The sequence below is a fragment of the Rhinolophus hipposideros genome, assembly GCF_964194185.1.
Source record: "Rhinolophus hipposideros genome assembly, chromosome: 4".
Classification (NCBI taxonomy): domain Eukaryota; kingdom Metazoa; phylum Chordata; class Mammalia; order Chiroptera; family Rhinolophidae; genus Rhinolophus; species Rhinolophus hipposideros.
The window spans coordinates 63,956,606-64,161,118 of NC_138050.1; the positions used below are offsets into that span (position 1 = coordinate 63,956,606).

At 38.8% G+C, this 204,513-nt stretch overlaps 1 protein-coding gene across 11 annotated transcripts; it reads right to left on the bottom strand.

The window, feature by feature from the left end:
• Window positions 1–50,754: 50,754 nt before the first annotated feature.
• Window positions 50,755–203,644, bottom strand: MBNL2 (muscleblind like splicing regulator 2). Of its 11 annotated transcripts, none has more exons than XM_081046200.1 (10): window positions 203,387–203,630; window positions 155,821–156,600; window positions 102,327–102,491; window positions 94,035–94,235; window positions 90,871–91,134; window positions 84,596–84,649; window positions 83,808–83,961; window positions 76,670–76,705; window positions 75,292–75,386; window positions 50,758–53,534 (listed from the first exon to the last, which is right to left on the bottom strand). In XM_081046200.1, exons 2-10 carry the CDS (start codon window positions 155,992–155,994, stop codon window positions 53,520–53,522), a joined length of 1,158 nt encoding a protein of 385 aa, XP_080902326.1. In that variant the 5' UTR covers window positions 155,995–156,600; window positions 203,387–203,630; the 3' UTR covers window positions 50,758–53,519. The 11 variants fall into 11 exon arrangements, with proteins under 11 accessions (XP_080902324.1, XP_080902323.1, XP_080902327.1 ...); XM_081046199.1 differs by lacking the exon at window positions 75,292–75,386 and adding an exon at window positions 171,039–171,145 and having other exon boundaries at window positions 50,761–53,534; window positions 203,387–203,585; XM_081046198.1 differs by lacking the exons at window positions 76,670–76,705; window positions 84,596–84,649 and adding an exon at window positions 171,039–171,145 and having other exon boundaries at window positions 50,755–53,534; window positions 203,387–203,585.
• Window positions 203,645–204,513: the final 869 nt, after the last annotated feature.

Genomic DNA, 204,513 nt, shown 5'->3' on the forward strand with positions numbered 1-204,513 from the left:
CGCCCTGTCTGCTATGGGTACTTGGAAAACCGGGAGCGCGGCATCCCGAACCGCAGCAGAGGGCCCGGGGAGAGGTCATAGCAACAGCCCGCTGGGCGGGGTAGGTAGTAGGGAGCTGGGATTCATTCCAGCCAACCAGACCGTGTCTCTGGACCCGATGGTCCCATTCTCGACCAAAGAGAGCCCCTTCATGACCACGTGACACCCACCCACCAGCCAATGGGGAAACACTCTAGTCGCAGGATTAAACCAACACACCTCCTACTGCCTGGGAGGGCTGGGCCTTTGCTCCTGCGCACACTCTGCCAACCAATCGTAGGTGAGCAGAAGAATGACGGCGGCTTGAAGTGAGCCAACCAGAATTCGCGATGTCCTTGCCACCAAGGGCAGATAGTGTGGAGGCAGGAGCAGGGCTGGTGAAGTTTGGTGGGGGACGGGGGTCAGAGATCGAGGGGCCGGTCGCTGAGCCTTATGCAGGCAAGGGAACAAGATGTGTTTCAGACAAAAGTGATGAATTCCGGTTTTAACTTTTGTCTCCGTGGCATTGTGCCTAGATGATGGGCATGCAAATAGTGCTGAGGGATGCATGGGATGAATCGAGGCCACAGCGACTTTTGTCTGTAGGGGAGACGTTCCCCGGTTCCTGAATACTGCAGCCGTTGCACGGGTCCTCCGTGCGTGCCTCTTTACACATTGTTAACAACTCAGTTTTAAAACTTGATCGTTCTGTTAACTCTTCAGCGGTATCTTGGTTACACAGTCCCACCCATAACGTCAAATTGAGGAGAGGTTCTATCCCAAACGTTTCCGGATATTTTGTAGTAACTGGTTATTGGAGTTATGTTCCTTAAACTCTGTCGTTCTCGAACTATTCTACATCCATTCATGACCATCTCACATTCCTTGGGGTTAATACATTTCTGTAGTCCTCTTGTTTGATGATGGCGCACCTCTTTACCCTTCCTCTTCTCCAGAAGATCATCATGTCGAGAGGGTTTGGGTCTGAGATCCTTGAAAAAACCAGGTGTTCTTGTACCATCTTTTCCGTCAATTATCAGACGACTACAAAGACGTACGCAGAGTTAGCAGTGTCCCCCAGCTTTGTTGCTCCATTATGTTAGAACGGATTACTTACGTTTTCATTATCTTGCTATAGTACAACACATACCAAGTTTGTTTTTAAATAATGGAGGGCAAGTGTCCTGTCAAAATATGCCGTAAAATGTAATTCAATCATGATTTCTTGGTTACATATCATCAAAAAAGGAGAGGTATCTGAGCTGCCAGAACTAGCAGTGAAGGCAATTTGCAAAAGAATTAATACTCAGAGGAATGTTTTAAGACAATTGAAACCAAAGAGGATCTGATATCTCATTCTAAACTAGTAATGTGAATACATGAATTAAAATGAAGAGAACTCGCATAGATAGGAAGTGAAACTTCATATCTGAGCTCTCTTGGCAGGGATGTTTCAAGAGAATGTTATAGATGGACACAGTGTTCGCCTAGCTTTTTAGAAGCCTCACATTTTGTATAAAACTTGTACCCTTATTTGTGGTTACTTTCGCTTAGTAACAGCTACGCTTCTTTCAGAGGAAAGACAGACTGTCTCTTTTAAGATCCAAATTGTGTGTGGTGATAAGAACTTCCTAGCTTGTTGGGGGGATCAATAGAGCCAAGAAGCATCAGACTTTCTCTTTGTATAGACCATTACCACATGTGTAGTACCTTGCATTAAGTGGAGCTGGAAAATCATTCACTTTGCAGGGAATAAAGGGCCAGTGAATTTTTTTTTTTAAATAGAACTTTGCACTGGGCTTGTGGGTCCAGAATGTAACCTCAAGCAACTGTTTTCATTTCCTAAGTCTTTAGAAGTTGAGAAGCTCTGGATGGAGTGTATTTGATAGATGGAGTGTATTTGCGTGTCACACACACGTGCACACACACACACACACACAATAGTGATTTGGCTCCCTAGTCACTCTACTTAGCCAATAGAGAATGAGAGGGCCTTTTGGCATTTCTGAGACTATTTTCCTAGACCTTTCATCAATGCCGACTTTCTTGATGAGAACTATAGAGACTAGGCCTTGGGGTAATTACACCTCATTTATATGTCTCATATTGATAAGCCTCGATTTTCATTCTCAATGCTGCCATAAAGGTAGATTTTTAATCATGAAGAGGGAAAAGAAACATGCGTAGGAGCATATTTTCTCACATATTGTGGATGGTGGTACTTGATTTGAGGCTATATGTGAAATGCTGTTTGAAGAATTAGCTGCTGTAAGAAAGGATATCAGAATGTGTAGAGACTTTTGAAGATTTGGGTGGAAGTTTGGTCTCCTGATCTCTTACTCATTCCCAGCATGAACTATCTATTCTGACAGTGATTTTAGAGATAAAAAACTATGTCTCCATTCATTTGTTTATGAGAAAGACAAAATAAAAATGAGATAAAGTGAAATAGAATTTTTCCTAAGAGCTGTATATCTGTATGATAGTGAAAACTTAACCCTGTACACTGACACTTCAGGGTCTCTTTAGCTTCAGAAGTGCATTGCTGGGAGATAAAAAAGAAAGAAAGAAAAACTTTATTTCTCTTCTCCCCAGTGAATCTGAGAGTTATCTCACTTATGCCCAGATACCCTCAACTGTCACACTTGTGTTACCATGGAAACCCAGCTCCTTTCTTTGCTTCTGTGAAAGATGTTGGTAAAGGTGGAATGAAATATACCGTGTTCTGGGATGTTCTGATGACAGCAAGAAGCAAGAATGCAAAGAATTTAATATAAACAAATTAGTAAAGGATGTTTGTAATATGACCAGTAATGCTTGGCTATAAGATCGTGATTCCTATTGCTTCCTATTAAAGCCTACATATCTCTGATTAACTGTAAAGAGGAAGGACAATTAAGTACATTTAGCACCTATGAAATAATGTTGGCAATTATAAAGAGAGCAGAAGACATTTTCTTGGCCACTGAGGTTGCTAATTCAGTCCAGAAACCCAAGTATACATGAAGAGTGGAAAGCAAGGGGCAAAATAAATATGCTTCCATTTTGAAAATATGATACGTCTCAGCACTTTTGCTAAGAAAAAGAATTAGAAAACAGAAATTAAGTGAGGATGTAAACAAGTGAATGAAAGAACCCTTTTGCTGCGAAATGTTTCAGTAGGCGATTTTAAGCAGAAAAAAATTTCTGAAGGAAAAAGTTTAATGATTAAAATATTAAGAGAGAAAAGGCCAGGAGGCTCTTAAGACCTTAAAGGTTCTGAGGAAACTGGAGCTTTAGTGTGGTTCATTTAACATAGCAGAAGAGCAGACACAATGTTGCTTGCATATCGAGCAATTTCCCTTTCTTTTTGCCAAAAAACAAAGAAAAAAAAGAAAAATCCGATGAATCAAGATACATCGTTAATGGCAGTGCTTCACCTCGTCCATGGTTAGTCCAAAAGTAGGCATATGACTCAGTTTTTGCCATTGGAACGGGAAGAAGGCAGCTGGGGATCGGGGATTTCTGGGATTCTGACAAGAGTGAGTAGCTGTCTCAGTTTTTTTATGTTACCTGCCTTGCTTTCTGCTTTGTACTTTGAAATATGAGAATGTGGCTATCATCTTTGGGCTGTAAAGCCTTATGGCTGAGGTTGAAAACAAACAAGCTTTGAATGGTTAAGGAGAAGGATGGGAAGCACCTAGATCTTGGCTGACAATATTGAACTGTCAAACCAATACTAGAAATGCCCACCTTTGGACTATGGCTAAGTAAATAGCTAGTGTCTTTTGATTTAAGCCCTTTAGTTTAAGTCCATTAGGTTTTTTTGCATTTTGCTGTCAGATACCTCCAACTGTTACAGAAAATGTGAGAGATTCAAGACAAAATGGTGTTTAAAAAATCAGCAAGCATTTGTGAGCGCTTTCATTCTACTAATATCCTGAGTGGTATTTCAAAGACATAATATTTATTGAACACTTACTATGTATGTTATTGTAGGCTCTGAGGATACAACAAAATACGTCTTGCCAAAAGTGCTTGCATTCTAACAGGAGATATAGATAATGTAAATATAAGAGGCAGACATTAAGCAATTGATTACACATTTATATTATGTAATAACAGGTATAATTAATGCTAATTGGGGAAAATCAGAGCTTACAAGGGTGTATGATAAAAATATAAATAAAATATTACAGACCCAGAGATACAGATACTAAACTGTTGGTTATTAGATGGGAGAGGGTTTGACGGATAGGGGAGAAGGTGAAGGGATTAGAAAGCATAAATTGGTAGTCAGAAAAAAGTCACAGGGATGTAAAACACAGTATGGGGAATATAATCATTATATTGTAAAGATCATGTAGGGTGCCAGATAGGTACTGGACTTATCAGGGGAATCACTTCATAGACTGCGTTGATGCCTAACCACTGTGCTGTACACCTGAAGCTGAAGTAGAATAATATTTAATGTAAACTATAATTAAATATATATATTTTTTTCTATTCTATTGAATATATATACTCCATTATTCTATTGAATGTATATTCAATATTCATGGGAGTAAAGTACAGCATAGGGAATATAGTCAGTGGTATAGTAACAGTTATGTATGATGTCAGAGGGGTAGTAGACTGGGAGGGGGGGTTATCACTTTGTGAGGGGTGTAAATATCTAATCATTAGGTTGTTTCGTACCTGAAACTAAATAAAATAAAATAAATAAAACCCCTAAAAAAATACAAAATATATAACTAAATAACTGAATAAAATTGCAAAAACTTACCAAATAGATAATAATATCATGTATAGTTTATATGTGAATTCCTAGAGGTCAAGAGATACAGGGAGTAAATGGGAGTGGCTTTAGTGAAGGAAAACTGTCTAAAGGAAATTAACGTGAAGCTATGTTTTGAACGAAGTGGCCAAAGAATAGACTTAATGGGGCAGAAGGGAGTACTCCAGATATAAGGAACCAAATGAGCAAAGGAAGAAGGTAGGAATGAAGTAAGAGTGAAAAGGGAAATGCAAAAATCACTTCATTCTTTAATTCCTTCTAGCAATGCCATTCTATGGAAAAAAGAACTATGAGGGGAAAAATCAGAAACTAGAAGTCTCAAAGAAAGATTATAAAAGGTATAACAACGTTGGGAAAATAATAGAGAAGAAAAAGTAAAGTTCAAGGGTACATTTGAAATTAAGGCATTATTCAAAATAATGAATAATTTGTAATTTGGGCATCATGTGAAAATTGTCATAGAATTAATTATGGGCTTGAGGGCCTCAAGAAGGAGGGATTCAAACTTTCATAAACAGAAGTTGGAAGAAAAATGGAGAGAAGCAAAAAAGGAGACAGGCAGGAACAAATTTTTTGCTTATGGTTATTTTTGCATGGTCACTATTTTTGACATGCATTATGTAAGAATGAATAGAATTTGATTGAAAAGAAAAATTTCAATAGAACAGTAATATGTAAAGGTAATCTTTTTGGTAAATATGTAGTTTAAAATGTTTTCCCTAGAATACCTTTTTAAACCTTGCCATAGAAAAATATTTTCAGTAAAAAGCTATAAGGAATAATAAGTTAACAGATTAGTGACACATTTTGGAAATAAAATAGATGTGCCAAATATAATAGTATAGCAATGATAATAAATACATGTAATAAAAATCAGAAATTTGTCAGACATTTTGTGGTTTCTGGCCAAATGTGGTTGTAGTAGTTTTCTTAATGCTATTTTCTGTACAAATATAAGAATAGTTTTGAAAAATTAAGCTACAGTAGGCATATAAACATATCTTGACATTATGAATAATAATGTAAGTAATATTTACAGTGCTTTACCCTTCCCAAAGCCCTTTTCCACATAGCCACGAAGCTTCTTGTTTTTTAATAAAATTTTGAAAAATATTTAGGAGCAACTATATAAATATGTGATATGAAGATGCTGATATAGCATTATTACTGCTCCTTCCTCCAAGATCACTGAAATATTATAGAGGGTGAAATACCCTCAAATGAAGAAAACTATGAGAAAACCTGAGTAGTGAGGGTTTGTTTATTTGTTTGTTTTGAATTGTTTAGTAAAGGAACAGGGAGAATAGGGTAGCAGTGGTTTAGGCCTCAGGCAATAAGCAGCCAGCCATGCTGTGGGGGAATAAAATAGGAAAATAACTGTTGAAAATCTGCTTGTGCTTCACACTCTCCATTGCCTTGGGGAAATCAATGCCAGCCCCTATACGTGTGGTGACTCTGAGCTCTGCTCCACATGGACACGAGGAAAACCAGGGCTGCACAGAAGCCCTGTGCTTGTCAGGAGCCAAGAAACTCCTTAGGACCTGACCATCTTAAGACTGTTGCACACCCATACCTCCTGCTTTGACTTCCCTGGGCTGGTGAGTTACAACATAAAGCTTGTTCCTCCTCGGTTCTCTCTGGGGAAGTAGAAGGTAATCTTTAAGGAGTGATTGGCTATAATTTTGGGGATTTTGGGAATTTCCATTCCAGAGCTCATTTACTCTCACCCCCTGAGCCACGTGGCATGACTCAGAATGGGATGTAGTAAGGTGATCAATCATCCTTGTTTATCTGGGTCTGTCCTGGTTTTAGTCCAGGAGAAACACACAGAAAACCCCTCGTCCTAGTGGGTTTCCTTAGGCCTATCCTCATACACATTTCCAGAGAAAAACGAATATACATACCAAGATATTTTGAGAGGTACAATGATTTCAAAAGACAAAAAATATAGTAGGTTATAGATTCCATCAGAAGCATAAATATAATGGCCCCCAAATTTTAAATTGGCCTAATAAACATATTTAAAAAGATAAGGGATAGCGTTAGCCATATGAAAACAAAGAAACCAAAAGTAACCAAGTGGACATATTACAAATGAAATATGTAAGAGTTGAAATAAAGAACAAGAGAGAGAGGATAAGATAACAGAAGAGACACACACACGACGATCAGATTGTGGTCATCTCCCAGAAGGAAGAGGAAAGTTCAAAGAAATATTAGGTTGGTGCAAAAGTAATTGTGGTTTTTGCAATTATTTTTAACCATTTAAACTGCAATTACTTTTGCACCAATCTAACAGAAACAGGAAAAGCCAAGAGATATGGGGAACAGAAGTAGAAATGGCAGAATACAGGTAATTGGAATCCTCAAAAGAGTTAGAAAAATAAATGACTTCTTAGAGAAATGATAGTGTTAAATTTCCTATAAATGAGTGGATGGATGATTGAATAAATACAAGACCTCAAATAAAAGGGTCCACGGAGTAGCAAAGACCCTTGATACTCACACAGAAAACTCACACAAACTATAGGGAAATTTGGGATATCCAAGACAAAGAGAAAATTCTAAAAACTTACATACATTATGAAAAGCATGAATAGACATTTCTGTTGAGAAAATGAAACATGTGGCCAATTAACATATGAAGAAATGTTCAATATCATTACTGGTCAAAGAAAGTCAATTAGATACCATTTTATACCAGTTTGATGGCAAAATTAAAAGAAGTGTTTAATACATATCTTTTGAAAGACTGAAAGGAATATATAATTTGTTTATCTACAAATTATAACCCTTACCACAAATTTGAAAAGATCAAAATAAAATAGAATATCAAAAACTCCAAAAATCAAAAGAGAATAAAGAAGATGGCTGTGTTACAAAAAAGGCAACTTCTTACAACTCGAATCATGCTGTTTGGTTTCTAACATAAACATTCAAAGACTAATTCTACCATCTACTACGTGCAAGGCACTATGCTAGGAATAAATGGTGACTTCCTCCTCATCATACGTATATATAAACCATCCCTAACGTTAAAGATTAGGCTTTGCTTTGAAAAAGTGGCTAACAAAAGTATAGGTACAGGATTATTTAGGATGCATTTCCACACATGGTCTGTTATTCTCTAACATCTTTTCTGGTTTATGCTTTGGTTGTGCACTTCACAATTCTTGTCACACTTCCGTGGTTGACCTGATGACTGAGCTAGAACATAATTTTCCAAGGTAACTTTTTCCCACTTGATGTAAGGGCAACTGCTAGCTTCCTCCTGGGGGTTACAACATTCTATCTTTTTACACAGTAGGGGAAATATTCTTTTGTCAGAGATTAATCAATCCATCTAGATTTGAGTACTAGAGATAGAATTTACCTCTTACTGCTTATGCCCCTCAGTGTACCCCTGAGCCGGCTTCTGTAACATCAATAGCACATAATTGCACTGTGCGTGAAACATTTTGGGAACTCAAAATGTTTGCAAACAAATGATTGATTGAGCAGACTATAACTTTGCGTCCAAAAATCCTGTTTTTAACACACAAAGAAGATGAAAACAAGGGAGAAGAATGGGGATTTTCTCAACATCAAGGAAACGGAGATAGAAATGTTTCTCCCAACGTGGGATCCCCAAAGAAACTTGCAGCTCAAAAAGAGTAGGCCTACAATAGGCAACGGAGGTGTCAGTCTCTGGGCTTGGACTTTAGACGTGCCAGGAAGGATTTGAAAAATCAGCTTTTATCAAGTGACTGCTGTCTGAAATGCTACACTTACAGTTTTGATCTTTTGATGTTAAAGCTTTTTTCCAATAACAATGTAAGTGGGAGACATGCAGCTAAATTGCAGTATCATTGTATCAACTTCGGTGCATTCAGTTATGTTTATCTGGCAGGAAAAGAAAACAAGGAAAATAAATTAGAAGAAAAGAAGTTAAATTAGGGCATAAGTCACGGCATGAATGAATACGTGCTTAGCATAGGCCATGGGAATCCATTTATTTTGTGTCATATACTAATTTTTTTTAACACTAAGGTTAATCTCTTCATATGGTATAACATGAACACCACCAGCCTTCACAATTACTATATTGTTAAATTTGATTCAAATACTCTCTTATTTTCAAAATTAGAATTTTCCAAGCTTTGGCGCTGTGTCCCTCATGTGAACCCATCAATTTCTCTTCTGCTTCTCACACTATTGTGTTCAACAATGGTTTGGGACACATTGGGGAAGACAGAATCACAGTGGAAGGCTCATCCAATTGTTCTTCTCAGCAGACAGCCAGTTATTTTGTCAAGGAAAGTTATTCAGCCTACTCTCCAGGGTTATCTCCTCAAAACTCAGCTTCGTGCTTTCACAGAGCAGTATATTCTTTTGTCATTATTACCCTAGTTAATGCTTCTCACACAACTGCACAAAATATTAGCACTTAATAATTAACCACATTCAATGGATGTACTAGTTGAAAAAGAGAAATCGTGTTTACTTAGTCAAAGTGCTACCTCTGCAATGGCCCTGATGGCAAAATTGATTCCAGTCTAGGTTTGAATGAGAGAAGCTGAGGGAGACATTTCAAGGATGCTAAGTCTTTTCATTTTCCTTGGAGTACCAGGTAGCTGAACAAAGTTAAACTCTAATGCAAGTTGCCTTCATTCCATTCTGTTGAGGCCTGGTCTCTAGTATTTATAGGTTTTTTTAAATAAATATTTTGGCTATTTCCCATGCAAACTAATGTTATTTCAAATAAAAAGATTCTATAGCATATGTAAATTCTCTAAGAAATATTAATCTGTTGACATAATTAGATTATATCAACAACAGTCAGGTCCCAGACTGAAGTTGAATAAGTCAGTTTTGCACTGGACACTACACCCTGACAAAGTGACAGGAGATGAAATGGGCAATTTATGGTGGTGTGAGGTTCTGATGAAGGTGCTCCAATGAAGCAATCCACGCAAAATAACTGAGAGAGGAGACCAATCAATAGCGTATGTTACTAAGATTTTTATACTAAAATTATAGTTTCGAAGGACTCAATGCTGTCTGTACATGCGGCCTGTGGACTGTCTTAAGCCTGGTGTTTTTCTCTCTGATGGGATAGGGCTGGAACTGAACCTCAGTAAGATGTTTAACCATGGCTTAGTGAGTCATGGTGCCTGGGAGCAGGGCTTTATATAACACTCATCAAACCCTGCCTCTGCAAAAGGAGAAACAGAAAACACTAAGTCGTTCAGGTCAGTAGCTCTTCAGCTAGATATCTATCATCTACCTGATTTTTTTTTTTTTTTTTTTGTGTGTGTGTGTGTGTGTGTGTGTGTGTTTAACTCGGTTTCAGAAAGGACTGAAGTACATTTCATAAATACATATAAGATAACCTTAAATAAAAATTAACTATAGTGATACATTTTCTGATTGCAAGAATCAAAAGAGATCTTTCCAAGAACCTTAACATTATTTGTTCAACAAAACAAAACAAAACAGAACACCTATATTTCACACTGGAGTACGTCTATGTAAAAGCTTTCATTATGGCATTCGAGCTTTGTCTTGCTTTCTGTGTGTGTATGTGTGTGTGTAGGTGTGCCTGTGGGGAACGGGGTATGCCCACATCCCACTAAAATCTCACTAATTCAGAATCTGGGGGGACAGAGAAGTGTGTATATGTTTATTTCCTCTAGAAAATTCTGACATGGCTCCATGTTGAAAATTAATTTGACAATATTAGTTCTATATTTTCTGAAGTAAGAATCATACTTTAAGTGATCTCAAAAATTGCTACTGAGGATATTGAATAACTAGATTACCTACTCCAAATTCAAAACCTAGTTTAAATTTCACCTCCCTATGTGTCCCTTAAACCAGAAATAATCTCTCTTTCTGTCCATATTCCTCAGGCTTTCCATACTTTTTTTCTTATTTGTACTATAATTTTTCTTGTATTATATTTATTTTATTTCTATCTGTCCTTTTAGCTAGTATGTGGATTCATGGACGTTTGCGGCAGGAGAGAGAAGGGTGCAGAAGCTACAATTTTTTCTCCATCTTTCTAATCCCTGTAATGCTTTGGCCAGTCAGTAATATGTATGCAATAAAATGTTGATTGAATCGCAGTAAATATGAAATATTAAATGGTATGAAAATTATGATCAAGTTCCAAATTATCAAATTATTTATTATCCTTGCTATTAAAAGATATTTCTCCTCTCATAGTATTTAATATCAATGGTGTTTTTTTAACTTTAAACTCTAAACTAGGTAAAAATCAGAACAGTAGGAATTTTTAAACAATATAATTCTATAAAGAGCAATAACATAGGCTTAATTCAAAGAACCACAACTGGGTCATATCCTTTAGGTAATCATTTGTTAATTTTCTAACCAAATTCTAGTACTAAAACACAAACTCTGTATCTGACAAAATAGTGCAAAAACAGAAAAGCTCCCTATCTCATCGCATGTAAATGTAGCCTGAAAAGGAATCACATCAAATTCTGTTTCGACCAAAAGCAGCCAGTAAGAAAATAAACAAGTAGAAAACAAATCACCAAGGCAAATGGGTTTTAAAAGATATGTGTTATCATTGTTTTATAAAAACTTAAACCTTTGATATAGTTTTGTCTGTGTCCCCTTAAAATTTCAGGAGCTTTTCTTTTTGCCTAGAAATCAAGGATGCCTGCATGGCAGTACTTAGAAAAACTGTCTAGGGAAACATTTGTTGTTTTTAATCTTTTTATTAAAAGCCCTCTTTTTCTTTCCCTCCTGAGGTCTAGTGTAGATAGGACGGGAAAGCTTAGAGATGGTAGGGGGGCCAAAAACTCCATGGAGGCTTAGGCAAGAATAGCCAGATGACAGCAGACAGGGTAGAGAGTAATGAATGCATTTCCTCCTTGTGAGTCCACAGTGGGTGCGTTGGTTGGGAGCCCTTAGCATGCGTCTCATGAATCACACAATCTGATCTTCTGTACAGAATTTTTCAGAGGCACAGCTGAGTGTGCTAAAATGGGATTACTATCTACTCAGAAAATGCTTCTGTGTGCCCATATGCCCAATTTATTTCCAAATGTATTTGGGAAAAATAGAAAATAGAGTTCCTTGGTACTGGAGAGAGATAGTAAAAATGCATGTGGCCATTTTAGATTCATGTACAGGTTCCTTTGACAATGCTTGCTCAAGTCAGGCTCCTAAGGACCCCGAGATGTAGCAGGTGAGTTCTCTGGTCATAGCTCATTGGCACATCATGTCTAGCTCAGAGACCAGTCAGATTTGCTTCCTCCAAGGAATTGAGAATTGGAATACAGAAAGGTAGGCAGTTGAACTAGGAAGTGATGGAAAGTTGCACGAGAAGGCCTTTTTTGGGCTCCATACAAATAAATCAAAAGAGAATGCCAATCTACAGAGAAAAGCCAAAGAATGAGGCAGACTCTCATAGAGAGGCAGAGAAAAGTAGTGATGGCCCATTTAATTCCTGAGAGCTTTCCTGCTTGTGAGGAATCTAGTCATATTTTCTGCCACTGCCGTGTGAGGTGCCTCTCCCATTAGAACTTTATAGTAAATTTTCCTGTATTTTAAGTTAATATCACTGGGTTTCTATTGCTTAAATCCAGAAGATTCCTGACAAAGACCAGGTTATTCCATTAGGATATATTCCCTTAAGCCTCTGTTAGATTAACATTGGAAATGAACAGCATTCTGCTGTCAATTTGTCAGCATTAATTATATGTTATGGCCCAAGCATTGTTCAGAACCTAACTGCATATAGCTTGTGACAAAGACTTTTGGAGCTGCTTCATGATGGTTAGTTAGGGAGTCCTGCTATACTCCCTGGAAGATAGAGCATATCCTTTCTGTAAAGATGGTGATATTGTCTCTCATCTTGTTATTATTTGCATTAATAACAAAATGCAATACAAACGCTCCAGGCAATAGCCAGGTCATGCAACTCGATGCCTGGGATGCATCTTATCTTACAAACACAGACATAGAGCCCGGGTCCAGCCCTCCAAGAGTGGATAGTCCAGGAGGATTGGAGTATTTCTTGCAGCTATTCCTATAGAAGGACGTGTTTTACTTCTATTTACAATGTGTTGTTGTGTAGGTAATGTGCTTATCTTTTGGAGGAACTGAAAAGTAATATGAAATCATCTAGTTGCTCTCTGTAAGACAGCACCTGGCTTACCCAGAAAATAGTGTCATTTTCCATGCGTACAGGGAATTCCTTATTGTCCTACCTGCAGTGAAGGGGCAGGTAGGGCTTCTGGATTGTAGCTGAGGAAACGTGTAAACTGGCCATCATCACTAAAATAGTTTTATATTTATCTTTTAAATTAATTTGGAAATGAAACGCTTAGACCATACAATTCACCATCTAAATATGGACAATTTTGAGAGTGAAAATGAGTGCTATAAATAATAAAGTTAGGATACAAAGCCAAAATTGGGGCTGCCACAGGCAAACATGATGATGGTTACCCTTCTCTTGGGGTTTGTAGTCACAGTTTCTGAGGGACGTATGTACTGAGAAGCCCAAAGTTCCTTGGCATTTTTTCTTTTTAATAAAACGTTCTAATTATATGCTCAGTTGAAACTAGACAAGACCTTGTATAGTAGCTGAATAAATAGTGATTGCGCTAGACAAATCTCTTAGTGGAGAATGTCGTCGTTGTACAGGTACAGAAAGGCCACAGGTATATGCGTATAAAAAGGTTGACCAATAGAGGGGGCAATTAGATTCAGTCTCCTAATTTTAATATAGTCATATGGGAAACAATGATTAATAATAATCAAGCTAACAGTACGATTTGTTTTATTTATTTTATCTTCACAATTGTCATGGTTTCTGAATGAATCAAATTTTAGCTGCCACTCTGGAGACTTGCCCACAATCCCACCACTAAGCAGCAGCTGTCTAAACTGGGGATTCTCTGGGGCATTAGTCTCCTCACCTTTAAAAGTGAGTGGATTGTATAAGCCCAAAGTTCCTTTCAGCTCCCAACAGTCCTCAATCACTGATATAGACATCTAAGAATTTTACCTTTTTTGGAGATGATTTGATTATTTTGATCCAGGCCAATCCTTAATACAAAATAGACTGTGTATGTCCATGAAAGAATATTGTAAATATGTTTTGTATACGTATGCTTAGTATGAAGGTAATCTGTGCATTTATAAAGTCATATTGGCAGCATGGTGTAGCATCAAGCACTTGGACTATACTCCAGCCATTTATTTTCTCTGCGAATTTGCGAAACTTAAACTTTATCATCCTGAATCTGCTGAGTGCCTTCAACTGTAGAATGGGAATAAGAACAGCTACTTTTTAGTGATGTATGAGGTGTTTTTTTTTTTAATTAAAATTTATTGGGGTAACAATGGTTAGTAAAGTTACATAGGTTTCAAGTGCACAATTCTGTAATACATCATCTAAATATCATATTGTGTGTTTAACCCCCCCAGAGTTAGTTCTCCTTCCATTACCACATACCCCCACCCTCCTTCTACTATATTCCCTTGCCCCTTACTCTCTGGTAACCACTGAAGAGGTTTAAATGATGTATCGTATGTAGTATAGCTAGATAAATAGATGTATAAAATCAATAAATGCTGTCCTCCTATTAGAATGTTAGTGTCATTATTGAATATTTACATCATAAATGTGGGCTTCCAGTGGACTCCTCTATTTCCAATATTGGCTTTTATTGTTACAGGCAGTAATTACAATAGATAAAAGCACTTCCATAATTTTGTGCATTCTCAGAGGCCAACATACCTGGGCCTAAATACCTTCTCTCACTTTCTCAATATATGACCTTGGAAAGGTTACTTAGGCTCACAGAGTCTTTGTTTTCTCATCTGCAAACAATGAATGTGTAATGTATATAAATCACATGGCACAAGTCCTAGTTTGTAGTCAATGATGTGCACTACTATTGCTATTATTATAGTTCAGATAATATTGGAGAATAGAAGTCAAGGTCTCCATTTAAAGTGGGGAACAGAGATGTTTCCATAACAACTTTATATAGTGCATGTAGACTACGAAAGTGTCTATAAGTGAAGACTGGCAGTTGAGACAACAAACGAATGGATAGTTCATCAGCACTGTGTTGTTCCCGCTGAGCAGAATCTCATTCATTGTCATTGTTGAGCCGTCTATCATGGACTGGCCGCAGGATATGACTCCTAAGAATCCTAACAGCTTCAGATTTATGGTAGGGTTGCAGATACATCTTCCCATACAGGGCTCCTGGCAGGGAAATCAAAAGCTTGGATTGATGAACTCTACAGTGTTAAGTCTGCTCTTAATCATTTTCCTGATGAAGCAGAACAGTTTGATTATAATAAACCAATTTTGCCTGAGCCCTATTTGCTTCTCTTGTAAACATTATTTTGGAGGAACCCACCTTACAGTTTGTTGATAAGACATCTAGCATGGAGTATCAACGATCCCATTTAGAAATTTGTAGCTGTGATATTAATGAGGACAGATAACACGGACGATGATGCTGCTGATGATTCATCTAATGTGCATCAGAAACAGAATTGACAACTTGATTTTACCTGCATCGTGTCAATCAATCCTAATTAAAAAACAAAACAAAACATATGGCTTAGACAAGTGTCAAAAGTATCATTGCTTAGTAAAGATTCTGAATTATCTGGTGCTAAGGGATAATTCTAAAGTTTACTATCTGATTCATTTTGAGGAGAAGGATCCAGACTTAGTACATTTTTCGCCAACTTCTAATCCCCAATTCATGGATTTGGCAGTTCCGACAGGTTCTTGGTTTTATCCTAATTCTCCACCTGCCTGAGGTGGAAACTATGTAGATGTTAAAACTCCAACCTGATCCCTTCAACTAATAAAAAACAACAACAACAAAACAAACAAACAAACAAAAAACTCCAACCTGCCTCCATTGCCCAGGATCTGGATTTATATCAGGGTCCAATGGCCTATGGATAGCCGGAATCTCAATTCCTTTTTTCTACTCTAGGTTTGAATTTCTTCTCTTTTTGTATCCAGTTGTTTCTCATTCCACCCTCCAATTTTGGCTTTCATGTAATTTATATATTTTATCCAACATTTATAAATATTTGGAATGGGACCAAGGGTGCATCAGTTTAGTCTCCAGATTTTGGTATAAATGAGGATTTGACTTCTCCTGCTCTTCAAATCTCCACGAATAGCACATCTAATGTTTGTCATGAACAGAACTGGCATGTGGAAACGAAAACCAGGATATAAAATCTCAGAGCCCATTACAATATAAAAGATTGGGAAAACGAAACAAAACAACAATAAAAAGTCTTCTACTCTTAAATATTTAATATCTGAAATAAAAGCCACAAACCTTAAAAATTGGCAGGGAGACTGCAAATATTAAACTTTGGGGAGTAACTGGGATTATTTGTTCTACTAGGAATAGTCACAAAAGGTCAGGTAATATTTGTGGAGTATTCAAAATAATACTTGTGGAGTGTTCAGTTTTGAGTGGGAATGTGGTCACCCCAAGGCATCAATGCAACCCTCCCAAAACATGCATGAAATGAGGACAGCCATGTATGCTTACCCTTGCAGTGTAAGGGTTCCCACAGGGTTCTAGATTTCCCAAGTTCTATAGTCTTCAAGCAAGGTTTTTATTTGGTGTCCTTCATTCTAATACCGGATACCTTAACTGTGTTTTCCAACAAAATGCAAATTGATGTGAAAACATTCTGTTTCTTTAAACATAAACACATTCCTGTGGGTTTTTCCCATTTCCGTTTTCCCTGCAGGCATGGTTGGCTGGTTCTCTGGGGCTCAGTGACCATCTGACAGGGACTGTGCTGTGACAGGGACTGATGAGGCTGGAGCAGCAGGATGTGCACAGACTAACAACATTCTTTTCCTTTTCTTTTTTTGCCTTTTGGCATTTAAAAAGAGTCAGATTACATTGTGAATAAATATGTATTGAAAGGTTATTAAAGTAAGTGAGCCCTGCTTTGCCAACCACATACATTCGCAGGCTTCCTAGAAGAAAGCTAGCTGAGGATTATTTCAGGATGGCGGGAATAGCATCATAAGAGTCAGGCCTCTGCTGCCTCTAACAGAACGGAGAGAAGCGACTGTGCTAAACCAAGGTTAGTCTTTCCCAAACTTATACTGCCCGCTTCCTCTTAGCCCTCAGCGCGACCTTGTCATAAGGCAAGTTAGGAAACAACCCAAGTTCATCAATAGGTGAGTGGATTAACTGAATGTGGTATATCCACACAATGGAATATTAGTCAGCCATGAAAAGGAAAGAAATTCTGACACACGCCCCAAGCTGGGTGAACTTTGAGGACATTATGCTAAGTGAAATAAGCCAAACACAAAAGGACAAATATTGTGTGATTCCACTTATATGAAATATCTAGAATGGGCAGATTCATAGACGTAGAAAATAGAGTAGAGGGGTTACCAGGGTTTAGGAGAAGGAGGGAATAGGGAGTTATTGTTTAATGGGTACACAGATGCTGTTTGGAGTATGAAAAAAATGTGGAGATGGATAATGGCGATGGTTGCACAACACTTTGAATGTAATTACTGTCCCTGAACTATACACGTACAAATAGTTAACATGGCAAGTGTCATGCCCACATCCAAAGGCAAGTTAAGGGGACTGGAAAGATGGAGTAGCCATACTTTTCTCTATTACTCTAAATACAGCTGCAAACTCTGGACATGATATATAAAACATAAGAAGACTCTGAAAGGTCAACAAGAGGGCAACTGAGAGGGGTCTTGAGACCCAAGGAATGACACAGCTGTGAGTTCCCTGGGTTTTCTTTTTGCCTCATATATCTCAAACTGGGTGCTGGGGAAATCAGGAGTCTGGTGGCAACCAACAGTTGCCACCAAAAAAAAAAAAAAAGCCACTAAGAAAAGCCAGTTTGACATAGAAGATGATGGTGCCAAATTTGGGGGCAGGGCAGGGGCTGGAACTGACAATAGGTTTACTGCATTCCTAGGCCTAGGGAGTCGCCCCCGGGATTGTAGTAGCTGCAAAACTTGCTGGAAGGTTCTCAGACACCATCAACTGCCCTGAACTACCCCCTCACTCAACAATACAAAGCTTTTGCTTTAATCTAAGTGTATTCAAAATGTTACCTCTTTACTTATTTTTAATCTTCCCAGAAAGTTTTCAAAGACTGGTTTGATACCCTGTGTAGTGAGGAACTGCTTGACTATTGTAGCACAAAACAATGCATATAAAGACCTAGCAACCCAGGTAATTGTATCCAAGGTAAAAATGCTCCCTGGAGAGAATTTGTACCCAGAACTGCCAGCATTCCCTTACTTTTAAAGAAGAACCTAAACCCAAGAATTCCTATAATTCAAACTGTTATTCCCCGGTAAAAATTATTTAACTTTTAATCCTGTGAGAAGAACAAAGTTCAATACAAGAAAGGACCCCAGGTGTATGAATAATAGGGTAGAGAGTGAGGTAAGGGCTGGAGGTTGAACCTCATTTGTGTCCCTCCTATCTTTGTTGCACTGGGCAAATAACTGAACTCTTCTCTCTTTTCTCATCTGTAAAATGGGAATGGCAATAATAACGGGGGGGGGGGCAGTTAGCTTGGTTGGAGCGTGGGGCTGATAACACCAAGGTTGCCGGTTCATCCCTGCGTGGGCCACTGTGAGCTTCGCCCTCTTTAAAAACAAACAAAAACAAACATACAAACAAAAAAAATCCAAATAGGTTTAAAATAATAATAATAATCATCATAATAATAAAGTTTCTTCTAAAGATAAAAAAAAGTCATTAGTTGCTTACAGCCCCCATTATAAATGACCTTATAAACTTAGTAAGCAAGGACTCTTTATGTTTAGAATATTCAAGTAAAACCTAGTGTGCTGCCTTGTATACACTGGCCAAAGTACTGTCAAGTGCTGAACACGTAGCGCCAGCACTCCAATACTTCTGAGCTGTTGAGGATCTGGAAGGACTCATCTTTTCATCCTGGGCCCTGGAGATTCACCTTGCCTAGTCATAGATTCTGTTCTTGATAGGTTAGCAATCCAACCACTCTCTAATCCCAGGCTGAGATGTCCTGGTGGCAGAGTCAGTGGACACAGTCCTTCCTCAAAAGCTCTGAAAAGTGATCACATCGTCCCTTATTTATGTATCGCCCTGGGAGGACATCAGGATTATTTTGTCTTCCTCAAATCTAATTAAACCATGAAATCACCCTCTAGAATGGACTTTTTATCCCTACCTGAAAGTTATGAAACCTGAGGGCTTAAGTGATTATGTTAAGTTTACTCATTTAAGCATGGGAAGTGTAAACAAAATTCAACACTGACTCCATATTTTGTCCACTGGGTTCTACTCTTCTGGCACCAACAAAGAAGAATTTAACACATATCCTTTATGCTTGTTTTCCCTCTCACGCCTAGTTATTGAGAGACTTCAATTCCCTAAATCATAGGTAGTAGTGGAAAAAAACTGAAGGCATAGAGTTCACTTTTTGAGGGATCTAGATATTTAATTAAGAAAGCCTCTAGATAAGGACAAGTAAAGAATTTCCTTGATGTATATACCCGTTTCAATTAGGCAGTGGCTAGTTAAAAAGCATTTATAGGACAGCCTAACTTAAGAGTTAATGAAATTGGCATTTATTTCAACTGTTGTAAAAGGATAACCACACAACTTCATTCTTGATTATATTCTATTGGTTATTTATATGAAGTATTTATCTTATGTCTGGAAATTTAATACATGTCATAGAGCTGCAAATTACACAATCCATCTTCGGTTTTGTAGTTTGCTGTCTAAATGGGTAATCAATCTCAGCTATTAGTTTTATTTATTAAACCCAGCTCAAGAAGTGGAGGTTTGACCCCGTTTTACATTATGCTAAAAACATAGATATAGTTAGTTTAAGCTGTTGGGTGAAGCAAAGGCAAAAAGAAAACCAATTTAAGTGAAAGCTGAATTACTAAATGCTGTGCCAATCCTGCACGTCATGATTGTGGGAGGAGAGTAATATATCGCCCTGCCAAGGCAGAAATCACAACACGCTGGCTAGTAGGTAAAATCACTGAATGAAATAACGGCTTCAGACATCATTCTGAATCAGTGAAACAAACTTTGGAAATTTTAAGAAATGAACTCTCATAAGTACAAAACCTACCAGCTTCTTATTTGATAATTTTTTTTTTTTTTAAAGATTTTTATTGGGGAACAGTGTGTACTTCCAAGACTTTTTTCCAAGTCAAGTTGTCCTTTCAATCTTAGTTGTGGAGGGTGCCGTTCAGCTTCAAGTTGTTGTCCTTTCAGTCTTAGTTGTGGAGGGCGCAGCTCAGCTCCAGGCCCAGCTGCCGTTGCTAGTTGCAGGGGGCGCACAGCCCACTATCCCTTGTGGGAGTCGAACCGGCAACCTTGTGGTTGAGAGGACGCACTCCAACGAACTGAGCCATCCAGGAGCTCAACGGCAGCTCAGCTCAAGGTGCCGTGTTCAATCCCAGTTGCAGGGGGCGCTGCCCACCATCCCTTGGAGGCAGTCAAGGAATTGAACTGGCAACCTTGTGGTTGAGAGCCCACTGGCCCATGTGGGAATCGTACCAGCAACCTTTGGAGTTAGGAGCATGGAGCTCTAACCGCCTGAGCCACCGGGCCGGCCGATAATTTTTTAAAATAATGTTTTTTAACATTTCTATTCCAGAATCTTCAAGTAAAGTGTATCATATTGTTATATTAGTAAGTCCAGTGACAGACACCCAGAAAAACTAGTAATGAAATCTATTTTGAGTTGGTTTTTGTATGGCTGCCTTTCATTGGAAAGGAAAAATGCAGAATAAGGGACAATTTAGACCTTGTGACTACACATCAGAGGTCACAGCGCAGGGAGGATGTTTGCACAACAAGCAAGCAAGCAAACAAACAAACAAACAGACAAATACCCAACAAAACCTGAATTCAAAAATTTCAGGGCACACTCAGGTATGCACATCTTGTTTTCCTCCTACTTCGTATTATGACTATGTTTATCACCCAGCTTCTTAAAACAGTGCAGTTTTAAGTTTCCAAACTGCCACATAATTAACTCTTATTACACAGAACGTTATGTAGAATCCCAGGAACTTGGCCGCTGAGGAGTATTGCAGATAGAGGGAGGGTGGTGTGTGTACTCAGAGCAAAAGCTGGTTGGCTTTCAAGAGTGTTCAGAGACATCCTTTCTCAGGCAGGAAGGCCTTTGTCTGCAGTGCTCTGCCTAGAACATTCTCTTTCCTCATCCTTCCTGCACCCTTCCTATTTAGCTCTCACCCAACCTTCACGTCTCAGTGTACAATCCTTTTCTAGGGAAACTGTTAATTTGCCTGGCTAACTCAGATTCTTTTCTAATGGAGTCTCCTACTTTTCACAAGAGCTTCTTTCATAGCACTGAAATGTACCTGTATCATGAAATTAGTTTATTGGTCTCTGTCTCCACTAAGGGTAAGTAAGCCCCATGAAGTCAGGGGCGACTCTGTCATTTCTCATCATTGTGCCTCCAGTTTTGAGCACAGTGCTTGAAGCATAGCTAGAACTCGATTAATATTTCTTGAATAAGTGACTGAAAAGCAAGAGCAATTTTACCTTTGAATTGGTGAGAAAAGGAATGCAAAACAGAGCTTCTGTGCCTTTTAAAACCCATATGGGATCAGTATTCTTGTGCCCAATATGAAGGAACAAATTCTTCGTGGTGTTTCAGTTCACAATGACTGAACGTGAACAGTAATGTTGCAATAAGACTATCTGAGGAATTTGGAAATGCTGATGAAAGCTGTTTGGATGATTGATTCATTATTAGGCAGCAAGTACATAACTGGCTTTAAAATTAACAATGATTTTTCTATCATTTGGTTGGAAGATGGAAATACTAGAAAATTGCGATGGATGCGCTGAGCACCTTGTCACTGTAACATCTGCTGACCTTCTGTGACATTTTATTGCTCTAATGCAGCAGGAGAGGTCAGCAACTTGACCATTTTGTGGAGATTAGAAAATGGGACTTCCTTTTGTTGCATGACCTCAACCCCTCCCCCACCTTTGTGGCCTTTATTTCCTTTTTCCTTTGTCAGGAAAGTTGTCACTTATGGGTTTCCACTTCAAAATTGCAAAGGAAATTCAAGATTGAGTTCCTTTTCAGCTTGCTGCTTGGCTTCATGACAAAATTCTGCTATTGTTTTAGAGATAAATATAAAGTTGAATAGTAAAAATGAGATCTGAGTGAGAAGCTCTCTGTGGTTCCTTTTCATCTTATCTTCAATTAATTCAACACATGTTTGTTGCATATCTTTGATACAGAAGGCACTGTGATATGTGTTAGCTAATAAAAAAAAGACTCATGGTCTAATGGGAGAAGCAAAGTTGCAGCCAGCAATATAAGGAAGATGATGATAAGTATTAAAATAGGAGTACAAAGAAAATGCTTTGGGAAGATAGGGGAGGAAGAGATTAATTTTAATGGAGGGGATTTTTGAAAGACTTTGTGAAGAATTTGGATCTTGAAGATGAATCTTTAATGATGGGGAAGATTTCAGTGACCTTAAAGATAAAGAAGAGGGTCTTCTAGGCAGAAAGAATAGGGGAAACCTAGACAAGGAGGTAGGAGAGCACAGTGAATGCTTCAGAAAGTATTATATATAATACTATATATAATAATACCGTGGAGCTGGAGGTCCCAATGTTTGACCACATAATGGGAAATAAGATTATAAATATAGAGTGAATATATGAAATAAACCTTGAATGCAATGCAAGACAGTAGGACTTTATTCTGTAGATAGTGTCTGTTCAGGAAAAGCTACCTTTATCAGAGTTCTAATAAGTTTTAATTTAGTATGGTTTAGTAACCTAGTTGTAATTCTATTCTTATAAGGTAGTGAGAAAAGTAGAGGAGCTACCCAGTTTCTAGTGTCTCTCATTATCTTGTCCTGTTACTCTCTAGGGGTTTTTGGCTTTAATCTGCTTGGGATGGGTACCTGGGCTTGGTGGCTGGAAGGGGAAGCGGGGTAAATAATACTTCAGGTCGAATCAAAATGTATTATCTGCAAAGGAGGCTGGCTGCCTGGTGTCCTGGATCCTTGAACCCCAAGGAGGATGAAGGAGGAACAACAATCCCTTTCAGGCCTGCATGTGCTCTTCTTCAGGACTCGAAGCGTGACTCAGAGCTGCACCTGGATTTTGATACTCACTTCAGCTTTGTAAATTTTGTTACCGGAGTTTCCTCCCAGGGTCTGACAGTCTTTATTTTCAGTCCTTTTCTTTCCCCGGAGTGTCATGTATATTTTAGTGCAAAGTTGAGGAAAGCTGAATCTTAGACTGCTATCCAGAAGTCATCTTAGACCAGAAATGAGCACATGATATTTTGAAGTTCTTTTGATGATTTCACGATTCAACCATAAGAGAAATAAAAAAATCATATGTTTCTTATTTGTGATTATTTACAAAAATCTGCCAAGACCAAAGGGGGGGGGGTTCAAGGATCATCTGAGCCACTATTTATAGCAGTCCAGAGGGGAGGAACTCAGGGCCAGAACTCAGTCATTGCAGTGGAGAGGTAGAAGAGAGGATGAAAATGAAATTGGCCAAAGGGGTAGAGTATGTAGGGGTTATTATTAATTGGATGTATGAGCTGGGTAAATTTGCAATATTACCTAGGTTTCTGGCTGCAGTGACTGAGCAGACAGATGAAAGTGCCACTCCAAAGGAGGGGAATACGAGTAAATAAAGGTTTTTATTAGACCGATCATGAATTTATTTTGGATATGTTGAGATGAAATCCTGTGAAGTTTTTCGGTGCATGTACAGGCAGTGGAAGGAAGACTCATGAGACGAGACATATATGTGGCCTAGATTGATGGTCATTAACATACGACTATGTATGCCAAAGAATTGCATATAATTTCCCAAGAGTGAGCACCAAAAAAATGAGAAGGAAAGGCTGTGAGCATGAGGCAGAGGGAAAACCTGGAGACCAGTAACACCAAGAAGGGAGGAAAGAGTTCCTATTTAGGAACAGTTGAATGAGCTGGATTGAGAAATACCCACCCTCCATCTAGACACATGGAAATGTGGCTAAAATACAAATTTTGCTAAATACCTAGCAGATCCTTAAGGGATGCTGCTTGCCAAGAAGGAAGTCAGCTAAAGAAGGGGACAGAAGTTGATGCGTTAGCAGTGCCGTCTGTCCCAAGGAAGTAAATGACTTTCCCAAGGGTGAGCAGGTAGAATGTGAATATGAGAAGGTCAGCGATGCTGCAGGCCGTCCATTCAGCTTCCAGGACAGGGAACACACCTTCGTAATCGGGGTTATAAAGCCTACTTGGTGCCAGAGTAAAGTCTGTAGTCTCCCCGCCTAGCAGGAACCAGGACTTGGTAAAGGGACTATCTTGTCAGATGCCCTGAACTTCACCCACTTTCCTCCGAAAGAGGCTGGTATTGCTCATCTGCCTTGGATGCTGGGAGGGAAGAGAATCTCCTGAATGTGAACAACACAGAGACTGCCCCAGAAGAAGAGGACAGTCTCAGAGGAAAAAATGCAAAACACTGCGGCGACTCACCTGTGAGGGAACACCACTTTAAAACAAAATAATGCAGGGGCCGCTGGATGGCTCAGTTGGTTAGAGCGCAAACTCTCAACAACAAGGTTGCCGGTTCAATTCCCACCTGGGATGGTGGGCTGCACCCCCTGAAACTAAAGATTGAAAACGGTGACTGGACTTGGAGCTGAGCTGTGCTCTCCACAACTAGATTGAAGGACAATGACTTGGAGCTGATGGGCCCTGGAGAAACACACTGTTCCCCAATATTCCCCAATAAAATTAAAAAATATATATTATTAAAAAATGCAATCTCTCAGAGATGTTAAAATAAATGCTTAAAATATTTGAAGGGATAAAAGAAGGAATAGGGTTCCTCCTTCAAGAACTGGACATTCTGGGGGAGAAAGAGCTTGCTTCTTTGAAAAAAGAAGCATACAGACATTTTAAGCAATGAAAGACATGGTCATTAAAATAAAGATCAGTAGCTAGAGTAAACAATAGAGTGGATGGAAATGCACAGAAAATTAATGAATTGTCAGATATACCTGATGAAACCTCACAGAATGCAGAACAGAGAGATAAAAATGGGAAATATTAAAAAAGAAATGAAGAGACATGAAGGATAAAATTAGAAGCTTCAACGTACAGCTAATAGAAGTTCCAAAAGGAAGAAGTAAAGAGCACGGTGGAGAAGCAATATTAAAAAGAATTGTTAAAAATGTTTTTGAGTTACATAAAAAAAGAATCCTAAGTTTGAAAAGGCATACAGACCCCAAGCAAGATAAATATAACAAATCTGCATCTAGAAACATATTAAAGTTACAGACCATAAAAGATAAAGAGGAAAAAATATAAAGCTACAAGAGTTAAGACAGATTATGTATCAGGGAACAAATCAAATTGACAGTCGACTTCTCATGCATGATCTTTGAGATCATAAATAACAGAAGACAATGAAATATCTTGAAAATGCCGGGGGGCAATTATGTTGTTTATTCACTTAAATGTCTTTCAAGAAAGGGAAAATATTTTTATACATTTCTAAGAAAGATTACTACCCACCAACTCTGACAGTAGGAACTGAATGCTAAAGGGTTCACTTCAACTACAAAAAAACTGAACCCAGAAGGAAGGAGTAGGAAGCTCACACATATATAGAAAATTGATTTATGTCTGAGTGGGTACTGCGGACCAATGGGAAAAAGATACATGCCTCAATAAATGGTGCTGGGGCACTCCATTCTTCTCAAGGGAAAAACAAAATGAAATTAGGTCTCTTCTTCACTCTGTATACAAAAAACAATTCTCAATGGAATAATTTGAAAGGCAAAATTATTATAGAAAAAAATAGAGGAAGGTATCTTTATGACTTTAGGGTAAGGAGGAATTTATTAAACCATAAATAAAAGGCTTGATAAATTTGACTATGTTAAAAATGAAGAAACCTCCTCCCCCTCAAAATAGAGATTGGTACGTAGAACAATTTCCAGAAAACTCAAGTGGCCAGAAACTTGTAAGAAAGACGCTTAACTGTACTAGTAATTGGAGAGATGCGAATTAAAACACCATGGGACAGCCGACTGGCAAAAAAAGGTAAATTGACAATATCAAAAAATGTAGAGGATTTGGCATAAAAAAATGGAGACAACTAATGTCCATTTGCAGTAGTGACTTAATATTTTCAGTATTCACTAAATCAGGACATAAATTATGGTATATTTATACAGTGGAACGCTATTATAGCAGTGAAAATGAGGCGACACAAACTGTGTGTATGTGTATGGATAATTGTCACATATAATGATGAATGATTAAAGCAAGTAATGGAGGAATACATACTCTATGGCATCATCTCTATAAAATCAAAACAATATTACATGTGGTTTAAGGATACACACATGAGAAAATTACGGAGATGCATGGAAATTGTATAGTTCAAATTCAGGAAGGAGAGTCCTATGATCTAAGAGGGTTCACAGGGGCTTTCCACCTGTGTTATAAATATGTTATTTATTAGGCTGGGAGGGAGGTAAATAGCCATTTGTTTTATTTTCTATGTATTTTTTTATGCCTTAAATATTGCAGAACACCTTTTTAAAATGAAAAAAGTAAATCAGAGATGAGGGAATGGAGATGACAAGTAAGGACCTTTCTTTCCTCTCTTTTTTACTGGCAAGGAAAGAAGAAAAGAGAATGTGTTCTATTTTTTGATACCAAGTGATTTGGAGGAATTCAAAAGTTTGCACAATTTTGTAGGTAATCTGACCTGTGAAACTGCAGAATTATGAGCTTAAACTCACAAAAATATTCAAGTTTGTGAAGTAATTTTTATTATTTGAGTGGTACAAGTTACAAGGTCTGAATCATGTTATGCACAATTTGGCATTATGTTGAATTCAATCATTAGGGTGCAAAAAGCTATAAATGATATTTTCTTAATATTCTTTCTTATTCTCTAAGATAGCTTTTTGAGAAGAATGAATAGTATACATGTACAAAAGGATCAAAATTGAAATGATTGAATTATTGAAAATATTTAGGAACAATAGTCTTCCAAAGAAGCTGAAATTTGATGATATGAAGGTTTCTTAAAACCTATGGTCCAAATATAGATTGTGATTAAAAATTTTTTGTTTGTTGTTTTCAAATCCAGACATTAAACTAAGCATCTTTACATATTTTATTTCATTTATTCAGTATATTTTCAAAAATGAAGGAACTCACCAACAACATCCATATCTCTTTAGTGACATGGGGTAGATACTTTTAAATGTCTTTAAAAATTAGATGCTTTAATTGTCTCCCCCTTTAAAATGAAATCAGTCATTTTCTGAGTAGAGCACAGTGTGTTCTATACTAAAGGAAAACCCTGCTTGGAACAAAGGTGTTGCTGAATAGCATTGCCAGAGACCTTTATTTGAAAGGCAGAATTTTATTTCACAGGAAATGTGAATCTGAAAGCATTTTTCTAGTAATTAGCTTTTAAAGTAGCAGCGATTTCATTTTCTTCATTTATGCCTGGAAGCTGGATGTGAAATTGGTGGGGTTTTCTTCTGACTTGCATGGAATTGTTAGGAAAATGCCATATTCTAGCTAAGAAACATAGAGATATACCAAACTTAGCCTTCACTGAAGACAACATCTACAGGCTTGAGGAGACAGTAAACCCAGAAGAGAAGTAAACTCTTAAGTGTTCTCAGCAGGTGCTGGGCCATTCCTACCCCCCTTACATTTTCATTCTCATCTCCAATGAAAATTTTAAAAAATTGATAATTGTAATAGCACTCACTTAAAAGTTCAATCTTACTGTCCCCATTTAGAGATGGTAAAATAGAGGCACAGAGAGGTTAAAGGTCTTGCAACAGTCCGCAATAAGTGGCCAGAGTCAAGCTTTAAACCCAGACCATCTGATTTCAAAGCCACTAGCTTAATAGCCATGCTGCATTGAGGATATTAAATCAGATCGTTGGTGTGAGTTACTAATATAGTCAGTTTCTGTCAATCATCCCTGGCTGTTGTTACCACTAATAAATTTGGGCTCAGATATTTACCCCTGGCCCTTTACCCATGCACATATTCTATTAGGTAAATCCAAATAGTTTTCTAAAATGATAATACCGATTTAACTCCCAACAACACTGTATGAGAATATCTCTTGTCCTATGTTTAACTTTTTTGCTGATGTGATAGGTGTGAAATGATATCTCATTGTGATTTTAAATTGCATTTCCCTGATTATTAATGCAGTGGAGAATTTTTCACAAGTCTTTTGGACCATTTATATTTCCTCTTCTATAAAATGTCTGTTCATGTCTTTTGCCCATTTTATATTGGGTTGTTTGTCTTTTTTCATATTGATTGGTAGGAGTCCTTTACATATTGCAGATATTAATCAGATATTACATGTTGCAGATATTAATCTTATGTCTTCTCTTAGTTTGTATCTTCTCATTGATCCTCTTGATATATAGTTCTTAATTTTAAAAGACTTAAATTTATTAATCTTTTTCCTTTATGATTTTGAGCTTTAAGGAAAAAAAATTAATATCTTTTGCCGTACCCCTAATATGGTAAAGATATTCTTATGTATTATTTTCTCAAAAATTTGTAGTTTTGGGGCCGATGGTGGCTCAGTTGATTAGAATGCGAGCTCTGGGCAACGGGGCTGCTGGTTCGATTTCCACATGGGCCAGTGAGCTGCGCCCTCCGCAACTAGAATGAAGTCAATGAGCAGCCGTTCTGCTCCCAGGTGGCAGGGTGGCTCAGTTAGTTGGAGCGTGGGCTCTCAACCACAAGGTTGCCGGTTTGACTCCTTGACTCCCACAAGGGATGGTGGGTTCCGCCCCCCGCAACTAAGATTGAACACAGCTGCCGCTGAGCTCCTGAATGGCTCAGATGGTTGGAGCGCATCTTCTCAACCACAAGGTTGCTGATTCCACTCACTCAGGGGATGGTGGGCTGCGCCCCCTGCAACTAGCAACAGGCAACTCGACCTGGAGCTGAGCTGCGCTCTCCGCAGCTAAGATTGGAAGGACAACAACTTGACTTGGAAAAGTCCCGAAACTACACACTGTTCCCCAATAAAGTCCTGTTCCTCTTCCCCAATTAAAAAAAAAGTTATAGTTTTTCTCTTTACACTTAAGCCTTTAATTGCATTGAAATTGATAATTTTCCTGTATGGTGGGAAGTAGAGATCTAATTAATTTCTTTTTTTTATTCATTGAGTAGCCAAATGTCCAACTATCATTTGTGGCATAGTTTCCCTACTCCCAGTGATTTTTCGTGTCCCTCTGTCACTCTGTTATGTGTCAAGTTTTCTTATAAGTTGGACTGTTTGTTGCGGGGAGCCAATGATGCGCCCCCCCCCTAGGGCGTTTGTCTTAGAAATATTTGGCTGAGTTTCACAGTAACTTGCTTATCTAGAAGCTTACAAGAACAGGGAGGTTGGCTACATGTGAAGGTCAGCATGTTCCAAACGCCAAGAAACAAGGAAGATAAAAAACACAAAAGTCACCACATTCTGTAAATAACGGTGGGAATGTTCCTGCTTATGTGCTGTATAAATTGGCTGAGACAAATAAACTCGGGGCTGCTGGGTTCTTCGGGACTAGCAGTCCTCCCAACCCCATCTTTCGTTTCTGTCTCTTTTCTGTATCCTCACCCCCTCAGTCAGGTCATCTGCTCGACTGGCCGGCAGGCTCCGGCAAGTGGCGCCCGAACAGGGACCTGAAAACCTGGGACCACGGTAGAGGACACCGCTCGGGAAAAGCGCGCAAGTGACTCGGACACGTGAGTCGGTAAGGGAGCGGTTAGTAGATATATAGTTGGGAGTAAAAAATTATGGGGCAAGAGAATAACAAAGCGCTATTTGTACAGGTCTTAAAGACCATGCTCCGTTCAAGGGGCACTAAGGTTAGCACCACACAGCTGCACTCTTTTCTGCAGTTTGTAGAGGAGGTTTGTCCATGGTTCCCAGAAGAAGGGACAGTTAGCTCAAAAACATGGACAAAGGTTGGAGAGAGAGTACAGGATTATTATACTGCCCACGGACCTCAACTGGTCCCAGTAGAGACATTTGGGCTATGGACTTTAATTAGAGACTGCTTAGATCTTAGACATGAGGGCTGTAGGCTGAAAAAGATAAAACAGGCAAAAAATGTGGAGCTTCCCGTTTCTGCCTCTGCTCCGGAGAAAGGAGAGGAGGGGGAGGGAGCTCCGATATACAATAATGAACCTACTTATCAGGAAGTGCCGGATGAGCTATGAAAAAAATTAGATCTAAAAGATCAAAAAGGTTTGGAAAAAACTGCAGCTAAGTATGATAGGGAAAAATATCCCCCTGTAGTGGCTGCAGCTCAAGAAAGTAGACAGCCCACTGATCCAATTTATACACTTTCTCAGCAAATAAAAATTCTTCAGGGACAGCTAGTAAAACTTAAGGTTGCTCGGAAGGGAAAAGATTGCCTCGGACCTCCCCAAGTGCCTTATACTGGGAAAAGCGTTTCCAGACCTCCCCTGATTGCTTACACCGGTCCATGAAATCCCAGGGGTAGGGATCCCCCTGTAAATAATTTCACTGCTCCGCCTCCTGAGGAGCCTCGCATATGGGATCCCCCATTCACCTACAGCGGTGATAATTCAACAAACTGACTTGGTAGAGTGGCTGTTTCTACCTAATAATTTTGTCAAATCACTCCCAACTTATTTGGAATTAATTTCAGAGCTTGTTTTATGAGCTCACACTTAAGTTCTTTATTTAAACGAAATCTAAGCTGATAAAATAGTAGTCCCGTTTAAAAAACAACAAATTATATACTTAAATACCCATTCTAAAATCTGACAAGTTGCTATTTGTGGATATTTTAAAATTATTAATAATCACTATCCAAAAAATAAATTGTTTCAATTCCTTCTAAAGACCAGTTGGATTCTCCCTAAGAGATTAAGTCCAGCTCCAATTTCAAAAGCTGTAACAGTTTTTACTGATGGGTCTAGTAACGACAGGGCAGCGATAATAAGTAAAATAAATCAACAAGTCATTCAAACTAATTACACCTCTACACAGAGAACAGAGTTACTTGCTGTATTAACTGCCTTATAGGATTATACTAAACCTTTAAATATTGTCTCTGATTCAGCTTATGTAGTTTACACAGTAAAAAAAACATTGAGACGGCGTTACTGTCTAATAACTCAAGCCCGTCTCTCCAGTTTCTTTTTAATCAGCTTCAACAGGTGGTTAGAAACCGACAACATCCATTCTTCATTACTCATATACGTGCCCACACCTCCCTACCGGGACAACTGATGCGTGACAATGCTGTTGCTGATTCATTGATTGCTAATGTTCTAATTACTGAGACAACTGAGTTTCATTTTTTAACTCATACAAATGCTGCTGGCCTTCAAGCTCATTTTCCTATTCTTTACAAACAGGCCAGACATATAGTTCAAACTTACCCAACCTGCCAAATTGTTAATGCTTCTCAAGAGTACAACAGATCGCTTTTGGCATCCTTCTGCCAGCTCAGACCTTGGTTAAATAAAAGGACCCACTTACGGGTTCGTGACAAGGCCCAGACCCGGTCCTCATATGGGGCCGAGGATATGTTTGTGTTTTTCCACAGGATGCTGACGCCCCGAGGTGGCTCCCGGAAAGACTGGTACGCCATGCGAAAAAATCTAAGGAGTGGAGGGACCAGCAGCCCCTAGACCCTGAAGACAGTGATGATGAGTCCAGTTGAATTTCCACAGACGCGCAGCTCCTCAGTGGTAACTTCTCAAAAGATGTTCCTGACCGTGCTGGTCCTGCTAGGCGCAGCCTCAAAGAGTCAGGGACAAGGGAATAACTATTGGACATACGTGCCTAACCCCCCATTGCTCCAACCGGCTGCCTGGGATCATCCAGAGATTCCTGTCTACACCAACAACACTTGGTGTATGGGTGGTTTCTCCAGCAGCCACATTCGTCCGACAAAGGCGAAAAACTTTAGTTTTGATGGCCTATCCACAGGGAGGCCCATTTGCTTCACAAAAAACCCCGGGGACAAGAACAACTGTCTCCTAGTTAACCTGACTCTATCCAAAAGGAGCTACTTAGTCCAGATAAACAGTCCCCTCAAGGATGGGGACAATGAGTTCCAACAAATCACCACCACTTTGACCAATTGGAAAGTTTGGATGACAAAACTCACAAGAACAGGAGTGCCAAATATTACATCGGGAGCACCTGATTTCCCTGTTTGTAAACGCGACAACAACAACCATACGGGACAACCTGTATGGCTTAGGTGCCGTGGGACTAACGGTACGGTGTATAATACCAGTAACTCAGGGTATTTGGTAAATTGGGGTCTTCAAGAAAAAGACAATATGGGAAAATTATATCTGGTAGAGACTCTATTAACTATGGACGGCGGCCCCATACAGTCTTATTTGTGGCGGTTGGTGGCCGCTATGGGGGGGGAGACTGGGGATCCACGAGAAAATATACAGGTTGTACGGGTTAATGTTGGCTATTACAAAGTACAGGCCTGCGTGCCAAAACCCTATGTACTTCTAATTAAAAATGTGACAATAACTTCTGCCGAAAGTCATTGAAATGTTAGTTGTTATAATTGTACCCTTACTAATTGTGTTTATAATATCTCTGCCACTAACAAACTTGTACTCCTACATCAACCTTCTTTTGTAATGGTACCCGTAAACCTTACGGGTCCCTGGTATAGTGATGAGGGAGTTCAGCTATTCAAGCAAGTTACTAAATTGCTTTCACGCCCAAAACGCTTTGTAGGTCTCCTTGTAGCAGGTATTGCTGCCTTAGTTACTCTGATTGCTGCTGCTACTACCGCAGCTGTCTCTCTTTCTCAATCTATTCAGACTGCACAATATGTCAATCAGCTATCTGCTAATGTTACACAAACTCTTGCTATCCAAAAAGCTATAGATCAAAAAGTAAAAAAACGCTTAAATACATTGTATGACACTATGTCTCTCATAGAAAGAGAGGTACAGAGTATAAAACTACACATAAATCTGGACTGCCATGCAAACTTTAAACATATTTGTGTGACCCGAAAGGTTTATAATAAATCTGATTATGGTTGGGATAAAGTTCAAAAACATCTTGCAGGTATTTGGCATCATGATAATGCCTCTCTAAATTTGATACAATTACATCAAGATATTCTAGCCCTAAAAAAAGCACCTCAGCTGGATACTTCCCTTGCCAAAATGGCAAAACAGATGGTTGAAGGGATACAATCCCGCTTCCCATCTCTTACAGCCTGACAACATGGAATAGGAGCCCTCATTGGACTTGCGGGCTTGGTGCTTCTTGGGTTACTGATATTTCCCTGTGTGCTTCAATTGATTATCCGAGACCTCTCAGCAACTAAAGTCACCTTACATAGGTTGCTGTTACATACCAAAAGACAAAAACGCCCTGATACCATGCTATAACTCTCCGCGAGAACAAAAAGGTGCCCCCATAAATAAGTGATTTTGCCGATGACGAATAAGTCTCTCTCTTGGTACAGGACAACTCAAGCCAGGCGGCATCCGATAAAATAGGATGTGCATTGCCAAAGACGAGTAAGATCCTTTGATACAAGGTGAGACAACTTAAGACAGGCGTCACTTGGGATAAGCACCTTAGCTCTATAAAATAAAAAGGGGGGAGATGCGGGGAGCCAATGATGCGCCCCCCCCCTAGGGCGTTTGTCTTAGAAATATTTGGCTGAGTTTCACAGTAACTTGCTTATCTAGAAGCTTACAAGAACAGGGAGGTTGGCTACATGTGAAGGTCAGCATGTTCCAAACGCCAAGAAACAAGGAAGATAAAAAACACAAAAGTCACCACATTCTGTAAATAACGGTGGGAATGTTCCTGCTTATGTGCTGTATAAATTGGCTGAGACAAATAAACTCGGGGCTGCTGGGTTCTTCGGGACTAACAGTCCTCCCAACCCCATCTTTCGTTTCTGTCTCTTTTCTGTATCCTCACCCCCTCAGTCAGGTCATCTGCTCGACTGGCCGACAGGCTCCGACAGTTTGTGGCCTTTCTGTTTTGTGCCACTGGTCTACCTTGTCTAAGACTATCAGTTCCACATTGTTTTAGTTACTATAGTTTTATTAGTTCTGATGTCAATTGGGAAATCCTTTACCATATTCTCCTTTGGGGGTGTTTTGTCATTTTCAGTCCTTTGAGTTTCCATGCACATTTTGGAATCAGCTTGTCAGTTACCATAAACAACTGTACCATTCCCTGGAGGTTGCTGAAGGTTGATGCCAGAAGACTTTGGAAGCCTCATGTTGAATAGGGTGCTGTCTCTATTAGCTGGGTCCCCAAGTGATTTGGTGGAGTGGAGCCCTGACCCTCACCTGCTCCCATTAAATTAACTTTATATGGTGAAAAACAAATTGTAATTTTGTTAAGCCACTGAGATATATCTATTACAGTAAATAAGATTATCTTAATGCATATTAATTCTAATTCCAGAAATTAGATAAGTACATTTATTAATTTAAATATTTACCGGTTGGTTTAGTGATTTCTGCATAAAAATCACATTATTCGAAAATAATGAGCTTTGCTTGTTTTCTCTATTTTTTTAATAGGTTTTCTTTTCTTTTTTTTGTACTACAGTAGTAGCTAGGACCTCCTGTATAATATTGAATAAAAGCAGCAATGGTTTGCAAGTTGCCTTGCTCCTAATATTAAAAGGAAGTACTTTTAACATTGTAGCATTAATTGCTATGTCTGGTGTAATTTTATATGTCCTTTATCAGGATATCAAAATTTGTTTCTTACTACTAATTTTTCAAGACGTTTTAAATCATAAATGGATATCTTACTGTGGGGACAGAGCCCCAGAGGGAAGTTTCCAGGCTCTCGACCTCATGTGGAAAGGTGCTGGCTTGGGTAGTAGATGGTCATCAGCTGTGACTAGTTGGCCGTCAGCTGTAACCAGTTAGCCATTAGCCACTGATATAACTGCCATGGCTACACTAGGGGTTAGTTGGTTGGTCGGCAGAGAAGTGGACGGCGGATTGCAGATCATGTGGCTCCAGCTTCCTTTCTCCAACCCAGCAGCCAGTGAGAATATAGTGGCATGAACCCCCCATCCATGGCTCTGTGGGTGTTCCTTTTTGGCCTCACCATATCCTGCGTTCTTGTGCGGGAGCGGGAGCTGAGACCCCAAATGACACATGGCACAGTGAGCAGGGTATTGCATCAGCCAGAATGCCCAGAGGGATAATGGAGCCGTTTATACGTGTAAAAGCTCAGCTTTGGGAGGCCGGTGAGGAACGGACGGCGCTGGGAACAGGAGGTGCGGTCTGCCTGGGAGACTCGAGCCTCCAGCTGGCACACCACCCTCTTGGCCATAGAAGGCGTCACTTTCCTGTTGGTAATCTGCCGTTGCTGTAGGCTCAGAGGATTGTGGACATCTTGCACCGAGACCACCACCCACTCGGCCACCTGGCACGGCGAGCAGGATCCTGGCCAGGTAGGAATGATGTCTGACTCTGGGCAGAGGACATGTGGCCCCCACACAGTGTGTGGTGCTCAGTAGACACTTCAGGGGACAGAGCCAGGAGTGCAGTTTCCAGGCTTTCGGTCTCACGTGGAAAGGTGCTGGCTCGGGTAGTAGATGGTGGTCAGCTGTGACTAGTTGGCCGTCAGCTGTAACCAGTTAGCCATTAGCCACTGATATAACTGCTGTGGCTACACTAAGGAGTTAATTGGTTGGTTGGCAGAGAAGCAGACGGGGGATTTCAGCTAGCAAGTGGGGTTGGTTGTTTGGCGGAGAAGCAGAGGGTGGGTTGTGGATCGTGTGGCTCCTGCTTCTTGTGTCTCCAACCCAGCCGCCAGCAAGACTATAGTGGCATGAACAGCCCATCCATGGCTCCCGGGGTGTTCCTTTTTGGCCTCACCATGTCCTGCGTTCTTATGTGGGGAGCGGGACCAGAGACCCCACATGACACTTACTTAATGATATATTTGCATCTTGTTTTTTCTCCATTAAACTGATAATACGCTGAAATATCTATTTTAATGAGTGACATTGTGGGGACAGAGACCCACAGAGCAGTTTCCAGGCCTCACGTGAAAAGGTGCTGGCTTGGGTAGTAGATGGCCATCCGCTGTGATCACATGGCCGTCAGCTGTAACCAGTTAGCCAATTGGCCACTGATATAACTGCCGTGGCTACGTTGGTTGGTTGGTTGGTTGGCAGAGAAGCAGACGATGGATTGTGCATTGGGTGGATCTTGCTTTTGTGTCTCGCCTGGCCACCAGCGAGACTGGGGTGCAGGAAGACCCCTTGTTGGGGTACTGGCAGATGTTTGCTTTTGTACCTCCAACCCATTCACCAGTGGTGTGACTCCCCCATCTATGGCTCCATGGGTGTGCCTTTTTGGCCTCACCATATCCTGTGTTCTTATGTGGGGAGCGGGAGATGAGACCCTGCATGACAAACATTCTCCATAATTGTAGCTTTCTTTTGCTGTCTTTTCCTGATTTTGTTATCTCTTTGGTATTAACATGAGTTGGGCCATGCTTCTGTTTTTCTGTTACCTGAAAGAATTTGTATGAAGTTAGATTCTCTGTTTCTTTCTTTTTTCATTTTTTTTGGTTGTTGTTCTTTTTCTTTCTTTTTTAAAATTAGTTTCAGGTGTCTGTGTGTGTGATTAAATTAGCTTGATTGATTTGTAGAATCTACTTTTTTTTGGAGTAGTTTGGCAATTTGTACTTTGAGATTGTATTGGCATAATAGTGCATACTATCCTTTTCCTGTTCTATTAATCTGCACTGTATCTTTAGTTATGTCATTTTACATTCATTGCAATATTTATTTATGCCTTCTTTCTTTGTTTGCTTGATTAATCTTGTCAAAGATTTATTTGTTGCGTTATTCTTTCATGGTACCACAATTCACTTTCTTGATTCTCTACATTATATATATTTTTATTTTATGGAAGATTTCTCTTACACATATTATTCTCTTCTTTATATATTTTGGGACTTATACTGCTTTTGTTTTAACTTCTTAATTTGGATGTTGATTTATTTTGAGTCTTTTCTAATGTAAACATTTAAGGCTAGACATTTTCTTTTATAATTTTATTTACATCTTTAAAATTTATATATATATATGTATATATGTGTTTCATTATAGTTCAATATTTTCTAATTTCCATTATGCTTTCATTCAGAAGACTTTTAAAATTACTAAACAGGTGACGTTTCTAGTTATTTTATCATTAATTTCTAACAATTGCAATTTTCATCAGGAAGCTGTGATTGGATATGCAGTGTTTGCAATTTATTGTTGAGGCTGGCATTAGTGTCCTAGCACAGAGTGAATTTTTGTAAATGTTTCCTATGTGCAAGAAAATAATATACATTAATTTTTGAATTCTATGTTCATTAGGTCAGGTATGCAAATTGTGTTCTTTAACTATCTTAGGGATTTCCTCATGCATTTGCTCTTGTTTGGTTAAACAACATGATTATATGTAAAGCCCTATGTGGTCCAATTTGATGTCCAGCCAATGTCTACCCTCATAAGCCCACCCTGTGATGGACGAGCATGCTGATTGGAAAGGACAGTTCCTGTTGCACAGTGACACAGAGTGGCAAGTGAAAGAAACAGCAACAGTTGGTCTTTGTTCACAGTTTTGATATTTTGCTCATCAATGGCCTATTTTCCATTAGTTTGAGTTTTTTAAATATTACATTAGCATTATTCTCTATCTGATTACTGGGTTGTTTGGAGCCTGAGATGGGCTTGTGAACAGTAACCTGACTCTGCTGCCAGTGCAGGCCTTTGGGGTTCCAGCTGCAGGCCCCCTCTGCTTGGGACAGGCCTACTCTTGCCTGTGGTCTTCTGTGCCTTGTGAAGACTCCAACTTACTGGAGTTGAGCACTTGCCACCAGGCATGGGGTAGATTTGGTGCTAGCTCCTGTTGAAGTGTCCCATTTCTTTTTTCAGCCTCTGAGCATTTCTTACTTTCTTGATAACTCCACAGTGCACTCAAAGAGGTGTTTGTAATAATTTATCCAGCTGTCTTTGTTATTTTCCTCCAGAGACCCTTTCATTGTAGTTACTCTATTGTGCTCCCAGAAATGAAAGTCTGGAAGGTTCATTACTGTAAGATATAAAAACATGAATTGTCTGCTGAGCTCAGCCGGTGTCTGATGACTGGTCACCAGTCTCCCTAATTCCACGGTGAGGCCACCAGACGATCCCAGTTACCCTTGCCAGGAGCAGAGCTGAGAGGATGCCTTACTGGAGAAATAATACACATAAGGAAACTCCTGTCAAATAGCAAACTTCTAAAAATTGTTTGTTTTTCAAAGATAGCTAATGCTTTTACGTTTCAGGCACAGTCCTAAGAGTTTTGTGTATATTGGGTCACTTACTTCTCACAACCACATTATGTGGTGGGTACTATTATCAGCTCCTTTTGATAGAAAAGGAAAACAAGACCAGAAGTTCACTGACTTGCCTGTGGCCACATGGAAAGAGGAGAGGCAGGATTTGAACACAGTTGGCGTGGTTCCCAATGCCAGGCTCCTAACCACTGTGCATACTGCCTTTTAATGTTGCAGAATGCAGTGTGGTTAGTGTTAGCCTAGTGATCAGCAAAACGCCCCCCTGAGTCACGCAGTTTCCCACCTTCCGCAGTGGCTCCTGTGGGTAGAGTATGTGAAAGTTTCAGTCTCTGTGTTCTCAGCTTGTCATCAACTCATGTACCCAATACGTTAATTGCTCTCTGTAAAGATTTTAACCAGAGCAAAACCACAAAATATGTGTTTTTTATTTAAAACACATTGATGACTCTTGGAGGAGTTGGAATAGTTTCAGCATTGATTACTTGTATGTTTCCTTAATTACTCCTTGCTGTTTTAATGGAGGCTTTTTATCAATAATGCATATAAACTGCATTAATTCCCAAGTGTGACTCATTTCAGCTTACAAACATAATGAATGCTGGAGAAGAACCACTTCAGTTAGCTTTGAAATGGCTTTGATGCATTCTGGAGTTTTACAATTCTTGTGCTCGATATCCAAATCTGGCCCTAGGATTGTTTACCAAATGCAAACTTAATGCACTTTGTTTTAACCTTATATGAAGACACTTGGCTTCCATGAGAACCAATATGATCATTTTTCTAGTCTCTTTTCAAAGAAGTAGAGACATAAGGCTTAGGATTATGAAAGACTAAGTAAAAATTTGGACAAAGTGAAACATGACTCATTAGTGCCTTTTAAAAATAAAAGCGATATTTCCCCTTAAAGTATGTGAACATTTTCCATTTTTTAAAATCCATAATACAAAAAAAATATTTCAGGTTTTATTTGTTTCTCCTTATCATTCTCCTTTTTCTTCTGTAATTAATTTAGTGCTCTCTGAGGCAAGACACTTTTATGGGCAAATAATTTTGTCAAAAAGAATCAAATTGTGACTTTAAATACATTCCTTGCATCAGTTTAAAAGGAAATCAAATGTTTGAATAATGAATTAATAAGTGGTAGATTTGCCTCTGTATCATAGTTTGGATTCCCTGGGAAGCAGACTGTGAGGTAGAGATTCCAAGCCATGTGGTAGGGAAGGAAGCATGACTGGGCAGAAGGAGAGGCTGGGCTGAGATGGAGTCTCCACAAAGGCCTCAGCCCGCCCTAACGGGGAGCTGGGGATGACCCCTCAGAGTTACCTCCAATTGGGCAAAGCTGTGGGCATTAATACTCCTCTGTCCATCAACTGGACAAAGGTATGCTGGGTGAGGGAGTGAGACTGGACAAGGCAGCTCTCCTTAGCCAGTGCAATTCAAGAAGGCTAACAGCTAAGGGCCAACTGCTGTAGCACTCCCAGACACTGGGGAGTAAGTACTTCATTTTGAAGGAGGATCAGATAGCTCGCTGCAGCAGTCACTGTGTTATCCTTTTTTGAGTGTGGCTGTCTTGTAAAAGGCCATGCCCTGTTCTGTGTTTGTGTGCCTCTCATTCCTTCAAGTGTACAATCCCCATCCATTCTAATCACAGACCACTTATCTTCATTCCTGTTGCTTCTCATGCTTCTTGCTTTGCCACATACTGTATTTACTACTTCTCGGGGTCCAGCTCAAGGAACTCCTTCTTTAGCGAGCCTTCTCCAGCTCTCACTAATCTCCCTGGGCACTCATTGTTTATTTGTTTTTTTAAAATTTTTTTATTAAATTTATTGGGGTGACATTGGTTAGTGAAATTATACAGTTTTCAAATGTACAATTCTGTAATACATCATCTATATATCACATTGTGAGTTCATCACCCAGAGTCAATTCTCCTTCCATCACCATATATTTGATCCCCCTTACCCTCCGGTAACCATACCCTTCTTACCCTCTGGTAACCACTAAACTGTTGTCTGTGTTTATGAGTTTTTGTTTCTTTGTTTGCTTGCATTGTTCCTTTGCTGCTTTCAGTTTTATATCCCACATATCAATGAAGTCATATGGTTCTCGACTTTTTCTGCCTGACTTATTTTGCTTAGCATTATACTCTCAAGATCCACCCATGTTGTCACAAATGTTCCTATATCATCTTTCCTTAATGCCAAATAGTATTCCGATAGTATTCCACACCATAAATTCTTTATCCATTCATCTATCGAAGGACATTTTGTTGTTTCCATGTCTTGGCCACCGTAAACAAAGCTGCAATGAACATTGGAGCACACGTGTCTTTATGTATAAATGATTTCAAATTCTTTGGGTAGATACCCAGGAGAGGGATTGCTGGGTCATATGGTAATTCTATTTGTAATTTTTTGAGGAACCTCCACACTACCTTCCATAGCAGCTGCACCAGTCTGCATTCCCACCAACAGCGTATGAGGGTTCCTTTTTCTCCATAGCCTTTCCAACACTTGTTATTACTTGTCTTATTAAAATAACCATTCCAATAGGTGTGAGATGATATCTCATTGGTTTTGATTTGTATTTCCGTAACAGGTAGTGAAGTTGAGCATTTTTTTTCATATATCTGTTGGCCATTTGTACGTCTTCTTGGGAGAAGAGTCTGTTCAGGTCCTCTGCCCATTTAAAATTGGATTTTTTTTTGGTTGTTGTTGAGTTGTATGAGTTCTTTATGTGTTTTGGATATTAGCCCCTTGGAAGTGTTCTTTGCAAATAGTTTCTCCAATTTGGTTGGTTGCCTCTTTATTTTTTTGATGGTTTCTTTTGCTGTGCAGAAGCTTTTTAGTTTGATTCATTTATTTTTGCTTTTACTTCCCTTGGCTTTGAGGTGAAATTCATAAAATCCTCTCTGAATCCAAGATACATATGTTTAGTACCTATGTTTTCTTCTGTGTAATTTATTCTTTCAGGTCATATGTTTAGGTCTTCAATCCATTTTTTCTTTAGATTTCTTTTTTTTTTCCAATTTATTTTATTTTTTTAAAAGATTTTTATTAAAATATAGCTAATACATGCAATATTATATTAGTTTCAGGTGCACACCCTAGTCATTCAACATTTATTACCTAAAGACGTGATCACCACGATAAGTCCAGCAACCATCTGACACCAGTCGCACTATCACAATATAATTGACTATATTCTCCATGCTGTACATTACATCCCCATGACTTACTTGTTTTATACCTGAAAATTTGGACTTCTTATTCCCCTTCACCTTTTCCCCCCTTTTAAAATTTTTCAATTGTCATTAACAATATTATTTTATATTAATTTTAGGGGTACAACATAGTGGTTAGACATTTATGTAATTTAAGAAGTGATCCTCCTGACTAGTCTAGTTTCCACGTGGCACTATACATAGTTATTACCATATCATTGACTATATTCCCTGTGCTTTACTTTATATCCCCAAGATTATTTTGTAACTATCAGTTTGTACTTCTTAATCCCTTCTTTTTTACCCTGTCCCCAACCCCCTCCCATCTATCATTCCAACAAATCTAGTATCCATCAAACATCATAAATAATTATTATAATAATATTGACTATATTCCTTATATTATACCCTACATCCCCATGATTACTATGTAACAACCAATTCGTACTTCTGACTCTAAAATTTCCTTAGTTATAAAACTTCTGTTCAGCCAGACTTTAGATAGTTCTCCAGATTGACTTTTCTGTAATTTAATTGTAATTTTAATGCATTCACGGAAGAAAGCAGGCACAGTGTTTATCTACTCCACCATTTTGGATCTCCTCCCAATCCATTGTGAGGTAATTGTGAAATATGGTGAAAGATAGCAGTCTAGTTTCATTCTTTTGCATGTTGCTAATTTTCCCAGTACCTTTATTGAAGAGGCTTTCTTTTCTCTATTGTATATTTTTGGCTCCTTTGTTGAAAATTATCTGTCTATATATATGTGGGTTTATTTCTGGGTTCTCAATTCTATTCCATTGATCTGTTTGTTTTTCTTGTTTTTCTGCCAATTCCATGTTGTTTTTTTTTAATAGTTTCAGGTGTACAAGACAAGGTAATACTTAGACGTTCATCATTTATATCCCTCACACTGTGTACCCCCCTCATGTGTGTTTTTTTTTTATTATTGCTACTTTGTAGTAACAATAAACCCACACATATATAGACAGATAATTGAAGTCAGGAAGTGTGATACCTGCCACCTTGTTTTTTTTTGTTTTTTTCAGGATTGCTTTGGCTGTTTGGGGTCTTCTGTGATTCTACTTCTTTAAAAAAAATGCCATTGGGATTTTGACGGGGAATGTATTAAATCTGTATATTGCTTTGGGTGATATGGCCATTTTAACTATATTGATTCTTATAATCCATGAATACGGAATATCTTTCCATTTCTTTGTGTCTTCTTCAATTTCTTTCAATAAGTCTATAGGTCCTTCACATCCTTTAAGTTTATTCCTAGGTATTTTATTTATTTATTTATTTTTGTTGCAATTGCAAAAAGATTTTTTTTTTCATTTCTTTTTCTGAAATTTCATTATTAGTATGTAGGAATGCAGTGGATTTTTGTACATTGATTTTTGTATCCTGAAACTTTACTATATTTATTTATTGTTTCCAATAGTTTTTTTGTGTGGAGTTTTTAGGATTTTCTATGTAAAGAATCATGTCATCTGCAAAAAGTGATATTTTAACTTCTTCATTTCCAGTCTGGACGCCTTTTATTTCTTTCTCTTGCCTTCTTTTTTACCCTGCGTAGGACTTCCAATACTATGTTGAATAACAGTAGTGATGGGGAAACCCTGTCTTATTCCTGATTATAGAGCAAAAGCCTTCAGTTTTTCACCATTAAGTATAATATTAGCTGAGGGTTTGTTGTATATGGCCTTTATTATGTTGAGGTACTGTCCTTCTATACCCATTTTATTAAGTGTTTTAAGCATAAATGGGTGTTGTATCTTGTCAAGTGTTTTTTCTGATCTATTGTTATAATCATATGATTTTTATCCTTTATTTTGTTAATGTGATGTATCACATTGATCAATTTGTGTATGTTGAACCATCCTTGTGCCCCTGGAATAAACCCCACTTGATTGTGATGTATAACGTTTTTAACGTATTGTTGTATTCAATTTGTTAGTATTTTGTTTAGGATTTTTGTGCCTGCATTCATCAGACATATTGGTCTGTAGTTTTCTTTTCTTGTGTTACCCTTACCAGGTTTTGGTATCAGGGTAATGTTGGCCTCATGAAATGAGTTAGAGAGTACTGTCTCTTCTTCAATTTTTTGGAAGAGTTTGAGGAGGACAGGTATTAATCATCATTGAATGTTTGGTAGAATTCACTAATCAAGCCACTTGGTCCCGGACTTTTGCTTTTGGGGAGGTTTTGAATGATTTCCTTACTGTTGATTGGTCTATTTAGATTTTCCAGTTCTTTGTGATTCAATCTAGGAAGGTTATATATTTCTAAGCACTTGTCCATTTCTTCTTTATTGAATTTGGTGGCATATAGTCCTTCATAATATTCTATGAAAGCAGTATTAAGAGGAAAATTTACATCAGTACAGGTCTATCTCTAGAAATAAGAAAAATCCCAAATAAAAAAACTAACATTACATTTTAAAGAACTAGAAAAAGAACAAATGAAATCCAAAGTCAGCAGAAGGAAGGAAATAATAAAAATTAGAGCAGAACTAAATGAAAAATAGAACAAAAAGACAATAGAAAATATTTAATGCAACAAAGAGCTGGACAAAGATTAATAAAATGGACAAACCCCTGGCTAGACTCACTGAGGAAAAAAGAGAAAAGACACAAATAAACAAAATCAGAAATGAAAGAGAAGTTACCACAGAAATACAAAGGATCACTGAGTGTTAAATAATTTGGAAGTGATCATGAAATACTTTAATACATATATTTTGTTTTCATCCATATGTTTTTTTTTTCTTTAGGTAGATTGTAACTAGATTGTGATGATTTCAGATCATTTACAATCTAATAAGAATATACGCTCTGTGTTTTTCATGTTTTCTAGCATTTTGTAATACAAAAATATTTGTTAAATGAGTGGATCTCTAGTTTGTTTAGTGCCTTAGTCAAGAGTGTAGATTGGGTGTAGGTAAAGATTATGAGAAATTATTTGAATTCCATAGTTTTATATTTTCATTTATCTGTTTCTTCTGACACCATAATTTTATTAGTCATTCATTGAATAAATACTTATTGAACCCTTACTATGTTCTTAGACACTGTTCTAAGCAGAGGGTATATGAAGATGAACAAGACATGGGGCCATCTCTGAGCGTAAATTCCAATGAGAGAACAGATCATGCAAGTGAAACATTGATGAGCAAAGTAATTACACAGATAATTGTGACAGGTGTTATGAAGGCAATCAACATAGTGGTGAGATGGAATCAGCCATGTGAGGGCTTGGTTGAGTGTATTTTCTTCAGGATAAAATGATTCTGCCTTGCCCAGAAGAAGAAGACAAGCATTTCTGGCAAAAGGAATGGGAATTCAGGAGGCAGAAAGGACTCTCTGTGTTTGAGAAACAAAACAGCGGTCTGAGGGATTGGATAGTAGTTCACACAATAGAATATGACATCCAATGAGGTTGGTGATGATGTTGGCCAGGGTGAAGAGTATGTATTTTTTCATAAGAGCGGTTGGAAACAGGTGAATATTAGAGTTTGTTAGTTGTGGTGGTGATGGTTATTGTTTAAATAGGGAGAGAAGTACGAGCTAATGAAGCTTACACGTTAGGACTTCTCACTTGCACCCTAGCAATGTGTTCATATTGTCCTGGTTTTATAAAATTTGCAATTGTTGAAGACCACTCTCTGTTTTCCCACTAACTTTCTATCACATTCCCTTTTGTGGGGTGGCTTTGGAGTGGCCGTGACCATTTTGGGGGATTTGGCGCTGAAGAAGTTGAATGGGAATACTTCTAGCTTGTTTCATGAAATATAATTATATGGCCCATAGCCATTTTGGAATGTGGTTATATTATTGCTAGCCATCTCGGTATAAGTACTCGCTCACATGTCAGAATGACATGAAGGTGGCAGGGCCAGAGGTTTGCATTGCAGAGTGAGTGTATGCTACAGTCCCCAGCCCTGGAAGTAAGCAGGTAGTAGAAGAGAAAAAAGAATTTGAAGTATATGTGGTGGAAGCTAGTCTGCGGAAAATTCTTCTAGACATCAGATGCATGAAACTCAAAGCAGAGGACCTTGTCTTTATTGATGCTTATCTGTCAGGATAATTGTAAATGCCCAGTAATTTTTTCTTTTTAGCATGGGCTAAGGAAAATGAATACAATCAAGGAAAGCTTATAAACAATAAAATATAGTTACAAATCAAAATTAGCAAGTAAAGTAAATAATGAGACCAGTCAGGAATGTGCTAGGTTGCTGATGAAATCACAGGATGTTGCATCTAGAATAGACGTTAGAGATCTTATAGTCCAAAGCCTTCATTCTACAGAGAAAAACAAAACAAAATAAACAAATGCAACAGGCCTGAGGGGTCATCATTCTGGTCACCACATAGCACGTAGTTGGGATCCCCTTACTGAAAAGGCAGTAGAAACACTTTTATTAATACTTTGATATTTATAGAAACCAATCTTTATTTAAGCTGCTATTACTTACAGTGGGTCGAATTGTGTCCCTCAAAAAGAGGTGTTGACATACCAACCCCTGGTACCTGTGAACGTGACCTTCTTTGGAAAAAGGGCCTTTGCAGATGTATTTAAGTAAAGAAGAGGTCATCTTTAAGGTGGTCCCTCATCCCATTAGTCTGTTGACCTTATAAGAAGATAGTGTAAAGGCAGACACAATGGGAGAAAGCCATGTGATGACGGAGGCAGAGATTGGAGGGAGGCAGCTGTGAGCCAGGGGACACCAAGGATGGATGACACTTAGGAAGAGGCATGGAAAGATTCTGTCCGGAGTCTCTGAGGGAGCGTGGTCCTGCCGACACCTTGATTTCATAATTCTAGCCACAAGAACTGAGAGAGAATACATTTCTGATGAAGTCAGACCACCTCTCTGGGGTGCTTTGTTACAGCAGCCCTAGGAAAGCAATACAGCCATCTTCATCCTTTCTCCATTTTTCAGGGGTTTATTGTTCCTCTTTTGCCACGCGGAAAGCTTCTTGAGGGTAGGGATTGGACTTCGCTCCTATTCACAGCTCCTGCACAGCTTCATAATGCTTCACTGAGCATTTGTTGAACTAAAGTAATTGCAGGCTTCCACAGAAATAATGTGGCTCATTATTTGTTATTATAAATTCCCTATAATTTTCCTGTCAGCTTTTGACATGAATTGTCATCGAGGAAATAGAAGAAGTGCCTCTTAGTTGCCAAGAGATGTTTGGGTAGAACGAGGAATAAATACTGATATGGAAACCTCAGAGCTTATTTTACTATTATTTTAAGAACAGTAACTGATATTCACTGACAGCTTGCTCCGTGTCAGGCTCTGTTGTATGTGGTCAACATACAGGGGTTGCCAAAAACATGTATACACATTTTAAGAAAGGAGAAAATTGTATTAATATTGTAATACTCAATATGCTCGTGTACTGATAACAAAAGATGAATACAAGTCATGTGTATACATTTTTTTGGTACCCCCGGTTTATTTTTATTTTTTTACTTTAATCAAAATGTTTCACTTGTGTTTTTATTGTTATTATTCAAAGTAACTTTTTAAAAAATTAAAGTTTATTGGGGTGACAATGGTTAGTAAAGTTACATAGGTTTCAGGTGCACAATTCTGTATTACATCGTCTATATACCACATTGCGTGTTCACCATCCAGACAACAAGAACATAAAAGAGGAGAAAGTAAAGGCATATTCTTAATTTACTCCTCATAAAGTCTCAGTGAGGTAGAGCCTGTTGTTCAACCCAGCTTACTTACCGATAAACAAACACTGAAGCTTAGCAGCTGTATAAAGCCAAGTCGAGAGTCAAACTTGGGCAGAATGACCAGAAACTTAGCTCTTCACCACTAGACTGTTGTGAAAAGCAAGCCCTGATCTTTCCTTTCTGCAGAACTGGAAACGCCTTAACTTTATGTTTATGGATGATCATGTGTTCAGATTGCTCGCCATACCAATACAGAAGATGCCAAATAAAATGTCTACGCATTTTAAGAAAGGAAAAACACTGTATTAGAATTGTAATCCTCAATGTGTACCAATAACAAAAGATAAATTCAAGTCATGTGTATACATTTTTTTGGCACCCCAGATATACGTATGAGTGTTAAATATGTATTTATTTTGTAGTATACCGGTATTTGTTACTTCTGTATATATCTAATCAATTTGCTGAGACCTGTTTGGAGTTTATGAGCCAGGTTTTCCTCAGCTGTTATGCTACTTTGAACATACTTTTCTTCTGCTGGAAAGTCACCGGTTTTACATTTCACCAAGTGTGTTTCCATCTCTGTGCTGCAGAGCTTATTAGAAATGGGGAGCCCCTCATATGCAGCTAGAGCACTTTGCTACTGTTCTGCTTATGTACTTTTGTGGGGGTGACCCTTTTGTTTGAAGGAAGAGTTCTCTAGTAGAAGAAAAATTAGTCTCCTAATTTAGACTTTACAGTGTATTCATGAGGACTGATAAACTTCTTCCTTTGTTTATATAAGCCAGCGTCCTAGAAGGACCCACAGTAAAGTTATCAGAGAAAGAACCAACAACAAACCTAATTTCTCAGACTCTCTGTACATACATAATTGGACTTCAGGGGCATGTGATCCATGTGTGACCTTTATCCCGAAATTCATTCTCTCTGGTTGTATGTGGTTTCTTACATCTTTTCAGGGGCTGCTTCGTCATGACTTAATGACATATCCTTATTAGGAAAAATTCAATGGCTCTCATTTTTTATTTCAAGGGAACTATACGGAAGCTTGATTAAAAAACAAACAGAAACTGTTTCACCAGAGGCTACTGGTGAAATGTGACATTCCTTCCAGTAGCCTCTGGTCCTAATAAAGAATTAGGCTTTGTCTTAAATCTAGAATAGTACTTTGTAACCAACATCTTCAAAATATTTCATAAATTGTATTCTTGTGATAGGGAAGAAAACCTGTTCATATAACCTAGCAAAGACTTCTTATTATCGCTTTACCTTAAACCTAGAGGAATGCTTCACTCTGAATTCTTGAAATAAATTTTTCCCTGAAGGATATCACAAATAGAGCTCATGCCAACATGACTGTCGGGTTAGGACAAGCCAGGGCTTGCGAGTTATACTGCTCTAGTGATCTTGAAAGAGTTACTCAATTTTTATGAATCTTGATTTCTCTTCTACATTATGGGTATAATAGCTCTTTCATAATGCTAAGGATTATGTAAAATGCATATGAACAAAACAAAGTTACTTTCTGGTTATAACCTATTTCATGAAAATAGCTATGTGGTATTCACCAAATTTGGAGAGGATATCTGAAACAGTATGGTTAAAATACTTGCTAAGTAGCACAGACGACATTTACATTGAGGGGGCTAAAGGGACACCTCAAATAGGCTGCCTTCATTTTTCAGAGTAGCTGAACCAAAGGGAGAAAAGGAGGTCATGCAACTTAAATCACCCAGAGGTTTTCAGCTGAGCTGTGGATCTGGCCATTCTGAGGGCAGACACTGAAATGTAGTGTTGATCTACGATCGAGCTAACTTCTCGCAGCAGAATCTCTTATATGCCTCAAGTAAGAACCTCTGTAACAATTTGAATGTACTTGTCAGTTATTAGTAATTCTCGCCAACCGCACGGCACAGGCTTCTAAGAAACCTTGTAGACTATTTGGTATAGAGCATCAGTAGATTGCTGGTGATCATTTTCAATTTCACCCCATCTCCATTCCTATCATCCACCACCCCCACTAAGAGCATGTAGAGAAGTCATCGTTATGTTTCATTTTGTGTATGTCATACTTATTCATCATGACTCAATCTTTTCTGTGGAGCTAGATTAGTCCTAAAGCAAGGCTAGCCTAATATTTTCAAGACAGTAGGGTATTTGGGGGTGGAGGACAAATCATTCTTGAGGTAGCCAATATTTTCCCCCACCCCGAACTATCAGAATGTTGAAATGTATTTTGGTTTGTCTGGATGCTTCTCAAGTCTTTAAAGTGTTGCAAAAGAACTTTGGTTAGTAATAAAAAGAATATATTTTGGGGTTTGAAATACTACTTTGAGTTTTAGCCTCCCCAAATTGAAATAATACTTTTCTATTGGAAGATAATTATAGAATAATTGATATTTTGTGTTTATTTTCTAGGCCAAAGAGATAAACTAGTTTTATCTTTTCAGGTTTAAGTTTCATTTTTGATTTTGATGTAGTACCACAAAAAGTCAATCTACTGACGAAAATTACACGCCATAAGACCAGGTGTGAAAAATTTTAAGTACAGTTTCTCTTAGATTTTTCACATAACTTATTCTCTAAAGTTGGCACTTTGAACTTACTATTAACAGATAATATTTTCTTATAAGGACTAACTGATAGGATAGCAACATTTTCTTCTGTATTACAGTAAAAAAAATTGCTTGTCCAAACATATAGCCAGGTTTTCAAACGTCCACAAGTGTGAAAGTATTTTTAACCTTGGAAATCCTGATGGCATAGTTTAAAAATACAAGTGACTTTATTCCTTGACTTGTATATGCCCAATCTATTGAGCATTTGTGTTTTCTACCCTATAAGGTATATCATAACCACTCAGAAGGGCTGAAGCTTTAAATGTCATGGAGAAGCCTTCTTCTCTTCTCCATTCCTGCCTTGGCCCACAGAGGAGGCAATTTCTGCCATCTCTTGCATGACAAGGAACGTCCCCATCCAAAAGCTAATACCACTTTCCTTGAGAAATACCATGGGCCCTAAAGGTCTGAGGAAAAAGTCTGAGAAGGTGCACACCACCTCTAGGGAGGCTCTTTGTTGAACATCTGCCCTCAGGTCCAATGCTCAGCTCTTTTTCTCTCCTTGATCCAGAATGTCTGGATAGAAGAGGCCTCACCATTCCGGCTCTTTCTGCAGCCTCAGGTCTAAGACGTGTGTCCAATCAGGCTCTTCCCAGAAGCCTGTATATGGATCAATGGGCAATTTCTTGCCCGTTGACTAAACTTCTATTTTGTTCCCCATTTGGTTATTGATGTTCATATCTCTTTGTATTCAGGCAAAATCCTAAAGAAGAGGGCTCAGTAGTAGGATTTATTTTTACTTCTAATTTCAAAGAATACTAAAAAAACTTCTGAAATGATCCTTTTAAATTGTTTTTCTTACTGTTAAAAAGCCAACATCAAAAGCAAAAACTGTCAATCTCCCATTTGAAGACCAGAGCTTCCTCTTCTTTGAAGTTACCAAATGTTATCTTTGTGAATGTAAAAACCCTTGTGTTTGGCTAATTATCAATCTGTCTGGACACACAAAGGAGGAAGACTAGAAATCCTTTTAAATGCTTCTTTTATTTCATTGGTTGTACATTGGGTGAGTGAACTGAATATTACAACCAAAACATAGAATTGATACAAATTAGACTCCTGTTTACACTGGAAGGTAATGAATGAGGGAATTCTTTAAGTGTTACAGAAAGATTTAGTAGAAATGTTACCAGTGGTGTATGGTTGAATGAATATATCCGTGAAGTGCTATTATATACTGAAAACCAAGAGTGAAATGTAGTTCCCATACAAGTGGCGAGTTCGTCTCTTAACTATAGTATTTGTTGAATTGCTATCTTCATGTCTTGGATATTGGTGTTTTTGTTTTTGTAATTAAACAAAGCATTTAAGATTTATTCATCATAGTCAGACTTCTGAATATAAACAAACTTTTGGCAAATAATATTTATACAGAAAAATAGTTTTAGATCCTCTCAAATCCCAGAATTATTCTATAAAATTACATTATAAATAAATAAAAAGCAAAATCTGTTGTACATATATTTGTACATCTATGCATTTGCCTTGCCTCCTCCTTATCGTAAATGGCATATTTATGACTCTTTGCATATTATAATCACAATTCTGGAAAATGGATATCATAGTAAAAATACAGTCCTCTATATTTGCTTGGGGATCCAGGTGATGTTTTTGATGCTCCATTATTAAAGGGCTGAAAATAGTTGTGTGCTAATAATTTTTAACATCAAAATCATGAAACAAAAGAAAAAAAGACAATGTTACAACAATTAGTCTACAAAAATATTTCAGTGATTCCCATAATTTACCTTTTAGTAATGTATACTAAATGTTTTCAATGAGTGTAAGTGAATTAATAAAGAAAAAAGAAAAAAGAAAATAAGTTTGAATGTTTTAGGCAAGTTGTAGCATAACTACATTGTTATAGTTGAGAAAATTACAAATATCAATAATACATAAAAGATGAAACTACTAAAGTAATACAAGTTAGATACAATACTTTTACACAAAATAAAACAAATGCAACAATACAAGCACTATGTAAGATTACACTTAGAATGTGATTTTCTTTTGATAGGGTTATCAAATCTATAGCATAAGATAAATGGGCATTAGACTTTGACCAACATTAATTAAAATGGCGGATATCTTTTTTCTCAAACAAAAATGATATGCTTGGTGCATATAGTTTTCAGAACAGGCGGTGATGCCAAAATTTAAAATATTTTACATTCAATCTCAAAAGTCAAAATACTTCAATCACTAGTATGTTCACAAAGAAAATGGATGTTTTAAACAATTACACATAATATTCATTTATAACAGCTGTTTTGTTTTTTAAACAATAATTTAAAAACTATGTAGGTACTGTATAGGCTATGTGCAACATATAAAATGTGAAATATGAAATATTTGGTACGATAGTGCTTAAAATAAACTTTAAAACAAACTTTCTGAACAAAATTTAATTGTATCGCTATTACCTTGAAGATCAACCAAGTATTTAAAAAAGTAAACAACATTAAAATATGTTTCATCCATATATAGTATATATATGTATGTGTATATATAATATGTATGTACTTGTATTAAAGTTTTTTATACTTTTGAGACATAAAATATGCTTTAAGGTGAAAGAATGAAAAGAACTATTTTTTCCATGCTGTAGTCAGTTACAACCCTTTAATCCAACTTTTGAAATGCAAAACAGTAATGGATTTTTAAAAAGTGAAACTATCTACTTTTTGTTTACATAGTAATTTAGATTAAAGTCACAAATTTTCAGTGACTAAACTCAGACTTACTTAAATTAGAATATTATACAGATCTCCTCACCTACAGCTTCCTTGTTTGACTAGGTTTTTAGTTTAGAAGAGTTATTCTGCAACAGGCAAACGGATGGTGAGTTGGAAAGACTAATCCTTTAGATTAGACTGTTGGCATGGGCCTCTCATTCTCGTCAAGCTGGATGAAGTCTGGCAAAATCTAGGCACTTCTACAAAGTCTCTCTTATAAAACAACTTTAAAAATATACTTGTAAAATAATACCTTCAAGACTTTGTTTGGTGGGGTATGAAGCTCATACCGTGCAAAGTTTCTTTTTTCAATCTAGTTAATGTTATTCTAGAATCACATGATTCAATGCGGCATCTCCAGGCAAACCAAATACCACACTTTGATGTGTCCCCAGTACTTGTGCTTGAATTTCCATTCAAATTTTAGACCTGCAGGACAGGTATCAGTTTTACTTCACTTCTCATCTTTGCTGCAGCATTCATGTTCTCAAGAAGTGAAACATACCTTGTGATCCAGTGGGTAAATGAAATGACAGTGATTAGAGTTCGAATTGAACCTGCCCTTGGAATAGGTTTTGAAACTAATGCTAATTGTTTATTGCTAACTTTGAGATATTCGGAGTCGAAATGCGTAAAATTGGTGGGACTTTCTGCATCAGCTATAGTTATGGAGATAAGACAATATTCCTAGGACAGAAACTATGTGTAGAAACCCTTTAAAAGTAAACTTTATCCTTTATGTCTTTAAACATCACAGCTGGTCTCAGGTAGTTAACTATCTTAGGTTGGAATATACTAAGCATACCATATTTAATACTCATATATGATATAGCAGCACTAGCTTCTTAGAGTTGTGGTCTGTCCAGAAGAACTACACCTTTATTTAGCATGCAGTTTGTGGCAATTCTATTGAGGAGGAAACAGGATAGTATGTACAGTAACAATGTTTAGTTATTCTCAATGCGGATTCTTGGCATTCCATTCCGTTTCTGCTGATTATTTCAGAATTATCTGTTAAAGAAAAGATAAGTGTGATTTAGACAGCCTTCTGGGAGGGACAAGAACGAGTTTAAGTTCTACTCTTTGAAAACAGATATTTGAAAATAGGAAATTTCTTCCACTTTTCATAATTTTGATGCAATTATAAGTTTGCACAATTTCCACCCTTCACGTTGAAAAATTTTATACTTCTGTCCTTGTGCTATGTGGCCACTGCAAAGAATCATGACTCAAGTGCACAGTATTTTCTGTAAAACTGTGACAGCATTGTACCTGGGCATGCAGTGTGTTTAGAACCTAATCTCCTTTGTTCGTTTTTGCTTCACTTCTCTTTATTATGTGTTCACATTATCCTTCAAATAACGTTTGCTAAGGTACTCAAGGAAGTCTAATGAAATAATTTATTTGTATGTGAGAAGTTATTTGTAACTATAAATATTTTCAAAGGCATAATAAATTAAGTATTATTTATTAACTTCTATTTATAATTCAAAGATAGGTTCCCATCAAAAGTAATTTTGTTCCTAAGATACAAAAACAACCAGTTTCAAATTCAGAGCATGTTTAAATATCCCATATTAAAGAGAAAAGGGGATAACATTCTAATAAAGCAGTTCAGTTCAAACATTCTTAATAAAACCAAAAGCACAGAGAAAGCTAACCTATCAAATGCGAACCGTGGTCCCTGGAGTTTGATCTCTAGGTTCATTTCCAAAGGACAGGGAGCGTGGCCTGTGTGAACCAGTGCACTAAATGTCAAGCTTGAAAGCCAAGCTTTTAACACAGTCTAACAAAACTATTTATTCTTTGTGCAATGCTTCCACCAAACTTTGTGCAATGAATAAACAAGAGGTTTATTTATTCAAGAGCCAAGAGTCTATTTTTAGGAAATAATCAGTAAAAATTCTTTATGGTCAAGGTAAGCTAATAATCCTACACACGGGGATCCAATTCTCAATAAAAGCCTCATTTTTACAAGTGTAATTTCTCATCTCTTTATGTTAGAATTTATACATGTGTCTATTTTTCCTTTAAGTGCTGTTCTTGCAGTTTATATAAAACAGTTTTAGTATATACACTTAAATAGTTTCCCCCATGAAATATATATGAGTATCCTTTATTTTATTGGAACATACAGATGTGTATGGAATTGATAAAAATAGAAGTTATTTATGTTAAATATTTATATTAAATGGAAACCCAGAACTTCAGAGATGATTCTTTAAAAAAAAATTCCTGGAATTTAAAATTAATAGGGAAAAACAGAATTCCTTGTCTCTTATACTGATAGACCAATACAAATAATGAGATACAATTTTATATGTAAATATTATCACAATATTTTTGAATTGTCATTGCAAACAGCTGACATTCAAATTCTTCAGATGGTGATGTTATAACTTCATTATTAGATTCAGATATTTTATTATTAAGTAGGAATTTTTCTATTTCATCCCTTCGCTTCAATGCTGCCTGTAATGTTTCTAGACAAGAATGTGCCCCAGGACATCAAATCATGTCCTGTTTTCTTTCTTTTTTTTTTTTCTTCAATTCTTTCCTTTTATTTTAGCAAGAGTTTCTCTAAAATATTTATGGGGAAAAAATCTTGTAGTTCTTTAAATTGATATATAATTATATATTTTATAATATATTCACATATTTGCTAATTAACTGAAACTAAAATTTCATATGGAATAAAATTCCTCACGACCTGGAAAGAAAAGTATTCTATAGAGAGCCCAGGAATAAGCAAATTTATACACTAGATATTAGTTACAACAATGCTTTGGACTTGTATCTGACAAAGAGAAATGTATGGCCACCCAAGTTTAACTGAACTGTAAATCAGCCTTGAAGTTAACTAAAAGCATTAACTGCTCACCCGCACTGCCTTTCCCCTCTGCTCTCGCCTACCGATCCATCATATGGATAAGGACATACATAAAAATGACCTGTGTTACTATTGAACTCTCAGCTGTTCCTGCTGCCTGGCATCCAGGACAGAGAAGTCTGCCCATACTCTAGGTCAGGTCTTTGGCTATCTTGTGGACTATACATGGGGTATTAAAAAAACGAATTTTGATTCCAGCAGCTGTGAACTTCAAGAGATTCAAGAGCTTTGATCTTAGAAGGTAGGAAAGCTTTGAGTGTTTCATTTTTGGAGGGATAACATTTTTCGTGAAATTACTATTTGATTATTCATTTTCTTTCTGAGAAATATAGCTTGCTCGTACAGTCTGAATTAAGTGTACTCTGGGGTAAAACACATTCTGGAAACACAGACAAAACAGGAATCCAGAGGAGGAGCAGTTACCGACTGGGTGCCTCTGGTTTAATGACTGCCCATTCGGTTGCTGTTTCTGATGTTAGAAAACATACGACATTACAGGCACTAAGGGCCATGGGGAGGGTAGGACAATTCCCAGCTGGAAGGAAACCTCTGGAAGGAAGAGGGCAGCTAAGTGTGTGTGTTGAGGGCAAAGGGTCTTGGAGAAGCTCTTTTGAGGGAAAAAGGGATCTTCTGTTTAGTTTTTGCTTTTTTTTCTGTGTAGGCATATTTGTTTATTTCTTTTAGATATATACCTAGGAGAGTAATTTTTGAGTATTCTATTTAATGTTTTAACAGACAGCCAAATTGTTTTCCACAATGGCTGCACTAGTTTTTAATATGGCTTTTCTTTAGTCAGATTAGATTTTTAATTCACACCAAAGAAACATCATTTAAAATAAGACGAGTAGGTACATTTTGTGTATCTCCCTGTTGCCTCTCCTGAAAGATTTTTTTCCATAGCAAATCTCTATGGAAATATAAAATAGGTTCTTTACAGAGAAAAACTTCTTCAGTCTCCATTGCAATTTTAGTGACCAGAAGGATCCAAAGCTTCAGAAGGGACCTGGATATTTCAGTATAGGTAGAAACATGCATTGCTAACAGAATATGTTTATACATGGCCCAGGAACATGGCCTATGAGTCTGATGTTGACAAGCCCTAATCCTGAGCTTGTGCTTTTTAAAACATGGTTCATTAGACCATAGTTCACCAAAGTGACCTTGATAATTCAGCAGTAAGTGGTTTCCTTTCTGCCCTACACTCATCAAAGCTAAAGGTGATAGATAACATTCCTTCCTCAACCTCCAGGCACTGTAGCCCATGTTTTCTTGGACAGGGCAATCGAAAACTCTCCTGGGGTCTGCCAGAGTATGTGTAACCCAGAGAAATAGCCACCACACTGCGTCCACTAACGTCTCCTCTGGAAGCATCATTATTGTCTTTGCTTTAATTTTACTAGATTGCTTTTCCAGGAGGTGCTGAGACATTTTCACGAGAGCCTTACGTGCTAGGTCAGTACTGCCAGTCATGTTTTGTAGCCATGGAAAAGACAGCACAAGGTTTTAACCGGCTTGCATGATGTAGCAGGGGCTTGTGCAAGCCAGAATGAGCTTAGCAATGTTAGCTCCGTCGGCTCACTGGCATGGGAGGCCCCTCCTGGGTGTAGTGACAGTCTGTGATGGGCCCAGGGGAAACAGTGATTCCAAATAGCATGTCTGTACCTCTTATGGTGCCAGTGGAAGGAGGGGCTCAGAACTCCCCTGGGAACTGGGGAACCAGAGTAAAGCTAGGCAATGGGATGGGGCCTGGAGCACTGGGTGGGAGGTGGCAGTGACTATCTGGAGGGGCCAGATGGGGGCAAATTGATGAGGGACATGGAGGGCTGCTAGGCCACCCCTCAGGATATCCTTGCCTGGGTGCCCAGCCACCTCCTACCCCAGGCTCCTCCAAATGGTTGCTGTAAACGTGTCTGCTTACAGCAGCCGAAGCCCCTACCCAATCACAGGTCCACTGCTTCCGCTTCTGAGAAAACCTGGCAAACTACAGGTTTGCAATATATTGAATAAGAAGTATTTCTGTCTATCTCCCTGTAGACTAGTCCCTCAAATAAGTATTATTTTGTATAACAGAACCATGACAAAGAAGGAAGGTACAGTATTAGATAGGGCTAGCCAATCTAATGTGGTAAATCAAAATCTTAAACAGAAAGCATTATTGTCAATTCTTTTTCCACTAAAAGGAGAACACACAAAAATGAGAATAGCTGATGCCCACAAAATCAGCAATTCTATTTTTAAGACAAAGGCACACTTGATTCAAATCATGAGTGCATTTATAAATCTTTCGTGGACCCTCTAGTTGAAACAAGAGTATCTGATGCAACAATATCCATTCGCTGCAATAAATTCTACTTATCAATGAGCATCTCCTTCAGGTGGTTGGATTTAAGAATCTAATGATTCTGCATAATCCACATCCTTAAACTACTCCCCCATAAACCCAAGACACCATTAGTCTCATATTTACTTTTTGAAGATAGAGCATCAACAGCCCCAAAGAACATCAGATGGGTCGCTCCACTATCAAACGTGTTATGAGCAGCTATTTAATAATCCTGCAGCCTCAGTGAAGTACCTACCATTGACCCATACATAGTTCAATGGCAGTTGAGCTTATCGAAAAGAGTACTAGTTTAGGAACTGCCTCAACAGCAAGCCTACTGGGACCAAGCAGGAAAGGCACGTAAGTGAGAGGGTCAGGTAGGGAGTATGGCAGATGGAAAGGCCTGTGCCCAGACGGAATGGAACAGCAGCTACTCAGCTCCAGCCAGTTGCTACCTGTAGAAATCTGGGCTCTACATTGCTTGACTTTTCCATTTTCCAAAAGGAACTGGAAATTTCTATAATTACATTATACAAAACAACCCTGTGTGGGTCAAATATGTCTCTGGGCTGAATGCAACTAGGAGCTTCTGGTTTGTGTCCTATCTGAGCCTTACTTTCTTGGAAGAGATATCCACTAAGCCTGGGTGACTAGCTTCCTGAGCAAGGCAGCAGAGCAGCCAAGGCTACAGGCAACATGGAGGGAGCCACCAGTCACCACTGTTGGGCAGGATCAGGAGAGTAGGTTTGATGGGAAGTGAATCCTATAACTTTCAGATATTTGGCTCTTACCCAGAGGAATAGGGTACTTGCCCAACAGGCATCCTCTACCCAAGAAGAAAATATGGTTCCTCTCTCGACTGATTGAAATATACATGCTGCTTTTTCTCTTCCAAGATGATGATGGATTTAGGCTGAGCCATCCGTATGCCCTTAGGCTTCGTGGGCACTTGAAAAAGAGCTGACCAGAGTGAGAAATGCTTTTGGTTGAAAGCAAAATAGTCTGTAGAGGCTAAAACACTGAACCTGAGTGCATAAGCATCAAAAACTCAACAGCTGAACTAAGTAGCTCTCATGCGACAGGGTACAAAAGAAGACAAATCAACACAGAATTTTCTCAATGCTTCAGAGGTACCAAGTATTAGTACTTTCTGAGTTTTCTCCCTTGGGGTTGATAGCCAGGGACTGAACCTATGAATAATTTTGGAAATTGTGAGCTTCTAGATGACTTGTAGAAACGTTCACACTTCTTATATAAATATATTGGTTGCAAAGATGTGGGATATCAGATGAGTGATCTTTTAAAACGTTAGCTCAATATTAACTTCGGTAAGAACTCTTACTGCTTGGCTTGATTGATAGGAAAAACCACTTCAGTGAAAGGACACCTGTTCCTATGGATCCAAACGACAAAACAATTAGAACAGAGGAAGAATGGATGTTTTAGTTAAATCTTCCAGTGAAAAGCCATCCAATAATGTCTCTGTAACGTTGAGTTTGAAGAGGTAAATAAAATACACCTTATAAAATATTTGTGTGGCCTTGCTGCAATCTGAAGGAAGTGCAATGGACCTGGATACCACTAGCCCGGCTGCTCCAGTAGCCAGTTCCCAGCAGAGCTGCTGCTTTCACTGGGGCCACAGCGACACTGAGTGGTCTAAGCATGGGGCAAAGTCCCATGCATCTTTATATCCGTAGAGTCCAGGATAGGGCTGGGTATACAGGAGGCACTTATTAACTGTTGGTTGCACAGAGGGCTGAATCAAAAAGGATTTACTGAGGATACAATGCTACAATGTTGGCATCAACAGAAGCCACTCACAAGTGAGAGGTAGCAATGGAGGGAGGAAAAAAGAGCCCCGTGAACAACATTATGTGTATCTGCCCCCTATCCGGGCAGCTACGGAGTCAGGAACATCCAAGAAAGATAAACGTTTCCTCTCATTCCCCTGCCCTCTGTTATGATAGATAAGAGGACAATTAGTCTAGGCTGGGGGGCGGAAATACAGAGGATGGAAACATGGCAGATAAACAAACAAGCCACCTGAAGAAAACTTCTGGACTTGGTTGATTTCTTAGAAATCTTTTTCCATGGTTACAAGGTCCTCAGTAGGTGATTAAAGGATGTTTCACTGGCTCTTTAAACAAAAGTAATTATTCATTTAAGAATAGAGAACTGAATGGAATTCCTAAAAATATGGCCAAACAGCGGAGGCTTGCCTGTTGCTCCCCACCCCAATATCCCTTTCTTTAGTCACAGTTTTCTTCTTCTGTCATACATGTTCCTCTTCACTACTCTCCGCTGGCATTCCTCCTTCCTTCCGTCTCTTCACTGTTTAATATTCTCCCCGTCTTTTCCCTAGCACTCCACACATCTTCTCCATGGCAGCCATTGCTGTCTGACATCTCCTGATTTTGTCTGAGAGGCGAAACTTGTGATGTCTTTTGGTGGAAGCAAACTGTATAAAAGCAGAGGGACATTTGCACATTTTCGGCTGCAAAATAATTCTGTATTTAAACATAGTATGGGCTACTGAAGCCAAAAGCAAATGTCTTTGGTCTTTTGATGAGCATAGTTATCAGAGCAATTCTAATGATACGGTATGTGTTAATAACTTAACAATTTCAAGTACTTTGGCCTATTTTAAGACTATTTGTAAACTTTAATTGTGTAAAACGTTTGAAGATAATTAGTGGTATATAAAAAGAAACTTTTAAAAATAATATTTATTTGGGGGGATACTGTTTTGAGGGAGGGAAGTGTCTTATGCCATATTTGACTTGTTTTCAAAAGGGATTTTTATTTATACAGAAAAGGCCTAAATTGGGGTTGTGGGGGAAAATTCTCAAATATGAACATCAGTTTTACTCTTGAGAACAACACCGTAAGGTTGGTTGGAATGTCCACAATATTTAGCAGACCTTAAAGAGTATTTCGTCAGAATTATTGTTTTGCCCTCTGTCATTAATAGAAAGCTTACATTCATAGCGCTAATTCCTCTATTTTCAATGAGATATCATTTTGCTGATGACTCATTTCTGTCTCATATTTTCCATTCTGTGCTATTTGAACAAAAAGATTTTTCAGATATACTTTCTAATATATGAACAATTATCATTTAAAATATTAATACTTCAGTTTTTGCATGAAAGGTAATGACACTGGCCTTACTGAAGATTACTGACCAGCATCTGATCATTTATATTATCTGGATAAAATATACATATGGAAATTCTTGATTTGAATAAGATCCCACTCCTCACATGAGTCCATGTCACATGTAGAAAAATCTAGACTCTTGTGAGTATTGTAGTGAGGTTTTGATTATGACCCTTTTCTCTACCCCAGACCGGGCCCTCTCGATCCCAACTGCCCTGAGGGAAATCTGAGGACCATTTCTGTTGCATTCAATGTGAGATAGGAATTTAGTCCTCAAATCATCTAAACATACGTACGTTGTCCAAGGGTGACTTTTTCTCCTATAGGCTACAAATGAGGAAGAAGATAAAAGCATATGAGAGGAGACTTTTTATTCCTCATGCTTTTTCCTGATGCTACAGAAGTGTTTAAAACAAAAAAAAAAAAACACATTCAGGAGTATTGTGTGATAGTTCAGGAAGAGAGGAGCTATGAGACCACATTTGCGCTGCAGGGGCCAGAAATCAAAACAAACAAAACCCTAGACTGGAAGGGCCACATGACAACCAGGAAAAAAGAAGTAGGCAGATCAAGCCATTAGCATCCCAGAGGGTGTCGTGAATGCGTTTGCTGGTCACCCAGGAATAGGTCCCAGCTTTTGCCTTCTTCCTCATGGCCTGACATTTTTGGCTTTACACAGTACATCACATTCCTAATCCATAAGCCTTCCCCAATGAACATTCCTATCACGGAATTCACCATGAATAACGAATGGTTCCTATACCTCCCGCAGGTGGAGAAAGTGAAGGACGTTCTTGTCACACAGCTATCTGGTGGTTGGAGTTAGGCATGAGCTGCTGGCATCCTTCTTGACTCTCAAAGATACTGAAACATCTGTGAATATAGTTTTTTGGCCAGTTCTATGCTATTAGCCCAATATTATCCTTGAGCAATGTCATGACTTAAATGAGCTATTGTTGACCCGTCTAGAGACCTAACCATCAAGGCTGTTATTGTCTCCACAGAAAAATTATTTGAGCTCCAAACCAAGTGACAAAGGGAATTTTGAACAAACACTTTTAAAATGAGGGACATCTTGAATATTAATGAGGGCTAAATTTCTCTACTATATCAAGAAACCATATATAGAATTTGGGCCCACACTATTTAATAAAATAATAAATTTTTTTCTTCTAAAAATACGATATTTAGAATATTTACAGTGACATGACCTATAGCCAGGGAAGCAATGTGGGATTAAACAGGCTGCCCAGATCTGAGGCTATTTCATTCAGGATGACCTCGGGACATGCAGGTAGAATCTAAGAAAACTTTTTTTATCCTTTATGAAACAGTTTATGCAGCAACTAAAAAGAAATTTCCAAAGCATTCATTTATACCTGCTCTTTTCAATATGGGGTTTTGTTCCCAGTAATAAACTGAAGATTCAGGCCAAGAAAAATTACAGAAAGAAGATCCTGTTGGATTCAACATAAGGTCCCCAGTCCAGCTCAATGCCCTGCTTTTGTATCTGCTACCATTATGTTAGATTTAGAATCCTGGGCACAGTTTGGTCTTAGTATTCATTTTAGCAGTGGAGCAGAATGTATAATTCAGCCTGCTAAGAATTGGCTTTTAAGACACTACAGCAGAAAAGTAACCAAATGCTAAGAGTCAGTAAAAGGAACGGTAAGATCAATGTTACGTACAGGATATGAAGTATGTCTTTTCATCACCTTGCACATTTCTTGAATTGATGGGATGACATTGCCATCTAACAACATTTCCAACAAATTTAGTTTAATTTTGTTTTTAGTTCTTTGTGTAATTGTATGTGTGTGTTGGAGGGGGGCAATTGATTAATAGAACCACTCAACTGTGTGTAAAATCATGGTGCAAAGCAAAAATCAAAAGGAGTCCTGGAGTGGAATTTCAGGAGGCTTGTCTGGGTCCCTAGCCCCCCTCTGTGACCCTTCTGAACGCTCGTTTCTCCCTTTGCTGGTACCACATTGGCACCTCTACAGTATGATGGGTAATGAAACCAGGTTACCATGTGTCCTCCCTAGTAACTCCCCAGGAAGTGCCAAAATGTCCTGGTATAATAGATGGCAAAATGGAAACCAAAGGAAGAAAATATATAAAGAAAGAAAGCTCCCACATTTTCTTTTATTTATACTAACTATCCTTCCTCAAAGCTCAGTGGTGAGGCCCATTCTTTCAGCATCTCTACTTTTTGAGGTGATCTTTATTATATGATAATTACTTTGACTGTAATTGTTTGCATGTTGGTCTATTTCCTGTCCTCCTGACTCTGGAAGACCCAGGAGAACAGGCCTGTTTTGTTCAATACTATAGTCCCAGAGTTTTGAATTTTACATGACGCATAGTTGACTCTTAATAGACATTTGTTGAGAAAAGAAAAGAAGATGTTGCCACCAAGTAAACAGTGGGCATTTGTATGGCCTGGCACCTCAGAACAGACCCAGCCTTTCACTGACATCGTGCACTCAGGTACCTGCTTTATGAAAACAGAACTCTTATAGGAAAACAAAGCTACAATACAGAATTTTTAATGTGAAAAGAATAATTTTGTACTACTGATGTAATACAACAAACAACCTAAGTACAATTAGATATCTGTCTTTTCAACCCTAATCCCTTCTTCTTTGGAGAAACATCTATTCAGATCCTTTGCCCAATTAAAAAAAAAATGTAATACAGGCATAACATAAAATTTGCTATTTTAACCATTTTTAAGTGTACAGTTCATGAACGTGGCATTAAGTAAATGCATATGTTTGTTCCACCACTATCCAATTCTAGAACTTTTCATCACTCAAAACTGAAACCTGTAACCATTAAACAATAATTCCCTATTCTCCTTTCTTGCCAACACTTAATTCCTTCTTCCTTCTTTCTTTTCCTCCCGGCCTCCTTTCGTCCTTCCTATGTTTGGCTTCAAAATGGGATCCTTGGCTCTTTCTGTTTGCGCATCTGAATTGTCATTAAATTCCTTGGCTCACTTTCTAATTTAGCTCTATGGTTTTACTTAGGACTTTACTTCCCATTCACCTTCTAGTCACTCCTTTCACAGTTGCCTCCTCCAGGCTGCCCAAAACATTCATTCTCTACTAGTGGTGTTCAATTAACCTGAGATAGATAGGAAGGTAAGGTTCTGTGGAGACAGTGGGAAACAACAGTATCTCTATTTTAAAATTATTATTGCTTAAAAAATTAAAAAAAAAAAGTCCTAGATGAGAGGACTCATCTTGGTAGACTCTTGTCAGCCAGAAGTTCCTTGACAGTTTACCACCCTGGGAGGGCGAGATGGTACCCCTGCCCATCAGCTTTCTAGCTCTTACTGAACTGGAATTGAATTTCCTTGTTGGTCTCATTAATCAACAACATTTTCACAGCATTTCTCATATTGCACCTGGACTTTTAAAAGGTTTGCTTCTACTAGAACTTTCTTCTTAAATGGTTAAAACTTTTAAAATCACTAACTGAATTAGGTAGTTAGAAGTTTTTAAGGGAACCATATAAAGAGGTTCATCCCAATCGTATGTTAACCATAAGATTCAATCTAATTCAAATATGGTAGAGACATAAGAGAACAGGATTTGGAGGCAGGCAAACCTGAGTTCTAAAACTGTCCAGCCACTTCCTACTGCTTGAATCTTAAGTAAATTATTCTTTAAGATTTGCTCTCCTCTGGAAAATGGATGATACATCACAGAGTTCTGAGTATTAAATGAAATAATGTATACAAAGCATCTGATATGTAATGGTGGTTTTTGATGAATGTTGGTTACCTTCTTAGTCTAAGATTCACAATCCTAAACAAAATTAGGTTTCAGCTTCTATTTAAATAGGCATTCAGATAATCATATATTATGCATTTAAATATTATATGATCTGCATGGCACTCCATACAATGTTGGTAATAAACTTGATTTTGATGAGATTAAGATTTTTTAAAAATATCAAACACCCTTCCTTTTCTGAATATGTATATCCTGACCTGTCACTGATAACTAAAAACATATTGACTGAGTTTCTCTATTCATGAATGTCCCGTCATTCATATTAAACATTTTCAATCTAAAATCTTTGATCATAAAAGCATTATCAGCCATTAGTGTATGATGATCAGTGTCAAACAGTAGAAAGAACATCCCATGAGAGACAAGGGTCCCCATTCTTAGAGTTATACCCAGTTAAAACGCAGTTTGTAGGCCTAATGGATGTGTTACCATGGATAAGTGATTCAACATCATTTATTCTTAGTATTCCTCATGTCTATAATGGGAATTAAATGTTGTCCCTAACTTAAAGGTTGTGGTGAGGATTAGACAATGTATTTAACAAATGCCTGTTGACAGTAAGCACATAATGCTACTGTTGTCATGTGTTACTATCTCACCTCTTTTAATTTCCTAGGCTAAGCCACAAAATAGGAATATTTTGACAAGATACAGCATTTGCTAATAATTCTCAGATCACTGTGCTTAGAGGAAACTACTATTTATGAACACTTCTGCATATCCAGTCTTGTCTCATAAACATTTTTACTTCAATGTTCAGGTCTTCACCTCTTCTTACGTTGGTCCCACATACATAGTAGAAAGAATGAAGGAACTTATGTTATGAGTGTATATTAAAAAAAAAAAAAAGCAACTCTTAAACACCTTTTTCCAAGGCAAGGGAATAAAATAGAATTTTCTCTTTATTCTTAGATTCTCCTTAGTAAGATTTCTCTATTTTCTTATCCTTGTTCAAGGTCATCCCTAATGTTGCAGGGGTCAGAGAAGAGCAAAGAAAAGATGAACAATAGGCACTGATTCAAGCAATTCCTTTCCTTCTGAATCCTCATAACTAAAGTGGTTCTCTGGCCCTTTCAAATATTTCAGTATTAACAATGACAAATATTGAAAGAATGGCTAATGGAAGAGCTATGAAATTATTACTGGAAAAAATAGTTGGAGAAAAAGAACAAATCAAGTTTAACATCCCTGGGTATCTTTTTGATTGCTCAAAACTTTTCTAAAGTCTAAGGAGGAAGCAAAGCTATTGATTGTTTGAAAAACTATATATTCATGATGGATTATGGGAAAAGAGGACATAGCATGGTATTAGGAGATGGGTTTTTAACCCTTATGGAACCTTGCGCTAGTCACGTAACCATTCAAGGTCCTTCTTTTCATTAGAAAACGGAAGGCTAGACGTTTGGGGAAAGTTCTACATCTGGTGTTGCTACTTCATAGATGATCTTGGGCAAGTTCCTCAGCTTCTCAAAATTGCAGTTTTCTCATCTGTATATTGGACATAAGAAGAGTCTTTTACAGGGCCATTTTGGGTTTTAATGAGATAATTGATATAAAAGGCTCAGCACAACGTCTGGCACTTGGTAAGTGCTTAATGAAGGAGAGCTCTTATCTTTGTGCTGCCAGCACTTATCTTTGTGCTTTATCTTTGTGCTTTATGTCTGCCAGCACACATACCGTCCCCTGGAGCCCCTTAAATGAACATTTAAAGGACTTTCTCAGGAAGGCAGTGTGGTGAAAGGACTCTGCCTAGACAATTGGGTTCTAGTCCTGGTTCTCTTACTATTTATATGACCTGGGAAAGCCACCTTGCTCACCGGGGCTCCTGTTCCAATTTGTAATGGAACTTGCCTCATCATTTTCTTGTTTTAATGTTATTGTAGAGGTTTGGCATGATTGTGGCAAGTTTGCTCTTACGATTTGTTGCCTTTCATAACTATGATGTAATTGATGCAGGTCTTGGGTCAGACCTGCAAGGCCTGGTGTAACCGTGACTATGGGGAAAACAGGTGACATTTGACAACAACCAGCTTAGTGATGTTGCTTCCAGAAATGCATCGTGATGAATAGTGAAGAGGGTCTGTATACAGGAAGCTTATCGACATAAACTCTGAGATCTTTGAAAACTCCAGAGCAAGGGGAGTGATGATAAGAATAATATAATTTGATCACCTAAAGTAAAACAGACAGATCAAAAGCTCCAGCCTATTATACCTGTCAAAAGGTGATGGATTCTAAATGCCAGAATAGCTATAGTTTTTCATAAACCATTGTCAGAAAATACCAGTCAACAAATTTGTCTTTTACAGTACAAACAAAAGTGAAGATGTGTCATCAAGAACCATTCTTTTCATGTAAGTCATTGGGAGAGCTGTCTTGTAGAAGGTTGACATGGTGGGGAGGGGGAAAGTCAGTGAAATCCACAGATACTATAAGCACTGGAGAAGAACCATGGGGTGAGCAAAGGCTGAGAATGCCTTCCTGAATTGTCCTGATTTTGATTATTCACTCTCCCCCATATTTTCTCTTTTATCTCTGTCCCAACTTCATCATTCATCAGTGAAGTAGCTTCCTCATCAGTTAACCTGCTCTTGGCCTATCTCAGCTCATATCTACCCACTCACTTCCAGGAGATTCGTGTTTCCAAGTCTCTCATTCAACACTTCTGTCCTGCTCTCACCCTGCCATTCAAGGCGCTCAGTAACCTAACCGTTCCTCACCTACTCAACAGAATTTTCTAACATGGCCCAAACACATCTTGCCCTTCACTCTCCCACTCACTGCTGTGTGTCCTAGAGCAAGTCATTTAGCCCATGTGAGCCACAGTGTCCCCCCTTCTTTAGATCTGCCTCTGTCATGGGATAAAGTCTGAGACTGATTTCTAAACTCCCGTCTGAACTACACAGGCTACCGAGGAAGAATGTGGGATAAGGGGGAAGCATTGACTTCAGGGTCCGATAGACTTGAGATCAAATGCAGGCTCTACTACTGATTGGAACTGTGGTCAAATCTGAGGCTTGCTTGTGTCACGCAAGAGGCAGAATAGGACCCATGTGATCAGGTTAAACGTGAGAACACATGCAGAGCATAATGTTGGTACATTTATAATGCCAGCTCCCTTTTCCCTTTACCCCACCCCTAACATCACCTCTTACAGTTCACTCTAGTCAGGAACAACCGTGCCTGTTCTTTATCTGTCTAATTTCTCCACGTCCCTCAAGACCCGCCTCCCCACTTTAGGGATTAGGCCCTACTGTGGAGCTTACTTCCTGTGCAGTAATGTTTGACTATTTGATTCTGTGACATTGTCTAATTGTTTCACATCTCTTTGACTAGGCTGTAAACTCCTAGGTATCTTTAACATCTCCCCAACTGGTAGCATCTAGAATGATCGGCAGACACAGACAGGTCTGACCTTGGAAGCCACTGCTTCCAGAGATGGGGCTTAGAGGAAATGCTAGAAGAGGTTGAGAGTCCAGCCCTAATGCCAATTTGTCTTTGACATATGCTGGCATCCTTTTTGGTTAATTGGAGTGACAGTCAGGTTAGCTTGCTGTTCTTATTGGAAAACAGTCAAGATATCTCCATCCACACACATAGAAAGACTGACAACTTCCCCAAATATGCAGGTATCAGTGCGAGAAGGCAGGTAGCAGTGACAGAACTTGGGGAGATAAATGCTTATGAATCAAAATTTTGCTCTGTTCAAGTAACTTTTATTGAGAATGGGACCCCATTCATCTTTCAGCCCTTGAGAGTGAATCTGAATGCCCGCATTGCAGCGAGTCTCTCTTTCCTCTAGAGCTGGCAATAAGCACACATATAGAATGAAGTGTATATTCGTTCCACTCAAAAGAGAAAAAACTAAAATTAGAAAACGGGAGCATGATTTTATTACCATCAACAACAGTCAAAATACTATGGGGAATATGGCCTTTCAATCTAAAAAGATTCCCCCAAATTCCCTCAAAATGCAACAGAGGATGAAATTTGAGGTATAATAAGTAGGACAAGCCACCAGGCAGTAAAGTTCCACGTAAGAACCCTTGACATTTTCTCTTCCGCTGCACAAAATTGGAACTGATATTATGTCTTTAGCTGCTCTAAAAGAATTCAAAAGGATTCTACCTAAGTTCTCACCATGAGGTGTAAGTTATTCATGAAAAATGAAAATGTACTAGATTACAACACTTACATAACAGCTTTCCCTTAGAGAATCTGCAAATACATTTATTAAACCTCAGTAGTCCTGCAAAGCAGCTGCTTCTGAGACAAGAAAATAAAAGGCTTATTGTCTTCTTATTTTCTTCTTTCTTGAAGACAAGAAATAATCTGCCTCTATAAGGTTCTTACAGAGCCAAGTCCACCTAACACAGAGTATCTCTCCCACCTCTCCTCTAAAAAAGTTTTGGCCACACTAGGGAGTCTGGATTCCAATGCCATATCCACATGGCACCATGGAATTTAGATTCACACTGGCAAGCAGCTTTAACTAATAGCATTAACTGAATGCAAATACTGCAATTTTTATAGATTTTTTTTCTTTTTTACTTGAAGAGATACAGCAGGCTTCTCTTTCTCTCTTCTTCTCTCCTCTCATCTCCCTCTCACTCTCTTTCTCTCCTCTCTCTCCCTTTCTCTCTCTCCCTCTCTCTTTCCCTCCTTCCCTGCACACACATGTACACTCTTACTCACTCCTACCTCTCTCCACAAACTATTTAAGGTGGCAATTCTGCCTCATTTGAAGCGGCCAGATTCATTACTGAAACAGAACCCCCTCTATGGTTAGAGTATCAGCAAAAAGTTAAAGGTGGCTCAGCAGCTGCAGTGGTGAAATGCTGAGAAAGATGTCTTAGCCTGAGTACGACTCACAAGGCCTGCATCCTGACACTCGCCGTCTCCACCTTTTTCGAGCACAGCATACCTGGGGCCCAGCTGCTTTCTGTAATCTGTTCCCAGGAACCAGGAAACCACGAGAAAGGAGTCTTTTCACAGGTTGATTATCCATATATAGAGGCAAGCCCCTTTACTGTGTATTTCAGGACAGATATCTGATAGGACTCTGCTCCTCCCACATGGAGGCTTTGCAGAACCAAGAATTTTCTTATGGAGAGACAGGCTCCAAATTGGTCAGGTGGTGAATGAGGGGGATTTTTAATGCCTCCTACATTTGTCTGAAAATAGTCCTGATGGATAGCTTTGAATAATAGACACTTTATACAACTCTTTGAGATGAGAGTTTAAGTAAAACACGACCTTTCTGGATTTTTTGGTTAGTATAGGCTAATTTACATACCCAATAATCTGTATACAAATAGCTTTGAAGTTGTATTCACATTCATAAGTGAGAAGTAAGTGAAATCTGATGATTTCCTTTTCTCTTCCCTCTCTAGTAATTTGCAGCAGGCCAGATAAAGCCTAACATACGAATCTGGTTGCATGTAATTATTTTGCGTTTCTGATAATATATCGTTGCAATTGATTATATATATAGTAAACTTGTATTAGGCATGTCTGGAAAATGGGACCTTTCTGACGTATCAAATATTCCAATACATAGAGGGTTGTTGTGTGTATATGAAATATTATTAATGACTTTTCAATAAGCTCTTCCTAAGGCCAACTTTCTGTTAAATGGATTTAATCTTTGGGGGGTGGGGGTAGTTCAGAAAATGTGACATTGAGGTTATGACTATAAAGATGAACCATAACTTTCTGGAGATGTGATTAAGCGTTGGTTAACGTATTTCCAGAAATATAATTTGATTTTACCAGCATTCAAGATAGTGCTGGAGTGCTCCGTAGAAAAATTCCTGGTATCCAATGTGTAAGAAGTTGTCTTCCTAACCTCATTCATGACCCAGAATGAATGAGGTGAATAATTGCCTTCACTGCCCACATAGCTCTAACCTTGGAAACGTGGGCAACACGTATTTACTCCAAATCTGAAGGCGCTCTTTCTCTTGAGCAAAGGCCCGGGAGATCTCTGAGCATCTGTGACTCTGAAGTCTTATCTGGGTAGGAGGTGGGAAGCTGCATGTTAGCGGTAGGCACACTGGAGGCAGTTGACCTCTGAGTCGACCCAACCGCTGTCCTTGAAGGGATTCAGTTCAGGTTCTCTAGGGGCAGCTTCCTGTGGTTAACCTTTCATGTCAGCCCAGATTTCTTTTTCTGCCATGTGACATTTGTTTGGACAGGTTTTGCCCTAGTATGAAATCGTTTTTACGTTTCTCTTTGCTAAAAGTAACTCTCCCTAAGTCACGGGCAAAGGCAAGACAAAGTAGGCCATTTGCCAGCTGCCAGAGTCCCAGTTTAGGCTCCTGCTGAAACCTCTCAATGGTCTCAGCAGACTCTCCCACCTGGAATCCATCTGCTCACTCTTTCAAGAGGTCTACCCGGCTTGCAAACCCTCGCGTGGCCACCTGAGGGTGAAACCCTTTAACCTGGCATTGAAGGTCCTGCACAACTGGAGTCCAACCTGCATTGTAGCTGCTCCTGCAAACTGAAGCTCTAACCAATCTATTGTTAGTTCTTGTCTCTAAACTTGACACTTTCCCACCTCTTCCATTTGTGCTTGTCATTCTATCTAGTGATGATGCTTTAAGGAACGCGCAGATAAAGTCCTTGTAGAATTCAGAGGAGAGAAAAAGCACTTCTAGCTGCAGGGTTCAGGGAAAACTTAGAATATATATTGTATTTTGGTGGACTTTAAAGGATGTTATTAGGTAAAATGAATAATCTTTGTATATAGACGAAGAAACTAAGACTTAAAATATATTTACTTGGAAATTATTTTCTCCCCTTTTGACATAGAATTTAATTTTAAAATAAAAAAATAATAAAGCAATGACAGCATAGTGTACTATAATAATTCAAGTTATAGGAATTCCAATCTACAATCTTTTACTAAATGAAATGTCTTATGAAAAAAACTAGATAATCCATATACTAAGCTGTTTACCTCTACCTGTTAATGTATACTCTGAGATTAAATTTGTTTCAATATAGGCATCTATAGATTTATACATTCTGACCATTCATTAGTAGGCTTAAATTGTCTGATTTATACGGTATGCTCATTTTCAATTCTGATTTCCCTTGTTACCAGGTTATTTGTGAGATGATTGGCAGAGGCCATGAGTAAAGTCTAGCACAGTGATTCACACAAAAAAAGCCCATGAACTAGGCTTCACTAAGATTAATGACAAATTCTCTTTTAGATAACAACACGTATAAGACTGTTGTAAGGATTGAGATTATCTATACACATGTATCCTCTCTCATGTAATATAAAATATATGGTATGACATAATATAATGCATAACATATGAGAGAGAAACCATTTAGAATAGTATCTTGTACATAATAATTTGTAAATAATAATAATAATAGGTATAATTTATTTATGAAAGCCCAAAGCCCTTAACTGAAACAGGAAATAGCTGTAAATTTGTTCATTGTATTTTTGTTTACATATCTACTCCCAGAGCTAAACAATCAAAAATTATTTTATATGTCCCCCAAGTATTTGGATTTTGTCTTCATATAATTTCAAACTACAAGTCTAAGTCAATTAAAACTTTCATTACTGTCACTTTGATTAAGCCCTGAGAATAGAATTTATAATTTGTTGCTCATTCATCTTGGCTCACCAGGGGGGTAACACGTAAAGAGACACTGAACTGGAAGATATGCCATGGCATGTTTTGGTCTATCCCCTTTCTTCTGTGAATGACTTGTATCTAATAACAAATACCTAAGATATTTGAACTATTTAAAGTGACGGTCTAAATGGATCGAATGAATTGAAAAACTGTCAAAACCCTACCACATTTTGTGTTAAAGACAGATCTCTCAATGAAGGAAAAGAAGGCAAGATGCTTATCATTCACCAAACTCTGAAATCAGCACCACTTTCCATTTTGTTTAGGTTTATCTTTATAATATCATACTTTGGGACTAGTGTTAACAACTAAGGAAGGATAGGTTTGTTGAATCTTAGAGCAAAGAGGGGTTTCGGAGGCGATCTAATTCTAGTCTTCTGTTCCACAAATGAGGAAACAGATTCATTACATTTAAATGACATATAATTCACAGGGATATGATTCAATTTGAGTTTAGGAATTCCAGTCTGGCATTCCAATTCCAAGGGTGAAATTTTAAGATGATGATGTTATTTCAGAGTCATAACAATCTCTGAATTCTGAATTCCTGGGCACTAAGGAAATTTCCAAGTTCTTTGGTTGCTGCTTGGCTCTTTGAAATTTGCAGAAAATAAAGAATAGTGTATCTGAAAATTTATGTTTACTAATACTTTTTTTCTCTGGTTTTCATTTGCAAGCAGACCTTCCTCAAGAGCTGCTAAAGGATTTCCCTTCTTCATCATTGAAGTGCAATTGGCAACTATTACATCGACAAACCGCAAAATTGTAGAATCAAGGATTCTTGAAGCTACTGTTATGTCTCTCTGGATTTTAATTGAAGTTAAACTTGTTATTTCTGTTACTAATTACACTCTGCTGTAAAGTGATGTATTTTAGCTTGTGAATACTTCATACTTTCTACCTCTGCCTCCCTACACATGTACATAAACCTACATACATTTGTGCAATTTCTCCAAGTGTTTTCTTACCAAACAGAGCCAAAAAATTACTAGGTTGGAAAAATATTTATGATACATGATGAAGTTTTTATTATAATAAAGGAATTTCTCCTAAAACTCCAAAGTATTTCTTTATCTTGACTTCCTTTCCATTCCTAGGAAAGCTCTCTCTGTATTAGACAGGCTTAACTTGCCGTAAAGTATTGGTAAAATTCCATTGTAATAAATACTGCTCTATTATACTTGAAACTTGTTTTCTTATGAGGGGACTTTGTAACAAAAATTGTGTCAAAAAATCACAAAAGCTCTCTCTGTATTAGACAGGCTTAACTTGCCGTAAAGTATTGGTAAAATTCCATTGTAATAAATACTGCTCTATTATACTTGAAACTTGTTTTCTTATGAGGGGACTTTGTAACAAAAATTGTGTCAAAAAATCACAAAAACATGGTTCAAGAAGGCAGGACTTACAATTGAAAGAAACAGATACCCAACTTTCCTATTAAGAATGAACAAGTGAAAAGAGGTGCTTTTAACCTAGTAATGGAAGGATGCAAACTGTCTCTCTCTTCTCCTATCCCATCATTAAAAAAAACAAAACATTCTCTCCAGGTAAGACCCGTATGTGCTGTTCTTTATTATATCTATTTTGATGCTGAGTTGGGCTTTCCTTAGAGGTAAATTCGCATTTTTGAGGAGGTGAGTAAAGAAATGAAGAATTGCCAATGGTTTATATTTGCCTCTGAGTGCCCACTTGGTCTCTCCTTTCTCCCTTACTCTTTCCTGCTTTATCACAATTTGGAGGGCACAGTAAGAGTTGTCATGGATTTTACTTTTATTCCTTCATCAAGGTAGGTATTAACACCTATCTTTTTAGTGATGAGACCTAAGCACTGGAATCACTTATTCACTTGAACATGAAAAGAAGTGTAAATCAGCCCTTACCACCTGCAGAATTCATTTTGGAATCTACCATTTATGCCCTGACACAACTTTTTCCAATTTCTCTCATTATCTCGGACAGTTCCTTCAGCCTACTCCTCTGTTTTCATCTCTTATTAGTACAGTAGATTTTATCTAAAACAAAACAAAAGAAAACAAACAAAAAACTAAGCTAAAAACAAAACTAAAATTCCTCTTCTTTGAAGGGAGGGCATGCGCAATAAAGTGTTTTTCTAGGCGAGGTAAGAGTTTATGCTCACTCATCCTCATGCGCATTTCCAAACCAGGAGCACATGTTTGCAAGTTGGTTGGCTGGGGTTAGGGTTACAGTCAGCCTGTGACAACAGAGTGGGAAATAGCCAACTGGCCCTCACTGAAAAATAGTACATCCACGGTTTTATTGGCACATGCATTAAACCAACAGAGTTAAACATCCCTAATCAGTCATATCCAGCCTTTGTGAACTCGGTGCCTAGAACTCTTCTTTCGGTATGGTTTGGCTCTTATGCCAGTATCTGAACAGATTGTAAAGTGGGAACCAAGTGAGTTTGGGAGCACATATGATCAAGGTGAAATGTTAACAGAATCATTCAGACCTCAAATTTGATACTACGAAAAAAGGGGAGACTTTTCCAAGAGGAGAATTTTTTCCCCTCCACAACAGATAATAGGGTCTGAATGAACTGAATCAAAATTAGCCAGTTTTGAAGCACCCATGGACAAGCTTCTGTAATTTCTCTGTGGCAATTCACAAACCACTGGATACGTAATGCTGTACTAAAAGGAATTTAAGCCTGTCAGGTTAATTACACAATATTAGGTACGAAAACAAACAGTGCAACACAAAACATAGCTACATCATTATTTGCAGTAAATGTTAACTCTAAATAAGTGCAACCTGTCCATAAATGCTTGCTATAAACTAATTAAAAAAATAAAATTTGATGGATAAACATGAAAAAAAAATTCTCACCGAGAATTTTTTTTTTAAATATCAGCACTCATTTAGAGTTTGGGATTTGTGAAAGAAAGCTTTAAAAGGAGCAAACCTGATTGGCTGTGGCTGTTGCTGCGAAGGGGACACTTGTTGCAGGAGTTGTTGCTGCAGAGACAGTGGCTGACGTAGCGCTGTGCATCATGGGTACTTTCAGGAGGGGAACCATGGGAGCAATGAACAGGAGGGTGTAGCATTATGGTAATAGAAGTGGTATTTTGGCATGGTGAATATCAGAGCAGCAAGCCATCATGGGTTAAACCAGCAGATGGCATGCAATCACAATGCAAAGCAAGGAAGCATGGGAGAGAAATAAAAAAGGGAAAATAGCTTATTACAAGTACAATTAAAGGAAGTTTTAAAACATAATCAGTGATTCCCAGAAAGGCCAAAGCAGATTACTTTGGTTGATGTATTTACAAACATTTTACTTCTAACAATTGATCATTCCCAATTCAGAGTCTATAGTGTCTGTAATAATGGTTGCTTCTAAAAACATGAAGTGTAATGTCCAGTTAAGTAAGAGTATATGATATTCATTTTCAATCAGAATCTAAAACATCAAAGGCTCCATTTGTAGGCCTAATTTGAGAGAGGATACTTTTTACAATTTATTGTGGTTAAGTTGAATTTCTTTTGTCAATTTAGTATTGCTTGTTTGAACTGGAATTACTGGGGATGGTAGTTTATTTGGGTTAATAAACAGTGGAGCAAAAATCATGGCCTTGATGTAAATTCTAATAGTTACTGTGAAATTGCCAAATTTTGCCAATGTCTATTTTTCTTTAAATGGAACTAATTCATATACCCTAAAGACGGACTTTTACACCAAGGCATTGGAATGTATGGGGATAACTATATGCTATTAAAAGTTAACATCTAAGGGGAATGCTAAGGTACAAATAATCATCACAAATAAATCAACACTTATAATTAAAAAGAATAATAAGAAAGTCAGGTCAGATATTTGTTTTCAAAATACATCCGTTTATAATTTTTTAAAAAATAAATACTTCTGGGAAACTCTGATAATTCTAACACACAGCAAAGAGGAGATAAAGGCACACCACTATGAAACTTTAAAACACTGATGAAATTAGCCTGCCTGTCTGATAAAGTAAGCTTTTTTCTTACGCTAAACCATATAAACTATAAATACAATAAAATACATATCATTAAAAAGCAGACTCGTGCTTGTGGTTTTATGTTTTGTAGTGATTGTTCTAACACGGTGGTTGTTCTAGGCACATTAAAATGGTCACTTTCTTAAACACACAAATACATTTTAAAAACCTATATATTAACTCTAAAGCCAAATAAACCTTCAGATCTACCATTTCCTAAAGCATTTCTACCATCTCTGAAATAAATTTCAAGCAAGTGAAGGTATTGTACATAATATAAAAGACAAATAAAAAAAGGTTGAAACCTACCAATACTGGTAGCGGGTGTCATGCACAAAACTGACCCTGCATGTCATGCAATGGTAGGTGGAAAAAGTGAATAAAGGGAAAGAAACAGGTTAGCGGTTTAGAGTTAACATTCAAAGTGAGATTGAAGCACAACCAGAAATAAGTAGGGTTAGGTAACAGTCTTTTAGAGTCATTCACATTTTCAGTACTGAAACAAATATATCTGACTTATTTTAAGCCAATATTATTCGAAGCTCACTCCTTAGACTACTTTTCACACTTTCGACTCATTTACATCATGTTTCTAATAAGAATGACGTGATAATGCTGCGGTGCCCTTCCTCAAAGACCTCAAAGTACTTTACAGGCATTATCAAGTTCATCCTCCAAGGTAGGAAGTGGGTATTTTACAGATGAAAAATCTGAGGCATGGTAACTACTCCAAGGTCATGTGTTTTTGTGAGTCAAGGGTAAGGCTAGAAATAGAATTCTATTCCTAAATCCAGGTCAGGTTTTGTATTCACTGGATTACAATGACCTTACTGCATTAAACGTTTGTTTGGTTGTAAAATGTTTCGTGTCAGTAACAAGATGATAATAAAAACAGTAATTAAGATTCTTGATCTTCCAAATCAAAGTCTTGCAGGTCAGGTGAATTTTAGATTACTATCGAAAGCCCTACAACGCAGGAAGCCTGAAGTTCCTGTGAAAGAATGACCAGGATGTGTATTTGATCTAGTTTTTGCTACCAGTTTCATTATAATAAAGGAGTGGTGCTTAGCAATAAAGTCTAAACACTGTATAGGCAAAATAGTGCAGAGCTGGGCCTGAGTTAGGACCAGGACTAAGGCTATTTGTCATGGCTTGCTCTTAGGTGATCCCTGAGAGAAATCTTTGCAAAATTCCTAGGAAATCTCAACTTCATGTCTAAATGGGTCGGTGGGAAGTGTGGAGGGAGGATTTCAGCCCTTCCTTGGGGATAGTTGCCTTACATATGGGTGGTGTTATTAATGTACTTGAATTAGAAAACTCTGACCATGAATACTGATGTATGTTGTGGAGGATGAAGAAAGAACTGTGTTGAAAAGAACTATCTACTTTTGGTTCAGTTCGTTAAAATGAACATTAGGTAATATAAGGATTTACATAACTGAAGATTGAGTGTCATGTGGGTGCCAGAGAATTAGTTTTTAATGAATGTAAGTGTACCCACTTAGATTTAGAACTGCCTTCTGAAATACTAGATGAAGAATCTGAGAAGTGTAGGTCTTTATTCCCTCTGCTCCACTGTTTACACCTGATGGAGACTTTTTGCCTGATCTACATTTTGATCAGGCTAACATTAACTAACTTGTCAGGAAAAGAGACTATTTCACTGGGATACTACTGGATTCTTCAGCAAACATGTGCTAATATATCCAATTTAAAACACACACACATACACACACACACACACACACACCAACGCCTCAAAATCCCATTCATGACACTCTATCTTTCTCCAGCCCTATCTTTCTTACCTTCACAATCAAATTTCCTAGCAGTTACCTAGACATAAATTTTCACTTCCTTGCTCCCATTTATTCTTCAGTTCTCTCCAATTTGGCTTTCATTTTGACCTCTTGACTCAAACTGCTAATGTGACCAAAGAACTCCGTATTTCTGCAATCAGTAGGAGCTCTTACATCTTAACCTAGCTTCCTGAGTTTTGATAACATTTAGCACTTGGCCACTCTGTCCATAACAAACCACTCTTTTTCATGTTTTTTCTGGTAACACACACACACACACACACACACACACACACTATATCTCTATATGCTGGAGTTTTTCAGTTCTGGTTCTTTTTCATCTACTCTATACTTCTTTCCCTGTCATATAATCCAATCTATGATATCATTCAACCCAAGGTTTAAATACTGTCTATGAGCTCAAGGCTACCAAATTTATGTATCCTGAACAGATCTCTCTTTGAGCTCTCGGCCCTTTCATCCATATGCTCACCTGGCCTTTCAACTTGGATCTCTGACAAGCAACTCAAATTTAACATGTCCAAACATTGCTCTTTCCCACAGACTCTGTTACTCCACCTTAGGAAATGTGGACATCGCCATCTGTGTAGTAGCTCTAGCTGAAACTGAAAGTTACGCCTGACGTCACATCCCCTTGTGAAATTCCCTGGCCCAACTCAACAATAAGCCACAGCAATCTTGCTTATAGAATGCTGGTTGTGTTTGTCTGTCCATCTCTACTGCCACTTCTCAAGTCCTGCTCACCAGTAGCTCTAGGCTCAGCTATGCGCTAACATCCTAACTGGTCTTCCATTCTTGCCCCCCACTTAGTCCTTTCTCCACTCTGCTGGTAGAATAAACCTTTCCAAATACAAGTTTATTCACTTCTCTTCTGGAAATGATTCATTGCCTTCTCATTGCTTTTCGGATAAAGGCCACCGATGGCCCAATCTCTGACGATTTGCCCAGCTCATCCCCATACCATGATCCAGACAGGTTAGCCTTTTGTTTCTTTGAGCTGAATACATCACTTTTATCCTACTTTTGGGTTTCCTACAAGTTGTCTTCTTGGCCTGAATCATCTTTACCCCACTCTTTTCATCTTCAAGGTCTAAAGTACATGTCATTTCTTTAGAAAACTATTGAATTATTCTTTTACCTACCTCCACATACCAATTAAATCAGCTTTCTACTTTTAACCTTATTGAACTCTACTTTTTTCATTCAAAGTACTCAGAAAATTTCTAATTATACATTTATAGGGGTATTTATGGAACATCCATCTCTATTCCTTTACTGTATACTCTAAGAGAGTAGGGTTCATGTCTGTCTACGTCTGTGGGCACATGGTAGGTAGTCAATCAGTTGAATGCATGTTCTCAGCCATTAGTAAGAGTGTGGTGGGAGCAATTTGTTCCTAAAATTCATTAAAGTACCCATTTTGTGAATGATTTCATTTTAAAGTCAACCATAGCTGCGTTCAGAGTTATTCCTATACAAAATTCCATGCTATTCTTTTTCACTGCACTGTGGAGGGGCTTTCTTGGAGGGCTTTCCTATGTTATACATGAGAATGTCATTGGGCTGCAAACCATCAACAGCAGCTCCCACAACCACACTGGGCTAGGATTGGAAACATCACATTGGCTTCAGTTCAGGATTTGGCTGAACTACTCAACCAAATTACTTTGATGAGCCTCAATCTCTACGTTGTCTAAAAGGTATATGAATATTGGAAACACATAGCTTTTGCCATGTGTGGATGGATATCTTACTCAATGCCAGATTCTGGTCCTGACCTGCCTTTCAAGCCCCATCTCTTCCTTTTCACCCCACTCCTATCCCCCTGCCACATACAGTTGCTTAAGTACTTTACAGCTACAATAGATAACTTCCTCAAATATACTCTACCCATCTCATACTGTCTCCACTGCCTGGGGTGCCCTTCCCCATTGGTAAAATCTTCCTCATAAAGTCCTAAGCAAATTTCTTCTCCTTTGGACCATCTGTCTTTCTCCATATCCTTTGTCAACCAGCAGGTGTACATGCTGATGGCCGAACACAATGCCTTTCTCCTTCACTTGCAAATAGCTTTGCTCATATCCTAAGGTAGTCCTTAATGCTTTCCATTATATTTGGTTTTCGCCTAGTTCTGAACTCCTTTGTAGTTCCACTACTACCTCTGGAACCCACAGCATATTATGTGTTTAAGAACTGTTCGCTGAATTGAATGGGATATATACATTCTGCTGTGATTTTATATAGATATGGTTTCCATGAAATACTAACAAATCTTTCACAAAGGTTTGTGACAACCTTATACAACATTATGGTTTCTGATTCTCAGGCAATATTTGTGCTAGCACTTTTCCTGTTCTACGTATTCTATATTTCCAATATAATGAAATAACTCAAGGAGGGAGTCAGTGGGTCATTATGGTTCTGACTAGCTGAAGTATTTCACTACGGCACTGATTCTATCAACAAAGCCTTCTCAAATGTTTTCTGCTCCAGTTGCACAAATATTTCAACTCTAGAAACTGTGAGTCAGAATTATCTGGATAATTCCATTACTTATACATTCCACTTTACAGCATACACACAGCCTCAGTTTTTCCATCTGCAAAATGCAAATAATTATGCCTGCCACTGGCAGAGCTATCTTGAAGAATAATGCGAGAATGTTACTTACAGTAACTCAGAATAAACCTGTCAGAGAAATGCCAAGAACTATTATGCTGCTATTTTTATAAGTGTGTGTGGTTTTGCCACTTTCCTAACATAGAGAAGAAAAAGTATAACTAGTAGGTTAAAATAATCCCTAACTAAAAAGGAAAACTTCCACCCACTGCAAATGTGCTAGGGCATCAACCAGGGTGATAATTATATTAGCATGGTTTTGGAGAAGAATTCCATATCTTGCATAATATTTTATGTTAATATCTCCACAGCCTGGAGGCAGAATTTGTAAAATCCAAATTCACATTGTGTCAATAGGAGAATTTTAGTAGCACATCCAAAACTTCACTATGAATGACCTTTCAATAAAGGGTAACCTCTGGGAGACCATAAAATGCTTTTTGTTTCGTATTTACGAAACTTATTAAAGTATTTATGGAAAAAACAAAATCCATACGTTTAAAAATAATGGGCTCACCATCTACCAAGTTACAAAAAGTATTTTTGAACATCATCACTTAATTTGCAGAGGTTTAAAACAACAGTGATCAGCAATGAATGATTACTATCACTTTAAAATTAGGTTGAAAATGTTGTTGAGAAAGAAAGCCTGAAACAAAAACTAGAGCCAAAATAAACACTGAAATTTCTTCTATAGGTTTAAGTGGGGGAAAATTATACTAATTTCCTTTTAATAAAATTATTTTCTCTTTCATCATCTGAGAAACATGAAAACTTCTTAGAAGTTGAAATACCATTTCAGAGCACGAGAGACACAAGTTTGTTCACTATGATATTTGTATCATGTTATAGATGGAAACACTTCTAATTCACAGAATTAAGTGGGCTAGGACCCACTTTTCGGCTCCCAAAGACCACGCAATAGAGGTTTGCCGGACACACTTGAACAGTTCTTAAGGAATCCAGCAGAGGGCGGAAATGCACAACCACAGCAGCCAGTACAGCCTATATCGGTCCTCCATACAATGAATTTCATCAACAATAATCAAGTCATTACGTAAGGGATGATATTGGTTCTTGCTTTGGAAGTCTCTACATGGCTTCCATGTGAAATATTTTAAAATGAGGATTCTTTCAGTGATTTGACAAATCAATCATTATTGGATTGAAGTCAAGAGGCCTTCGGTCTTTTGCATGGCTTAGCTCCAGGGTTACATAGGCTTTCCCAGAAAATGGTAGTGGCATTATCACCCAATCTTCAGAAACAGACTTGTCTTTTTCTGTTTTTCCCCTCAGTATATTCTTTCCATTTTTTTTAATCTTAAAATATCTAGTGATGAGGTCTATAAAATGAGACACTTGTAGAAATCACACAGGACCTCTAGGTAAGTATACCTTCTAGTAATTATTTTCCAAACATGTTATATCAAGAGGATTACAAGTACAAATACTGCTATGCTATAACTGCACTGAAATGTCACTAATTCAGGTTGTAACAGGACAAGAGCGAAGCCCCAATAAGTACTGACTTAGAGATTGACTCTACAGGTCTATGAATCTATTTTAAGAGTACAGCGGGACTAAAATAGGAAACCTAAATATTAAGTACCATTTTACTCATGTAATTTATATTTCTACTATAATAAATATTGTTAACAGGTTAATAATTCATTTCAAAGTATAGATTTTATACAAAGAATACCATAGAAATATTTATTCAACTCCCTCCTACGTTAACGCCTGATATGCTATGGGATTTAAGGAAATGGATAACAAGCCCAAAAAAGTACAACCATGTGGATTAGGATCATCAAGCTCTTTTTGACAAAAATAGTTATTTATCTATATTTACCTTTAAGTCACTATCGTGGGATGAAAATTTTGACTTTGAAACTAAAAACAATGGACAGGGTTCTCATTAAGGCCCAAATCTCTCTCTGGTTCTTTTCTGGGTTTTTTTGACACTCTAGCAAATTTTATTTATTCTGAGAATATTATCCCTGCTTCTAACACAGATTAAAGGTCAAAACCACAGTCAATTTATGGTGACTCCTTGTGTTTGTACATGGTGTATGTAGATCTATGGTCAGGGAGGTGGGTAAGAAATGGAGGAAGGTTAAAATGCATTGTACTTTGTTTTCACTTTTATTTGCTGTTTTATGCCAAGCTCTAAAGAAGAACTCTGTGGCCTCCACATATGGAGGTCCGGGCTGTGTCATATCATGTAAATTAGACTGGTTACAGGGAAACTAGGTTGTAGGTCTTTTTCTCATTAGTTGTGCCACCTTGGGAAGTCACTTCACATTTAGGGGGCCTCAGTTTTCTCATCTGTAAAACAATGAACTGGATGAGGAGATCACTAAGAATCCTTTAAACTTCATGATTATATGATTAATGTAATTCATCTCTTAGTGAAATGATAGAGTTAATACACCTTAGTAACTAATATTATCAGGCATTGACTTAGAAACCAAGGATGAAGCTCTCTATATTTGTGAACTTGGTGGAAGTTGAAAAGGATGGCAAAAGAGATAGAATGAATGTAAAAATATGAGTAGAAGATTGCTTTAATTTGAATAGCCTCACTTTTTTAGTGCTCTGAATAAGAATAGAAAAAAAGGTTAGTATTTATGGGAATTGCTATTTTTAGGTCAGACAGGGTTAATGATAAATTTCAACTGTCACACATAAAAGGACTTATTTACACAAACAATTTTACACGCATGTCTGCATACAAGAAACCAAAGACCTAACTGCTATTTGCTTCTCATAGGTTCAAGCTGTCACTTAACTCTATAAAATATTTGGCTTTAGAATCCTAACAGTCTTTAGCTATCATTCCAAGCAAGGTAAATATATCTAGATAGCTAGGACAATGAGTTTTGGGCTACATTCCTTGTACCTTTGAAAGCAAACTAGATGCCACCAAACAGCTTAAAAGAATGAGAAGAAAGCACATGACCGGAAGGACACACGGACACAGGACTTGGAACTGTCAGGGCACATACCTGTGGGAATAAACGCTGTGTGCTGCTGCAGCTGTGCACTGGTTAGAGCCTGCTGGTAGTGCAAGACGCTGGGATTAAAGACCGTGCTGGCACCGTTGCTTTTTTCAAGTGCTTGTCTCTTTGGTAAAGGATGAAGAGCACCAGGTGGAAAGGCCTGTAAGTGAAGAATTGGATAAGGCATGTATAACTCAAAGTAAACACATCTCCAGTGTCCACAGAGATCATCAATTGCAACATTCTTTTTAAAAATGACAGCTAAGGAGATGCCTCTGCCATGCACCTTATTTTAAACAGCGGCAATGTCGAATGAGTGAGAATTTGTTATTGAGAGCGAAAGCATGATTTCTATAATCCCAAATGGTAGCATCTCAACTAAGGAAAAGAAAAACTATCAAGCAACAACAACAACAAAAAATGGCTTCAGCTTTTAAAATGAGTTAAACTATTCTAAAGGGGAAAAGAAGCATTTGTGTTATTACTAATACCTATTATTTTCGTTAACTAAATGACTATTTCTTGAATTTAAAGGTTAATAAGAATTATAAGGAGCATTTTCTGAGCCAAGTAATTTAAATTTGCTTCACTCTTTTGGAAAAGATATTAAAATTTGTTAGGATTAATTTATTTCACATATTATACATGAAAATGAGATGGCTAAACACCTTATTGAATTTTTTTCATTACTTAATAATAATGATTGTTTGCAACCAATAGTTTACAAGTAATACAACTCTCAGATGGTTCTCTGAAAAGCTACATGCAAAGCGAAAGGTGAAAGGTCAAAGTACCAGGTCTACAGATGCTTCGAGAGGTCGCTTCATTGCTTTGGCAGTCGACTGAGTCTTTTAATAACAGGCAGCGAGCACATGATGGCAGTGGGCCAATGGGATTCAAGCGAATTAACATACAGGTAAACAGCAAGCAGAGGTGCATCATGGGAACGGCATTGCATTGTGGATAGGTGAGAAGGAAAAAAATATTCTGAATGCAATATACAACGTACAAAACACTAGGCATGCACAACAACAAAAATGTTCTCTAAAGAAATGAATATTACACCTTAAATTAGTATTGAAGCAAAAATGCATCTACTATACCTTAGTTAAAAGCATATAAGAGAGTAAAATATAGATGTTTGAAATTCAGGAAAGTTAATTAAAACAGCAGCTTGCATACACACCATAAGCATTTTTTATATTGCTTCAGAAAAAAAATGGAAAACTTTTGAGGACCATCGGCTTGAAGAACTTCTGATAAGTTAGTTTTCAAATATAAAATAATCAGTGAAGTAAGTATATAATAAAGACAATATCCAAGTCAAAAAAAAAGATAATATCTTGTATAAAAATAATTTTTAATGAAGATCTGGCCTAACAAAATGAAGTGGCAAACTGAGACAAAAAATTCAGGCAAAAAAATATTCAAACACAAGATTATTTAGGCAAAACTGTTTGGGTTTGGATCTTAATTTTTTGTCTGAATTGTGGATAATTGTCTCAATTCTTCTCTTCACTCTGCTAGCATGGATCTGGCAATGTGGAATAAGTTTCCAAACTTAACAAGTTTTTAATTTGAATAGTAAGTTTCTCCACTTTTATTCCATTGTACTGTTTCTTATGACTAACTTATCATCCATTCTATGATTTCCAGTACATTTGAAATTATAATTCAATTTATCTCAACAACTTACCAGATTACACTAAGAAAATACCTTTAAAAAGGTATTTAGTGTCCTCAGGTATCAAAATAATTTATATTTAATAATTCTATTTGTACTTTGAGCTATGATGAGTGACCAACCCAGTTAATGAGATGTGGAACTCTTGACCAGAACAAATACCATAGCTAAAAATAGCAAACAACTAAAAAATAGCAAAAAACTGCTTGAAATATTAGAAGTAAAATAATATCTTTAACTTATAATCATACTTTTGGGCTGATAGTTTCATTTAAACAGCTAAAATAATAACAAATATCGATTTAGACCAATGAAAAAATTTCCCTATGTAAAAGATCTAAAAATTCTATGATGAAATTCTGTGAAAATAAAGAAATTTGAAGGAATAGCTCCAATGCAAATAAAAAATGGAATACCCCTTTTTATGTTTAGCACAATATGTAAACCCCTAAGGTTTATATAATAAATACAAAATGTTATATTTTGTAAAGTCTAAAGTTCTGAATTAAAACTATGGCATTTGAAATAAAATGGGAATAGTACTAAACCCTCAAAATGGGAAATGTTAAATGATATTTTCCTTGGAAAATGAAGGGTTGTTCATTATCATTTGATGATTCAGGATTAAAAGTATAGACATGATAGGAGATCATTTTGTAGAAGAGCTATGGGGGGAAAGGACTAGAAATAAAGTGGAAAGGATTAGAGGTAGAGAAGAGATTTAGAGTGGCCAATGGAGAGATTTTTTTGTTCAGCAGTCTTGACAGAGGCCATCAAATACTATGAAATCATTGTTCACTTTTCTAGTTAGCATATCAGAAATCATTGTTCTGAAACTAGTATTGTGAACATTTTTATAAACCAACAAGCTCCACAATAAGAAAGCTTCTTTATACTGGATGTTCTTTTCTCAAATGCAAGTGTGTCATTATGTAACTTCCATGATACCACTCTCATTTAAAATCTTTCATTCCTGTATAGTTTTATAATGCTAAACAATGCATTTTCTTTAGCTTAAATTAACATATGGCTACGCAGCCTGTTCTCATAGAGTGCACTGAGAGAGAACATTAATTGGATGGTTAAACCCCAAATTATTTTGGCTTCCATTCTACCCTTCACTTTTTCAGTCCTTGGGAGTTACAGAACAAATTGACTATTGGGTTGATCTTTTCTGATATGCTAACTAGAAAAGTGATTATGTCTTCAAAGGCTGGTATTTATGAACAGATTTTTGATTTATTTAACAAAGGATCATTTAATGAAATCTCCAAGTAGAAAAAGAAATATTAACTATTTCTCCTTAGGATAATCAGCTGAAAGGTTAATGTTCTCTTTTTTCTGATCTTAGTTCTGAAACTTAATTGTCATAGAAATTATAATAATCTAGGAATGTAAAGACACTGAGAGCTCTAAACTGAGCTGGACAGTGACGGCATCTCCCTTTCTACCACTCCATGTTGTGGATTATCCTTTATTAGATGCAAATGTCTTTTGAAGGAAATACTAAGGTTTTGGAGGGTTGAGCATACATATTAATATCTTACACACCTCACACTTCGAGGCACATAAGTAGAATGTATTAAAAAATCCGTATGGATGAATAATCATCTTATAAGACAGCATTGTAGTACAGAGATGTCCTGCTTTAGAGGATATTATTTGACTGCTGGCACATGTTTATCTATATTGAAAGATCTTCAGGCTTAGAACAGACTTTAGAGATCACTAAGCCCAGTGTATCTTGGGAGCTTCTTTAGGCACGTATGCAGAGAAAGCGGTTCTCTTTAATTGAGCTCCTACTATGTGCCAGGCACTTGGCATTCAATCTTGCTGGCCTTACCAGCATTTTTCATCCTCTACCTGCTCTGGGCCTCCTCCAGCTTGTGTACATGCAGCCAGGTTTTTCTTTTTCTGGATCAAGGAACCATCCAACTATGCATTGAGGCAAGCAAACCAAGGGCCCATGCCAGGCATTACAGGCAAAGACCACATCTGAGGAGTCAGGAAACCCTGACAACAATAATTTGAGCTGCTGCTTTCATGTGGGAGAAAAGGACGTGAACAAACAGGATGAATTCAAAGTTCCTGTACATGTTGTACAAAATAGGTATTTTCTTGTATAGCTCCATTTTTGTGCGTGTCAAGAAAGGCTGCTTGCTTTAAGATCACATACGCTTTGTGTTAAAATTACGAAAGAGAAGCTCTGTCTGGCTTATTTTCACGTTTTAAAAATTCTGGTGAAGATGAGGCTTATGCTTTAAGAGGAATTGTAAAAAAAAATAGGGCTCTAAAGGAAATATATGTCTCTTTTTCTGGAATGAAAGCTTTAAATTCATTTTCATGGTCCAATTAATCAACAGAAGGGGAAATCCCTGGACAGTAATAAAAGTTGCACTATGTAAATTCTTTGTGTTCAGATATGAAACCCAGATGAATGGAATATTAATATCTCTGACTGCAATCATTACTCCATTTGTTCTTTTGAATAAGGAAATAAAATCAATAGTTTTCCTTCAGTACTGAATAATCGTGCTACTAGAGTAAGAATACTTTAACTTTATACAAGTGCACCTAGGCTGGTTTCAAATGAGCCTCTCACTTCAATTAAAAACATATGACAGATTCTGTAATTTTCGTGTCATTGTCAGAAAGAAGCTGGCTTTTGTTCTGAAACTGCATTCCTTTGGGTTGTCTTTGACGATGCTGCACGATCCCCTGAAATACCAGAACTCCAAATTTGGGCACAGTGTAGCAATCCCGGAAACTATGGTAACTAACCATACTGACATCCACTGCAATAACCTCTATGCAGCTTGATGAGTCTGATGTAAAAATGCACTGAAACACACATATGAGAGGACAGTTCTTGATTTAAAGATATCAGGCTGAAGAATGACCTGTTTGTGTAAATGGCCATGTCTTCCCATCCCCATCAACTCAGCTCATCTAAAATTGACATGTAGTAGGTGCATTGTTCCTTCCAAGATGTAAGAATGTGTCCATATGGGTGTCCAAAGCCATGGCCAGTGTTGTGTGGAGAAGCTGGTCTTAGAGAATGGAGCTGATGTACCACAAGAAGCAGAAAAGAGAACAAAGAGAAATACCCACTGGTTTTCAGGTTTCTGGAGCCAGGCACCCCTGAGCCCTATTTTAACTCTACTCTCTTTCAGAGTACTACATGATCTAGTAAAGTCCAACTTTTTCATTTAAACTACATCAGTTGGGTTTTTGTCTCTTGCAACCAGAGTCCTGACTAGCCTTGGGGATATCCTTGATACCTGGGGATGATTTGTAACATTAGTTCAATGGAAAAATGTGTTCTTTGTGCCTAACAATCAACACACCAGTTAGGATAAATTGGGGTTGACTTCAAGAATCATTATAATGAAAACAATTGACTTCTCATAGGATGAGATCTTCACTAAGTGGATGGTAAGATGGAGTCCACACCAGAGAAATGTATAGACCTCATTTGCTCTCCAAAAGAATTCTGTTTTCACCAGCATTAAGTAACCGATGTACTCTCATCTCCCCTCCACCGCACCCCGCCCCATTCCCAATTATAATCAGTTTTGAAAACCATTCTTTTTACTAGAACCAAAAGAGGGAGAATTTCTCTATATTGTCCCGACTTTCTTATGTTGGATGCATACATCCCCAAGTACATAGAAATTCAGATTCTGAAAAATCACTGTTATGCCCAGTGACGTAAAAATGAAAAGGACATGAGGGAAGTCAGGGACAGGGACAGGGACTCTGAGAAGCAGTGAGACAGAGGAAGGACCCAGTGCTGACGATGCTTGGGAATCAGCTCAGGTTGGAAAGGTCTGTATAACCACACACACACCAGGCTCGAGGCTTTCTTCTCTGTTTCCCTACTGCTTATCACCAGGCCAGGCCTTTATAAACATTTGGGGAAAGAATGTTGAAGAATATGAACTTGTTTGTATAACGGCTACGTGTGTGTTTTGATCAGTTAGTTATCAATGTGTAAGGTGATGGTCACTAGTTAGAACATATATTTCAAGTTTACCTTTTATCTTGAAAGCCATGTCTGTCTTTTCCAGCCAACTACTGAGTCTTTCATGCCCCATGAGGCCCCACGATACATTTCCATCATGTCACGAAGGCGTATTGTTGCTCTTACTTACTAAACTTCATGTGCCTCAAAGACAAGGAAACCTGCCTAATATATGTATTCTACCCAGCAAGTGCCTGATGCATGGCAACTCTCTGAAATGTTTTAAATGAATGAATGAATGAATGAATGAATGAACGTTGCCTAGCATATATTCAAATAGACTTCTGATAAGCCAGAGATCTCATATTAAAACAAATATGAAACTTCTATGATTTAGTGCAGTGGTTGTCAAACTTGGCTACACATTGGAATCCGCTTCAAAAAAAGAAAGCCAGGACCCAGGCCACACCCAGACCAGTTAAATGCAAAACTTGGGGGGAAGGAACTGATGTTAGAACCTTTCAAGACCCTTCAGGTAATTTCAAAATAGAGCCACGTCTGGAAACTGGTGTTCTAAGCAGTTGCTTCTCAAATGTTACTATGCATACAAAACACCTGGGGATATTTTAAAATTTGAAGTCTAATTCCAAAGGTCTGAGGTGAGACCTTGAAAGTCTGGAGCTGTGACACGCTCTCAAGTGATGACGGTGAGGCTGCCGCGGGCCCTTAAGGGGCAGGACAATGACTCAGACGCTGGAAGCTGGGTTCCTGGTTTTTGTTTGTTTGTTTGTTTTTTGCACCCGCCAGTACAGCTCCAATTTCAACTGTTTCATGACTTGATATTCTGCATAAAAAATTTCATTTAGGGAGAGAAAGTTTGAAGCATAGCCCTTGCGATGAGAAAAGAAGAGAAGAAAAAATAATAGGAATAGGGAGGAGCCAGTCACGGCCTGGACACCTGTTGCTCGCTTCTCTGCTCCAAGGGCTGCGCTCTGAAAGAAAGGCTGCTGTCTATTGCTCAGCTGCAGTACTCCAGCTTTATTTTCCATTCTCTCAAGCTCTGGTGTGCACCTTCCTTTTCATTACTGAGCCCCCTCTGAGGAAGGACCCCCCTGGGTTCCAGTCCAGTCTCGGAGAAGAACTGGACCTGGGCACGGGGCCCTGGCCTTTGGTTAGCTGCGCCTGAGGGATTTACTTATTGTGCTGAAGAAGGGAAGGAAGGGAAAACAAAACAAAACAAAAAGGGGGAAAACAACAACAGAACTTAGGCAGCGGAGCAGCAGGAGTAGCAGCCTTCCCTATCTCTCCACTGTTCTGGAGAGCGTCTAAGTCCCAGCGGTGGGAGCCGCCTCCTCCGCGCCCGGCGGACCTCCGCGGCTCCCCGAGCGGAGCAAGGTGCGCGGCGGGCGCGCCCCACTTACCATGACTGTGGCCGCGGCTGCGGCTGCCTGGGCGGCCACCGCGGCTTGGTTGGCTTGGTGCTGCGCAGCTTTGATTTTGGCCTGCAAGTGTGCAGGAGGGTGAAAATATTTGCATTTCTCCCTCATGCAACGCCCCTTTATGTAATCCATACAAACGGTTACGGTGTTGTCGTTTGTGTCGATCATGGTGCTGTCTGCGGGGTGTGCAAAGCGGCAGTCGGTCTCGCCCCGGGCACAGTTTCCTCTCTGGAACTCCCTGCATACCTAGGACACGGGGGGAACAAGAGCAGACGATGCAGAAGAAAGCCTGATGGCCGCTGAAAACGCTCCCTCTCCCAGCGCAGCCATTCATGTTTTGTTTTTAAGGAATAAAGGCTGCTTCTTTCTTTTAATGGTGATTCTCGGGTCATTTACAATAAAAATGTGATTATCCAGAACGCAAGTAACCAGAATCCCTGACAAACACTATTTTGAGTTTTGCTTCTCCCTCTTTCTTGGGGTGAGACTATACTGAGAAAATAAGTCAAAATCTCCAGTTTAGCTAAAATCACAGAAAAATCAACAAGACCTCCATTATATGTGTGTGTGTATATATATATATATATATATATATATACACACATATATATGTATATATGTGTATATATATAATTTGGAGATGATATAGTGTATACATATATAAATATATAATTTGGAAATCTATGTATATGCAAATCTTCTATCCTGACAACTCTGGGATGTTGTAGGTTTTTTGCATGGAGGGATCATTTCACCATAGTGTAAGCCACCAGGTCCTAGCTGTACAACTCCAAAAAGAATCAGGGGAAATGACAAACTTGTTCTTCCTCTCTGAGGATAGGAAATGGGGGTGGGTTGAATCTAGGTCTCTCCTAGGTCTCCCTTGCTCTACAAAGATAACATGCTTATCATAAATCAGAAGAATTATAATATCTAATGCACAAAAACTTTCATTTAAGATCACTATATTATATTTTTGACAGCACTCACAATAAAGATATAAAAAATATATAAAAAGGAGAGAAATATGGGAAGAGATAAAGGGAAAGAAATACATGGAGGAAAGTAGAATAGAGTGTGAAGTGTTGGTATGTTGTTGTTTCTTTTTTATTACTTAATCCTTAGTTATCCTGAAATCTTAAGTAAATAGAATGCTTCATACTCTGAGAATTCTGGTGGATAAAGAGCTTATTGTAAAAAGAAAATTTTCTTTAGAATTTAAAGAGTATTCTTAATTCTGCCTTGAATATTGATAACATGGAATGACATGAATAACATATATACATAATACTTATATTTATAAATATCATTAGCAGGGAAGAATTACTATTAGGTGGGTGCAAAAGTAATTGCGGTTTAAAAGGTTAAATACTTGCAAAACCGCAATTACTTTTGCACCAACCTAATAGAACAAAATTAAGTTATTTTCTTTTTAGGCTCCAATGCCAAAGTCAATATATTTAAATGGTGGTTCACATCTTGGTCACCAGTGATGTTACATGAAGGGTCACTGACGTAATATTCAAGCCCTGTGAAAGTCAAACCTATTTGGGAAAATTTGAAGGGTAAACAGATAAATCACAAAATTGTTAATTGTTTCTTCTTACTTTGAATATTAGCCAACGTTCCATCTTTAGTTGACAAAATGTACAAAACAAAAATTACTAAGATGTTCCCACAGATTCTGAGTAAGCCTTCCTCTGTAAATGGAATGACTTCAATCTGAGACTGCGTCGGAGGTGTAGACCAGCCAGTAAGCATTTACCAAGGGTCTCTGCGGGCAGCCGACTTCATTCCTGATTTGAAATGAATTGAAAGCTACTCTGCTTAAGTCATTGTGAATCATTTTTACATATGTCTTTGTCCACCACCAGTCCTGTTGGGAAGGACAATTTGTTCCCAATTCAGCTGATTTAATTTGTTTTCTAAATCACAGTCACGTACGAATCGCTAAAGCTCCACGGGTCCAGCAGGTGGAGCCCCAAACACTTTTCTAGTCCTTTGCAAGGTCTGTTCAACATTCATAGGGATCGGCTGGATCAAAACAGTAGTGATTAGTTTACAGTCTTTGCATTTTGAGATCCACATACTCTGCATTGAAGGTGATATTAGGCAGCAACATTGTGCTGCCCTCAATATTTACTGGGTAAATATTCAAACACATGCATATTGGAGAGAACATTCTTGAAGGATCAAACATAAAGCTCAGTGTAAATCCTAACCATCCATATATATTACCTAACAACTTTATTTGGTAGTGGAATTAAAGGGGCTCTTTGAAAAAAATCTATTAAAATCCTTACACACCCATATAAAATGCTCTATTAAATATCACAGGACATAGTAGAGATAAATGGATGAATCCTCTAACTTCGATTAAAGGGAAATTTTACCCAGTAAAGTACAGATGGGTTGACTTGACTTGTGACTTAAGAATTATGTTTTATAAATACATATACTTGTTTTTCTGACTTTTATAGAACACTTGAATTTAAGTTAAAGAAATTATCTCAATCAATAAATTTGCCCAGCCTCTAATTCCCCCAGTTTACCAACAACACAATTAGGGCTGATATTCTGGAAGACTGTAGAGCAGCCATATTCATTCTTAAAATATTGAAATATGATCATACCAGTTAGTCAGTAGTCGTAGTCCTACTTACTCTCACCCTGTCCCTGAATGTCCCCCGTTACTCTGGATCCTGGGCTCCTGACTGGCCCCTTCCCAGACATTTCTAGGGTCCAGCAAAGGTTAATGCCTGGCACCGCTGGAGGCCTTCCAGAGCCATCGCTATGGCCCACACAGTGACTGACTCAACATTTTGTAGGTTGTTAACATTTTTTTTTAAGGAGGGTGCAGCTCACAGTGGCCCATGCTGGGATAGAACCGACAACCTTGGTGCTACCAGCACCATGCTCTAACCAACTGAGCTAACCGGCCACCCCTACCCTTGAATTTTGTTTGTATTAAACTTATTCTTTTCTCTCAGATAATTTCCTTTATACTTGGTCTTAGATCCAATCCAACGAATCATGATTGCATGGCCTTTAGATGAATGTGTGTGTAATATCTTACAAGTATTCACTTACATATAAATCCACATCTACCACAAATGCATTTTAAACCACAAATACAATTGAAGTACCTCCAGTTTGTCAGTCCTGAGAAGTTTCTGAGTTGTAGTTGAGCCCGGGACAGTGACAGGTGGACTTCCGGGAACAATAACAGGTGTGGTGGGTAGAATTTCCGTGGGGACTAACCCAACTCCAGGGGTTACAGGTGCTAAGTAAGGAGCAAAGCTAATCGCCGTATTTGTCCCTATAGCGGGACCTACAGGAAAAGTGGGCTGTTAAAGGAAGACAACAGAGGACAAAGATATCTTTAGAATAAAACTTTCAAAAATCACCAGCAAGTGTCATTTGAGCAAAATTTATTCATTATATACAAAACGCTGTGTTAGTTGTACACATCAATACTGAACTATGAAAGTTCATTAAACTTCCCTGTTCTGTTTTGCTTAATAAAAATAAAATCCATATAAGTCCTCTTTTCCTCAAACCATACCACAACATGGCAAAACGTCACAGAAACCTAATTACAGGGAACAGATTAAACTTTATTTCTATGAAAGTGTTCTCAAGAAAAGCTAACTTTAATTGCACATCATTCCAAACTACTGAATAAGAGTAAAGTAGTAAAACCTATGGAATACTGACTCATAATCTTTGATTCCTCCTACATATTTCTCAAAGGGAGAAGAATAAAGAAACACCTTGATTATAGCCTGGTTTCAAGTTGACCAAGTTTATATTCTCAAAATGTGGGTATTTCTTGGGATTGTATTTTGTTGAGATTTAATGTTTCCATATTCTATCACTAGCATATATGTCCCCACATCCATATGCAGTTTTCCTATAGTTCTGCTATTTCTTGCTCTAGTTCAAGTATATCTAGGTCAGCTGTCCTTTCCTAAAAGGTTGGATAGAAGGGCTTGAATTTTTCAATGAGTCAAATTTCCAATTGGCTGTTATAAGCTGGTTTGATGTCCTAGGTCACAAAATCAAGGCAGCAGTGATAAAGGTAAACAGAACCTTATTAAAGTTCTTCTCTATCACTGTACTCCTTGTCCAGGGATAAGAAGAAATATGCTGGGGGGTTGATGGGATGATTATTTTTAAAAGCTCCACCTACAAATATGCCATTTGGAAAGGAAATAATGTACATTTAAGAGAACGACAAACTTTGCTTCACTTTTCAAGAAACAATGTTAAAAGTTTAAGATGCTAGATAAAGATTTTTCTTAGAATAAACTTTATACCTATGGGACCTGAATGGGTTTTTTGTTTGTTTGTTTTCCAGTTATAGGATGACTTTTAACCTATTTATTTTTAGGACCAGTTTTCAGATATTTGCAATGACGCTTATGTACTTTTAAGATGCTGTTGAACTATGCTGTTGGCTGCGTCATACTACTTCTCTATTTATACACATTGTGGGTAACATTCTTGTTTATTTATGGCTCTGAATGAGTTGTTGAACATATGGGAAAAATAACAATCTATGTTTATTAAACAAGTTTTTTGTTGACAGCAATAACAGAAAAAGATCTCTTACAAATGATCATGTTAGAAAACAGTGAATTATTGATAGTTTGTGCAGGGAGTTCTTGGAGAGGCTGAAAGTCTTTACTGAAGTGACTGGGGGCTGAAAGAGGTGATTCTAATGATCGTAGAGGGCTGGTGCTACAGTACCCCCACGAGGGACTCTTAGATCTTTATGGCATAGACATAAAATTCAGTTTGGAAGAAAGCTGCAACATGAGGTCTCAACATGGGAAATAGCTGGCTGTTAAGATTTTTTTCTTCCTTGACTTTCTACAAAATTTCATATGTGTATGTTTTCCATTTTCAACCCATTTGAGTCATAATTATAAAAAGTTGTGGTTTTCAGTAACTATAGCTTTTATAATTTAGCACTATTGAAAAAAAGCCAAGTGATTTAAATGGTATTAGGACTATATAATGTTAGGGTTAAAAAATAATCAATTCTGAAAGGTCATAAATCACAAAGGATCAGTAATTCAAAGAGCCAGATATATCAGAAATGCCTGGGAGAGGGGAATTTTATAAATAGAAATATCACAAGTTCTGAGTCAGTAGGTCTAGGCAGGGGCCTTGAAATTTGCATTTAAAAAAATTTACTATATGATCTGATGTGTGGCCCAGTTTGGGGACAACTGTCATAGATTAGGAGTGAAAATAAGTATTAAAAAGAACTTGTACTAAATGTGTAATTTCACCCAGAGACTATTTATCAACATAAACATTAAAGAAAAGAGTCCTCCCTCTCACCTCCATTTTTGACTTTTTATAGAAGCAAATTCCCAACCTTCTCTCTTGTGGGTCATTTGAAGCCTAGGTGAGTATGGTGACACAAATACAAGCTGTACCTTGACTGTCAAAGAGGATATCAGAACCTCAAAACACATTTCCCAACACCTTTTTGGATATCAACAAATCTATTGCAATTAGCAAAATTTTGCTTTCCAAAATATATTACTTGTTCATCTAATTCATTGATTTAAAACGAGTGTTTCAATTTGTTTTATTGATGATAGCTGTAACATATTTTACAGAAACTATTATTTAAAACACAAATTTTAGACTAAGAGAGACCTGAATTCAAATCCAGAACTTTGCCAGTTATTAATTTTTATCCTGAACAGGAAATTACCCTCTCTGAGCTGTAGTTTCCTCATCTGCAGAAGTAAAAAGAACTCAGCTTAAAGAGTCAGGGAGAACACACTGTTATTTCTCTTCTACTTCCCATGGTCAGACCTCAGTAAGTAGTATCTATCATCAGTAGTATAAAAATGAGTATCAATAAAATTTTTCCGCCAAAAATTACTCATTGGTTCTATAACAGGAATGTAATCAGCATAGTGATACAGTAATAGAGGTATAAAATCTTATAAAATATAGCAAATGTCTTCTCTTTTTTGAAGTATGGGCTGGGAAAATATTAGGTTGGTGCAAAAGTAATTGCAGCTTACAAGGTAAAAATATGGCAAAACCCACAATTACTTTTGCACGAACCTAATGTATTTTTTCTTTCATGTGAAACTAAAAGTTAAAAGTTCATAGACCTTATATAGATTTAATTGGATGTTTTCTCTGTTTTTTAGAGGGAGTATTTTCTGTTGAAGTTAATTGGTAAAAAATGCAGTAATGGTAATTTTCAGAGATGGACACTATTCTTTTTCTCCTTCCCCTTCCACTTCCTCTTCTTCTTCTTCTTCTTATTAACAGTGATTCCTGACATCTGTGCAAGTTTCGGCTGTTCTCAAAGCATTTTCACACACATTGTCTACTTTAATTTCGTCAATATCCACGAGAAGCAAGTGTGCACAGTCTTACAGGTGAAAGTGATTTAGAGTAGAGACTAAATGGATTGCCCCAGGTCAATGCTGCTGAGGCAGAGTCAGGACAAAATACTCAGGGCTCCTGGCTCCTAGTCCGAGGCTATTTCCACCCCACTGCACTGACTAGATTTTGTTGGTAATTTCTTAAAACAGAAGAGGGAAAAAAACTACACCCGCTGCCCTTATGTTTTAGGAGTGTAAAGAGAGAGCATTGGCAAGGAGCTGTGTCCCACGATCATCCAGGGCCTTCTACAGACAAGCGGTTTGGAGCTGTTCTGCATAGCTGTGTGGGGTGCTGCTGCCTCGGGAAAGCAATTCTCGAATCCTGGATTCAAGTTAAACTCCCAAGGCAGAGTCTAGGCTGATACCATATCCTGGTGTTTCAATGTGGTTCTTAGCGGGCAGCTGGGTAAAGAGAAGGGCAGCACCTGCAAATGATTCTGTTCCTGGAAGCATACCAGCTAGAGCTCGGGACAATTGGCCCCATGGTTTCTGCAGAAGGGCTGTTGCCAGGCTATCTGACACGGGATTCATTTGGTCCTCATCATCTCTCAGCATTAACTGCAGCTACAGAGGCCAAAGGACAAGAACCACAGAAAGTCTTCTGGAAAAAAATTGCTTCTGGAATGCTGATCTTCCTATTTCTTCTCTCTGTGCTTCATGTTTCTATGTTTCTCGGCTTAGTTTCTCACTCTCCTTTCTTCTTTCATCAGTAGATCCAGGTTCTAAGATCACACACACACACACACACACACACACCCACATGTATTCTCTGATATTTTGTAGTGACAAGAAAGGGCCGGAGAGTAATGCAGGAAGGGCTGAGGAGTAATGACTAAGCAGCCTGGGATATTTATGGCTCTGAAGTTCATCAATTTACTTTTTAAAGCAAGAACACGGGAGTTCATACATTTAGAAAGCTTTGACTTCAAAAGGTAGGTATTTGGTACTCAAATTGAAAGGCTTAAAACATGGCATCCCTTAAGCCTCTTCACTTTACTCTCAGAAGCATCTCTGGAGGGCAGAATATTCAATGTAAGACCTTGTCCCCAAGGACTGGATTTGTATAGGCTCTTAAATCTCTATCCTACTAAAGGCTACCCACCTGCTTCTTTATCTTGAGTGAACCTGTGAAGATTGTGTGTGTGTGTGTGTGTGTATGGTGGGGTGGAGGGTGGAGGACAGTATACTGGGGAGGAAAGGAAAAGAAGAATTACTGTTATATCCCATCAGGAAATGGGGAGAGAAAAACTGCTAGGAGGAATAAGGTAAAGGGGAATTTTCAAATACAGTGAATTTGAGACAGAAGAGTTATAAGAGGAAAGAATGATTTACATTTTCATCCTTTCAATGAATATCTGTTGGTATAGACAGAGTGCCAGTACACTGTGTGTACATTTATTGACCTTAAACCCTAATGGGCAAGAACAAGCAAAATTACAATTTATTTTTATGGCTAAGTAGAAATAGGAGGCCTTAATGGATAGTGATGGAGACTGGTAGTAAATCGCAGGGGACAGATTTGGAGGCCTTATGAATGAGATGAAGTTAACTTGTGAAGGGTAACAGGATACTTCCACCAAGAGCAAACCCATGAGGCAAGCAAGAGCTTTGTGTGTTTACAGAACTGAAAGTTTGGTTTGGTCTCAATGGATACAGGAAGAGTGGGTCATGATGAGTTGGTGAGCTGGGTGAGAACCAGATCACAGAAAACTTTATAGTCAAGGTTACACGTTTAAGCTTTGTCTCCAGTGAAACAGGAACGCATTGGACGGTTTCAAGTAAGGGAGTGAGATGATGCTACTGATGTAGTTAAAGGATTCCTCTGGTTGCTGTATGCAGAATACATTGAAATAAAGCAAGAGTGGAAACTGAGAGATTAGAAAGGAAATGCTTATAAAGTACATTGAAAAAAGGTTGATGGTAGCTTAGACGAGGGTACTGGGATATAGAGAAGTAGATGGACGTGAAGGCAGTTATGTCAGGAATTATTGATGAACTGGATGTGAGAAAGTGTGCATGAGAGAGTCTGCTTGGTTTTGGTTTGAAACTATTGGTTGCATTTACTAAAATGGGAATGTAATGGAACAAAGAATTCAGTCTTCAACATGTCAAGTTCGTGTGAGAAATTTAAAGGTGAGTCCAATAGGAAGTTGGATCTGTGGGTCTGGGGCTCAGAGGAGAGGTTTGGACTGGAAACATACATTTGGGAGTTCTTGGCCTGTAGATGATTTGTAGGAATGGATGAGACAAGGAAGGAGAGGGAAGATGAGAGCGATGTCCAGTGCTGGGAACCTCAACGTACATAACAGCCTCCACATATAGTTGAGTAACATAATGGGCAACGGAGACAGAGGAGAAAGGAATGTTTTCCACAAAGGAGAGACTAATTATATGGCTGAATATTGCTAAGAGGTCAAACAAATACAATGAAGGCAAAAATGACTACCTGTTTAGCAATATGGAGGTCATTGATGAGATATTTCAGTGGAATGGGTTCAGGATGGATGGGAGACAGAGGGAGTAGAAGAATATCCATAGCTTTTTAGAGAAGTTTAATTTAGAGGGAAACCTAAGTTTAGAGTGGTACTTGTTACTCTATGTTTATCAAATTATTTGTCTTAAGCAGTTTTTGCATGCATTAGTTTCTTGTGGCTGCTCCAACAAAATCCCACAAACTTGGTGGCTTAAAACAACACACATTTATCCTTCCATAGTTCTGGAGGCCATAGATCTGAAATCAACTTCACTGGGTCAAAATTAAAATGTTGGCGAGACCATAGTCCTTCTGGAGGCTCTAGGGAAGAGTCCATTCGTTGTCCCGTCCATCTTCTGGTGGCTGCTGGCATTCCTTGGTTTGTGGCCACGTCACTCCAGTTTCGGGCTCTACAGGCACATTGGTTTTCTCCTCTTCTGTATGTGTCAACTCTCCCTCTGTCTCTCTCCTGTAAGTATACTTGTGACTGCATCTAACTCAGGAGGATTTCCTCATCTTAAGACCTAATTACATCTCCAACGACCCTGTTTCCTTAATAAGGTGATGCTTACAGGTGAAGGCCATTATTTGGGCTACCACACTGTACGGGTCGTTAATTAATTCCTGAGACTCTGAAGTTATTTGTTTGTAGAGTTGAGGATTTTTAAGTTTATTACACTTTTTATTCTAATACTTCTTGTGATTTTAAAACCTCTGTTAAAATATTTAAATGTAATATTCGTTTTTCATAATCATGATTAACTTATAATTACTATTTGAGAGACTACAGAAACATAACTTTCAAAACAAGTTCAACTACTAGTTAACAATAGGAATAGAATTTTCTTATTAACGTTCCCAGAATTGAGTACCAGGGTCAATCCTTGTGAATTCTAAATAAATAAGAAGTGAATGATTAAAATGGGTGAGATATATAATGGAATGTTACTATACTGACCTTAGTGGTTCTAAATTTATATCCATAGACATTATTTAATATTATATAACCAAATTATTTTAGCATTCAGGTAATTTAATAAAATAATTTATATCCGTGCATCAATAAAAAAAATCAATTATACATGTATGTGGTTTTAAATAGATCCATTGAAATGCGCATTGTTGGTGTTAAATGCATTCAGAACTCTATCTTGTTGTCCTTACATCTAGATTAACTTCTACTCATCCTTCAGGACGCACTTATTTGGGACCTCCTCCAAGCAGCCTTTCCTCCTTTGTCTGAAGTGAGGATTCCCTGTGCCTGAATCTTACTTTGCCCTTTTCATGAGTCTGTCAACAACCCAAAGACTGTATCTTAGTTACCTTGGAGACCACTGCACCTCGCACTATTGTTTTTACTCTGGGCAGAGCTGGTTCCTGGCTACTTCATGCCACCATTCTGGAGCAGAAATCTTGAGATAAGCAGAATTGCTCACAATCTACCCAGATCATCTCCCATCTTCCTGAGCCGCTCCTGCCACTCGCTCTCATCTCGCAGATACACAATAAGCAAATTTGACTCACTAGTAGCTATCCCTTTTAATTTAGCAGCTTTCAGCAACAGACTTTTCATACAATAAAGACTGATTTTTAAACAATAGTCTTTTCTGTATGTATTTAAAAAAAAACAAATTTAACTCACTTCACTGGCTTTTTTTTTAAAATGAGCTTGTTTTTGACAAATAATTCACAAATATAAATGAAATCCATTACAGCCAAATGTACTCCTTTCCCCCGAGGGTCTCATGCCTAAAACAATTTGCATATCTTTAAGGAAATCTTTGAAATACTATGAAATCAAGGAGAAAATATTACACCATATGATGCATGTAACCTTGTGGTCCTTGCCACAGCTGCCACGCCTCTGAGAGACAGGAGGCGTAGGTGGCTAAGGCATCCTTCCTCAGGCTGCTGTCAGGCTCCGGGTGGAGCAGACTGCACAAAGCATTCTGGTCAAGACATCCGAGTCTCAGTCCCGGCTTCACAACGTATTAGCTGCATGACACGGGCTAAACCATTTCTTAGGTTGGTGCAAAAGTAATGGTGGTTTTTGCAATTACTTCTAACCTTTTAAACCGCATTACTTTTGCACCAACAGAACAACTTTTCTGTTTTCTCACTTTTCTCATTCTAAAATGATGCCATCGAACTAAATAATCTATTTACTACACTGCTAAAAAAGTTTTAGGCACCGAAACCTCTTCTTCACATAGATCATTAATTCATACTATAAATGAAAATGTAGAACTATTTCCATTCTAAGATGGTTCAAATATAGAGTTTATCAGTGAGAAAGAGCTGAAGTGACACAGATTTCCCAGATATTGATTAGAAATTGTCTTTGCCTACTGTTTCCATACACATTTTTCCATTTAAGTGATTTTTTAAAACCCTATTTTCGGCATCTATTTAGCTTCAAAGCTACTTGCTTTAATTGTAGCCGAAGAGACAAAGTAGAGGGGGGCCGTTTTAGGTCAATGTGGGATTGCCTGTACCAACACTTTAATCATCAAGCTCATCATTATATTTGATGTACTCACCACTGGATGAAGTGGGGTTCCTGGAAACATAAATTGCATCTGCTGGGCAAGCATTGCTGCTGCAGTTTTTTGCTGGATCAAATTGTTCCGCCCATTAATTTCTAGTTGCGTTTTTAAATGTGTTGGAGGGTGAAGATACTTGCAGTTCTCTCTTGAACAACGGCCCTGTAAAATGAATATTTTGGTTCAGGACTTTCAACGTTAAGTAGCTTTCAACTTTACTATCAACCATTTCACAATTACTCCATATATAAAAAGGCAAGGATCCCATGTGTATCTGTGTGTGTGTGAGTGTGTGTGCGCACGCGCATGTGTGTGTGCGTATGCATATGCTGGAACATACAACAGAGTTGGAACATACAAGGAGTGAATCAGGAATTGAGTGATTATCAATCTTGCTCAAACCTGTTGAGTAGAGAAGCTTCCTGAAGACTTGTTGCTGTTGTTGTTTTTAATGGGATCTCTCTCTGACAATAGACTCTGAAGAAATACGACTATTGAGAGTAAAGACAGACACGTCTCCTCGGCAGTGTGGAAGTCAATCAGAGGGGCATACTTATCGTGACTTATCAAAAGGAGGCTTTGAACTTGCTATACATTGGTCTGTGCATGCTGGAGTGATGACAAAGTGGGAATAATAATAATAACTTTTTGTAATGTGTGTTCCAGAGTGGCTGAAGACATCCCACTTCAAATGACTGAAGAGGCAATGGTAGCACAGGAGTGGACATTTGTTAGTCATAGGTGCACAGGTGAGATTTCCAGGCATGAGCTCAGATAACCACCTGCAACTGATTAGTTTGCTACATAAACGCAGCTACCCAACCCCAGGTCTCTGCCCCACTCCCATGACAGTTGTATCAACTTTAATGTCATGGTATGACATACTGAAGAGCATGTCTAGCAAAGGTAACATTTGGCATGAAAGTTGGCAAAGTGAAAAAAATGAATTAGGTGACAGGTGTGCATAAAACCAGTCATGAAGAGTAATTGCAAGTGGTAGTTTTTATACTGAATTCCCAGGGTTTCAAAACTACCAACTGAGAGAATTGTGTCGGTGTGTGAATTACAAAATTTCTGGAGAAAGAATAGCAAACTGTGTTAACCAGTATGAGTATTATCTTTCCCTAAAGAATTAGTCTATTTGCAACCAAAGAAGAGAATATGGGTTTGTTTACCAGATACAAAAATAATTTTAAAAAGCAAGCGTGCTGGATCTGGGGATGCAAATTTGTTTATAGTCATTCTAATTCTAAACATCTGGAGTTCTCACTCTGCTTCCCGCTAATTTCAGCTGCATTTTTGGCAGCACAGGCTCCCTCTCCAGAGTGAATCTTCCCGAAGAAGGGCAGACATGTCCCAGGCTCAGTCCTGGCGGTCTGTGCTCATCAACCATCCTGCCCTGAGGCGCAGCTGTTAAAAGCAGGGGAGACTGAGTCTCGCCGTCTGCAGGGAGGACTCTGAAGTGGGTACTGGGAACATTGGTTATGCTTCTGCTAATGAAATTTTATAACAATGGGCAGTGTCAGCATGTTTCCTTAGTCTCAAGTTGACATCATGGATGTTTCATTCAGCTTTCGATGTTCAAGACTTGGAAGGTCTATTGCCAAGCGCCAGGTTATATGGAACCACAGTTAAAAATAATCTAAATCAAAGCAGTCTAGGAATCTCTCTCTTTCTCTCTTCATCTACTTTTCTCTGCAAGCTTTGGGATAAAGTTTTGATCCTAACTTTACTTTGTTTTGTGACATCCCAGGATCTTTCTAGCCCTACCAACTCGCTTCGGGTATCTCTTATTTTCCCTCCCTTTTTGCCCTCCCTTGACAATTGCATTAGTCTCTCAGTGTGCTAAAATCAATCTCCAAGAAAGCATTCAGATTGGGCCAGCTCATTCAACATAGGTGTGTGACCAGTCTCTGGATTGGCTGCCTGTGTGTCAGGTGCCCAAGTACCTATGAAGGGAGGTGGTCATGGGATACGAGCGATAACTACCACCCATCAGCAGGGGTGGTGGAAGACTAAACAGAATGACATTTCTCGTCCAGAGGCTAAGCCGCCCCAGGCTTCTCTCTGTCAACCTCAATCCAAACTCTGCTTAGTCATAATCATTCACTTGGAAGCTGACCCAAGAAAGGCTCACATACAGGCCTATATACAGAAATGTACAGATGGGCCTAATGGGAGGATTTGCGAACGCGGAGCTCCACAGAATGGAGATAGGATTTGTGACACGTCCATACGTCTACCAGTTTGGCTATTAAATTTTGCTCATTCATATAATTGTCAATTTGATCACTCATCTTCTAATGTAATGTTTTGTAGCTGCATATAAAATTTCGATTAAACTAGAAAAAATATGGTTTTCTTGGAAATGCTGTTATCTCTTGATATGACTGGGTCTCTTAAAGAACTGTATAAACTATTTTTAGCAAATAGAACATGATTTACAATATCAAATTAGCAATTTATTGATGGAACCTTCTTTTTCACAAGAATTAATGTAATTTTCTAGCGTTCTTACATACATACCCAGGATAAGATATGTTATTGATTACCCATGTGCCAGACAATTCATACATGGTTATATCATTTTCTGACAACAGCTATAACGATGCTGATTTTTCAAAATAGCAAATGGGTTCAGAAAGATTAAGGAACTTTCTTAAGGTCACGTCATTGGTAAGGGGTAATTCTAAATCCAGGTCTACCTGACTTAGATTACTATACCAAGCTATTTATTAGCAATAATGAAAATCCAGGGAGGACAAAAATCTAGCATCATCCTTCATAGTATCATAGGATACATAACACAATCTAAAATATACTAAAATATGTATGAAGATTTGGGAATGGAAAAAGAACTTTGCCTGGGTCTATCCATTGGTGGGGGAAATAGAGCAGTGGTTAAGCTCACAGGTTCCAGAGGCAGATGACAGTACCTAATGTTGGCTCTCCCCTTTTTTACCTGTGTAACTCTGAGCAAATTACTTGAATTTCTTTTGCATCAGTTTTTTTTTTTTTCATCTGTGAAATGAAAATAATTGTTGTGTTTTCCTCTAAGGGCTGCTGTGGGTTTACATGAGTTAATACATGCAAAAAGTCAAAAGGTTTGTAGAAATGCCTGTCATAGAGTAAGCACTGAGTAAATATTATTAATGTTACCAAGAAAAAAAAATCTTTATATATGACATTTTGTTTATAGTAAATACATCATCACAGATTTAGTTGTACTTTGATTGTTTTTTTTTAAATAGAAGACTTTCACTCAAAATATGATAAAAGCTACTTTATACTTATCCAATTATATCATATTTAACATTATTTTCAATTCCACAGACTACTTCTGTATGTACCCATATTTAAAAGACATCCCTGAAACAGAGCTCAATCTAGTAGTAATATTTTGAAGTGTTTTGCACCACGTATGTCTGAGGCATACTAATTGAAGCACTGGGAAACTCTAGACAGCTGAATTTTAGTAACGGATCTTATAGGATCCTAAAATCCTAAAGGAAAAGCTACTGTCAAAATATAACAAGCTAGTTGACACAGTAAACAATTTGTAAGGCAGTTTTTAAGGTGTAAGATTTGTCAGGATACACATCATTGCACAAAAACTGTTGATTACCAAAGCAAGTTTTCATAACCGAATGGGAGAGGGCAGTGTACAGAGATATAAATCTTTGTATATCAATATGAAACAAAACAGAAGTGTTAAAAATAGTGTCTCCCGGTTTTAGTCCAAGACATAAAGATAAAAATGTCTTGGAAAAGTCTTACTGTGGCTGCTAGGATTGCTTTTTGGTTTATTTTAACTTTTCCTTCCTTTTAGTTCTTGATTAAGCATTGTTTCCGGAGAAACAAGAGAGGTGAGGTCCAGGCCCTAGAGAAGGGGACTGGCACAACTTCTGTGGGGTGGAAACAGGAGGGTGCCATTCCAGAGTCCTTGTGAGGAGTCCCCGTGCAAGTGGAAAACAGGACCCCAGTAAAGGCCAGGGAAATGGGCCCACACCAGAGACTAATGTGGAAATTGAAGCTCCTGAGTCACATAGGTCTTCAGGGCCTTCCCTCACCCCAGGTAGGACATACCAGGTGTGGAAATAACAAGTGGTCTGGATCACACTCATCATTTCCTTGGCATACTTCCAGGCTAGGGTCTCATTCATTTGTTTATTCAACAAGTATTTATTGAGGTTGTCATTCAGGGTCTCCGGTCCTGCTACCCGCATAAGAACACAGGACATGGTGAGGCCAAAAAGGAACACCCATGGAGTTATAGATAGAGGACTCATATGACTATAGTCTTGCTGGCGGCTACGTTGGAGACACAGGGAGCAAACATCCACCAGTACCCCAACAAGGGGTCTTCCTTCACCCCAGTCTCACTGGCGGCCAGGCGAGACACACGAAGCAGGATCCACATGATGTACAACCCGCCTTCCGGCAATCTGTCTGCCAAGGAACCAATCAACCAGCATGGCCACTGCAGTTATATCAGTGGCCAATTGGCTAACTGGTTACAGCTGATGGCCAACTAGTCACAGCTGATGGCCATCTACTACCTGAGCCAGCACCTTTCCACGTGATGTCGGGAGCCTGGAAACTGCTCTCTGGGACTCTGTCCCCACAGAGGCCCTACTATGTACCAGGTATTATGCTAATTGCTAGTTAACCAAAGGTGAGCAAACATAAGATATGCTGCCTCCCTTCCTTACCCTGCAGTCTAATGGTAAAGATGGATATTAGCCAAATAATGACACAGATAAATGTATAATTACAAATTGTGATACATGTTGTGGAGGAGAATGCTAAGAGAGAATGGTGGGAGAGGATAAAAAGTGAGACTGATGGGTCAGGAAAGGGCTCCGAAGAAGTGCCATTTCAACTGAGACCTAAAGGATGAGAATGAATTTGGCAAAGCAGTGAGTGACAGTCGAAGTGTGTGTGTGTGTGTGTGTGTGTGTGTGTGTGTGTGTGTGTGTGTGTGTGTGTTGAGGGGAAGAATACAATATGAGAACAAGAGGAAGAGAATGTGCTAGGAGAATGTACCATCTGGAGACTAATGAAGTTTCTCAAGGTTGGAATACAGAATGGGTTGTGGGTTGGAGTGGCGGAGGGGATGATACAATGAAATGAAGTAGTAGACTGGAGCTAGATAACAACTTTGAGAGTGAATTTAAGGGGTATGAAGTTCATTGCTACTGAAAATTTTTAAGCAGGAGAATATCAAGATCATATTTATGTTTTATGCCACATGTAACATTTTACCTTCATTACTAGATTTTATATCTCTAATTTTATTATAGTTTTACATTGTTTGGAGACCACTTATTTAACATAATTCTGAGTTTACACAGGATTTGTGCAGTTGATTGTACCTCCAGAAATAGTCTCTACTCCAAGAATACTTAGATGAGGGAGGATGGTTAGAAGCAAGTTAGAATTTAAAACTGAATTGAGTTTATTAAAATAAGCAACCATGGAAAATTCTAATACAGAATACCCATGTTGATTCTCCACAAGCTCAAGAAAGATGCTAAATAACTGTAATACATACTTGGCAGAACAACAGATCAGAGCTATCAGAATTACATGGCCATTACATGGCGTGGGATAGAATTAATGCAGCTTTGGCTAAGAAAAGACTTCAGAATCAGGTCGGTGTGAGACAGAAAAAGCATAATTGGAACATGAGATTTTCTAATTGCTTATTTTAAAACAAGTAATTTTTAGAATCTTTTCCTCATATGCTCCTAATTGAAAAAGTCAATTAAAATATGGAAAAGAGAAAACATTAATTAGAAGATTGTTAAAGGGATTATCAATAGGAGTTTTTGCCCATAGGAATAGCAAATAGACAACTACATCCCATCAGTTTTACATGGGAAAGGCAGTGGATTTTATATGATCTACAATTCAAACAGCTCTTGCTATAGGTATTGCTTGGGTATCATTTGAATTGTGTCCTGTGGGTCAGATCATGGATCAGCAGTTTCTGAAAAGGCTCTTTTGGGAGATAACTATGCTAGTTGAGGGCCAGGGTCACAGCCTGACCTACTGAATTCTGTCTCTTTCAGTTGGGTTGTGGCCACTCACTGGTTTCAGCATGAGATGGTGTTTTCAAGTGAGCAGGCCAGGCTGTGAAATGGAGAATCCTGACTCTAACGATTGAGGGCAGATAGCATGTGCTCTGAAGGTGGCCTGCAGGGACACTCTGAGTCCAGGAGCCTGCTTTGGACCCCAATGTTGGCCATGGAAAAGCCCGGGAAGAACCTCTCAGATTCCCTTGCATTCCACCCCTGTGAAACCAACTCAGTGAAATCCTGATATCATGACAGATGCTCTCGTCCTGCCGTTACATTCCTGAAACCTGCTCTGTCTTGGAACCTCTCCTGGAGAAGCAGTTTAAACTCGTAGTCAAGGGAACAGTCTCTGGTACTGGCCTACTAGGGCTCAAAACCCAGCTCTGCTGTTCTTGCTGTGGAACCTTGTGGCCTCCAGTTACCACGTTTGTCAAATGAGGGTAACAATAGTTCCTACCTCACAGACTTTTGGTAAGGATTAAAGAATCAACACATACAAAGTGTGTGAACAGTTCCTGGCTCGTGGTAAGCTCTCTATAAGTACTATTATTACTGTCATCCTCATCTCATTATTACCATCACTGTTAACACCTTCTCTACACCATAGCTAAAAATACATGGTATGAAAAACAACTTTACTAATACTAGTTCCGTTTCTCTGTCACTGTGCTTCTTTCTGGCATGTCTACCAAGCGCTCTACCCCTTTCCTATTCTTGTTCTCACAGTCAATGCCAGCATTGGGATTTCTCTCTTCAGAACAGCCTCACATCTGTTTTCCTTTGATATCTTTCCTGCTGAAACTTGCCAGGGCTGATTAACATGGCCTGACTGATCTAGAGTTTAAAGCTGCTATGCATTATAGTGGGGAAATCCTGGAATTCTGATGGTGGCTTCATCCCAAAATGGTTCTATGAAATTTAACAAATAATAAATGTATTAATAAATGTATTAATAAATGTATTAATAAATGTAATAGCCTGTGACTCAGTTTTCTCATTTGTCAAACGGGGGTGATTATGTTTCCACATCCAACCCCTTCTGATGGTTGTGAGAGTTCAACAGACAGCAACAGTTGCTCTGAAAAAAACTGTACTTTGCTGTACATGGCCTATTGCGCCCCTGTTTTCCCCATGAATGTTCCTGACCTAGTAACATAAACCAACAGTTACAGCAGAAAGTGACACCAGGGGTACATGTTGGCAACCGTCCCGATATGGTCTGAGAATTATGCCAAGTCTGCATGATGAGGCCCATCAGCAAAAGTGTCAAATTAAGTCAAAATGAATTAAGTCCAGAGGGTTTATTAAAGACCTACAGTATACACAGTTTGAAAGTGAAAAATTCAGTCAGACAGACCACTGTTTTGGTCCTTGTGACACATAAATTGTACAGCAGATGTTTTCTGAATGACTAAACTGGTTGGGTGAATGAGATGCTCACAGCCTCAGTTTCTCTACAGTTTCAAAATCTCTCAAGGTTTTTGAAAGTGGGGAAAAAACATTAAGGCCTTGATTTGAGTAGGTGAGCAGATTTATATTTATTCATCATTTTTGACGGTTCTAAGTCAGGTGGTAAAGGCTGAGTTTAACATTTATTCTAAACCTTCTCTTCCTTCTCCAGCACATTTCTGGAAGGATATGGGCAAGTAAAAATGTAAGGAAATGAAATGGTTATTTACATCAGGACTTAATTTATAACATTAACTATGGGACCGAAATAGCTCTACTCTAAGGCAAATGACAAATTAGGCTTTTAGGTTTCTTTCGAATTTAAATAAACTAATTGAACCACATGAGCTCTTTGTATTATTAGTTCCAACTACATAATACAGCAAATAAAATACAACCCCATGAGGGCATCAGAATGAGGGGAAACTGAATTTGGAGAATGCTTACAAGCAAATGATAACCAGAACTTTCATAAAAACGAACAATTGCCCATATCATCAATATTATGTATGAGTTTATAATAAGCACTTTCTGCTTATTAGTAATTTAGTTCGATTTATATTACAATTCATCTTTTATAGTCTGTATATGCAGTACTCTTTTGGTAAATAGCATAAAATGTACTTATTGAAGACAGACAAAAAGGGAATGTTTACAATCTACTGTTTTCTGGAGTGTGTTTCTTTTTCTCTGTTGCTCCCGGGGTACAGAGGAAATGTGTAGGAAGATATAAGGAAGATTGGAGAAGTCACCAAATGGGAAAACTAGGGAAAATCACAAATGCTGATGGGCAGTTACCATACCTCCAATTTTACACACCACCAATCTTCACACGCCTATGAGGTTAGGGAAGGATCAGGAAAAGCGTGAATCAAGTTGTGCAGATAGATGGCCTAAATCATAATGGAAACTGTAGTTTAGTTTGTATTTCTCCCTATAAAACCATATGAACAGGCATAATATATCATTCAACTGCCATACCTGGATGGTGGCGGTGATACCAAGAGCAGTCTCCCAGTGCTACTGCTTTTAGCTTTCTTGGAGGGATCTGCAAATGTTTTTGAGTCTTCCCATCTAGACTTGCACTTAGGGTGGCCTATAATCACCAGAGAGGCTGAGAAATCCGTGGGGCCTTCCCCAGTGCTTTGTGAATGGCTTTGTGACTCATTCGTTATTATGCCAACACAACTGCCCTATTCCTTTCAGCACTATTGGCCTATGCGATTAAGACTTAATTTTGTGACCATTTTATACAGGCAAAACATAAAATTAATAAATGGGGAGGACAGGCAAAGAGGGTCAATTGTTTGTAGTTTACCATTTCAAAGCATGTTTAAACCTTTTTTTTTTTTTTTTTTAAGGGGTTTTGGTTGCCTGGGCAGTTTTCGTTTTTCATACTCCTTGAGTTTTATGTCTGGAAAGAGCTGTTTGTCAGTCTGATTAAGGATCCAAGCTCTGTCTTTACTGGTAAGGATTATCTATCCTGTTAGCTTTATATGTTAACTGAAAATGTGCCAGTTAAGAGAAGTCAGTGAGACCAGAAATAGTTCCTCCATTCTCCAGAGATTTCAGGAAACTAATTTCTGGGCATCAGATGCTTCATTTGAAAATTATTTTATTTAACCAGAAGATAAATGTCTTCTGAGTCACAGAGGCACAGGGGTTAGGGTGGATAGTGACCATATACCAACATTATACGAAACCAGTCTAGTGGCTGTTTGGCTTCATGGTGTTTAGATTCCTTAACATCACGTTTATGAATGTGAGCATCGCCACAGCCATGGGTGGAACAGAAGCTCTATGACATATTCATATCACAGCATTGGGACTTTTCCTGTGGGGGAGGGCAGGCCTTTCTCATCTGCGTCTTACACTTGTCCTCATAGCCCACAATGCAGAGACCCTTTCACAGGGGGCAGTTGGTGCAAGTTATACAATGTTTCTACTCCCTTCTCTCCTTCAGCAAATCCGATGATTGAGCCCCTTATATGTGCCAAGCCAGGGATGGTAAATGGGCAACTGAAACACAGACTGATCAATGCTACGATGGGGATTCAGGTTGCTGTGTAAACGCACTGCAGGAAGCTCTCTCTCGTTTAGGGGCCAGGGACGATTCCACAGGAAGGGACGTTCCACAACTAACCTATAGTCTTTATTAGATGATCCAGTGGGGTACATGGAGAGGGAGGTGGGTGGGGAGTAAGAGGGAGCACCTGAGAAAACTAGGACAAGCCAGGCTAATTCACAACCAGGCGGTGGAGGTTTAATTCCTGAAGCTGTATAGGCCTTCACACCTTGATCAATGTTCTGGAATAAATGCTCGGTAAATATGAGCTGCTATTTTTATTATCATCAGTTGTTAGCAATTCGAGAAGCTGGTCATTTTGTAAATAAGGGCAATCTATCCAAAGGCACAAAACCTTATTATGCATCTTCTGTGATTGTATGGTCTTTTTCAGCCTAATTTGAAAGGCATGTAGTAAATCACCTACCCTCACAGAGGGCTTCGTGGAATTTGGACACAGGTAAACAAACAATCGGCCTTCAAGTCTGACATTCAGTGGGAATGTTCCTATACAGCTGTGCCATTTATCAAAATAATGGAAATACTTCTGCCCCAGTTAGAAAGTAGCCACTGTCCTAAGTGTCAGGTGTTTTCCCTACTTCTCTGGTCACTTGAACCCCTTTCCCCAAATCCCACCACCTCCCGCCTCCTGGATCCCAGGAATCAGAGTCAAATCTAGCACAGCAGGGGGCCTCCCTCACCCAGCTGTGGTGCCTCCTGATTGATTGCCTGCTTGGGAGGTATTTATATTAAAATATTTTGCATGTCACACCTGATTGTAAATATGTTTATGACAAAGCCAGAATACCCTGGTTGTTGGTGTCAAGTTAGAAAGGCTTCCAGGAGGAGGTGGGAGAAGGGGTTGGTGAAGTATAGATAGGGGTATGGGGCAGGGCTGGGCAGGAAGGAGAAGAAGATTGGGGAAAAGACCAGAAAAACAAGGGTGATTTGGTGAAGAAGCACTGGAAGGAGATGAAAAGCTAGAGTATCTTTTAAAGAGTGCATTCACAAGATTGCCATGGGGTTACAAACGAGTTTGGGGAATATAATCAATAATGTAAAGATTTTGTAGGGTATCCAATGGGCACTTGTCTCATTAGGGAGACCACTTCATGGACGGTGTAGATGCCTGACCACTGCACTGTACACTTGAAGCTGAAGCTGAATAATAATGAATGTCAACTATAGTTTAACATATATATAGTCACAAGATGTGGAGTGCAGCATAGGGAATAGACTCAGTGGAATTGTAACAGCTATATACCATATTTCCCCGAAAATGAGACCTAAACAGAAAATAAGCCCTAGCATGACTTTTTAGGATGACATCCCCTGAACACAAGCCCTAATGCACCTTTGAAGCAAACCTTAATATAAGACCCGGTCTATTTTTGGGGAAACACAGTACGATCTCAGAGGAGTAGCAGATTGGGGGTGGGGGGGTTATCACTTTGTGAGGGGTGTAAATGTCTAACTATTACATTGTTTTGTATACCTGAAACTAAATAATAATAATAATACTAATACTACTACTAATAATAATAAAAAGAGTTCATTCACTTTTAGTAACACAAGAAAAGAACACTCCTCTCAGGCTGGCTGGTCTGGACTACATGGTTTAGACTGACCTGCAAGCTGAACTGCGGCAGGCAGAAGCTGCATATTGTTGAGAACAAAGCAGTCTGGGAAGGCGTCGGGCGTGTCACCCTGCACTACTGCAAGGGCGGTTGGTTATGCGCCGCGTGGAGGAGGATAAGCTGAGCAGCATTACCCAGAGGAGGTGTGGGGTTTAGCACGTATGTCTCCTGAGGGCAGAAGCCACATGCCTCCATTCCTTTATTCAACAAATATTTTTGAAGTATCTGCTCTATGCCAGAAACTGGGTACTAAGATGTAGTCGTGCTCTCAATAAAAATAGCTAAGACTTATATAATAGTGCACCTATCATGTATTAGGCAGTTTGTAAGTGCTGTCCGTAGCTCATATTCTAATCTTCAATACAAGATCTTAATGGAGGTACTGTTAATATTCCCATTTTGTGGGAGGAAAAGGGAGGCATAGAGAGGGGAAGTAACTTCCCAGAGTCCTACAGGTAGTAAGTGGCAGGCCTGGGCATCCAACACTGTCAGAATGGCTGCAGAGTCTCTGCTGTCACTGCCTCCTGCAGAGCTGTTATTAAGAAACTTGAAATCCAGTGGAACATTGGTATCACACCTTGAAAGCGTTCTTCACACACAGTATCCTATTATAGCTTCACAACATTCTTGTAATATGTTACCCCAATTTAAAGGTAATGAAAATGAAGCTCAGAGAGATTTGAAGGTACTTCCCAAGGCCATGTATTAAAGTCAACCAGGGCTAAATTATCGTCCCCCCATTACTGAAAAATGTGCTCTCTCCACTGCCACTTCCGATCAGTGGGAGAAGCTACGGGGAACACATTTTTGGTTCAACATATGAAAGATTTGTTTAGAACAAATGGGTAGCCTTGTGTGATAAGGAACGCCAGGGAGGTGACACTAGATAGTCAATGTTATGGGTTGAATAGTGTCTTCCTGGAAAGATGTGTTGATGTCTTAAGTCCTAGTTCCTTAGAGTGTGACTTTATTTGGAGATAGGATTTTGACAGAGGTAATTAAGTTAAGATGGGGTCCTGGGGGTAGGAACTAATCCAGTATGACTGGTGTCCTTATAAAAAGGAGAAAGTCAGACTCTAGGACAGACATGCACAGAGGGAAGATGATGTAAAGAGATGCAGATAGAACATGGCCGTCTCTAAGCCAAGGAACATGTGAGGCTGCCAGAAGTGGGAAGAGAGGCCTGGAACAGAAGCTTCCCTAGACCTTCTGAGGGAATAAGGCCCTGTTGACACTTGGATTTCAGACTTCTAGCCTCCAAAACTGTGAAAGAATAAATTTCTGTTGCTTTAAGCCACACAGTTTATGGTACTTGTGACAGCAGCCCCAGGAAACTAATATAGTCACACATAAGAAATGCTATATTTTTTCATGAGATCTGAGGCTATACCAGCAAAACACTATACTATCTTCCAACATAGATTTGGTTCTGCAAATGCATGTTTTAATTTTTTTCATGAACTCCAGTAATGAGATGCCTCTGGCTGATAAAAAATAAACTACAACAACTTCCAAACCCTGAACAAATACAATGATTTTTCTACAAATGAAACTAGTCAGCTTAAATGCTATCAGATTTTTCATATGGAAGATTTAATAGGAGAGATTTCTTTTAGTAAAAGACAAAATGTTTCACTAAAGCACTCATTAGAGATGTATAAAGGCCTACTGAGTCTCTGAAGATCCATTTTCAAAGAGAAATGTTGAGATAACTTTTATATCCTGATTACAGAGAAAGACTTGATAAAAATTGTCATTGATATTAAAACTGCATGGAGTGTGGGGTGGGTGAAAGTCATTTAGTCAAGCAAGAAGGAAGTCAAAGAAAATGTGTAAATTTGGCAGGATTTTGAAATTGCTTTTACAAAGGTCGATATGCATTTCTGTGGTGTCACTCCTAAGGCCACCTTCACAGGCACTTTGACACATCAAGGGAAAATGGTAGAGAAGAGGGTACAGAGAAGAGGGTACAGAGAAGAGGCCTGCTGTGTTCAGCTCAGGTTTCCCATAATCCTACCCTCCCAATTATCTCACCTTTTCTTTCCTTCCCAGGTTCCCAGGACAAATCCTGAACTGAGGCCGTGTTTTTGCCTCTGGCTGATACCAACTCAGTACCCCAGTTTTGATGTCTCGATGTCTGCTTTGTCCCAAGCCCCAAATTTCTGTATTCCTCTTGACCTTGTTCACCCACTGGGTGTCGCAGTTCTTATGTTCTAGTATACCACAGGTTTTCTTGCTTCACCTCCAAGTTCAAGGTCTGAAAACCTGCCTCCCTCCAGGCTCCTTCCCAGATGGGAGCTCAGCTTGGCCTCTTCCTCCGGAAAAGCCTGCCCACAGCCTTGGCCCACCCACCGGGGACAGCTGCTGCCCACCCACAGACCCACCAAGCATTATCTTCCTGGATTTGCCCTCACTGTCACCCACCCTCAATAGATACCCTGCTAATTTTTCTGACTTCCTGTGGATGAACATTTCTCCAAAATGGACCTCGGAGGTAGAGACATTGAGATACACCCTTGGGCTCATGATCAGCATCGCTTCGGTCCAGTGGGCAGATCTGGGGTCCCTTCCAGTCAGATAGAGCCAAACACTGAGATATGGCATTACTCCCTCTTCCTCTTAGGACCTCGCCATGAACCGTGGAAGAAGTGTGTTCCCTCAGCAAACCCCAAATGTTCCCTGTTTGTTGCCACAAGTTGGATACTAAAGCTCCTGATCGTCCAAAAACTGCTGGCCAAATTTATTTTTAAACTGAGTCAATCCATGATTAGAGTCCAATGCTGTTTTTTTAAAAGAGATATTAAAAAAGGCTTACCCTGTAGATTCTACCATGTAATGGAAACAATATGCAGTAACATTTGTTGAGTACAAATAGCAAGATTATTATGATTATTGTCTGCTTATTACTATATATGTAGGCACTGTGCTGTTTCACATGCATCATCTCAGACAAACCTATGGAAAAGGAAGGCTCTATGAATGTCTCCATTGGATAGATAGGAGAAGTGAGACCTGGGGAAATTAATGATCTTGTCCCAGGTCATACAAGTAGCAAGAGGTAGAACCAGGATTTCAACCTTGGAAATGTGACCCAAGCCACTGCTCTGAATCACTGTGCTTCTTTCACATGTTCACCTAACTACAAAAATGTCATTTATTGAATGCTTTTGATGTGTTAAGCATAGTGCTAATTACTTTGCAAGAATGATCGTGATAGTGTTCATTATATGCCTCTGGGATAGGTCTTATTTTTTATCCCTATTTTGTTATGGAAACCAAGCTTCAGAGAAGTTAAGTAACTTGCCCAAGGTCACACAGACCTTATAAGAGAAAGATCCAAGATTTGAATTTACTCTGCCTGGCTCAGCCAAAACTGCCACATTCTGAGGATATAAATTACTGATTGCTACCATATGTCTGGTGCTATGCTAGGCAAAAGTGGATACAGAGATGAAAGATAAATTGTTCCTATCTTTGAGAAACGTTAGATACACAGATCTACAATGCATACACACATGAATAGAAGAAAGGGAAGAAACCATAGTAATAAGTAATACTTAAGTCTAATATTAGCCAGAAGGATCCATGTAATGTTTCATAAATCATACATTTTTACAAATCCAATTAAAGTGATTGAGTACATTTTATAAATATGGTTGAATTTTAATATAACAACCTAATCATTGATGGGAACAACCAAAGTAGGCTACTCTCAACACCTCTCCGGGTATTAGAGCAGAAGGAGGTACCACTAACAGCCTTCTGGACTGCCCTGTGATGGGGACATCAAAAGCTTTCAAAATCTGCAAGTGAGGCCCCTGGATTTCAGGGAGATAAATGGATTACACATATATCAAACTGTACTTGGAGAATTATGCATGTACGTTTTAGCATATATCTATGTTTTGCTTATTGAAAAGGCCTAAAGCTTCAGATGAGGGCAGTTGCCACAAAAAGCGTAGGGCGGAGGGTGGGGAATTCTCTACCTCCTTTGAGATGACCCCAGCATGAAATATCTGCCTGTCCTGGGCATGTCAGAGTCTGACTCTTTGTGGGACCCACAGGGAGGGCAAGCAGTTCTGAAATGTTTTTGCAGGGCCAGTATGTTGTTCATTCTTACCTACTCAGTTTCACCCAGTTGCCTGTGTGATCAATAACGACAGTTGAACAAAGCGAAACATGCAGTCTCTGGCTCCAGGGCACAGTGACTCTTACAGGACCACACAGGACCGCCCTTGTGACTGGTGCTTCATCTGTCACAAAACCCCATGTCTCCTGCCTGGAGTTGTCTAGCCCTGGATAATATCCATTCCGTCTCCTGCATCATCCCTTGCTTTTCATTTCCACTGCCACCGTCAGGCCCGTGCAAGCCATTGATGTGTCCCGATGCTGACAGAAGACCCCTCATCGGTTTCCCCTCCAGAAGCACTCTGTTGTCTATTCAGATACCAAAAAATGTTGGTTGTGTATCTACCATGTGCCATGCATGTTCTAGGAACACGGGCGATTATCAGTAACAAAATTCACAAATACCTCTGTCCTCATGGAACAGCTTGTAGTTAGGGCAGTCAGGCAATACGTATTATAAGTTAAAGAGTAGAATGTGTCAAGTTGTACAGGGCAAGAAAAAGAGTGAGACATGTAGAATGGGGAGTGCTGAAGGGGGTTGGGTTGCCCGTTTAAATTTGGTAGGCAGGGACTACCTGACTGAGAAGGTAATTTTGGAGCAGACAGACTTGAAGTAGATAGAGAGTCGGGCATGGCCTGTATCCGAAGAAGCACATCCCGGGTGGAGAGATCAGTGCAAATGCCCTAAGGAAGACACACGGCTGGCATGCCTGAGGCCAGTGACCTGGGAGTTGTACCAGGAGGCCGTGCACTTGGGCACCTGAGCCATGGCAGAGCTGAAAAGGAGGTCGGAGCAGTAGTAGAGGCTTCATCATGAAGGGCCTTGTAGGCCATTGTAAGGACTTCTGTACTTTGAAGAAAATGGGGATTTTGAATAGAGGAGTGACATGATCTGGCTGACATTTTAGAAGGGTTGCCCTGGCTACTATGTTGAGAACAGACAGTGGGGGGCAGAAGAGGCATGGGGAGACCAGTGGCAGTCACCCAGGGAAGGGACTATGATGGCAGAGACCAGGCTGGTGGCAGTGTAGGTCATAAGAAGTGGTACGTTCTGGTGATATTTTCAAAGTAGACCCAACAGGATTTCTGACACATTAGATGTGGAGTGTGAAAGAAATCAGTCAAGGAGGAGAGCAGGGTTTTGGGCCTGCACCATTGCAAAGGTGGAATGGACATCAACTGAGATGCAGAAGGCACGGTTCAAGTAGATTTTAGTGAAATAGCAGGAGTTGTATTTTGAATTCATTGAGTTTGAGATGCCTATAACAGCTAATTAGAAGTGTCAAGTAGGCAATTTGATCTCAAGTTCAAGAGAGAGGTAGGGTCTGGAGATGAACATTTGGAAGGCCTGGCTATGTGGAAGGTATGGACAGTCATGCAGACCTCTTCCATTATGGCCCTGGGCATATCACTGTCCCTCTCAGAACCTCATAGGATACCCATTCCTTCCTGAATCATGTCCAAATGTCCTTATCCATGAGTAAGGCCTCCTATGTTGTCAGGCAACAAGCTTCCTTCCTTTCCAGTCTCACCCCCACTGTCCTCCTTTCGTGCAACCTCGATCCAAGTCCAGTTGGAGTTGGGAAACCTGAGGCCTGATGCCCTCTTGCCTCTTCTAATGACTTTGTTCAAACCATTTCCATCCGTCTGTCTTCTTCCCCAATTCAAACTGTCCAAATTCCAATTCTCTTCCAAGGTCCAGTGTCACAGTTTCCTCCACATGAATCATTCTTCAACCTCTCCCCAACCACTCTTGAGAAAGCATTTTGCCTTCCCTGCACTTCCTTAACAATGTGCACCTCTCAGGCAATACTACGGAACACCGAATGCCCGCTTTTACCACTAGGGCTGTAGGGACTCAAGCTCAGGGCTTTCCTCTAAGTTGCTCCTGAGCAGAAGCTCTCTCCTGTACCTGCAAATAGCTGATAATGTAGAGCACAGTGCCCGGTGGAGAGCACGTACACCAGCAATGTTTGCTTAACAAATGAATCTTTGGAAGAGACAGATTTTGCAAGGCAAGACCCTTGTAAATCCTGTGGGATGACATAGAGAGGGTGAACAAGTATAACTTGAAGACGATTTTCACTGCTTCAGAGGCTATTTCTTCCCATTTAAGGATCTCTAAATAGTACAAATACGTACTGGAATCTAATAAAAGTGTTATGTAGTAGGCCTTTTTTTTTTCTACATGGACAAAAAATACTATTTGAAAATAGTATTTTAGGAATTTTAAAATAGTCTCAATGTGTTCCCTAAAATGAAAATGCCAGCAAATATGTGAATTCCGACTTTTACCAATATGTACATAACTACAAATTAATACAAATGATTTACATATATGAAAATAGTTTTTGTTTTATGAAGGCTTGCTACATGCCAGATGTTTTACATACATCAACACTGATTCTCACAATAACCTTGGAATTTTGTATCATTATCTTTCTTTTACATATTGAGTGAATTAAGAGAAGTCACTCACCTATGTTGAATAGCTTGTTGGTGGTCACAGAGCTAGTAGGCAGTAGAGTCAGGATATCTAACTTAGCTATCTTGTCCAAGGGCAATCCTCTAGTCTTCTCCCCAAAACTTGGAAGCCCTCAGACCTAGAGTCATTAATCTTTGTGTCCAAGCTGCTGATTATCTTAGTAGAGGAAAGATATCATGACAAGATGCTTCCAACAGTCATGTCCTTGAACAGAATTCACTACCATTTTCAGTAATTTATTCACTCAATGCACATTTAATGAGCACCTCCTCTGTGGCAGGCACTGCTGTCAGCCTGGAGATAGAGTAATGAACAAAAGAGGCAAAAGTCCCTTTCCTTGGGGAGCTTACATTTTAATGGGAGAAGACAGACACTAAACAAGATCAACAAGTAAAATATACAGTGAGTATGATGATAAGTGCTGGGGAGAAAAATCTAAGCGGGATAGGAAGTGTGGATGTGGGTGGGGAACTGCAATTTTTCTTAGGGTGACCAGAGAAGGTCTCAAGAAGATGGCAGTTGAGACTGCAAAGAGGCAGAGAGACAAGCCTGCTAAGAGGAGACGGGAAGTGCAATGGTCCTGAGGCAGGATTGTGCCTAGAGTATTCCAGAACAGCAACGAGGGCAGTGTAGCTGGAGCAGAGTGAGTGAAGGTAAGAGTAGTAACTACGATGGGAGAGGTAAAGGGAGTGAGGTGACCGAGGGTGGAGAATCTTCCGGGTCATCAGAAGGCTTTTACTCTGAGATGCAAAATTGATGGAGGGTTAATGCACTGGACGATGTTACCCAGAAGTTTCCATGTTTGCCACATATTTTTAAAAATGTATTAGCAACTTTAATAAATTATGAGAAAGTGCATTATGTCAGACTCCCAATCACTAAATATTGCTGATCTCATATAGATCTCCATTTAGCACTGTCCTTGTGATAAGGGAGCAGACCAGAGGCTAAGAGAGCATAAAGGGCTTAAATACAAGAGGCCCAGATGTGAGGGGACCACAATTATCTCCAGCACGTTAGCCTCCAGATGTTTCCTGCTGTCCCCCTTGAAAGAAGATGGGTGGCTATTCCCATGGCTCCCACCTCATCCTTAAAATCCAAACAGCTGCAAATGGATCAGGAAGTCTCTGCTACCACCTCTTGGAGCTGCAATGTAGAGATAAAGCCATCCATCAAAGGCTCTTTAAGCAACAGGCTGCAGACACTCCTCAAAGTACAGCAAGAGGAGAAGCAAAGGTCTTTATGACACAGTATGGAAAAGTCCTGGTCAAACTTATGCCAACCCAATTTACACATTATAATATAAAGTAATTCTCAAATCTCAGTTCCCCAGTTTCACCCTTCTGGTCAGGAAGATTTTTTTTTTTCTCCTTTGATGAGTATACCACCAAGAGAACATTGGCTGATCAGAACATGAGTTTTGCCTACTCTATCCTCCGTGAAGGGGCTGGACCTCATAATGTGTGGCAAGAGTGCTGGGGTACAGCTAGATGTGTGGAAAGGAAGGAAAGCAGGGAAAACCACCGAACATTCGCCTCGAAAAAAACCAAATTGACAGCTCAGTTTCTATTTTCAGGATTTAAAGTGAACACATTGGACCTACCTTTAGCCTGGCAAATGTTAAGATACTAAGAGCCATTGGATCTTTAGAATTTAGGATATACCACGGGGAACCTCCATTTTAAGTTCATAGTCCTAATGTATTTAGTTGTTTTGGGCATATACACATGCAATTCTTTTAAGACTTTTCTGGAACTGTTTTTACTCTGAAATTATTAGTGTTTCCCTCTGTAGAGCATTGCTACTCCAGTGGAAGGGAGTTTTTGCCAGGGGAATATGGATGTGTGTGCCACCAAACACTGCTTGTGTCTTATAAATATATGTAGTATAGTCTCCAAAGTTATAAAATGCTGTGTCCGGAATAAAACACAAATGCAAACACACTATAGTTAACTGAATTTACAGTAACTTTTATAAGATTTGTTCTCAATCAACAGGTAATAAAAACCTAGTTAGTAGTATAGGGGCTCAGAGAAAAATTTTCGGTGTTAAAAAAGGAATTTGAATTTTTCAAAAACCAGTACGTAGTAAATGATAAATAATAAATGAATGTAAGTCATGGGCTACTGATGTTTCAATTCTCACTCAATGGCAGTTGTTAGAGCAGACTATGAGTCAGTAAGACCAATGGGAAAAAGAAGACTACCTAGGGTCTTCTGGTCTGTAAACCCCACCATTATAGACTCACTTCCTGCAGCTATTTCCTACTCTTTCTGGTCCAGGCTTTTCCACAGAGGGGAAGTGAAAAAGGTGCTACAAGTAGGAGAGAAAATTCTTTTCATCACGAGAGGCAGTTGAATTTTATCAAATGCTTTTTCTGCATCACTTGTCATGATGTTTATTTTCCCCCTACATTCTACTAATGTGCTGTATTACATTGATTGATTTTCATGTTTGGAAGCACTTTGCTAAAGGCTAGACCCCCCCTTGTGACATGTGCCCCTATATATTTTTTCTATGAACCAATTTTTTCAAGTCACTGCCTACTCGGGTTCATTTCTAGATTGTTCTCACATGCCATGGGGATTTCAAAATTAAAAACTTTTCAGTGTTTCAACTCAACACTAGGAGTTAGTTCTTAGTCATAATTCATTTCATTTGAATTAATCCGGGGGTAGAAGCTCTTTTTCTTACTTCAAAGAAATAACAAGATCGAGAATGGCACCGAAAGGTGGAATATTGGTGCCTGGGAGTTCACTAGAAGAGATTTTACCAAGATGTGGAGGCCAAGATTAAAAACAGATTAAACCAAGGTACTATGGGCAGAGGACTGATGGACCCTAACCCCTCTCTAGCCACCGTTTTACAGGATTTTAGCCCACTTTTAATCCAGCCAGCTTCCATAACCTCCGAAGCAAACAAAGAGGGCTCTGCGTGACCACCAACATCTTTTTCTAAAAAAGAAAAACTATTTCAAGAAATTAACAGCTTTTCCCCCCAAATAATACAATTTCAGTTCGCTCCTTTTGGTTTTTTGAAATTTTGTCCTTTTAGCTAAAAAATGTAACCTCATAAAGCATAGCTTAAGTATGGGAGTTGGCTTGTTCTTTTAAATTTGATTGTAAACGATCTTAATGGGAAATATGTGGGGGGATCACTCTTTAGGGCACCATTATGATAGTGTAATTATTAGTATGTTTGAGGACTCCCTTTGATGTTCTATATTTTTATATAGTTATAATCTTGGTGAACAAATAATTTTATCTGCTGACTATTTTCATTTATCCTATCATCAACTTGCTTCCCTCAGCAGCTGGGAGTCTTGCTACCAATGCCTCCATGATACTTCCCTAAATGGATGCATCATAATTAAGTTAACTATTTCTCCTATTTTGGTTCTTCACAGTTTTGCACTTTCATAAATAATTTGATGAGAAGCATTTTCACACACATAGCCCCCCCCTGCCATTTTTATTTCCTCAGTTTAAGTGGAATTATTGGATTAAAGAATATGGATTTTTTTGTATGGCTCTTAAGGTATCTCGAATCAGTGTATTCTTAAGTGTAATTTTATCTGAGCACTCAGCGTGCCTAGATGTTTTTCTCAAGAACTAATCATATTACACTGATTTTTATCAGACAACGAGCACATGTTTTTCTTTTTGCCTTAACTGCCAGGAAACTCAGAGCTAAAGTTCAAATCCAATAATGAGTTCATCTCAGGTGACCCCATGATATGTATCTCATTTCCTTTGGATCGATTTCCCACTTTGCTGTCCTTTTTTTAAAAAAAAAACATGATGCTGAATGTTTTGAAAGTTACCTCAAATTCCTTTTATAAACAGGTGGATTATAAAATAAAGCTCACTTGCATACGCACATAAACATATATACAAACGTGTATTCACTGTATCTAACATAAAAACTTCTTCATGGAACTAGTATGGTAAAATCAAAATTCCTGGCTCTGGAATCTCTAGGATGATCTAGTCCAATCCCCGCTTTTTACAAGAGAGACACTGAGCTAGAGAGAGAAATGGGACTTGTCTTCTTTCACAGAACTATTGGGACTTAGGTTCAAGACTAACTACAACTTAGGCCTTTTTGCGCCTAATCTGAACCCTGAACAAAGCATGAGAAACCGATTGCTTGCTGTACCTTACACCTTGGCAGTTCTGGGGCTCAATCATGAAGCGTCTCTCTCCACGACACTCCTCATCTTTCTCTCTTCCTTTGATATCCCATCCTCAGAGAGGCGCACATTATTTCATTCCTAGAACACAGATCCATCCACGCTATTCCATCTCACACACTGTAGCTGTATTAGTTTGCTAGGGCTGACTTAACAAAGTACCACAGATGGGGTGGCTTAAACAACAGGAATTTATTGTCTCGGTAGTGGAGGCTGGAAATCCATAATCCTGTTGTCGGCAGACCACGCTCCCTCTGAAGGCTCCAGGAGAGAATCTATCCCAGGCCCCTCTCTCTGGTTTGGAGAGCGCCATCTTCTCCCTGCGTCTCTTTGCATTATCTTCCCTCTATGTGTATTTCTGTGTCCAAATTTCCCCTTTTAATAAGAATACAAGTCACATGGATTAGGGACCCTCCCTAATAACCTTGCTTTAACTTGATCAATTCTGTGAGGACCCTATCTCCAAATAAACATTCTGAGGTACTAAAGGTTTGGGATTCGACATGTGACTTTTGGGGGATGTAATTCAACATCTAACAGCCACAAAGGTCATTTTTCTAAGTTTTCATTTCCCTGCTCAAAAGCGTTCATTGTCTTGAGTTAGCAAATTAAGTCCAAATTCCTCAGTTTGGTGTTCAAGCTCTCCCACAACCCTGTTTTAATGTATCATTGTTATTTCATCTTCCTACATACATGCCCCCATGTTCTTCTACACTGGAGTCCAACTGCATTACTCTGGGATTCCATACATCCCACACTTTCCTGCCTCTACGCCCTGATCATGTCGCTTTTTCTGCCTAGAATACCCTCTTCCTCCACCTTAGTGGCCTATCTCAGATGCCCTCTCCTCCACTAGGCCTTCCTAGTCCCACTCTGACATGTTTCCTCCTCAGGGCTTTATTTTGGTAACTTGCTGGTAGTTAAAGATTCTGATCATTGTAATATAATCACTTTGTGTTCTTTCCTGCTAGCCTGCATCCTCCTGAAGAGTTAGGGCTTACCCATCCTTGCCCATCTCCCAGTGCCCTTTCTTTTCCAACTTCCCTCAAAGTGGTACCGGGTACCTTTTATGAACACATAGAAGCTAAAGGAGATATTCTGCTATAGGAATCAATAATTACACACCAGGGTCATCTAAGATAGCTCTTGTCATAACATTATGCAGACTAAGCATGATGTATGTTAATACACAGTGGAACACCTAGACAGTGGAGTAAATAAAATAAGGGTTGGATGCAACATTTAAGATTGTTGGTGTGTGGGCAGTTGAATGGGAGATCATTATTTTTACTAGGAAATTCCCTTTGTCCTCATCATTTTACCCTCCCAACAGAAAATTCCGTGAAGTTCATTTCTAAAGAAAAGTAAATATCCAGATGGACAGAGGAATGACCTTTCTTTAACGGAGGGGATGGATGTGTTATCCAGCCAAATGTTTGAAATTCTTCCACCAGCATGCATAATTGAGAGAGATGTGTTAATTACCCTTAAGTGACAGCTGGTAGGACTTCTTAGACAACTCTGAGAGGAATATTGATCTGGAATCATTGTTAGTGACTCTACCGTGGTGATATAAAGGTAAGGCCCTCTAAACAATATTTGAATGGCCAAGTCATGTGAGGTTCTCTATAAACCAGGGCCTGCAGGCGTTATGGCAGCTGGCCAATGCTTGTCAGGCTACAAAAGCACCAGTGTTGCTCTTTGCATGACATTTTAATGAGTGACACAGGGAAAATTCCAAAGATGTAATCCCTATTACGATAAGAGCTTTATGGCTCAAAATGTGTCATCATCAAAGAGAAAGACAATTCCAGAAAGTGCAGATGAGATTTTCTTTTTGCTCCCTACACCTATGAATGAGCAGCATCCTTGACAGTTATTTAAGGAAATTGAGTGCACAGATCTTGACTCAGCACTGTGGACATTTTGAAGAGGAAGCAGACAATACCATTCTTGCCCCAAGGGAGTCACTGTCTTGGTATTGGGTAGAAACTAATTTAATTCTCTAAAGTCTTTCCAGATCCAAGATTTTATGATTCAATGGTCAAGAAAGAGAACTATTTTATTTTTAAACAGCAAAAATGCCATGAATATTCTTTTGTCTAAAAAGCGATTCATATTCTCTGACTAATATAATTTGCCATATTGCTTCTATGTTAAATTGTTCAGGTTTTATATCACAAATCTGCACAAGAGAGCTTTTGGATTTATTTTGCCCTTTCCTGTTGCTGACTAAATATTTTTTCTTTCACCCGGAGTCATGTGAACTATTACTGGACTCCTCTGAAATCCAATATAATGTCATGTCAGTTTCCAAGGTAACCACTTTGTTATTCATTCATATATTTCTGGAAAAACTATCTGGTTTTGGTTTAGTCTAGGTAAAATACATTCAAGTCTTTTTTCCTTAAAAATGTGTAGAGGAAAAATATACATCTCTTTCAAGCAACTGGAATCAATTTAAGGCTTTGGCACATACAATGGAAAAATCAATGGAAGTTAAAAGTTGAAAAGCAAAGTTTCCTTTTACAAGTATCACTAAATTTGTGTCCACTAAAAAAAATAAAAAGAGGATCTTTGACAACCAAACAGAATGGTAGGTCAAATAATCAATCAATCAATAAGGTTTTCTTGAATCTTATTGAGTCAATCAATAAGGTTTTATTTTATTTTTATACTGTATGAGGATGGACAATTAAGTTTGGGAACTTTCTACCACGCGTGTACACTGTGTTTCGCAAACTTAATTGTCCAACCTTTCATATCCTGGATACTGGGAGGTAGGATACATAAGATTTAGCTATCCTTTCTATCCCTCAAAAGCATTTTCAGTTTACCTAAGGAGATAACGGGAACCTGCACAGAACACTAATGAATAAGATGCTATATCGACAATGATAATCAAATGTCTAAAGGGCTAGGCATGCCGGAGGATCTCATGAACATTGAGCGATCTCACCAAGGTTGAGCCTCTTAGAAATTCCAGAAATCTTGTTGAGAACCCATCCAAATTTGCTTCTCAACTAGAAAAGAACTTCTGGTCCTTGAACCTTGTTCTTGTTGCTTGGCAACCAACATCAGGAGCCCAGGAGAACAATATCCAAAGGATCTCTACTTCGCATGCATGTTTTTTCCACATGGAAAATGAATTAATAAATAAGACACTTATTTTTCTCCCTTTCTTTCTTTTGTTGGGAATCCCTTCAGGTTTTTCTAGAAGCATTTGCTGCTTTGTTCCTGCTTAGAGGGAGCAAGTTAAATGAAGATCAACAAGGGATGAGATTCCCATTTGTGTTTCAGGCATTCACACTGGTGGCTCAAGGCCAGTCTCCTACTGGAGTCAGCAAATCATTGCAACATAATGTAACATGTGTCATTTAAGTTATAGTGTCATTTAAGTTACAGTGGTGGCAAGAAGAGGCCATCACCAGTTTGGTCTCAGATGGTAATTAAAGGCTCCACAAATATGGGTCTTGAAGGAAAGGAAGAAGGGAGAAGGTCAGGCTTGAAGAAAAGGGTAGTATTAGCTGGTGAAAAAGTGAGAGTTCCCAACATTGTCAAACAATGCTGAGAGGTCAAGTAAAATTAAGAACTACAAAAATGATCATTGAATATGGAATTTAAATGGTTATTGGTGATCACATACGGTTATTAAATGGTTATTGGTGATCTCATATGGTGATCTCACCAAATGGTTATTGGTGAACCAGTTTGGGTGGGTTGTTGGGAACAAAAATCAGATTGCAATGTAGTGAACAAGGGCTGGGAAGTGGTTATAGAAAATGTCCCTATTTCTCCACCTTCCCCTGTGTAGTAGACAAAGGGAATAGGTGCAGACTAGCAGTAGAAGCTGCTCAGCCAGGGCACTAACAGTGTCACATGCCTCCATGCTTGGGGCAGAGAAAGCCCTACTGGTATTCTGTTCTGTTTTGTTTTCCCTTAACCAGTGTGTGTGTGTGTGTGTGTGTGTGTGTGTGTGTGTATGTGTGTGTGTGTGTGTGTGAATATCTTGAACTCTTCATGAGAACGTACCATAAGAATCTGACCAAAGATAGAAAGAATGCACATATGTCATTTGAGATTTTGAAGTAATTTAGGCTCGTAAGCCGAGAATCTAAAATTGTATCAACCCAGTATTAGCTGAGCATTAGGGACTAACCAGTTTTCTGATTTGCTTATTTCACTGGATACATGTGTAAGTCTAAGATGTCTACTCTTTTTTCCAAGTAGTGGACTGTAATTAGTTAAGAAGGAATTCTTTTACTATAGTAATTTCTTAATTATGCGTAGGGATAGTAGAAAAAAAAATTGAGGTGCATAATAGCAATTCATCTAAAAACACTTTAACCATTAGTTTTAAACTCAACTGAAGAATTTAACTCAAACTCTTGATGAGTCAGGGAAGGAAGCAAACTGGAATTTTACCTTCTATAAACTTCTGTGAAGGTGACAATGAGCAATTGCTTGCTTAAGGGTGGGCTTGCAATTAAAGAAGAAAGAATTTGGGCAGAAAGCCCAAAGAGAACACAAAAGAGTGACTTTCAACCTTTTTTCTTTTCTTTTTTTTTTAAGCATCAGACTTCCAAGGAAACCTTATGTAGAAAATCTGTCATCTGTCTGTCTATCTATCTATCTATCTATCTATCTATCTATCTATCTATCTATCTATCTATCTCAGATATAAGGCAGAAAAGTCAAACAGAGCTTCTCTAAGCACAGCTGGAATCCCGCCCATTTTTCCTCCCCTTGGGGACTGTCCTAGAGGTAACAACATAAAGCTTATTATAGTTATATATAGTAATGCATTTATGAATAAGCATTTAACTTGCAAAACTCTGTCACTTTCATCACGTCATTTGATGTTTCTGAAAATTCTATGACCTAAGCAGCCTAGATATTGGCATTATTATTGCTACTGTGCAAATAACTTGCTTAATGTCAGCTAGTTTATCAATGATAGATTTGGGATCCAAAACCAGGTCTTCAGAGATCTTTTGTTTTGATATACTATAAAATCTTTCATTTTTCAGATCATTACACTCCTGGCCTAGGTCAGTGTATATTAGAGAATTTGGATAACGTACCAAAGGACAATAACAAATCTGTTTTTTATATTTTTCACTTATGCAAAAGGTACATAAACTTTTTCAACATTATTTTTTAACTCATAATTGGTATAGATAATGATCAAATAAATGCCTCCCTACTTCACCTCCCCTAGGTTAACTTGACAATGTTTAGGTGGATAAAATATGTGACGAAGCTTTCCTCCCTGAATAACATAAACAGTGTTTTCTTAATATTATTTTCCAACAGAACTAGTCAGAGAACTTTTTAAAAATGCAAATTACTGCTCCCTCAACTGAAAATATACACCAATACAACTGAATTGGAGGCATTCTACAGATACAGGGTTAGGTTTGTAAAACAAATCATACAGTGGACTCAACATCCCCAGTTACTTCCGGAGAGTAGGCTAGAAATTGGGAGAGAACTTTTCAGGCCAAAACAGTTATCATTTATTTTATTATAGCATTAAATTATATCCCAAGGACCTGGAAGAATTGGTGCATAACCAATTATGCCTAATTTACACCCTGGGACGTGCTGGTTTGGACTCAGTGTAAAATTATGGTAGAATCGCAATTTAACAAGCTTGACAGGACATCAAAATTGCTATGTTGTTTCCAAACTTCATTAAATGGAAGCCTATACTTTCCTATAATGTTCAGAGGGAATATACCTTGTTATTGTTTATTTTATTTGTTTATGTAAGGCAAATGTTCAGCAAATACTTTATTGGAAAACAATAACCAGTTAGAAGGAGCTGCTATGAAAACAGGGCATTTTGTCTCCCAAAGCAGTGGTGTCTGAGAGAGCAAATACTTCATTGCCCTTCGCGGTTACAAAATTTAATGGAATGTAATATATTCTTAATAAATTTAACATGATTTAGAATATCGTAGTACCCTGGACAGGTTAGAGTAAACTGACAGCGGGCTGGCTGAGACACACTTGTGTTCAGAACTTTCTCTCCTCCATGTTGAGTGTCTCTGTTCATGGCACCCTCTTGTTTTTCCCTCTGGTGCTGTCGTTTCCTCATGTCTTTTGCTGGCTCCTAGTCTATGGTTTCTCCTGGTCCCTATTTGTGGGCAACCCTCCTGCCCAGTTCCCAGTGCCCTCCTCTTCTGACTCTACTTGTTTTCCCTTGAGGAGCTGGCACTGGCCTCATAACTTCTGCTGCCCAAATTGGCATTGCCAACCCCAGGCTCCAGGTACTCAAGAAATTTGTATCAGAATAGACTCTTGTCACCTCACCCCTGACAAACTTATCATTCCCGTCCCTGCTCACATGCTTTCTCCCCAACAATGTCCCTGTTTCTGGGAACGGTATTGTGATTCCTCCTCATGCCCTAGTGTCAATCCTGAAGCCATGTTTGAAGCAGCGGAATGAGGTGCAAAAAGCACCAGACTGGGAGTCCACAGGGCCTGGCTTGAATCCCTGCTCTGCCACTCAGGAGCTGCTCTACAGTTATTTCAAATCTCTGAACCTGTCTCCTCAACCACAAAATGGGCAAAACAAGATCTTTCCACAAAGTGATTGTGGAGATTGATGACATAATCACTGACAAATGCCTAGGGGGCAGAGCACTCACCGAGTGTCCTCTCTTCTTCATTTTCCTTTTTACTCTCAGTCTTCCGGACTTTCCTGTGAACGCCCTCTTCCTTCCTTTCTATGCTATTCCTGGAGCCTACAGAGTCTGGACCCTTTTAAAGTACATACTCCACACCAACGTCTAGGAGTTTCTCTGTCTTCACTCCAGTGACATATTTGCACCTGTTGTATTTGTATGGAAATTATCAGGATGAGACTCAGCTCTGCCACGTACCAGCCATAGAAAAACAAAACTCTCTAAGCTTCAGTTGTCACATCCACAAAACTGGCACAACTTCATAGGGTTGGTTGTGAGGATTAACTGAAATAATGCTAGGGGGTCAAATAAACAGTGATGGAAGGAGATTTGACTTTGGCTGGTGAACACACAATGCAATATACAGATGATGTATTACAGAATTGTACAGTTGAAACCTATATAATTTTATTAACCAATGTCACCCCAATAAATTTAATTTAAAAAGAAGTCCATTAAAAAAAAGCTTGGCATAGTTGCTGGGCATATGTTAATACTTAATAATAGTAGTGAGACAATATTTTTTTCACTCAAAATTAGTCTACATGCTATTACTAGATTACACATTGTAAACTTCAGCTGTGTCCTATCCAATCATTCTCTTACTCAAGGAACTCCAATGTTTCCTCTGTCTGATCACACACCACAACCAAAATAGCTTCAGGAGAAAGTATGAACTACCCCATTCAGCTTCTGCAGAATACAGGATACTTTTGCCATATCTGTCTAATTGACTGGGATTCTTTTCCTCCCATTTGATCAGAGTGAGGCACTTCTAGAAGAAAGCTCTTTAAACATTTGGGAATTGTCTATGGTCTGCATCAGAGAATCGAAGAAGGGGAAATAGCCTACAAAGAGAACTTTTGCTCGGCTTTCCAGATGAGAGGGGCTTCAGGGGGAAGAAGCAAGTTAAGATGGTTTCAGTTCCAGGGAGAAACAGTTGAGCAGTCTCGAAGGCTGAGGATGTGTTAAAGAATGGCTGCAGAAATCTGGAGGGCACAGTCTCTAAGAAAACACTGCAATACAGTCCAACTGGAAGAAATTGGAATATGCACAGCGTACTGCTCTCAAGCCCACGTACCTCTGGGACAGGAAGATCCTGACTGTTATTGTTTCTAGTGACCACAAATAACCTGGAGTCATGCAGGACTCATCACTATTTGCTACTGATGAACAAATATAGGCTGGGGGTGTTTTCTGCTAATAAATCCCTTTCCTACACTGGTTAAATTGTTAAATTGGGCCAGTGGAGCTGGACTGACTCTAAAGCTTCTTTCCCCCAGGGCTGGGGGAGAACTCAATGCCAAGTGAAGCATGATACAGCACTTCCTACAAGTAACTCAATCCTGTTGTACTGGAGCACTCAGACACCAGGGTGACCTCAACCCCAAAGCATATGTAATGACATCCTGCCACTCAACCTGCTCTCCTCCCTGCACCTCAAGAGACCAGACTCATCTCCATTCCACTCCATTGCCCCTGCTTTTCCTCCTGCCTGAAATGCTCTGAGACACAGTGAGGTGACTCAAAACCAGATAGATCTAAATCTATCTAGAAAATAAATAAATCTGGACACAAATCTCACCTCTTTCACTTACTAGTTCTGGGATCCTGAATCATTAATATAAGCCCTCTTTGCTTCAGTTTCCTTATCTGTAAATTATGGTACCTTCATGATATGTTGTAAGGATACATGGAATGAATAATGAATGCAAAATGCCCGGCAAAGTACACACCATATAGCAGGCAATAAGTAAGTGCTCACTCTATCCTCCCAATACATGTTTAATGTTTTCATGTCTAGACAAATATCACCTATGACTAGGGGCACAATTTTAGTCTCAGCTCATTGAGGAATCTTCACTTAAACCTCCTTTCCCAGTGATTATTTACTATTCTGAAGTCCTTATTTTAATGGCTTTACCACTAACATGGACTTATCAACTGCCAGTTACTCGTTTATTCAGACACTGATATCTTCTTTGGACAGTGCTAAATACAGTTGACACTTGAACAGCATGGCTTTGAACTACACGGGTCTTCTTACTCATATATATGTGGATTTTTTTTCAATAAATACTGAAAATGTATTTTCCTTATGATTTCCTTAATAACAATTCTTTTCTTTAGCTTACTTTATTATAAGAATACTGTATATAATACATATAACATACAAAATATGTGTTATGTCCAGGATGTTGGACAGTTATATTGGCCTTTCTGAAGGGGAAAGGAGGTGTCAATGAAAATTCTGTCTCATTACTCCAACTTCCTACAGTATCTGGTATTGTTATAAATGCTCCATATATTTGTGTGAGTTACAGAGTGAATGAGAAAATCCCAGTGTAAGGATAAAGGCTAATGACAACCTGTCCTTTTAATAAAATTACAATCCAGTAGATGTTGAGCATCCAAGTTTTGGAAGCATTTCAATAGTGGTTAGCATGGGGGAGAGGAAGGATGGTGGAGTAAAGAAATAGAAGGTGAAGAGTAAGATGAAGAGATAGGCAGTATTGCAAGAGTTATAAAAGATCAACTGGGGGTCAAATGGGCTGCATAGGGCTATCACCCACTCAGAATTAGACAGGAGATTAGGCAACTGATCTCAACAGCAGCTCTGAGGAGGTCATCATCTCTCCTACTCACATTTAACAACTTGAAGAACACTGATAAAGATTTCCTTTGATATGCTGCCCCGTCATCACGTTAGAGCAAAACATCATATTCCCCTCTGTTTTCTATTTGTGTTTATGTTCTCTGTATGGTGGAAGAGACAGCTAGCTGTCCACCAAAATGTATTTCCTTCTATTTTCACTACAATAATCTGTGGTTGGGTATGTGGTCATCTAGTCAACGGCTGCATTTCCAACCCCTCGTGGTGGATGTTTGGCCAAGTTTTCACCAATAGATGGTGACTGAAGTGATGTGTGCTATCTCCAAGTTGGGACCTTTAAGATGGTGAGTGAGATCTGCCAAATTTCTCCTTTCCCTTAAGGCTGGTTGGAACTTGGATGTAGCAGTGACCCAGCCTTGACTATAAGATGCTAAGAGTCTAAGGTTTAAAGAATTGCAGAGCCTTGATGTGGAAGGAATTCCAGCCTTGAATGACTGAAATACCTACCACATCCTATATGAGACAGAAATAGCTTCTTTGTCGTTGGTCTATGCCATATGGTTAAAAGCCATATCATCATTGGGTCTCTTATTACAGGTTAGCTGCTGCAATTTATGTATAGCATTTTATGTATATTTCCTATTAAATAATATATTTTGGAGATTTTTCCAAGTCAGGTGTATGACGTAGATGATAGACAGATGATAGATAGATAGATAATTTTACCTTATTTTTTAAATGTCACATGTATTTCATAGCATCAATGATCCATAGTTTATTTAACCAATTCCCTCCTTGGATTACCTTATTGATTAGTTTTGTGATTGTTTTTACTTTTGACTATTATTAATACTACTGACATGAACACCCTTGTGTGTGCCTCTTTGTTCACATACATAAGTATTTCTCTAGCATAAGTATCTAGAAATGGAATGGCTGAGTTGAAAACCATGAACATTTAAGAATATAATTTATTTTTCCAAATTGTTCTCCAAAAAGTCTAAGCCAATTTATACTTCCATGGTACATGAGTGTGCATAACTCCCTGTAATAACATTGTCAATATTAGCAATCTTTAATTTTGCCCAACTAATAGGAAAAAAATAGAGAGAAAGGATTATCACAGAAAGGATCAGAAAGATCTAGAACTAGAAAGATGAAAGGAGCTGGAATCTAGTATGATAAGCTACCCAAACCATCAACGATCACTCTTTGCTGGATCCAGATAATCACCTGCATTATTCTGATGCTCATAATTGTCAGTCCTCATCCTGGAATTCTAAATGCCCCATTGCTTTCCTTCTGCCTTTCTCCCAAATCAGCCAGGCTTACTACCAGTTATGTACTTCACTACGGTCTTACATTACGAGATTACAGTCTGTGTCACATGCTAGGTTACCATAATGACCTTAGGTAATTATGACAATGAGCCATGATGCATCACTAAGTTTGTCTTTACCTTTTAATAATATATATAAATTCCAATGAGGTAATGAAGTACATTATCTCAATAGCTGAAGCCCCACTCCCTCTGCAGGGGAGAGGCAATCCATTCTGCCTCTGTGTTCCTCTAGTGCTCTTTCAGCAAAGCAGGAAGAATAAAACTTTCCATTCCTCTTTCCCCCTAAATTATGTTTGAGGAAATCTGATAATCACGACGATAAATAGGTATGTGCTAAATACAGTTGACACTTGAACAGCATGGCTTTGAACTGCACGGGTCTCCTTACTCATACATATGCGGATTTCTTTTCAATAAATACCGTAAATGTATTTTCCTTATGATTTCCTTAAAAACATTTCTTTTCTTTAGCTTACTTTATTATAAGAATACAGTATATAATACATATATCATACAAAATATGTGTTAATTGACTGTTTGTTTATCAGTAAGTCTCCCTATTAATAGTAGTCTATTAGTAGTGAAGTTTTTGAGGAGTCAAGGTATCTGGGGGGTTTTGACTGTGCAGGGGGTTGGCACCTCTAACCCCTGTGCAGTTCAAGGATCAACTGTATGCATCAATTCCTGCTATTGTGCTAAGTCCTTTAAACCAAACCATATGGGTGAATGATAGACAGAAAAGTATCTCTGGAATGTGAGCAGACCTGAGATCGAGAATGACTTGCAGAAGGAAAGGACAGATTGTTGTGATGTGGATGGAAGAAGGGCATGGGTTGACCTGCGTCAAATTCAAAATCATCCCAGTTTATATGTGATTTTGCATAGAATACTGAATCATGCTAAGTCTCAGTTTCCTTGTCTTTTTTTAAAAAGGTGTATTTATTGAGTGACCATCATATGCCAGCCTCCATGTTAGGTGCTTGGGATATAGAAAAAGGCAAAGTGTTCCTGCTATCAGGAACTTATATCCCAGAGGTGGGGGAGAGGAGACAGACACCAAGCAAACAAGAAATATTGATTTATTCAAGAAATAGTTACTAAGCTCAAACTTGATGACAAAGACTGTTCCAGGATTTGTTTTTCCTTCTGCCTTCCTTCCTTCCTTCCTTCCTTCCTTCCTTCCTTCCTTCCTTCCTTCCTTCCTTCCTTCCTTCCTTCCTTCCTTCCTTCCTTCTTCCTTCTTTCCTTCCTTCCTTCCTTCCTTCCTTCCTTCCTTCCTTCCGTCCTTCCTTCCCTTCCCTTCCCTCTCTCTCTCTTTCCTCTCTCCTCTCTCTCTCTCTCTCTCTCTCTCTCTCTCTCTCTCTCTCTCTCTCTCTCTCTCTTTCCTTTTGTAGGACTTGTTTTAAGAATCTGCCTTCTAGGATTGTTTTAAGAATTACATATTACACACTGAAAATGGCTGGCACAGTTGACAATGTATAGTATGTGCTCAGTAATTGGCAGCTGTTATTGTTAATATTTTCTTTCATTTGTCTGTTTTCCTTTCAAGAAACATTTTGTTTAGCTATCCATTTTAAAATACATTTCCAAATATATGCATGTGTTTAACCGCTGCTCTTTCTACAGTTTAGTATTTTGTCTTTGCTTTTTCTTTGGAATGGTGAACAGAGTCACATTATAACTTTATCTACAACTGCACACAGACCTCTTGGAACTGGGAGGCAAAGCACTGTAGGAGAAAGAATATTCAGACTCTTTTCTCACCTGCAGCCTCCTCCAGTCTGCAGCGGGATCTTTCAGCAGTGCCTTATTTTGTATTGTTGTGTAATTGTTTGATAGATGGTCCTCACAGGGCCTACTCTTTAAGCAGATAATGATCCAATAGGGAGACATGGAAGACAGACATAGGAAAGTGGGCAAAAGGACAGATGAAATAACTGAGAATATAGGTGGCCTTGTGGAGTAAAAGAGAAGGAAGATTCAGAGATGGCATGTTCCGCCCTTTTATCTACCACCATCACCTCCATTCTTCCAGTCAAGTCTGATGAAAAGTTTCCCTGATCTCCCTCAATCCCCAGTCTGAGTTGGCTAATTTGCAATGTGCTTCCAGAGCACACACGCTAGAACTTACCACACTCCGAGGCACACAGATACTCTTCTTGGTACTTATCATACTGTATGTCAGTGGTCTGATACCCATCTCTGACCCTCCTCCCCCACCAGACTATCAGCAACTTGAGGGCACGTATGATATCTTCACTGTTGTATCCTCTATGCCAAAGATAGAACCTGAATCATACCGGATCTCAATAAAGACATTTGATGAATGAATTGAAGCAGAGACAGAGGGGAGGGGGGAAGGTAAAAAGGTAAAGGCCTAGAGGTAAGGGACAGGTACAAAATGAATCTCCAGAAGGAGTGTAAAGCAACTTTGACCTTCAAATGGTAACTCTCATTGAACAGTGTTAGATAGACAGAAAGGCCAAATAAACTCAGAGAAAGGCAGAGCCACAGAAAAGACCCTGGAGTAGGATGCTTTTCCTTATCAGAGAAAATGAAATCGGACTCTTGCCCTCTGAAAACCACTTATTTGTCTCTTCATCTAGTTTATGTTCAACCATTAAAATGGACTTACTCTTTAAATGACAATGAGTCAGATTCACTGTGCCTTATTTACAAAGCTTTTTCAGCTCCATGAAGTCAAACTTGGTATTTGGGGCCAAACATCTAGTAATCTCATGTAAGTCTAGATACCCTCATTTTCTAGTATATATATTGAAATATTCAAGTAGACCATCCCAACTAATAATAGCTTTTTTTCCTTCTTTTCAATACTTTTTGCAACCAGCTACAAATTTAAATGATAAAGAAAAAATTATGGCATCATCTTTACTATCTTATTAAACCATACTTCTGTTAATGATGATTCACTGAAATGCCAAGAATAGATACACTGAAAACTTGTATAGCATCTTACCACACTTAGCTCCTGATACAATTTTGAGTTTCCTCTGGGGGAAAAAAAACAGTTCCTCTGGATTCTTTTTATAAAAAGAACCTTGAAAAAGCTTTCAGATACTAAAAAATATGAATCTTGCTTGATTCCCTTGTGTATGTCTGATTTAAAGGTTAATAAGTAATTAGGAAGAACACTCATCCAAAGATTACCAATTAATATGCCATCATTTTCATTAAAAATGCTATTAATTATATTGTTGTACAAATGTCCTGGACTGGATAATAAGAAGGCACCTAAAGCAATTGTAAATCTTTCAGGGAGAAAGAGAGATTAATCAAAATCAATTACTTTTTAAAATTATGATTTGGGTTTGAAAGATCAAACAAAGGAGGGGAAATGAGTGTCTCAGCTATTTAGTGTGGATAGAATCTGACAGGGTTCCATGGTTTATTTTATGTACCGAGTCATTACTCTTAAAACCTAATAAGATATCTTGGCAGATGTTTAATGTGGAAGTTTGACAAATACCAGTTCTTTGGTTCTTATAATGTAAAGCAACCCTTTATAAATGAGGTCAAACTTTTAAACTATCCAGATATATTTTGTCAGTTTCCTAAGAAACTATGAGTGGAAAATTATAATTAAAGTGTGTTATATATTTAAACTTTATTCTATACCTTAAATGCTGATATTAGTCACTTAGTAAAAATCCACAGAATTCCAAAGTTGTAGAGTTTGTGACTAAACTTGTACACTCACTTTAAGAACTCTACATGATTTAACTTTATTTAACAGTTTTACTGACCCCCAAATTATTACATTCTCACTATCTGATCATATCACCTCCTGCATGGACCAAGCATCGATTTCTAGTATGTGCCTTATGACTAAATTGTGCAGCTGGCTAGTGTTTGATAAAGATTAGAACTGTGCAAGTTGCAGCTCAACACCATCTTGATTTATAACAAACTGTAATGGGAATACTTATCATCAATGCAATGAACCAAGTGTGGTGTTAGGAATTATACAATCAACTCAGACAACAAACTAATGATTTTCTATTGCGTCATAGATATTTACTGGTTGCCAGGCAACCAAATTTTCCAACACTGACACCAGGGGAAATGTCTCTTGCTAAGCTAAGATTGGCCATTTTAGTATTTCTTCATGGGACTATCTGTCAGTATCTCTGGCATAGGAAGAACTTCTTAAAGGATGCTTAATACAAATGCCAGGCTTGCATTAGTTGAAGAGCTCCCGAGATGGGAACCCTTATTCCTCCAGGCTATTTATATATTTCTTCTTCATATTGAATACCTGTATGTAGACCTCATTCATTGGCTCCATTCTTTACATAGAACAAGTTTACTTCCTCTTCAACATGCCAATTCTGAATATTTGGAGAGAGCTATCATGTCTTCTCTGAATCTTTCTTTCTCCAGCGTAAACATATCCAGTTTTACTTCACATCCTGGTTGCTCTCCCCACCCAATGGCACCATAATAGTTTAAACTGGCAATAACTGGGATTGGTTGTTGTTTGTTTATAGTTTACAGTGATGGCTAATGAATTATAGGCTGTTATGTTGTTGGACATGGCAATTAAATTTGTCACAGGATCAAAAGATGGGAACACATGCCTGATATTTTTTACCCTGACTTGAAAAATGCTACCTGTAAGATATCATAGTTTTTGTGTCTTATTGGATCTTTGGAAGAGAAATGGAAACTTTAAGTAAGACCTTCAGGGATGCCTAATAGATTTATGCAGCAAAAGAACAGTTTCAGAGTGTATGATGAGATCATTTAAAGTAATATTTTCTAAATTTGGCCATTCATATGAATCACTGGAGATATTTGAAAAATACCGATTCCTGGGACCCATACCCAGACCTACTGAACAGGTGTCTCCAGAAGTCCCGAAGGGAAAAGCATTTGGGAACCACGGAGGTAGGGCATACAACATGACAATTAGTCACTCCTTTGAGCTGAATTCTACCTGGCCTATAAAGCTCCCTTCCGTGGCATGTTTTGGCTGCCTATTGCAGCCAATAATTCTCTATCTTTTCCATAAAAGTCTCTTTCACTAATAATTAATATCAAATAGAGTAGTATTTAATTGTTAATTTTGCATGGTCTTTTGTCTCCTCAGTTATTTTGTAAAATCAGCAAGAACTGAGTCTTACCTTTTCATGTCTCTCCCAAGGAATATGGCACAATATTGAACAGTCATTAAATGATTGGTGAGGGGTTTTGGATGAAGTCAGAGGCAAAAGGGAGACAGATACAGAAGTCTAGTTGGAAAAATTTAAGATTAGGGAGATTAAAGAAGCCTTTTTCTTTTGAAAGAAGTTTCTTCTGCATTGTGCTTGTGGCCTGCTACCAGGTGTAAGTAATATAGTTCATGGTAGATGCTTGATTTCTCCTTTCCCATCAAACCTGATCTTTATAAATACAGCCAACAGGTCTATTATTTCCTGTGTTTCTATCCCATCTGGAACACCAGAGGTCAATGAATTCTACCTCTTTTGGTGCAATTCTGTCATCTGACAAAGTCTATAATGAGAGTTACTGTAGGCCCCTGATAAAAGTTCCAAAATAAGGAACTTATTTATACATATGTATATACATATACATATGTATATATAGAAAGAGAGAGAGAGACTTTTTTATATCAAAGATAGATACATAAGATTTCAAAATTAATTGAAATTAAAAATCAAATTCAAATAAATTATGCTTACACGAAGAAAAAAGTATAATAAAGTTGAAAATAAAAGAATGAGAGAAGATATATTTAGAAAGCATAAAGAGAAAAAGGAGGAGTGGTATACTTATAAGAAAGAATAAATTGGACAAAAGATCAATTGCATATTAATATAAGATAGAACCCTAAAAAAGTCAAGAGAGTCATGAGACACTAAGCACAGAATAACATAGCATCATCCTATGAAAAGCAAAAGTTGTTAGAAATTCAAGGAATCACATGAGTAGTATCAAAATTTCATGTATTTCTATAATTCTCTGGTAGGTCAAGGAGACAAAAATAAATAATTAATTACATAAAGCATGTGAATTATTTAATATTTGAATAAATATCTATGCATTGATATAACTTTGCACTTAAGAACAAGAAAAGTATCTTCTCAAGTATCACTATTTACAAACACTAATCATAATCTGGACCCTAAAAATTTCATTGCATTTCTAAAGTAGAAATTGGATAACTTTCTTATTTTCATAAAATATTACTAGAAATATGTTAACATACAATATAATATATTAATATAATAATATAATAAACTTTAAAGGAAAGAAACATCCCAAATTATTTGCATATTTAGAAGCAGTCACATAAATAATAACTTAGTTAAGCAAACTAGAAAATAATAAATGTGAGAACATTTTTTAACAGAAACCTGTGAGATACAGCCAAAGATGTTTTATATAGCAGATTTACAGTCCTAACTGCTTTTTAAAGGAAAGCAGTACAAGCTGAGAACTAAACATTACATATAGGAATTCAGGAAAAAAAGACAAAAGAAATTAAGGAAAGCTGGAGAGAAAGAAGAATAATAAAGATAGAAATAAAAAAATATAACGAGAATAAAGAAACCTATCTTACGTAAAATTGATAGCTGAGACCAAGAAAATGTTTTTCAGATAATACTGACAAACCTCTGGCAAATCTGGCAAATTTAATCAAAGAATAATATAGAAGAAAACAAATAAATTACAGTTTATTAATAAATGCACTAATACATTTATTAAAGTTAGAAGATTGAGGCTTATAACAGAGTAAAATAGATTATTTTGAGTGATTAAATTGAAAACTTTGGTGAAATAAGTAATTATCTGAGAAAAAATGTACATCAAGATGAACTTAATGAGAAGAAAACGTATAAACAAATAGAGAAGAAATCCTACCACTTATCAGGAAGTTACTTTTACTTCAGTTAGAGATTTTAAAAATTTTGGGGTTCTCTGAGAGCTGAATTTGGATCTTGGCAACATTTTCTACACTGTCATTAAAGAAGTGGGTAAAAATAACCTACATTTTTAAATTTAGGATTGAAATTGTATATAAAAAATCATTCTAAGAAACAAATTATCCAATAGAAGTTTCTGTTTAAACATCTAAGAAAAAGTTCATGAGATTTAAGCCAATCTCAAGACTTGACCAAGGAAAATCTGAAAGTAATAGAAACTTCAATTGCACAAGACACATTGAGAAGGATTTTCTATATTAATAATCTGATTTCATATGGCTGTGTGTCTGCTCAGGTAATAAGCCAAGTTTTCCCTGGAGTTCTGGTTTACACCCAGCTCCTGAGTGACCACAGAGAGAAGAACCTTAGAGAAGTTTAAGAATAAAATCACAGGCAAGGCAAATAGGGCCTGGAGAAGCACTCTTAAGAAGAAAGGGCAAGTTCCCCCTTTAAACAGTTAGTTCCCGGTCCCACAAATGTCAGGAACAAGTAGGGCCAGGATACATATTGACTGGTCTTTTTACTAACCTGGCATGATGCACCTTTCCTAATATTCTACCTCCAGAACATAATTTATGTCTACACACTCCTTTCTATTTCTGCCACCACCACTCCAGCCAGACGGCATTGACAGGAATTTGGATGATGTAAAGACTCCCAAACTAATCTCCTGGCCTGGCCTCCTCCTGCAACTCCTCCAGGCAGAGTGGCCTTCTCACAGGGCAAATTGGAGTATGTCATCCTTTTGCTTAAATCTTAGTACGGAGCATAGAATCCAAACTCCTACACAGTTTCTCTCTTATTCATTGTCTGAGGCCTCTCTCCCCCTGACCTACTGAGCATACTCCAGTCACCGTGGCCTCGTTTCCAGAAATCATCCAATTGCTTTTATCTCAAAGTTTCAGAGCTCTCTTTTCCCTGTGCCTGGGGAAGCCTCTTCTCTCTTCACATGGTTGCCTCCTTCTCATCCTTCAAGTCTAAGTCAGAAAGCAACTCCTTGGAGAAAGGATCCCAGGCCACTCTTTCTGCTTAAATTCTTCCCCAGTTGTATTGTTTTCTATCCAAGCACCTTGTTTATTTCCTTCTAAGCACTTCTCACAGCTTGGAGGGGGGGCACTGTTTCTACCCATTTGTTTTCTGTCACTCCCATTAGAATGAAAATCCCATGAGGTCAAGGAAACTGTCTCCTTTTATAACATGCTGCATTGCCAGTGCCTGGTCCAATGCCGGCCATGTTGTGGGCACTTAGTATTTTGTGAATAAATAGCAGTCCTGATAAACTATGACTATTTGATTAGGTTGTTTACTCTTTTCTTGTTTCCTTTACTCTGAGTTCCATGGGAACAAGGTTCCCGTGTCTTGTTTAAGCACCAAACACTTAGTGTTTGGCACTTAGTGGCGGCTCAATGATTATTCGTAGAATAAATAAGTGAATAAAGATATTGGAATTCTCTGGGAAATGAAATTTCTTACTCCTCAGCTTTATATACCACTTTATATCTCAGCTTTATACCCAGAATGTCTGGATCTACTAGAATTCTTCATTAAGAATTCTGCTATACCAATATTTTCCAGATATCACAGTTTCTGTTAACAACTGAGTGCCCAATGGGAATGCAGGAGAAGCGATGTGAATTAAATTTCTCAAATGAGGCTGCTGCTGATTAATTTTAGATCCTGAGCATCTGGGTCAGTGCTTAGTTTCATGGCAGGTGTGGAAATGATATCTTTAGTGTCACTATTAATGATTTTACTAAGGGCTGGGAGCACTTGAAATATTCTTCCAAGTTGAGATGTGGACCAGATGGGCATTTTTAAAAAGCTTATATATACTACTTTTCAATAAGTAAGTTTTTATATTAATGTTGATTACTAATGTTCCTTAGTAGCGATATTCAAATTTTGACTTATTCAGTCAAAAATGATACGCAATAATTTTTTTTGAATATGAAATGCTCCAGTAAGATGAAATACAAACATGCCTAGAGTTGAATCTACTCATTTTATTCGGCTTTAACTAGGCTAAAGCATCTGAGTCACTGTCCTTTCCTCTTTCTCTTGGCAATATCTCATCTTCCACAGGGCTTAATATTCATTTTGGGTATACTACCTCCGTCATCACACAATGGTCTCATCAGTCATAGCTCCCAAATGCTGGTTGATTAGGCTGGATGGCGAGGTAAGGCTGATCAGAAATAAGAATGTCAACACGCACTCACTCCCTGAATCCCAAAGGTGGGTGCTCAGGGGGAGGACTTGTCCTCTATCAGTTGTATTCTTCTTGGCCATGACAGTGCTGAGAAAGTAATACACACTAGACTATAATCTTTGAGCCAGAGGAAATTGAACCAAACCAAATGGAAAGAATATGCTATTTAGTATTAGCAGGTCAGCTCATGACAAACTGTAAGACAGGTAAAGTTTGTCACTGCTGAAGCTACCCCAGAACAACCCTGGTCTCCCCAGCTCCAGGGATGAGCCACCTGCCATGGCTTGGGGACTTGCTCCTGTACGTTGGAACTAACATGTTCTAGGTCTCAAAGTCTCTGGTCAGACTCTTCCGACCTTACCCTGCCAAAATGAAAATTACCTTATTCGATGAATCAAGCTGTCTTCATTTGCTAAACGGAAAAGGCTTAAAGAACTTGTAGCGTCCTCTCGGGTAACATGTAAACTCAACAGTGCCTTTCTGAAAACAAAGCTTTCCCTGTTGTATGGTTCAAAGGAGTGCATCTGAGGGCTGGGATTTCAGGCCGAATATTAGGTTGGTGCAAAAGTCATTGAAGTTTTTGCAATTATTTTTCATCTTTAAACCACAGTGACTTTTGCACCAACCTAATAGTATGGACAGACAAGTCCCTACCTTTGAACTTTATAGAACAGTAATATTTCATAAGAAGAATGGGAAGCTGACATAGAGTTGCCCATTTTTTCTTTAGCTGAGTAAGAACATTAAGGCAAAAAAAAAAAACAAAAGAGCAACAAAACACAGGTATCAAGTTGATCATTTTAGTCAAGAAAGAAGTATTACCAAAATCAGAAAAAAATAAGAGGGAAACAATCTTGGAATAACAAGCACCTTGAATTTGAAGAATATACCTTCACGAAAAACAAAAACCGTATTTCGTACAGTTACAGTTATATAAGATAAGTAAGTTCTAGAGACCTGTTCTACAACAGTGCCCAGAGTTAACAATACTGTATTGTGCACTGAGAAATTGGTTATGAGAGCGGATCTCATGTGAAGTGTGCTCACCACAATAAAAAAACAAAACAAAAAAACAGAGGTATTTCAGTGTCCTTATTTTACAGCAGATTAGTGAAAATGTTCAACACCAGCCTCAGTCTACAGCCAGGTTTTTGGGAACTGCTGAGTTGCCCACCGTGGCCCAACAAGCCACTCCATGAATTTGAATAGCTCTTCACTAACACCTGTGGGCAAATCTCCACGTGACCTGCCTATCCACAGCCAAAAACATGAACTGACCCAGAAACACCTTTTGGGTTGGAAACCGGAGAACCTACTTGTACAAAACCTTTAACTTTGATGTTTTTTTCTGCCTATGGGTTAATGGAAAAACTTGAGCAATAGGTAACCAGAAAAGTGATTTGAATTTTGTTGGAAGAGTGATATTTAAAAGTGTAGGATTTATGGATATATTTACGCACTGGGAAGTACCACTGAGCACCCAGCAGCTGCCACGTACAGAGATAGAGCAATGAGATCGCCGCCTTACAGCCTTACCTTCTGGCCGTGGAGACAGACAAGGAAGAGATATGTAATTAGACAACATCCTTTAAGATAAGTTCTGAGGGTGCTTTTGTGGATAGATGTGTGACATTTAAGCAAAGTCCAGACTAAAGTAAAGAACTGGTTCTTGCAGTTATCTGGGGGAAGAGCATTCCAGGTGGCAGGAACAGCCATTGCAAATGCCCTGAGGAGCAAAGAGGCGAATGTGATGGGAGATGGTGGTGTGGGTGAGCATGATCAACCTACGGGCCCAGAAATGCAGCAGAAGGCCAGGTCACCTGAGCCTTAGGACTTTGGATTTCAGAAAGGAAATGAATATCTATTCGAAAGTTTGGAGCAAGAGAGTGACATGAGTTATAGGTCACTCTGTCTGCCGGGGAAGGGAGTGGCAAAACTGAGAGCTATTGGGGGCTATTATAATAGTCCATGGGAGACATGGTGGTGATTTGGGACAATGTGGTCATGAAAGTTGTGCTAAAAAGTGCTCAGATTTAGGATATCTTTTGAAGACAGAGAGAATCGGACTTGATGATGGATTGGATATGGTGGTAAAGGTAACAGAAGATTTAAGCCAGGTTTCGAAATATTTTATTTTTGATTAACCGAATTAATGATACCATCTATTGAAAATAGGTATAATGGGAACAGTAGGTTGAAGGGGGAATCAAGAACTTATTAGCAGACATATTAAATTTGAGATGTCTCTTAAATATCCAGGTAGAGATTTCAGGTAGGCAATTCAACACATGAGTCTAGAGTTCAGGGGAGAAACCAGGGCTAGAGATAGAAATTAAGAAATAGTCAGCATATAGAAAATGTTTACAGCCATTATCGGATTGGGTAAGATCATCCAATTAGGGAGTCCAGTGTTCTAGCAGATAGACCAGAAAGTACAAAGGCTCTGAGACAACATACTTGATGAGTTGTAAGAAGAGTAAGGTGTCCACTGTGGGTGTGAGGAAACATAGAGGAGACGTTCAAGGACCAAGCCAGAGAGAACCAGCATTTAGAGGTCAAAAGGAGGAGGGAGATTCAGGAAAGGAGAAAGAGAAGCAGTGGCCAGTGGAGTGAGGGGAAAACCAGAAAGTGAATCACCAAAGCAATGTAAATAAACTCTTTCAAGGATGATTAAGAGCAGCTTATAAATACAGTTTGCCTTCAGTTATCTCTAATGATGGTAGGAATTGTTTATGCTTTTCTATTCCCAGGGCCTTTCGCATGATCAATATTTGTTTATTTCAATGGTTAAATGTGGCAGTCTATAGGATGGATTCAGATATGTCTTGTTTGAACTTCAGGATTTAAAAATATTTTAATTGGTTGCCAAGATTTAGAAATAGGGAAACTTCAAAACCACAATGCTACACCTGTTAGAATGGCTTTTATCAAAAGGAAAAGAAATAATATATGTAGGAAAGGATGTGGAGAAAAGGGAACCCTCATACACTGTTGGTGGGATTGTAAATTGGTGTAGCCACTATGGAAAACAGTATGGAAGTTTCTCAAAAAATTAAAAATATAACTACCATATGACCCATGTATTCTACATCGGGGTATTTATTGGAAGAATATGAAAACACTAATTCAAAGAGATACGTTCATTCCTATTTCCAAGAGATGGAAGCAGCCTAAGTGTCTATCAATGGATGAACAGACAAAGAAGATTACACACACACACACACACACACACACACACACACACACACACACACACGAATGCTACGCAGCCATAAAAAAGCTGAAATATCACCATTTGCAACAACTTGGATGGACCTTGAGGGTATTATGCTAAGTGAAATAAGTCAGACAAATACCACATGATGTCACTCATGTGGAATACAAAACAAAAAAAGAAACAAAACAAAACAAAAACAAACTCATAGATACAGACAACAGACTGGTGGTTAACAGAGGGGAAGTGGAGCTGGGGGAGGGTTAAATGGGTAAAGGGGGTCAAATGTATGATGATGGGAGGAAACTAGATGATTGGTAGGAAGCACACCATAGTGTATACAGATATCGAATTATAATGTTATATCGAATTATAATGTTGTACACCTGAAACCTACATAAGATTATTAAACAATGTTACCTCCATAAATTAAACAGTTTCAAAAATTAAAAAAAAAACTAAATAAAAAATAAAAATTGGAAAATTTCACATCAAAATTTGTATCTCTGGTTCTTTTTAAAAAATCTGCAGGATTCTTACAAGGCAGGCAATAGCTATTTGTGGCTGATTGGCAGCTGCCATCTTTAGAAGGGTTATGTGCTCTTTAGTTAATTTTCTTCACTCTCCAGTGATCCCTGTGTCTTGCCAACAGTGAGAACTGAGTCACTCATTCATGTTACTTGCTGGTCCCTGCAGATTTTGAGTTTGCACCTCTTGTTAGTTAAAGAGGGAATGAACAAATGAATGAATATTTACTGCTGAGCTACCTCATAGTGCATAAAGGTGAAATGATATAATATTACATGCAGGAAAGCCAGGGATCTGACATAGATTCTCAGGCCAGGGCTTTTACTTTAAATCTTTGCTTCCTAGTTTGTCACTGTATTAAAAACATTCTAAAATTAAAATAACACAAGTTTGAATGAAAGAAGACGGGTACTGACCAGATACTATTTCCATTTTCCGAAAAAACAATAGAATATTAAACAAATTCTTTAATATGTTAAATGTTTCTTTCTCCCTAAGCTTTGGTGAAAAATGGTTTCCTAAGAACTAATACACAGACTAATAAGTTAGCATCATTGCCCAAGGCAAGGTGAATAATAGACAAATGTAATTATTAAAGAGTGTAATTAAGGTTAAAACTGATATTTCGCTCCATAGCTTTTTGGGGAGAATAAGTTTCACCATTTTTTTTCTGTGAATTATTATCCATTCTCACACGTTTAACCACAGAATACTGTAATCATAGAATACCAGTTTATCATCATTCCTTCTTCTACTTAATATAAACACTGGAGCTTTTTAAGTCTCCTCTCTCTTGCCAACCCTCATGATGGCTAGTAGCTATTCAGGGTAATGTGTAGAGATGGATTCTGAAAGCCGGGTTGGGCTTATTCGATTAGACTACATTTTATTTCTGACGTTTTCTAGGTTTAGATGTTATTGTTAGAGGGTGAGTTGTCCCCCACTCTCTACACAAACACAAAAGGATATACTGAAGTCTTAACACGATGTCCCTCAGAATGTGACTTGATTAGGAATAATTTGGTGGTAAAGTTGGCTCCAGGCAAATCTGAGAAGAAACTCGAAAGTATCTTTAATGATCCTCCGGTTATCTTGTGCTCTCACTAATGTGTCAGATTTCTCTGTGGATGAGGGGTTTTTACTTGCAGTTCATTGATACTTTTTAGAGGTCAACATGAAACCCTTGAGATTTTGAGATTGTTTGCAAGAGTCTCTAAGTATGACTACTTTTCTGGGTAAAAATCCCATAGTTTTGATTAATTCTTAAAGATGTTATACCTCCATACAATCAGAATGAGAGGAGAAAAAAAAAGACTAAGTCCTTGGCATGGTGGTCAGATCAAACTAAGATTTTGTGCCTCAAGAACAAGGCATAGGGTGTTGGCTTGGGGTGGGGACAGGATGAAGAGTTTGGATTTAGATATGTTACACTGCAGGTGACAATGGACCATTTATGTGTGATGTTCAGTAGGCATTTGGAGCCACAGAGTTGTCGTGGAAAGGGCACACACCAGAACTGGGGTAGGAATTCAATACATGAGTGCAGATATACTTTCAGAACTTATCACCGAACTTGACCTAGGAAAAACAAACACTGAGTCTTGGGGAGACTCCACGTTAGGGAGCAAGGGGACGAAGTGGTGGCATTAGAGGTAAAAATAGGAAGGAAGGTTAAAGTGGTAAAAGAACTAGGAACATATCATGGGGAAAGAGCAGGAGAGAATTCTAAGGAGAGACTGACCAGGCTTGTAAAACAAAACAGAGATGTGAAAGAAAATGGTGAATAGTCATGCAGAACAATTTTGGGTCTGATGATCATCAATAAGTCCCTTTTAAAAAGTTTTGGGGGATTCCTTTGTTAATTTATGCATTCTGTCGATGGTTATTGTTGCATTTCTGCTATGTGCCAGATGTCACACTAGGGGCTGGGGCACAAAGATGAATATGACATAATCCTATTTGGAGGAAGCTTACAAGCTTGTACTGGGTCACATACTTAGAGGAGTAAACTGTTATACGGAGGTCTGAATAGTGTTGAGGGAGGACATAAAGGGGAAGTGGCTGATTTACCCGGGAGGGCAGAAGTCAGGTTAAAAGGAAATGAATCTTTCATGAAGATAATATTATTGGTGAGTCCAAGAATCCTTAAAATATAAACCTGTCTGTCATTTTTTACATCATAACATCTGAAATCACGTGATTTCAGAATCATGAATACACACACACACGCCTTGGACGAAAACCATTTATGGTACTGAGACCTAAGTGATGGTATAATGTTTGTATATAGATACAAACAAAAATAAATACAACATGTGCCTTGCTTTCTCTCGCAGTTTCTCTTTTTAAAAAATATTTGATTTTCTAGTACCTGAACAGGATTATTTCTGGGGGCTTCTATTTTAGAATGTTTTTTTTACACTTCAGTATGCTAAACTTGTTAAACATGAATATTATTAAGCTAGTAGGAGTTTTGGAATTATTTACATCAATGATTTATTCTGTAGGAGGAGTTAGGAGAAGGGAAATGATGGTGCCAAATTTGGACTCACACTTACCTGGAATGAAGTCCCTTCTCCACCATTTATAAGTTACATAGGAGCTACTTACATTTTTGAACCTGTATCCATATTTGTAATGGTTGATTGAATAATATTTACTTTACAGAAGTTTGGGAAGAAATAGATAACGCATGAACAATATCTAGCAGATAGTAGGCTCTATATGACTACAGTGATTTCTGTTGATAACAAAAATTGTCTGACATTATACTTTTCAATCAGGCCAAAATTAGGCATATAGTTTAGAAAACACCCAAGCTATTTCTGTAAAGAATTAGCCTCTATTTAAGAGCCCAGTGGCAATTCAAGAACACGAAATTAAGGTCAAGGCCAATGACATATACTGATATCATTTTTGATAAATTCTTAAAAACTGTCAAACATGGTCACACACCTACCACTTTTAATTTCAAAATTTTCATCCATAAATATGAAGACTAAAATTTTACTTGCCATTGGCCAACCTTCAGCCAGCATCTCATAGGTAAATGAGCAGGATCTCTACATTTTTTTTTTTACATTTTTGAAATTTAGAAAGAATAGGAGTGTAATCAAAAGTAGTTTCTGTATCACATGAAGCTTCAGAGAAAATTAAATAGTTTACTTGTCAATTTTCCAATGTTGTGTTATACTTCCCGAGTCACACCTGTGTCTCCAATCCCTGATTTTGAAATCTATGGGGATATTGAGAACAGGGCCATACCACATGGCTACAGAGGTTGTGCACTGCACAACTCAAGTGTGGGATTGCTGATCACATTGGCTACGATGAGAAATGCACCCCTAGTGTGCAATGCATCCCTGTACAACCATTTGCAATAGCCCTATCTGAGAGACTTGAATACTTTCCTGATGAACTTGTTCTACCATTCAACAAACACTTAGTGAACATCTACTATGTATGAGATATTGTTCTAGCCTCTGGGAATACATCAAAAAAGACATGATCTCCATCTACATGAAGCTTACATTCTGGCAGAGTGGAGAAGGGAGACAGATAATGAACAAAAATCAAATAAAGTACATACTTTATCACATGGGGATAAGTGCTAGGGAGAGCAGTAATGCAAGATGATGAGGAAATGGGATCCCAGCAATAAGGGAATTACTATTTGAAACAAGGTTGGCAGAAAGACTTCACTGTTGGCATTTTTGATCAGAATGTTCATATAACTGAGAATATTTCAGACAGAGCAAAGAGCAAGCGCAAACACTCTAAGGCAGAAGGAAGCCTGCTTGGCACATTCAGGGGACAGCAAAGAGGCAGGATGGCTGGAATGGACTGGATGAGGGAACAGTGGTAGGACAGAGGTCAGGGGATTGAGGGTGGGAAGCAGATCTCCTCGGTCCTAGACGGCTTTTACAAGGATTGTACTGTCTTAACTCTGGGCAAGATGGGACACCACTGGAATAGAGTGACATCATCTGATTTAGGTATTAAAAATTATCACAGTCTGTGAACTGATTTTTATTGTGAAACGTTATGTGAGGTCTAAACAATTTTCCCAAATATTCTAGGTATGGGTTTTTTGTTTTGCAAAAATTAGCAACTTACTTTAAAAATATTGTTTTTTTAAGCTGAATTCAAATTCAGATGATTAAGCAAATATATTAAATGACTGATGAAAGTGGTAAATACCAAAACCTTTAGTCTCAATAAGCACTACAGCTAATTCATTTATTCCTTTCTGGATATTTCAATTTACAAAACAATCCAGATTAATTTCTATCAGTCACAGGAAGAAGAACCTGAAAAGAAAAATCTCAAACATCTCAACTGTGAGAGAAACTGTTTTATGGCCATAAAAATGTAGGGATGGGTGGTCAAGGCCTTTGCTACAGGGACATTGATTGCTCATGAAACAATTTGTATTTTGTGAAGTTAACCTAACTTCTGGAACACAGCGTTCCAGAATGTTCTAGCCTTCCAGAAAAGATTTAAGCAATTCCATTGTTCATAATCATATAATAACTTAAAAAAAATCACAAATATTTATATGCCCAATAGTATCACATAAAATGCAACAAGGTAAGAGTTGTAAATAAAGTACAAATGTCACTGTAAAAACTCTGCTATATTTTCTGAAGCATCTTTTGTAAAAGTATTTAATGGTATATATGCATAACTCTCTTTCCAAAGACCTCAGCAAATCTCTTTTCCAAACACCCACAAATCTGTTTAGCATGCATTTATGGAAGTTTACTTATGTATGCCACTAACACATAACAAAAAACAAACAAACAAAATGTCAGGCTCACGACTGACTTGTCTCTATCTTACAGGCCCGACACCAATTCCTTGTACCTTTTTTTATGACTAAAAATACCCCACAGTGTTTGTAGAAAATATCTTGTAATACATAACAAGAGCAAAAAAAGATGTCTGCCTCAAACTTGATTTCTTTTAATGTCATGACTAATTTGTATCACTGAGGCCATTATCACTTACACAGTAGATTCTTGAGTTTGGATGCATTAAGAGTTGCACACTAAGAGTTGGACATACCTTGTTTGTAAAGCCAGTCATCAAAATCAGCATTTATATTGTGATACTTTATTATGCAGAGAAAGAAACTAATATTGCCAGTCCCTACGACGTCCGGCCTTTGCTGGGCATCTGGCATATTTTAGCCAGTTAGTCTTGGAGGTAATCTTATGAAGCAGGAATCATTATATCAATTTTAAATAAGAGAAGGTCAAGGAGGTCAAACAGCGTGTATCAAATGATACAGCTAGCCCGTGTCCCAGTCAGAGCCTGTTCAAGCCCTGGCCTGTCGGACTTCAAAGCCCTTGCCCTTCTCTCCATTGCAGGCTGGATCCACTGGGCAATACTGTCTTTTACAACGTATCAAATTAAATAAAATCAAATAGTTTCATTATTATCATCACCATTGCTCTTTTGGGCTACTATTTTTGAGTGACTTTTTTATTTATCACAGTCCCTGTTGTAAGGACACAACATTCTTACAACTGTTTTACAAGGTGAATACGCCAACAGTACGCCAGACACCGGGCACACTTGAGCCAAGTTCACAAATGACTGTCCTCCTTTTACTGAAGAGACAACAAAGACAAGAAGTGATAAATGACCCACCCAAGGCTGGGAAGTGGTTGAGCAGGTATTTGGACTCTGGTCTGTCTTACTCCTGTGCCTGCGGGCTCTTTTCACAGTTTTTTTACAGTTTCACAACGTAAAAAATATAAAACATCACAATCAAATTAAAATAACCTGAAAATTTACAATTCTAAAGGGAACTGATGACTTGAGGCAATATATATAACTATGCTTAAACACCTGAAAATAGTTCTACTAGACACTTCTGAAAATGACTTTTAAATCTCCTTTTCATTTGAACAATGCTCAACATAATCACGGCTTGATTCATGTTTTTACACTAAATGTAACTTTTCTTGGTCTTTCTCCATTGGTTGGAACTCTCAAACAATTGTGGGCCAAGTGAATCAACAGTGAGGTAATGAATTATAAGGATCTGTTGCCCCATTGATAGTTAAGAAATACTTAGCCTTAATGGGTAGGGTTTATGTCCCTCACGTGTCCCTAACTAGTTTTAAAAAATGAAGTTTTAAGAAACTTGCTAAAATGTAGGTTTAATGGTTAATATGCAACCATAGAAGGCTTGAATTAATAAAATGAAAAAATTGGGAATGAACTGGAAAATGAATTTCTCATCTCGGACCTGTTTTGGTATCGAAGTTCTTATGATCTAGTTTTTAATCTACACTGCTTTTTATAGTGAATGCTTCTACTGGTAATAATCAAGGAAGTGAATACAAACTTAGATTACTTTTTTGACTAAAAGCAAAATAAAAGCTAAAATAAAAATGAGCTTATACTGTTATAGTTCACATGAATTGTGATTTATCAATCTATTCATTGCTGTGTAGACAAAATGTTTCATAATTTTAAAGTCTAATCTAATACATTTTTATGCTAGAAAATAATAAAATGCTTATAGTTATTGAGGTAAATAACATATCTAATTTTTGAAATTTTAATCCTTAAAAGACTTCTGTTGGGCTATAAATGTAACCTGTCTATATCCTTTAGTGTATAGACAGATTTTCCCTTTAAGATATACTTAAATATATGTTTTGAAGACTTTTATATTTAATTTTGACTTACAAGTCTCACAAGACATATTTTTTTTTACTTTAAGATGAAAATTTCTCCCCCAAACATACCCAGTCTCTTCAATACCCAAGAATAGGCTAAAGTCACTATTTTATAAATTCAAAGCACTATGATTTCCCAAATCATATATCAAAGCATAGCTCAACATTTTTTTTGCTGTTTGGTAAGATTATTTAAAGGAAGTTTTGCAGAGGTGTAAACATTAAGCTCTTTTAGCTATATTTCTTACTTATCTCCATTGTAAACAATATCATGATGATGTTAGAACTGTCCTAGACCATCTGGGATTTCTAGGACCCATAATTTCAGGGCAAAATAAACCTCAAAGAATTGTGGGCTAAGTCAACCTCATTTCCTTCAATTAGAGTTGTCATTATTTTTCCCCCATTTCTTCAAGTCCAAACTCCACCCAACTCAGGATACAACTCAGGTGCCATAGCCTCCAAAAACATTTATTGAAATAGTCATCTGGAAGCCAGCTCTCCCTTCTGGGGACTCCATAGAAGTCTTCTCTCTATTCCTCATTTAAGGCACATTCCCCTTTCTGTCTTGCATTATAGTTATTCGCTGATGTGCTGTGTTTTCCCTCTAGACAGTGAGATCATCAAGGATACCATCTTGAATCACATTTATTTCTTTTCTGTGAAGTGCTATGTTTTATTTTCACGTAGTAGGTTCTCAGGGAGTATTGAGTATGTACGCAGTAATTCCTGGAGCCATATCAAATTGTCAAAGAGAATGAAAAATGTATTAAGAAGTGTTTTAGGAAGGCTTTGGTCAAGAAAGCAAGCCACAGAGTAGAAAATTCTTTAAGAGGTGAATCAGAGTCACTGGCACATAAAAGTGACACATTCAATTTCTTCACCTTTATATAACCTCCAGAAGATCAAATGTTAATAAAATATTTATCTTTAGTTGTCACAAGCCAGACTTTGATTTAAAACTCTTGGGTACATGAATGTCATGCCAGACCAAAAATACACCATCGTGTATTTTTAATTTAAACATGGATCTTTAAAAAATTTATATATGCCCGATATGAAAAAATGTGAGTGAAAAATCTCCCAACAGTCACCACAAACAAGTAAACAGAATCTAAAAGCAACTGTCAAACTTCTGTAAAAGTGCAATGAAAAACATTTCATTTGAAAGTTGAATATGGCATTGATGTGACACATAAAATGCATTATCTTACCTTTAGGGAATCAAAGCAGGCAATTACTCTTCCATTTTCAACCTGGCAACTTTTAGGGGGGTGAGCAAATTTGCATTCCTCATCAGAGCGTGAGCACGTTCCTCTTTGGAACTGTCTGCAGACTTCTAATGTCAGCCATTTTGTATCTCTGACTGGAGCAACATTCAACGCCATGATGATAAAGTAATTTAGATTGTGTTCGTTTCTGGTAAATGATGAAATCAATCCAAGTTCCAATGATTCCAAAACTATTGTTGTGAAAAACCCCACATGGAAGTCTGAAGGGAAGTGATAAATTGCTTAATGAAATCCAATGCAAGAAACAGAGTGAGGAGAGAATTTATTGGCAGGCAGTCACTCATCCATCAATATGCCCCACTTGAAAACTGCGGGCCGGAATAAAAGCATGCTCAGTGTCATCTCTGGCTGTAAATGTCCAAGTCTCTTGACTGTTTTGCAGACACAAGTGTTTTTAATAAAGTGACTTCAATATCATGGCACTCCTTGGGAGAATATTTAGTTCTGAAGCTCACAGCTATTGACTATGCTGGAAAATAAGCCACTTAGATGTGCAGATCTCAGCAGGATTTCTTTTTCCTTCTATCTTTTAAAATTCTGAAATCAAGCAATTGGCAACATCAGACAATTGAGGTATCTTCATCCACTCATAAAGTCAGGGTAACGTGTATTTGACAGAAAAACAAGACTTGAAACCAGCAAGCGCTCCCGGGCTGCAGTTTTCAGCAAGCGACTTCACACAGGCACTTTAAAATCATAAACCTGCAAAACACCAATAAAATATCAACTGACACCCAACCTCAATGGTATCAACACTATAACAAACTCATTAGCTCTTAGCTAGAATTTTCAAAAATGCAATTTAGAGCTGTGCCCTTTGAGTACAATGAGGAAAGTTATGTTTTTTTTTTTTTTTTTTTTTTTTTAAAAAAAAAAAAGGAGCGAAAGAGGAAGAATACACAACTGCAGACATGATCTACGCAGCAGTCCAAAAGTTAGGAATGACTCAAAGAGATGAGACACAATAATTAGGCATTCTGAAACAATATACTCTAATATGATTAATCACCAAAACAATGTATTAGAACTGAGGCTTTCAATTAATTTCACATTTAGGCCATTGATTTTATTGTTGGAAATGCTATAAACAATTATTTGGGATGTGTCTTTCCTAAATAATAAGGATATTCTCATTTAGGATGAGGTTTGGGCTCCTTATGCTGTACATTCTTTCCAGTTTACAGAGATTTGAATTTAGAGATGGATAGGTAGAAGCCTCTTGATATTTATTCTTAGACCTCTTATGCTTTCTCTCTACACTTATTACTTGCTTAATGTTAGTATTGCCCTCTATGCTACAAGAATAGGAGGGTAAGGACAATTTGTATTTTTCAATTCTGCATCCCTAGTGCTTTAGTTCAGGGTTATTAGGTCCGCAGAAAACATGTATTGACTTATTTAACTGATGATTGGCTCACTGACTAACTGAATGAATGTGAGTTAGCGTTAGGTTAGTTCAGCTTAGTTTTTAATGGAGTCACAATCAGAAAATGCTCTGGTCTGTGGAATGAGGGAGTTAAATATCTACAACAAAAATATAATTAGTAAATTCAGATTTTTAAAACTCAGCATATTTCATTTCTTTTAATATTTTCAAGAATTGTGAAATTGTTAAAACATTAAAATTTAACATCATTGGGTCAGGCATGAATACAGAACAAAATACCAGAAGTTGATCATTTTCATAAATTGTATATGCCGCAAGCTACCTTAGATATTTGCTTAGTTACTAGCCTTGATGTCCTAAAAAAATCATAACTAAGAACTTAATGGAGACTGGAAGTAGATTATTTCAAATCAGCATGTTCCAAATAAGTTAAGAGAGCAATAATTCTTAAGTGGTTTGCAAAGGCTCCCTGAAAAAGTAGGTCTCACAATCAATTAAGTTTCGTTAAACCCAGGTAAACCAAGCTGAACAGGCTTTCTGGGCAATGGAGCTATTTTTCAGCCTTGAATGAGTCTCAACTAGAGGAAGAGAAGCAACGACATCCCTCGAGCTTATCTGATCGTGGAACATTTGTTTAGCAGGACATCTCTTGGCACTAGTGGGAAATGCTACTTCATCCCAATCCTTCTTTTACTTATTAGTAGAAGTGTTTGAATGAGTTTTAATTGTATGTGCTTTTAAGGAAATTGGTAACCTTGAAAGCCATGACACATACCTAACTCCAATTGTAAAATATTTCAGGGGACAGACAGGCTCCTGCTTGTCGGTTTGGCAGTGTTGTGTTCCCAGCAGCTAACATCAACTAGCTTAACTTAGGGCGTTTAAGAAGAGGAGTTTAATAACCAAATTTACTCTGGGTCAGGTTTCACAGACCAGCCTGGACCTGCACCCTCATTACCTCAGCCCCCACTTCCAACCCCCATGGAGAACAAAGGATGAGGGAAGCAGGGGACCAAAAAACATTTCTGCCTATGTTTTCAGTGGAGCTGAGGCACTAATAATAAGGAGATTTAAAACGATGGCTTGGATACACCTAATTTATATTTGCAATATATTTATAGAATCCCTGAATCCTACAGACCAAGGTCTGATGAAGTTACAGGAAAACAAAGATGCAGGAGACGTTCATCCTCAAAGGCAGCGGCAGTCTTTGCCAAGGCTTCACATGTAGGAAGGGAAAAAGGCAAACATGTATTTACTATGCATAGTAGCAGACAAATAATTACTCAAGTATTCCTAAAACAGGGATAATGCCCTCAACCCGATCCAGTGACTGGGGTACACTTTTGCTTATACTTTTAGATAACAAGACATTTTTTTTTTCTGGGAGAAACAGACTGCCATTTGTAGTTACTATGAAAATTCAACCAGAATTTAGATGGTCAGACTCTATAAGATAAACTTACTTTTAAAAGCAGAAGAGCCAACCTTTCTGATGGCTAGAGTCCTGTGTACATCAAAGATGTCCCAGAAGGAAAGGAAGGTGCATCATATTGCACCTAAATATATTGCTATCCTAACCTCCCATAAATCCACTCTTTCTCCCAGATTGTTCTGTTTCTATACAAAAAGTTGTAAAGCTACTGTTATCAAAGACATTCTTCTCTTGGGCCATTACGACATCCATCTTCTGGAGTGGGTACAGACAGGCAATTGGGGGAATGAGGAACAGAGAGCAGATTTTAATTAAGTTAGAGGAGGCCACCAAAAGAGATGGGCAACGATGGGTAAGGATGGAGAAGGCCAACTTTTAACGTGATTATCAAGGGACAAGACTAAACTATGCTAACACATAGACCAAATTACATATCGGATCTACCGGACTACAGGTTCCTGGGAGGAAGGGTTACATGTTAGGGCTTCACTCTCCTAGACAGAAACCACTAGCCACATGTGGCCATTGAAATGTGGCCAGTGCCACTAAGGAACTAAATTTAAGATTTTTATGTATTCAACTTAAAACTGATCCTCAGTTTAGTTATTGGAAAACTTTTAAGAGTGCTTGGATGGACTTGAGTACGTGAATCTACTTTTCAGTTGTAAATTAAATGAAATCTAAATACAGATCAAGTATTTCCAATCAACATTTGCATCCTAATGGAGATGTGCTCTAAATGTAAAATACACATTGATTTCTAAGACTTACTATGAAAAAAATGAACTTGAAAACGTCATTAATCTTGTTTTATAATTACTACATGGTGAATTGATAATATTTTTAACAAATTGGATTAATATTATTATTAAAATAAAACTCACTTGCTTCTTTTCAGCTCCCCCAAATTCAGAATTATCTATGCAGCTCATATTATATTTCTATTGACGGCAATATCTTAGGGGCTTTCACATTTCTTCTACCAGCCAACATAGAACTTTCTGGAATGGTGGAAAGTACCCTGTCCTAACAGCCAGCTTTCTAGCCTTCATTTTGCCATGATTCCTTCATGTGACCTTGGATAAATCAATTTCTCTGAGACCCAGTTTCTTCATTTGTAAAATGCTGATAATAGTCTCTACCTACATTACACAGTTGCTGCCAAGAAGGAAAGATTATAGAGGAAATATAAAAATACTTTATAAATAGTAAAGTGCTATCCAAATGCAAGGTGATGAAAGGAGGAGTTGTTCTATAAATATTTATTGAACAAAGCTACTTTCAGGCTTCTTTTCTCTTTGCAGTAGTTCTATATCAATGACCAGGATTGCACCTGGGTGGATCTGCTCCGGCCATAGATTCTGAAAGCAGGGCAGTGCCTTAGAGATCAAAGAGCTGACTGCATGGGTCATTCGGGCCACTTATCTGGAGCGTCTGTCATTTTTCAGACTGCCTTATTTTGCAACCAAAGGGAACCCACAGAGAAGTTTCCTCAAGTACAAATCCCACTGTGTTACTATAAAGGCCTGAAGCCTACTTTCTTTCTCCACCTTCTACTAACCCAGAAGTGAATGAAATACTTTTAGGGCCAAACAGTCACTCTGGGTGTGATGCATAACGTGAATATGATGGTTTCATTGACAGAGCCTACTTGGTTTGAAGGCTTGGTGAAAATGCAGCTACTAATTCCATTCCCCAGTGCCCTGGGTGAGTGGGGGAGAAACGGGCAGTTTTTTCTAGTTCATTTGCCCAGAGGAGCCCTTGTCAAAATGTGTCTGTGTAGGGGGCGGCTGGTTCGCTCACTTGGTAAGAGCGTGGTGTTAGTAGCACCAAGGTTGCCGGTTCGATCCCCACATGGGCCACTGTGAGCTGCGCCCTCCACAACTAGATTGAAACAACTATTTGACTTGGAGCTGATGGGTCCTGGAAAAACACACTTACATAAACAAAAGTTTAAAAAAAAAATGTGTCTGTGCAGAGAGGCCACCTTTTTCTAACTCTCAGAAAGGTCGTATATATGACAGCATTGGCCCTGACTATCTGCAAGGCATCATTTACCTTTCGTAGAAGTTTCTGGGCGGTACTCAGAAGACTTTTCCTCATCCTTTTCAGACTTTCGGCAAACTCATATCCTCTCCCCCGAAGCCTTTCTAAGCCCCTCACAGAGGAGGAAAGGATCTTTCCCTTGAAGTTTCAGCTGAGTCACCAGACTGGCGAGGCTTTGCCAGCACTGCACCCTGAAGTGTGCTCCCGCCTGACCTCCCTCATTCCCCTTTTGATGACCTCGCTATGGGCCATCTTTTAACACTGGCTGGTAGTTATTTTTAAGTAGGCATCATTATTCCCTAACTCACAAGAACCGTAAGTATTGATTTTCCAATCTCCAGAGTTCAGTTTAGTGGCTGGTATGTAGAATATTCTCAATAAATGTTTGTCAAATGAACTCTTGATCCTCCTCCAATGAGCATTTTTGCATTTTAACATGAACCAAAGTCTAGTCTGAAGGAATCAGGCATTAACTAGGGGATTTCAGTATTATCTTCTGGAAAATTCTAGCAGGTGCCACCGGCTTACCCTGTTGCTGCCAAGTAGGTTGGAGGTGAGGGTGAGGAGCTGCTTCAGGGATAAATTATTTGAGCTTCAAAATCCAGACTCCTAAACCCAGTGATTTTCAAAGTGTAGTTAGGACCTGGGCCAGTAGCAGCAGCAGCCCCTGGGAGCTTGTTAGAAGTGCTGATTCTCAGGTCCCAGCCCAGAGGGACTGAATTAGAAACCCTGGGTGTGGGCCTTAACAATCTGCTTTAACAAGCCCTCCAGGGCGTGACTCTGAAGCAATCTCAAGTTTGAGAACCACAGTAGTAAGCATTTCTTGCCAGCCTCCTGTCTGCCAGGCATCCAGTGGCTGACAGAGGGAACCAAGATGTCTGCCCCCGGTTGATCACAGGGTCTTGGGTTCACTGATTCTCACAGAAACAAACTGCCCGAGGGCTGGCTCGGGACTTCTCTCAATGACTATGTTTCTGATCAACGAAAACAAAACAAAGCCACACTAGACTAAACAGAAAACACCTGAGAGATTTGTCCCAGATGAGACTTCATTTTATGAGAATAAAAAAATAGACTAACTCCTTGCCTGTACACTTTGTCCAGGCCTTTGGTAGGGGTGTGCGGGGCTTTGTTTTTAGAACCGTGGTCTGAGGGGGCCGGTGGTCCTTGGCGACCAGCAGCTTCGTCGTCCATCCCCCACTGCTAGAAGTCTTTACAGAGGAGCTACCATCCTCTCAAGACAACACCAGACAGAACAAGTATCAAGGTTCACTGCTTGACTCCTGTTCAAAGGAAAGGCAAGACTGAAGTTCAAGGATCAAGAAACAAGGCTCTTGTAGTATTTCCTGAAATGCCAAAAAACTTGCCATTCAACTCTACCAAATATTCAATCCCAAGCTATTTTTAGGGTCTTTACTTACATGACACTTCATTTTTCATAATATATTTAAAAATCTGCAAGGTGTTAGATTTTTCAGAAAGCTATGACTTTTGACTGTATAAAAGAATTTGCTGCTCATGTTCTTTTTTACAGCCACTCAGTGATGCAGGAGGGTGAGTTTGGAAAGCATGGCCTTTCATTCTACAACCCAAGAGCCCACCTCCCTTCATTCTACACCCCTCAGACAAGCCTGGGCTGTGGACCACAGGTGTCCCGGACTTGCCAACGCTTTGTAGCTAGTTTGTACATTTTTGAGGGGAAAAACATCAATCATGTCCAATCTTGAGACTGAGATTGTTCAAAATTTAAGACTGCCTTAAGGAAAATAGTTCTGCGGCACACAGCTTCTCCAACTTACTTTTGGTCATCTATGGTATTTTAGCTGTCTGCCAGACATCGGCCTCCTAGGGAGCTGATTAAAGGATCCTTGCAAAACAAACCGATTTCTGAGTCAGACAGTCAAGGACTCATTATCCATTAAGTAATTTATGGGATGCCTTTAATTTTATTTTGCATAAATCTAATTACAATAAAGAAACTATGTCTCTTTGAGTTTCCTATTTCTAATTTTGAGAATCGTCCTGTTTCCTTTCTTTCATTTTTAAATTCTTAAAATGTGTTTTTTTTTTTTAAAAAGGATTTTTCCTTCCTGTAAGTGGCTTCATGTTTGAGCACCCCATGTCTATTTCTGGAGCCTAATTGAAAATAGCTCTCAATGTGCTCTTTTTCTTGATCAATGACCCGGCCGCATCCTAGGGAGCCTATCAGATGCAGACGCCTGGGCTGGAGAAGGGACCGAGAGGAGCCGTGGCTGGAGTACTGGGCTGAGAGCCACTTGACCTCCAGGAGTGGGTGTAATCCTGCCCTGTAATCACAGCCACTGAAACGAGGTCCCTCACTGGGCCTTCCCACAGGAAGCCCAAGGAACCAATAAAAATGCAGACGTGAGAGAGGTCCCACTGTGAAAAAAATAAAAACCTAATTGACTTTTTGAAGAAAAGGAGTGAAGGGAGCAGCAAAAGTGATTGTCCTTAGAAAGATTTTTCTTTCTGGATACCTTTACATGTTTTTTTTTTAATTTATTGAAAATTAATTTATTGAAAATATAAATGGACCGTTGCTTTGAAATGTCTGCATGCTTTCGGGGTAAGAACCAATTTTTCCACCCCAGTTCTAGTCGCTTCTCTACACTGAATGGCTCTGTAACGTCACTTAAGCTCTCTGAGTTGCAGTTTCCTTGTTTGCAATCAAAGGGATTGAAGATACCTGAGCCGTAAACATATGTACCGCAACCAAAATATATTTAGCAATATATTAAGTACTCTCTACATGATATCTAAATCTTATCTACATGACATAAAACATCTACATGCCTATGTGTATGTACACATGTACACACACACAAGTAACAAATGGAAATAACTTCTATTCACTGCAAATTACACACATAAGGTACATGAAGTGTAAGTGCAAGAAGGTAGAAAGGTCCTTTCTATGAAGGTGGACGCACTATGCCATCCTCCTTAGAATATGAGTTAGACAAACCTTCAATAGATGCTCTTCTAAGACTAATTCCAAATCCACATTCATTCAAAGCTGAGAAAGAAGCACGGCTAACAGTGATGTCTTCATGTTACATAGTACTTTGTTCTTTTGACCGTACTTTCAAATACATTTCCACAGGGGAAGTAAAGCTCCAGGATAACCAGGGTTACATAGTGAGTCAGATAAACCAATGTTCATGACAACAGTAACAAAAAGGAGAAATTTCCAACTAAATGTTTTCTCTTGTATCTTGTCAAGTACAAGTGAAAAATTCATAAAATCAGAGCTCGTTTTAACACATGAAATTTTCCAGTCCATTTTCATTGCAGTTTCCAGGAATGAGCCGAGAAAGAAATCCCATTTTCAATTAGAAGAGGAGAAATTTCTAAATATACTCTTGAAACTACAACCAGACATAATATATTCAACACATATTTGTATTCAAATTATGTTTTTTCCTGCATCTGTGTTTTCTATCTAAACATTTATAATTCAGTTAGGAGACGTTCTTACTAGAACAAAAGCAATTGTATTAGGTACCATTTAAGTCTGATAGCACTTACCGGTCTCCTGGATGTCCAAGACCCAATGGCTGTAGTCAGAAAGAATGATTATTGAGCTGCAGGCTGCAATCTAGCCCTGAATTCCCAGAGAAGTCTTTGTCAGAACTTCCATTTCCTTCCCCGGCCACAGCCTCTGGTGGACAGGACTGCTTGTTAGCTGACCCCTTTCCTTTCTCTCTCTTCCATTATCCCTAGCTGAATCTATTTCACCGGCCTGTACACTTGTAAATGCCAATACCTCCTTTTTTTGGACAAGATTTTTGTAACATAACTTTTATTGTCACTAAATGAAAATAATAATCTAGAAAACATGCACACGTTTTTAAAAAAAATTCAATATATTACCATAACTGAAATATAACTAAGATATCAAAGGAAATAACTTTTTACAAAATAAATAATGTATATTTTAAAATGTCTATGCTCAGGCATAAGTATATTAGAAAACAGAATGAAGTGGTCAGATCCTCACGTCTGTGTGTATGTAACATTATTTTGAGTGTGATAGGCACAAACACAGACTGACAGGTATGACAAGTGATGTGATTTTTCAAAATGTCAAACAACTCCTGTTAAAGTTCCTAACAAGTTAAAGAATAATCTTGCCTCAATTTACACAGTTGTTGCATCCTTAAAAAATTCAGTCATATTAAGACTGTCTAAAAAGCACAAAATAGATTTTAAAAAAACCCATTGTGTGCCAATATCTGAAACAGAGTTTGGATCTTGACCCAGATCACAATGAACAGGATTTTTGTCTCTGTGACTATCCAGCAGGACACTAAAATGTCATGAGATACAAACCGGTTTTTCATTCTGAGGGAGGGAGTCATACCCAGGGTAAGATGTCAAGATTCTTTCTTCCTGCCCATCATATTCCAGAGATGCTCCTTAGTCATTTGGACAATGGGTAAAAATGCTCCTTTAAATTTCCAAAGTGCTCTTTAGGGCATAGTATTGAGAACAGTGAGAATTGAGAATAGTGCTGTAGGGTCTTAGGCTGCACGAGTCTGACGAGTAGATATGGGTATAAAATACCAGGATAGTCAGTACGGCAGATATTAGGGCCACAGGAGAAATCTAGATAGGACTCTCACTGGAGAGGGTGCTCTCTGGTCACATCACCACCGATGCACTAGAATTAGAAGAGCTCACGTGTGGTGAAATTGGTTAGACTTCAGCCATGTTCCATGCAAAGGAACAATCCAGGCTGAAAATGATATTGCAATAGTGGGAAGAAGATGGAAGCGGGAGATTCCAGATCATGGCTGCGGTAAATTCATTAGAAATGAACAATCTTTGGGGATTGGGGTGTGGAGAGCAGGGAAGAGATTAGTCAACGGGTATCCAAATGTTGGACCCTGTGTGGGCAGGACACTGAGGCTCTGCCCGGGAGGAAGGATGCCAGGCAGTGAAAGCCTGCTGGGAATGGGGGCACAGGACTGTGGTCATGGATCCACAGTTGGAATTGGATCATAGAAATGATAGCTAAAACCACAGAATGGCTAGAGAGAGAGAGAGAGATTACGATTTTTATATCTACGTCCGTGTATATATTTAGGGAAAAAAGAGAATGACGTGAACAGGGTCAAGGTCAGTTCATTCAGTTTGAGGTGACAGAAAAAAAGAAGAGCAAGCGAAACCATAGAAAAAGAATAACGACAGACAAAAGATCCTCTGACTATTGCAATACCACGGTGCCAGGAGAGAGGTTTAGAGTTTCAAGACATAGGGAATAGCCAAGAACGCCCACTGCCACCAGGTAACCAAGGGCATGTGCACTATTAGTGGTGGCTAGATGTCATAACCAGGATGTTACTGCTGACTTTCCAGGTGGCGGTTTCTATAGCTGTGGGAAGGGAGTGGGGGGAGCTGGGAAAGGAGACGCTCAGCACCTAGAGCCTTTGGGAGCACTGGGGACTACCAGCACGCCATGGAGCAGCAAGGAAAGTTTGGAGCTCTCTGTGCTTTGCTGTCAGATGGGCGCTGATTACCTGCGTGCTCCTGGAGCAGTTACTCTTTTCGAACCTGATGTTTGCTGACAGAATTGGAAGGTTATACTATGGAAGGACCCAGGAGAGTGGGAGAGTACCTGCTTTTCCCATCACACCTCCCACCTTTCTTTTCTGAATGGAAGGAGAGAAATACAATGGGAGCTTGGGAAAATGGGAGGATGGAGGTGTGGGCCAGAGAGCTGGAATCGGCCAGAGGAGGCACCCAAAGGAGGGGAAGAGACGAAACCACTAGCTTCACTCGAGGCTTGGCCTTGAGGAGAAATAAGATGCTCCTTTCCCAGACCTGAGGCTGAAAGAAATTGGGGGCGGGAGGGAGACCGACTGGTTGTCAGCTGGAGAGCAGGGAAATGAAATGGGACAGCTTCTGTCTTGTGGCCCTTAGTATCTCAGTCAGATAGAGGTTCTAACAGGTGAGATCAGCAGAGATGGGGCTGGGACCTTACAGAGAGTCCCTGAAGCTGAGGATGGCCCCTTCAGGCAGTCACAGAAGAGAAAGAGAGATAAAGCCAGGGAATGAGAAGTGGCCCAGGAGCCACAATGTCAGTGAGATTGTATGATGTTATTCTGAAATGAGCAACTATGGTTTCCTTGCTTTTTCCAGCTACGACTGGCAAGCTGAGAGCAGGGACAGAGAAAGGACGCTACCAATTTCACAGGTCAAGGCCTCAGTGAGGGGACAGTTTAAAGTAAGAAAGAGGCCTGTGTTGTAACAAGAGTGTATCTGGAGGTGATTGAAGGTGAGGAGGCGGGGGAAAGCACCCTTCTTCTCTCCTTGTGGAAATTTTATCTGCTATCATGTAACTGATTCTGAGTGTATCACAAAGTATCTTAATGTGTGTATGTGTGCAGGTGTGCCTGATCTCAGAAGCGGGCATGGCTGGTATCCCCAACCAAGAGGGACCGAATGAGGGACTGGATCAACACATAATAATCACATGTGCTCTGCAAATCAGAGAGGAGCCAGCGGCTTCCCTGAGACGAGAATGAGCAGCTGCAGAGAAGGTGCCATCAGAAGTGCACACGTCTCCAGGAGAAGAAAAAGGCAGGTGCTGGAAGAAGTGGGTGTGTACAGCCCACTGACAGATTCCAGGGATGACAGCACTACCCTGCGTTTAGCATCTGTGATGGCGAGATAAGCCCCGGGTACTAGCTTAGAACAAACATTTAAAACATTTATTAAGAACCACTGACATAATATTTTTAAGGTGAAAGGTAACAAAGATGAGAGAGATCAGAGTTTATGCTTGGTGGCCAGTGTTACAGGAGGAGGCCGCGAGCATATCTGAGGTGACTGGAGGGAAAGAGCTAGAAAACAAAATCCACAGGCCTCTGCTTCACCGTCTCTCCTTCAGTTTTATGGATTTAAACCCACTGGACAGTGATGACTCCCAAATTGGAATCCTTTCTCTGTCCCTGACTTCGTCTCTCTCACCACTTCCTCTCTCCATACCCCCTTCCCCTTCTTTGATAGTCTCCATCTGATCCATTAGGAAATTCCATTGGCTCCACCTTTCTAATAGGTCCAGAATCTAGCCCCTTCTCACCAGCGACACTGCTACTGCCTGTATCTAAACCACCGTTGTCTCATCTGGGTTGATGTAATAGCCCCCTCACCCATCTCCCCTGCTTCTTCCCTTGCCCCCTGCAGTGCCATCAAAACACATGATTCTGAGAGATCCTTTGAAAATATAATCAGGTCATGTCCTTTTCTGTCCAGGTACTATCCATGGCTCCCACCTCTGAGTGTGAAAGCCAAGAGCTTCCCCAAGCCCATACTGACCTCCATGATCAGCCCCACACCTTCCCTCACCTCCTCTCTCCTTGTTCACGCCCCTTTAGTCACCCTTACCTCTGACTGATCCTTGATTAGCCAAACATGGGCTACCTCAGGGCTTTGACCTTGCTGTTCCCTCTGGTGAGAATGTGCCTCTCCCAGATAGTCATAGGCTCAGATGACAGCCTATGGGGAGGCCTTTCCTGATGTAATATTGCATAAATCCTACCTTCTCCCTCTGACACACCCTGCTTTATTTCCCTCCCAAGTCCTTATCATTGTTTGACACTCACATATTTACTTACTTATCTGTTCACTTTCTCCCCCAACCAGAATGTAATATCTGTGAGGGCAAGGTCTGTATCCCTGACATCTAGTGCAACACCAAAACTTTAGGACGCAGTAAGCACTCAATAAATATTTGTTGAATGAGTGAGTGAATGAATGAATGAACAAATAAGTGAATGAACATACTATACAGCTCGCAGTTTCTACCTGCCTTTATTATTTGCTTTGTTTCATCTTCACGATGTGATGTGAACTATTTCTCAACCTCTGTGTTTCCTGCTATTATTTCAGCACTCTGGGACTTGTATTTCTTAGCTTTAAAATAAGGGTGCAACAATGTCTAAAGCCACTTCTCTCCTTAAACTTCTGTGATTCTACAGTGATTGGCAAGGCTGATTTAAGGAGAAATGTATTTTTAGGAACTCTTCTGGAAATCTTATCAGCTCTGCTGGGTTTGGCCTAGATTTGTTAGCAGGCCATTTGAGCTGTGGGATTTAACAAGATCATCTGTATGGAGAGAGGAGGCATTTGAGGAGCCCATGGAGTTCCTGCTCCCGAGTCCAGATCTGAGGGGGCATCCAGGTGGGGGAGAGGTGGCAGGGCTTTGCACTCAGCATCCAGGAAGGAGCAGGTGTGGAATACTTATGTCCCTGGCTGCAAAAAGGACACAGATTTAGGGTCTTGGTACCCCAGAGGTTGAATTCTTCTTTATATTTTCTCTTCTACTAGAACAACACATAAATGCTAGTGTGCACCAAAGCCCACCAACACCCTGTGAGCCCCGTCTTCATGGTGTGGTGGTGGGAGCCCTTGTGGTTTCAGATCTAGAAGAGGGTCTTGAACTTTCTGAATGGGAGCAATACTGTCTCCTGAAGGCTGTCAGCAGAAAAGGTTGCTTAACGTGGATGTGAATATCTTCCTTTATAAGACTGGCTTCAAAAGGCCCCATCCCTGGCCCTTGTATTCTCTAGCAAGTAAAAGCCCATTTGTTGAGCCACATGGACCCTCAACACAGAGTACCCTGCAGTGTTAACATGTCTGTGAAGTGATACCAGAGAGAGCATGTCTTCTGCCCTGGTTCCCTGAGGCAGTGGCTATAGCTAGGGCCCCTTCTTCTTGAGATTTGTAATCCAGCTGTTGCATATATCCCAGAGAGGTTCTGCTGGGAAGAATCCCACCCCACTACCTCTGCAGAACACAGTTATTCTGGCAGGGAACCAGATATGGGGTATGTGGATTGGATGTTCCAAGGGTTCAGAAAACCCCAAAGGGATACAGAATGCTACTTGAGTGTTTGAACACTGTGGGAAAGATACCAACAGGGTCACACATGCAGGTGATGATATTTCATTAACACTTAACAAAATAAAAAATTACCTACAGAGCACCATTTGACTTTAGCAGAAAAGCAGAACCTAGGAATTCAGGATCAGGGAGAGGTCCATCTACTAAAACAGAATTTTTATTTTGTTGTCATTTCAGTCACCACTGAAGTTAAAAAAAAAATCAATTTCCTGCCACACTTTTGTTAATTGCCATTGATAAGGAATGACTCAAGCCCCAAGTATAAAGCCGGCTACAGAAATAAGACTGAGTCAACAATTCCTCTTATCTTTCAGGAAATTGAGCTAACAGCTAGGATCGAAATCAACAACAAGTATTTATTGCACTTAAAACCCGGAGCTCTGAGTAATAAAAAAGGACAAACCTGGCAAACGTGTATCTTCTATAAAAATGTAAGGCGCTGATACAGGGTGTTATTAGGTAACATGATTGCTAATTGCTGGAAACAGGTACCATCTTTGCCTGATTTATTAAATCAAACTGGCCCTCCCATTCCTTCCTTCATGCCCAGAACAGCTTCTTTTGTTACCTCTCTGCCCAGACAGGGCACTCCTCAGAGGCTAATCACCATTCGGGCTCTGCTTCCCTGCTGCCACCAGTTGTCATTATTTCTAAGCAACATTACCCTGTGCTGTGTCACCATGGCAACAGTAGGCCACCACTTTGAGAAGTGCAATAGGGAAACTGGGGGAAAGGAAAAGCAACAGTCCAGGGCTAAACTGCTCCTGGTCATGAGCAATGTCTGAGGTTGCAGATATGCTTCTTCCCATTTTACGGAAGGGGAAACTGAGGAATGGGCCAAATGCTCTCTCTGATTCCTGTGCATGGAGGAACAAAATGTAAAACCTGACGACCACACCCTACACATGGGGCTGTGCTCCCTTGTTGACCCAGAGTTGACTGAGCCATTTCAACAAGCATCCAATATAAGAGAAACAAACAAACAACGGGAGAGGGCAGGGGCTTTGGTATTATGTAGGTGGACCAAGAAATCTTTAGCTATCTGTTGTAATGTACTCTCTTAACTACATGTTTTGTGTATTTTTTCAAATATGCAATTCTTATTGAAATGGAAGTAGTTGTGCTTCCGCAGGTCTACCGACCTGTGGACTTCACAGGTTCCTTATTTCTCCCCTACCAACTGCATTTCTTTAAAAAAAAAGTATCCATTTTCCTTTAAGTGTTTTTTAAGAGGCATACTGCTGAGTCGGAAAATTAATAACCTGGCATAACCTGTGATACCACCCTCACAACACCCTCTCGAGTTACTTGTTCATTATTTTCCAAAATGATTTTTATCACCTGTATTCCCATGTGCATGCTTCAATTGCTCTCCTAATGCTGCTTATTCCTCCAACTGGTCAGACCTCCTTCTTTACGAGAACCAATAGGTTTGAATCAAACCAAATCTGACAAGATAAAATGAGAGAGAGAGAAAAAAGGCAGAGTCTGTATAATACCTTTTCTGGTATGCAGATCATCACAGGGCTACCTACTTACTCTCTCAGTATATTCCAGTAACCAAAACAGAAACATTTGTCATGAACACTGTATGAGAAAGCCACTTGACCATGTGGTAATGCTTTTACATCTACAACATTATTTTGCTAGAGCTGTCTTTTTTTTTCAATAGGGATGAAATGCAAAATAATGTTTATGATTACAAGAAAACTCTATATACAGATGTAAATGATGTTTTGCTTATTATTGCAATGTGTCTTCTTGTAGTAATAAAAATGAATGTCTTTGGGTTTTAACAAAAGTGTGCATTTAAATGAGAAATGGACAGCTTATTTAAATCCTCACTGCTAAATTAAGAGAAGCAACTCATACAATCACGTGCTCTTGAGCAAGCCATATAACTGGAAACTTTTGTTGCTCCCCCTCTACGCTGGGTTATTGCCGAGACTGCTGGCATTCTGTCTATGAAAGCATTTGAAAGACTTAAGGCAGAACACTAGGATACGGCATTTCATCCCTGGGATCCTTACTGTCCCATGGCAAAAGATTGCAACATGGGTGGTGGAAATTTTGGTGAAGGCCACTCTGATAACCTCTGCAGCACTAGGCAGAGACAATGCTGTCTGCATCACTTTTCCAGTAAGAATGACTCAGCAGCAGCAAATATTTATTAAGCCAGGCTACGAGTTCTTCACTGTTCTAGTTGCTATAACCAACTCCCCGTCAACTCTGCTGACATTCTGAGGTTTCATCCAGCGACTCAAATGGTAGTTACAGTATTTTCAAAGAAAACTGATAATAAAGATCCATGACCCCAAGCCAATAGCTTTAAGGTTCTTATCTGTCTTAAGTGATGAGTTAGGCTTCTGTTGTGCGGGGGACCCTGCTCGCTGCGCCATTTGTCGTGCAGAGCGTCCGGCGGGGTCTCTGCTCCCGCTCCCCACATAAGAACGCAGGACATGGTGAGGCCAAAAAGCAACACCCACGGAGCCATAAGTAGGGGAGTCATACCACTATATTCTCACCGGCGGCATCCGCCTCTCTGCAATCCGCTCTTGCCAGCCACCATCTTCTTGCTAGCATAGCCACGGCAGTTATATTAGTAGCCAATGGCTTACGGGTTACAGCTGACGGCCAACTAGCCACAGCAGATGGCCATCCAATCACAGTTGATGGCCATTTACTACCCGAGCCAGCACCTTTCTATGTGAGGCCGAGAGCCTGGAAACTGTTTTTTGGGGGCTTTGTCCCCACAGCTTCCCCAATGGTTTCCTTCAGAAAGAGAAGCACTTTGGTTTATCAAGAGTCAGAAACAAGATGGATGTACTTGCACAAGTCCAGGGGTACGTTATGGATGCTTCACAGGCAATTCATGGACTCAGCTCTTCTCATCCTCCATCAAAGCCACATTTATCTCATTAGGTTACAGGCAGTTTGTATAAGGAATGGGCAGCCAGCATTTTTTTTTTTCAATGTGTAAAAGTTTAAAAAGTAAAGGCCCTCTGAAATACACTTGATTGCCCTTTGGAAGTAGCCTAATTGTCCAACTGTCAGAAAATGGATACGGATGACAGAAGAGCTGAGTGTTAGTTTTTGCACAGTCACATCCTAGCCCGGAGATTTGGGGTGAGTCACAATCCCTCTCCAGGCCTCAGTTTACTCAACCTTAAAAAGAAGATGCTGGACCAAGCAGTGGTTATCAAACATGGGTTTGAGTAGCTATTGAGCCACAGGTAAATACAGTGCAGCTTAAGGAAGCAACATGGTTACTTAAAAAGTTGTTGGGGGTAAAAAGGAAAGTCAAATTACTGATGGGGCATGTAATTTTAATTGTTTTTTTATTAAAGCAAAAATATAATGGAGTAGAAGGCAAGATTTAGAAGACTTAAGGTAAATAGAGTTCTGTCAATCCTTCTAGACCTCAGGAAACCACCTCCTCTTCTCTGCTATAAGGATGCCATGGTGGAAAGGAAAACTTGAGAAAAACTGAGTGATAGGGTCTTCAGGGCCTCTTCTACCTTGGACGTGCTAGGAATCGTGGTGGTTTTTTTGTTTGTTTGTTTGTTTTTGCCTAGTAGTGAGAGGGATCTTTAGGGAGATACCTGTGATCCACTGGGGTTTGGTTTGTTACCCAGCAGCAGAAACACAAAGTTCATTAGAGTTACAGATTTCATCGGAATCACTACCCTTCCTCAGAGAAGAAAATGGTGCTCCTCCAGACCATTCAGATGCTATCCTCTGGAGTTGTTGTCACCCTTGGGACTGGGAAATATCACGTACCAATTTATTTACTACCATATTACAGCCTGCCAAGAGTACCTGGCTGTCCACGCCATTGAGAAGCAGCATCCACAGGTCTTTCGTTGTGTTGACTCACAACTGACAAGAGTCCATCTTGCTCTAAGAAATGCATCGCATTAACAATTTTTCTTAGGAATTTACATTATGACTGAGGCCAATACAGTAAATAAAAAGCAGATTTGGAATGATGATCCTTTTATATCCCAACAACTATTAAGAATCAAATATACAAGGAGGGGAGACTCGGTTTAAGAGCCAGAGAAGTCAAAATGCAAGTTTAAATCAATTGTTTAGAACGAAAAAAATATTTTCAAAATAAAGGCAAATGCTTTCCAGAAGGCATTTGAGAGATGAATTAGAGTAAGAATGGTCGAGTGAGTTAATAACATTGGTTTTTGTTTTTATTTCAACTGCTAGAACCAACATTTCCATGAGCTACTCCTAGAATACTGCTAAAAGCCTTCCTTGTCACATTGGAATGTGATAACATCCTCTATCATGCTTCAAAAATTAGAATGAATACTTTCTAGAGTTTTAGGTATGAATTATAATCTACTTTTTAAAGGCAAATCATAAATATTAACACATTTAGAAATGTGTTATAACACATTCAGTGTTATAATATTTTAATCTAAATATCTAAATGGTTCTTATTTAGCAACATTTATCAGTCAAAATTTTATATGTGTGAAAAGTTTTAATTGGAAAACTCCTAAGAAAAAATTAGGATGTTGTCTAAAATGTCAACTTCCAAAGAACACTATATGATAATTTCTGTAATAAGTATTATAAGTCTGGTGTTACTGTAAAAAGAAAATTTTGTGTATCACTATTTTATTAAAGGAGGATTAGCGAATGATTTTTTTTTTAAGGATGTGAAAACCAATAAACTTGGAACACATTTAATTACCATGCATTTATCTGTATAGCTCCAAACTTCAACTGAGAAACCTTTATAAGGATACAAGAAACTGGAGAGGTCGAGAAACAGGGCCTGGGTAATGAATAAACAGGATCAACAACTGATATTTGTTTTTACTCACATGTCACAGATGTTTCTATTTCAAACGATCAAGCTTTAATTCATAAGCTAAAAACCAGAATATAATAACTTAATAAGTATATAACTTTTCATTCAATATCATTTAATCAAGCTATGAATATTTTTAGGTACGATTACGTGAACAGAACTTTGCATCTCTAATAAGTCTGGGCTGAAATTCTATAGCGTTGGGACTAGACTTTTTTATTTCTTTGCTTTAAGCAACAGAGTTCAAATATTTGTTGAGGAGATAGATGGATGCTATATGGATGAAACAGAGCAAAACAGTCTGTTTTTATTTGAAATTGGTATATCAAAGTTGTACTTTCTATGAAGGTGTGCAATCAGTCTAAATTTTGCTTTTTAATATCATAAAACTAATATTTATGAGATGCTTAAGTATCTTAGATTTCAGTTAGCAAGATGGAAAATCTACTGCTTGATGCTATTATCAGTTTAAAATTCCATGGGGAAACTTGCATTCATAGCAGGATATAAAATACAAAGAATCCTCTGTCACTAACTATTTTTGAGAATTTTCAGATCAATCGTTCAAAATTTTCAAAATGTCAAGAAATGGTGCAGTCAATACATTAATATATAATAGGGATATATGGCATAACTACTGGAAAAGAGGAGAAAATATTACCATGACCTTCAGATATGATTATATTCCCAGAAAATGCAAGAGAATTAAATTTAATTCTCACAAGGAAAAAGTGAGTTCTGTTAAGCTGCCAGAAATGAGATAACTAAATGAAATTAAATGTAACCAATACTTTTCTTGTTCTCTAGCAATAAGCAGGTAGAAGATATAAGAGAAAAATATGTCATTCATAATAGCTACATAAAACAATTGCAAATAATGCTAACTGAAAATGTATTCAGACAGACATAAAAATTAACAAACTTTACCTGAAGATAGAAAGTAATATTTGAATGAAATTGAGAGATATTTCTAGATTAGCATTCTTACCATTTAAAAATATCAGTTCTGACTATGTTAGTTCTTACTAAATTAATTTATAGATTCAACACAATTTTAATAAAGTGTCAGGATTTTTTTGTTGTTGGAGGAGCTTTTTATGAATATGGGAAGAGCTTAAAAATGATTTTGAAATTTATTGGAAAAAGAAATGGATGTGGACAGGACATACATTTCTGAAAAAGAATTGCAATATGTGGAGTTGGCCTTAGTATACATGTACTATTAATCTAAAACAATTAAAAGTTTGTTACTACTGAAGGAATAGACAAATAAATCGATGGAATTGACTAAAAGTATCTTGAAAGAAATCTCAGCATACCTAAGAACTTAGGATCCAAGATAATAAGTACATACTACATATGAAGAAATGATCACTTATTCAACATGTACTGTTTAGAAAAATTGGAAAAAAATAGAAAATACATTAATTCATAAACTCAACTTTCACTATTATCCCAAATACATTCTACATTGATTTGATTAAAAAGATAATTCACAAAAGGGGCAAATATGTGTGTGTGTGTGTGTGTGTGTGTGTGTGTGTGTGTGTGAATTTTCTCATTGATAACAGGAATGTAAATATTTCTAAGAATAAAAAACAATGCAAACAAAGAATTAGAACAAAAAGGTCAATCCATTTTTAATGGCTTCAATACATGTTAACGACAAACTTCTGACTTCTTGGTGCAATGCCAATTTGAGCACAAATAGCTATCTAAATTCCCCTACAAAATCCTCAGTGAAATAACTAAAGATTGATAAAAATATGAAAAAAGAAATTATAAGTAGTGTTAGAAACAAGGAAAATGTATCAGCTACATGTTTTGAAGTCTCTATGCTACTACTAGTTATTCTGAAAACCCCCCAATTTTGCTCAATAGCTACATTCAGCAAGCAGGCTTAGATAAGTTGTGTACTTGGCATCCAGGCTAAGGGAAGGAAGTAATCTCTGTGGTAGAGAGAAGTAATCTCTATGGTAAGAAACTGAGTAGAGATGACCTATCACTACTGGGTACCCCATGTCCAGAACTCACTCTATACCACACTGTAGCTGTTGCACCACGGAACTCAATCAAATTTACACTAGGGAATCTTCGACTTAATATTTGAGGAAAGGATTCAATTGACAGGCAGCAAATGAGGAGCTATAAAATGATTTATCTGCCCTGTCTTGGGACAAAAAGAACCAAACCTGGATAGACTTTGTCACACTCATGATGAATGAATGAATAAAACACACAACAAACAAAAAGTAGATATGCAACAAAGATCCAGTAGGAGGAGACCAACAGAAAGAGTCTGCAAACTAAAAAGAGAGTCAAGATGGAGAGCTCAAGATTCATTATTAAAAAATGGAGAAATATTAAGACAGCATCTTGCTTTGTGTTTTCAGTCAAGTTCTAGAAAGCTCATCCTTGCTCCATGAACTTAGGAAACAGGAAAGGAAGGGTGAGAAGAAAAGGCAACAGACTGAACAGAAAAGGGACTGAGAGATAGCCAGAAATAAAAAAAATGACAGTTGGTTGACATAGAAAAGCGTGTGAGGAAACCAACATTTCAGTAACAGAATTAAAATCTGACTTTTATGCACCAAAGCACTCTCTGTACCAAATGGAATCAATGAGGTGGAGAATGCGCTTGACACATATTTACACAATACGGAGAAAAAGGGAAAAGAGATTTAAATGATCAGAGAACTACTCTGACAGGTATGGAGGTCAGAAAAACAAAGATCCAAAATCAGAATTATTAACATACGGGGGGGGTGGGTGGGAGAGGAGAAAGAGAGAGAGAGAGAGAGAGAGAGAGAGAGAGAGAGAGAGAGAGAGAGAGAGAATAAATGAAATAGAAGCAATAATTACAAGATATTGGTAAGGAAATCTTGGGAGGTTCAAAAAGGAGCTGAGAAGATCCAAAGAGACTTCCGTGACTGAGGCAAAAACCAATAAAATGCTCTGAGAATTAACATGCTAACAATTGTGAAGACAAAGAAAGATTTCTAAAATTATTTAGCTCCTCTGCCTAAAAAGGGGTTAACTACAAATGAATTGATTGGCTTCCGACTTTTTTTTTTTTTTTTGCATTACAAAATACTAAAAGTCAATAGAAAAATGTGTATAGAATTTTGAGGGAAAAACTTATTACTCCAGATAATATACACATTCATATTATGTTTCCTATATGAAAATGAAAAAAATTCTCAAATATGCAACATATATAAAAATATAACAGTTCCCAGGAATCCTACTTTGAGGAATATATACTAAAGGAAAAAAAAATGGATATGGGATTAAATATGTATGCACCAGAATGTTAATCGCAGCATAATTTATGAAGATAAGCAATTAGAATCAATGTAGCAGAGAATGCTAAAATAAATTAATGGTATTTTCATATTATTAGACATTAAGCAGCTCTTCAATACTATGTTTTCTAACAAGGTAGTATGTCAAGTCGAAATGTTTACAACGTGGTATTACATATTTTATATTTTTTCTTCAGGAAGAAAATATTTTTTCATCATACAATAAAATAAAACAAAAATATTCAGAGACAAGAATTCTAAAAATGCGCCTTGCACTTTTAACATGGTTTGCAAACCATGTTATTTCCTCATTTTAAATTGAACAATAGGTCAAATGTTATGAAGATTTAGGGACAATCATTTACAAAATGTGGATACATTTTCCAGAGACTGAACATCCTGAAGTGCAAGAAAGTAGCAAGATGGGAAAATCACATTATTTTGCTAAGTCTGGATACATTTTCATTATTGTGAACTTTGCCCAGTTAGATGATACAATAAGCATATTGCATATCATAATCCCTTATCTAAATTGCTTAGCAGAAATTATAATAATAAAGTGTCACTGAAAAATAAGTCACAAGGTAAAATACAGTTTAATATTTAAACAACTTAATGTTAATTTGAGTAATTCAAACTCACAGTGAGTGGGTTGTGGTAGGGGGCTGGCCAACTTTTTAAGAAAAGATATTAAATAAAAGAATGAACAGAGCAACAATAGCTTGCAAATTGTAGCTTTCTAATAATAGTAAAATTTGCATAACACTTCCTGGAACTTAACATAAAAATGTTAAATTATAACTGCTTATTATTACTTCTAATAATAAAACATAAGTTATATAAAATTAACCACTAAGGCACCAAGTGAGACAATTTTAACATTACATGTTAGAATATGGCTCCACCTTCTCTTTACCGCCTTTGATTTTATAGGATTTTAGAAGAAAAGGGGGGAAATTCTAAGAAAAAAATGGTATCTGGATTTTATCATTCTTAACAGCAATAATGAACATAGAGTTTCTTTTTGTATTTTAAGTGGTTAAAGATATTATGCGATGCCTTGATCCCTCTGGGGACTCGTAGCACATATTTTTAGAAGGGTTGTCTACGGTTTGGGATGAAGCACGAGTCCGTGGTATCAGAGACCCATAATCACTGTTTCATGCTTTAACCAACTAAGCTGTTCAACCACGTACAAGAGCCTCAACCATGACTATAAAATATTATGAAAAGTAAATTTTTATGCAAAGAATAAATAATTGTATGTTAAATACTGGGGTAATAAATATGGGAAGGAATATTTGCCAAGAAACATATTTTCTAGTGCAACATAAAAACATTAAACTAGAAAGAGATTTCTGATAGTAAATTATTTTAAGTTTAGAAAGTGCGATGAAGGATTTGTCATATAAGATTTGATTCAGACTAAATGTTTTCTAGATTTGAGTACACCTACGTTTTGGAGTAAAAATCACAGGGAGAGCATTTGGTCTGCAGATTCAAATATAATTACTTGTAAACTACTTTTGTTTTTAAAAAACAATGCCACTGAAACAAAATGTAATTAAAATATTATAGAGCAGGTGACATTGTTAATTGACCAGCCATTCTGTTTTTTTTTAAAGCTATCTGATTAATGAGTGAACTAAAGAAAACACCTAGAGTTCTAAACAGTTTTCATATAAACAACATCACTGCCTCAATAACCATAACACTTTATATTTGAATCCATACATCAGTGTCCCAGATTGTGTCATTAATTTCAACCGTTAGATGAGAGAAACAGATATGAGGGAAATGGCACCTTCCCTCAGAGCTCTGAAAGAACCATAGCAACATTCTTTTAGAATTAAAAGTTTGCTGTCTCCTGTCCCAAACCTTGAAATATATCTCCTCTCCTGCCCTTCCTTCAAAGGGAATTGAAAGACAATTTAGAAATTAAAAAATCAGGGTAGCATACCATTAAAAAAACAATAACAACTCAGCCTGTTCTCTGAGGGCTTTTATATTATTAACATACAGCCAGGATTCAAGTGCCTGTTGCTCCAAATATTCTTGAACATAAAGAAACAAAGCATACTGCAGTTTTTTAATGAATCATCTTTCTAAAGAAATATGGCGGGCAATCTTAGAGCTCTCTTTATGTCTTAATTAAAAAGCTTAATACAATTATTATCATTAATATTATCAGCTGGATTTACATAGTTTTATACAGTGAATAAAATGCTTCCAACATGCACTGTCTGATTAAATTTCAGAGGTAGTCAACAGGTACTCAAAGGATTGGTTTGGAGATTGTCAGCCAACACAATTAGAAAGAATTCCAATTACCAGTTTCATTATTTAGGCTATTCAACATTTTCTTCCCATGATTACCAGTATCAGTCTTATTTTGACTCCATAAATGGTTCAGATTCATGACTGCCCCCATACTACTTACAGAAGAGCAATAAATATATTAAGAAAATCTACTGGCTTTGTGATAAAGCTGACTGTAACGAGCTCCTAAAGCTGATATCTGTGTCCTTCAGCAGGAAGGAAACATCCCGTCTGGGGGAGTGTGCCCTGTACTATAATTCAGTACAATAGCTCTCTTTTTCTTTACAGGGTCAAAAATTCAGCAAAAGAAATTAATAAAAAGCCTTCTCAGAGGGGGAAAAAAAGCCTCTCTCTACTGCCAACCCCCCAGCCCCCTCCCACCAAAAGACAGAGATGGAGAATTTTAGAAACAGGAGTTTATTCACAGTGCTTAACTGAAAGCAGACTTCCTCTGGATTAGAACTGCAGTGTACATACTGTATAAAATGTCAGGACGATGTTCTCGTTCCTTACACACTGCTGATTTTATCGCATACTTTACAGTTTTTATCCTCCTATAAAAATTTCCCCTTTCTAGGGTTAGATAATTTTCTGACATAAAGAGTACACATTCACCTTTCCATTTGATACAAAAAGGCAAAGTGGTTTGCAATAAACATTTGAAGTTCAATAAGCATTCATATCCAAGTACATATAGAGAAAGAGAAAAGATGGCAGGGGAGAGGTGGGAAGAAGAAGGAGATGTAATAGTAGCCAACATCTCTCTACAGAGGGCTCTCAACATGTTAAAGTTCTAGAATTCTTACTTGTCAACACATGAAACATCCTTGCCAAAGTCCTGTTTAAAAGTTGGGATGAGAGGTGTTTGTTTAAATTCTGAACTCCAAACAGAAATTTCAGCCAGCTTTATAGGCTAGGTGCAATTTAAGCTCCATATCGAACTAACGGTCTGATCTTACTAAACCTTACTTTTCTTATCTATAAAATGGGACAATATTATACATCTCTCAAGTCAGATGGGAACATTACATTTAAAAAAATAATAACATTTTGAAAGTCATTGTCAAATTGTCTAGAACACTGTGGGTGCTTTAAAAGGGTTCCTCTGTCCTACTCATTGTCTGTTACTGAACTTAGAAATGAAAGAACACTGTGCTGTTATGTGGACCTGGCCCTGAATTTCAGATTTCTGTTAGTGGAGAGAAATAAGCACTTGCTCGGTCTCTTTCAAAAGCTGCAATAATAATGACTACACATCAAATTAAAACAAAATATCAAAATACCATTTTGGGGCTCGTTCCAGTGTAATAGACACTACCCTAATATCACATTCAGAAGACAGAAGTGTTGTAAAATAATTTTGTCCCTCAAGCTTAGTAAAAATAAAAATGCATTTTCCATAGTTACATTTAGTAAATTCAACTTAATTTCCTTCGGGTTTAAGTGAATTAAGATGGTTCAGTGGCTATCACCCGTTGCAGAAAGAACCTTCGACTGCTGGATTTTGGAGACACCTAGAAACTGTGTTACCAGCATCATATAAATTACTACATTTTGTAATCTATTCCAGGGATGATTTCTGTATTCCAACTTTGTAACCCTCTGGAGAGTCTTATGCCAAGGATAGCAAATGGATATCACTCAGGTTCCCTGCACCCAGCCATCTTCTCACTTTGTCCGGCCCATCCGTTAGATCTATGGCTAATTGATCTCAGTACTTTTGCCCTGTGAATCCAGACTTAGCACTCAAAAATTTCTCAGAACAACAAGTTTCCAGGCAGGCAGCCACCCCCCAATGGATCAGAGTTCCCTTATGAATTGAAACCAGCCTCAGGCTAAAGGTTACCTTTGAACCACTCATGATAAAAGGTGGTGGGGGTGGGGGTGAAGTAGGGGTGGCAGGGGGGGGTGTTGCTTGCTGAATAAATTAACAGTCTTAACATAATTCTAGCGGGAATATTTACTCGACTTATGAGACCAAACTTCTCATGCATTTCACTACCAATCATTTAGACATAAATACCTGTAATACTACTCATAAATCATTCTTATCTCTTCATTAATAAGAACGTCTTAAAAGCCATTATGCGATAAAATAGTTTCGGCCAGTTCAAATTGCTGTATGTCATTATAATTAATAAAAGTGTACATCTTTATGAATAGTCTACAATTCAGGATCTTCAGTAATTAGATTGAAATGAAGTTTTATTATATTTCAATTTCATTTTCTATAGTACTAGATAAATGTAAGTCTACCCTAGCACAGACCTGGGGTGTCTTTCACCCAGATAAGCCTGTTTTTATGGGCAGTGTAAAGATGTACCCAGAACTGATTTCTTCAAAACAAGCACTGTGAAACAAATGTCTGATTCTTCGGCCAGTGTGCATCAGCGGAAAAACAAACAGGCCATTATATTTGTGGGAAAGAATGAGATTGCAAAGTCAATGAAGAACAAGGCACATTATCAGCTGGTCTACATTGTAAAACAAAGGCACAAAAGCGCTGTTAATACATGAAAAAGCCAAAGTTTCATGGTTTTTAGTGAACTTCAGTAGTTTGCAGGATCATCCTGACTATAAGTTGACTTGTCTCTGTTAGTTTCCATATTTGTCTTAGCAGATGACATGGTTCCCGTAGCTTTCCTGATCATGATCTATTCAGCAGCATTACTGGGCACTGGCCTCCTTTTCTCTCTGTATCCCTCAATTGGTTGCTTTCAAAATTACAGATTGTATTCAGGACGAAAAAAAAAAAAAAAGGTCATGATGCTTGAAATGCAAGCAAACTTAAATTCATTGCAACTATCTTCACGAGTGGGGTTTTCCTTGGGGCATGTGGTGATATGTGAAATAAACTAAACATAACTGAAGGATCACATTGGAATTTTACAAGCATTGCTATGACCTAATGCTGTAAATTAGCCTTTTAACTGTGAGGAACTTTGAAACCACTATTATCCAATGTCATGTGAGATGAATTGTTTTTGTATTTCGTCATCTTTAGCCAGTGGGAGGGCAAAGTACTGTCCACCCTGTGGCCTGAGGAGAAAGGTGCGGTTCTTTTCCTTGCCTTTTTGATGTTATGGGAGGCAGAGGTGGAGGAGAGCAAGGAGAAATTGGTAGAGTTTTCCCCGACCCTTTTCTCCTACTGCTTCTACGACTAGTAACAAAACAAGGTCTATGTTGGAGGATAAAACTAACTCCCTAAATATCCATTCCTATCCACATGAAATAAAATAGTCACATTTCTGTGCATACACATTATACTATTTGCTGGCAAATTAACTCTTACTTCATATGTCTTTCCCTTGAAGGGTAGAGAAGAAGAAAAAAAATCTAAACTGCCTATTAGTTTTAGTTTATAGATGAGATGATAAGCCTCAAAAGCCACTAATTAGAAGGAGCAGGCTAATTAGAAGGAGACTGTGAGACCCTTCTCCCCTTTCTTTGCTTGCTGTCATTTGGTGCACCCTCCTAGGCCCAGTTCAAATGTCCTTTCTTGGAAAATCATTGCCAACCCTGCGCCCCACTCTCACTGCCCCCGAGAGCCACTAGAACCATCCCTGACTACTCTGCCCCCGTACTGGAGTCCTCATATCCTTGAAGTTGACCTTGCTGCTGTTGTGTCTGGCTAAAACATGAGCCGACTGAGCCCAGGTGTCAGGCTAATACATGTTTCCAGCTCTGCACCCAGAACGGTATCTGGGTACTCACCTAAGATCTGTTGACTGACTGGCTGACTAAATAAATAAATGATTCAAGAGCAGTCCATAAGAAAATTTAAGACCTTACTTTTTTTATTCTCCCGAGTAAACTGAAAATCCATCTACCTAAACTGCGGTGAAACTCGATGTGTTCAAGGAGCGTTGTCTTGTGATCAACTTTCTTTCTGGCATCCACTGCCCATGCCCGCCACTGGCCACTGCTGGGTGAGAATGGATGAGAAGATGACAGGGGTGGCAACACTCTGAGCTGGTGCCAAACCTCTGGAGTTGAGGCAGAAGCAGAGGCCAAGAGCACAACGGCGACAAGAGCATATCCCCTCACCCAGAGCAGGGGGACTGGCCTGTGCAGGGAGCGTGCAGCCCTACTTAGTCTTCTTTCATTTCTCCTTTCACCAGCACCACTTTCAGAAGATGACGTCAGTGGAAAATGACTCCATAATACATGCCACTTATATTAAGTAGCATCCCCACAGATCCAAGCTTAACTGTACTCAAACTGTCAATCAAGCAACACAAAGGAGAAAAAAAACACAAGTCCTGCTCATTCCATGCTTCTTTAACAACTCTTAGGTGCCCCACCCCCCACCCCGGGGGCCAGGGAAATTCCTATTTTCTATTATGTTTACTGGAATGAAGGATTCTTTCTAGACGCTAAAGTCTTTGGGGACTGGGGACATCGTGCAGGTTTCTGCATTCCCCATGGGGCCCAGTACAAGCACCAGGCAGGCACGAGGGTGTACCCTGTAAAATCAAAAGCTTGTGTTCAGGATTAATTTGGGATAGAAGATTGGCAGGTAGCAAGACTGTTGAAGATGCTACTATTGTTTAGCTGAGGGGCTCTGATGGGAAATCCTTCTGGGCCGATCACAGGGTCTTATCCCAAGAAGCCACCCTAGGGAGCCAACCAGGGTCCTGTAAAGAGGTGGCCCTGCCAGGCACAGGCTGTGTCTCAGGTGCCTGATGGACCCTGAAGAACGAATGGGCTTCACCCATAAAAAGATCAAACTGTTTGAATCAAGTGCCTGCTCCCCACTTTTCCCTAGATCCGAACACTCTGAAGCACAAGGAGGAGCATAAGGAATTGCCTTTTGGGTCCCCAACAACACATTTGGCAATCAAAGTTTCTGGAAGTGGGTGGTTTGGCTAAAATCCTACCAGTTTCATTGCAGCCACCCTGGGTTGAGGAAGACACGTTCGCCAGGTTATGGGGACACAGGCTCAGATTTTCCTTGTAGCTTCAAGAGGCATCGGAAGTATCCCAAATCAGGCAATTTCCTTTCTGTGGAACCCATGTGTGCACACAATAAGGGCTCATTTCCTCCTATTGGCTTTTGTTTGAACGGTTTCCTTTGATATGGGCTGTCTTCCGCTCTCACTTGCAGTTACCCAAATCTAGGCATCCTTCTCAACTCAGAAACTCAAAATTCACTGTACTGGAGTCAGGCCCAACCGGCTCTGTGCATACACATTATGCATAAACTCTGATGGTTTCTTCCTCCCTCCTGCCTGAGATTAGGCATTAAGTGTCTGGGGTTCCCAATCCAAAGAGGGGCAGTGCCAGGGTTATCCATTGGTTTCTGCAGTGTGCACCTGTGTGTGTCTTAACACCTCAGTGCATTGCTGACTACCAAGCATCTTTGTTTTGCTCGCTTACCTATAGCATCAGTGTGCTAGGTACACCCTTGGATTTTAATCAATATTCTCCGAATGGAGGGAGGAATGAGCCTTTGAAAATGGTTCACAATGGATTTGAAGATTTGCAGATACATTTTGATTTGGAAACATTTGGAAACCTTTTGCAATTGAAAGCTGAAACTGAGACTTTCCTATCCTAGAGTATCATAAATTTCTCTTTACACGCCCTCTATTTTTGAATTTTTTTTTCACTTTTCTGTTTTTATTTCTCCCTGTGTGCTGATCAAATAGGATCTGTACCACACTTCTTTCCTCTTGTTTGTGTGTCACCCAAATCTCATGACCTGGGGCACCAGCAAGCACCTAACTTGTAAAAACATCTCTACTGTTGATGGGTTCTCGGTGGGAAAAAAAAAGGACAAAAGAACATGTGACAGTGAGTCTTCCAACATGGGCAACTGGGTCACTACATCCAGGAAGGAAGGAGCACATGGTTTCAGGAAACACCTTGCAGCAATCCTTCCTTATTTATTCTCTAAGTAACAAAGGGCCAACCTTTCTTCAGGAACCAGAGGGCCAGGATGGACTGGCAGATGTCAGGAGTGTTTCTTGGCTGCAGAGGAAATTCATTCATACCTTCATTCATTCATTTCCAAAAGTTTAAGTTCAGGAATTTGGTCCCACTGTGAGCCAGTTACCATCTGTTTGAATGACCTAAAAATGGCCTGAGTGGGGATAGAATCACTTTTATCTGTGCCAAAACAGCTCAGGCAGCAATGGAGCTGGGTCAAGTGCTCCATTCTCACACATGCACTGTATGAAACTTTCCAAATGTGCCCCAGTCCTCCTCCGTTCAAAAGCAACTGCATTCCTTTAGTCTGGGGTAACATGCTCCAGTGCTTTATTATCCCTACTAAATAAAAGTATTCCCAAGAGTCTGGCATGAAATTATTTTGTAAAATATATAGCCTTCTTGCCATCTTGTTGCAAAAACAGTAATGTTTTTGTGAGTGATAACAACATTTTGTTATCACTGCAGAAATAGTCATGTTGAAGTCCCCCCTCTTTCTGGAATTGTTTAGAGGGTTTGTAGCATTAATTTGGGATTATTCTCTAATAGCCTCAGGTTCACCCAGAGAAATATATCCAAATATTATGTATTGAGTGTTTATATAAAAAGTTCTTTACATAGGTGATCTCACTTAATCCCAATCATCACCCAAGGAAATGAGCATTACCCTCATTTTAAAGATGAGAAAACTGAAATTCATATACATTTTTAAATTTGCCTGAAGTTGTGCATCTAATCTGTGGCAGAGCCAGGATTTGAATGCAGACTTTGAATTATCTCTTAACCCCTGTGCCAGGAGGTCTGTTAATCATTTGTGTTCAAATCACTCTGTGTTTTTGCAATAAATGTGGATTCCCGGGACTCGCCCCAGACATCCTAAGTCAGCATCTCAGGGGCTGAGGAATCTGTCATTTGTCTTTTTAACAAGCTTCCCAAGAGTCTGTGCCGCCAAAGAAACTAGCATTTGGAATGACTAGTAAGGGCTTTTGAAATGGGTTTGGGAAGAAAACACAACTTCTTTCTTCTTGTGGGCTTGGAGTTGTGTAGGAGAGTGAATGTAGTACAGAAACACGACCTTGTCCCAATGGCTGTAAGAGTTCATTCTGGCCTTGACTGTGGTGTGCTTGTTTTTCACTTAGTTTTCAAGTGGCTCTCAAAGGCAAATAAATAGGTCAACCGATTCTGTGAGATGTGCTGTACAGTTCATGCACCCAAACATAACTAGAAGTATCTGTCCTATAGCAATTAAGCAACTAAAATGTATATTAAAAGTCAGGACACTGCAGATAACTCCCCAGCTTATGCATTTTGCCTTTAGTCTCTTCTCTGCCCATTGCGTTCATCAGCCAAACTTGTTCTCTGAAGTTTAAATGCAAAAAAGAGCCCTGGTCGTAGAGACTGGGGTTCAGCTGGCCTCTCTTCAGTACTGGAGTACAATTTCATAGCTATGTATACAAACTTTGGGGGGAAAATGCATTCTTTCCTCATCTATAATGAAAGCTCCTGGGTGTATTTGGGTAGATGGCAGACTATGGATTTCTGTAAGTATGACTCATAGCTAATAGTCATCTATAGAAATGCCTTTCTGAATAATAAGACACTTCAACCATTCCATTGCATTTTACAAACAATTATTGAGTACCTACTACTTACCACACATTGGCTCAACTTTAAAATGCATAGGGATTGCTACAATAAGGAGATTTTAACAATCTTCCACCTGTGACATCTATATTGGCAGATTTTGTTACTTAGGAAAAGTTGTTAGGCTCATGAATTATCCTTTTGCTGAACCCAGTGAGATGAAGGAAAAAGCTAAAGGAAATGATAAAGTAACAAAGAAACAACGGATAACATTGGTAAAGCACTTTAGAGGGCAGCAGCCGTGGTTATATTTTAGTAAAGCATGAAATGAAAGCTCATCTTTAATTAATAATTGGGAATTGATGCAGTATGTTGTCCTCCTCCCTCTTACAGTTATTTTGAATAGAGCAGGATTTGTTTCAAGGCAAAGCCCTCTGGGGATCTCCCTGAAGAAGCACTTGAACCTCAGCTTCCACCTTCCTTCAAATTTATCTAATGTTTTTCACCTTTCCTGTTATAGGAGAGAATCAAATATGTTCCTACACGTTTTCAAAAATCATTTCTCCTTGGCGCTCTCAGCCACCTACCCCGGGGTAGCTTCCTCAGCCTTAAAGCTGCACCAGGTGCCATGTGCCAGCCCAGCCCACCTTCCCTCAAACTTACACAGTCTTATTTTAACCCTCTCCACTCAACTCCATCTCTCCTTTGATCGCTCCAAATATTCCGCCTTCCCTGAATGTTTTCACTTTCCACTCTCTTGGTTCCCTGTCACACAGCTCTCAGTCTCCACTCTCCAAAAGTGTCCCCTACAGGTCAGCGGTGCCTTCTTAACGTCCATATGTCACAGCACCAGGCTCAGTTCTCATCTTTACTGAACTTTCTTTAGGATCTGGCTTTATTTCCCATTATTACCTGGTTTTAGGAAACCCTAAGACATGTCCATATTTTATCACTGATCAACATTATTTCTAGGACGTAGTAAATAGCATGATCCCTCCCGTCTCACACACAGATTCAAAGGCTTGGGAGATGCCCTGAGGCCCACACCTGTCCCCAGGAACACTTGCCCTCTCTGAAATGCTCTTCACCTTGGATTTCTAAGTATTCCCCCAGGCTGTGACATCCACCATTTTCTAGATCACACTTGCTTTTTTAGCTATCTCAACTCCTTTACGATTTCAAATACCACTCTGCTATGGACAAATCCCAAATATACATCTAGCCTTGCAATCTACAGAAGTCTACACCTACCATTCCATGAGGACATTCGTTTTTTTCTGAAAACTTGCTGTCGCCAAGAAACCTTTACTAAGTGGAACACATTTGCCCTGGCAGAGCAGGTGAAAATTAAATTCACAACGATCAGTACCTTCCCATTGACCTGGGTTCTTTCACTGTGGGCACTTTCAGTGCATTGTTTCACCACATCTTCATAAAAATGCTGAGACATGGCATGACCATCTTGATTTGTGCCAACCAGAAGATCAAAGTTCCAAGCAATCTGGTAACTTTTGTTCCTCCTAAGTCGGGGAGCCCGGGGTTCAATTCTGTATTGACGACCTGCAAGCTCTGGCTTATTACCATCCTTAGGCATCCTTATTTATTTTTTGAGACCTGCACTCCCTTGACTTAAACAGAATGTAGGGTTACAAAGCAAGAAAGGGTAAAGGGCATTGTCATCTGTGGCTCCCAGCTTGTTTCTTCCTTTCACTAGTCTTGATGGCCACATAGAATTAAAAAAACAAATAACAACAACAAAAAAACCTAAAACCGTTTAAGCAAAATTTTCAGGGGGTTATAAACAATAAAAAACATGGAAAATAAGTAAAGGAGATGTTTGGAACACCGTGACAAAGTGATAATATTATTACTGTTGCTGTTATTATTATCATCATCATCATCATTATTTAAACGTGATGATTTCCTTTCTCCTCCAATTTGAATTTGAAGCATTAACTTCCCATTGGTCCAGGAGTAGGATGTTACAGTGATTCATGGTTCTCATTATTGGTGGGAGTGAAGCCCCACTGCTGGAGTCTAGAGGTTATTTAGGAGAGAAACAGATAAGGAGGGGGGAGGCATGAATGGGAATAGAAGAAGGATATGGGAGAACCTTTCAACTAACTTTCCTTTTATCTTATAATAGACGGTGCTAGGCAGCTGGCTACATTTTTAAAACTTTATTAAAGACAGAAAGGACTCCATATCCTAAGTGTCAGCTCCCTGGATTTTTACAAAGTGAACTCATCTGTGTATTCCACACCCAGACTGAGAAATAACCAATTATCAGGACCCCGGGAGCCCCCTCGGGTTCCATTTCAGTCATACCTTTCTTTCCCCAGAGGGTGACCCCTCTCCCTAACTAGCTACTATGTCTAACTAGCTGGCTACATTTTAAATTAACCCTTTGACTGTTCTGGCCAGGAAAGCATGTGTTCTTTGAGAAGCCTTTTCTGGCAGCAATTGCCATTTCAAAGCAGGGGGAAAAAAGTGTGTGTGAGGGCGTAATTTTGTGTGTAGGAGAAAAGTGTTTCTAATTTCCAATCCTGAAAATGTGCGGGGAAGGAGGAAGATGTGAAGAAGGGAACTAAGTCAGTAAATGCAATCTCTTTCTGCTTTCCCCATTAGGAGCTGGAAGGAGTCCAGCAACATGCCATTTTGAGAAAGGAAGCAAACAGAATCACCTTCTCTACCTGCTCCAGCCTCGGCTTCTCTACCTGCTGCGGCCTTTAAATACGTGGATCAGTCGATGGTTATTATTTAATCGCATAGTGTTCACTAGAAGCCCGATATTGTATTGAACATATGGTTTTGATTTCTTTTTTCTGTTTTTAAGCAGTGAGCAAGATGGAGAGTGTCACAAACCGAACTCCAGGATTTGCCAGGTTCTGCCAAACTGTAATGGGAAACTAACTCCCATGCCGATATCCGTCCTGCTTTAGCAGCTTCAGGGGGCTCAGGGGGGACCCACAGAGGGCCATGGACTAAAATGCAAACACACTGGCACTGATAGCTCTAAGAGAGAGAAGGGCTCCGTAGTTGTACTTTTGACCTGACAAAGCACACAGGCCTGGTCGGGGCTTTTCCATGACTTTCTGCACTAATTATCAAGCTGGAAGGGAGAGATCAGAACATTAGATAAGAATTCACAGCCTCAGAGCAATTAACTCAAGACGCAACCTGTATCTGGCTAAGCGACTAACTTTAACTCGGGTACCCACACTGTTTTAGACGGCAGAGCTCTCCAAATTCACTTGGGTTACTGGCCATCAATGTTTCCAAAAACAATCACTCCTTGCAATTCCTTTTTCTAATCAATTATTTATTATGTGTGTTCTGGGTTATACAACATAAACTTAACCCAATAAAGGGGGGAAATTAATTCTTCCTAGTGGTCAGCTAGAAAACGTGTAATTTTAAGTAGAAAGGCAAATTTTCAGCATATCCACGAATGCTGGTTGGTTTTATAGGACATTAGTAAAACTAGTAGTAAATAAAAAAAAGGCAGAGTTTGGGATAGAGTCGAGGCATGGGGATCTTTAGGTTAAATATCAACCTGGGAATTTTCCTACGAAAAACTGCAGGGCTTGTCTCAGCGCAATTTGAAAGCTATAGAACAGGACTTCTCCAGCTTTCTCAAGATGCAAACGTGGCCAGCAAGTGGGGAAACGGTTGACCAAGCCCCTCAGTGCCGAGCTGTGCTTTTCCTTTGTTTGCTCGGGTGTCCCTGAGTAAGCCTGGGAGAAAATCCTTCCTGGTTTCTCCCTCTCTGAGGAAAGAGAGCAGGTTAGTGCAGCCTGCTGTTGACTGGAGCTGGGATTAATTAGTTCCTTTGGTGACCTTGGCATCTACTGATGGCAGTGTTTCTAAGCTGCAGAGGACTGTACTGAGAGCCACAGAGAAACTCAGGAGGACTCAGAGCTACTACTACAATAGCACTATTTTGCTGAGCCAAAAACCAAAACGAAAACAAGAGAAAACCAAAAATATCTACTTTACCTCTAAAAATTGTCTTAGTGTGGTATCCAAATTGTGTGAAGATTCTCTCTCTCTCATCTACCTATCTATGTGTCTATCTATATCTGATTATACTAATCAATATCCAAAGCTATCTGTGTATACATATTAATCTAAATTTCTATCTACCTATCTCTATCTTTCTATATATAGATATCAATTTATACTGATAATGATCTACATATATTAACCTAAATCTAAGTATCTTTTTACATCTGTATATATATACATATAGGTACATGTGTATGTATATATATAAATGTATGTTTATACCTAGCTATATGTGTGTGCCTCTCTATCTATCAATCATCCTATGGCTAGTTCTGCAAGTCCACGGCCAGCATCTTGCCAAGTATGTCCAGAGTTGCCTATAGCCTACTGTTGGGACTGAAGACAATTTATACAGTTGGGGAAGATGTCTGTCCATCCCCACCTCATCTCCATCCATCACACTGCGCTCAGGCCTAAACAGAGCTGAGGGAAAATGGAGAGTCCCACCCCTTTCTCTAACATTTCAAGGTTCAAATATAAGACCTATAGAGGTCAACAATGTGACAAAAAGGCCAGAAAAACTCAGTGTCTTAGTTTGCACAATAAAGTAATATATCCCGAATAAGGAAGGCGCCAAAGGCTCCTACAGAGGAGGCTTGATTGTTACCTTAGATAGGTGAGGGGCTCACCTGCTGGAGAGGCCGTTGACTTGCTTAGCGTCACTTCAAAGGCTTGAACAAGGGCCGAGATGTGAAGGTCATGGGGAGTTGTCACTTTTCATTTCAGCACAAGGAAGAATTTTATAATGAAATGTTATGATTGTAAATGTTTTGGGGTAGTGACTGTCCAGTCAACACAGAAACTGCCTGTCTGGACTGTGGTAAGGGTAGAAGTGAATTGTGCTAGGCCAGCCCTTCCACGCCTTCCAACGCAGGATTCCCTTCTGATTTTCATGTTATGTTTGTGGTTTTTGTCAGTTGGGTGGATCTGAAAGAGGAGGGGTATCACAGTCTTGTGTGGTGTGAAAAGTTCCTTTGCTGGCTCTGATGTGTCTCCTCACCCTCATACTGATACCTGAGCACCCAGAAGAACAAAGAGGCAATTGGAGTAGCAGATCATGGGAAGGAAAGAGTTAAAAAGACCTAAACTCTCTGCAGGTCCCAACAGCCCCAGAGGCAGCTAGTCCCTTTGATCCTGCCTAGTAATTGCAGCCTAGTTGCAAAGGGAACTTTAAAGAAAAGAAACAGGGAAACTCTAGAGATAGGGTTTGTTTTGTTTCCTGAGGGGATGGTCTTTGTGGTGGCTGCCAGGAAGCTGATACTTGAGGGTTCAAATGATGGGCTTCCTAAGGGGGTAAATAAATAATCCTTTCTATCAGCTAAGAGGCAGGTGTGACGAGAACCCCAGAAACACCAGGCATCTATGTGTGCCATTTAGTAGGGATGCCAGGTACAGCCTTGGCAGAGAAGGCAGAACCAGGAAAAAGAGACCCTGGGTTAGTTCAGGAACCAGCGGAGCAAGAGAAAAAGAAGAGAGGAGGAGAGAGAGTGAGGGAGAGGAAGAGCAGGCGGGGGGAGAGGGAGGAGGGGGTAGGGGAGGAGAGATAGAAGGAAGAAGGGAGGGAGGGAGAGAGAGAGAGAGAGAATGAGAGAGAGAGAGAGAGAGAGAGAGAGAGAGAGAGAGAGAGAGAGAGAATGAGAGAGAGAGGAGAGAGAGAGACAGAGAGACAGAGACAGAGACTGCAAGGAGAGGAGCATCAGTAGATGCAGCTCCACAGAACAGCCATATGCCCTTGGGAGAGAAGGGGTGATGCGCATAAAGAAAAACCCGCACTGTACCTAAAGAGGGAAGTAGATGGAGAAAAAAAAGGATTTCTAAGAATTCTCAGAGAAGGTAGCAAAGCCACAACAGCACAAAACATCTCACTTTTCTAGAGTTGATAATGAGCTTTTGCATGTGTCATCTATTTAAGGAATCTATAAGATACTTTGGATACCAAGGTCTTTAAGCTTCTTTCAGCACACTTGTGCGCATGCAAACACGCGCGCGCACACACACGGAGATTCAAAAGTAAGGAAAAGGCCAGCTAAATACAGTGGCGACGATGCTATAACCATCCCTGGGGATTTACCAAATCCTTGTGAGAGAAGGAACTCCTAACTAAACCTGAGCTCATGCCCGCACTGTATGCCAGTAATTGCTTATTTGTGCTCTGTTTAACTATTTAGTGAATTCTGCCAACATTATGTGCAAGTGCAAGAGAAGGTTTTCTAAAGCGAAGCCTTTTTGGTTGCCACCCCCAAATAAGGACCGTTAGAAAAGGTCTGGGAGATTGGAGACCCCCTAATGGGGTTTTACCCCTTGTTCTGCCGCTTGTTCATGTGTTACCTCGGCAAGTAACTCAGCCTACCTGGACTTTATTGTCTTTGTTATAAAGGTTTCACAGAGTTGATGTATATAAAGCTCTCAGCAGAGGGCTTGGCTTCTAGTAGACACTCAATAACCCAATAAACACTTGTTCCCTTTCATTCCTAAAAGGTTATTGGTAAATTAAAAATGCATAAAAATACCAGCCATCTGTGTTTGGACTAAATGGGCATCTGGGCAAGGAAGACTTCCTGCAAATCGGTTTAGCTGGACTCCTGGTTCTAGGAAAGTGGGGGCCACATGTGGGACAGAGAGAAAAATGAAGCACTCGAGAAGAGGGAAGGCAGATGGACACAAAACAAAATGTAAGACTTATAACAAGATCTAAAACCATCCACCATCAGGCCAGGATATTTCACTTAAGCTATCACTAGACAGCTATCATTTCTAATGATTTCTTCATTCATATTGCAAGACTTTAAAATTAACATTTTTATACAAATGCAATTTTAATTGCATATAACACTTCGTCTATACTCTTCATACTCTTTGTGGAGAGAATGAGGCGAGGATGGCATTACCTACATCTTAAGGGAAACAATGAGTTTTTCAGAGTTCCCTGAATTAATCCATTGAGGGTGTAGGCTGAAGTAGGCTCATCAGACTCACAGACTCCAGTTCTAACCACTAGCTAGAGAAAAAAACCTAAAGCTGATTTTGAACACATGTATTTTATAGGGAAAAAAATCTCTCTGGAACAGGCATGGAAACAAACACACTAGCCTTCTTTGGAGGTAGTGAACCAATCTCTTGAGGAATTGGTAAGAATATGCACCCACAGAGAAGACAGCCATCACGGGCATGGGGAGATGTCCACAGAAGTACTTGAAACTGCTGAAGTCCCTGTCTTCATGCCCTCGACCCCAGAAATTTTTGTGCCTGGCTCGTGGGATAAATCAGCTCAAGCTCAGCTCCATTCTGAGCCTGAGCAACTTGAGAATGCCAACTGCGTTGAGGAGGTAGGTCGTGGCCCCCAGCCCTAACCCATCTCAGAACCACTGGGCTGCTGCCAACTCCACTGCTGCAAGCAAAGCCACCATTGTGTTCTACAGCCTCGCGAAAGCGCAGCGTCTCATCATCTTGGGGCTGATTAGAAATGCAGAATCTGAAGCCCCTCCACCACATCTATTGAATCGGGACCTACATTTTTCATCAGATCCCCAGTGATTTGCTAAGCACAGGCAAGTTTAGGAAGCGTTGCTCTGGTTTGGTCACTGTAGGTAACTGGTATAAGGGCGGCAACCATTTGCATACCTTGAGTACTCTCTCATTTTCTTCAGAGTAATCCTGATGGCTGGGTCTGAGAATAGGATGACCAGGCTCCAGTGACATATCCAATCACTCTGGAATGACTGTCCTAACCTAACCAATCAAACATCCAAAACGTGCATTCTGAGATACAGATGCCTTGATGACTGTTGGTTTTAAATGCTTTCTTTTGACTATTGGTGAAGATTTACTTCTTTCAAAAGTGAACTATATATGAAAGATACAGCTATGAAGTTCTCATTATCCATCTAATTCTGTGGCTCTAAACAAAATTTGGTGGACCGGTATTTGCGTTCAAGAGGACCACAGCCTGTGCACGTATATCTGAGAAGTAAAAGTACGTGCAGTAGGATAAGGCAGTGAGGAGGCTGTACCATCACTCCCCAGAACCACCGAGATGGTGGGACAATGCTCAACCATCTCGGTTGCTCACTTTTTGGTTGACAGCTTTGCTCTTGTGTGTGTATTCGCTTTCCTGATTCTTTGCGAGCTAACTGTTATTCTCTCCTAGATCCCAGCAGTCTTCCCCAAGGCTCATCCTTAGTCATCTGCCTGTCTGCATGTATGCTGTCTTCTAATTGGAGGTAGTGAGAATCCATGGCTTCAACAACGGCTTCAACACAAGCATGTCTCAGTTTACATTTACAGCCTGGTGTCTTAAGCTGTTCTCCATTCCCACACTGTCAAATGCCTATGGGATACGCCACTAGGATGACTCATCATCTCCCTCCCCCTCTCTTGACCCCATTCCCACTGACTGGTCCCCTTTTCCATCTATCCTCACTTTCTGTGAGGATCCCATCAATATTTCTCCTGCTAGAAACCCCAATGTCATTTTGATTCATCTGAGCTCTCACTAGCTTCTACTATTTTTCCTTCAAGACACTTTTCGGATTTGCCTTTTCCTCCATCCTCACACGGCCATTCTAATCCGAGTCCTTGCCACATCACGCATGGAGTATTTCAAACGTTTTCAGGCCAGCGGCACCACTTGTTACAAATGTTCTAACCTCTAACCTTACCTTACAAGTCTTAATGGAATCCTTATACAGTATTAGATGTGATGTAGGTAACAAATTGAAACCCCTCCACATGGCTCCTCAGGTCTCCTATAGTCTCACTTCCCAACTCTATCTATCCTTATTTCCCACTGCACCCCAATATGTAATCCCTATTCTCCAAAGTCGTTTCACACTGGCTACCACAGCACATCACGCTGTTCCTTCTTCTTGAGATCACCTTCATTTCTCTAATTTTGACTACGGTGCTCTCAAAACTTCTTTGATCACATACCCCTATCAGAAAAATTACTTTTGAGCAGGGACAATCATGATAAGGCTAGTGACTTATTTATAAATGTTGTATTTGTATAACAATACTAATATGTTACATATGTTATCAAGCTCGTGAAAATTGACATTTTAAAAGGATGCGATAAATAATATATAAGTTCAACTATTTCTTTTCCTCACCTAGAGGATGCTCTTGCCCTAGGCTTGAAGGGTAGACATCCCATTTTAGAAACACTGATCTAGACACAACATGTGAAATTCAGATGTGGAGGAAGTATCTCTTTCCCCATGAAGTCTTATCTGCTACTCCAGCCCAAGTGGAGTTCTACCTTCCTGAACTGTCAGAGCACTTAAAATTACAAGTAGTAAATCACTGATATAATATATGCTTCACCAATACTTTTTAGTTGATTAATTGAAACTTGCATCTAGGATGCCAGAAATTTATAGATTTTTAAAAAAATAATTCAATATCTTAATTAAAAACATTACTGTCTTCCCAAAATTGCTTGGATTGGACTCTACTTGACTATGCAACACCCATTACAAGAAAACTCCAGGTCAGACTGCAGTGTAATTTCCTTTAAAGATGGTTTTGTTTCATTAAATATCATAGGCATGGATTTCCATAGTTTTGAGAACTAGCTTTTCCTCTTTTGGGCTAGTGAGATTTTTAACACATGGGTTAACCTCACTAAAATTCAGTTTCTATCTAATTTATCAAATGGGGACAAAAAGGGGATTTTTGTGACCATTAAAAGAGATGACAAGTATAAAAATGATATATGATATAAGACATTACTATTATTATTACACTCAGGATGGATGTATTACAATGTAAACTACGTATATAAAGTGCCTCTGAGATTTCTGAAACAACTGGCCTCTTACCTCCACCTTGAGCTTTTATTTCTTCCTGAAAATGAATTATTTTTATTTTCTCAACTTTATTTGTTCAACTGAAAATAGTGTCACCTACCTGTAGAACTTGGAAGTATGACTGGGCCTCAGTTTATAACCTGGTTTTGCCAACTATTAGCAGTGGGATCATGGGTGTGTTACAAACCTTTCAGAATTCTTTTCTATTGGCTAACATTAACTTTGTGGGATAATATTAATTTCATGAGGTTCTTGTATGGTTCACATTATATGAGATATGTATGTAAGGTACATAGTTTACAACACACCACTAAAATGTTAATTTCTCCCCTCTCCCACCCCTTTAGCAGGCTTAAGAGAACTGCAATGGGACACTCTCATGAGCAAATGAAATACTTTGAATTTTGGTTTCATTGTTAACTTTGTTTTTTTTCTCCCCAACCTGCAGGCCATTCACAACTATTCATGAATTTTATGTTCTAGAAGCACCTCCCTGCCATGAACAGCCAAACTCTCACCTTGCTACTGTGTGGATGGGTTGGGGTTTGAAGCACTATAGGTTTTTGTCCTCTAATGCCTTCTGAGCAGTCAGAGCCCAGAAAGCAAAACCAATCAACTCTCTTGCTCTGCCTTCGGCAGCTAGGTTGCCTACAGTAGTAGTTATAAATGGACTTGTTGTCCAAGAAAGCATTTGGGGACAGGAAATAATGACATGCAAAATGTACCTGGGACACTTGTAAGTTTTTCCTGTTCTTCAAGTTTAAAATTAATTAACCACTGAAAAAAAAATGAATAAAAGTTTTTAAAATCCCCTTTATAACTCATGTCCTCCTGGAGCTTTACCTAGCACAAATTGGTGAGAGTGCTCTAATTTTAGGCTCCTGATTTTTAACCCTTTATTTGAACTGTTAATTGAGATAATGCTTGTGAAAGTCCTTTGTAAAGAGTAAGGAACTATACATATGTTAATTATCCTTCCGAAGACATTTGTGTGCTGACCTATTCTTATCTTGTTTGTAAGTATCTTGTTCCCCAGCGATTGTGTATTGCAAACTGCTTAGGACCAGGGACCTGCAGTGTTTTCCTTGTTTCCTGCCCCTCCCTGGGTCCTCTGAAGTGGCTTACCACCCACAAAGCTCTTCTACAGCAATCAGCCTGTCATAGATGCTCACAGACCTTAGAACCTGCCTTCTGCCTGACAAGACCCAGAGCTAAAAAGAAGTTACATCCTCAGTCTCCTTTCCCAGCTCTTCCCAAACTCGGTCCCTTACCTTGCAGCTTGTCTATATGCAGAGAATACACACTGATTTTGATGGTAGGGTAACAACGCAAAACAAAACAAAAATTTGTGTTAAAAGAGGGAACTAGATTTTTGAAAGTAACTGCTTTTAAGAAAAAAAGGGGGAAAGTTTAATTCCCTAGGATCGAGAGTCACCTTTCTTTAGTGGGATAGGGAGGGTGAGATAATTGCATCAGGGTCTTCCCAGACTCAGAAGTGTGAGGGAGGGTCTAGGAATCCCTTTTGTTGACTGATGGTTAAGGCTTTTTAGATGATGTGCCCACATTCCCCAGTCATTTCGGGGCTGAATCTCAGCTTGCTGAGATTGGGTGATTGCTCTCAGCAACCTTATATTTTGTTTTGTTTAGTTTGGTTTTGATAGCATTCTCTTATGTCTTACATCTTTATGTTATTTAAATAGCACTTCTGCTGAGAAATATAATAGAGATGAAGAAAGTACACATCGATATTTACAGCTCAAAATTCCTTCTTTTATTCTCCCCCAAACAGCAAAATTGCCTCAAACCTACAATTAGTGTCTGATAGTTGTCAATGTTAAGTGACCATTAGTCAATAAAGTTATTATTAAAGGCTTTGAAACTTACAATTTCTCATTATTTCTTTCTGTCCTTTCTTTATTTTGCACACACACAAAGCCAGGTATTGGGTAATTGACTTATTCTAACCAAATAACAAAAGCCAGACAATCCAAGAGGTGTTTAATAAACACTTGTTGACTGATTGACAGAATATACCAACCCAGGATCTCCTAGACAATGCATTCTTTGTCAGAGCACTAAGGTAAATCGGTGGACCCACTTTTATTACCAAGTATTTCTGTCATATTGAGGAGAGCAGGATAGCTGAAAACCTGTTCATTGGCTTTGTGGCTCAGTTCACCAAAGAAGCCCTGGGGACTTACCTTTCACACCTCTTTTTACTCTCAGCAACAGAGGGGGGGAGTAACCTCCGCTAAACAATGCTGAGCAGTTGGAGGCACAGCCCTGATGGGGATTCAGCCACGACACCACCAGGACGCCACCTTTGACTCCATACTATGAATATTACCTCAGCGGCAACGAACAGTTTGCAGCTAACATTAAACAACAAAAACCAACTGAGCTGAGTAAAAGGAAGAAAAAAAAAACAAACACAACAGTGCTGTAACTAATTTATAAAGCCCAGCTAAGTCTTCCTGCTTCATTCTTCAAAGAGAAACCAAAATATGAAACATCAAGTTCTTTGCTCCACACAGAAGTGGGCATCTATGCCCATCAAGTTCAGTCAACCATTCTGGGAAAGATGCCTGGTCGGGCATATGACACCTTTACTTCCCTTTGCAGGCACTTCCTCACTTTCCTTGCTGGGCCCTGGGGCAGATTTTATGAAAAGAGCTAAGTGTCTCTCACCTGTTCTGCTCTGCCCCTGGGGTTTCATGCTCTCCTGGCCTGACCTTGGACCTATAGCTTTCCCTTGACTTCGCTACCAGCCAACTTAAGGCTCATACCTCCCTACTTTCCATAATGCTCCTGGCCTCCACTGCCCATCTGCTCTTTAGAGTTGCCTGATTTCGCTGACCCTGCCAGCTCCCAGGTATAGTTGTACCTGGAGATAGTAAAGGCCTCCAAACTATGTTTTCGACAACCAACCCTCCCTGCAGTTACACCAACCTTTTCATTAACCAGAATCCCTTACCCCTTGTAATGTTACCAACCTACTTCTATGTTGATAATATGTTTTGTCATTTTGGAAAATGTAAACAAATCAATATGCCTTCCTTCCTATCTTCTCTGGTTATCAGTAGGAAAGAGCAGGAAGAAAGGAAGAGGAAAGGCACGCAAGATTGAGCCTGGGCAGGCTACCATAAAGAATTCTCGTAACCTCAGTATCCAAATCCTCTCCTCCCAGTTCTTGCTTGGAATCTTGAGTACCTGATCTTGAATTTCTGTGGCGCTCCCAGAGCGCGGGACTGGCTGGTAGCCATGTGATATTGATTTGTTTTCACCATAGCAACAGCAAATTACAACAACTAGCAGAGAGAAGGTAGGCTGTTAACCAGTAAAGCTACATAACCAGTATATTTTGCAAGCATATTTTTCTCCTTTCATCTTATTTTCTCTCTTTACTCTCACAAATGTAATGCAAGAGTCAAAGCAAAATAACTAAATGCTTTGGGGAACGACAAGGCCTGTGTCTGAAACAGTCTGCTCTGCACAGCTTCTAGTATGTTACACCAGATCGATGGAGAAATGCAAGCAGCAAAGCTCTGATTTCCTTGGAAATTTTTTTTTGTTGGTCTAAGGATAAACAGCCCTAGAAAATTTACATGAGCACAGAGTAGAATGAAGGGTTTTGTATATATGACTGGATGTCTTAATATTCTAAGGTGTTTGCCAACAGGCTCATTAATACGAGGTTTTATCCTTTTGTACTTTACATAGCTCATTGTGCCAAGAGACAAACAACTTTTTTTGGGGGGGGGTACAAAGTCAAGGCCTCTCAAAACATTAGAATTATGAGGGAAAATGTAGCAAGTATTATTCAATTCTATTAAGAGACAAAAAAATAAAATGAGGCGGGCACTTGCTCTAGGCTACACAAACAGTTTGCAAACTAGAACCGGCAACTCCTGAGAACTCTCCTCTGTTCTAATAGAAATTCTTTCTTAAAAGGCTCCTTATTAAAAATGAACCTGCTCTTGATGTTTAGGGTCCAGGTTGCTACCTGTGACATGGGACGAATACCCTGCAGTATTGGACTGGCCTTCCTTCCAGGACATGCTGCTCTTTACCTAAAAGCAGCTGTTCCCACTATCACAACCAGCCGTGAGCTTGGTGGCATAACGTCGGTCCTCAATGGTGGCTCAGGGGAACTGGGAACGAGGCCACAGAGACTGTCCACCCAGGTGGCAGTGCTGGGCTGCACCAAGGAGAAGTCAGGCCGCGCTCTGCTCCTGGTTGCTTTTTGCCAGTGCAGCCAAAACCCTGCAGAGAACCTGCTCCGACCCGCCCGATGCAAGGCAGGTAGGAGATGTCCTATTTATGCAGGAGATCGGTTCAGGTTTAGAAAGGACAGGCTAACATATGAAAACATAACTCAAGACCTTCCAAGTGAGAGTTAGAATGTTCCTGGCCAGGACATAAAGCAACAGTCCTCTCCACGAGCCTGAATAAAAGAACACACAGCAGAAATAGTTGGGAGATGACGTCAGAAGTTCTGGGCTAGTGTCCTGCACGTCTCCTTGAAAGTAAAAACAGTGGGTCTAGAAGAATCTACGTGGCATTGCCCTTATTTAAATGAATACTTCTCCTGCTCCTCACAAAACAGGCAGGAGAGCTGAAGAAACATCTTATTTAAAGATTATAAGAATTTCCTCTTTCTTTGTCACTTTATTATCCTCCAAATGCACATATTACTCAATTAACAAATATCTTCCCTCCTAACCTTTGTCTATTAAAAGGATAGTAATGTTTCTTGAAAAACACTCACAGTGAAGGTGGTTAGGCAAGTCAGATTTTTTTCTTCGCTTCAATGCTTGCTAACTATTCTAAAAATGTTACACATTTATTGTAAACACATGGTTCCGAGGCCTAACAAAAAAGCACAGTTTCCTCATGCCTAGCAGAAATTTAAAACGGAAAAGGGCAGAAAGAATTCTTTAACAAATATATCCTTTCCTCCTCTTGGGCCAAGTGTGTTATAAATAAATCTTCTCCATCATTTCTCAGTGCTGCTTCTCAGCAAGAAAGTTGATATGGTTCGACATAGTGAAAACACAGCTTTAAAAGCTAGCCTGCCCTCATTAAATTATTCTGCGGGCTGTGTGTTCTCATTAAAAATGCATAAAGATCAGATAATTGCAGTAAGCATTATTAGCCCAGCTTTACTTTTGAATATAATGGTTCCACTTTTAAGCTGGAAACAAAGGCTCAGACATGCCAGGAAAAGAAATGTAAACATTGAACTACAGTATCGAAAACTTGTCAGGAAGCTACTTCTTGCTAGCTTGTTAAAAATGTGCTTTTGAAACTCAAAGCCATAGCAATCTAGAGCTGGGCAGGTCCCTAATTTCTAATAAATAGACATATTTTTGGCTAAACATTCAATCGATGATTATTTACCGCTAAGCTTCTTTTTCTTAATTACAAGTCTGTTTGCAAAAAATAGGATCAACGTAAACTTTATTTATTCAGGAGCTGACTATGGCTGTATGAAAATTTTCTATAACAACAAAAAAAGAAGAATGCTCCCAAGAACTCAAATATTTTTGTTGAATAATAAACGGATCTATTCTTTGAATATAAACTCATTTTATGCCGCACCCCCACACAGGCGGCATAGATTCAAGCTTTGCCATTTCTTTTTCTCAAATCAAAATGTTACGTAAAACTCCAGGGTCCCCTGCAAGTATTACATTTGAATTAGTGGAATCCAGTTTCCTTGGCTTCCCAAAGCAACACACATGGAATGCAGCATACTGCAGCAAACTCTTTAAACATTCAAAAAAAAAAAAAAAAAAAAAGCAGAAGAAGAAGAAGAAGAAGGGAGGGGGGTGATTCTCCTACCTTGTTTAGCTCTGCCTCTCCTTCGCTTTTACAGTAACCCCAGAAACGTCTGGCACAATCAAGAGGCTGAGGCTTCTGCCCTGCATCATGAAGAAGAAATTTCCATGTAAATAGTTCTCGTTCCCTGTTTATTGTACTCTGAGAGCCGTCTGCCGTATCTGGAAAATTTTGCCTTCAGATGATGAAGCAAAGACAGTCTAAACTCTGTTGCTGTAAGCTGCAGCCCTTCCTTCCGACAAATCCCTCCCAGCCGCGGGCAGCCAATCCCCAGCCAGTTCGTCAGCCCTCCTCGCCTGAAACTGGCCCTAATAGGATGACTGACACAGCAACACAGCACTTGCAGTGTGTGGAAACAGTGCATCCATACTGATGAAAGAGGAATTTCCCTCTCAGAAGAAAGCACTCATAGCACCAAGACAAAGTGGCATATAATTGGCAGAGCTGAGAGAGGGGTAGCTCGAGAAAAAAAAACCCTTGAAGACAGCCAGCCCAAAGCGTGTGGCTGCACTGTAAATACTTTTGAAAACACAAAACTCTGCAGATTCCAAAGAAATCCAGGTTGTACATGAAACTGAAGTCATTATCCCATTTGATGAAGCATGAACATTTTTTTAAAGGAAAAACATTTCAATGTCTGCCGTGGAAATATCTTACAAAACATTTACATAGGATTCCATCAGTGAGGAAGAAAGTGGGAGCCCAAGTGCATATTCAAAGTCAAAACATGCTTATACCCTGGCATACACAGTTTTCCTGTATAACATCTGTTATTGCAGTGGTTAATTAGTGTAGCTAATTATTTCATCTAAGTTTTCAGGCTACTGGGGACTTAAATTGGGGAATTCTGAACAAAAATTGATATCTATACACTACCCTTTTGTGTTCTTAGCAGGCACACGTGGGATGATTAGGTGTGCTTTAACTCAATCCTAAGGTACCTTAGGTATCATTTGATAAATACTGTGCATTGGCCCATATTGTCACTAATGACAATATGGCAATGGTACAGGAGGGTGTTTACTGCTGAAGACACCTGACACATGATCCAAGGGGCACTATTAGGTGCCACTCCGCAAAGCAAGTTCTAGAGGTGCTGAAGTTCCCCGAGATAAAGCAGGGCAAGCGAA

Excerpts from the sequence above, each read along its gene's own strand:
- MBNL2 (XM_081046196.1), bottom strand. The coding sequence starts at position 155,994 with ATGGCGTTGAATGTTGCTCCAGTCAGAGATACAAAATGGCTGACATTA. Across the intron at positions 102,492-155,820 it reads CCTGCTTTGATTCCCTAAAG|GGCCGTTGTTCAAGAGAGAA; the intron begins GTAAGATAATGC and ends TTCATTTTACAG. Across the intron at positions 53,535-76,669 it reads GACACCCGCTACCAGTATTG|ATAATTCTGAAATAATCAGC; the intron begins GTAGGTTTCAAC and ends TTTCTTTAACAG.